General features: G+C 42.6%; 1 protein-coding gene across 7 annotated transcripts; it reads right to left on the minus strand.

The window, feature by feature from the left end:
• Positions 1-116917: 116917 nt before the first annotated feature.
• osbpl5 (oxysterol binding protein-like 5) lies at positions 116918-242793 on the minus strand. Of its 7 annotated transcripts, XM_029668808.2 has the most exons (24): positions 242691-242793; positions 242474-242581; positions 222649-222710; positions 177735-177899; positions 177122-177195; positions 161897-161977; positions 161179-161280; positions 160837-161040; positions 159679-159763; positions 159331-159493; positions 134180-134375; positions 133654-133838; positions 133327-133408; positions 130492-130590; positions 129645-129741; positions 129360-129458; positions 125530-125627; positions 123029-123118; positions 122528-122661; positions 122250-122429; positions 121902-122037; positions 121203-121659; positions 120915-121017; positions 116918-119061 (listed from the first exon to the last, which is right to left on the minus strand). In XM_029668808.2, the coding sequence occupies exons 4-24, from the start codon at positions 177874-177876 to the stop codon at positions 118926-118928; spliced, it is 2943 nt and encodes a 980-aa protein (XP_029524668.2). In that variant the 5' UTR covers positions 177877-177899; positions 222649-222710; positions 242474-242581; positions 242691-242793; the 3' UTR covers positions 116918-118925. The 7 variants fall into 7 exon arrangements, with proteins under 7 accessions (XP_029524668.2, XP_064878818.1, XP_029524673.1 ...); XM_065022746.1 differs by lacking the exon at positions 242691-242793 and having other exon boundaries at positions 121374-121659; positions 242474-242635; XM_029668813.2 differs by lacking the exon at positions 242691-242793 and having other exon boundaries at positions 121545-121659; positions 242474-242633.
• Between the last annotated feature and the right edge of the window lie 6016 nt (positions 242794-248809).

Consider the following 248809-nt stretch of genomic DNA (forward strand, 5'->3'; position numbering starts at 1 on the left):
TATTGATTGACTACAGCCTGGTAGGGAAACTGCTCGGCATCCGACTGTAAGGCGCTGCAGAGGGTAGTGCGTATGGCCCAGTACATCACTGAGGACAAACTTCCTGCCATCCAGGACCTATAAACTAGGCGGTGTCAGAGGAAGGCCCAAAAATTGTCAAAGACTCCAGTCACCCAAGTCATAGACTGTTCTCTCTGGTACCGCACGGTAAGCGGTACCAGAGCGCCAAGTCTAGGACCCAAAGGCTCCTTATCAGCTTCTACCCCAAGCCATAAGACTGCTGAACAATTAATCAAATGGCCACCCAGACTATTTGCATTAACACCCCTGCTACTCGCTGTTTATTATCTATGTATTGTCACTTTACCCCTACCTACATGTACAAATTACCTCGACTGTACCCCTCCCCCCCCCCACACATTGACTCGGTACTGGTAACCCTGTATATAGCCTAGTTATTGTTATTTTATTGTGTTACAGATTTTTTTTAAATATTTTTTTTACTTTAGTTTATTTAGTAAATATTTTCTTACCTCTATTTCTTGAACTGCATTGTTGGTTAAGGGCTTGTAACTAAGCATTTCACGGTAAGGTCTACAACACCTGTTGTATGTGCATGTGACAAATACAATTTGATGTGATTTGATTTGCATGCTGTAGAATTAAGATTTCCCTTCACTGGAACTAAGGGGCCTAGCCCGAACCATTAAAAACAGCACCAGGCCATTATACCTCTTCCACCAAACTTTACAGTTGATGGACTATACAGTTGGCCAGGTAGTGTTCTCCTGGCATCCGCCAAACTCTGATTCGTCTGTCAGACTGCCAGATGTTGAAGCTTGATTCGTTATTCAAGAGAACTCATTTCCACTGCTCCAGAGTCCAATGGCGGTGAGCTTTACACCACTCCAGTCGACACTCTGCATTTTGCATGGTGATCTTAAGCTTGTGTGCGGCTGCTCAGCCATGGAAACCCATTTCATGAAGCTCCTGATGAACAGTTATTGTGCTGACATTGCTTCCAGAGGCAGTTTTGAACTTGGTAGTGAGTGTTGCAACCGAGGACAGACGATTTTTACACGCTACACGTTTCAGCACTCGGCGATCCCATTATGGGAGCTTGTGTGGCCTACCACTTTGCGACTGAGCCGTTGTTGCTCCTAGACATTTCACTTCACAATAACAGCACTTAAAATTGACTGGGGAAGATCTAGCAGGGCAGAAATTTGACGAACTGACTTGTTAGAAAGGTGGCATCCTACAACGGCCACATTGAAAGTCACTGAGCGCTTCAGCAAGTTCATTCTACTGCCAATGTTTGTATATGGAGATTGCATGGCAGTGTGCTCGATTTTATACACCGGTCAGCAGCAGGTGTGGCAGAAATAGCCGAATACACTAATATGAAGGGGTGTCCACATACTTTTGTATATATATTGTATATATATTCAATCCATGTATCATGATGGTCATCGTAGATGTGTTTTTCTTATCGCTCTCCGGAGCATCTGGGCTGTTGTACTTCTCCTCCTTCCATGGACGGACACTTACAATGAGATATAGCAGAAGACCAGACAGACCACATAGACTATGTCCTCTCTTTACTGTACTGCGTCTGTTTAAACATCCTCTGACGTGTACCCTTGGCGCAGGCTCAGCCCATACATTATCCCCAGTGTCGTCAATAGACAACAGCCTGTCATTATGTGGACTGCTGAACATGGCAGGCTGTGGAATAGTGATTGTATTGTTGGGGAGTGTTTTCACTTGGGCTCAATGCAACCAAGAGAGAAGATAGATAGGAGAGAGCTGTGACCATTTGGTATAGTTGGAGTCCATATCAAGCAAGTACACTGATGATCTCACAATACTCTCTTTCTGAGATCCAGGCCATTGCTTAGTCGTACTATTCCCAGATGAACTATGTATTTGGATCCAACAGTGAACCTCAATGTAACTACAGTATATGCAGTGCTACAGTATGCAAGCTCACTGAGTCTCGTGATTTCTGTGGGCGTGGTGATTAGAGTTGCAAAACTTTCAATCAATTCCCTGGTTTTCCCGAAATCCCAATTGGAGGATTCCTTGAATCAGGAGGAAATAAGCAGGAAGTCTGGAATCCTCCTGGAAAAACAAGGAATTTATTGGAAGTTCCAGGAATTTTGCAGCCCTAGTGGTGACTGGCGAGGCTTGAGCAGTGTGTGCGTTTATGTGTGTGTGGTGAGAGGATGGGCGGACGTCGGAAATATCTCTCTATTAGTTATCAGAGACATAAGCCTCTCCCACACTACTCCTCTCATGTCTTTACAGCAGTAGCGGTGCATGGGTTAAATCACCCACCTCCCCCCCAAAAAAGCCATATTACAACCTATGTGATGTGATAAATGTGTTGCTTGATCTATAACCTGTTAATCCATATGCCTTGCGACCGTGATATATAGGCCTAAGGCTGAGACAACAAGAAGACACAGTGGCAGAATTAATGTGTGCGTGCAAGTATAAAACATGTAGACTTACCCTACTTATAGAGAAATGCCAATGCCATCCTCCTCTCTTTCATGTTGACAAAATGGTATATCACTCTGTCATACAGTACATGCTTTTATTTTTTGGTGTCTTAGACTACCTGCTAAAATGAATTCTAACGAGCTTAACTTCCATTCATGGGCAACGTTAGCTTGTTAACATTAGCCTTCTACATGTAGCTACATATTGAACGTCCATCCTCTCAGTCCAGGGGCACAACAATGTAGGAATTAATGGTTGGATCAGAATCACTGTTATAATCGTTGACCAGTTCGGATAATTAAGTAAAACCAAAATCCCTATCTCCATCCATGGCTAAGTTAGGAAACTTTAGCTAGCTGGCTAGATATAGCCACCGGAGGACAACACAATGAGATGCAACAACTCAATTCAATTTTTCTGTCAATGACGTATGCTCTCAATGGGGTTTGATAGGAGTGACGTTAAATCCAAGCTGGCTTCCCTTGACACTTTGTTTTTGGTGCTCCAGGACCATTCACAATTGAGCTCGCTCAATATACAACTCTGATTGGCAATTTTTAAAAACTTTTCGTCAAAGGAGTCCAGATGGCCGCTGGCTTCTTTTGCATTCAATGCTACGGGTAGCAACAATGTCATATGCTTAATTTTATTTTATTTATTTACTACTATTTCTATTTTTGACAACTTTTACTTTTACTTCACTACATTCCTAAAGAAAATAATGTACTTTTTTCTGACACCCAAAAGTACTCGTTTGAATGCTTACCAGGACAGAAAATTGTCAAATTCACACACTTATCAAGAGAACATCCCTGGTCATCACTACTGCTTCTGATCTGGCGGACTCACTCAACACACATGCATTGTTTGCAAATTATGTCTGAGTGTTGGAGTGGGCCCCTGGCTATCCATAAATTAAAAAACAATAAAATAGTGCTGTCTGGTTTGCTTAATATAAGGAATTTGAAATGATTCATACTTTTACTTTTACTTTTGATACTTAAGTATATTTTAGCAACAACATTTACTTTTGAAACTTAAGTATATTTAAAACCAAATACTTTTAGACTTTTACTCAAGTAGTATTTTACTGGATGACTTTCACTTTTACTTGAGTCATTTTCTATTAAGGTATTGTCACGGTCGTCCTCCTCTTCATCTGAAGAGGAGAGGCGAGAAGGATCGGAGGACCAAAATGCAGCGTGATATGTGTTCATGTTGAATGTTTAATTAAAGAAAGAACTGAACACTGAAACACTATACAAAAAACAGTAAACAAAATAACAACCGTGAAGCTAATGTGAGCTGCGCTGAAACAAGCCATCAACATAGACAATCACCCACAAACAAACAGTGCAACCCAGGCTACCTAAGTATGATTCTCAATCAGAGACAACTAATGACACCTGCCTCTGATTGAGAACCATACTAGGCCGAAACATAGAAATACCCAAATCATAGAAAAACAAACATAGACTGCCCACCCAACTCACGCCCTGACCATACTAAATAAACACAAAACAAAGGAAATAAAGGTCAGAACGTGACAGGTATCTTTACTTTTACTCAAATATGACAATTGGGTACTATTTCCACCACTGCTTTCACTTCCGACTACCTCTTGTATTTAAAAAACACTCTTAGAACTCACCATCACCTGGAATTCAACTCAAAAGACACTTTTTGACAATATTATTCTGTTGTAATATAAGTAAGATGTCTAACTCTGAAGTAAGATAAAAGTAGTCCCCAGATTACATCCACACAACGGCAAAGTGAGTCATAGAGCCATCATGACTGTGGTATGGAGAGGCCTTTTGCCGCCAGTCCCTGAAGTAGAGAGAGATCCATCCATCTCTCACCAAAGCCTGCTCTTTCCCCACACCCACATTTCCCATCAGAGCTCAGACATTCCATTACACTAGCATGAAGCAGCCACACGGCTCACAACATTCCCCAACACACACCCCTCTACACAGACAGACTCTTGGATCAAACTGTCCCACCACACACGTCACAGACAACCTACTCGACCCTTCACCTTCACATACATTTCCCGTCATCACACAGACGCCAGCACTTCTAAAGCAACGTGGGCCTTCACGTAAATACTACTGTACCTCTGTAAACACATGGGGGCTGGGAGGTTGAGCAACTATACGTCTGTGTGATTACCAATATTCCCACATCTCACGTCACAGGCGGTTAGTCCCACCTCTCAGGTTGTGTGTGTGTGTGTTGTGTGTGACAGTGTGTCTCTGTTTGTGTACGTGTATGTGCATGTGGTGTGTGTACTTGTTTTCCTACATTATCAGGACCCCAATGTCCTAACAATTCACCCAAATTTCCTGAAAAGGTAGGAAAACAAAAGGGTTAGGTTTAGGGGTTTGGGGTTTGGGTTAGGTTTAGGGTTTTGGGGGTTAAGGTTAGGGTTAGGTTAAGTGGTGGGGGCAGGGTTTAGGGAAAATATGATTTTTAATGGTCAAACATTTTTATACTCCAAAAAGTCCTGAAATTTCATGTATACAACGCTGTGTGTGCGTGGGAATTTGGTAAAGGATGTAGGACTCTCCCCATGTGGTTAGGTGAGTGCATACCTGAGCTCATACCTGAGCTCATACCTGAGCGCATACCTGTGTGGTTAGCAAATGGATCTGGGAAACCTGCTACCTCAGGGCTGAGAAAGTGGGAGAAAAAAGTCCTGAGAGAGAGCGACAGAGAGACAGAGAGAGAGACAGAGACAAAGAGACAGAGAGAGAGAGAGAGTGTTATGCTGTACAAAAATGGGCTCTGGTATGGGCCAGCCTACTGTGCTGTATCCATGTTACACTTTATTTCCTTAATACAGTATGTATCATTTAAAAATCGAATTAAAGGTCAGTGTTGTCCCAGATCCCATCATTGTGGGATTAATCTAGAAATTCCCCTTCCCTTAACAAAAGCCTTATTCTCATAATTGCCTGTCTCTATGACAACACTGTTTGTTGCTGTCTGAATGTCCATTACTGTCTGATGACTCATGTTGAAGGAACTCTCCGTATTCCTGTCTTCAGCTTGTATGTAAACCACGCTGCGTGAAGGAGTTGCCCATAACCACTGATCTAGGATCAACTAACCCTCCCCTAATCATAACCTTAACTATAGGGTGTGGGGGAAGCAAAACTGAACAAAGATCAGTGGGGAAACTTCTGTGAGCCGCTGGCCCATTCAGACATGGAGGAAGTATACTTACTACAAACTGAATGAAGAGATCTCACTGCTAATAGTAACTGCCATAAATAAGGTCAATCACCGTACCTTTCCCAGCGATGGCAGCCATTCTGCCTCAGATTTCTCCAACAGGAAGCATTAACTCAGGTGGAGGATTCTCAAACCACCATGGGACAAACCCGAGCTGCTTCCTTGTTTATGGGGTGTTATGTTGTTTAGTCTGAGAAAGATTACTCCACACAAACATTTCATAACAGCAGCTGGAGGAAGTTTGTGTCTTTGTACAAAATGTTTCCTCATATATAAAACGTAACTCTGGTAAATGGACACGGTTGTAAATTAATACAAATGAGACTTTAGGACAACAAGCAAATTCAGCATTCGCTGGTGAACCAAAGGGTCGCTACTTCAAATCCAAGAGCAGACAAGGTGAAAAATCTGTCGATGTGCCCTTCAGCAATGCCGTTAACCCTAATTGCTCCGGGGTCGCCATTGATAATGGCTAACCCTGGCCGTGATCCCACTCTCTGAGTGTGTCTCAGGGGCCGTGCCTAGATTTGACAGTTGATGTAGTTTGGAGTTCTGATCATGGAATTCCGAACACATCATCATTTTAAATGTGTCCACCATGTCCTCATTGTGTCCGGATTCCCCTTTCCCACGCTATATTCAAATGCCAGAATGCATTCTGGAAAGGGTGGAATTGGTCAAATATGATTGTAACACAAGAACAACTTGATGGCAGTAGCTAACACTGTAGATAACTAGCCAGCAAGCTAGCAAGCAAAGCTAAGGAGATTGCATATGGGTTAGCGTAACTCTAGCCAAACAACAACAACATTATTGTAAATATTAGTGAGCTAGCTAGCATTTATAAGGATAAGGCAAGAAAATATATTATTTATTGTGGGCGGAGTGCTGATGACATCGCCCAATGTATGCACTTTCGGTTGACTCCAGACTGAGGAAAAATCCACACACAATGCATCCCTGACCAACTCCTGAGGTGGTCAGCCAGATCTGAACACAATCAGACCACACTGCGACTTTGTGCATCTAGACCTGTCTTTTCAATGTGATCTTAGTAATCTGATAGCAGAAGTGGCATGTACAGTGCCTTCAGAAAGTATTCATACTCCTTGACTTATTCCACATTTTGTTTTGTTACAGTCTGAATTCAAAATGGATTCACTAGACTACACACAACATCCCATAATGACAAAGTGAAAACATGTTTTTAGAAATATTGGCAATTTTTTTGAAAATGAAATACAGAAATATGCAATTTAGATAAGTATTCAAGTACCCCTGAGTCAATGTTATAATCACATTTGGCAGTGATTACAGCTTTGAGTCTTTCTGGGTAAGTGTGTGAGAGCTTTGCATACCTGGATTGTAAAATATTTGCCAATTTTTCTTTAAAAATTCTTCAAGCTTTTTCAAATTGGTTGTTGATCATTGCTAGACAACCACTTTCAAGTCTTATCATAGATTTTCAAGCACATTTAAGTCAAAACTGTAACTCGGCCACTCAGGAACATTCACTGCCTTCTTGGCAAGCTACTCCAGTGTGAGATTTGGCCTTGTGTTTTAGGTTATTGTCCTGCTGAAAGGTGAATTAATCTCCCAGTGTCTAGTGGAAAGCAGACTGAACCGGGATTTCCTCTAGGATTTTGCCACTGCTTAGCTCCATTCCGTTTTTATTTTTATCATGAACAACTCCCCAGTCCTTAACAATTACAAGCATACCCATAACATGATGCAGCCACCACTATGCTTGAAAATATGATATGGAGAGTGGTACTCTGTAATTGTTGTATTCGATTTGCCCCAAACATAAAACTTTGCATTTAGGACAAATAGTGAATTGCTTCAAGATTTTATTTTACAATATTACTTTATTGCCTTGTTGCAAACAGGATGCGTGTTTTGGAATATTTTCTATTATGTACAGACTTCCTTCTGTTGTTGATCCATCCTCAGTGTTTTCTCATCACAGCCACTAACGTTTTTATGGTGACGCCTGTATCTTTATAGTGACTGGGTGTATTGATACATCATCCAAAGTTTAATTAGTAACTTCACCAATGCTCAAAGGGATATTCAATTTCTGCCAATAGGTGCCCTTCTTTGCAAGGCATTGTAAAACCTCCCTGGTCTTTGTGATTGAATCTGTGTTTGAAATTCACAACATGTGGTCTGTCACATGTTGTGAACCAGTATTGGTCGGTCACATGAATGAAACAAAATGGAGCGAGGGCATAACGTTACCATGGAAGCCCCGCTGACAGCTGTCTGTAGGCATTTAGAAGAAATGTCTATGTGGTCTGCAGCCACAAAAAAATAACACAAGGCACTTTTGAATACGGGGTGTTATTTATATGTATAGCAAGTAGTGGCAAGAGAACCATTCACGATACACATGGTGCATAGCAAGTAGCGACAAGGGAGAATTGTTGATGATGCACATGGGGTAATGAGGAGATTACCGAGTATGTTTGGGAATAGTACTAAGAGAATGTGGATGGGAAAGTTGTGTAATTGTGAGATATGGGATGAGAGCTGTCAGGGGACTAGCACCAGTGTGAAAGAGGTGAATGAATGCCCCAACCAGTTCTGTGAGCTGAGTTTTTCAATCTGTAATGTTATCTAGGGGTCTGTCCAACACCACCTTTGGATCTACAGGTAGAGGATAACATGTCTCAGAAATCTCATGCGTAACGTGTCTCAGAGGATAACATGTCTCGTTAGTAATGAGGATAACATGCCTCGTTAATAACTAGGATTACATGTCTCATTAGTAACGAGGATAACATGCCTCTGAGGTTAACATGACTTTAGATTACATGAGGATACCATGTCTCATCAGTGGAGTTTGATTTATAACATTATTATGTATGGAGATATGAAAGAAGAGAGAACTATTTCCGAATATGCTGTTAAATAGAGCTAGTTTAAATATCTAAACCCCTGTATGAATAGAACACTAGTCTAAAGGAGGAATTTGTGATGTTACACAAATGTATAATGGGTTACTAGAGTTAAAGTAACATAATATTGAGTATAATGGGTTATTATGATGATCTGATGAAGTAACACTAGAAAAATAAGAAGTAATATATAACTTGCAGACGTACGTAAATTCTGAGAAATGTTCAGAGTGGTCCCTTTATGGATCATTTGAGAAAGATAAGTTTAAAGCATTGTACGGGACTTGACTTCCCCTAACCAATAAAAACTATAAACGATTAGAAGGGTTCCTCCACCCTGGTAATGCATTTTGAAATGAGCCAATACCCTGATAAATAGAACCAATGATTTTCTGTATTCACCTACTCAACTGTTTAGTGTTAGGTTGAGACTTTGTTTTATTTAATTTTTTTATTTGTATTTTTACCCCCTTTTCTCCCCAATTTCGTGGTATCCAATTGTTAGTAATTACTATCTTGTCTCATCGCTACAACTCCCGTACGGGCTCGGGAGAGACGAAGGTCGAAAGCCATGCGTGCTCTGAAACACAACCCAACCAAGCCACACTGCTTCTTAACACAGCGCGCATCCAACCTGGAAGCCAGCTGCATCAATGTGTCGGAGGAAACACTGTGCACCTGGCGACCTTGGTTAGCGTGCACTGCGCCCGGCCCGCCACAGGAGTCGCTGGTGCGCGATGAGACAAGGATATCCCTACAGGCCAAACCCTCCCTAACCCAGACGACGCTAGGCTAATTGTGCGTTGCCCCACGGAGGTTGAGACGTATTATGGAAAGAGCGACATCTACTGAGACAGTGCCAGCCAAGTTAAGAAATATTGATCCCTCCAAAGCATTATGGGGGTTCTTCCTTTAAAAGTTACGCCCTTATTCTGCAACCGTTAGTGGTAGATGGTGGAATTCTGTTATTGTACCACACTATTACAAGGGAGAGTTAGAACGCTGATCTATTGGTAGTCTAAACTGTGGCGATTAATGAAAGCATTTTCAGTCTGAGAGTCTCTTCTCTGGCATTAGAGTCCTGCATCAGGCAACAACAACAAAAACTGGAGTTAAGAGAGAACTTGGGTAAATACAATGGGGAAATTTCACTTGACATGTGGACTGATATTTTTCGAAAATAGGCACAGTGGGCTTTTGGTTTCTCTCCTTCTAAAAACAGAAATAAATTATTCTAAATGACAAACTGGCTTTATTTACAAATTAGTAAGAATGTTCAAGAATGGCCTTTTTCCCTTTATTCAGATTATAATCTCACCCTTTCGGTTATTTGAAACAAAACCATCTCCAAAATATCATTCGTTTTTAAAATAAGCCATAGAAAGTTGGTTGCAATTTCAATTAAAAAAAATACAAATAAGGAACTTGTCTGTCGGCCCTGCATTAAAGACCAACATTTTGTTAAAGAAAATAGTGATAAATAAAAATGCATACTAGTTTCATTAAAGGACCAAAAAATTGACAGCTGTGCCATACAGATTTGAAAATAGTTGGGAAGAGATTTTCGATGTACCAATTCCATGGCACATGCTTTATGAATTGACACGCAATTTTCCATTTATTATAACCTACTGCAGGCCTAAAACCTATGGGTTTAACCTATGTTTCTCTCCGTCACCCACACACACCTTAAACACTTGGATAATAAAGTATTGAAAGCATATTGAAGAAAAAAGCTGCCTCTTAAAGTAAACACTTAAAACTCAGGAAGCTGTAAAAGCATACCCCAATCAGGATATGTGCCAACCGGAAGTGCCTTAAAATGGTGTCATAGGAGCTGTTTCGAAGGGTTAAAAAGGTCAGATCTTTTCAAAACTTCATATGTGTGATTAGGCAACCCTCATGAAATTCAGCATTCGCTGGTGAGTCAGTCATTTCTCCCAACAGATGTCAAAGAAAAGCTCTCACACACACACACACACACTCACACTCAGAGCTTGCAATGGCATTATCATAATCTCTAGGCTGTGCCGAGTTCAACGAGATGCCCCGCTAGACTGTAGCTTGCTCGGTCTGAGCTCAGCGACCATGAAAAAAGTAGGCCCATAATGAAGCCTGGCCCTAAATTGAAGGTGCTTTTGGGTGACAGCGGGAGAACAGTTAGGGGTATAAGCACAATTTGACCTCAGGAACATTCCTGAGGTCCTCTCGATCTGTGCAAGCCTAACCTTGACCATGTGGCATTAACCCTTAACAGTTAAAAGAAGGTGTTTACATCAAACACTTTTCAATGACTTCTCTCCCCATAGAAATACATTGCCTGCACCGCTAAATTCAACCTGACGCCGATGTGGGTTATGAATGCCTTATGAACCTGTCTTCCATGACAATCCATCAGGCCACTATGAGGTCTACCTGTGTCGATTCTAAGCTTCCTGGAGCACCGGAAGTGGATAAAATGGCCCTAAAAGTGTTTTGGAATACCCAACTGTGATAAATAGCGCATTTAACCCTATGTAAATCGGTCAGTTCTTAACGTAAAAATCAGGATTCTGTAAAAGCATACCCCAATCAGGATATGTGTTTACTTATAGCTTCCTGTGCCAACCGGAAGTGCCTAAAAATGGTGTCATAGGAGCTGTTTCGAAGGGTTAAAAAGGTCACACACAGCTAGGACAGAGGGACACAGTGTGGTGCGTAGAGACAGACAGAGCCTGCAATAGTTACCTTTGTTCGAACTAAAAAATAACCGTCAGACCTAGAGTTCTGAAACTTTAGAAACCTGTTCTAGACCTCAGGTCAATAGTGCGTGGTGAGTTACGTGGCTCTAGAACGTTCTCGGACCATGAAACAGCCTACATTTGCAATAACTTCAATTCATTTTGACCATTACGAAAATGACGACATTTAGAAAAGTCCAAGAGTCACAAGACTAGGTGCATTGAAACCGGCTCGGGCCATAGAGACGGACCCCAACGTTTCGGTCCGATAGCTCATTCAAGGACCCCGTAGCAAGGACTGGAAAAAAGTGGATGTTCAGCACCAATTAAGGTCGTTGCTCGGGCACCGAATGACCCATCGAGCCGAAACTCGGGATTTGGGGTCGGCTCACATAGGTCTACACATAATGTCAGAACTAGACCCGCAGCTAGAATGTAACTACGTGTTTTACGTTTTTATTATGTTTTCAACTGAAGGCACTAAATTATGGGCCAGCTGTGAAATATGTGATAGTTGGCTTCTAAACGAGTTGGAAAAAGTGGGTATGGTGTCAGTTTGTATCAGTTTGGTGTCAGAATGATATCTAATTGACTGATGAACAGTGACTTGCTGGCTGACTTTTGTCCATTTGCAATATGTTTAAACAGTGAGGTACCATCACCAAAGTGACATTCTGAAATCAACCCCAACGAGCGATGGAGAGGAACCACTATCCCTGCCCAGCCATCCCGAGTTCATCAGGCCAGTCAATTTGGCATTTCTGCAGAATTTTTGAGCATGTCAAATTCGTGATGGTAAATGCACATTGAAACATATTGCAAATGCACAGCCGTGCACCTGGTGTTTGGAACGGGTTACCAGGAGGACATTTTTTAAATTGTTTTAAATGCCATTACGGGGTTTCAAGGGGTCCACGGTTGGGTAGGGAGCACCCCCCACCCGTGCCCATCCAATAGGGGGTGCCCTTGTCATTTTGGACGTTTAAAAAAAAATCTGGTGTACTGGTGGGAAAATGGACAAAGACATAATGGACTGTAAAGGACAGTGACAGCTCAGGTGAGAGACAAGGGCCATCCACATTGAACATGTGCCATTAAAAAGGATAAACTGAAACACTATCTGAAGAAGAACATGAAGAAACACCAGGAAGGATGAGTGCCGGGGGTGGAGGAGGGTGGTCAACCGTGCCCATAATTGATTTAGTCTTATCCCAAAATTGTTTATTGTGGGTATCAGGTTGTTTGTGGAGGTCTGCACACTGTGAAATGTATATTAATTTAGACTAAGAACGCATTGAGATACCAATCTATCATTAACTTCTTTAGGACTGGGGGGCAGTATTGAGTGGCTTGGATAAAAAGGTAAACTGCCTGCTACTCGAATATACAGTGTATATGGGGTCATATTGCACTTCCTAAGGAGGTATTTGGACATAAATGATGTGGAACTGGGATTCCTGGGAGTGCATTCTGATGAAGATCATCAAAGGTAAGTGAATATTTATAATGCTATTTCTGACTTCTGTTGACTCCACAACATCGCGGATATCTACATGGCTTGTTTTTGTGTCTGAGCACTGTACTCAGATTATTGCATGGTGTGCTTTTTCCGTAAAGTTTTTTTTCAATAATGTTTCAATCCTTTGACTGGAGAATTCCTCTGACAGAGCACATGTCCTTCTGGCAGCTCTCATTCTCTCCCACTTCACAGTAGAAGCCTGAAACAAGGTTCTAAAGACTGTTGCCATCTAGTGGAAGCCTTAGGAAGTGCAATATGAGCCCACAGACACTGTATATTGGATAGGCTAAGACTTGAAAACCTACAAACCTCAGATGTCCCACTTCCTGGTTGGATTTGTTCTCAGGTTTTTGCCTGCCATATGAGTTCTGTTATACTCAGACATCATTCAAACATTTTTAGAAACTTCAGAGTGTTTTCTATGCATATCCTAGCATCTGGGCCTGAGTAGCAGGCAGTTTACTCTGGGCACACTTTTCATCTGGACATGAAAATACTGCCCCCTACCCCAAAGAAGTTAAGGAGAAGTGGATCTAAAATTCCATGCATAACACTTGTGTCTTTTAGCAATGTTTATTATGAGTATTTTTGTAAATTGATGTGGCTCTCTGCAAAATCACTGGATGTTTTGGAACTACTGAACATAACGCGCCAATGTAAACTTAGATTTTTGGATATAAATATGAACTTTATCGAACAAAACATACATGTATTGTATAACATGAAGTCCCATGAGTGCCATCTGATGAAGATCATCAAAGGTTAGTGATTCATTTTATCACTATTTCTGCTTTTTGTGACTCCTCTCTTTGGCTGGAAAAATGGCTGTGTTTTTCTGTGACTAGGTGCTGACCTAACACAATTGTTTGGTGTGCTTTCATCGTAAATCCTTTTTGAAATCGAACACTGTGGCTGGATTTAGAACAAGTTTATCTTTAAAATGGTGTAAAATACTTGTATGTTTGAGGAATTTTAATTATGGGATTTCTGTTGTTTTGTATTTGGCGCCCTGCAATTTCACTGGCTGTTGGCGAGGTGGGACGCTACCGTCCCACATATCCCAGAGAAAAACAAGTGATGAGAAAAGTTAGGGTCTGAAATTAAGGTGATAGAATCAACATGAAGCACTAATGACTGTCATTCTAAATTTGGGTCAGATAATGTATCAACAGTTATAATTATGATTTGGAAAGGCAATGCTTCTAGAGACAGTGCTGTGCCCTAAAATGTGAGGAGAGCCACTTGATTGTAGCTTGGGATAACCATGCCCCAATCTCATTCTTATCAAGGTTGGTGTGAACCTGTTATAACATGTGTTCTCTCTCTCTTCCCTGTGAAATGTTATTAACATGCTGTAAGATGAACTGTTCCTCTCTGGCTGATAAGATCTCAGCAGCTATCATGTTTTCTGCTCATCCAGAGGATGGTGAAACTAATGAGCTACCAACTCTGGATAAGCCCCCATTTCCCCCTGTAGATCCGGACGAAGAGTAATGATTGAAGGTTGTTTTCTTTTAACAAGTTGAGGGTAAGGTCATCTAAACCCTTAACCTGTTTACATTATGTGAAACACTGAGCTGATGAGCATGCACCAAACTTCTGAAGGTCTTAGGAGAGTTGTTAACATCTCTGGGATATTCAGGACGGTAGCGTCCCACCTCAACAACTGCCAGTGAAAGTGCAGAGCGACAAATTCAAAACAACAGAAATCCCTAAATTAAAAAACTATGTACGTATATAATCAATCTTTAGGATGTTTTTAACATAAATCTTCAATAATGTTCCAACCTGAGAATTCCAACCTGCGATGGAACGCAGCTTACCTCTCACGTGAGCGCGTGTGATCAGCTCATGCCACTCTGGCAGACCTTTGACTCATTCAGCTCCCATTCCCCCTTCCTTCACAGTAGAAGCATCAAACAAGGTTCTAAAGACTGTTAACATCTAGTGGAAGCCTTAGGAAGTGCAATATGACCCCACATACACTGTATTTCCGATAGGCAATGACTTTACAAACCTCAGCTTTCCAATTTCCTGGTTGAATTTTTTCTCAGGTTTTTGCCTGCCATATGAGTTCTGTTATGCTCACAGACATCATTCAAACAGTTGAAGTAACTTCAGAGTGTGTTCTATCAAAATCTACTAATAATATGCATATATTAGCAACTGGACCTGAGTAGCAGGCAGTTTACTCTGGGCACCTTATTCATCCAAGCTACTCAATACTGTCCCCCAGTCCCAAAGAAGTTAAACAACAGGGTTTTATATTTTGACTAAATTGATGTGCCAGGGACAGTTAGTGAAAAACATTGGTTAATGCAACCTGATTGTGGTAAGAGATATGGAAACAATGGTTAACATTGAGATATTTATTCACCTCTGAATAAACCACCTTGTGTATTTATGTGTATTTTTGTTACTCACTACCATTAATAGAAGAATAACCTTTATTATGATTATAGTATTGCCATACTAATTGTATTGTACAACCCGGAATGAAGGGTTTGAATTGATGAAGTGTCTGTTTTTTTCCTGTGTTGATTTCCCAAACTTAAATAGGAGTATTGAAAATGTTGATATATAAGCTAAAATCTAAATGCTTACATTAAAATAAAATGATTATTATCACACAAGTGATAAGAGGATGCAATGTAATTCATCTGTTGTTCTATAAACCAATTTCTGTGTTCATGCAAGTGGCTGACTGAACGAATGATCACTTATCAGTAGCTACAATTTGGCAGTACGCCCAGACCTTGTTTTGAGACTGAAAGTTATCTCAGTTACAAGGTCTCAGCTAAGAGAGAAGAAGCCTTGTGAGGTATTGGTCTGTCACATGTTATGAACCAGTATTGGTCGGTCACATGAATGAAACAAAACCGTAATGATTAATGAATTATGCTAAATCATGCAAATAGAACTTGTCTGTGTATAGCCGTATATAAGACAACTGCTGGGACTGCCCAAGCAGAGCTCCTGATTGACATGTGTACTATGGTGCATTGAGTTGGTTGTAACCTCTCCAGCGCGCTGACTATAAACAATGATCCATATTAAGATTGACTTCAGGTGTACCTGTGTAAGAATTTCCACAACAAAGATGTAGCTACAAACAAAACAGAGTTGAATGGTTCAAGTCTGCCGTGAATCATTCATCCATGTATACGGGTAAGAGTCTAGCTACATTTTCAGATATAAGTTTATAATTTTGTCAGACGTTGGCTTGCTGGCTCGCTAGCTAATGTTACGTGTATGATCTGTGTAGTAATATTATTTGAATCAGGAACCATTTGCATTGCTAGTTATAGTTTGTTAGCTTTAGCTAGCTGCATATTCATACTACAGCTAAGACAATGTTTGTATTAGTAGTAAAATGAGTTGGGATTATGCCGGTTCATTGTTTAGCTAGCTACCTACTGTCATGGTTCCTCCTGGCACCAAAGGGCGGCAGAGACTGCTCTAGAGACTTTTATTGGACTGTGTCTTATTATTTCATGATTGTGTCCCTGTTAAAAGATGTGTGTTTTCTGTGGGTCATTGTAGACGCATGAATTGTTTACCGTATGCGTTCGTTTCCTGAGTGAGTTTTCAAGTGTTTGTTGTTTTTCAAGTCTACTGTGATCCTGCGACTACCGTTTCTCAGTAAAGTATTATGTTTATCCTTAGCCACTGATTCCCCGTCTGGTCTCTTCTCTGCACCTGGGTCCAACCTCACCGCGTCACAGCTACCTAGCTAGCGACATGTCTAAGCAGAAGACTCCACTTTGGCCGGAGTATTACATGACCCATCCAATTAGCTAGGTGTGTCTGGGGCTGATTATGGCTATCGATTGTATTTCATGAACATGTGTACATTGTGGTTATAGAATTTCCTTCACATGATCTATCAATGATCTATCAAAGTGTGTCGGGTAAGTGTCATCTAATAATGATACAAATATTTTATCTGGAATCTTTTTGCTTTTGATATTGCAACTATGCAAATAACCACTTCGCTGTACCGTTTACACCTGGATCCTGTGCATGTGACAAATAAACTTTATTTTCTTTGATATAGCTTGTGTTTACCACATGGCCTCATCCTCTCTTGGGTAGGAGGCAGTATTTTCACATCTGGATGAAAAGTGTGCCCAAAGTAAACTGCCTGTTACTCAGGCCCAGAAACTAGGATATGCATATAATTGTAGATTTGGATAGAAAACACTCCATAGTTTCTAAAACTGTTAAAATAATGCCTGTGAGCATAACAGAACTGATATGGCAGGCAAAACCCAGAGGACAAACCATCCCGAAAAAAGATTATTCAGCCTACCACTATTTTCAATGGCTGTTACTTTTATTACAAGGCGCAGTCCTCCCAGATTGAAGTTCCCAGGGATTCCACTAGATGTCAACAGTCTTTAGAAAGAGTTTCAGGCTGGTTTTTGGAAAAATTAGCCAGAAATTGTAGTTTTTCTAGGTGGCTCCCATTTTGGCTGTAGTGTTTCCGAGCACGTCAATGAGACCGCGTTCTTTGGTATTTTTCTCCGGTAAAGACAATAACGAGTTTCCGTCTTAAATTGTATTGTTTATTTACGTATTAGGGTACCTAAGGTTAGGTTATTAATGTTGTTTGACTTGTTTGGAAAAGTTTATTCGTAAAAGTTTATTCGTTTGGGATTAATTTTGTATGCATTTTGATGGAGGGAAACTGGGTGGATTATTGACTGAAGTGTGCCAGCTAAACTGAGTTTTTATGGATATAAAGATGGACATTATTGAACAAAAGGCCAATTTGTGATGTAACTGGTACCTTTTGGAGTGCCAACAGAAGAAGATCATCAAAGGTAAGTTTTTTGTATATCGCTATTTCTGACTTTCGTGTCACACCTGCCTGGTTGAAATATGTTTTTCATGGCGCTGTCCTCAGATAATCGCATGGTGTGCTTTCACCATAAAACCTTTTTAAAATATGAAACAGCGACTGGATTAACAAGAAGTTACGCTTTATTTTGATATATTACACTTGTGATTTTATGAAAGTTAAATATTTATAATTCTGTGGTTTGAATTTCGCTCTCCGCAATTTCACCGGATGTTGGCCAGGTGGGACGCTACCGTTAAAAGTTAAAGAGATGGGTGGGGCTAAGGCTTAAGAGTGTGAACGATGCTGAATGGGAGGTTTACCAGAACATTCAAGCACCATTTTCAAAAAGTGGGGTTACAAGTTGATCAACTTTTAAAGCAGAATTTATTTCCCATTGTTCCTCAACTGTAGGTATTATATACCATTTTATACCATGGAAAACGTGTTTGATGTATTTTAGACTATTCATTAATTCCGCTCCAGCCATTACCAGGAGCTCGTCCTCCCTAATTAAGGTGCCACCAACCTCCTGTGACACACACACACAAACACACACACACACACAATCCTAAACCTTAGCCCTAACCTTAACCCCAAACCTCACCCTAATTCTAACTCTAATTGTAACCCTAACCCTTAATCTAACCCCCTAAGCTTTTTTCCTTGTAGCAACCAGTGAAATGTCCCCACATGTCCAAACTTTCCTTGTTTTATTTATTCTTCTGGTCCCCACAAGGATAGTAAAAACAAATCACACACACAGACACAAACACAAACACACACACGATCACCAGAGCTCATGTTGCTAAGGCCCAGCTGTCTGGAGAGCATTCAGAAAGAGAGATGAGACATTGTCAGAAATGTCTACAAGAGAGAGAGATAGAGAGGGAGGAAAAAAGAAGGAGAGCGAAAGAGGGAGAGCACAGACTACTGAACATTTGGAATGTGTCAGAATGTGAAAGACTTACATGTGATTCCAGTATAAGAAAGAGTTGAGTTCTTTGAAACTGGAAAGAGACTGTAGTTTCAAGTTGTATTAGCTGTATGTACAGTATCCCATACTGTGCAGAAATGTACAGGGATATGCATGGTACAAATCGTCCAACGAAGGTCTTACTTCGCAACAATAAAAAATAAAAGAATGTAAAAGATAAGAATACGAACATAAAGTTAATGCCTCAGTAGAATATAATAAACATTTTAGTACAAGTATAATACAGGAAGGCACAATTGGCACAATTCATAGTACAATATTTAAGGGGGGGATGGGGGGCAGTGTATAAATTGAGCAGTATAATAAAAGTGTGGTAGCAGCAGTTGTGATGTGTGTGTAGCTTGAATGTATGTATGTGTGTATGTCTGTGAGGGTGTGTGCATGAGTGATTGCATATGTGCCAAGGTGGTTAGAATCAAAGCAGTCCAGTTCTAGTGTTCATCAGTCTAATGGCGTGTAGATATAACCTGTTGGTATCAGACCTAGTGGTTAGAGCGTTGGGCCAGTAACCGGAAGGTTGCTGGATCGAATCCCAGAGCTGACAAGGTAAAAATCTGTCGTTCTGCTCCTGAGCAAGGCAATTCACTGTTCCCCGGGCGCTGAAGACGTGGATGTCAATTAAGGTAGCTCCCTGAACCTCTCTGATTCAGAGGGGTTGGGTTAAATGCGGAAGACACATTTCAGTCGAATAAATTCAGTTGGACAACTGACTAGGTATCCCCCTTTCCCTTTCCCTCACGCTCCGATACCGTCGGCCCAATGGTGAGGGAGAGAACAGCTCATGTCTGGGGTGTGTGGGGTCTTTGATGATGCTGCGTGACTTCCTCTGGCACTGTTTCGAGTAGATGTCCTGGATGGGTTGGAGCACAGTCCCAGTGATGTACTGGCCGTCTTCACCACCTGCTGAATGGTCTTGCGGTGGTGGACAGAGCAATTCCCTTACCAGTGATGCAACTGTTTAGGACGTTGTTGATGGTGCAGCGGTAGTATTTGGAGAGGACCCAGGGCGGCATGCCAAGTTTCTTCAGCCTCTTTAGGAAGTAGAGACGCTGTTGCACCCTCTTGACAAGAGTGGTGTTATTGGTCCATGACAAGTCCTTGGTGATGTGGACGCTGAGGAACTTAAAACTCGTGACTCTCTCTACTGCAGTCCCGTCGGGGCATGTTCCCTCTGCTTCCTGAAGTCAACAATCAACTCCTTTGTTTTGCTGATGTTGAGGGAGAGGTTATTATCCTGACACCCCAATGCCAGTTCACTTACCTCCTCCCTATAGGCTGACGTCATTGTTGGTCGTTGTTATCAGGCCTACAACCGTGGTGTTGTCAGCAAACTTGATGATGGAGTTGGAGTCGTTCAAAGCCACGCAGTCGTGGGTGAATAGAGAGTATAGCAGAGGACTGAGGACACACCCCTGGGGGGACCCTGTGTTAAGAGTCAGTGTGGAGAATGTTGTTGCCAATCCTCACAGTCTATGGTCTGTCCGTCAGGAAGTCCAGGATCCAGTTGCAGAGGGTGATGTCCAGACCCAGGGGCTCTGAGCTTGGTGTCGAGCTTGGAGGGAACAATAGTGTTAAATGCTGAAATCTAGTCAATGACCAACATTCTGACATAGGTTGTCCTCTCGTCCAGATGTGTTACTGTCATGTGAATAGTGATGGACATGGCATCTTCTGTGGATCTGCAAATTGGAGTGGGTCATGTGTGCCTGACATGCTGGCCTTGATGTGGGCCATGACCAGCCTCTTGAAGTACTTCATGATGACCTAGGTGAGCGCGACAAGCCGATAGTCATTTGGGCATGTCAACTTGTTTGACTTGGGCACTGGGATGATGGTACTCCATAAAGCAGGTAGGGATTAGAAAAAGCCAGCCAGCTGGTCAGCACACACTCTGAGGACGCGGCCAGGGATGCCATCTGGGCCGGTAGCTTTGTGAGTATTCACTTTTTTGAGAGTTTTCCTCACATCAGCCTCAGAGAGCGAAAGCACCTGGTCATCCGGAGCACTGAGAGTCTTTCTGGATAGCTCGGTATTTTCTGCCTCAGCATAGAATGTCTTAAGCTTGTCTGGGAGGGATGCTTCGGTGGGCACGATACAGCTGGATTTAACACATGCGACGCGAGTCTGAGTGGTCAAACATCAATTCAAGTTTGAGTTTGTATTGTCTTTTTGCATCCCTAATGGATTCGCGGATCTCGTACCTGTGGCCATGGGCTGTTTAGTGACACATACAAGGCTGAAACATTAATTTGGTTGTTAAGAAAACAAAGGAGCACCTGAAATTAATAGCTGTAATAGTGACTTTGGGGCATTGTGCCAAAGTCATGGGGAAGTTATTCAACTCTGCTTTGAATCGCCATGTACATATGGACACATATGAGGGGGTATGGAGAAATGGGGGGAGACAGAGAGTCGGCCGTCCAGCAAGTTCATAATTTGCCTCCGGTGTGTCAGAGTGCGCTCTGGGTTGTTCGTAAATTCAGAGCGTTGTCAGATTGTCCATTTGTAAATACAGAACATTTCGCTCTTGGCACGTTCAGAGAGCACAATGGATGCTCTAACCGAGATGTAGGGTGGGTCTTGGTGTTCTGACCTCACCATGGCAGTCAAGTACCCAAGCTAGCTGGGTTAAGTTCTCAAACCAGAATGCTCTAAAAGTGCCAGAGCTACTTTACAAACGCACCTCCGGCCTAATACAGAGAACACAAGAGGAAGAAAGAGGGTGTGTGGGAGAAAGAGAGATAGAGGAGGGTAAGGAATTTCCCTAGCCTCGCCACACCAAAATCTACAGTGGATACTACATGGAAGATGAAGATATGGCTCAGGCACCTGGACAGTAAATTACAAGATGGCTACTCCACCCTGAACAAGTAGACTATTGTGTGCTCCTTTAGCTATACCTTCAGTTGAAGTAATCTGCTCGTTATAATACACATGCCAGACACACACCAAAAAAATACATACACACACAAATGCTCACACAAACATAGTTATTCATCGCAAAGAGGACCCCTGGAGACGCAAGTAGACCAGGTGTGATATTTATATACAATTCAAACTATTATTATCTGCTCCCCTCCTGTCTCAGCCTCCAGTATTTATGCTGCAGTAGTTTATGTGTCAGGGGGCTAGGGTCAGTTTGTTATATCTGGAGTACTTCTCCTGTCTTATCCGGTGTCCTGTGTGAATTGAAGTATGCTCTCTCTAATTCTCTCTTTCTTTCTCTCTCTCGGAGGACCTGAGCCGTAGGACCATGCCTCAGGACTGCCTGGCATGATGACTCCTTGCTGTCCCCAGTCCACCTGGCCGTGCTGCTGCTCCAGTTTCAACTGTTCTGCCTGCGGCTGTGGAATCCTGACCTGTTCACCGGACGTGCTACCTGTCTCAGACCTATTATTTGACCATGCTGGTCATTTATGAACATTTGAACATCTTGGCCATGTTCTGTTATAATCTCCACCCGGCACAGCCAGAAGAGGACTGGCCACCCCTCATAGCCTGGTTCCTCTCTAGGTTTCTTCCTAGGGTTAGGCCATTCTAGGGAGTTTTTCCTAGCCACTGTGCTTCTACACCTGCATTGCTTGCTGTTTGGGGTTTTAGGCTGGGTTTCTGTACAGCACTTTGAGATATCAGCTGATGTACGAAGGGTTATATAAATATAAATTTGATTTGCTCTGGTGAAATTGGATCAATATGGACTTCTTTGCACTAGACTTAGGAGGTTGTTAATGTTTTAATATGGCTTGATGCAATTAAATATCAAGTAATTATGTAATTAATATGCAGTTATGAATTCCTTTCTTCATTGAGCTAAAATTGTCCATGTCGTAGTATATCTGCCCCAGGCTGGGGAAATGGGGGAGTGGATAAGAGATGAGGGGATTTCCTGTTTGTCATGGCTCAAGGGTCTTTCTCGACAACACCTTACAAAGGACCTCTCTGTATGAAAATTCTTCTGGCCAAGATTTTCACTGCAGGATACAGTTGCATGAGAGGTCACTGTTAATCAAGGACACATCCGAAACAACACATCTGTGAGTACACTTTACACAAGGAGAGTAGGTATACAATTACACAAGAATACTTGAAAGTACATTTTGCTCTAATGTGGTTTGATTTGTTCACCTGCTTATAGCGGTTTGTGGCATTCTGTAAACTGGATTGAATACGATGAACACACTAGTCCTTTCCTGAATCCAGAGACCCGTAATCGGAGCAGGTCAGAGGAAATGCCATTCCCCTCCTACACACTCCCACGAGCATGATCGCTGGCATACAGAGGCTAGTGCCTTGTCTCTAGACGTGTCATTCCACCTATGGGTAGTGTAATTTAGTCTTTTTAAAAATGTATTTCACCTCATTTATATTCTGTCATGAAGACCACATGTTCAACTTCATAACAAGCATGGTATCCCATCTCAAGAGGTTAAATTAAGAAAAATGACTGTAAGTGACGAGGTTGGCAATTTGATCTTTATTCAGCCATAACTCCCCTTGTGACAGGGGCAACAGAAGCTTGTCGTTTGAAACAAGGAGGGGCCATTGAATGCAAGCTTAACAAAAATGTTTTAACTTGTTAAAACATTTCTAGCTATGGGTAACATGTTAGACGCGCTCAGTTTTCCACCACAAAACTCCAGAAAATGTCTAAAAAGAGTAGGAACAGTGCACCTGCTTTTACACTATGATTGGACTATTAGATGTTCAATGTTTCTTTTGAACAAATAATAAAAGATAATAAACAGTTATTGTGCTGCCAGGGTTTCACTCTGCGATGTGTTGTATTGGATTCGACCCAAACCTGAAGTTTTTAATTTAAGTTAATTACTTTGCCATGTTGTTTTGCTGTATTACTAAAGGGCCTTGTTACCAACAGAATGGATGATTTGGAATGGATAACACAGGCTCCCTTCTGTTCCCTTTGCCATACAGGCCAGTATTGTGGAGTGAATGCAATGTTGTGGAACCTTCTGTATTTCCGTGTACTGTCGTGGCAACATTATGTTTCGGGTATGCTTGTCACCGGCAGAGACAGGGGAGTTCAAAATGAATATGAAAGAAGCAAAGCCCATGTAAAAAGATAGCGGTAAAACCTGCCTCAGTTTTCTGAGTAACTAATCCTAGACTATAGTTATATTTTTCAGTGGGGCAATTACACACATTTGTATGCGAATGACAACAAAATGGCTTTCCAAGAGGTGTTGGGTGTTCCTGATGAGTCCAGTCTGTCTTGTCTCAAATCATAGACATGGTTTGAATATTGCTGTCCATCAATTATTCCCAACCAATTTTACTAAGCTCAAGTATTTTTGAAAAAAATATTTTTTGACGGAAAGTATTCAGACCCATTGACTTTTTGTTACATTACAGCTTTATTCTAAATTGAAAAAAATAAAAAATATACATCCTAAGCAATTTACACACAATACCCCATAATGACAAAGAGAAAACAGTTTTTTATACATTTTTGCAGATGCATTAAAAAAATGAACAGAAATACCTTATTTACATAAGTTTTCAGACCCTTTGCTATGAGATTCAAAATTGAGCTCAGGTGCATCCTGCTTCCATTGATCATCCTTGAGATGTTTCTACAACTAGACTGGAGTCCACCTGTGGTAAATTCAATTGATTGGACATGATTTGGAAAGGCACACACCTGTCTATATAAAGGTCCTACAGTTGATAGTACATGTCAGAGCAAAAACCAAGACATGAGGTTGAAGGAACAGTCCGTAGAGCTCAGAGACAGGATTGTATCAAGGCACAGATCTGGGTAAGGGTACAAATAAATTTCTGCAACATTGAAGGTCCCCAAGCACCTAATGGACTCTCAGACCATGAAAACAAGATTCTCTGGTCTGATGAAACCAAGATTGGACTTTTTGGCCCGAATGCCAACCGCCACGTCTGGAGGAAACCTGGCACCATCCCTACGGTGAAGCATGGTGGTGGCAACATCATGCTGTGGGGATGTTTTTCAGTGGCAGGGACTAGAAGTCAGGATCGAGGCAAAGATGAACGGAGCAAAGTACAGAGAGATCCCTGATGGAAAAACCTGCTACAGAGCACTCAGGACCTCAGACGGGGGCGAAGGTTCACCTTCCAACAGGACAACGACCCTAAGCACACAGCCAAGACAACGCAGGAGTGCCTTCGGGACACGTCTCTAAATGTCCTTGAGTGTCCCAGCAAGGGCCCGGACTTGAACCCGATTGACATCTCCGGAGAGACCTGAAAATGGCTGTGCAGCAACGCTCCCCATTCAACCTGACAGAGCTTGAGAGACCTGCAGAGAAGAATGGGAGAAACTCCTCAAATACAGGTGTGCCAAGCATGTAGTGTCATGCCCAAGAAGATTCAATGCTGTAATCGCCGCGAAACGTGCTTCAACAAAGTACTGAGTAAAGGGTCTGAATACTTATGTAAATGTAATATTCCCTGTTTTCTTTGTAATACATTTGCAATAATGTCTGAAAACCTATTTTTTTGCTATTTCATCAGTTTTAGAACAAGGCTGTAACGTAACAAATTTTGGAAAAGTCAAGGGGTCTGAATACTTCCCGAAGGCACTGTATGTTGCCCTAAGAGTTGTGCGAAATAGAGTCTTAGTCTTAGAGTCTTATTCTTAGTCTTAGAGTCTTATTCAAATTGATTTACAGCTGCAATTGCTGCCAAAGGTGCTCCCACCAACTTTTATCTCTGGGGTGTAAAGACATTCGCAATCAAGACATATTTGTTTTTATTTATTTTAAATATTTTAAAACATTTATCATTTTTCTTTCACTTTCAAAGTGTGGAGCAGGATGTACATCAGTAGCGAAAAAACATCTATTTAATTTGCTTTTCACATTTCATTTGTAGGCAGCAAAATGTGAAAACTGTATAAGGGGTGTTTAGACTTTGCTACATTCACACTATGCACACAAATCTGTTTTCCATCTGGTTTGCATTACAACCACAGGAGGTTCATTGGGGAGAACGGGCTCATGGTAATGACTGGATTGGAATGAGTGGAATGGCATTTGTTGCCATTCCATTTGCTCTGTTCCCGGCCATTATTATGAGCCATTCTCCCTTCAGCAGCCGCCGCTCATTACAACATACAGAAATGCGTGACATCAAACAGAAATTGAGTCAACATACAGCAACAAAGTAGCTATGCTAGTTATTTAGTTATTTAAAACAAAAACATTAGGCTACATTTGATTTTGATGTGCAACATTTGCATGGATTGAAACTAAATCCATACATTTGAGTTTGATGTGCATGCATCAAATGGTCATCAGCTCCAACACAAATACATTTATGTTAAAAACATACACTGAGTGTACAAATCATTAGGAACACCTTCCTAATATTGAGTTGCACCCCCTTTTCCCCAGAACAGACTCAATTCGTCGGGGCGTGGACTCTACAAGGTGTTGAAAGTGTTCCACAGGGATGATGGTCCATGCTGACTCCAGTGCATCCCACCGTTGTGTCAAGTTGGCTGGATGTCTTTTGGGTGGTGGAACATTCTTGATATACACGGGAAACTGTTGAGAGTGAAAAACCCAGCAGCGTTGCAGTTCTTGACACACTCAAACCAGCGCGCCTGGCACCTACTACCATACCTTGTTCAAAGGCACTTACATATTTTGTCTGGCCCATTCACCCTCTGAATGACACACATACACAATCCATGTCTCAATTGTCTCAAGGCTTACAAATCTTTATTTAACCTGTCTCCTCCCCTTCATCTACACTGATATAAGTGGATTTAACAAGTGACTTTAATAAGGGATCGTAGCTGTCATGGAAAGAGCAGGTGTTCCTTATGTTTTATACACTCCGTCCCAGTCAATCTGCTCTGTTTCTGCATGTGAAACAATTATTGGATGTTTCACACACCATAAAGAATATAAGGGGATTGTTGAGCTGTGAAAACTATCAGGAGTTTGAGACAATGGGATCTGCTCTCCACTGACAAATACTGGAGGATGCTGTGTAGGTTTACATGGTTTACATGACCTGAAGGCTACATGAGGAAATTATTTAAAATGTTTTTAACAGAGCAGATGGAGGAGAGAGATGGAAATAACACACACCCCATAGGAAGTCTCCATATGAATATGAATGTTGATGACTGTATAAACTGTCCATGAGAAGGTGCTGGATTTACATTTTGAAACTGGAAATGAAAACTGATGAAACTGTCTCCCAAATGAGAGATTATTTTATGAACAAAACACAAACTCTCAAATTCAAACTACATCGGCGAAACTAGCAAGACACAGCAAAGGTCTAAGTTGGAAAACATACACTAGGCCGGGATTCAATCCACATAACCCTGTCGATAGTGCAGCTTTTAAAGGCTATGCTATTGCATTCGTGGAGAAAAAGCTATAATACCGCATTCAATCAGAAATTACCATAAAATTGTTGACAAAGCGCAAACGGATTTATTGCCAGCCATACACATAGTTGGCATGTCATGTATACAAAGACGACATGATACATAAATACAGCCCTAGACTCTAAATCAAATCAAATCAAATCAAATTTTATTTGTCACATACACATGGTTAGCAGATGTTAATGCGAGTGTAGCGAAATGCTTGTGCTTCTAGTTCCGACAATGCAGTAATAACCAACAAGTAATCTAACTAACAATTCCAAAACTACTGTCTTATACACAGTGTAAGGGGATAAAGAATATGTACATAAGCCTTGTTCACAGTGGCAGTGCCTAAAATCGTATTTTGTTGCCTATCCGATTCAAATCTATTATTTTTCCTGCAGTCTAAACAGCCAAAAAGCAAATGGAATCGGATATTTCAACTCACATTTCAAACCACCTCTTTAGATGGTTTAACAATCTGATACAAATCTGATTCCTAGCCATGTGACTTCTGTCTGAATGCTCAGATCTGGTTTATTTGCTAGTTGTGTTTAGACTGTTTAGACTGTTATCTGGCATATCTGTTGACAGTTTGACAACAATATGTGGTAGCTAACTTAGCTTGTTAATTCTTTACAAACACCTTTGTGAATGTGCTAGCTAGTTCGCTGTTGTGGCTAGTCAAAAAGGACTTGTTTTAAAAGTTGCATCATCTTATCCTTTGAGGCTTTAAAAGTGTTCTTACACTATGATTTTTTAACATTCAAAGCAGGTGGGAAACATCCATGGTAGGCATTGTTGTCACCTTAGCTTTTTACAGAACTTATGAGTGACAGGACACATGAGCACCACCACCAATCAGCCTATGACATTGTGCACACACCCGCCATTACCATGACAACTAGTGTAGCCATGTTAACAAATGACTGCTGTCTGAAGATACACTAATCTGATTTGGTCACTTGTATCTTGCAGTTTGGACAGTCAGTGTTCAAACCGTGCCTTCAGAAAGTATTCACAACCCTTGGCTGATTCCACATTTTGTTGTGTTACAGCCTGAATAAAATTATTAAATAGATTATTTTTCTCACCCATCTACACACTAACCCATAATGTCAGAGTGAAAATAGGTTTTTAGAATTTTTTGAAATGTATTTGAAAAGGAAATACAGAAATATCTGAGACAATACATGTTAGAATCCCCTTGGCATCGATTACAGCAGAGTCTGAGTTCTGTCTCGAAGAGCTTTGCACACCTGGATTCTACAATATTTACACATTATTCTTTTTAAAATTCTTGAAGTCAAAACTCTAACAAAGCCATTCAGGAACATGTCGTCTTGGTAAGAAACTCCAGTGTATATTTGGCGTGCTTTTGGTTATTGTGCTGCTGAAAGGTGATTGTCTCCAAGTGTCTTTTGGCAAGCAGACTGAAACAGGTTTTCCTCTAGGATTTGTCTATGCTGGATCTAGGATAGCAGATTACCTACCAATCTTGCGAAAGCACCTGAAAACCTACCTCTTCAAAGAGTAACTTAAATAATCCCGCTCTTCACGACCCTCCCCCCCCAACAAAAAAAGATGAATGAACTAACTGGATAAGAGCGTCTGCCCCAAACAAAAAAAGATGAATGAACTAACTGGATAAGAACGTCTGCCCCAAACAAAAAGATGAATGAACTAACTGGATAAGAGCGTCTGCCCCAAACAAAAAAAGATGAATGAACTAACTGGATAAGAGCGTCTGCCCCAAACAAAAAAAGATGAATGAACTAACTGGATAAGAGCGTCTGCTACATGACTAAAATGTCAAATGTAACTGCATTTATTTTTATCCTAAAAAAAATCCCTAGTCCGTGATGATGACAAGCACACCAATAACATAATGCAACCACCACCATGCTTGAAAATATGAAGAGTGGGGCATCCTGAGTGGCGCAGCAGTCTAAGGCACTGCATCACAGTGCCAGAGGCTTCACTACAGATCCAGGTACTTGGCTCATAGCTCTAGCTCTTAGGAAACTCTGCATTATTTTGTTTGTTTATGTACTATTTTTACGTTATTAGCTCAATAATGTTTTTTGTCATTACATACAGCCGGGAAGAACTATTGGATATTGGAGCGGCGGTAGGTAACGCACAATAACTTCCAGCATTACGACCAGGATTACAACCTCCCTGGAGCGGATCCATCGTTTGCTCTCCCCAGAGCAATTGAACTTATTCCACCCAAATTCATTCCACCCAAAACAACGCCGGCGGAGGAGAGGTACTCGAGGCGGTGTTCTAGTCCGACTTAGGAAGTGTGCACCTCTCCTGAGTATTTTACTCTCTAATGTCCAATCTCTGGATAATAAAGTTGATGAGCTCAAGGCCAGAGTTGCTTTCAGAGAGACAGCAGGGATTGTAAATAACTCTGGTTCACAGAAACATGGTTCTCTCAAGATATACTCAGACGCTGAGTTGGGTTCTCAGTAGATCGCGCCAAGAGGAACAAACATCTCTCTGGGAAGCTGAAGAGTGGAGGTATATGTTTTATGATCAAACGACTTATTGTGTAACTGTGATAACATACAGGAACTAAAGTCCTTCTGTTCAACCAACTTAGAATATCTCACAACCAAATGCTGTCCGTACTATCTCCCGAGATAATTTTCGTCAATAATAGCCTCAGCGGTCTATATCCCCCCTAAAGCCGATGCCACGACGGCCCTCAAAGAAATTCACTGGACTTTATGCAAACTGGTAACCACATATCCTGAAGCTGCATTTATTGTAGCTGGGGATTTTAACAAAGCAAATTTGAGGAAAAGGCTCCCGAAATTCAACATATTGATTGTTGTACTCGCACTGCTAAAACTCTCGACCTTTGTTATACTACCTCCAGAAGTCATATAAGGCCCTCCCTTGCCCTCCATTGTGAAAATCGGGCCATGATTCCATCTTGCTCCTCCCCTCCTATAGGCAGAAACTCAAACAGGAAGCACACGTGGTGAGGACTGTTCAACACTGGTCTGACCAATTGGAATCCACGCTTCAAGATTGTTTTGATCACGCAGACTGGGAAATGTTCAGAGTAGCTTCACAAAATAATATTGACACACATACTGATACGGTGAATGAGTTAATCAGGAAGTGCATAGAAGATGTTGTACTCACTGTGACTATTAAAACCTACCCCAACCAGAAACCGTGAATAGATGGGAGCATTCACGCAAAACTGAAATCAAGGACTGTTGACTCTCCTTCTCCCGTGGCTGACGTGAGTACCACATTTAAACGTGTGAAACCTCGCAAGGCTGCCGGCCAAGATGGTCCCATGTCATGTCTTTAGAGCATGCACAGACCAGCTGGCTGGTATGTTTACAGATATATTCATTCTTTCCTTATCCCAGTCTGTTGTCCCCACATGCTTCAAGATGGCCACCATTGTCCCTGTACCTAAGAAAGCAAAGGTAATTGAACTAAATGACTAACCCCATACAGCACTCACTTCTCACTTCGAACTGCTTTGCTTTATCTTGGCCAGGTCGCAATTGTAAATGAGAACTTGTTCTCAACTTGCCTACCTGGTTAAATAAAGGTGAAATGAATAAAATAAACTTCTGTCATCATGAAATGCTTTGAGAGACTAGTCAAGAATCATATCACCTCCACCGTAAATGCCATCCTAGACCCACTTCAATTTGCTTACCGCCCCAATAGATCCACAGACAATGCAAACGCCACCACACTGCACACTGCCCCATCTGGACAAGAGGCATGCCTACAGATGAAGTCAGAAGTTTAGGTTGAAGTCATTAAAACTCATTGTTCAACCACTCCACACATTTCTTGTTAACAAACTATAGTTTTGGCAAGTCGGTTAGGACATCTACTTTGTGCATGACACAAGACAATTTTCCAACAAATGTTTACAGACAGATTATTTCACTTCTAATTCACTGGGGGTCAGAAGTTGACATACACTAAGTTGACTGTGCCTTTAAACAGCTTGGAAAATTCCAGAAAATTATGTCATGGCTTTAGAAGCTTCTGATAGGCTAAATGACATAATTTGAGTAAATTGGAGGTGTACCTGTGGATGTATTTCAAGGCCTACCTTCAAACTCAGTGCCTCTTTGCTTGACATCATGGGAAAATCCAAAGAAATCAGCCAAGACCTCAGATAAAAATCGTAGACCTCCACAAGTCTGGTTCACCATTGGGAGCAATTTCCAAATCACTGAATTTACCAGGTTCCTCTGTACAAACAATAGTACGCAAGTATAAACACCTTGGGACCATGCTGCCGTCATACCGCTCAGGAAGGAGACGCGTTCTGTCTATTTGAGATTAACTTACTTTCGTGCGAAAAGTGCACATCAATCCCAGAACAGCAGCAAAGGAAGATGTGAAGATGCTGGAGGAAAATAATGTATCTATATCCACAGTAAAATGAGTCATATATCGACATAACCTGAAAGGCAGCTCAGCAAGGAAGAAGCCACTGCTCCAAAACCACCATAAAAAAGCCAGACTACGGTTTGCAACTGCACATGGGGACAAAGATCGTACTTCTTGGAGAAATGTCTTCTGGTCTGATGAAACAAAAATAGAACTGATTGGCAATAATGACCATTGTTATGTTTGGAGGAAAAAGGGGGTGGCTTGCAAGCCGAAGAACACCATCCCAAATGTGAAGCAGTTTGATGTGATTTGGGTGTGGTTTGCTGCAAGAGGGACTGGTGCACTTCACAAAATAGACTGCATCGTGAGGAGTGAAAATTATGTGGATATGTCTCAAAATCTCAAGACATCAGTCAGGAAGTTAAAGCTTGCTTGAAAATGGGTCTTCCAAATGGACAATGACCACAAGCATACTTCCAAAGTTGTGGCAAAATGGCTTAAAGACAACAAAGTCAAGGTATTGGAGAGGCCATCACAAAACCCTGACTTCAATCAATCCTGTGGGCAGAACTCTAAAAGTGTGTGCGAAAAAGTGTGTTCATTGGAACACTTCTGTATTGAGTGCTTCACAGGTACTTTCTGTTCCAGTTTTTGCTTGTAAGCAGAAATCAGGAGGATAGAATTTTGGTCAGATTTGCCAAATGGAGGGAGAGCTTTGTATGTATCTCTGTGTATGAAGTAAAGGTCATCTAGAGTCTTTTCGCTCTAGTTGCACAGGTGACATGCTGGTAAAAATGAGGTAAGACGGATTTCAGTTTTCCTGCATTAAAATCACCAGCCACTAGTTAGCACCGCCTCTGGATGAACATTTTCTTGTTTTCTTATGGCCCTTTGAAAGGGAAAAGGGTAAGGTGGACCTAGTCAGTTGCGCAACTGAATGCATTCAACTGAAATGTGTCTTCCGCATTTAACCCAACCCCTCTGAATCAGAGAGGTGCGGTGGGGCTGCCTTAAATCGACATCCACGTCTTCGGTGCCCGGGGAACAGTAGGTTAACTGCCTTGCTCAGGGGCAGAATGACCGATTTTTACCTTGTCAGCTCGGGAATTCGATCCAACAACCTTTCGGTTGAAGCTCGTTGAGTGTGGTCTTAGTGCCAGTATTGGTTTGTGGTGGTAAATAAACAGCTATGAAAAATATGGATCTAAACCCCATACCCAACTGCTGTTCTGATCCAGCACCAGAACGGGGTCAATATGGACCAATGGTCCTGGCAACAACTTATTTTTTAAATAAAATTTAAATAGACAGATACGAAAAATATGGATGAAAACACTCTAAGTAAATAATATGATCTACAAATTATCATGAGGTTTTCTAAATCAGCCGAGCAGAACCTCGAGGCCTTAATATTAGAGATTGCGCACCAGCGGTTGTTAACAAAGAGACACAAAACAGCCCCTTGAACTCTGCTGTTCTGTCCTGCCGATGCATAGAAAAACCAGCTACGATATTATTCATGTCCTTCTTCAGCCAATTTTCAGAGAAACATAGGATATTACAGTTGTTCAGGTCCCGTTGACAGGATACCCTCGAACGGAGCTCATCCAGTGTTTGTTCTCCAGTGATTGTATATTCGCCATTGGAACTGAGGGTCGAGGCGGATTATTTACTCGCTGCAGTAATTTCATCAGGGTCATCAGGGTCACATCAGCCTCTTCCAAGTGCTGAACCAGGGTGAGCAGTATGTTCTGTGCCGACGACTCATTGAAGTAGAAATCTTCATCCAAATTGAGGTTAGTGACTGCTGTTCTGATGTCTAGAAGCTATTTTCGTTCATAGGAAACGATGGCAGAAACATTATGCATAAAAAAAAACACAAAATTGCAAAAAGTCACTATACATTCCAGCGCAATTCTCTCGAGTACTAAATGTACTGAATAAGACTCCTTTTTTTAGCAGAGATGCAGAGAAGCATATTTTGTTTCTTTAAGAAAAATAACTACCAGTCCTGAGGATACAGACAGCTCAAGAGGTATGCTTAGATATGCAGAATCATTATATATATTTTTTTGCTGTGTAGAATTAAGCATAATGATTAAGGCTCTAGATTGCAGGAAAAAGTGTTTATGGTGTTTGAAAAATGTAAAGTTCTCCAATTTACAGACGGGAGGTCTAGCATCACTCCGGAGCACCCCCCCCAGACATCCTCACGTACTTTGTGCCCCTCAGATTTTTGTGGTGCATGACGCCCCTGCACGCACACACACACACGCACACGCACACAGGTCTCATTCACAGAAAAGAGGTCCTCCCAATCCCTGTTCTGTGGGTGTGGAAAGATAATCTATTTTATTCTGTGAGCGAACAGGGACTGTGTGTCAGCTATCTGAGCCAGGGGGCCTATTACTGGAGTGAGGTGGGGGCAGTGGGGTAGGGGGGATAGTATGAGTCACTGAAGCTCCCTTCAAAGCCTGGCCTCTACCCCCTACCCCACTGGGAGTAGGTGTAGCATGTACACACACACACACAAACACACACACACACACACACACACACACACACACACACACACACACACACACACACACACACACACACACACACACACACACACACACACACACACACACACACACACACACAGAGTGCCAGGACCTCCTATAAAGACATGGAGGTTGAGGCGGAGGTTGCGGTTGAGGCGGAATGCATTGAGAAGTGTGTGGTTTTCTCATGGCTATCTTTTGCAAAATAACTAGGAATTACCAGACTTATTTTCGGTATATGATTGTACAAATCACAGTTTTGAAGTCAAACTGAAAATGTTTTGCTTCACAGCGGAATCGGGGGCTCTGACCTATGAGGAGAAGAGGATCAGCATCTACCCAGATCTGAGTGCCGAACTGCTGAAACAGAGGGCGCGATAACAATTATATTATTAATAATGGCAATGCTAGCTATTCTCTCTTGGAATTTGAAAGGTCTTAAACTGTCCTATTAAACGTTCCAGCTGTCTTGATATCCTAGCAAGAAATCATGTTGATATAGCGATGCTCCAAAACACACCTGCTCCAAAAGGACTCACATAGAATAGAGAACCATTTGTATTGCTTTTTCATCAGCTCCAAACAAAACTAAAGGTTTAATCATAATGATACATAAGAAACAAAAAAAATACCATCTTGGGTAAAGGTGAAGACCAAGAAGGCAGAACCACTTTCCTTAAATGTATCCATAAATTTTCTTTACTCCAAATGCATATGATCCTACATATTTTCTTCTCTGAACAGCATATTGTTAGAATTAACTGAATTCCATCTGGTTATTAGGACAGACAGGAAGGCAATGTTGGACAAGTGGGACAAATTGAATGAGACCAATTACAATCGACACACAAACAAGCCTCTCCGGCATATACTATCTGATTACAACGTCATTGATGCCTGGCGAGCACATAATCCTAAAGGAAAAGAGCACACTTTCTATTCAAACAGGCATACAGTGTCTTCGGAAAGTATTCAGACCTCTAAACTTTTTCAAAATTGAGTTACATTACAGCCTTATTCTAAAATTGATTAAATTGTTTCCCCCCCCCCCCCCATCAATCTACACACAATACCCCATAATGAAAAAGCAAAAACATATTTTTTGGGGGTGCAAATTTATTAAAAAACAAAGAACTAAAAATGCACATTTACATAAGTATTCAGACCCTTTACTCAGTACTTTGTTGAAGCACGTTTGGCAGCAATTACAGCATTGAGTCTTCTTGGGTATGACGCTACAAACTTGGCACACCTGTATTTCTGGAGTTTCTCCCGTTCTTCTCGGGAGATCCTCTCAAGGTCTGTCAAGTTGGATGGGGAGCGTTGCTGCACAGCTTTTCTCAGGTCTCTCCAGAGATGTTAGATCGGGTTCAAGTCCGGGCTCTTGCTGGGCCATTCAAGGACATTCAGAGACTCGTCCCGAAGCCACTCATGCATTGTTTTGGCTGTGAGCTTAGGGTCGTTGTTCTGTTAGAAGGTGGACCTTTGCCCCAGCCTGAGTGCTCTGGAGCAGGTTTTCATTAGGGATCTCTCTGTACTGATCTCTCTCCTTTCATCTTACCCTGATCCTGACTAGTCTCCCGGTCCCTGCCAGTGAAAAACATCCCCACAGTATGATTCTGCCACCACCATGCTTCACCGTAGAAATGGTGCCAGGTGTCCTCCAGACGCTTGGCATTCAGGCCACAGAGTTCAATCTTGGTTTCATCAGACCACAGAATCTTGTTTCTCATGGTCTGAGAGTCCTTTAGGTTGCATTTTGCAAACTCCAAGCGGGCTGTAATATCGACCTCGACTTCATTGCTTGGTTTTGCTCTGACAGGCCCTGTCAACCTTATATAGACAGGTGTGTGCCTTTCCAAATCTTGTCCAATCATTTTAATTTACCACAGGTGGACTCCAATCAAGTTGTAGAAACATCTCAAGGATGATCCATGGAAAAAGTGTGCACCTGAGCTCAATTTTGAGCCTCATAGCAAAGGGTCTGAATACTTATGTAAATAAGGCATTTATGTTTTTTTATTTCTAAAACCTGTTTTTGCTTTGTCATTATGGGATATTTTGTGTAAATTGATGAGAAAAAAAAATATTTTATCCATTTTAGAATAAGAAAAAAAAATGTGGAAAAGGGAAGGGGTCTGAATACTTTCCAAATACACCGTAAATCATTCTCAAGTTCATACTATTATCTACACCTCTTTTTTCTTTAATTAAGAAAATATAAATTTTTGGTATGAGCTTGTCTGACCACCACGCTTTCTACTGCCAGTTTCACATTTCTGAATCTCCTAAAAGAGCCACATGCTGGCGTTTCAATGTTTCATTACTACAAAATCCTACATTCTGTGACCAATTTAAAATTGAACAAAACTAATTCATAATGATCAATAAAAATTCAGTCGATAACCCACGGATTCTACGGGAGGCCACCAAAGGTTTTATAAAAAATTATGCAACTGCATTTGCATCTGGGTTGAATAAATTACCATTAAAGAAGATAACTGTTAACTGTGTTAGAGGGTTCTCAACAAACACTATTTTCAGACCAGATAGCTATTACTCTTTCCAAAGTCAAGACAGGACTTAATTTATTGATAGGACAGAAAGCAGAATCTGCTATCCATCGCTTAAGACTCAACCATTGCTTCCATGGTAATTGTCCCAGTATTTTACTGGCCAACAAGCTATGCAGTAATTTTCAATAAACCGATATAGAAAATGCTGAATGTGAAATTTTACATTTTTTAAAACAAACGTATACATATGAACAACAACTTACAGATACACAAACAATGACTACATCTAATTCTGCCCAGACCCCATGCTCACACCCCGATCCCTAATGCCTGCATTATTGTTTGCCTCTTTGGCCTTAAATTGTACCAATTCGTTTTTCTAGCTATTTCAATAATAAATCATTTGATTTTTCTATTGTGTCAATGGTGGCAGATTGGTTGACTTCCAAGTTTTTAGTATACGTTTTTTTCAAGATGACAATGCAAATATTCCGGGTAGCCATTTGATTAGCTGTTCAGGAGTCTTATGGCTTGGGGTTAGAAGCTGTTGAGAAGCCTTTTGGACCTAGACTTGGTATTCAAGTACCTCTTGCCATACAGTAGCAGAGAGAACGGTCTATGACTAGGGTGGCTGGAGTCTTTGGCAGTTTTTTGGGCCTTCCTCTGACACCGCCTGGTACAGAGATCCTGGATAGCAGGAAGTTTGGCCCCAATGATGTATTGGGCCGTGCGCACTACCCTCTGTAGTGCTTTGCGGTCGGATGCCGAGCAGTTGCCATACCAGGTGGTGATGGAACCAGGCAGAACCAGTCATCCTCTAGGTGCAGCTATAGAACTTTTTGAGGATCTGAGGACCCTTGCTAAATATGTTCAGTCTCCTGAGGGGGAATAGGCATTGTTGTGTCCTCTTTACGACTGTCTTGTGTTTGGACCATGATAGTTTGTTGGTGAAGTGGACACCAAAGAACTTGAAGTTCTCAACCTTTTCCACTACAGCCCCTTCAATGAGAATGGTGATGTGATCGGCCCTCATTTTTCTGTAGTCCACAATTATCTTCCATGTGTGCAACTTCTGAAAGCACCTCTACACTACTGCTCTATGCCACTACGCAAAAGCGCTGATAATGCATGCAATGCTTATGGAGATTTGCTTTTCATGCATTCCGGTACCTCAGAGCCCCCCAGATCACCCCCTATCTCGCACACTGACAATTGCCATTCTATTACTTATAAGCTTTGTTATTATTTTATTGTCAGAGTTTATTTAACTTATCGGTCTATAATCAGCATGGGATTCCTCCAGAATTTCCTGGTTTTAATATAACTGAAATAACTGTTTGATACATGGAACTAGGAAGTACTGAATTAAGTGACATTTGTGTTGTCATTTGTGTAAATAGGGGGGCTACTTTGTCCCAAAATGTTGAATAGGATTATATGGGAAAGCCATCCATTCCAGGTGCTTGACTCCAGGCAAATGTTTTAACAGTATCGAATATTTATTCTTGGGTAAATCTCTGTTTTTAATGATTATTTGTTGTCTGCTGATAGTTGCTTAAGTTGTTGAGTCTAAGTTGAGTCTAGGCTATAGGAACCATCCCACTGTTGTTTAATTCGAATTTATATACATTTTCATAGAAACTTTTCAAGTTGACATTAAACACATTGTTGTTTCTAATTAACACATTTGTATCTTAATCTTTTAAAAGTATAACTGGTTTAGCATGTATTCGTTTTGTGAGAGCTGCGAGATATTTACCAGGTTTATTTTCTATTAAGTAGCATGCTTTATTTTAGTTTAACCTGTAGTTCTTGGCTCTCTTCAGAAGTAAAATATTGTATTTCTGCTTAAGTTCAGAAATGGTATTTTCTACTTTACCTTGTAGATATTTTTAGGGGCTTTATCTAAGATAGTGATTTATTTGTATTTTTATTAATTTTATTTCGAGTATGAGATTGCCATTCCCCAAATTATATCGGGGGTGTCTACATTTGTAATGGTAAAGGTTAACATTTTTTAGTTTATGTATTTAATACAAAAGATCTGCTCTGTTCATTCTCCAAATTCCGTTGCTAAATGTATTTTCTGTTAGTGTAATTAAGCATAATACCGGCGAATGATCCGATATCATTATATCATAATTTTTTTTACCCAGTAATTTTTATTTCCAAAAATGCAGTCAATTCTTGAATAGCTTTTCTTATTTTGAGAATTTTTTAAATATTTTTTTATAGTTGTCCTGCAAATTATTTGTAGAGATTACATTTTTCAGACTCTTTGGAGGCTCCCTAAATGTTTTTTTTTATTACTACGTCTGTCAATCTAGTAAAATGTATGTTTTACGTCACCTGCTAAAATAATACTTCCTGTATGGATTTGATCTAACATAGCTTATACAATGGATTACTATCAGAACCCAAATTAACCATTCAAAGATTCTCCCGCTTCTACAAAGAACTGTACACCTCTGATTGTAAATCCACAACATGCCAGACTTAGAAGAATTAAGAACTTCTCTTCTCTCAACGTAGAAGAATTAAGAACTCCTCTTCTCTCAACAGAGGAAGCCACGTCGCTTGCAGCCTAAATATCTTTCAAAAGGGCATTGGATAGCATGAATAAAGGCAATTATGCCCAGTATTGCTCGAAATGATAAATATAACTGTTCACAAAAGTTCATTTGGGAGAGATGTGAATACAGCACTAATTTCACTTTTATTACAAAAAGGTGAAGATGCCACCCAGTGTTCTCACTATCTTTGATAAACGCAGATGTTAAAATGTTGTCGTCCCGTCTCAAGACTTACCCAAATATGTCCCCACAAACCAAAGCGGGTTCATTAAAAAGCGTTTATCTTCGGATAACCTCTGTTGACTATTACATATCTTAGATGCTTCTTTAGAAACAACAGCTCATTGGGCTGTATTATCTGTTGATACAGAAAAATATTTTGATATAACAGAATGGTTATATCTTTGGTCTCTCTTGGAACATATGGGAATTGGCTCCAATTTCATTAATATGATTAAAATACTATATGCCAATCCCTCAGCTATAGTTATAACAGAGAATATCTGCTCTACTCCATTAAGAATCACGAGAAGCAGCAGACTAGGTGATCCAATTTCGCCATTGCTTATTATCTATTGAACCCTTGGCCCAGGCAATTCATAAATCTAAGGAAATAACACAAATCTCCCTCAAATCTACTGATCATTTCTCATTATACGCCAATATCTCAATCACTCCCAAACGCATTGAAGATCAAAGATAAATTCAGATTAATCTCAAATTATAAGAAAGTAGAAATAGATCTAATTGAATCTGAACAACCCTTTAACTGGAACAGAATATGGAAAAATATGATCTGTCATCCTGTAATCAGAACCATCAATTTATACATTTTAAGTTTGTTCACAGACAGTATTTAATACCAAGGATACGTTTTACGATTAAATTGGCCCCAACTCCCAAATGTTCCATATGTCCCTTGAATCAGGTAGGCACATTCCTTCATATGATGTGGGAGTGCCCTACAGTTAAATGCTTCTGGGGCAAAGTTACAAAATACATTTCGAATCGCACGAATTTAAATATTCAATGCTTTGCATCTATTATGCTACTTAGTGATGAAAGCTCCTTGAATCTCTCAGTCAATCAGAGACGATTACTAATGGCAGGCAACACTGCGGCAAAAAATTTTGTGTTCTAAGATCACAACCACCTCACTCTCTCCCATTCAACCAGTGGATACAGTTACTGTTAGTAAGTTATAACAGAATTATCGACAGCGATAATGAATGGTGCTAGTCAAGGAACAATTGAGACCTGGACAAATATACTTGAAGCTAGGCGGGGTGTGATGTTTCTGGTTGGGGAGGAAAGATGCGGGCAAGCGGATGGGGAGTGAGGGATGGAATGGCTTGGGTTATCTTTGCATGCAATTATTTGACATTTTTTTAACCTGTAACCATCCCTCAAAAAAAGACTAAATTAAATAAAAAGTTGGTCACGAAAAAACACCTCTACAGTGCAACCAGTAGGGCTGTGTCTCCAGATGGGATCATATAGTAGTTCATGTGTTCTTGGTTGAAATATTACTCAATTCCTGTGTATAGTGATCATGTTCCTGTACAGTGGATATATATAATGTTCCTGTAAAGTGTATCTAGAGGATCTACAGTTGAAGTCGGAAGTTTATATACACAGGTTGGAGTCATTAACTTCATATGGTATTTCGACGTCTGGATGAGAAGCCCAAAGTAAACTGGCTGTTAGTCAGGCCCAGAAACTATGATATGAATATAATTGGTAGATTTAAAACACTCTAAAGTTTCCAAAACCGTTAAAATAATGTCTGTGAGTATAACAGAACTGATATGGCAGGCGAAAACCTGTGGAAAATCCATCCAGGAAGTGGGCGCCCTTCGTTATTTTTCCTTTCTATTGACTACACTATTGTCCGGTTGAAATATTATCGATTATTGAGACAATTGACAACCTGAGGATGAATTATAAACATTGTTTGACATGTTTCGACGAACTTAGTGGTACAATTAGTGTAAGGAACCTCATCCTCCTCTTCTGAGGAGGAGAAGCGAGAAGGATCGGAGGACCAAAACACAGCATGGTAAGTGTCCATAATGTTTATTTTAAAATATAAACTGAACACTAAGAAATACAAAACAATAAACGTGAAATGAACGAAACAGTCCCGTGTGGTGACAAACACTGACACGGAAGACAAACACCCACAACCCAAAACTGAAACCAGAACTATGGTCAGAACGTGACAATTAGGATATATTCGTCTGCATGTTTTGACCGCCTTTGAGCCAGTGGATTACTGAACAAAACACACCAACAAAGGTTTTTGGGATAAAAAGAAGGACTTTATAGAACAAAACAAATATTTGGGATAAACATTTGGGATAAAAAAAGGGACTTTATAGATCAAAACAACATTTATTGTGTAGCTGGGACTCTTGTAACTGCAAACAGATGAAGATCTTCAAAGGTAAGGGATTCATTTATTGCTATTTCTGACTTTCATGACTCCTCTATTTGGTTGGAAAATGTTTGTATGCTTATGTAAGCGGGGTGCTGTCCTCAGATAATCGCATGGTATGCTTTCGCAGTAAAGACTTTTTGAAATCTGACAAAGCGGCTGGATTAACATAAAGTTAATCTTTAAACTGATGTATAACACTATAACACTATGAATGTTTATTATGACTATTTCTGCATTTTGAAATTGGCGCTCTGCAATTTCACCGGATGTTGTCGAGGTGGGTCGCTAGCGGAACGCCTGCGCCAGAAAGGTTAAAACTTGTTTTTTCAACCACTCCACAAAATTCTTGTTAACAAACTGTAGATATGGCAAGTCGGTTAGAACATCTATTTTGCGCATGACAAAAGTAATTTTTTCAACAATTGTTTACAGACAGTTGATTTAATTTATAATTCCCTGTATCACAATTTCAGTGAGTCAGAAGTTTACATACACTAAGTTGACTGTGCCTTTAAACATCTTGGAAAATTCCAGAAAATTATGTAATAGCTTTTGAAGATACTGATTGACATCATTTGAGTCAATTGGAGGTGTACCTGTGGATGTATTTCAAGTCCTACCTTCAAACTTAGGACTTCTTTGATTGAAATCATGGGAAAATCTAAAGAAATCATCCAAGACCTCCACAAGTTGTAGACCTCCACAAGTCTGGTTCATCCTAGGAAGCAATTTCCAAACACCTGAAGGTACCACGTTCATCTGTACAAACAATAGTACGTAAGTATAAGCACCATGGGACCACACAGCCGTCAAACTGCTCAGGAAAGAGACACATATTGTCTCCTAGAGTTGAACGTACATTGGTGCGTTTCTAAAGTTCAAATCAATCCCAGAAAAAAAGCAAAGGACCTTGTGAAAATATCGAAGGAAACCGGTACAAAAGTATATATATCCACAGTAAAATGAGTCTTATATAAACATAACCCGTACGGCCCGCCTCATTAAGGAAGAAGCCATAGCTCCAAAACCGCCATAAAAAAGCCAGACTACAGTTTACAACTGCACATGGGGACAAAGATCGTACTTTTTGGAGAAATGTCCTCTGGTCTGATTTAACAAAAATAGCACTGTTTGGCCATAATGACCATCATTATGTTTGGAGGAAAAAGGGGGTGGCTTGCAAGCCGAAGACCACCATCCCACCGTGAAGCATGGGGGTGGTAGCATCATGTTGTGGGGTGCTTTGCTGCAGGAGGGACTGGTGCACTTCACAAAATAAATATCATCATGAGGGAGGAAAATTCTATGGATATATTGAAGCAACACCAGTCCGGAAGTTAAAGCTTGGTCGCAAATGGGTCTTCCAAATGAACAGTGACCCCAAGCATACTTCCAAAGTTGTGGCAAAATGGCTGAAGGACAAAAAAGTCAAGGTATTGGAGTGGCCATCACAAAGCCCTGACCTCAATCCTATAGAAAATGTTTGGGCAGAACTGAAAAAGCGTCTGCGACCAAGGAGGCCTACAAACCTAACTCAGTTACACCAGCTCTGTCAGGAGGAATGGGCCAAAATTCACCCAATTTATTGTGTGAAGCTTGTGGAAGGCTACCCAAAACGTTTGACCCAAGTTAAACAATTTAAAGGCAATGCTACCAAATACTATTTGAGTGTATGTAAACTTCTGACCCACTGGGAATGTGATAAAAGAAAGAAAAGTCTTAGTCGTTCCATGTAAAACATTTAAGAAATCTGACACGCTGGGTAGATGAACAAGGTGTTTATCTTTCATTTGAGGTATTGGACTTGTTAATGTGTGGAGGTTAAATATTTCTAAAGAATATTTTTGCATTCCCTGCGCCACCTTTTCAGCTGAACGGGGGGGTGGAGTTCCCGTAGGGGAACCCCTTGCCTCAACAGGTTTTTAACTAACCTCCAGACGAGCTTCAATGCCATACAACTCTCCTTCTGTGGCCTCCAAATGCTCTTAAATGCTAGTAAAACTAAATGCATGCTCTTCAACCGATTGCTGCCCGCACCTGCCCGCCCGCCCAACATCACTACTCTGGACGGTTCTGACTTAGAATATGTGGACAACTGCAAATACCTAGGTGTCTGGCTAGACTGTAAACTCTCCTTCCAGACTCACATTTAGCATCTCCAATCCTAAATGAAATCTAGAATCTGCTTCCTATTTCGCAACAAAGCTTCCTTCACTCATGCTGCCAAACATACCCCCGTATAACAGATTATCCTACCGATCCTTGACTTCGGCGATGTCATTTACAAAATAGCCTCCAACACTCTACTCAGCCAATTGGATGTAGTCTATCACAGTGCCATCCATTTTGTCAACAAAGCCCTGTATACTACCCACCACTGCAACCTGTATGCTCTCGTTAGCTGGCCCTCGCTACATATTCGTAGGCCCTCGCTACATATCCTACGAATATAGTGGGTGGGGTTATATCCTTCCTGTTTGGCCCTGTCCGGGGGTATCATCGGATGGGGCCACAGTGTCTCCTGACCCCTCCTGTCTCAGCCTCCAGTGTTTATGCTGCAGTAGTTTATGTGTCAGGGGGCTAGGGTCAGTTTGTTATATCTGGAGTACTTCTCCTGTCTTATCCGGTGTCCTGTGTGAATTTAAGTATGCTCTCTCTAATTCTCTCTTTCTCTCTTTCTTTCTCTCTCTCAGAGGACCTGAGCCCTAGGACCATGCCTCAGGACTACCTGGCACGATGACTCCTTGCTGTCCCCAGTTTACCTGGCCATGCTGCTGCTCCAGTTTAAACTGTTATTCCTGCGGCTATGGAATCCTGACCTGTTCACCAGACGTGCTACCTGTCCCAGACCTGCTGTTTTCAACTCTATAGAGACAGCAGGAGTGGTGGAGATACTCTTAATGATCAGCTATGAAAAGCCAACTGACATTTACTCCTGAGGTGCTGACTTGCTGCACCCTCGACAACTACTGTGATTATTATTATTTGACCATGCTGGTCATTTATGAACATTTGAACATCTTTGCCATGTTCTGTTATAATCTCCACCCGGCACAGCCAGAAGAGGACTGGCCACCCCTCATAGCCTGGTTCCTCTCTAGGTTTCTTCCTAGGATTTGGCCTTTCTAGGTTGTTTTCCCTAGCCACCATGCTTCTACACCCGCATTGCTTGCTGTTTGGGGTTTTAGGCTGGGTTTCTGTACAGCACTTTGAGATATCAGCTGATGTACGAAGGGCTATATAAATACATTTGATTTGATGATTCGTCGCCAAACTCACTGGCTCCAGGTCATCTATAAGTCTTTGCTAGTTAAAGCCCTGCCTTATCTCAGCTCACTGGTCATCATAGCAGCACCCACCCATAGTACGAGCTCCAGCAGGTACAGTATATTTCACTGGTCACCCCTAAAGCCAATTCTTTTTTGGCCACCTTTCCTTCCAGTTCTCTGGAATTTAAGCATCAGCTGTCAGAGCAGCTCACATATCATTGCACCTGTACATAGTCATAGTTGAAGTGTACCTATGATGAAAATTACAGGCCTCTCATCTTTTTAAGTGGGAGAACTTGCACAATTGGTGGCCGACTAAATACTTTTTTGCCCCACTGTTTGTGTTGTTTCATAGTTTTGATGTCTTCACTATTATTCTACAATGTAGAGAATAGTAAAAAATAAATAAAAACCCTTGAATGAGTAGGTGTGTCTAAACTTTTGACAGGTACTGTAGTGTTACAGCACTTTGGTTTCACAAATACATATGTTGAAATGGAACCAAATGATCTGTTTCTGTCTTCAGTCCTTTTTAAATGGGAATAGATGGGCTATAAGGGCTATGGTATAGGTCGAATGTAATAGTCTGCCTATAACCCGCTTGAATAGGCCTATACCTCCATTCCTATTCCAGGCTGGTTAATGTGATTCATGACTGTTGAATTTGGAAAAATCCACCCACACTCGGCCCTGCCCCACCTACTCAGCAAGTCTCGAGCCACTACTGTGTTGCGGCATACTGCATACTTTTTACTAAATGGTATGTGCTAAATAGTTTGCGACGATGAGTACATAGCATGCATTTTACTTCAGCTGTGATAATATTTTTGACACATTCATGAAAATAGTAATGGTCTCTAATCCTTCCAGCTGCCTCCTGGACCCCATTCCAACTAAACTACTGAAAGAGTTACTACCTGTACTTGACCCTCCTATATTGAACATAGTAAATGGCTCCCTATCCTCTGGATGTGTACCAAACTCACTAAAAGTGGCAGTAATAAAGCTTTTCTTGAAAAAGCCAAACTTTGACTCAGAAAATGTAAACAACTTTTGGCCGATATCGAATGTCCCACTCCTCTCAATTTTTGGGGAAAAAACTGTTGTGCAGCAGCTCACTGCCTTCCTGAAGACAAATAATTGCATAAGAAATTATTGTCTGGTTTTAGACCCCATCTGCACTCATGAAGTTGGTAAATTACCTCTTAATGGCATCAGACCAAGGCTCTGCATCTGTCCTCATTTTCCTAGACCTTAGTGTTGCTTTTGACACCATTGATCGCCACATAATTTTGGAGAGAATGGAAACCCTAATTGGTCAGTTTGTCTCTGTGGATGGTTTGTCCTCTGACAAATCAATTGAAATTTTCAATGTTCCTTAAGATTCTATTTTAGGACCACTATTGTCGTCACTTTATATTCTACCTCTTGGTTATGTCATTCGGAAACACATTGTCAACTTTCAATGCTATGTGGACAACAAACAGCTATACATTTTGATGGAACATGGTGAATCACCAAAATTGCCTAACCTGGAAGCCTGTTTCAGACATAAGGAAGTGGATGGCGGCAAATGTTTTACTTTTAAACTCAGACAAAACAATTCTAGGTCCCAGGAAACAAAAGGGATATGCTGATGGATATGACAATTAATATTGATGGTTGTACAGTCGTCTCAAATAAAACTGTGAAGGACCTCGGCATTGCTCTGGATCCCGATGCTCTACCCTCCGGCTACCTGGAAAAAACACCAAATAAACTTCAATTAGTGCTAAACACAGCTGCTAGAATCTTGACTGGAACCAAATAATTTGATCATATTATTCCAGTGCTTGCCTCTCTACACTGGCTTCCTGTTAAGGCTAGGACTGATTTCAATATTTTTCTGATAGCCTACAAAGCATTACATGGACTTGCTCCTATCTACCTCTATGATTTGGTCCTGCCGTACATACCTACACATACGCTACGATCACAAGACACAGGCCTCCTTATTGGACCTAGAATTTCTATGCAAACAGCTGGAGGCAGGACGTTCTCCTATTGAGCTCTATTTTTATTGAATGGTCTGCCTCAGTATCGACCTTTAAGTCTTTATTGAAGACTCATATCTTCAGTAGGTGCTATGATTGAGTGTAGTCTGGCCCAAGGCACTGGAGCAACAAACCACCCTTGCTGTCTCTGCCTGGCTGGCTTCCCTGTCTCCAATGGGATTATCTGCCTCTGACTCTATTACGGGGGCTGAGTCACTGGTTTACTAGTGCTCATCCATGCCGTGCCTAGAAGGGGTGCATCACTTGAGTGGGTTGAGTCACTGACGTGATCTTCCTGTCTGGTTTTGCACCCCCTCTGGCTCATGCAGTGGAGGAGATCTTCATGGGATATACTCAGCCTTGTCTCAGGGTAGTAATTTGGTGGTCTGTTGATATCCCTCTAGTGGTGTGGGGGCTGTCCTTTGGTAAATCGGGTTGGGGTTATATCCTGCCTGGTTGGCCCTGTCTGGTGGTATCATCAAACGGGAACACAGTGTCCCCGAGCTCCCTGTCTCAGCATCCAGTATCTATGCAGCAATACTCTATGTGCCGGCGGCTAGGGTCAGTCTGTTATATGTGGTGTAATTCTCCTGTCTTATCTGGTGTCCTGTGTGAATTTATGTATGCTCCTTCTGATTCTCTCTCTCTCTCACCTCCCGGAGGACCTGAGCCCTGGGACCATGCCTCAGGACTACCTGGCTGGACGACTCCTGGCTGTCCTCAGTCCACCTGGTCGTGCTGCTGCTCCAATTTCAACTGTTCTGCCTGCGGCTATGGACCCCTGACCTGTTCACCGGACATGCTAACTGGTCACGGACCCGCTGTTTCGACCTTCTCTCTCTCTCTACCACACCTGTTGTCTCGACCTCTGAATGCTCAGTTATGAAAAGCCAACTGACTTTACCCCTGAGGTACTGACATCTTGCACCCTCTACAACCACTGTGGTTATTATTTGACCCTGCCGGTAATTTATGAACATTGGAACATCTTGAAGAACATTCTGGCCACCGCTCAGAGCCTGGTTCCTCTCTAGATTTCTTCCTAAGTTCCTGCCTTTCTAGGGAGTTTTTCCAAGCCACTGTGCTTCTACATCTGCATTACTTGCTGTTTTCTGTTTTAGGCTGTGTTTCAGTATAGCACTTGGTGACATCTGCTGATGTAAAAAGGGCTTTATGAATACATTTGATTTGAAACGCTAGTATAGGTACTCGGACATGGCCACTGACATTGAAAATAAAAGTACAAGCACTCGAAAAAGCTACATAATTACAGTAACAAGTATTTGTAATTTGTTACTTCCACCCCTGGACAGCAGTGATCTAATTAGAGTCTTAGTGAAACTATTACATCTTTCACAAATTGAACTGACCAATCACAGCTATGAGGCAGCTGATGATTGACAGCGGGTGAAGTCTAGACAGACAGGTTGCCTCCCACAATGTACCAATGTTTCAGCATACATGTCTGTACTTAGGTCAGTTTGGCAAAGAGGAAAGGGCTGAGTTGGGACACGCTCCGGAAATCCATCCAGAGTTCTATCCATTCATGTCCTGCCATAAAAATGTCCGGTAGTTAGCTGGATGGAACTTGAGGAGGATATTTTTAATGAGTAGTTTGCCTGCACCATGACGTCATCTGTCATGTTTCTGACGGGATTGTTTATAAGCCCTGCCTACCCATACTTGTAATTTGTTGGGACAGTTGTCTGAAGAGCACCCTTCCCAAAAATGTTTTCTCCCCTTTCGAAGTGGTCAAGAAAATCCGACATGATTCTCTGACCGAGTGCTGTTGCCCTAGGTCTAGGATTTCTGAGACTAGTAAAGTGCTGTAAGGGTGAAGTCATAGGTGCTCTATAGATCATAGACACTCTATAGGTAAAGTCAGACAGAGGAACAAAAATACATGTATGGACTTGTTTGGAGTTGCAGGTCAGACAGGGAGCGTGAAAGGCACAATTATGAACATCCCTATCTAGGGATCGGGCTTGACGCACACACCCACACGCGCGCACACACACACATCCTTGAACCGCCCTAGAAATCTAGAAGGGTCAGAGGAAGTGTTGGTGTCTTTGTTGCTGTTGGAAGGTGTTATTAGAATAACTAATGGTGATTCTGCCCAAAGGGGAGTCTTGTTTTTTGACATGACAGTATAGGGGTAGGGCTGTTGCGATGACTGTATTACCGTCACACCGGCAGTCACAACCTCTGTAAAAATCCATGTGACCGTTGAGTAACGGTAATCTCATTTTATGCACTCTGGACATACTTTGGTAGTACCCAACTTGCTACTGTAACTACCATCAGGTCCTAATGGCCTGGTACTCCGGGCTCTATTGTCCCTTTAACCACTTTGACATCAATGCAAATTCATTTGAAAATCACATCAGGCACATATCATAAAACAGTATGGTGCTTTTAAAACTCCTCACTGTGATGATCAGTTTGAAGAAAGATGTTCAACAGCAGGTTGAAACTGAGTGTATAAACATTGTTGTTGTGGACTGGTTACCTTATGCTACGCTCAAAAATGTCTGTCTACGAGTCTGGGAGAAAAGTATAGCCCTAGGCGATGCTGTTGGTTCATTAATTGTACAGGGCGGCTTACAGTTAGTCTGCAATTATAGTGAATTTGTATTTGATTTTGAATAGCCTAGTATTAAGGATTCTAAAAATATATAATAATAATTGGATGACACACTATCTTTAGCTATACAGAATATCTCACCACCATCTCCTCCTCTCTCTTTTATCCCTTTCTTGAGCGCGCAGAGGGGTTGTCTATAGTTTAGTGAAATATGTTAAGTTGCAAAAACATGTTACTATCAATGTTCCCAAACAGATTTCACTTGGTTTTCACCGAAGTAGCCTACCCCACATCATTGAAAAACAGCCCAGCGGGAAAGCGCATGGCCTCCATTCACTATTCTAATGCATACAGATGGAGGCTATAACAGCAGCAAAGGGGGGGTGAAATGAGATGTTCGGTGAGCAGGTGTACACATACTTTTGGTCATGTAGTGTATGTCACTACTATAACAGCCTCCACTCTTCTGGGAAGGCTTTCCACTAGATGTTGGAACATTGCTGCCGGGGACTTGCTTCCATTCAGCCACAAGAGCATTAGCGAGGTCGGGCATTGATGTTGGGCGATTAGGCCTGGATTGCAGTCGCAGTTCCAATTCATCCCAAAGATGTTCGATGGGGTTGAGGTCAGTGGTCTCACCACACCGATCTTAACAACCCATTTCTATATAGACCTCGATTTGTGCACGGGGCATTGTCATGCTGAAACAAGAAATGGTCTTCCCCGCACAACGTTGGAAGCACAGAATCGCCTAGAATGTCATTGTATGCTGTAGCTTTAAGATTTCCCTTCACTGGAACTAAGAGGCCTAGCCCAAACCATGAAAAACAGCCCCAGATCATTATTCCTCCTCCACCAAACTTTACAGTTGGCATCATGGATTTGGGCAGATAGCATTCGCCTGGCATCCGCCAAACCCGGATTTGTCAGTCGGACTGCCAGATGGTGAAGCGTGATCCATCATTGTAGAGAATGCATTTCCAGTGCTCCAGAGTCCAATGGCGGCGAGCTGTACACCATTCCAGCCAACGTTTGGCATTGCGCATGGTGATCTTAGGCTTGTGTGCGGCTGCTCGGCGATGAAAACCTATTTCCTGACAAACAGTTATTGTGCTGATTTTGCTTCCAGAGGCAATTTGGAACTCGTAGTGAGTGTTGCAACTGAGGACAAACTATTTTTACACGCTATGCGCTTCAGCACTGGGAGGTCCCGTTTTGTGAGCTTGTGCGGTAACCACTTCGAAGTTGAGCTGTTGTTGCTCCTAGACGTTTTCACTTCACAATATCAGCACTTACAGCTCTAGCAGGGCAGATATTTGACGAGCTGACTTGTTGGAAAGGTGTCATCCTATGACAGCGCCGCGTCACTGAGCTCTTCGGTACGGGCTATTTTAATGCCAATATTTGTCTAAGGAGATTGCATGGCTGTGTGCTCGATTTTATATACCTGTCAGCAATGGGTGTGGCTAAAATAGCTGAATCCACTACTAATTTGAAGGCGTGTCCACATACCTTTGTGTATATATACAGGGTCAGTGCCAGTACCAAATTTACAATGTTTTGGGATACTGGAGTATTGACGTAGATATGTTGGCAAGGAGAAAGTGACTAGTAGCAGGATGAATATTATTAATAATAGTAAACAGTATGGCAGCAGTATAAGTGGTGGGTGGGTGGGTGCGTGGTGGTGAGTTTGTGTATGGAAGCTGATTGGTTTAATAGTCAGTTAGAATTTAGAACCTGAGGTTGACCCCTCTCTGAGGTTAGGGGTCACCCTAAAACACCATTTAATGCCCTTATTGACATTCCTGGGACTAAGGCCACTGGCTGAAATTCAGCTATAGGCCCTTTAAAGTGGTAGAGATGTCTAATCCAGGGTTCACTCTGGCCTTGCAAGTTGGCTTATGTTTTGACCAAGGCCCATGCACTCGGAGGCAGCTGGAGAGCAAACAGAGATAAGGATGAGTAAAAATGGTCTTGTCTTTAGAATGGGGAAAATTGCTACAAACCTCTCAGAGGAACGTGTGTGTCTCCCCATATGCATATGTCTGTTTATTGTTAGTATATTAAACCTTTACATTTAGCAGTCATTTGCATTATCTTTGGGTTCAGCATTTTCCACACCTTGAGCATAATCTATTAATCCTGACAAAGTGTACGTGTGTGTGTTTGTGCATTGTGTCAGTGTAGGCGTGATATGCAGATATACATGTAAAGAGGGCGGAAATATGGTAATATACTAGTCAAACCAAGTTGTATTGGTCACGTACACATATTTAGCAGATGTTATTGTGGGTGTAGCGAAATGCTTGTGTTCCAAGCTACAACAGTGCAGTAATATAAAACAATTCACAACAATACACACAAATCTAGAAGGAAATAATGTAATGAAGAAATATACAAAAATTAGGACGAGCAATGTCGGAGTCTGGAGAGTAAATACATATACACGTGATGGGACATTATGGACAGTATGTGAATAGAATATTTAGTATTTCTGTAGAATACGTAGTATAGAATAGTACATACAGTATGCAGCAATAGTTGAATAGGATGGCATTGACTAGAATACAGTGTATACTTATGAAATTGGTTAAAGTTACCAGTGTTCCATTATTAAAGCGACCAGTGATTCCATGTCTATGTGCATAGGGCAGCAGCCTCTAAAGTGCAGGGTTGAGTAACCAGGTGGTTGCCGACTAGTGACAGGGACTAAGTTCAGTGCAGGGTACTGGATGGAGGCTGGCTAGTTATGGCTATTTAACAGTCTGATGGCCTTGAGATAGAAGCTGTTTTTCAGTCTCGCTGTCCCAGATTTGATGCGCCTGTACTGACCTCGCCTTCTGGATGATAGCGGGGTGAACAGGCCATGGCTTGGGTGGTTGATGTCCTTGATGATCTTTTTGGCCTTCCTGAGACATTGGTTGCTGTAGGTGTCCTGGAGGGCAGGCAGTGTGCCCCCGGTGATGCATTGGACAGACCACACCACCCTCTGGAGAGCCTTGTGGTACCAGGAGGTGATACAGCCTGATAGGATACTCTCAATGGTGCATCTCTAAAAGCTTGTGAAGGTCTTTCTAGGGGGGAGAGTGGAGTGCAATTGAGATTGCATCTTCTGTGGATCTGTTGGGGTGGTAAGCAAATTTGGAGTGGGTCTGGGATGATGAGGTTGATGTGTACCATGACCAGCCTATCAAAGCACCTCATTACTATACTGAACAAAAATATAAACTCAACATGCAACAATTTCAACGATTTTATTGAGTTACAGTTCATATAAGGAAATCAGTCAATTGAAATGAATGAATTAGGCCCTAATCTATTGATTTCACATGACTGGGCAGGGGCGCGGGGGATCCAGGCCCACCCAAAGGGGGAACAAGACCCAGCCAATCAGATTGAGTTTTTCCCCACAAAAGAGCTTTACTACAGATAGTAAAACTCCTCAGTTGCATCAGCTATCAGGGTTGCTGATCACAGACGATCCCGCAGGTGAAGAAGCCGGATGTGGAGGTCCTGGGCTGGGGTGGTTACACATGGTCTGCAGTTGTGAGACCGGTTGAACGTGCTGCCAAATTCTCTAAAATGATGTTGGAGGCGGCTTATGGTAGAGAAATGAACATTCATATCTGGTAACGGCTCTGGTGGACATTCCTGCAGTCAGCATGCCAATTCCATGCTCCCTCAAATCTTGAGACATCTGTGGCATTGTGTTGTGTGACAAAACCGCACATTCTAGAGTTGCCTTTATTGTCCGCAGCACAAAGTGCACCTGTGTAATGATCATGCTGTTTAATCAGCTTCTTGATATGCCACACCTGTCACTTTGATTGATTTTCTTGGCAAAGGAGGAATGCTCACAAACAGGGATGTAAACAACATTTGAGAGAAATACACTTTTTGTGTGTATGGAACACTTCTGAGATCTTTCATTTCAGCTCATGAAACATGGGACCAACACTTTACATGTTCCGTTTACATTTGTGTATAAAACATTACCCAGGGGTTGGGTGCTGTTATTATGTGAGTGGGTGTAAAAGTGTGTTGAAAGTGGTACCTGCTGCCTTTTGTCTTTGTTTATGAATTTGTGTCCGTAGAGCTGAAAGTATGTGTTCTGCAACAAGACCAGAGAAGCGCACCGCCACTCCAGTCAGAATAAACTTTCCACACAAACCTGCAAACACGAAGATGTCATGACAACACATCAAAGCAGAGCTATAGAGGGCAACATGAATCATGGAAAAAGGTCATATTTTACTTGATGGTTTGGTTATAAGTAGTTTAAAAAACACTATTACATGGATTGTTAACACAAACACACACAAGCATATGCACAGACACACTTAAATGCATACTTGCACACACACATGCTCACACACACCCATGTCATTTCAATTTGTGTGTCTCCATAGGCTTAGCGCCTCTATCCCCCCCATCCCCTATCATCACTTTGACTGGGATGACATGAGGTATGTTGCGGGGGGTTGTAGTCCTTTCTGACTGTGCTCAGGTGCTTTCTGTCTAGACAGAACTATAGAGCATCCATATATGGCTCTAAACGAGACCACCTTTCCTTCTCGCCCTCTCAATGACAAACAGAAGTTTTCACAGCAACAGAAAGACAGTCAGGCACTCAGAGAGGCTGTTTTATCGACTGGGACACCGGTGTTACACTGGTGTATAAACCCTGAAGTTGAGGGAAATTGTGTTTTATTTTTACAATTTTATTTCACCTTTAATTAACTAGGTAGGCTAGTTGAGCAAAGTTCTCATTTACAACTGCGACCTGGCCAAGATAAAGCAAAGCAGTGTGACACAGACAACAACACAGAGTTACACATGGAATAAACAATAAACAAGCCAATAACACAATAAACAATAAAGTCAATGACACAGAAAGTCGATATACAGTGTGTGCAAAAGGCATGAGGAGGTAGGCAATAAATAGGCCATAGTAGCGAAGAATTACAATTTAGCAGATTAACACTGGAGTGATAAATGAGCAGATGATGATGTGCAAGTAGAGATACTGGTGTGCAAAAGAGCAGAAAAGTAAATAAAAACAGTATGGGGATGAGGTAGGTAGATTGGGTGGGCTATTTACAGACGGGCTATGTACAGCTGCAGTGATCAGTTAGCTGCTCAGATAGCTGATGTTTAAAGTTGGTGAGGGAAATAAAAGTCTCCTGCTTCAGCGATTTTTGCAATTCATTCCAGTCACTGGCAGCAGAGAACTGGAAGGAAAGGCGGCCAAATGAGGTGTTGGCTTTGGAGATTATCAGTGAGATATACCTGCTGGAATGTGTGCTACGGGTGGGTGTTGTTATCGTGACCAGTGAACTAAGATAAGGCGAAGCTTTACCTAGCATAGACTTATAGATGACCTGGAGCAAGTGGGTCTGGCGACGAATATGTACCGAGGGCCAGCCGACTAGAGCATACAGGTCGCAGTGGTGGGTGGTATAAGGTGATTTGGTAACAAAACGGATGGCACTGTGATAGACTGCATCCAGTTTGCTGAGTAGCGTATTGGAAGCTATTTTGTAGATGACATCGCCGAAGTCGAGGATCGGCAGGATAGTCCGTTTTACTAGGGTAAGTTTGGCGGCGTGAGTGAAGGAGGCTTTGTTGCGAAACAGGAAGTCGATTCTAGATTGGATTTTGAATTGGAGATGTTTAATATGAGTCTGGAAGGAGAGTTTACAGTCTAGCCAGACACCTAGGTATTTATAGAACCGTCCAAGGTGGTGATGCTAGTCGGGCGGGCGAGTGCGGGCAGCGAACAGTTGAAAAGCATGCATTTGGTTTTGCTAGTGTTTAAGAGCAGTTGGAGGCTACGGAAGGAGTATTGTATGAAGCTCGTTTGGAGGTTAGTTAGCACAGTGTCCAAGGAAAGGCCAGAGGTATACAGAATGGTATCGTTTGCGTAGAGGTGGATCAGGGAATCGCCTGCAGCAAGAGCGACATCATTGATATACAGAGAAAAGAGTCGGGCCAAGAATTGAACCCTGTGGTACCCCCATAGAGCCTGCCAGAGGTCCGGACAACATGCCCTCCGATTTGACACACTAAACTCTGTCTGCAAAGTAGTTGGTGAACCAGGCGAGGCAGTCATTAGAGAAACCAAGGCTATTGAGTCCGCCGATAAGAATACAGTGATTGACAGAGTCGAAAGCCTTGGCCAAGTCGATGAGCTGTTGGCCAGAGTTGGAGTAGCCAGGAGGAGGAAGGCATGGCCAGCCGTAGAGAGATGCTTATTGATATTTTTGATTAACATGGAATTATCGGTAGTGACCATGTTACCTAGTGCAGTGGGCAGCTGGGAGGAGGTGCTCTTGTTCTCCATGGACTTTACAGATGTTTTTGTGCTGGTCAAGAGCAGTCAGGTCTGGAGTGAACCAAGGGCTATATCTGTTCTTAGTTCTGCATTTTTTGAAAGGGGCATGCTTATCTAAGATGGTGAGGAAATGACTTTTAAAGAACGACCAGGCATCCTCGACTGACAATATCTTTCCAAGATACCCGGGCCAGGTCGATTAGAAAGGCCTGCTCGCAGAAGTGTTTTAGGGAGCGTTTGACAGTGATGAGGGGTGGTCATTTGACTGCAGACCCATAGCAGATACAGGCAATGAGGCAGTGATTGCTGAGATACTGATTGAAAACAGCAGAGGTGTATTTGGAGGGCAAGTTGGTCAGGATAATATACATGAGGGTGCCCATGTTTTCAGATTTCGGGTTGTACCTGGTGGGGTCCTTGATGATTTGTGTGAGATTGAGGGCATCTAGCTTAGATTGTAGAACTGCCGGGGTGTTAAGCATATCCCAGTTTAGGGATATTCACCTAACAGAACGAACTCTGAAGCTTGATGGGGAGCGATCAATTCACATAAGGTGTCCAGGGCACAGCTAGGAGCAGAGGGGGGTGGGTAACAGGCGACAACAGTGAGAGACTTATTTCTGGAGATAAATTGTTTGGGTATAGACCTGGAAAGTATGACTTTGCAGGCTATCTCTGCAGTAGATTGCAACTCTTCCCCCTTTGTCAGTTCTATGTTCCCTTTCAGTTCAGTCACTCAACTTTGGTACAACATACTTTAATGACCTGACTAGATCATAAATGAACAGCCGTACCCGTTCCCGCTTCCTAGCCTAGCACATAACACACAGCTGTCTGTGCGGGTCGCTACACAGCCCCCCCACCACAAAGTCCCTCGTCCCCGAGGGAACAAACAAAGTCTCTGAAGCGACCCGGAGGTCTCCTTTGCCTGCGTGGCCGTGATGGTCGCAGAGTGCCCCTCTGGGAACCAGGGGATGAAGGCAGGGATATGGGGGACAAGGAAGCGGGAACGGGTAATACAGTCCGTGGCTCTGGGGAACCACGCGGTGACACAGGGGGGGGAGACAGGGGGAGTGGGCTGTCTGGAGCCTTGTCTGCGGCACCTGAGGGTGGGTGCCTGGAGAATGTCATTGCCAGAGAGGGGAATTGTGGGGGTTCCTGGGGTTTGGGGAGAAGAGGCCCCTCTGTATGGGGCTAACCTGTCCCGGTGCAGTGCCACCTTTCTCCCCCTGGGAGGAAGCTGCACCCGGTACACAACCTCCCCTACCCTCTCCAGGACACTGCAGGGTCCCACCCAGTGACTGTCAAACTTGGGGCATCTGCCTTTTTTCCTTAGGGGGCTGTAGACCCAGACCAGCTCCCCAGCCACAAAGTGCCTTCCCCGGGTGTGCACGTCATAGTTCCTTTTCTGCCTCACACCTGCATTCACTAGCTGCTCTCTGGCGAAGGTGTGGGCTGTCTCCAGGCGGTCCTGGAGTCTCCGGGCATACTCCGGCCCCGGAGGAACATGAGGGCTATCCAGGGGCCGACCAAACGCCATCTCCGCAGGGGTGCGGATCTCTCTCCCCAGCATGAGGAGGGCAGGCGTGCAGGAGGTGGAGTCTTGGACAGCGGAGCGGCATGCCATGACCATAGGCAGGTGCTTGTCCCAGTCACGCTGGTGTTTGGAAGAGACGATGGCCAGCTGCTGTCCAAGCGTTTTGTTGAAGCGCTCCACAAGGCCATCACTTTGAGGATGGAGAGGAGTAGTGCGGGTCTTGTGCATACCCAGCCTCTCACACATGGTGGCGAACACACGGGACTCAAAGTTTCTGCCTTGGTCGCTGTGGATGGACTCTGCAGCTCCAAACCTGCTGAACATCCCCGCTGTCAGGGCGTCGACGATGGTCTCTGCCTCCTGGTCAGGCAGAGCATAGGCCTTGGGCCATTTTGTGAAATAGTCCATGGCCGTGAGCACCCAGCGGTTTCCACTGTCTGTGGTGGGGAACGGCCCAACTACATCCACTCCCACCCTCTCCATGGGAGCCCCCACTGGGAACTGTTGGAGCTGAGCATGAGAGCGGCCTGGGGGCCCTTTCTCGCTGTGCAGTTGTCACAGCGGCGACAAAAGTCCTCCACATCCCTCTTGTGCTGCCCCCAGTAGAAGCCCTGACGGAGACGGCGCAGTGTTTTTGTGACCCCAAAGTGTCCAGTCCCCACCCCCCCATGAGTACTCTGGAGCACAGCCTCCCGCAATGCTTTTGGGACCACCACCTGCCACCTCTCCTCTCCCGTAGCTGACTCCTTCCATGCCCGCTGTAGCACGCCATCAGCCAGCCGCAGTCTCTCAAACTTCGACCACAACCCTTTGGTCGCGAGTGAGAGCGCTGTCACCTCTTCCCATGGTGGCCTCACCTGCGCCTCCACCCACTGTAGCACTGGGTGTAGGTCTGTGTCCCGTCCCTGCTGCTGCCGCCATTCAGCCACGTCGACAGTCTGCAGCTCACAGCAGACAGGCCCGCTCGCCCGACACACTGTGGCACAGACACCCCCCTCTGCCCGCAGCTCTCTCTCCCGTCCCTCTCTCCGTTCACAGTGGCGGCAGCCGTCTGCAGTACAGGGCCGACGGGACATGGCGTCGGCGTTGGAGTGGCGTGCCCCTGCCCTGTGCACCACCGTGAAGTCATACGGCTGAAGCTCCTCCAACCAGCGTGCCACCTGCCCCTCTGGCTCTCTGAAAGACATGAGCCACTGGAGAGCAGAGTGGTCAGTCCTTACAGTAAAGGGCAGACCACCCAGGTAGTACTTGAAGTGTTTGACAGAAGCCACAACAGCCAAGAGCTCCCGCCCGGGTGACACAGTAGCGGCGCTCATGTTTGTCAAATGTTTTGCTGAAGTACGCCACCACTCTCTCCCCCTCTGGCCCCACCTGGGCCAGCACCCCACCCATGCCCACATTGCTCGCGTCTGTGTCCAGGATAAAGGGCAAGGTGAGGTCAGGGGGCGAGCACGGGGCCTCGATCAGTGCACGTTTGAGGGTGTTGAACGCCTCCTCACACTCCACTGTCCAAGTGAAAGCCTTGTCCTTCGGCAGCAGGCGGTTCAGTGGAGCAGCAACGCTTGAGAAGCCCCGTACAAACCTCCTGTAGTACGAGGCCAGGCCCAGGAAGCTCTTCAGCTGACGCTGGTCGGTGGGGGTGGGCCAGTCTCTGACAGCCCCTACCTTGTCCTCCATGGTGCTGATCCCCTCCTTCCCCACTCGGTGGCCCAAGAAGGACACCTCTCTCCTCATGAAGTGGCACTTCTCGGGGTGGAGCTTCAGACCTGCGGCAGCCACCCTCTCCAGCACACGCCGTAGCGCCCCCAGGGCTGACTGGAAGGAGCTGCCATGGGCCAGGATGTCATCGAGGTATACCAGACACTGCTGTCGGGGGATGCCATCCAGCACCCTGTCCATCAAACGCTCAAAAGTAGCTGGAGCGTTGCACAGGCCAAAGCACAGGACCTTGAACTGCCAGTGTCCTCTGTTAGTGGAGAACGCAGTTTTGGCTCTGGCCTCTGGGGAGAGGGGCACCTGCCAGTAGCCGCGGGGTAGCTGGGCTGGGGGGGTGCGGCCCGGGCTCACAGAGGGCTGTGTCATGGAGGTAGCTGGGGGAATGTAACACACCGCCGTAGGTGACAGGGGACTGGGGAAAAGTCACACAGCTGTGGGGAGGGGGCGCAGCCATGAGTCTCTGCTGCTTTAACTGTTGGAGTAAAGGTTTTGTTGGGTTGAGTGAATGTGACATTAGGGGGGGCCATGGTGACTTCCGTCCCTCCCTGGAAGCTCAGTGTGCCCCTATTTAGGTCTAACTGGCAGCCTGTGCTCCTAAGAAAGTCCAACCCCAGGATACAAGGGTCCTGCACAGCCGCCACCCACACAGGATGACGCACAGTCCTGCCCCCTACTGTCAGAGTCATTATTCCCTTCCCTTTCATGGGTGCCAGCTCACCTGTGACTGTGCGGAGCTGCACAGTTGTAGGCTCACACTGAGTCCAACCTGGCACAATATCTGGCCTCACCAGGGTTACTGTGGACCCAGTGTCCACCAGGGCGGAGCAGGGCACCCCCTCCACAGTGACAGGGACATGACAAAAGTCCCCAACACAGGTCCGGCCCACCACAACAACAGGCTCCATCCGCTTGCCCTCGTCTGCTTCTGGGGAAGTGGAGCCTTGCTTCCCCGTCTGTGCCGGTGGGCTCCTCCTGAAGATGATGGTGGTTGGGATAGAAAGCCAGGGGTCCGCACTACCCGGTCTATGCGGACCCCGAGCCGTTTCCCTGAGCTCTGGGGGACATGGGGCAATCTCGGCGCAGATGGCCTGGCTGGCCACAACCCCAGCAGACCCTGGGACCAGGGCTTGTGTTTCGTGCCGCCTGTAGCGACACAGCCCGAATGAGTTTTGTCATTTCGGCCACCCAAGCAGGCTTTTCCGGCTCCGGGCTGCTCTGCCCCCCAGCTCGCACAGAGGGTGTGTCTCCCTGCACCCCCACCAAAGCCCCAGCTGAAGCCCCAGCCCACACCAGCTCCCTCTCCAAAGCCATCTCCAAGGCTGTCTGCAATGAGCCAGCTGGGTCTGTATGCGCAGCTCCGTAGGGGAGAGCGCCTGTATGAACTGGTCCCGTGCTAGCTCGCTCTGCACGGAGGGGGGCATGTGAGCATATGCCCGCCGAGAGAGGCTCTCAATGTCATTAGCTAGCACCCGTAGAGGCTCTCCAGGCTGCCTGCGTCTATTACTCAGTTCGGAGCGCAGTAGCCCGGGCTGTACAACCTGTCCATAGCGCCTCCTCAGTGCTCCCACTAAAGCACCATAATCATGCCTGTCCTCGGGGCTAATCAATATCAAACAGGCCAGAGCTTCATCCGTGAGGCATAAAGCCAACTGCAGTGCCCTTTCTTCATCCGACCACCCCCTAAAATGAGCTAACAGTTCAAACTGAGCATGAAAAGCTTCCCAATCCGCCTTACCGGAATACTTCGGGGTCTTAACAGATACAGACGCAGCCGGGAACTGGGCGCCGCCATGTTTGTTTACATCCTGAGCCCCAGATTCCTCGTCACGCCGCGTCGACACTTCGGTCCGCCCACCAGAATCCGCGCGAAATACACTCGACGAAGCACTCATGCCCGCTTCAGCCGCCATCGCTCTAACGTCCTCCCTCAAGCGGCCTCTGCGCTCCGACGCCCTGGCGATCTCCTCAGACAGAACCCCCGACGTCCATTCACACGCACCTCCTTGGCCATAATCGTCCCCTACCTCCACCTTCACTTTCGGATTCCCTCGAAGCATTTTCAATCCCCGTTCTCACCTACGGTAGCTAGCCACATAAGTCAGCTAGCTAGCTGGCTAACTTGTATCAACGTTTTTACTTCTGACACCAATGTAATGACCTGACTAGATCATAAATGAACAATTGTCCAGACAGAGGCTTGAGTTTGCGAATTGACGGTTTATTAAACCAACTTTACACAGGCTACTGTTTGGGCCGTAGCACACGCCAAATAGATGACAGATAACCCACAAGCCAATCGTGACCTTCTCTTGTGAAGCCCAGACGTAAGAGAGAGAGAACAAAGGCTGAACCTGGTCTTAACTTCCAATGCTCCACCCCCCTGCCCAACCCCCCTCCACGCCACTCCGCCAACCACCAGGATGCCCGGCATCAGAACATTCCAGGCATTCCCGTGATTGGCAGATAGCAGGTTGATTGACATGTCGGACCCCGCGAACACCGGGTACTGGTCAGTACAACACAACCACCTCCTAGCCTAGCACCTAACACACAGCTGTCTGTGCGGGTCGCTACAATCTCTGCAGTAGATTGCAACTCTTCCCCCTTTGGCAGTTCTATGTTCCCTTTCAGTTCAGTCACTCAACTTTGGTACAACATACTATGGGAAATCGCACGCTCGCAACTTCAGTTGAAGGATCTTAAATCATGCCTTGCTGGAAGCCCAGTCTTCCACAGGTGATACGTTTAAGGCTCGTATTCATTCCTTAAATTATTGCGCTCTTCACCTAGGTGTTTTACAAGAACGGTTCACGCTACTAACACAAACAATTGGAACACGAGACTAAACTGTCCCTTTGTGGTACAGCATGCTCACCCCCTGGATGTTGTGTACTGGAGTTTGTATGGCTTTCAATATTTCCTAATCACAAATGTCACCGGTTATGGGAGGCTACTTGAAGAGAGAGGACGGCCAGGCTTGATGGGTATCCCCCCACTGCATGTGTCTGTCTCGGTCAAGCACCGCCTGTCTTTCTTCCAAGACTTATCAATGAAGTGTCCCGTCCCACTTTGGTGATCCGGACCTACGTATACTTTTGAGACCAGTCTAGCTAACAAGTTCTGCATAGCACGCTAGACAGGTTAGCTAACTCACCGAGGTGAGCTAGCTACTACTAGCTATTCCTGCCTCCACACGGGTAGTTTCTTGGGTAACTCTCTTGTTCAGTACACATAGCGTTCAGTCGCTTGGTTATTCTAAACAGAACATACTGCAGTCAAAGAGGCTAGTTAGCTTATTACAGGGATTCATTGTTGATTCCTGCCTGTAGCACACTGGTCCCTACGAGGTGTCTAGTGATACACGTTATGGGTCCTGTAGGCGATTGGTGATTGGTATCGGAGTCGAGGGAACAAGCAGGGTCGATCATGCTATTATCCCACACAGTTGCTGTGGTTTTATGAACCCCAACATTTCTCTAGCGCAATGCTTTTCGTTTCTGGGAATTAGATTAGATTACCCTTTCTGGCAATTGGTGCGTTTTTCAGTGTAGTCTGTCCCATTCCCAGCTATGTTACAAGGTGCTTTGTCGCCAGTACCTATGACTGTTCGGTAGAGTAACCGCCATGATAATGTTTTAAAAGATAACGTTTTTTAAAAATTTTTTATGCATATGGGTGCCAGCCAGTTACCTCCTAAACTGAGCGTGGCTCATTGTGACAAGGGTACCCCCAGGTGACACTATCAATCGGGGTACGTCACTGATTACCGGAGTCATTGTACCCAGAGTGGGCCGCGATTTAAGCAAACCTTGGCACATAAACACAGGTTTTACAACCCCAAGATCCACAGTGTTCACGGGTGTCAAAAGTGTTGTGACTCCCACATGTGAGTTAGATGAAATGTGTCCCTTCTCCACATTCAGACACACGGTTGTCAATGGAAAAATAACCAATCTCTCCCAGTCCACCAGGTGGCATCCCACCCTTTGAGATTACACTTCAACAGAGGCTCGCTGTCTACTCCAACCATTGGTGCACATGTACAGTGTCACACTTGATCATGCGAACATTGGGGTACTGGCCACAATTTGTTGACCACCCCCCACAGCTCCATCATGTCGACTGTCTCGATGCCTCAGCGCCCACTTTGAGGGAGGAAATATCCTCCCCTCTCCAGAAGCAGGCAATCTGAGTGGCATCTGTCAAAAATCCATGAAAGCTGGTACAGACGGTTTTTCCGGGTTCCCATTCTAGACCTACGTGCCCTCAACAAGCACCTCAAGATTGGCTAGTGGCAGCAGAGTCCAATGGGCAAGCAACGTTACACACATCCATGCTATTGTCTCGCATTCAGTCTCAGGCTTCATAAGAAACTAGAAAACAGCTGTCTGTCCATATTCCTTTTTTGGGCCCCAAGCTAGACTCACTAGCGTATTGCACATTTCTATCCCCATGGAGGGTGTCTAGGTTATGGCTCTGCATAGCCAAATTTCAGATGGATCACCCAGTACATTTTCACCAGTGCCTACGCCTACTGGGGATAATGGCTTCTGTGATGGAAGTCGTTCCCCTGGGGCTATTGTTGATGCAGCCCTTCCAGCTCTTCCAGAGCCTAAACCAGACGCCTCGGGTGTCCTTGTCAGACTCTGTGTCTCTTCATCCTAACCTTGGCTCACTCCCTATTGCTTGTGAGCAGTGCACCCATGCTCTCGCTTTTTGTGTCTTCCCGTGGCCCAAGAAACCTTGGTTCGCAGAGATCGTCCACCTATTAGGCGGAGACTCGTGGCAACTTATCCCAAATGCACGGACAGGTTTGGCATCCCTTGAGAGGTCCAATCTTGCGGCTAGAGGTTTACCTCAGGAAGGGATTGCTACTATTCGTCTGCAAGGTCCCCCTCCCCAGGAGGGCTGTATGCATATAAGTGGCAGGCGTTGGAGCTTTGGTGCCAAAATAAAGACATTTTTCCTTTTCAGAGTTTTTCGGACAGGATCAGGATCATTTATTCTCTATTTTGAAAATGTACATGGTGGCTATTACAGCGTGTCATGGGTGAAAATGTGAGGTCACCCCAGGTCTTGTACCCTGGTGCAGTTCCTAAAGGGTGTGCACTGTCTCAGACCGGTTTCTAAACCTATTGTTCCCGCTTGGGATTTTGTTTGGATGTTGTGTGAAGTTCCCTTCTGAGCCACTGGAGTTTGGATCCTTAACTTTACACACTTTGAACGGACCCGGGATATCCGCTTATGAGACCATCTTTTTGACTGTTTTGCTAATCCAGCTAGCTAGCTTTCATAATACTCTAACTAGGCATTCCAAAGCATATCAATGTAATTGGCCAGCTGCTATCTGGCGATGTGATTTGTAACTCAGCAAGCTAACGTTAGCTTCGTTAGGTTACGCTAACTAGCTAACTAACTACCGCAGAGGCTAACGTTATGTGTTCTATTTAGAGTCCGTTCCCATCCACATCTGCAGCACCAGGAACTAGTGTAAGTAAGCTTATAAAATCTACCAAATCTTTCCATGACTCCATGATGAGCAAATAAATATGCTGGAGCTAGGCATAAACACGGTCCATGTCTTGTTGTCATAGTTGGTGTGTTTACAGGTAGACTACAACTTCTACTCAAGTTTTCTCTTATGAAGGCTTACAGTAGTTGGGTCCCGCTTTAAATGACGTCCAGCTTCTAAAGGCATCATTAATTAAGCCTTCATAAGCACTAGATAAATATGTTACAAAGCATCTATAACCGTATGTCATGCTTTATAAAGGGTTCATAAATGTGGAATAACTGTGACATAATCACCTATGTCAAATGTGACATAACCCACTAGGTCAAATATGATATAAAGTGATGTCATTTTAGTCACATCACACCTAATTCCGTTCCGAGACACTTCCGCCCAAATGTGCTGAAGGTCTGGTGGACCAACACTTCAAACTTATCGTTCATTAATTAGGGTTAGGATTAAAATCACATTTTAAGAAGATCAACTGTGGAAATGGGCAGGGTTTAGCAACATGTATTACTTTCGACTGTGTTAGTTGTTTTTCTATTTTAAAAAGCATCAAAACTGGGGGAAAGCAGAAACAAATGGGTGAAATCCAAAACCTGGAAAAACAGAAATAAGTACACAAAAAATAAAAACATATTTTTTTAAAGGCCTTACCAACGTGTTTTGCTGTGTGTGTGTGTCATATTGCAGGACAGCATTTTGAGGGAAGTTGAAGTCAGGTCCAATATTGACTATGCACCCAAGAGCGAAAGAAGGTTGGCCATCCTAGAAATGATTTAGTGAAATATAATGTATACAATCCAAAGTGGCTTACAGTCATGTGCGAATACATTTTTACGTATGTGTGGTCCCAGGAATCAACCCGATATCCTGGCCTTGTAATGCTCTAACAAAATGCATGACAGGGTAATACATACTTTGCAAAGCCTCAAAAGAATATGATTTATCAGGCCTTTATTAAGCGGTGCTTATGCCACCCCTTATAAAGCACAGCTTTATGTCACATAGTGGTTATGCCATATTTGACATTGGTGGTTGTGTCACACAGCTATTCCACATTTAGGAACTCTTTATAAAGGATGACATATCGTTATAGATTTGTAACACATTTATGTGGTGTTTACGAAGGCTTTATGAAGCCTTTACAAGCTGCACGTCTTTTAAAGCGGGACCCTTAGGTGATTGTTCAAGGCTTGAAGTCTAAATCAGAGAACATGAGGTATTAGTAAGGAGGGGGTGGTGTGGTTGACTGACTGGTGTCTGTTGTGTGTGAAGATTAGTATGCATGACCTGTTGACATGAGTGGGGTGAGTGGATATAGTACCTTGTCGGAGTGCGTAATGATGGGAACAAAGTAGTCAGTAGTAAGATGTTGGCTTATCACTGACTACTATGTGTCCTGCAGACTAATCCTGCTTCTGATGATGATGACCTTGACACTAGCTTCAGTAGTACAGAGCCTGTAGACCCATTGGATGAAAGCTTTCAGCCTGGAATAAGCTCAACATCATCTGACTTTGAAACAAGCCAGGACAGCCAAAGGTATTTATGGAAGCACAATACCCTCTTGAGAAATCAAAATAACCAATACATTAAACTGTCTACAAGACAAGTTACTGGTGACGCAACGCACTTCTGCGTAGTCTCTGTACTGCTGCACTGTTTATTGCTACTTGGCTACCTGACAAACTTTTTAACAAGTTTACCAAGGTCTTAGTTTCGTACTCACAACTTTTTCACCCCAGAAGCTTTCTGGGCATAGATCTGCAAGACCTCCTCCAACCGAATAAAGAAGCTTAATAACATTATGCCTTCTCATTGCAGTCTCCGCACTCTTAATATGATGGATAACTGTCACCTTATGGTGAGAATAGCCAAGTCGCAAGCCCTGCTTCAGACGCAATTGTTAGGCAAGGGCAATTTTAAGTGTAGGAAAAGATAATACAGCGTCTGTGCCACCAGGTTTTATTTGATTTGATTGAACCTTTATTTAACTAGGCGAGTCAGTTAAGAACAAATTCTTATTTACAATGATGGCCTACCAGAAGGCAAAAGGCCTCCTGTGGGGGACGAGAGAAAACAATACATCACGCGAAGCAGCCACAACTTTCAGTAAGAGTTTCCATGATTGAGTCTTTGAATGAAGAGACGGAGATAAAATTGTCCAGTTTGAGTCTTTTTTGCAGCTTGTTCCAGTCGCTAGCTGCAGCGAACTGAAAAGAGGAGCGAGCCAGGGATGTGTGTGCTTTGGGGACCTTTAACAGAATGTGACTTGCATTCCTCTGACACCGCCTGTTATAGAGGTCATGGATGGCAGGAAGCTTGGCCCCAGTGATGTACAGTACTGAGCCGTACGCACTACCCTTTGTAGTGCCTTGCGGTCAGAGGCCGAGCAGTTGCCATATCAGGCAGTGATGCAACCAGTCAGGATGCTCTCGATGGTGCAGCTGTAGAACCTTTTGAGGATCTGAGGACCCATGCCAAATCTTTTCAGTCTCCAGAGGTGGAATAAGTTTTGTTGTGCCCTGTTCACGACTCTCTTGGTGTGCATGGACCATGTTAGTTTGTTTGTGATATGGACACCAAGGAACTTGAAACTCTCAACCTGCTCCACTGCAGCCCCATCGATGAGAATGGGGGTGTGCTCGGTCCTCCTTTTCCTGTAGTCCACAATCATCTCCTTTGTCTTGATCACGTTGAGGGAGAGGTTGTTATCCTGGCACCACACGGCCAGGTCTCTGACCTCTTCCCTATAGGCTGTCTCGTCGTTGTCGTTTATCAGTCCTACCACTGTTGTGTCATCGGCAAACTTAATGATGGTGTTGGAGCCGTGCCTGCCCATGTAGTCATTAGTGAACAGGGACTACAGGAGGGGACTGAGCACGCACCCCTGAGGGGCCCCCGTGTTGAGGATCAGTATGGCGGATTTGTTGTTACCTACCCTTACCACCTGTGGGCGGCCCGTCAGGAAGTCCAGGATCAAGTTGCAGATGGAGATGTTTAGTCTCAGCGTCCTTAGCTTAGTGATTGAGCTTTCAGGGCACGATGGTGTCCAATAGTCTACAGTATGTGCCGGGGATGCTAGGGTCAGTCTGTCTTACCTGGTGTCCTGTGTGAACTTAATCGATCTCTCTCTCAACCTGAGCCCATGCCTCAGGACTGCCTGGCCTGATGACACCTGGCTGTCCCCAGTCCAACTGGTCGTTCTGTTTTGCCTTCGGCTATGGAACCCTGACCTGTTCACCGGACGAATGCTTAGCTATGAAAAGGCAACTGACATTTACACCTGAGGTGCCCTGTTGCTTCCTCTACAACCATTGTGATTATTATTTGACCCTGCTGGTCATCTATGAACGTTTGAACATCTTGAAGAACAATTTGGCTTTATTGGCCAGGTAGTCTTATAATCTCCACCCGGCACAGCCAGAAGAGGACTGGCCACCCCTCAGAGCCTGGTTCCTCTCTAGATTTCTTCCTAGGTTCCTGCCTTTCTAGGGAGTTTTTCCTAGCCACTGTTCTTCTACATCTGTATTGCTTGCTGTTTTGGAGTCTCAGGCTGGGTTTCTGTATAAGCACTTTGTGACATCTGCTGATGTATAAATACAATTGATTTGAAGTGTTCCTCAAATGTTTCACACCCTTATAATCAGTTCTTTGGTATGGAGGAGAGGGGCTGTTAGTATACTCTTCTAGCCTAATCACTCTGTTGGCAGTCCTTGTCTACTCAACAGCACAACTGTAGGTGCTCATACACAACAATAAAAGACTGTCTACAAGTCAAGCCCCCTTCACACTTTTCACATCTTTGCTAACAGCCAATCTCAATTCCCCATTATTGCCTCTGCATGTAACAAAACACGTACCCGCCTATTGTACCCTTTGTTGTTTGCAGACGAACATGGTTTAGTGTATGGTTACACATCATCATGATCAGTCTTCATGTCTTTCCAGGAGACTTGCAGTACATACAAATATTCTGGAAGAGGTTGAAGCAATTGGTGAAGAAACCTGCTAAACCAGCTGCCATTACTCAACACAAAAAGAGGTTCACCACCTGAAGAACATTCTGGATCCTGCCTGAAACGTTCAACCAACAACATCCATATTCAGTTAGACTGATGTTGTAGTATAATATGGAATGCCTAGTATGCTCACAACTGCATTTTGGTATAGAAATTGCTAGCTGTTGTAGATATGTACAGTGGGGCAAAAAAGTATTTAGTCAGCCACCAATTGTGCAAGTTCTCCCTCTTAAAAAGATGAGAGAGGCCTGTTCATCATAGGTACACTTCAACTATGACAGACAAAATGAGAAAAGCAAATCCAGAAAATCACATTGTAGGATTTTTTATGAATTTATTAACACATTATGGTGGAAAATAAGTATTTGGTCGCCTACAAACAAGCAAGATTTCTGGCTCTCACAGACCTGTAACTTCTTCTTTAAGAGGCTATACTGTCCTCCACTCGTTACCTGTATTAATGGCACCTGTTTGAACTTGTTATCAGTATAAAAGACACCTGTCCACAACCTCAAACAGTCACACTCCAAACTCCACTATGGCCAAGACCAAAGAGCTGTCAAAGGACACCAGAAACAAAATTGTAGACCTGCACCAGGCTGGGAAGACTGAATCTGCAATAGGTAAGCAGCTTGATTTGAAGAAATCGACTGTGGGAGCAATTATTAGGAAATGGAAGACATACAAGACCACTGATAATCTCCCTCGATCTGGGGCTCCACGCAAGATCTCACCCGTGGGGTCAAAATGATCACAAGAACGGTGAGCAAAAATCCCAGAACCACACGGGGGGACCTAGTGAATGACCTGCAGAGAGCTGGGACCAAAGTAACAAAGCCTACCCTACCATCAGTAACACACTACGCCGCCAGGGACTCAAATCCTGCAGTGCCAGATGTGTCCCCCTGCTTAAGCCAGTACATGTCCAGGCCCGTCTGAAGTTTGCTAGAGAGCATTTGGATGATCCAGAAGAAGATTGGGAGAATGTCACTTTTTTAGTAAAAACTCAACTCGTCGTGTTTGAAGGACAAAGAATGCTGAGTTGCATCCAAAGAACACCATACCTACTGTGAAGCATGGGAGTGGAAACATCATGCTTTGGGGCTGTTTTTCTGGAGAGGGACCAGGATGACTGATCCGTGTAAAGGAAAGAATGAATGGGGCCATGTATCGTGAGATTTTGAGTGAAAACCTCCTTCCATCAGCAAGGGCATTGAAGATGAAACGTGGCTGGGTCTTTCAGCATGACAATGATCACAAACACACCGCCCGGGCAACGAAGGAGTGGCTTCGTAAGAAGCATTTCAAGGTCCTGGAGTGGCCTAGCCAGTCTCCAGATCTCAACCCCATAGAAAATCTTTGGAGGGAGTTGAAAGTCTGTGTTGCCCAGCAACAGCCCCAAAAACATCACTGCTCTAGAGGAGATCTGCATGTAGGAATGGGCCAAAATACCAGCAACAGTGTGTGAAAACCTTGTGAAGGCTTACAGAAAATGTCTCTGTCACTCTGTCATTGCCAACAAAGGGTTTGTATTGAGATAAACTTTTGTTATTGACCAAATACTTATTTTCCACCATAATTTGCAAATAAATTCATAGAAAATCCTACAATGTGATTTTCTGGATTTTTTTTCTTCTAATTTTGTCTGTCATAGTTGAAGTGTACCTACGATGAAAATTACAGGCCTCTCTCATCTTTTTAAGTGGGAGAACTTGTACAATTAGTGGCTGACCAAATACTTTTTTGCCCTACTGTATGAGATGAGTAATGTAGGGTATATAAAAAAAGTGGCATAGTTTAAAGTGGCTAGTGATACATGTATTACATAAAGATGGCAAGATGCAGTAGATGCAGCAAGATGCAGCAGTTTAAATGAGTACAGTATATACATATACATATGAGATGAGTAATGTAGGGTATGTAAACATTATATTAAGTAGCATTGTTTAAAGTGGCTAGTGAAACATTTTTCCATCAATTTCCATCAATTCCCTTCATAAAGTGGCTGGAGTTGAGTCAGTATGTTGGCGGCAGCCACTCAATGTTAGTGGTGGCTGTTTGTGGAGTTTGGAGTGTGACTGTTTGAGGTTCTGGACAGGTGTCTTTTATACTGATAACAAGTTCAAACAGGTGCCATTAATACAGGTAACGAGTGGAGGACAGTAGAGCCTCTTAAAGAAGAAGTTACAGGTCTGTGAGAGCCAGAAATCTTGCTTGTTTGTAGGTGACCAAATACTTATTTTCCACCATAATTTGCAAATAAATAAATTAAAAATCCTACAATGTGATTTTCTGGATTTTTTTTCTCATTTTGTCTGTCATAGTTGAAGAGTAACTATGATGAAAATTACAGGCCTGTCTCATCTTTTTAAGTGGGAGAACTTGCACAATTGGTGGCTGACTAAATACTTTTTTGCCCCACGGTATGTATATACTGTACTCTATACCATCTACTGCATCTTGCCTAAGCCGTTCTGTACCATCACTCATTCATATATCTTTATGTACATATTCTTTATCCCTTTACACTTGTGTGTATAAGGTAGTAGTTGTGGAATTGTTAGGTTAGATTACTCATTGGTTATTACTGCATTGTCGGAACTAGAAGCACAAGCATTTCGCTACACTCGCATTAACATCTGCTAACCATGTGTATGTGACAAATAAAATGTGATTTGATTTGAATGAGCCTCACGCTTATCATCTGTGCAAGACGTGGCTTCCAGCGAGGTGTGGATTTTATTTGCCGTGTCAGGTGTGATTTTAGATCATTCAACCGAATTTGCGAGAGTATATTATGATGTACCTCATTTCTCTCTTTCAGGGAACAGTAGTTATAGTCCTAAAATGATGTTTCCATAGCTAGAGCTGACACTGAGGACTTCTGAAGAACATAATCAACAACCTCTGCATAATTAAAACAGTTGCTTTGTGAGAAGGTGTTAATTGTGAAAAGTTAGCCATTGTTATGTATGTCTTCTGAAAAGTCCCAGTCCCCCTCAGTCTGGCCTGAAGTCAGTGCAGGTCCACCGAGACTATAGCCCAGTGGACGTGGAAATAGAAAAGTCTGAGACTTTTCGGTCAAAAGCCGAGGTAAATCTCCAGTAGAAATGTGCCACTACAGTAGATACAAGACTAAACAACATATTCCATGAACTGGTGACCCATGTTTATAGAAAAATGTACTTTATACAGTGAATCACCAGATGTCCACTTTCATAATAAACATATTTTTCATGAGTCACTCCATATCAGATGCTGTCATATAATCATTACAGCTTTTCATTCGTAAAGTTCCCTTCGGTTCTCTTTTCAAAGACTTCTCACATTGCAATGTGTAATCAAGTGAATCAGAAAGGAAAACCAAAGTACAGGGAATTATGTGCACTTCAACTGCATGTGCTTCTTTTAAAAATGTACTTGTGATTCACCTTCCAAAGATCCCAAATGAATCAACCACATAAGAAACAGAAAGTGAAATCTGTAAGTCAAATGTACCATATCACCATACTCTTAACTAAAGTGGTGATATGCTTTGATGAAAGGTTAGAGGTACTAACAGTTCACAGGTGTTCATTTTCATTCAACTAGGGTAACCATCGACATTCACATAGAACTGAAATACTTATCAGATCTTGCAATAAAACCCTTGAAAGTATCACCCTGTCTAGATCTGTTATAAGGCAGAACAATGAGTTCATGTTGGCGATGTTGCACCTTTTTTATTGTATTTAAAAATATATATTTTGATCACATCGGAGCAAGTTATATAGTCACACCCACACAGTAATTGAAAAGAAAAGTATTCCCTTTCATCTGTACTTAGCCACAATTGACTAAGGGAAGCTACAGAAACAATTATAGAACAAGTAAGAAATAATGACATGTTTCCTGAGGGTGGTAGACCCAGATCATACCAGATCGCCCCAGGAGTCTGTCTCTCCTAGCCTCCACCCACTCCCACTCTTGCTCAGGCATGCCTGGACTTGTCCCTCTCTACTCTACTCTTGTCTTTCAACACCCTTCTCACTTCTCCTCCACTCTGCTCCTCCTCCACTTCTACTACCCCGCTACTCGCCTTATCTCCTTTCATCCATCCTCTCCCTTTCTACTCTCGCTATTGGATGCACAGACTTGTCCTTCTTTCAACATGCTGCTCTTCTACTCCTATTCCTCTCCTCCTTACTCCCCTTTTGTTCTCCTCTTCCAAACCTCTTCTATTCTCCTCTCCTCCATTTGCCCTTGCTCAGGCATGCCCAGACTTGTCTGTCTCTCCTCTTCTCCCAGCACACCACTCTCTGCTCTCCTCCTCTTCCTCTCCTTCGCTCCTGCTCGCTCAGGCATGCCCAGACTTGTCCCCCTCTCTGCTCTCCACCCTCACGTGCCTTTCATCACTCCACATTGTTGAGATTGTTTTAGAGCGGCCTCAGCTGCACCAGGGGCCATAACCACTGAACTGAGCAAACATCTGATCTGTCTTCGCCCTTTAGCCAAGACACAGTACAACAGATTATAGACACACCTAAAGACTGGGTACTTAGTCCACTCTCACACCCACTCACTCACCTGGGGAGAGAGCGGGGAGGAGAGCTAGAGAAAGACAGAACAGGAGAGAAAGAACATAATAGTTGAAGAGCAAGAGAGAACAGGAGATAGAGTGTAAAAGGAGGCAAATATGGTACTGTAGGAAAAAATAAACAGAATTATGTTTTCAAAAAAAGGTTATTTCCACATGTACTGAATACAACAGGTGTGACATCTGCTGATGTAAAAAGGGCTTTATAAACAAGAACTTCCCAACAATGCAGTTAAAAATAAGAAAAATACAGTTTATTTCAATCACTTTGGTGCAATTATCCAAAGTATGTGGTACATTTTCACAACGCTTAGTACACAATCATCAAAAGGGCAGTTGTTTCAAAACTCTAAGCACATTTTCAATTTACTAAGTACAACACACAAAATCATACACTGTTTCACCAAACTTAGTCAATGTTTCATCTAGAAATACATGTTTCACATTGAAATACATTTTCATATAAAGTCAATGCTTTTCACAACGCAATGCTCACATTACTTTTGATTTGATTGTCTTCTCATCTGTTAAAATACATTACACTTAATCCAACAGCTCTTAATTGATAATCACTAACAGTTTGGTAAACCTATAGATTTGAAACTTTGTCTACTACAGATTGTGAACTACATAATGAAAAATGTATGTAAATATAAGTATGATAATGTACTATGTATTATGATATGCTATTCTTGTACAATAAGTTTTATCAAATCTAATACTGACAAGATCATATATGTAACATTAGCATCCCCTAAACCAGGGAACCTTTTGTAGCATGAGGGGATGCTAATGTTACATATATGATCTTGTCAGTATTAGATTTGATAAAACTTATTGTACAAGAATAGCATAATCATAATACATAGTACATTATCATACTTATATTTACATACAAAAGCTTTCAAATAGGCACTTTTCTCTTTGAGCACCCGAGTGGCACAGCATCTCACTGCTAGAGGCGTCACTAGATATTAATATTAAATATTGTATATTTATTTAACTAGGCAAGTCCGTTAAGAACAAATTCTTATTTTCAATAACGGCCTAGGAACAGTGGGTTAACTACCCTATTCAGTGGCAGAACAACAGATTTGTACCTTGTCAGCTCGGGGATTTGAACTTGCAACCTATCGGTTACTAGTCCAACGCTCTAACCACTAGGCTATGCTGCCGCCCCGTATATAAGAATTTGTTCTTATGACTTCCCTAGTTAAATGTGTTTACAAGATGTGTTTTCTGTCAATATATTTAGCAAAATAATAGTTAATAAACAACCCTGAAGGGCCCCATAAAATAATATTTTTGTATTTTCCGGATTTCTGTTTTCTCCTGTTTCTTTTCATGCTTTTAGATTTTTTTCTGTCTTTTTTACTCAATAATACAATTACTCATGCCTAAATTACATTAGAAGACACATTTTCAGGTCGGGATTTTTTGCATTAGTACCCATTTAACACATACCAACAAATAGGTAGGCTCATTCTACAGTGGTCCCTGCAGCATAAACTCAAACCGGTGCGATTAGAACGCTTATGTAGAACGTCCAGTTTCGATTGATGCAACAGTCAGCATCTGAGTTAGCCACACTGTTTTTTCACAGAAACATTTTGCACAAACACAGTCCTTGCAAAGTTATGTCCTGAATGTGACCAGATTATTTTTGGATGCAATGTTCAGACATTCACATAAGTAGCAACAGCATAACACGATCATCCAAACTGGAAAATGTAGGCTACAGTAGTCCTAGCATTAACTGAGGAAAGATTGACACAATATGAATTAGCTAATAGCAATTACTATTAATAATTTATCACATCATCATCATGATGTAAGGCGTCTAGGTATAGCAGGTATGGCGGAGTCAGGTACAGGACACAGAGATGAGTAATACACGTAACTTTTACTCAAAACAACAAATATTCTAAGGAGGAAAATGATCAAGCTCACAAATACAGACCCACTTACAAAGAACAAACACGCACAAAACCATGGGGGAACCAGAGGGTTAAATAAGGAACATAATTATGGGAATGGAAACCAGGTGTGTACAATGAAGACAAAACAAATGGAAAATGAAAAGTGGATCGGTGGCGGCTAGAAAACCGGTGACATCGACCGCCGAACGCCGCCCGAACAAGGAGAGGGACCAACTTCGTGACAGTACCCCCCCCCCCTTGACAGCAGCGCGCCGAGCAGGGCGATCCGGGTGGAGATGATGAAACTCCCGCAGCATCGAAGGGTCCAGAATGTCCTCCACCGGCACCCAGCATCTCTCCTCCGGACCGTTACCCCTTCCACTCCACGAGGTACTGAAGGCCTCTCGCCAAACGCCTTGAGTACATGATGGCTCGAACAGCATACGCGATGTCCAGAGGGGGCGGAGGAACCTCCCGCACCTCAGATTCCTGGAGTGGACCAGCCACCACCGGCCTGAGGAGAGACACATGGAACTAGAGGAGCTAGGTAATCGGGGGGAGCTGTAACCTATAACAAACCTCGTTCAGTCTCCTCAGGACTATAAATGGCCCCACAAACTGCAGACCCAGCTCCTGGCAGGGCAGGCGGAGGGGCACGTTTCAGGTCGAGAGCCAGACCCGGTCCCCCGGAGCATACACCGGGGCCTCACTGCGGTGGCAGTCGGCCGGTTGGGCCATCTCTGCCCAGGGGATGAAAGCCGCCCACTCCCCAGGCCGATCCTGGCAATAGGACCGCAGAAACCTACCCACATCCTGGTTAACTCTTTCCATCTGCCCGTTACTCTCAGGGTGAAAACACGAGGTGAGACTGACCGAGACCCCAAGAAGTTCCATGAACGCCCTCCAGACCCTGGACGTGAACTGGGGACCCCTATCAGAAACTATGTCCTCAGGCACCCCATAGAGCCGGAAGACGTGGGTGAACAGGTCCTCCGCAGTCTGTAGAGCCGTAGGGAGACCGGGCAAAGGAAGGAGATGGCAGGACTTAGAAAACCGATCCACAACGACCAGGATTGTGGTGTTTCCCTGTGACGGAGGAAGATCCGTCAAGAAATCCACCGATAGGTGTGACCACGGTCTTTCTGGAATGGGTAGAGGTTGTAGTTTCCCTCTGGGCAGGTGTCCACCTCCACTATGAATGCCAAGGAGGGATCCAGATGAGCCAGGATGGGAGCCAAGGTAAACAGAGCCCTTAGGTGACCAAAAGTCCTGTCCGCCTCAGCTGACTATTGCAGTCGCACCGGTCCCCCCTTCAGCAGTGAGGTAATGGGAGCAGCTACCTGACCAAAGCCCCGGATAAACCTCCGGTAGTAGTTGGCAAACCCTAAGAACCGCTGCACCTCCTTTACCGTGGTTGGAGTCATGCAATTGCAGTTTTTCTCAATCGCATTAAAAAATATTTGGAACAATGTTGCCAAGTCCACAAGACACAGCCTTTTGCAAAATAGTAAATGCGTTTTCAATATGTAGTTGCCTTCTTACAAACATAAATACATTAGTCAAAACTGTATTATACCATCAAAAATGTATAACGTCACAATGTTGGAGATGATGACTCGGAGTAACCCAAAGTTAGGCAAGTTTACTCTTTTTTTGTGTTTTTGTATTTTTTTCACCCCTTTTTCTCTCCAATTTCGTGGTATTCAATTGGTAATTACAGTCTTATCCCATCGCTGTAACTCCTGTATGGACTTGTGAGAGACGAAGATCGAGAGCCGCGTGTCCTCGGAAACACAACCCAGCCAAGCCGCACTGCTTCTTGACACACTGCTCACTTAACCCGGAAGCCAGACGCACCAATGTGTCGAAGGAAACACCATACACGTGGTGACCGTGTCAGCGCTCAGCGTGCGCTGTGCCCGGCCCACCACAGGAGTCGCTAGTGTGCGATGGGACAAGAACATCCCTGCCGGCCAAACCCTCCCCTAACCCAGACAAAATTGGGACAATTGTGCGCTGCCCCGTGGGTCTCTGGGTGTAACAGAGCCTGGACTCGAACCAGGATCTATAGTGGCACAGCCTTAGACCACTGCGCTACTCAGGAGGCCCAGGCAAGTTAACTCGGTGGTGCTGAAATAACATCATCGCTGTCTAGCCAGCTGTAATTATTACTGTGTAAAGGCCAGGAAACAGTGTGTGGGCACAGTTTGTTACACACAAACTGATTACATTTTACAAATTTGAATAGGCAAAAAACGGTTATCATCATATTCATTCAACAGTAGTCTAACCTGCAAATTGCAAACAAAAATGCATTTAGGCCTACCTTAACTCAGATAATTCTGTATTATGTTTGATATATCAGAAAAGAAGGCTGAAGTCTCCATATGTCTGTCTATGGAATTTAGCCGCTGTTAACTCAGCTGACACCGTAGGGCTATCTCTTTTCTAAACAATATTACAATTTCTCCGATGTGCTGACAAGAGATGTAGTAAATTGTAAAAATGTTTAGCTGTTAGGTCGTTAAAACCTTTTAGGGATAGGGGGCAGCATTTTCACTTTGGATGAATTGTGTGTCCATAGTGAACTGCCTCCTACTCTGTCCCAGATGCTAATATATGCATATTATTATTACTATTGGATAGAAAACACTCTGAAGTTTCTAAAACTTTTTGAATTATGTATGTGGGCATAACAGAACCCATAGGGCAGGCAAACTTCCAAACAGGAAGTGGAAATTCTGGGGCTGGTTGATTTTCAACTCATCGCCTTTTCACATCCCAGTCAGATATGTATCTCTTCGCACTTCCTACGCCTTCCACTAGATGTCAACAGTCAGTAGAACGTGGAATGAAGCCTCTAGTGTGATGTGGGACCGGATGGGAGGGGAATGAGTCAGAGGTCTGGCAGAATGCCAGTTGCTGGTTGCGCACATTACTCTTGATATTGTCTTGCGTTCCATTACTCTGTAGACAAAAATGAATGCTCCGGTTGGAACGTTATTGGATATATATGATAATAACATCCTGAAGATTGATTCTCTACTTAGTTTGACCAGTTTATTCAACCTGGAATATAACATTTTGAAGTTTTCGTCCGAGTTCGCCTGGACCAGCGCCAGCTTTTGGACATGTGAACTAAACGTGCTAGCAAAAGTAGCTAATTGGACACTAGTAATGGACATTATCGAACAAAACAACGATTTATTGCGGAACTAGGATTCCTTGCACTGCATACTGATGAATGATTATCAAAGGTAAGGGAATATTTATGATGTAATTTCGTATTTCTGTTGACTCCAACATGGCGGAGAAATTCAGTGCGGCAAAAAAGTATTTAGTCAGCCACCAATTGTGCAAGTTCTCCCACTTAAAAAGATGAGAGACGCCTGTAATTGTCATCATTGGTACAATTAAACTATGACAGACAAAATTAGAAGAAAAGAAATCCAGAAAATCACATTGTAGGATTTTTAATGAATTTATTTGCAAATTATGGTGGAAAATAAGTATTTGGTCAATAACAAAAGTTTATCTCAATACTTTGTTATATACCCTTTGTTGGCAATGACAGAGGTCAAACGTTTTCTGTAAGTCTTCACAAGGTTTTCACACACTGTTGCTGGTATTTTGGCCCATTCCTCCATGCAGATCTCCTCTAGAGCAGTGGTGTTTTGGGGCTGTTGCTGGGCAACACGGACTTTCAACTCCCTCCAAAGATTTTCTATGGGGTTGAGATCTGGAGACTGGCTAGGTCACTCCAGGACCTTGAAATGCTTCTTACGAAGCCACTCCTTTGTTGCCCAGGTGGTGTGTTTGGGATCATTGTCATGCTGAAAGACCTAGCCACGTTTCATCTTCAATGCCCTTGCTGATGGAAGGAGGTTTTCACTCAAAATCTCACGATACATGGCCCCATTCATTCTTTCCTTTACACGGATCAGTCGTCCTGGTCCCTTTGCAGAAAAACAGCCCCAAAGCATGATGTTTCCACCCCCATGCTTCACAGTAGGTATGGTGTTCTTTGGATGCAACTCAGCATTCTTTGTCCTCCAAACACGACGAGTTGAGTTTTTACCAAAAAGTTATATTTTGGTTTCATCTGACCATATGACATTCTCCCAATCTTCTTCTGGATCATCCAAATGCTCTCTAGCAAACTTCAGACGGGCCTGGACATGTACGCTGGCACTGCAGGATTTGAGTCCCTGGCGGCGTGGTGTGTTACTGATGGTAGGCTTTGTTACTTTGGTCCCAGCTCTCTGCAGGTCATTCACTAGGTCCCCCCGTGTGGTTCTGGGATTTTTGCTCACCGTTCTTGTGATAATTTTGACCCCACCGGGTGAGATTTTGTGTGGAGCCCCAGATCGAGGGAGATTATCAGTGGTCTTGTATGTCTTCCATTTCCTAAGAATTGTTCCCACAGTTGATTTCTTCAAACAAAGCTGCTTACCTATTGCAGATTCAGTCTTCCCAGCCTGGTGCAGGTCTACAATTTTGTTTCTGGTGTCCTTTGACAGCTCTTTGGTCTTGGCCATAGTGGAGTTTGGAGTGTGACTGTTTGAGGTTGTGGACAGGTGTCTTTTATACTGATAACAAGTTCAAACAGGTGCCATTAATACAGGTAACGAGTGGAGGACAGAGAAGCCTCTTAAAGAAGAAGTTACAGGCCTGTGAGAGCCAGAAATCTTGCTTGTTTGTAGGTGACCGAATACTTATTTTCCACCATAATTTGCTAATAAATTCATAAAAAATCCTACAATATGATTTCTGGATTCTTTTCTTTCATTTTGTCTGTCATAGTTGAAGTGTACCTATGATGAAAATTACAGGCCTCTCTCGTCGTTTTAAGTGGGAGAACATGCACAATTGGTGGCTGACTAAATACTTTTTTGCCCCACTGTATATTTACGTCTGAGCGCCGTCTCAGATTATTGCATGGTATGCTTTTTTTTCGTAAAGTTTTTGAAAAATCGGACACAGCGGTTGCATTAACCTTTTATAACTAGGGGGCAGTATTTTCATTTTTGGATAAAAAAACGTTCCCGTTTTAAACGGGATATTTTGTCACGACAAGATGCTCAACTATGCATATAATTCACAGCTTTGGATAGAAAACACTCTGACGTTTCCAAAACTGCAAAGATATTGTCTGCGAGTGCAACAGAACTGATGTTACAGACGAAACCCAGATAAAAATCCATCCAGGAAGTGCCCCATATTTTGAAAGCCCTGCATGCCAATGACTCCTTATATGGCTGTGAATGGGCTATGAATAAGCGTACGCTTTCTACGTATTCCCCAAGGTGTCTACAGCATTGTGACGTCTTTTTACGCATTTATGTTGAAGAATAGCCGTAAGGGACCACATTGAGCAAGTGGTCACATTATGGCTCCCGCAGAAAATCTTGCGTACAGTACTGAGGTAGCCATTATTCCAATCGCTTCTAATGAGAAACCAATTGTCCCGACGGATATATTATCGAATAGATATGTGAAAAACACCTTGAGGATTGATTCTAACCAACGTTTGCCATGTTTCTGTCGATATTATGGAGCTAATTTGGAAATCCGGTCGATTTCTCAGCCAAACGTGAAGAACAAACGGGAGCTATTTCGCCTACAAAAATAATATTTTTTCGAAAAAAGGAACATTTGCTATCTAACTGGGAGTCTCCTGAGTGAAAACATCCAAAGTTCTTCAACGGTAAATGATTTAATTTGGTTGATAGCAGAGCCTAGCATTGCATTATGCTATGATAAACTTACACAAATGTTTGTCTAGCGTTGGCTGTAAAGCATATTTTGAAAATCTGAGATGACAGTGTTGTTAACAAAAGGCTAAGCTGTGTCTCAATATATTTCATTTGTGATTTTCATGAATAGGAACATTTTCTAGGGGTATTTATGTCCGCTGCGTTATGCTAATTAGTTTGAGGCGATGATTACGCTCCCGCATGCGGGATGGGTAGTATCAAGAAGTAAGAACCAGTGTATCTTTAATTATATGTAAAACATGTATCTTTCGTCAAAGTTTATGATGAGTATTTCTGTTATATGACGTGGCTCTCTGTAATTACTCTGGATATTTTGGAGGCATTTCTGAACATGGCGCCAATGTAAACCGAGATTTGTGGATATAAATATGCATATTATCGAACAAAACATGAATGTATTGTGTAACAGGATGTCATATCAGTGTCATCTGATGAAGATTATCAAAGGTTAGTGATTCATTTTTATCTCCAATTCTGCTTTTGTCACTATCTTCGGCTGGGAAAAATGGCTGTGTGTTTTTTTGGATTTGGTGGTGATCTAACATAAATATATGTTGTGTTTTCGCTGTAAAACATTTTAAAAAATCGGACACGATGGGTAGATTAACAAGATGTTTATCTTTCATTTGCTGTATTGGACTTGTTAACCTCTTGCTTCTACTTGGGACGCTTGCGTCCCAACTAGAGCTCTGGAAATGCAAATGCGCTACGCTAAATGCTAATAGTATTAGTTAAAACTAAAAAGTTCATTAAAATACACATGCAGGGTATCAAATTAAAGCTACACTCGTTGTGAATCCAGGCAACAAGTCAGATTTTTAAAATGCTTTTCGGCGACAGCATGAGAAGCTATTATCTGATAGCATGCACCAATACACTACAACACAAAAGCACAGCAGGGGACGTAAACAAAATAATTAGCATTTCGGCGTTACACAAACCGCACAATAAAATAGAAAACAGTCATTACCTTTCACCATCTTCTTTGTTGGCACTCCTAGATGTCCCATAAACACTATTGGGTCTTTATTTCGATTAAATCGGGCCATATAAAGCCAAGATATCGTTATATGTAGACTGTGTGATAAACGAAAAAAACAGCGATTTCACAACGTAACGTCATTTTTAAATTCAAAAAGTAGACGATAAACTTTCACAAAACACTTCGAAATACGTTTGTAATGCTACTTTAGGTATTAGTAAACGTTAATAAGCGATAAAAATCATCCGTAGGCGATGTAAAAATCATTAGCTGTCGTCTTGGAAAAAATTTCACGAGAGAGCTCTTCCCGGAATGATCTGGGCGGAGACCGGAGGTAAGTGGTGCCCCTGTTTCGGTTCAACCAAGAATCAAAGATGATTCAATTCACAAGACTCTAGACAACATGGGGATGCTGTGGGAGTTGAATGCTCGGTCTTATCTAATTCGGCTCACTGTTAACAATTGCTGGAAGTGGCGCAAGGATATTTATTTCCATTTTCTGTGATCAGGTTTTCCTGCGCTTTCCGATGTAACGCACGTTATGTTATAGCCACAGTCGTGATTTAACCAGTTTTAAAAACGTCCGAGGGTTTCCTATCCACACATTCTAACCATATGAACTTACTATATTCCTGGCATGAGTAGCAGGGCGCTGAAATGTTGCGCGATTTTTAACAAAATGTTCAAAAAAGTAGAGGGTAGGAGCAACTAGTTAATGTGTGAAAGTTAAATATTTCTAAAGCATATTTTTGAATTTCCCGCGCTGCCTTTTCAGCGGGTTGTTGGGGGGGGGGGGGGGTTCTGCTAGCGGAACCTGTGTCCTAGACAGATTACCTATTGTTTGTTTTCTGTCAGCGCAACCTGTAATTTAGACTGGTTTATATTTAGTTTCATAAAACTGCCAAAATGTTGGTTTTGATTTATGTGAAATATTCCTTTGATGCATTGGATTTATTGAGATGAAATATAATAATATTATATTGTGGTGACTCTTTTCTTTGATGGTTTGAATTACATTCATCAGACATTTCAATAGTTTAAATATGGAAATGTCGTTATTTATCATCATGTGTATACATTTGTCCTCCACATTTTTGTGGAACAGTTACATTTCAATATCGGCATTTTGATTGGTGGTACAGTTTTAAAAAAGGAGCACAGATGGATAAGTTGACATCATCCATGGTCACACTACCTAGGACATAAGAAATGGCAAAACAAAAAAACATTACCCACACCAGTATCTACAGCAGGAGTTGTGTAAATTAATTAATAACATTTCTCTGTCTGTTCTGTATGTTTGCAAAGCATCAGTTCAGCCATTTATGCCATCACCAGCCACCAGCCAATCACATCACATCACACCAGAGCTACTTCTCGCCATTCAAACTTCCCACCAGTTAATTTCCAACGCTGCAGCCTACCTTATACTCTGCTTTTCTCCTCTATTAGTTTAAAAATATTGCTCAAAATAAGTGTCCAAACTATACTGCTATTCCTGTGACTTGCATTGAGCTATAGGCTACTCGTTCAGCTATTAAGGATAGAGGGAGCAGAGGAGAAGAAAGAGAGGCCAGGGGTTGATGCCAGCAGAGATATGTGAATTGTACAAGAAGGGAACAGAGAGATTAGAAATAATTAGAAATTAGGATCATTCAAATGTTAATCTATCATTCGGCCTTTGCTGCCATGAACATGTGCTATGGAAAATAGAGCCAAAAAACTATTAGCAAGCTGTTAGATAGGCCTATTATAGACAGATTTACAGTAGATTTATCATACACACACATTCAAATGTGTTGTCAGCAATCAGCATAACCACACTAAAATGTCTAATGGTTGTACATTTCACTGTCATCATATACCTACTATTGCATAGTTGCCACCCTATCCCCCTTCAAACTTTCATTGTCAATTAATTTGATAGGATACATTATTTTAGCATTATCCTATACAGGGGTGCAACTTAGGTTTTAAAAGTGGGGAACTGACAGATCAATAACGTTACATTGCTCTACTGCTATACTGATTCTAATAAAAACTCATTGCGCTTTCAAAAACCTTAAAAATATTGGTCTTCAATCGTTTGGCCGCTGGTTTCATCATTTGATTCAGGTCTAGTGTGATAGAAGCAAAACTAATAGCTAAAGTTAGTGAGCTAGCTGGCTAACATTAGCCAACTTTGGACTAGCTCTAATAATACATTAACTGGCAAAAACTAGCCAAGTTAATTTAAAGAAAAGTTTACAAAACATTCCCATACACACAAAAGTTGTTAGATACTGCTACATGACAGATAGTTATATGCAAGAGCTGAACTGGCTATGGTAGCTACTAGCTAGCTAGTTCATTCACATCAGACAGAACTTCAGTCGAGAGGGGATGAAACGTAATGCATTTGCTAACGTTACATGTCAGTTACCCCACTAACTCAGCACTGGGAATAAATACTTTTTTTCTTTTAAGTCAAACAGCAGTTACATTCCTAGCTACATCAGTCAAATAAAGAGTAGACAGTTTCTTCTCTGCTTGCTTTTACACAACATACACAGATATCAAAAGGAGAAATGTAATTTGCTGTTGTGTGGTTTGAGATGCGCAGGTGGCTTTGATTGATGGGTACTGTTACAGAATCTCCCTGTCGACGGAGCTGTGGGACTCATTTAAAGCATGTGTGTTTCTGTTTATGTCTGGCTGGCGCCGCGTAGTCTAGCTCTCCACTCACGTAAACGATATTGATCACCTCCAGCTCGTGGCTTCAGCCAATCAGACAGTCCCAAAAGCACCCCACAATCTGCCCATGCACTGATCATGCATCCTGTGATTGGTCAGATGCTCCTAGCTAGTCCAGCACTGGCCTGTCGGGTCTATTGCATGCTTTCTCAAGCATATAAGTATTAGCCGGGCCTGAACTGTGTTTCTCCAGTCTGAGAAGGTGGGTGGACATTTGTGCATGGGATGCGTAAACAAAGTAAGTTGTTGTCATTGCAGTATGTGCTCGAGTAGCAGTATTCTATGTAGTTCTCCTTCCTTTTATTATTTTGTTACTACTGATATTGTCTGTATTATTATTCACTATTTTTACTACTTCTTATTTTCTACATTACTTCCTATATATATTTAAATACAGTCCTTGCTCTTACATTTATTTTGTGACCGCAGTTGGCTAAAGTTCTTGCCCTGGGCCCAATAATTGTTTAATCCGGCCCAAATAAATAGCTCTGATGTATATCGGAACAATGTTAATGCTTAGCTTATTGGTTATATGGTGCATTGGCATGCACACAAACCTGTTGGTGAAAGATTCTTTGCAGAGAAGGGACCAAGTCACAATTTTGCAAGTCCTCAGTAAGTCTCAAGTCTTAACCTTTGGGTCTCGAGTCGAGTCCCAATGTCACGACCGTCGTATGAATAATTGGACCAAGGCGAAGCGTGAGTAGAGTTCCACATTTTAATGATAGTGAAACTTCCAAAACAACAAAGATATAACGATCGTGAACTACGTAGCGCTCATAGGCACTCATACAAAACAATATCCCACATAGCAGGTGGGAAAAAGGACACATTAAGTATGATCCCCAATTAACGATATTCAGCTGCCTCTAATTTGGAACCATACACACACACCAACATAGAAATATAATACCTAGAAATCCCCCTAGTCACGCCCTGACCTAAAACACCATAGAGAACCCCGAGGGCTCTCTATGTTCAGGGCGTGGCACCCAGGTAATAATGGGCAAGTCTCAAGTAATGTCCCAAGTTCAACAGCACAGGTCGAGTCAAGTCTCAAGTCTCTGTTTTGGGGTTTCGAGTCCACTAGTCAATGGTTAAGTGTTCAATGCCAATTTTATTGCAATGCATCAGTGATTTTGGACCCAAATTGTTTTCCCTGTGGCCTGGAGCTTTTCCTAAGCTGGTAACATAATCAGGTATAAATCAGGACCCTATAGGGTCTGAAAGTGATACATTCGTTGTAAATAGGTTTTGATGGGAGTGGGACCAGATTTACATCTTAGTCATGTGTGACTCACCACCTGGATTCGGTCTTACGTAGCAAAATCTGAAATTGTTTTTTTACATTGGATAAAAAGTAGAGACTTAGAGCTAAAAATGGTACACTGCATTTTTTTTGCAACAATGGGAAAGTAATTCTGCTTTGAAAGTTAATACACTTGTAAACTCACTTTTCAGAAAAGGGCCTTTTAATGTTTTGGTACCTACTAGAGAGCTTTCCTTTGTCTACACCCATTCAGCATTGTTCACACCCTCTTAAGCCTTAGCCCCACCCATCTCGTTAACCATTCACATGTGAGGTCATGTGCTAAACAGAGTATGTAGTAAAGATTAAGAATAAAAGTTCTAGTAGCCTACAATAAAAATTTGAGGTAAACAGAAAGTGTCCAGATGTAAAGATACCTTTATAATGAGTGAGCTGAGAGTCAGGAAGCAAGTTCAGGGAGTGAGTATTTTAATAAATAAAAGAAACAATGACCAAGAAACACAAACAACGCACTGACATGAAAACAGTGTCAATAACACCTGAGGAAAGAACCAAGGGGAGTACAGAAATAGGGAAGATAATCAAGGAGGTGGAGTCCAGGTGAGTGTCATGAGGCGCATGTGTGCGAAACGATGGTGACAGGTGTGCGGGATAATCAGCAGCCTGATTACTTAGAGGCCGGAGAGGGAGTATACGTGACAATACCCCCTGCCCGATGTGCGGCTCAAGCCACAGGTCGCAGTCAAAGGGGACGAACCCGGGGACCAGGAGCGGACCGGTCACCCCTACTGATGCGCGAGAACCTGTCACGCCAGCTGAGGCACGGGTACCTTGAACCTGACAGATCGGTTGAGGCAGGGGTGCCTGGCCATCTGGCTGAGGCATGAGAACCTGACTAGCCGGTGGAAGCAGGGGAGCCTGGCGATCCGGCTGAGGCATGAAAGCCCGACGAGCCGGCTGAGGCAGGGGAGCCTGGCGATCCGGCTAAGGCATGAAAGCCAGATGAGCCGGCTGAGGCAGGGGAGCCTGGCGATCTGGTTGAGGCATGAGAGCCTGTAGCAGTTCCCGGACCCGACGTCATTATTCTGACACACAAAAAAAAAACACTCCCTGATGCTTCCCTTAGGAGAGGTGTTATTTTGTAACGAGTGCGCTGAGAGTCTGGAAGCAAGTTCAGGGAATGAGTGTTTTAAAACTTCTTAGGGATAGAGGGCAGTATTTTCATGTCTGGATGAAAAGCGTACCCAAAGTAAACTGCCTGTTACTCAGGCCCAGAAGCTAGGATATGCACGATACCAAGGGGAGTGACAGAAATAGGGAAGATAATCAAGGAGGTGATGGAGTCCAGGTGAGTGTCATGAGGCGCAGGTGCGCGACACGGTGGTGACAGGTGTGTGGGATAATCAGCAGCCTGACCTAGAGGCCGGAGAGGGAGTATACGTGACAACCTTAATAGAAAATGACTGAAGTAAAAGTAAAAGTCATGATGGCAGCCCATTCTTGCATAGTCAATGCTTGGAGTTTGTCAGAATTTGTGGGTTTTTGTTTGTCCACCGCCTCTTGAGGATTGACCACAAGTTCTCAATGGGATTAAGGTCTGGGGAGTTTCCCCAAAATATTCCCCAAAATATTGATGTTTTGTTCCCCGAGCCACTTAGTTATCACTTTTGCCTTATGGCAAGGTGCTCCATCATGCTGGAAACGGCATTGTTTGTCATCAAACTGTTCCTGGATGGTTGGGAGAAGTTGCTCTCGGAGGATGTGTTGGTACCATTCTGTATTCATGGCTGTGTTCTTAGGCAATTTGAGAAAGCCCACTCCTTTGGCTGAGAAGCAACCCCACACATGAATGGTCTCAGGATGCTTTACTGTTGGCATGACGCAGGACTGATGAGGGTGCTCACCTTGTCTTCTCCGGACAAGCTTTTTTCCGGATGCCCCAAACAATCGAAAAGGGGATTCATCAGAGAAAATGACTTTACCCCAGTCCTCAGCAGTCCAATCCCTGTACCTTTTGCAGAATATCAGACTGTCCTTGATGTTTTTCCTAGAGAGAAGTGGCTTCTTTGCTGCCCTTCGTGACACCAGGCCATCCTCCAAAAGTCTTTGCCTCACTGTGCATGCAGATGCACTCACACCTGCCTGCTGCCATTCCTGAGCAAGCTCTGTACTGGTGGTGCCCCGATCCCGCAGCTGAATCAACTTTAGGAGACAGCCCTGGCACTTGCTGGACTTTCTTGTACGCCCTGAAGCCTTCTTCACAACAATTTAACCACTCTCCGTGAAGTTCTTGATGATCCGATAAATGGTTGATTTAGGTGCAATCTTACTGGCAGCAATATCCTTGCCTGTGAAGCCCTTTTTGTGCAAAGCAATGATGACGACACGCGTTTCCTGGCAGGTAACCATGGTTGACAGAGGAAGAACAATGATTCCAAGCACCACCCTCCTTTTGAAGCTTCTAGTCTGTTATTCAAACTCAATCAGCATGACTGAGTGATCTCCAGCCTTGTCCTCGTCAACACTCACACCTGTGTTAACGAGAGAATCACTGATGTCAGCTGGTTCTTTTGTGGCAGTGGATTTTTGGGGGGGAGGTTCAGTTCATTTGCATGGCAAAGAGGGACTTTGAAATTAATTGCAATTCATCTGATCACTCTTGATAACATTCTGGAGTACATGCAAATTGCCATCACACAAACTGTGGCAGCAGACTTTGTGAAAAAAAATATTTGTGTCATTCTCAAAACTTTTGGCCACGACTATATTGAACTTATTTTTCTATCATGAACTTTTCTCATTATGGCCCCCATTTGTGATAATCACAGATTGGTATCTGAAAGCATTCTTAGTCTAAATTACTATGAATATCGCTGTGTGCGGACCTCCACAATCAACCTGATACCCAAAATAATTTTATGGAGATAGGCCTAAATTAATTATTGGCACGGTTGACTCCCCCCCTCCGTCCCGGCACTCATCCTTCCTGGCATTTCTTCATGTTCTTCTTCAGATAGTGTTTCAGTTCATCCTTTTTAACGGCACATGTTCAATGTGGATTGCCCTTGTCTCTCACCTGAGCCTCCACTGTCCTTTACAGTCCATTATGTCTTTGTCCATTTTCCCACCAGCAGCATGACATAAGTTTGGACTGGATCTCTCTCCATGCTCACTCCACATGGACCAATGTTGCACTCCTGAGAGAAAAAGCATGAGAGAAAAGGCAGTTGATAGCTTTGAATGGATGCTGTGTACAGGTTGCTGGCTCGGACTCAGGTCTCATGGTAGAAGTTGTGAAGGACCATACTGAACGCCATTACTTCAGCCGGTTAGAGGAGGTGTTGAGGTTCACACTGTTTTCAGGTCAAATTATCTTCCATACACTAGATACCATCTGTGGTCACCTTCGTCATAACCTCGGACCAGACAGACCAGTACAATTGTAGTTTAGGGCATTTCTGTTTCAGGAAATATAGTTGAGTCTCCCTCTGTTATCTTACACACACACACCTCAGGTATACCATGTCTCTGTCATTGAGATATGGTTAGAGCGTTGGACTAGTAACCGAAAGGTTGCAAGATCAAATCCCTGAGCTGACAAGGTAAAACTCTGTCGTTCTGCCCCTGAACAAGGCAGTTAGCCCACTGTTCCAAGGCCTTCATTTATAATAAGAATTTGTTCTTAACTGACTTGCCTAGTTAAATAAAGGCAAAAGCCTACAACAATTGTTTCATGTTTCACGCTGCTCTGAGGCAAGCATGGGGACTGGTCTTAATAAATCAATGAGATTTTTATTTTCACTTAATCTCCATTTGGGTATTGGTTAGACAATAATTAGAAAATTAGGGTGCAGAAATGTTATGCTCTTAGTGTAACCTTTACAAGGACAGCCTACTCTTTCCTCGTGCCCTGCAGGGATTCTTTAGCTAAATAGCCCAGTACTGTACTGCCGACCGTCACGTTGTACAGCACCATATTCTCTGTTCCAGCAAGTACCAGTTAAAAGTTTGGACACACGTACTCACGCAAGGTGTGCCGCAGTATGACACAACTTTTAAAGAAGGAACCACTGTATACAAAGAAATGTCAACAGAAAAAAAGGTCAAATTAGTGCAGCTAGTTTGCAGTCTTTTCAGCTTCAGTTTGAAGTGATTGTGTTAGCTGGGTTGATTGCTAGCTCCTCTGAACAACAGTGTCCTGGAGAGTGAGCATGTTTTCTATGCCAGGCGAAATCGCAACTCAGTAGCTCATTGTTATGAATGTGTCAAAATAAATGCAACATTTAGAATGAACGACTGGGTTGCATCCATAGATAAAGAACAAAAAGACTGAACGACTGGGTCGCGTCTCTGACAACCAAACCGATAGAACGAATGACCAGCCCGCTTGGGTAGCATCCCTAGATTTGTGTCGGGACTATATCTTGTGGAAGGATTAAATAGTATGAATAAATTAATCAAATATGTCAATCATTATTTTAATATGTTGCTAACTCGTTGTATAAAAGTGATAATGCCTTCAAAGCTGGTTGTTGTCGTCTAGGGCCTAACAACACCTGTGCCAATATATCCTCCAAACACCAGCTTCTAGAGAATTATCACTGAAAAACGTATCTGGGATAGGTGGGACGGTAGCGTCCCACCTGGCCAACATCCAGTGAAAATGCAGAGCGCCAAATTCAAATAAATTACTGTAAAAATTTAACTTTCATGAAATCAAACATGCAATACCCCAAATTAAAGCTACACTTGTTGTTAATCCAGCCAATGTGTCAGATTTCAAAAAGGCTTTATGGCGAAAGCAAACAATGCTATTATCTGAGGACAGCACCCCAGCAAACAAACACAGACAGTCATATTTCAATCCGCCAGGCGCGACACAACACGCAGGAATAAAGATAGAATTCCTTCCTTACCTTTGACGAGCTTCTTCGTTTGGCACTCCAATATGTCCAAGAAACATCACAAATGGTTCTTTTGTTCGATTAATTCCATCGATATATATCCAAAATGTCAATTTATTTGGCGCATTTGATCCAGAAAAACACCGGTTCCAACTTGCGCAACATGACTACAAAATATCTCATGAATTACCTGTAATCTTTGTCCAAACATTTCAAACAACTTTCCTAATACAACTTTAGGTATTTTTTAACATAAATAATCTATAAAATTTAAAGACGGGCTAAACTGCCTTCAATACTGGAGGAAAACAAAGTGTAGCGAGCTTTCAGGTCACACGCCTCTCTAACAAAGAGTACACTTCTCTCTACCCTCGTTCTGAACAGTGCTACTTCTACTTCTTAATTTCTCAAAGGAAAAGCCTCAACAATTTCTAAAGACTTTTGACATCCAGTGGAAGTGATAGGAACTGCAAGCAAGTCCCTTAGAAATCTGGATTCCCAATGAAAACCCATTAAAAAGAGAGTGACCTCAAAACAAAAATTGTAATGGTTTGTCCTCGGGTTTTCGCCTGCTAAATAAGTTCTGTTATACTCACAGACATCATTCAAACAGTTTTAGAAACGTCAGTGTTTTCTATCCAAATCTACTAATAATATGCATATCTTAGCTTCTGGGCCTGAGTAGCAGGCAGTTTGCTTTGGACACGCTTTTCATCCGGACTGGAAAATACTGTCCCCTATCCCAAAGAAGTTTTAAATATGTGATAACAGGTGAAAATACTGTATATGTGTCACAACAGTGTTATGACCATATTATGACATGGTTATGACCGTGTCATAATGTGTTATGATGCTGGGTGTCAAGTGTTACCTTTAATTTCACACTAAAGTAAAACAATAAGTCATATAATTGAAAGCAATAACGATGAAAGAGCATTCATATAATTTCATTTAAATTTATTTAACCAGGTATTTCACCTTTATTTAAACAGTTTAGTTTCAATAAGATTACAATTTTATCAAAACACATTTAATTGTTTTTTTTTCTTGACAAAACATCTCAAATCTCAAATAAACAACACGGATGGGTAAGAACACAACAGCCCTTGTTTAATGAAGCAATATGCTTTCTTTAAATGTTATACCAAAAGCATTTAGTGAAAACTGAACAAAACATCTCATGCAACATTTAACCTAGCTAAAACACAAGGGCACTTTAAATGAAACATTATGCCATAGGCCTTAAATCCATCACTTTAAATGCCCATGGAGAAAGAGGATGTCGCTAGCAGAGGGCTTGAGCATGGAGCGTTTCTCCTCCAATATTCGCCCACACACACTGAATGCACACTCAGAGGGAGCACTGGAAGCCGGGATGCTGAGGACGTGGCCGGGAAGTTTGCTGAGCACAGGGAACTGAAATCTCGGTGCCTGCCACAACAACAACGGCGCCAGGTCTGCTTGTTAGACTGGGGTGGAGTTTGACTGACACATAGTCTTTCATTTTGTTTTCCAGTGGTCTTGACTCAGGCTTAATGATATCTGCACCCACCCTCCATGTCGGAAAACTCACCGTTGGTCTCTTTGGCTGTGAGGGTCCTGGCTATTCATCAGTTGGGTGACCTATGGCTCCGGCTCCGTTTCTCAAGGCCCAACGTTATAATGAGCTCTTTGGTTGCCTGCATAACCTCCTCACGTGCAGTTTCCTCCAGCATCTTTAACAGACGCAACTTGGTGGTCAAAAACGTTGTAGAGGCTGTAGTCTACGGGTGTTTGTAGCCTGCGTAAAATGTTAGGCTAGGCTATATGTTGTTTGAGATCAATTGTTTTGTACTGTTCTAATGAGCAAAGTTTTACAATATCATGGAAAGAATGAGATTAATTTGCACGATATTAACTGTTTTGTGACATCTATTTTAATGAGAAAAAAACTACTGAATAAATTGCTATTCAATTTTCCTCTCATGTACACCGATCTGGTTGAATAAAGGTGAAAAACTGGTGCTGGTTAAATAAAACATTATTAAACTGGTTAAATAGAGATTAAATTGGTATTTGCATGCATTAAACATATAGGTATTATTTCATTATCAAGAAATACAATTTTTGTAGAGCAGTGTGAAATGAACTTGGACTCCATCAAATCCAAATTCTAACAAGACAAGTTTAAATTCCTTTGTTATATACATAGTTAAATACTTATTACTATTAATCAGCTTGCACTCACATGCAGGCAGCCTCCATTCAGCACACACACACACACACACACACACACACACACACACACACACACACACACACACACACACACACACACCAAACTGGGGAGAGGAGAGGAATGAATGAACAATGAAGTTGAGAAAGCAAGACTTATGTGTGAATATAACTGAGAATATTTCCATCCTGAAGTTATCTGTCTGACTGCCTGCAGCATGGAAAATGCCCTCTACTATGATCTTCTGATAACTGGGCCATGAAAAACACAAGTCAGAGGCAATTCTAGCTATGTTTTCATAAATATGTTTTCATTTATTCACACGCAAGTACACATCTGCGTTCACACGTTGACACTGTTACAGGTTTTGGTTTTTCCATTTATGTTTTGAGGTTGGACTTTAGCACGTATTGCTTGTTAGCACATAGGGCACACCAAAACGTCTAGTGGGTAGGTGTTTCACCCGTGCTGGCCCAAGTGCTATTTAAGAGTGGCTGACCCAGTGCTCTAGTTGTCTTGATAGATGCGGAAGGTTAACACCTGTAGTTGGTGTACCCTAGTTTGATTTCTAGACAAACAATCCTTTGTCCAATTTCTCTGATTTTGTTTAATTTCACCTTTTTGGTTTGCGTCCTGTCTTTAAGTTCAGTGTGGGTTTTTGTTTTACTTGCCTCTTAGTGAGAAAATGTAGTGTGCGCTTAGCGTAGATGTCTTTTAGGTCTCAGTTGTGGACACCCCCTTTCAGTGGACACCCCCTGTTTCATTTTGGTTCTTGTCAGTGATTCTTTGTTTGTTCCCGCTTCTGTTTGAGCGACATTTTGGTTTTCATGCTGGGGAATGTAACACGTTCAACAAGTCGTGTGAATGCCTAAGAAAAAAAACCTCTCTATTGACCGTCCATGTTAATTCAAGATGATTTCTTAGATGCTCAGTTACATATTAGGTGACTTGGTGAGATGTCTCAGAAGCTTTGTTAGCCTTGATTTAGTCCCCATATCACCCTTCATACGTGTGTGTTACTGAGAATTCAGAGACTGGAGGCTAACCCATAACCCCTGAACCCTGAGCTCCAAACATGATGGACCCTGGGTTGCTAATTCTCTTTCTTTCTCTCTCTCTCTCTCTCTTCTCTCGGAGGACCTGAGCCCAAGGACCATGCCTCAGGACTACCTGGCTTGATGAATCCTTGCTGTCCCCAGTCCACCTGGTCATGCTGCTGCTCCAGGTTCAAATGTTCTGCCTGCGGCTATGGAACCCTGACCTGTTCACTGGACCTGCTACCTTGTCCCGGACATGCTGTTTTGGACTCTCTCTCTACCGCAAATGCTGTCTTCTAACTCTGAATGTACGGCTATGAAAAGCCAACTGACATTTACTCCTGAGGTGCTGTCCTGTTGCACCCTCGACAACCACTGTGATTATTATTATCTGACCCTGCTGGTCATCTATGAACATTTGAACATCTTGGCCATGTTCTGTTTAAATCTCCTCCCGGCACAGCCAGAAGAGGACTGGCCACCCCACATAGCCTGGTTCCTCTCTAGGTTTCTTCCTAGGTTCTGCCCTTTCCAGGGAGTTTTTGCTAGCCACTGTGCTTCTACATCTGCATTGCTTGCTGTTTGGGGTTTTAGGATAGGTTTATGTACAGCACTTTGTGACATCGGCTGATGTAAAAAGGGCTTTATACATACATTTGATAGCTTGATTGTCCGTGTATGTAAATGCATGCATGACACCTGATAACAACCACTTAAGGCACTTTAAAATATCCCCGTATGATCTGGAGCGTTTAGTACACCGATCCACGCTATAAAGCATGTGTCAAAATCCAGGACCAGAGTACCAGGTATTGTGACATGGCAGCGCGAGTCGCGTGGCACTTTTTGCCCATTGTAAACAAGCTAGCTTGCTAACGTCTCACAAATCGACTCCTGAAACGGTTATTTTCAGGCCTTGAGAAAGATACACGTATTTTGTACAATTCTCACAAACGCTCCAGGGAACCGAATTACATATGTTAAAATGCCCTTAGGTTCCACTGCTAAACTGAAGCTAGAGAGGCTGGGGCTGCCCACAGGGTTCATCAGATTTTTTGTTTGTTTTGTAAATAAACAGAAAACAAGTCATACTGTGTGAGATAAGAGCCAGATTAAAGAGAGACAACACACTGTCTCACTCACACAGCCTAATTTGGTCTGCTGATGTGGAACTTCCGTCACTCCCCATGTGTCACATAGCACAAAGGTCCAGTGTGTCTGTGACTGCTCACTCCGATGCACTCTGGGAGATCTGGCCAGCTCTGGACCATATTAACAGGAGAAAAGAGGCTGCCTTTCCCACCCCTCTACACTCTCACCCCTCTATGTCATGACTTCCGCCAAAGTTGGTCCCTCTCCTTGTTCGGGCGGTGTTCGGCGGTCGACGTCACCGGTCTTCTAGCCATCGCCGCTCCACCTTTTTTTCATTGCTTGTTTTCCTGCATACCTGGTTTACGTCTCCTCGTAATTACTATGTGTATTTAGCCCTCTGTTCCCTCCATGTCTGTGTGGGTTATTGTTTATTGTCGAGGTTAGCATGCTTCCTACTGGTTAGCGCCAGGTTTTATGTATACCCGTGTTTTGTGGCAGCCGGTACTTTGTACTTTGTTTGTGGTACTGTGTGCTGCCTTACTTGTTTTGGGCATTTAGTATTGTTTGAGCATTTGGAATAATTCATTGATATGGGTTAAATGCACCACCCGAAGGTTGATTTTGGTTATTTGGAGGCCCAAGAAAATTGTAGCTATTTTGAAGCTAATTCCCTGCAATTCTATGTAGTTTAACATAATATCTTTTGGCTTTTTCATGATGATCAATTTCACATTATTTCCCTAACAAGTAAAGTAAATGAAATTGTTACATATCATCTTATTCAGAACACTTTGTGGCTATCCCTATAAAAAGTCAGAGTGACGAACCAATATTTTCAGAGTAGCCCATCCACCATCCCCCTCTCTGTGTGACAAAAAATGTTTTTACAGCTTTTCATTTGTTGCAGGTATTTCTACAGACGTTTTACATACATGGCACTTTATTAAAAAAATATTAATAATCTACAACAGCAAGAATAAAGTAATTTCAAATGAATTTAACATAATTTTTTCAGTAATACATTACAGAACTAAACAGTGGCTATTACAGTAACTATTACAGTAACTATTACAGAACATGAGCTTTTAGATCCACCCCTCAGCTACTCTCAGTCCAACACACCTATCTCTGGAAACTGCACTCTTATGATTTCCATGTGCCATCTCTATTTCAACTGTGGTGTGATTTTTCACATGAATTCTGAACCTGTCTAAATGCAGTAACTACAGATTGCGAGTTAAAGATAAGTATTTTCACTAAAAGTATTATTATTTTGTTGATTAATTGACTAGTATAGGTATTTCTACATACATTTTACGTACATGGTACTTTATTTTGCAACGTTTGTGGCACAACAAATCAACATTTTTAGTCCTCAGTAAAACTGATATTTTTTTAAATATTCATGACACATTCTTTTTGCCAAATTTGGTCTGTATTAAAGGGCAGACAAACAACTTCCTTACCTTCTCCCCCTTCCACTTCTGCGGAAATGCTGCAATCGGTTGGATGTCATTTTGGATAGAGCAAACATTTTCATATATTTTTGATAACTGACATAACTCCACCTTGTCTATTCAAAATATAATTAACAAAAAAATAATTTTGTAAAATAAATTCCCATAAATAATGATTTTGTTTGAATTTAACCGTAATATTTCTTGTAATATTTGTTCTGTCTTTTCTGGAGAATGAAACTGGAAATGCAACCAGCTTTGTATGGCTTGTTTTCAATTCATATTTAAATATTGTAACATTTTCAATTAACTGAAAGTGAGAGGTTGTAATCTAAAAATAAAATCTGATATAACTTTTGTATGACTGATGCTTTTAGTGAGAGGTTTAATGCTTGAATATTACATTTACATTTACATTTAAGTCATTTAGCAGACGCTCTTATCCAGAGCGACTTACAAATTGGTGCATTCACCTTATGACCTCCAGTGGAACAGTAGTGCATCTAAATCTTTTCAGGGGGAGGGGGGGTGAGAGGGATTACTTTATCCTATCCTAGGTATTCCTTAAAGAGGTGGGGTTTCAGGTGTCTCCGGAAGGTGGTGATTGACTCCGCTGTCCTGGTGTCGTGAGGGAGTTTGTTCCACCATTGGGGGGCCAGAGCAGCGAACAGTTTTGACTGGGCTGAGCGGGAACTGTACTTCCTCAGTGGTAGGGAGGCGAGCAGGCCAGAGGTGGATGAACGCAATGCCCTTGTTTGGGTGTAGGGCATGATCAGAGCCTGGAGGTACTGAGGTGCCGTTCCCCTCACAGCTCCGTAGGCAAGCACCATGGTCTTGTAGCGGATGCGAGCTTCAACTGGAAGCCAGTGGAGGGAGCGGAGGAGCGGGGTGACGTAGAGAACTTGGGAAGGTTGAACACCAGACGGGCTGCGGCGTTCTGGATGAGTTGTAGGGGGTTTAATGGCACAGGCAGGGAGCCCAGCCAACAGCGAGTTGCAGTAATCCAGACGGGAGATGACAAGTGCCTGGATTAGGACCTGCGCCGCTTCCTGTGTGAGGCAGGGTCGTACTCTGCGGATGTTGTAGAGCATGAACCTACAGGAACGGGCCACCGCCTTGATGTTATTTGAGAACGACAGGGTGTTTTCCAGGATCACGCCAAGGTTCTTAGCGCTCTGGGACGAGGACACAATGGAGTTCATGGAACGGGCAGTCCTTCCCCGGGAGGAAGAGCAGCTCCGTCTTGCCGAGGTTCAGCTTGAGGTGATGATCCGTCATCCACACTGATATGTCTGCCAGACATGCAGAGATGCGATTCGCCACCTGGTCGTCAGAAGGGGGAAAGGAGAAGATTAATTGTGTGTCGTCTGCATAGCAATGATAGGAGAGACCATGTGAGGTTATGACAGAGCCAAGTGACTTGGTGTATAGCGAGAATAGGAGAGGGCCTAGAACAGAGCCCTGGGGGACACCAGTGGTGAGAGCACGTGGTGAGGAGACGGATTCTCGCCACGCCACCTGGTAGGAGCGACCTGTCAGGTAGGACGCAATCCAAGCGTGGGCCGCGCCGGAGATGCCCAACTCGGAGAGGGTGGAGAGGAGGATCTGATGGTTCACAGTATCGAAGGCAGCCGATAGGTCTAGAAGGATGAGAGCAGAGGAGAGAGAGTTAGCTTTAGCAGTGCGGAGCGCCTCCGTGATACAGAGAAGAGCAGTCTCAGTTGAATGACTAGTCTTGAAACCTGACTGATTTGGATCAAGAAGGTCATTCTGAGAGAGATAGCGGGAGAGCTGGCCAAGGACGGATATTAATCATTTTAGCACCCCAAACTCATATTCATAATATAAATAAGCATGTTTAATTTTGTCTGGCTTGCTGTTCCATATAAAGTGATTTTTTTTTTGCTCAAATAGGCGTCCCGCTAGCGGGATATCTTCCGGTGAAACTGGAGGACGCGCAATTCAAATAAATAAGCATAAAAATTATGGATATTATACATTTAGGTACATATGTCTTATATTTAGGTACATACAGTGGGGAGAACAAGTATTTGATACACTGCCGATTTTGCAGGTTTTCCTACTTACAAAGCATGTAGAGGTCTGTAATTTATATCATAGGTACACTTCAACTGTGAGAGACAGTTGTGAGAGATCTAAAAAAAAATCCAGAAAATCACATTGTATGATTTTTAAGTAATTCATTTGCATTTTATTGCATGACATAGGTATTTGATACATCAGAAAAGCAGAACTTAATATTTGGTACGGAAACCTTTGTTTGCAATTACAGAGATCATACGTTTCCTGTAGTTCTTGACCAGGTTTGCACACACTGCAGCAGGGATTTTGGCCCACTCCTCCGTACAGACCTTCTCCAGATCATTCAGGTTTTGGGGCTGTCGCTGGGCAATACGGACTTTCAGCTCCCTCCAAAGATTTTCTTTTGGGTTCAGGTCTGGAGACTGGCTAGGCCACTCCAGGACCTTGAGATGCTTCTTATGGAGCCACTCCTTAGTTGCCCTGGCTGTGTTTTTTGGGTCGTTGTCATGCTGGAAGACCCAGCCACGACCCATCTTCAATGCTCTTACTGAGGGAAGGAGGTTGTTGGCCAAGATCTCGCGATACATGGCCCCATCCATCCTCCCCTCAATATGGTGCAGTCGTCCTGTCCCCTTTGCAGAAAAGCATCCCCAAAGAATGATGTTTCCACCTCCATGCTTCACGGTTGGGATGGTGTTCTTGGGGTTGTACACATCCTTCTTCTTCCTCCAACCGAGTGGAGTTTAGACCAAATTGCTCTATTTTTGTCTCATCAGACCACATGACCTTCTCCCATTCCAACTCTGGATCATCCAGATGGTCATTGGCAAACTTCAGATGGGCCTGGACATGCGCTGGTTTGAGCAGGGGGACCTTGCGTGCACTGCAGGATTTTAATCCATGACGGCGTAGTGTGTTACTAATGGTTTTCTTTGAGACTGTGGTCCTAGCTCTCTTCAGGTCATTGACCAGGTCCTGCCGTGTAGTTCTGGGCTGATCCCTCACCTTCCTCATGATCATTGATGCCCCACGAGGTGAGATCTTGCATGGAGCCCCAGACCGAGGGTGATTGACCGTCATCTTGAACTTCTTCCATTTTCTAATAATTGCGCCAACAGTTGTTGCCTTCTCACCAAGCTGCTTGCCCATTGTCCTGTAGCCCATCCCAGCCTTGTGCAGGTCTACATTTTTATTCCTGATGTCCTTACACAGCTCTCTGGTCTTGGCCATTGTGGAGAGGTTGGAGTCTTGTTTGATTGAGTGTGTGGACAGGTGTCTTTTATACCGGAAACAAGTTCAAACAGGTGCAGTTACTACAGGTAATGAGTGGAGAACAGGAGGGCTTGTTAAAGAAAAACTAACAGGTCTGTGAGAGCCCGGAATTCTTACTGATTGGTAGGTAATCAAATACCTATGTCATGCAATAAAATACAAATGAATTACTTAAAAATCATACAATGTGAATTTCTGGATTTTTGTTTCTCACAGTTGAAGTGTACCTATGATAAAAAATGACAGACCTCTACATGCTTTGTAAGTAGGAAAACCTGCAAAATCGTCAGTGTATCAAATACTTGTTCTCCCCACTGTATGTCTTTGAACTGTCTTATATCGGTTGAAAGCTTAAATTCTTGTTAATCTAACGGCACTGTCCAATTTACAGTAGCTATTACAGCGAAAACATGCCATGCGATCGTTTGAGGACGGCGCCCCACATCAAATTATTTTTCCACTGGCACAGGTTTCATAAATTCACAAATAGCTATTAAATATTCAATTACTTTTTGAAAATCTTCCTCTGATTTGTCACCCAAAGGGTCCCAGATATAACATGTAGTGTTGTTTTGTTAGATTAAATCCTTCTTTATATCCCCAAAAATCTGATTAGTTGGCGCCATCGATTTGAGTAATCCACTTTTTCAACATGCAGCTAAAGGAATCCGAAAATCTACCCCTAAACTTTGTTTCAACAAGTCAAAATATGTTTCTATTTACTCCTCAGATACCCTAAAATGTAATCAAATTATAATATTTCTTACAGAAAGAAGTATGTTCAATAGGAAACCGATTTTAACAGGTGCGTCCTGTCTTCATGGCGCGCGCAAACAAGAATTTTAAAGACTTTGTCCTTGTACTAAAACTGATATTTCTTATTCGTTTTTGAAGTTACAAGCCTGAAACATTTAACATAGACTGCTGGCACCCTGTGGAAGCCATGGAAATTGCATCCAGGGAGCTAATTTTCAACATGACCTTATACTTGCCATTCTAAGAGGAAGGTCTCTCAATTTGTTTTTATTCTGGTTGGTTTTTCTTTGGATTTTCTCCTACCATATATCTTGTGTTATATTCTCCTACATTATTGTAACATTTCTACAAACTTCAAAGTGGTTTCTTTCTAATGGTACCAATTATATGCATATCCTGGCTTCAGGGCCTGAGCAACAGGCAGTTTACTTTGGGCACGTTAGTCAGGCGGAAATGGAGAAAAAAGGGGCCTAGCCCTAAGAAGTTTTAAGATATATCGTTCAGCGTAGACAGGGCCATAAGTAAATAGGTAAACTGGGATATAACTAATGGGTGATTTTTCCAGAAATGGACTAGTATTTACCTTTCCATGGTTGCAAGATCTTATCTATTTTTGCTATCTTGCTATTAAAATGTGTTGTAGTAAGTTCCTTTATGGATATGAATACTGAGTATGTCCACTTCACCAGCAAACCATTGTATTGGTAAACTACAGTTAAATGTTTTTGTGATCTAACATGTACTATGGTACACTTATCATAGTTGGGTTGTAATCTAGAGGTTAGAAAAATGATCTAGATCCTCTGAGGCCGTGCCAGGATTAGATTGACGACTCAAGTTTCCTTTTAAATCTGCAGAGTAGCATGACATTTTTAAGAGTTCCATCTTTCTTGTGCAGCCTATTTTTCAGTTCATTTCTAGCCTAAAGCTCTGCAGATATATAAGCATCGTTATCAGTGTTAAGCGTAGCGTGCTACAAAAGTAATGAGTTATGTAATCAGATTACTTTGACCATCAAATGAACCATTCAAAGAAAAGAACACAAAAAAAAGAACACAATCAAACATGGGGGAGGTTCGATAATGCTTTGGGGTTGTTTACACACGCATCATTAAATCAGCTGAGAATGACATAAGAGTCGTCTTCATTACATTCTTATGTCATTCTTTCTTGCACCAAAAGTTTAAAAAGTGTTGATAGGGGACAGAATGCGGTCGGACCATCACATAACTGGCATATATATTACTCTTACAGAATTTCCACCTGGGCGAGGATAGCCTACTGGGTGATAACTTGTTTTTTTAAAAGCCTTTGAAAAGGTAAAAAAAAAAAAAAAGTACGACTGAAGTAATGTATAAATGCCTGGAATATTTCAATTTTTGGAGAATCTCTCATAAAATGGGTTAAAGTTATGTATAGTAACCCTAGGTGTAAAATAGTAAATAATGGCTACATATCAGAAAGTTTTAGTAAAATAAGGTTGTCCACTTTCAGTATACCTATTTATTATTCCCATCGAAACGTTAACTGTTCAAATTAGATCCAAAAATAATATTAAGGGATTAGAAATCCGTGGCTTTAAAACAAAGGTGTCATTGTACGCTGATGATTACATTTTTCTTTTAAATCCACAATTAGAATCCCTCCACAGCCTCATAGAGGATCTGCCACGCCCTGACCTTAGAGAGCTGTTTTATTTCTCTATTTGGTTAGGTCAGGGTGTGTTGTGGGGTGGGCATTCTGTTTTGTTTTCTATGTTTCTTTATTTCCATGTTTTGGCCGGGTATGGTTTCCAATCGTTGTCTCTGATTGGGAATCATACTTAGGTAGCCCTTTTTCACTCCTTCAGTGTGGGTAGTTAACTTTGTTAGAGGCATTCATAGCCCTGTTAAGCGTCACGGTCGGTCGGTCGGTCGGTTTGTTTTGGTTAGCGACATTCTAATAAAGAGGAATATGTACGCTCAACATGCTGCACCTTGGTACGCTTCTTACGACACCCGTGACAGGACCTAGATACTTTTTCTAATCTCTCTGGATTATAACCAAAATATGATGTGTGTGTGATGTGGAATTTAATATGTATTGGATCACAAAAAACGTAACTTTTACATTACCATGTAGTTTACCAATAAAATGGTCTGACGGAGATGTGGACATACTCTGCATTCATATCCCGAAATAAAGAAATGATCTCTCCAATAAATTTTAATAGAACGTTAGTAAAACTAGATAAGATCTTGCAACCATTGTAAGGAAAATACCTGTCTATTTGTGGAACTCTTTAGTCATATCCCAGTTTACCTATTTGTTTATGGTTTTGCCTACACCTAGTGAACTGCTTTTTAAATTATATGAGCAAAAAATATTCAATTTGATTTAGAATGGCAAGCCTGAAAAAATTAAAACGGCCTATTTATATAATGAATATGAATTTGTAGGGCAGAAATGATTAAATACTAAAGCATCACTAAAGGCATCAGGCAGGTAGCCTAGTGCTTAGAGTGTTGGGCAAGTAATCGAAAGGTTGCTGGATTGAATCCCTGAGCTGACAAGGTAAAAATGTGTTGTTCTGCCCCTGAACAAGGCAGTTAACCCACTGTTCTTTGGAAGGCTGTTATTGTAACAATTTGCCTTTAACTGACTTGCCTGGTAAAAAAATAAAGAATAATCAGTCATACAAACATTATGCTTAAATCTGAAATGGTTCTCTAGTAGATTTGTAAACATGTCTCACCCCATGTTCAAGAATGGCCTTTATTCAGATTACAACTGCTCACTTTCAGTTATTTGAAAATAAATCATCTCAAATATATTTTTTTATTAAACAAGCCATAGAAAGTTGGTTGCAATTTCAGTTTAATCCACCTGAAAAGACAAACAAATATTGTGGTTAAACTCAGATTAATTGATTAAAAAAAAAGGTATAATCTTTGTAAATGATATAATAAATAGGACTGGTGGACTTATGTCACACATGCAACTAACACAGACACATGGACATGTCTGCTCTGCCCAAAATTACAACCAACTAATTGTAGTATTACCACAAAATGGAAGATGCAAGTAGAAGGGGAAAAAAGTAAGGAACTTGTCTGTCGGCCCTGCATTAAAGACCAAAATTGGTTAAAGAAAATTGTGATAAAAAATATACCAGTTTAATTTAAGGACCAGAAAATTGACAGCTGTGCCATATAAATGGCAAAATAGTTAGGAAGAGATTTCCGATGTGGCGATTCCATGGCACATGGTTTAGGACGTAACATGCAAAACAACGCCGGATTCAATAAATTAAATTATACATAATTCTTGCAACCAATAAAATATTATATATCTGGGGGATACAATCTTCCCAGCTCTGCAGATTTTGCTGTGAGGAGGCAGAGTCATTAGATCATTTATTTTAGCACTGTTGTCACGTTCTGACCTTAGTTCTGTAAAGTTGGGCAGGTTCGGTGCTCAAGAGCTCCAGTGCGCCTTCACGGTCCGGTCTATGGCAAAATAGTTAGGAAGAGATTGGCCAGAGCCACCACCGCGGACAGACCCACCCAGACCCTCCCCTATAGGTTTTGCGGCCAGAGTCCGCACCTTTGGGGGGGGGGGGGGGGGGGGCTGTCACGTTCTGACCTTAGTTCTGTTATTATATCTTTGTTTTAGTATGGTCAGGGCGTGAGTTGGGTGGGCAGTCTATGTTTGTTTTCTATGTTGGTTTTTGAGTTCGGCCTAGTATGGTTCTCAATCAGAGGCAGCTGTCAATTGTTGTCCCTGATTGAGAATCATACTTAGGCAGCCTGGGTTTCACTTTTGGGTTGTGGGTGTTTGTTTTCCGTGTGAGTGTTTGGTCCACACAGTACTGTTTTTCGGTTTTGTATATTCACGTCATTGTTTGTTGTTTTGTTTGAGTGTTCTATTGTCTTTATTAAAAAACATTATGGACACTTACCACGCTGCACATTGGTCCTCCGATCCTTCTCGCTACTCCTCCTCAGAAGAGGAGGACGATAACCCTTGCAACTGTCCATGTAGCTTGTTTTTGGTCACAGGTCCAGGTTTGAGTTAAGAATTGCAACATTTACCAAGAGCTAATGCTGCAGACAGCAATAATGGGTGATTTGATATATATTTTATGTGGGTAGGTGTATGTATGTATCTGTATATATATTTACCCCCCAAAATATTTTGGGGATTGGAAATGATGCAGAAAATTACATTGATGGAAGTAACAGTCTATCTGCAATATTAAAGCTGATCCACCTCCTAATTAAAAATAAATAAATAAAACATCATCTGAGTCCAATGTTCAATGCATATGTGGGAAACCTGTTTGAGATGTCAAATGGTGAAGTATGCGCTGGGAAAAGTGGACTGTGTCAGAGTGACCTGGAGTGGTCTTATTTGGATTAATTGTATTTCTGAAGAACAGAGGAAAGTTGCAGTGCGCCTCAAAATAATCTGAACAACAGAAGTTTTGTGTTTCTAACTTCTGAGTAGAGCACCCCTCAAAGGAGTCATCTCAGGGGTGACGACAGATGTTTAGGTTGAATACGTGAAGAGAATTCTTGGTGTAGTGGTGCCTGGCGTCTGACCCTCTGGGTGAATGGAGAAAAAGAAGAAAGTCTGTCAGTCCTGTTGTTTTTTGATAAAGAGCAAATACCAACGCACGTGAAGCTTGGTTATGTAGGATACGCTGTAAGAGCTTTCGTCCCAAAACCATTGCAGTGTAAGAATTGTAAAGAATTTGTCCATGTTTGAAGTGTGTGCAGACGCACAGAGTATATTGAAGAACTGTGGGTAGAAGGACGACAGTGTTGCAATTGTGGTGGGGATCATGATCCCGAGTTCCTGGAGTGCCCTGTCAGGGTGAAGGAGATTGAAGTGACAAAAGTTAGAGAGGTAAATCGAATCTCCTATGCGGAGGCGAACTTCTCAAGAATTGAGAAAACAAACGATGCTAGTGAAGATATGGTAGTGGGGGCACCACAGCCTTTAATAAATGTTTGCTGCCAGTCAAAAGATAACCTGTGTGTTAAAAATATGGATTTTGTGGCGTTCATTTCCACAGTTATAAACAAGTCTCAAAGAAGTCTAAGAAACTGGACATTATTATGGCTGCGTCAGAAAGGTTTAGGACTTGCAAGGTGTACAGGCGCTGGAAGACCCTCCCTCTCAGGTTCCCCTTTGAGCCTGTATAGGGAGCAAATCTGTTTGAACAGAAAAGTTGTTTGATTTAGTTTAGTTGATTTTATTTATTTTTTGGTCGTTTTTGTTGTTTGTATTTGTTCAATTTTTGGGGAATCCTGTTTCCATCCCGCACAGTAGGCGGTGGGATGCACATTAAATTGTGCAACCGGCAATATACCATAGAAGAAGAGGAGCAGGGTTGCCATATTCACGTTTTACTCACCAAATTGGCTTATTTTGAAAACAAAGTTGCAGGTGACGGGTGACACACACACACACACACACACACACACACACACACACAGCACCAGCTAAATGTTTGGAGACCAAGGGTTTCTCTTTATTTGTACTATTTTCTACATTGTAGAATGATTATGAAGATATGAAACTATGAAATAACACACCTGGAATCATGTAGTAAGCAAAAAAGTTTGAGACAAAATTTAGATTCTCTAAAGTAGCCACCCTTTGCCTTGTTGACAGCTTTGCACATTCTTGGCATTCTCTCAACCAGCTTCATGAGGAATGCTTTTCAAACAGTCTTCAAGGAGTTCCCACATATGCTGAGCACTTGTTAGGTGCTTTTCCTTATCTCTGCAGTCCAACTCATCCCTAACCATCTCGATTGGGTTGAGATCAGGTGATTGTGGAGGCTAGGACATCTGATGAAGCACTCCATCACTCTCCTTGGTCAAATAGCCCTTACACAGCCTGGAGGTGTGTTTTGGGTCATTGTCCTTTTAAAAAACAAACAATATTTCCACTAAGCCAAACCAAATGGAATGGTGTATCGCTGCAGAATCCCGTGGTTAAGTGTGCCTTGAATTCTAAATGAATTACAGTGTCACCAGCAAAGCACCATCACAGCTCCTCCATGCTTCACGGTGGGAACGACACATGCAAAGATCATCCATTCACCTTCTCTGCGTCTCACAAAGACATGGCAGTTGGAACCAGAAATCTCAAATTTGGACTTATCAGACCAAAGGACAGATTTCCAACAGTCTAATGTCCCATTGCTCGTGTTTCTTGGCCCAAGCAAGTCTCTTCTTATTATTGGTGTCCTTTAGTAGTGATTTCTTTTCAGCAATTCGACCATGAAGGTCTGATTCACGCAGTCTCTTCTGAACAGTTGATGTTGAGATGTGTCTGTTTGAAGTGGTACGTTTTGACCCAGGTGCAGAAGAGAGACCAGACAAGGAATCAGTGGTTAAGGATAAATATAATACTTTACTGAGAAATGGTAGCCGCAGGATCACAGTACACTTGAAAAAACAACTAACACTAAGTCTCAAAATAACACACATGGTAAACAATGCAAGATTGTGCAAAGGACAACAGAAAACACACCTATTTTAACATGGAAATTATAATGAGTAAATAGGACTCACCTGAGTGTCGTTAATGTCTCTAGGACAGTCTTGACGTCATCTGGTGACAGGTGGAACCATTAACCAATGATATTAGGCCACTCTTGGCCATGATTACAGACACCTGTGTCTTTTGACACTACATAAACGAGTCATCCCACAATGTTTGTGATTATACCCTGATGAAGACAGCTTGGCTGTCGAAACGTTGGCAATTACATTTTTTGCATCTGAGCTCCTAGAGTGTGCGGCTCTCTTTTATTTTCAAATTTTCTACTCCACTAGCTAGCACCTCGCCTAAATAGATGTGCGTTTCTTTTTCTTCTAGACAGGTGGAACCATGACAGTCTGTTACTTGAACTCTGTGAATCATTTATTTGGGCTGCAATTTGAAGTGCAGTTAACCCTAATGAATTTATCCTCTGCAGCAGAGGGAACTCTGAGCCTTCCTTTGCTGTGGCTGTCCTCATGAGAGCCAGTTTCATCATAGCGCTTAATGGTTTTTACGACTCCACTTGAAGAAACTTTAAAAGTTCTTGACATTTTTTTGACTGACCTTCAAGTAATGATGGACTGTCATTTCTATTTTCTTAATTTAGCTGTTTTTGCCATAATATGGTCTTGATCTTTTACCAAATCTTCTGTATACCACCCCTACCTTGTCGCAACATCTGATTGGCTCAAACGCATTAAGAACGAATTAACAACGTTTCCTATTCATGAAAATCGCAAATGAAATGAAATAAATATATTGAAACACAAGCTTAGCCTTTTGTTAACAACACTGTCATCTCAGATTTTCAAAATATGCGTTACAGCCAACGTTAGACAAGCATTTGTGTAAGTTTAGCATGGCATAATGCTATGCTAGGCTGTGCTGGCAGCAGGCAACATTTTCACAAAAATAAGAAAAGCAACCAAATTAAATAATTTACCTTTGAAGAACTTCAGATGCTTTCACTCAGGAGACTCCCAGTTAGATAGCAAATGTTCCTTTTTTCCCAAAATAATATTTTTGTAGGCGAAAAACGTCACGTTTCTTCATCCTGCTTGGCTGAGAAATCGACCGAAAATTCTTCAACTATAACGCCAAACTTTTTTCAAAATTTGCTCCATTATATCGACAGAAACACGGCAAACGTTGTTTAGGATCCATCCTCAAAGTGTTTTTAACATATGTATTCAATAATATATCCGTGGAGGGAGTTGGTTTCTTATAAGAAACTATTGGAAAAATGGCTACCTCAGTATTTTACGCAACGTTTTCTCCGGGAGACACCATGCGTCCATTCGCCCTATATGGTCTCTTACAGCCATTCTCCAATGGAAATGCCTAAAAAGACGTCACAATGCTGCAGACACCTTGGGGAAAACGTGGAAAACGTAAGCTGACTCCTAGCTCCTTCACAGCCATATAAGGAGTCATTGGCATGAGGCTGTTTCAAAAAATGCGGCACTTCCTGATTGGATTTTTATCTGGGTTTCGCCTGTAACATCAGTTCTGTGGCACTCACAGACAATATCTTTTCAGTTTTGGAAACGTCAGAGTGTTTTCTTTCCAAAGCTGTCAATTATATGCATTCTTTTCGTGACAAAATATCTTGTTTAAAACGGGAACGTTTTTCATCCAAAATTTAAAATAGCGCCCCCTATATCCAAGAAGTTAAACAACACAATGTAACTCCAAGTCAATCACACTTCTGTGAAATCAAACTGTCCACTTAGGAAGCAACACTTATTGACAATACATTTCACATGCTGTGGTGCAAATGGAATAGACAACAGGTGGAAATTATAGGCAATTAGCAAGACACCCCCAATAAAGGAGTGGTTCTGCAGGTGGTGACCACAGACCACTTCTCAGTTCCTATGCTTCCTGGCTGATGTTTTGGTCACTTTTAAAATGCTGGAGGTGCTTTGACTCTAGTGGTAGCATGAGACGGAGTCTACAACCCACACAAGTGGCTCAGGTAGTGCAGCTCATCCAGGATGGCACATCAATGCAAGCTGTGGCAAGAAGGTTTGCTGTGTCTGTCAGCGTAGTGTCCAGAGCATGAAGGCGCTACCAGGAGACAGGCCAGTACATCAGGAGACGTGGAGGAGGCCATAGGAGGGCAACAACCCAGCAGCAGGACCGCTACCTCCGCCTTTGTGCAAGGAGGAGCAGGAGGAGCACTGCCAGAGCCCTGCAAAATGACCTCCAGCAGGCCACAAATGTGCATGTGTCTGCTCAGACGGTCAGAAACAGACTCTGTGAGGGTGGTATGAGGGCACGACGTCCACATGTGGGGGTTGTGCTTACAGCCCAACACCGTGCAGGACGTTTGGCATTTGCCAGAGAACACCAAGATTGGCAAATTCGCCACTGGCGCCCTGTGCTCTTCACAGATGAAAGCAGGTTCACACTGAGCACATGTGACAGACGTGACAGAGTCTGGAGACGTCGTGGGGAACGTTCTGCTGCCTGCAACATCCTCCAGCATGACCGGTTTGGCGGTGGGTCAGTCATGGTGTGGGGTGGCATTTCTTTGGGGGGGCTGCACAACCCTCCATGTGCTCGCCAGAGGTAGCCTGACTGCCATTAGGTACCGAGATGAGATCCTCAGACCCCTTGTTAGACCATATGCTGGTGCATTTTGACTTGTTTTAAGGACATTACATCAAAGTTGGATCAGCCTGTAGTGTGGTTTTCCACTTTAATTTTGAGTGTGACTCCAAATCCAGACCTCCATGGTTTGATAAATTTGATTTCCATTGATAATTTTTGTGTGATTTTGTTGTCAGCACATTCAACTATGTGAAGAAAAAAGTATTTAATAAGAATATTTCATTCATTCAGATCTAGGATGTGTTATTTTAGTGTTCCTTTTATTTTTTTGAGGAGTGTATTTTGACCGTGAGCTGGACAATTATTGTTTTAGGAAAGTAAAAAACTATACAAATAAAATAGGCTATAAAACGTTGTTTATGCTACACATCAAAACACAATAAATTGTGTACTTGTAATTTGTTATAGGGTGTTTTTAAGGACAAGTAAATGTCACTCATTTGGCCAATGTCCCTTGTTTATTGATGGCTCTGGCTGCGTGCCAGGTCAGATCTGAATACATATGGATGTCTGGTCTATTTCTCAAATCTACATTTCTAAAATCTTCCCCGTGGCGTTGTCCAGCGCCAAATTGTTCTAATGGAAACCCTGGCACACACACTGGCAAAGATTCTGTCAGGCTGGCAGACACTGGAATACGTTTCTGAGTGACATGGGTGCTTTTTGCATTTTTTTGTGGGACTGCATAAAAATGTCTGGAACGTAAAATAACGGTATTAACCGGGTTCCCATGCTTTTTAAAATAACGGTTCTGTTCAGGAACAGTTTAGATTACTTTCGCATGTGGTTCTGATTCTGTGTCTCTGAAAAAATATATTTTTCAGTTCTGTTCCCTGAACCGGTTCCAACCCCTGGAGCCAACTACTGACTTTCTGAGGTCGTTGGTTGGAGTGTTATATATATTCAGGGCAGATAGCCATAGTTTCAATCGGTCCGGTTCATTCAATGGAAGTTTGAAAGATTATAACCGACCACTTCCTTGGTTTGTTATTTGCATATTTTTACAGTACACCCACAAACCATATGCATACCATGGCAAATTACAAGAGAAAAGCAATAAGGTTTCTATTAACACATTATTTCCCCTTGCTTCTAGCCTAGAATTTGGTTTGCAACAGCGGGGGGTTGTATAAACCTTGCTGTCTGCCTCTCTGACCTCGGCAACAATGTTGCAATGTAGAAATGTGATCTCCCCTGGCTGGAGCCTACCATAAAGAGTGAAAGATGTCCTGATGAGACAGCAGCTTTTCTGACCAGACCCAGGCAAAATAATGCATCAGTGTTATTATTATAGAAATATCCAAAGAAAAGTCCACATACAACAGCTAAAACTGACAGAAATGAAGCTAGTTTGCTGTCATTTTATCTGCAAAAGCTATCTAACAAGTCAATGGCTAGCTAGCAAGTGACATAACGTAAGTCCACAGATGAAAGGTTAGCCAGTCTGGATAAGCAACCATTTTTGTTCTGAATATTTCTTTTGGTGGAAGGCTGAAATAGCATAAATGTATTTATCAAAATACATTCTCTTCTGAAAATACGTCACTCATTGTTTTATATGTTGATAACCAGTTTATAAAAGCAATAAGGCACCTCAGGGGTTTGTGGTAAATGGCTAATATACAATTCCGCTTCACATTGTGCATAAACAAAAACCTGTGGGATATTGGCCAAATAACACACAAGAATGCAAGTCACAATGGAATAATCTTGATAGGAATGACCCCTATAAAACCCCTGATGAAGCAGCCACACTTTAAACATAGTCAAAATGCTTTGACTTTTTAGTGTGGTTGCAACACACTAACAGTGTAATTAATACATTTCAGATATGCTTTCGCAAAACAAAATCCATAGGTTGTGTTTATGAAAGTCTTAGGTGACATTAGAATACCCAAAAATATATATTTCAAATAATACACTAGCATTTCCATTATTTTTAAGTTACTGTGTCAAAAAAAAACTAAAACACAAAATTTCCATTTTTATTTGTGAAGTGCCTTTGTTTCAACTATGAAATAGAAATCATATGTGTTGGAATGCAGTGACAGCTTCTTTTGTAAAGTCAACAAAATAAATAAAAATAAACACCAAGACACATGGTCAGTCAGAGGGGGGGGGTCAAATGATGAAAGCACCAGTAGTCTAAACATCATAATAAGCGCCACAAGTGGGCTTGATAAATTGTGAAAATCAGTACAAAAGCAATAATGGCATTATAATGAATAGAAGTGTTGATATGACAAATAAAAAACGGTCAATTATTGTCAGTTCGTGCTTACATGGTGTGCGTCTTCCCGCAATAGCATCAGTTGGAGCTTGTCCATGTCACATAATGAAAGCTGGTGAGCTAATCTTGTTTGCTTAAGATGTAGGGCCTGCTCTCTGTGACATTTGTGCTGATAATCGGCCTGTAGCATTGTTACCAGATTGTTCATTCCAAACAGTGCTGTCCCTTCTTCTCTCCTGTCTCACCGTCTCATTTGGGGGTGGCGTGGGCATCTACTCAGTGTTCTGGCTTTTTTGTTGTGCTTAGGCCTTGGAGGTGTAGGGTTCAGGTTGAGGCTCAGAATCAGATCAATTAATCATTAGAGATGTCATGATACATTTCTTACCCACCATCTGAGTCCTTTTCGTTCAGATTTTGTAGTCTTCTTGCACTGTCAAATACGCACTGTGTAGTCCACGTAGGCCTGAGTAGACTGATAAGACTGCTTGGATTCGGTGGACTGATATAATGTAGGGTACATACCGTTTTGAGATTGTAATTGGAATAGATCAATACAGTAGAATGGCCTGCCCTGTTCTGGTAATTACATAATTGTGCATTGTTCGCATCCACTCGCTCATTAACTCACCCTTTCTCCCCCATCATACTGTCAGGCACCTTCAACTGTCAAGAGAGAGTGGAGCTGGCCCCATTGTCTGGAGGAGCGGCAACGGGGAAAACCATTCCAAAAAAATGACCTCCTAAAACGGGGTTATAATTCCAGTTCTGTTTGTGATATTAAGATTTGAACAAAGACAGTTTGTTACAAAGACTTATTTAGGAAAAAGTCAAGGTGGAAAAGACTCTAAAAATGTTAGAGTAATTACGTTTTCTATTATTCATGAGCGGATGACTTATTTAGCAGTTGTTATTTAGCCTAACTGCAGCCTAAGATTTACCAACCGGTACATACGGTAGCTACTTTTAACAGGCCTATTTAAGACAACGTGAGGGAAAAGTCTGCAGTATAGCAGCATTTCATTGTAGTAAAGGATTACACCAACAAAAAGTGGAATGCAAACTCTGGAAACAGCGGTTTTGCTTACCTTAGCTTGACAATGAATATGACATACCACTTGAAAACAGTAAGTTAGCCTACTTTGTTTTTCTAGTTGCATGCTAAAACATTGACAGGCTTTATACTGCACATAGTTGAAGAAGCGTTTCAAATGAAAGCAGTCATATTACACTGGGTTTACATGATATTTTGCATAGATCTGATCAAATACATAATAAAAGAAAGCCAAAGGCTTTAAACCAAATGCTTATTTCTTGAGTGATGATGTTGGTAATGAGGACATGGTTTTCATAGAAACCCGTGAGTCATATTGACATGACCCAATATATATATTTGTTTTATTTATTTAAACTAGGCAAGTCAGTTAAGAACAAATTCTTATTTACAATGATGGCCTAGGAACAGTGTTCAGAGGCAGAACGACAGATTTCTACCTTGTCAGCTAGGGGATTTGATCTAGAAACCTTTTGGTTACTGGCCCAGCGCTCTAACCACTAGCCTACCTGCCGCCCCATATCCATGAGTTATTTTCATATCCCAATGACAGAGATACTGTGTCCCTGAGCGTGTGCGTGTAAGATAACAGAGGGAGACTTGTCACATCAGTGTGTGTGTGTGTGTAAAATATACCACTGATTTTAGGGAGCATCCTCAGGGTGTGTGGTCAGCAGGAGTTGCAGGCAAAGCTTATCTCCTTTGAATAACAGGCATGTGTTGAAGCCAGTGTGTTTAGCTGAAGAATCTTTCTCGTAATCCCTCAGCCATTCCTTTCCTCCACACACACACACAGCTGTACTGACACGCCCCTCTTAGCAGGCCTCAGATCAGCCCTGGGACATCGTGGGAAGGCTCCCTAGGCTAAAGTACTTGCCCTATGCATCCATGATCCATAAGTTACCTAATGGCTACAGAACTTGTCCTAGTAAATACATTGTTTATGTATTACCTAACTTGCCCTATAGATTGATTTATATTTTTTTCTACCATATAGCAACAGCTAAATGTTGATGGATTTGGATGACTCTGCCCTAGACCACGCTCTATGCTCTTGTCACTGTGCTTTTAGTCATTGGGCTTCCTTGAGTCACTTCTGGAAACTTAAGCCAACAACGCTCTCTAGTGGAGATCAGAGGACTAACACAGGGGGGCAGTTCTGCAGTTGTCTGTATGGGCTTCACTACTTACCAGAGCCACAAAGTCAGAAGGCCCGCGTACTCGACCAATCAGAAGAGGAAGTGTGATGACTTGTATTCTGGTCTGCAGGAAACACCAAACTTTCAAAATGGCATATGTCAAGTTCAAGTTTGAAGTTCAAATAACTAAATACAGTGGGGCAAAAAAGTATTTAGTCAGCCACCAATTGTGCAAGTTCTCCCACTTAAAAAGATGAGAGAGGCCTGTAATTTTCATCATAGGTACACTTCAACTATGACAGACAAAATGAGAAGAAAAAAAATCCAGAAAATCACATTGTAGGATTTTTTATGAATTTATTTGCAAATTATGGTGGAAAATAAGTATTTGGTCACCTACAAACAAGCAAGATTTCTGGCTCTCACAGACCTGTAACTTCTTCTTTAAGAGGCTCCTCTGTCCTTCACTCGTTAACTGTATTAATGGCACCTGTTTGAACTTGTTATCAGTATAAAAGACACCTGTCCACAACCTCAAACAGTCACACTCCAAACTCCACTATGGCCAAGACCAAAGAGCTGTCAAAGGACACCAGAAACAAAATTGTAGACCTGCACCAGGCTGGGAAGACTGAATCTGCAATAGGTAAGCAGCTTGATTTGAAGAAATCAACTGTGGGAGCAATTATTAGGAAATGGAAGACGTACAAGACCACTGATAATCTCCCTCGATCTGGGGCTCCACGAAAGATCTCACCCCGTGGGGTCAAAATGATCACAAGAACGGTGAGCAAAAATCACAGAACCACACGGGGGGACCTAGTGAATGACCTGCAGAGAGCTGGGACCAAAGTAACAAAGCCTACCATCAGTAACACACTACGCCGCCAGGGACTCAAACCTGATCTAGAAGAAGATTGGGAGAATGTCAGATGAAACCAAAATATAACTTTTTGGTAAAAACTCAACCTGTCGTATTTGGAGGACAAAGAATGCTGAGTTGCATCCAAAGAAGACCATACCTACTGTGAAGCATGGGGGTGGAAACAACATGCTTTGGGGCTGTTTTTCTGCAAAGGGACCAGGACGACTGATCCGTGTAAAGGAAAGAATGAATGTGGCCATGTATCGTGAGATTTTGAGTGAAAACCTCCTTCCATCAGCAAGGGCATTGAAGATGAAACGTGGCTGGGTCTTTCAGCATGACAATGATCCCAAACACACCGCCCGGGCAACGAAGGAGTGGCTTCGTAAGAAGAATTTCAAGGTCCTGGGTGGCCTAGCCAGTCTCCAGATCTCAACCCCATAGAAAATATTTGGAGGGAGTTGAAAGTCTGTGTTGCCCTATGATGAAAATTACAGTGGGAGGACTTGCACAATTGGTGGCTGACTAAATACTTTTTTGCCCCACTGTACATTCAGGAAAAATAATGGGTAAATGTCAATCAAATTCAGAACATTGAGAAAGGACAAAAGTTTAGGGCAAAAGGGTAAGTTGTGTTTTCTTTTTTAGATAACTAGTAGCTGACTTTTGCTACTCTTATCTAAAATGAGCTAGCAAACATAAGGCATTCCATTCTAAGCACAGAAGAGTTATTCTATTGGATACAGCAATGTCGTTAGTTTCCCTACAAGCCTTTCCTCTAATAGTAACATATACTATTCTTGACCTTCAACAGAAGCACAGCCTTCGGCATGAAAAAAAAATCAGTTGGGAGAGTAAAAGTCTCCCATTTAAATTGTGTTCCATTTTTAAGACAAAGACGTATGAACGCCACCAGAGGAAAGACGGACAAACAAAAGCCAAAGAGACAAATGCTGCTGAAAGGAACAAGGCAGTAAGTTCAAAGACAGGTCACTGTCACTTACACCATACACTTTGACAACATTATTTTCATGTTAATAATGTTGAAGTGCTAACTTTACAATGGAATGTTCCTCAACAAAAATGAAGAAGAAGGGGACTTTAAATGTCTGTCCCAACTCTGTGGTCAATAAAGACCCCATGGGGCGGGGTGCTTATTGTCCTGTTTTAACTGCATATGTTTATCAAACTGTAAAAAAGTCCAACGAAGTGACTTTGGCGTAGGATAGACCAATTCAAAAAAATACAAATAAAGAGTATGTAAGTGTGGATAGGGTGGTGAGTTTCCCCTTACACTTTAAAGAGCTTTGGGTGTCTAGAGATGTAAGCTCAATCAATTATTACCATTACATGTTTTGCCATCGTCCAGACCATGCCTTTGTAGAGACGGAAACTTGTACAAAATACCAAAAAGGTGTCAAATGAAAAAATGAAGTGGTTAAAGTGTTTCCGAAATAATTTGATGGTGAAACTTACATCCAAGAGAAGCAAGGCGACACAACGTCCGCATTCTTGAAAGTCAGGACAATCCTTGTTCTGCAGACACATTCTTTTTGCAGTTAACATTGTTTATTTAGCAAGCAGTAGGCATTTATCATTCAATTAAGTGGAGTTTTATAGTTATGTGATGACATCAAGGGACCGGCGTACCTTAAATTATTCGCCAATCATTTATTTAAAAAAAAAAGTGTTTCCATCATCATTTGTCGGATAAACCAGGGTCTATGGAAATCTGCCTAGTGTCTACTAGCTATGCAGTAGGACTTTCCTTGCGACACTTTATAACCAGACGTGACTTTCAGCACTGACCATTTTGTGGAGAAACTCAATCAAAAGAGCAAGAATGGGTGTCCAGTCAAAATGTCAATGTTTACTGTAGTGCTACAGTATGCAACAGGTATGATTTTTTTTTTTTTAGCAAAATCATGTTCTTTCATTCTCATATGACAAAAAGATCTGTGTACATGACAGTAGAGTGCAAAACAAAAGAACAAACCGTGAATCAAAGCATTCAAAGTCAAATTCCTACTTCCTTCATCTCCTTTTCCCCATTGGGTGCCTGGACAAGGGCAAGTTTACACCAACCAAAGAGGTTGGTTTTTCAATTTTGACCCTAATGTTTGACTCCAACTTGCCTGACTGTCCGCACGTACGAGTAACATCCCAAGGCTAGATCACAGACCTGGTTCCCCTGGTACACCTGGGTCATGTTCAATAGGGTACAACCCCGTTTTAAAACAGAACAGAAATTAGTGTCAAGTCCAGTGTCCCTCCCTGTTTCAGTCCATTTTCCTGTTTGGTGCCTAATGAACAAGGGAGAACAAACTTACTCGCGATTGTCACCACTTGCATCCATCTTCCAAGCGGAGTATGATCCGTAAATCAAGGTGAATCACACAATAAATACATTCTGAATCTCATTGGTAACACAGTGCTTGTGTGTGTGTGTGCTCCAGACAAATATATACATACGGGTATATTGACCCCCAGTAATCACATCGAGAACAGTTCTTCCAAACAGTGCCGTCTGAAGTACATTACACACCCTACCCATCAACAACCTCATTATCCTATAACTTTAACAGTCTTTCGTTGTTTCCTTTCTTCTCTTCCCCTGTTCATTCTCTCTACACCGCCAATCATCTGTCCTCTTTGGCTGATTGTCTACACCAGAGCAGTGCTATAAATCCATTCCCTGATGGCGCTACAGGCATAAACAGACAGACCCACATCCCTTTTACCTTTCTAACCTGCCTCTCTCTGCCTACCCTTCGTTTATATATGTCAATATAAACACACACACACACACAAACCTGTAAACAAGTACTCTTTACCTTTCAGGTTATAAATACTGTTTTGGTAAAATCATCATCATTATTAAAGATGCACTACGCAGAAATCATTTCCTGGTTGCAAAAATTCTAATTCGCCAAATTTCAGTTTGTGACAAAACAAGCAAGTATAGTGTAGAGTATAATTGTACCATCTAAACCGCTGGCAAATATATTTCGTATTTTCAGCTGTTTGAAGCTAGTGTACAAAACCGAAAGCAAAAACAAAACTTAATGGGAAGCATAGAAATAAAGCACATAGAACATATCTACGGCTTGCTTTCAATCAGTGACAGATCTATAGCACATATTTCTATGCAAATTTGGTCAGATCGCCCAAAAAGTGACATATTATAGATCTACACAAAAAGACAATTGCATTATTGGAAGTTTCTTTTTCTTATCTCGAGTTCACTTTGTTTTGTCGATGTCACATTGTTTTCTCTTCTTTTTGGCTTCAGCGTTAAGGCCCAAAGTCTGTAGTGAAGGTGGACTATTAAGGACTCCAAGCCGTAGTCCATCAATGCCCATAGGGCCTACTGTACGTACACACAACACACACACACACAATAGTATTGCAGGGGGAGTATAAAAAGTACACATCCATTAATAAAAGACAGGTGGAACATTCTCTTCTGTAAAACAATAATTCCTTCTCATTCCTATTAAAAAAGCTAATTCAGTCCCTATTCTCTCATTCATCTTTTTAAAAAACACCCCCAGTCAGTCCACTCTTTCTTTTTTGATCTTTTTTGATCTCTTTCTGTCGTGGTCTTCTCAGTCCAAAGTGCTTGGGTGCCGTGCTGTCTGGCTACACTGGAGGGCGCTCTGTTCCGCTCTGGTTGGCAGGTGAGTGGTGGCTGTGGGTGGCTGTGTTTATTGCTATGGCACCTGTGGCCCTCCCGTATCAGGAGAACAGGATGAAGCTGCCCCTCCATCTAATAGTTAAGGTCAGGGTTAATAGGGAGTGTTGAGCTGATCCTAGATCCGTGCCTGGGGGGGGGGGGGACTTCTGTTGCAGGGTAGTTCAGGTGAAAATGTAGTTGAGGAAGAGTTGGGAGAGCAGGAGGACACACAGGATGAAACAGTGGCGTCCAGTTGGTGTCACATTGTCTTCAGTCTCCTGACGACGGCCCAGTTGACGACCCAACGCTATCAGGTTCCTACGGAAGGACAGACGGGAGAGTTTCAGTCATCTATCAAACTTCTAAAATCTGTCCTTTCCCAGCATTGGTGATGAACTACAACAACTTGAAATCCTGCTAAAACTGAAGGTGCCCGAGTTGACCAGGAGGGGGGCAGAGTTGCTCTGTCATCTCAATCTTGCAGCGTCCTGTTTATTTTGTGCACAGTGCCTTCAGAAATAATTCAGACCCCATGACTTTTTCCACATTTTGTTAAGTTACAGCCTTATTCTAATTGATTAAATCGCTTTTTCCCCTCATCAATCTATACACACAATACCCCCATAACGACAAAGCCAAAACAGGTTTTTAGAAAATTTGAAATATCACATTTACATTAGTATTCAGACCCTTTACTCGGATACTTTGTTGAAGCACCTTTGGCAGCGATTACAGCCTTCTTGGGTATGACGCTACAAGCTTGGCACACCTTAATTTGGGGAGTTTCTCCCATTCTTCTCTGCATATCCTCTCAAGCTCTGTCAGCTTGGATGGGGAGTGTTGCTGCACAGCTATTTTCAGGTCTCTCCAGAGATGTTTGATCGGGTTCAAGTCCAGGCTCTGGCTGGGCCACTCAAGGACATTCAGAGACTTGTCCCAAAGCCACTCCTGTGTTGCTTTGTGTGTGTGCTCAGGGTCATTGTCCTGTTGGAAGGTGAACCTTCGCCCCTTGTCTGAGGTCATGGGCGCTCTGGAGCAGGTTTTCATCAAGGATCTCTCTGTACTTTGCTCCGTTCATCTTTGCCTCGAGCCTGACTAGTCTCCCAGCCCCTACCACTGAAAAACATCTCCATAGCATTATGGTGTCACCACAATGCTTCACCGTAGGGATGGTGCCAGGTTTCCTCCAGACGTGACGCTTGGCATTCAGGCCAAAGAGTTCAATCTTGGTTTCATCAGACCAGAGAATCTTGTTTCTCATGGTGTGAGAGTCTTTAGGTGCCTTTTGGCAAACTCCAAGCTGTCATGTGCCTTTTCCTGAGGAGTAGCTTCCGTCTGGCCACTACCACCAATGCCTGATTGGTGGAGTGCTGCAGAGATGGTTGTCCTTCTGGAAGGTTCTCCCATCTCGACAGAGGAACTCTGGAGCTCTGTCAGAGTGACGATCGTGTTCTTGGTTACCTCCCTGACCAAGGCCCTTCTCCTCCAATTGCTCAGTTTGGCCGGGCGGCAAGCTCTAGGAAGAAACTTGGTGGTTCCAAACTTCTTCCATTTAAGAATGATGGAGGCCACTGTGTTCTTAGGGACCTTCAATGCTGTAGGAATGTTTTGGTACCCTTCCCCAGATCTGTGCCTCGACACAATCCTGTCTCGGAGCTCTACGGACAGTTCCTTTGACCTCATGGCTTGGATTTGCTCTGACATGCACTGTCAACCTTATATAGACAGGTGTGTGCCTTTCCAAATCATGTCCAATCAATTGAATTTACCACAGGTGGACTCCAATCAAGTTGTAGAAACATCAAGGATGATCAATGGAAACAGGATGTGCCTGAGATCAATTTCGAGTCTCATAGTAAAGGGTCTGAATACTTACGTAGATAAGTTATTACTGTTTTTATTTGCAAACATTTTCTAAAAATCTGTTTTCGTTTGGTCATTATGGGGTATTGTGTAGATTGCTGAATATGATTTTTTTATTTAACCCATTTCAGATTAAGGCTGTAACGTAACAAAATGTCAAAAGTCAAGGGGTCTGAATTCTTTCCGAAGGTGTGTGTCGTTGTGCCCTTGAGCAAGGCACTTTACCCTAATTGCTCCTGTAAGTCCCTCTGGATAAGAGTGTCTGCTAAATTATCTTTTATGTTTAAAAAATGTGTGTGCTCTCTTACCTCTGGATGTCTTGCTGTGTCTTCTGTATGGATGCGATGGAGGCCTCTATGAGGGCAATGTCCTTCACTTCCTTGTTGCACCGTGTACACTGGCTCAGGTACCCTAGTAATGTGACAAGGGAGAGAAAATCTATGTTTGGTTTACTGATAGTCTGAGGATATGTATGGGCATCATGAGTTGTGTGTGTATGTACATGCATGCATGTGAGCAAGTGTGTGTTTTTGACTTACCTTCATTGTCAGAGGACTCGTGTGTAGGTTCTGACGTGGTGAACGTGTGCGTCTTACCTTCATTATCAGAGGACTCGTGTGCAGGTTCTGACGTGGTGAATGTGTGCGTCTTACCTTCATTGTCAGAGGACTCGTGTGTAGGTTCTGACGTGGTGAACGTGTGCGTCTTACCTTCATTATCAGAGGACTCGTGTGCAGGTTCTGACGTGGTGAATGTGTGCGTCTTACCTTCATTATCAGAGGACTCGTGTGTAGGTTCTGACGTGGTGAATGTGTGCGTCTTACCTTCATTATCAGAGGACTCGTGTGTAGGTTCTGACGTGGTGAATGTGTGCGTCTTACCTTCATTATCAGAGGACTCGTGTGTAGGTTCTGACGTGGTGAATGTGTGCGTCTTACCTTCATTATCAGAGGACTCGTGTGTAGGTTCTGGTGTAGTGCTGCTGCTCTCAGTGTTCTGGCTGCAGCTAGACGGCTGGCTGCTGCCTTTCCTGTGTTTCCCATTCACCTGGGCCTGAGACACGGACACACACGACCACGCCAAACACACACACACCAGTAATGTCCAATTTTCACAAAACTATACATTGAAGCCAGACTATTGTAAATGGTATACCCAATATGGTAACTGGTCCACAAACACCAGAAGACTGCGTTGAGTGTCCAGTCTAATTGAAATTCTATGGTTAGAACTAGTCAGTTTGGCAAAGAAACCAAGATGGAAAGAGGGAACATCTGTGTGTCTCTCTCGCTTACCTTCTGCTGGCTAGCCCAGGCTGAGGCGCGGCTGTATGCCAGTCCTTTATGTCGTCTCTGTGATTTCTCCTTGGTCTGGATCACCCCGTGCTTCTCAAACTGCACCAGACAGCGTTCAGGGTCCCACGGCCGTGTGCTGGAGAGGAGGGAGGGAGGGAGGGTGGGAGGAAGGAAAGTTCACATACATACCAGATCTTCAGGTGGGGAAATGTATTCTGGGGTTTGTGTGCTAGTGTGGATGCAATGTCTGTATTAGTCCTGTTATATTTGTAATGCCATTTGGTGTGTGTGTACGCACTCTATCTATCTGTGTGTGTATGACCACTTGGTGGTGTGCTGTGTCCATACTCTATGTGTATGTATGTCCATTCGTTGGTGACAGAGTCCAGGTTGAAGAGTCTGGGACGCCAAGGTTGGTCTCCACGGTCTTTGGCCTGATTCCTCTGAGCCTCCTCCAGTACGAACTTCTCCTGGGTTGCCTGGTTCTGGTCACGGTCCACTATAGCACTGGTCACATGCTGCCACAGCCTGCAAGGCACACATACACAGACAAAGGTCTTAGGAAAGCTTCCATCCAATGTATGTAAAAGCCTGCAGACAGAACACTGTGGTGTGTGTGTCCTTACCTCTCCGACTCAAACTGCCCTTGCTGGTCCAGCTGTACTACCTGCCTCTTCAGTCTGGTGCTGCGGACCTCTGGAGTAGGGTTCCACAGGTGCTCCTGCTGCCCTGACTTCTCCTGTAGGAACACCTCACCATCCTGATCTCACACACACACACACACACACACACACACACAAGTTTTGTGCTATTTACACATATGCCTTATTTTTGTACATTGCCAATGCTATTGTATGTTGTCCGTCCATCCATCCATATATCAATACGTCATATCAGAACACCTCTTGCTGACCTCCCCTCCTGGAGAAACACCTTTCATTCCTGACAACAACACACAGACACTTTCAATAACAAACAGGGGAGAGATGGGGATATAGCGTGTGTGTGTGTGTGTGAGAGAGAGAGAGAAAGAAAGAGAGGGATATTGTGATAGCACATGCACATAAGAGAGAGTGAGAGAGGGTGAGGGAGGGGAGAGAGAGGGAGATGCAAGCATGTACTCTTACCCAGTGTCCGTCCACAGTGGCCAGCAGCTCGTCTCCCTGCTGGATCTTTCCCGAGATCACGTTCACACTGCTGGAGCCTCCCAGGAAGGGCTACAATACAGAGAGAGAAGACCGTCCCCTACAGGTGACTAGAGCAAGAACAGAACAACCCTGATCCTAGACCTTATGAGCCAACTTGATCTGAATCTACCGCATGTAATGATATAGTGCCATGTGTCACAGTTAGACCGGGATTTCATCTGATTGCCTTTACAAGCACATTGTCTCCATGCATGGATCGAATCCTACCGGTTCATTTGATATATTACACATCCTTTAAAGGAACATTTAAAAATAATAAAACATTTGAAAAAGTACCTTTTGGATGAAACCCAACAAACTCAGTTATAATAACCGACCGTCACCCCAGTTTTTATCTTGCCCCTTTACTGTTTTGTCTTTCCATTTGCTTTCATGCAATGGCTAGTTAATTTAATTCATAAAACAATTACTTTTGGGTTTTCTTGGGTCTGATACCGTTTTTTTGGGGACAAAACGTTATCTGTTGATATACTGTTTTACAGCGGGGAAATTGAAAAGTAAAATTTTCCACATAAATTGCTATGCAAAAGAGCAATTGTCCAAGAAATATGTTTCAAATGGTGTTTTCTTACATTGTGACAATAATGACATCATGGCCACAAGTGTTCAGATAACCTTTTATTTTTTAAAATATTGGTTATCGGTGGAATTTTCAGATGATATCGATATATCGTTAAAAGGACAATATCAGCCTATAAAGTCGGTGAAACGATACAGTTGAAGTCAGAAGTTTACATACACCATAGCAAAATACATTTCAAGTCAGTTTTTCACAATTCCTGACATTTAATCCATGTTAAAATTCCCTGTTTTAGGGTCAGTTAGGATCACCACTTTACATAAGAATGTGAAATGTCAGAATAATAGTAGAGAGGATTTATTTCAGCTTTATTTTCTTTCATCACATTCCCACTGGGTCAGAAGTTTACATACACTCAATTAGTATTTGGTAGCATTGCCTTTAAATTGCCCATTCTTCCTGACAGAGCTGGTGTAACTGAGTCAGGTTTGTAGGCCTCCTTGCTCGCACATGCTTTTTTAGTTCTGCTTACAAATGTTCTATAGGATTGAGGTCAGGGCTTTGTGATGGCCACTCCAATACCTTGACTTTGTTGTGCCATTTTGCCACAACTTTGGAAGTATGCATGGGGTCATTGTGCATTTGGAAGACCCATTGGCGACCAAGCTTTAACTTCCTGACTGATGTCTTGAGATGTTGCTTCAATATATCCACACATTTTCTACCTCATTTCCTACCTCATGATGCCTCATGGGATGGTGTTCTTCGGCTTGCAAGCATCCCCCTCTTTCCTCCAAACATAACGATGTTCATTATGGCCAAATAGTTCTATTTTTGTTTCATCAGACCAGAGGACATTTCTCCAAGTATGATCTTTGTCCCCATGTGCAGTTGCAAACCGTAGTCTGGCTTTTTTATGGCGGTTTTGGAGAATTGGCTTCTTCCTTGTGAGCGGCCTTTCAGGTTATGTCGATATAGGACTCATTTTACTGTGGATATAGATACTTTTGTACCGGTTTCCTCCAGCATCTCCACAAGGTCCTTTGCTGTTGTTCTGGGATTGATTTGCACTTTCCGCACCAAAGTATGTTAATCTCTAGCAGACAGAACACATTACATTTACATTTAAGTCATTTAGCAGACGCTCTTATCCAGAGCGACTTACAAATTGGTGCATTCACCTTAACACGTCTCCTTCCTGAGTGGTATGACAGCTGCGTGGTCTCATATACTTGCGTACTATTGTTTGTACAGATGAATGTGGTACCTTCAGGCTTTTGGAAATTGCTCCCAAGGATGAACCAGACTTGTGGAGGTCTACATAATTTTTTTCTGGGGTCTTGGCGGATTTCTTTTGATTTCCCCATGATGTCAAGCAAAGAGGCACTGAGTTTGAAGGTAGCCCTTGAAATACATCCACAGGTACACCTCTAATTGACTCAAATTATGTCAATTAGCCTATCAGAAGCTTCCAAAGCCATGACATCATTTTCTGGAATTTTGCAAGCTGTTTAAAGGCACAGTCAACTTTGTATGTAAACTTCTGACCCACTGGAATTGTGATACAGTGAATTATAAGTGAAATAATCTGTCTGTAAACAATTGTTGGAAAAATTACTTGTGTCATGCACAAAGTAGATGTCCTAGCCGACTTGTCAAAACTATAGTTTGTTAACAAGAAATTTGTGAAGTGGTTGAAAAACGAGTTTTAATGACTCCAACCTAAGTGTATGTAAACTTCCAACTTCAACTGTATATGGGCCTGCCTCTAGTTTTCTTTTCCCTCTCATTGCGCTTCATTGTTTCACCAATGTATGTTTTTATGTATGTTGTATTTATGTTTCTGTACAACATGGAAAAGATGCGAACTTAGGAAGTACACACACAAACACACACATACCTTCAACTTGAACTCCAGTTCTGCCACATATTTGGTTTTCTCACACTCAATAGTGATCTTCCCTCCCAGCTCCAGTGTCATGGTGCCATACAGAATACCTAATATAGAAACAAGAAGCAACATTTACACACACACACACACACGTAGAAACACTCCTATCATGAATGATATAAAAGGTCTTTGAATGAAACAGAGCCAGAACAACAGTGTAAATACAGGAGCTACAGGCAAGCCACTTCAGACAGAAGTAAGCAGTCAGTAAATGGGCCATGCTCGGTTACCATGCTCGATTACCCATCTAAATAGTAGGCATTTTGGTTATGCAAAATAAAAACGCTTGATAATTGAGGCTTTTCATCTATTTTGAATTCGCTGCACATTGAGGAAGAGAATCTTTTCAGACCCAGCTGATAATCAGATAAGGGGACTGGGTGTTTAAGCAATAAGGTTATTGTGCTATAACTCCTGACTAAGGGCTGTTCTTTGACCCAAGGCAAAGCCGAGGCCCGGGAACAGCCCTTCGGAGGGAGTCATCACACGATAATCCCCGGGTACTCAAGCAATATTGCTTTTAGTAAATGGTTGCCAACATAGTTATATAAATATGAATAAAAAAGTTCTCATTAACATTTTAACAAGTAAAATTGTTTTTGCATTCTGAATGTGCAAGTCAAGCGGGTTGGTCATTTGTTAATTCTATTAATTTGACATTGCTATGCTAAACAAATCACTGGAATCTAGCTGGCAGAGATTTAATGATGATGAGACAAGAACTTCCATAAATATCTAATAGGCCTACATAGGCAACAACTAGTATGGTTGGCGAGTCCAAGCTAACAAAGCTAGTTGGTGATGTTAATATAGTGACGTTTCCGTTGATGGCACACGACGGGAAGAACTGTCCATGGTCTGGTGCTGGGAATTTGGGAAGTGGTTGAAAAACTAGTTTTAATTACTCCAACCTAAGTATGTAAACTTCCGACTTCAACTGTATTATGAAAGTACGACAAAGACCATTACGCAGGCACTGGAATAAGCAGATCAGAAAAGACAAGCCTTTAACACTAGAACCACTAAAGCGCCATTATTTTTTAAGTGAATGCCCCACTCCGTCATTGACTTTTCCTAAATAAGTTTATAACACACTGTCATTGTTAGAATCTTAATATCACAAACGGAACTGGAGTTATAACCAGTTTTAGGAGGGCATGTCATTATTTGAATGGTTTTCCCCAGTTGTCCCTCTTTCTCCTCGTCTCCTTCTCCTGACACTGGAACATGCAGTGCCCAGCTGATAATCACCCAGATAATTCCCTCGAAACCGAACCTAAACTAATTTCACACGCATAACAGATGAAATAAACGAAGTTAAGTATGATGGGGAGAAAAGGTAAGTTGATGAGTGAAGGGACGTGAGCAATGTATAATTATGGAATCACCAATTGTGACTGAATTACATGGCGGGTCTTTCTACTGCATTGATCGATTGTAATTATAATCTTTGAAAGAGTATGAATCAAAGCAGTCTTATCATTCTACTCTGGCCTACTCGGATTAGGCTACACAGTGGGAGCGTGAGTAATTGTACTTGCTGAACAATTCAATATCTTGTAAAATGTCGATATTGGGCAACAGGTGAGAGAGTGTTGGAGAATGTGGTGATGGGACTTATGGAACCTTATGTTGGCAAGGGGAGAAATGTCACCATGGACTTTTTCTGAACTTCCCTCTCATCGGCTAACAATTTGCTTGCAAAGAAAACAAGTCTGGCCAGCACCATGAACAAAGTGAGACGGGAGCTCCCTCCATCTGTGCAAAATAAGACACCTGCACAGCCTTTTGTATTCCACAACGGTGCTGAAGAATGACAAGACAACAGGAACACGATAAAGAGAAAACTGGGGACTATTTCACACTTACAACCAAACAAAGCAAGTGAAAGTTTACAAAAAATGGTGCCAACTGTTAGGACAATGGATAACAGCTAAATGAGATCCGACTGACGTCATTGTGTGACAACGCAACACCATGTAAGCATAAAGCAGACAATTATTAACTATTTTGGCTGCTGTCAAATAAACACTTTTATTATAATGCCATTATTTATTTTGTGCTGTGTTTCACTATTTAGCAAGGCCACTTGGCGCTTATAATGATGTTTAGGCTATTTGATATTTTCATCATTTGACCGTACGTCTTGGTGGTTGGGGTATTTACATTTTTTTCATTCTAAAAAGCAGCTGTTACCTTATTCCAACACATATGCTTCCTGTTTCATAGTTGTAACAAAGGCCATTCACTAATATTTTGTTTTTAAAATAAATGTTGGCGTATGTGTTTTTCAGTTTTTATATATAGCCTACAGTAACAAACTAATAAATGCTACTGTTATTGAAATAAATAAAACAATCTTATTCTAATGTCACCCAAGGCCTTCATAAACACAAATTATTTTTACAATAGCATATATGAACTATATTAATTACACTGTTAGAATGCTGCAGTCAGCAGCTCTAGTGTTAAAACTACAATCCTTGTTGAAACAATAGCAAAGCGGTCAACCCGCCTGTTCTGGTAAAAATTTGAGGGATGGGCCTGGAATTCAGAGACAGAGCTATGGATGCAAGGACTGATCATCCATGCTAACAAGATGATAGTTTTAACCATGTTTTGAGGCCAATCTGTGTAGGCACAAATCTGGCCTGCGGGTGGTTTGAGCAACAAAACAACTCAATATACAGTGCCTTCAGAGAGTATTCAGACTAGAGGTCGACCGATTAATCGGAATGGCCGATTAATTAGGGGCGATTTCAAGATTTCATAACAATCGGAAATCTGTATTTTTGGACACCGATTTGATCAAAACAATTTTTTTACACCTTTATTTCATCTTTATTTAACTAGGCAAGTCAGTTAAGAACACATTCTTATTTTCAATGATGGCCTAGGAACGGTGGGTTAACTGTGGCAGAACGACAGATTTTTACCTTGTCAGCTCGGGGATTCAATCTTGCAACCTTACAGTTACCTAGTCCAACGCTCTAACCACCTGATTACATTGCACTCCGCGAGGAGCCTGCCTGTTACGTGAATGCAGTAAGCCAAGGATAGTTGCTAGCTAGCATTAAACTTATCTTATAAAAAAACAATCAATCAATCATAATCACTAGTTAACTACACATGGTTGATGATATTACTAGTTTATCTGGCGTGTCCTGCGCTGCATATAATTTTTTATATATTTTTTTCATTATGGGTTATTGTGTAGATTGATTAAATACAATATGTGTTTTCATCAATTTTAGAATAGGGCTGTAACGTAACAAAATGTGGAAAAGGTTAAAGGGTCTGAATACTTTCCGAATGCACTGTATTTTTCAAATGACTGAAACCAAATCGACACTGTGTAGAAATGATAACGGACCTACAGTCTTATAGTTTCTTGAATGTGTCCAGCTCGCTAATAAATCACAGAAATGTAAAGCTAGAACAGTCAGGGAGTATTGGCAATTCCAAAAACGATGAATAGAGGACTATCCTTTACAAATATTTACACACATGTTGTAGACTGAATTAGCCCCCCGGGGCAAAATTGGTTTGACACCCCTGCTATACAGTATTTGTTTAGATTTACTTGTATTGGGTTCTGATGGGGTACGAATGTTGAACTAAGCTCATGTTCATTTTTTATTTATTTTTTATTAATGATATGAATATACATAAGCCCAAAAATGTATGCAGCAATTAAGGATTCAATGTTAGAGTTGCTCAAAAAACCAGAGATATTTAGATTCCAGAAAGGCCGTTTATGGATTTTGAAAAAGTAGTACCTTTACAGTGGGCGTAAGGCATGGTGATGACGTACTCCTCATCCCTGCCCAGCAGCATCAATCTGGCTCTGCCATCCAGTATGGCAGACAGAGAGTTACCTGGAACAGGACATTAGAATTTACACCGATCAACCTGGTCCCAGATCTGTTCATGCTGTAAAGATCTGTTTCATATACACCTTTAGGCATAGAGTAGATAGAAACACCATGAAGCTCAATTTAATTCCCGACATAAGATTGACTACACAAGAACAAAGATTGTGGTGTGCAGATAAGCCAGCGTACCGTAAAACTTGGACTTGGCCAAGATGCTGCCGCTGATATAGAAGCCGTCCTTCTTGTTGCAGACGTAGAAGGCAGAGATTGGTGGGTGGTGGGAGATCTGAGATAGAAAGATAGGGAGTGTGTTATTTAGGGCAGTGATTCTCAACTGGGGAAGTCGCGACCCCCATGGGGGCCGCTGGAGGATTTTAAGGGGTCGCACAACTTGTATAAAATAATATCTAAAACATGTGCACCGCTTATTGTTGTTCACTTTACACGTGCAGCGAGTCCGCAGTAGTAAAATGGCTAGTTATGTTCGAACTCTGAGGGTTCTTGCGCTGTACACACTCAATGACCAATACAATAACATTCTCGCCCCCCCACACACACACACTGATCCAATGAACTGACATTTCTCGACATACACACTGATCCAATAAAAATGTAATTCTGCAACATTTTGTTTTAAATGTGACGCATCCAATCAGATAATAAAGATATTTTTCTGACAGCTACAGTTGCAAGAAAAAGTTTGTGAACCCTTTGAAATTACCTGGATTTATGCATTGATTGCTCATAAAATGTGGTCTGATCTTCATCTAAGTCACAATAATAGACAAACACAATCTGACTAAACTAATAACAAAGAGTTTTCACAACTGTAGTTGCAATGAGTTTGGTTAGGAGGCAGCTGAAGTCTGGGGACGAAGTATGTAGATTTGCCACTAACATGGCCTCAGGTCTGAGGCAGCCATTTGCACAATAGCTAGGGTTTAGCTAGCTTCTAGACAAAAGACCTGCAGAGGTATGACAGAGACAGCGGTACACACTTGCTGTGTGTGTGTAAGAAGTATATGGGTCGTCTCACCTGCTCTGCGATGTAAAAGGTGCAGCTGTCTGTCTGAGGGTGGAGCCAGCAACAGCGAAACGTCTCTCCTAGGATGGGGTTATAGGGCTTCTTCAGTCCCTGTAACACGCACACCCATCCACTACTGTTACAATCTATCACATACATGCACACAGCCATACTTCATTTAAATCATCAAATCAAAGGATTCAAACACAAATAATCATAGCTGCATGGACACAATGATGAATACAGACACACCCAAGCACAGACACACATACATACTGTTAATATCTATCACATGAATGCACTCATTCCAAACTGTGTATCATACAAAATAGTAGGGCTGTCCCTGACGAAACAAAAAATATTTGACGACAGAAAGTTGCCTGTTCTTTCGACCAATCGATTGGTCAACATTTTTTAAAGGTGTATTTTTCCATATATAGACATACTGTGTTTTAATAAAATGAACTACATGCACTGAGCTTGTCTGATGCTTTAAGCTTATGACAAATGCCTCAAGAGGGCTCCAGAAAAGAAGAAAAAAATTACCTGACCCAACTATTCTCCTCCCACTCCTGTTGGCTTTAGCAGATTCTGCCATTACTCTCCTGAAGTTGCCGGTAATAGATTACACGAGGAGTCTCATGTTGAATACCAATTTATCCTACCATTTCTCCTGATCTGCGTGCCAGTTGTGGTTTTCATATGCACATTTTCATGAAACAGTTTCATTTAATTTGTAATAACGTCTTCATATCTCAAAATCATTGTCATGTGGTTAATCAAAATTCTATCCAAATCTAAATGAAAATGATACGAACCTAAAAAGTAACTTCTATTGCCAACTATGTAAAAATAGCCAACAAATAAACTACCTGCAGGTATAAAATATCCTGATAAAAATAAATATTCTATAAATCACATTGGCCTGTTTGTAACAAACTTTAAACATTGTATGAACTATTAACTTGGGCCTGGCCCGAAGCTAGCGAACTTACTGATCCTCCTATAGAATATTATCTCTTATCTATTATTGTGGCGCTCCTGCACCTACATATAAACACTACCAGCACCCAAAATGAGTACCAGAACCTATTTCAGTCCAAGTCCAGCACTGATAAGAAGTAATCAGGTAGGCCTATTTTATGACGTTTCAACTGGATCAGAGCATGACATGTTTCCCTTTCATGCTGTGTGGTTGTCGAAAGGCAGAGTCCTGAAAATATAGTTTTTAAATACATTGAGGAACTATTGTAATTCTCAATGGATGTAAAAACAGACTTTGTTTGCTTACTGTTTGAGGTGAAGAAAACATTACCTTGAAAAGCTCCACAGGTTATTAGTGGTGGTGCGTTCAGCCAATCAAAAATACTATCAGATCCCCCAAATGGGCACATTTACTATGTGTGTGTGTGTGTGTATATATTTTTGTGTGTAGAAGGCCAGCATCCCGGAGTCGCCTCTTCACTGTTGACATTGGTGTTTTGCAGGAACTATTTAATAAAGCTGCCAGTTGAGGACTTGTGAGGCATCTGTTTCTCAAACTAGACACTCTAATGTACTTGTCCTCTTGCTCAGTTGTGCACCGGGGCGTCACACTCATCTTTCTATTCTGGTTAGAGACAGTTTGTGCTGTTCTGTGAAGGGAGTATTACACAGTGTTGTACGAGATCTTCAGTTTCTTGGCAATTTCTGGCATGGAATAGCCTTCATTTCTCAGAACAAGAATAGACTGAAAAAAGTTATTTGTTTCTGGCCATTGAGCCTGTAATCGAACCCACAAATGCTGGTGCTCCTGATACTCAACTAGTCTGAAGAAGGCCAGTTTTGTTGCTTATTTAATCAGAAACAACTGTTTTCAGCTGTTCTAACATAATTGCAAAAGGATTTTCTAATGATCAATTAGCCCTTTAAAATTATAAACTTGGTTAGCTAACACAACGTGCCATTGGAACACAGGAGTGATGGTTGCTGATAATGGGCCTCTTTACGCCTATGTAGATATTCCATTAAAAATCAGCCGTTTCCAGCTACAATAGTCATTTACAACATTAACAATGTCTACACTGTATTTCTGATTAATTTGACGTTATTTCTGATTCATTTAATGTGCTTTTCTTTCAAAAACAAGGACATTTCTATGTGACCCCAAACTTTTGAACGTTAGTGTATGTATGTATGTATATATGCGTTACTGCTCAACTAAAACAAATCTCGGTCGACCAACAGCCTAACGACCAAACAATCGACCAGTCAACTAATTGGGGTCAGCACTACAAAATAGATGAACAGGCAAATACAAAATGAAAGAATAAAAGAGTGACACATTACAATTAAGCGTAGCTCTACCTCTGTTTGCCACACCCTATCACGTGTCTGTGTTGCTGTGTGTATCAGGTATACCTGGCTTGGAAACCAGCTGAACCTGTAATTCTGGGAGTCCCTGTGGCAGTTACACCAGAGACACTCTTACCTCTTCCCCAGGCTAGCGTATATAAGATAGAATATATCAGCCTGAAAGAACAGTGACTCAAATCTAGCCTATATGGGAGTGAAGTAGATTTTTTTTATTTGACCCATCTATGGTATAAATTCTTTACCAAGACCCTACAGAAATGAAATAACTAACCTAACTCCGCAATCTCCCATTCCACAACCCACAGAGTTTACACTACGGAATTTTTGTTTTTCAAATTTTGGCTTGAATATTGGTTGTATGTTCATACAGTGGTACAATCGTAGAATGGAAGTCAGACCAGTCACTCAGAACTACAATGACTCCTCCAGCCAACCCCAGAAACAGGGGAGTGTCACTTTGTATTATTACCCTTAAAGAACAGGCGAGTTTACCTTGGGCTTCTTGTAGAAGCCAGACAGGTACCAGCGCACGACCTGCTTTATTCTGCCATATGGACTCTCCTCCCTCGCAGCCCTGGGACCAGAGAGAGAGCAAGAGCGAGAGAGGACATAGAAGAAAAAAACAGAGTGCGAGAGAGAGAGCGAGAGAGAGAGAGAAGGAGGGAAAGGGAGAGATGGACACAGAGCTTTGTTCAGTTAGAGTGTATCTACTATCTCATACAGTAGATAGATTGGTATAGTGGTAGTGACATAGTAGAGATAAAGTAATGGCGGTAATAGTTGAGCAACAAGTGTACTACTAGTCTAGTATTGTCATACTCCGACAGCAGATTAGCGTGGTAGTAGTAGTCCGATAGTTTGTCCAGGAAAGAGCGTGGCTCCAGGATGAAGGTGGGCAAGACCACTTTAGACAGGTCCATGCCAGGCCGCAGCTGCTTTAGCAGGGTCCAGATCAGACCCTTGTTCTCCTCAGACACCGTCTCCACCTGGGACGCCTCACCAGCCTGGGAGAAAGGGACACACAGAAGCAAGGTTGGAAAATGTAAGTTTTGATTCATTCGAATAGACTCCTTTCAGTAGAGAAAAACGTATTTCCCATTCCTACGATAAATAGTCATCATGTCTCTTTTTGTCTTTACCCTACAGTCCTGATAATCACGTAGCTGCCCGGCGGTCAAAGCCGGCCCCACGTCACATTTCATGTGGCCCCTGATGTTCACCAATAAATTTGATAGATTTAGAATAAATCATCACTGGCTAGCTACAGGCTTTGTAACGTGCTGAACCCCTAATAACCTGTCAGTGTATGTTAGCCGTCTGTGAGTGATGTCCTGTCGTGTTTCACCTCGGCCATCTCCTCCTGGCTCTGCTCGACGTAGGATGTGGCCTGCAGCCCCGGAGACAACTCGTCCGATTGGTCCAAGTCGCTCTCCTCCGTCAGCCGACCTCCGTTCTCATTGGCCCCGTTGTCCCAATCCTCCTGGGCATCGTGCTCTGATTTCTCAGAGTAGCCGTCATTCTCCATCTGTTGGTTGGCCAACCTTAAAGAGGAGAAACACACAGATATGGTTTACTTAGCAGGAGCACACATTAATAAAGTTTGTGTCTGTTACAGATATGTGATGGTACAACGCTGTTATTTATTAACTTCATGTAAGCTATTGGGTTTGCATATTTCATTAATAAAACTGTAGCAGAATTTGCTTTAAACTGAATAACTTCCAGTTACCAGTTTCAGGGGCGTACCTCTGCCCCAGAACAAAGTCAAGAAAGATGAATAAAACTGAATTTTGCACCGGTGTTGAAAACAACAGCCTCAGCTCCCGACACTTCAGTTTTAATACCTGTGCAATTAATGGTCACTTGCAGCACACGCAAGCTTAGCTTGAAAGCAGGCCAAGTGACATGATTCTCTGGGAGAATTGGATAAAAAGGCATCGAGCAGGTCATCCTGCTCTGAACTCTAATTCACATATAAGAAACGGTACTAAGTCATCCCTTGTCACCACCATATGAAATGAATCATAATGATGAGATCCTAATAGCTACCGCATCTCAAGAACAGCATCTTAACATAATGATGTCACAGCTATGACACAACTCACTGACAAACAACCTCAAAATGATTGAAAAATCATCCCATATTGAAAAGCCTGAAAAATGTCATTTCTCACTCCTAAACTGTTTTTCCTTCTCCATATTGTGAGAGAGCTGGATATGATTACACAGAGACCAGCAAACAGAGACTAGATCACAGTCCTCCACCTTAACTGTGGAGGACGGGCTCATACTAACGGCTGGAATGGAATGGCATTGACACATCAAACATGGTTTCCTTGCGTTTGATTACCAGTCACTTCATTCCAGTCATCATTATGAGCCACCCTCTCCTCACCTGGGTACGAGATAGAGGGATAGGGCCTAATGTCAAAGGACAGGACGCATGTCCAACATCTGTCAGCATTTCATTGTAAGGTCTACTCCTGTGACAAATAACATTTGATTTCATTTGTACAACATGGCTGCCTAAGCAACCACATCCCCCACCGCACCCCTCACTTTCAGTGGCATGAATGTCACTGTCAATAATGATGTCACGCACATGCACAGTTGCACAGACACAGGACACAGAGCCCAAGAACGATAGAGCCCTGGATATAAGAAATACATATCCCACAATATTCACAGCGTGCCACAGCTATGTGTGGTACTGAATGAGAACCATATTCACTTACATCCTGCCATTCAAAAGAACACATTTTGTGAACAACTACCAGACTTAACCTTAAGACAACCAGTGAGTAGAAAAGCATCAAGTCCATAAAAGAGAGAAAAATACAGAGAGAAAAAGGCAGCCGGCTAAAGAGGACCTTAATGGCTGTTAGATTGGAGCCATTAACAGCAGACCTTTGTGTGTGGCTCTCCAGTGGACAGATGGACGGAAACATACACAGCCTCCTTCTCACAGGCACACGTCGGTTTTCCACACAGTACACACTGAAACTGTAAGGCCAAAGGCCACGCATGTCAAAAGTCATATGTTCTACCTCACCAGCCAATTGAAAATATTACACAAATACATTACACCGTAGGCCATAAACTTGGGACGCATGGCCTTTCTTACCTTGTAACAAACGGCAATTATCCTCCAGATTCCACCTAAGCACAACAACAAGCGATTTATATAAAATACATCCACAGGCACAAAAAGCCCTTCCCCTCTCTAAGTAAAAAGGCACATGTCTGTTATTTTCACAAATCAGCGACTAAAGCGCAGGGATTTGTTTTCCTGTCTTCTCTGCCACGCCTGCTTCCTGGATATGTGTGAGAATGTATGTGTGTGTGTGTGTGTACAGAAAGGAAGAGGCGAAGCAAGAGGATTCACTCTCACCAAAATCTGTCCAAATTAAGCACAATGCATTTATATGGGCTTATTTTGGACCTAAGCTTGTCGCCTGCCTGCCTTTCCCCTTTGGAACAATGACTCCCATTGTTAGGGCGGAAACATGAGTATCTGGTCATTATATACAGGATCTCTGGTGTGTAACAGTGTGTGTGGGGGGGGGTCTACTTCACTGGTTGGTAAAATATTTATTCCTGAGTATCTGCCTCCTGTCACATGACCCACGGGGTCTGTTGTGATTGGCTGAAAGGAGAGAGGGGCACAAACAGGGAGGGGCTAGAGAGTGCAGTCTAAATGGAGGATTCTAGAAAACGCACACAGACATACACCATGACTCTCAATTACTTAGCGAAATCAATGAACATTTTGCCCTGACATTATTTGGCATGACAACTCCATTGAAACCCAATGAAATTGTGACCACTATTTAGGCACACCTTATTGAATATGTCACTGCTCAGGTGCCCTATTTAATGACCCTACTTATCTTTGAATCAGCAGGTGTGCCCTCTCTTTGTTATAACCCCTGACAAAGAAATTCAAGTAGATTTTTTATACTCTGAGTTTTATGCTAAATGGTATTGTGTATTTTACTGCGAGCTGACTAAGGGATAGTATTCCCCCAATCTTAAATTCTCTTTGAGGTCAGCAAACGATTGTCAACTTCCCAAAATAGCCTATACATACTTGAATCCACAGAGATCCTATTAAATGACGAGTTATAACATGTGTTTATATACTTCAATCTAATTTAGACAATGATGCGACAAAATCACAGTAGATCTGTTTCAACTTTGATTTTAAGACTTTGGAAGAAAGCTTTTTTTAGCTCCCAATTATAATGATTTTGCTTGGGGAGGGTTGAGTCTTTTTTCCTTCAGGTTTACATTCATTCTTTTGCAGCTTTTACTATATCATTTATTCCACCCTGCTAGCATGCGCCTCCCCTATGTCAAGGTGGTATTTCCTTTATGCACCATCTTTTATTATTAACCTGGTGGTTCGAGCCCTGAATGCTGATTGGCTGAAAGCCATGGTATATCAGACCGTATACCAAGGTATTTATTGTTATAATTAGATTGGTAACAAGTTTATAATGGCAATAAGGCACATCGGGGGTTTGCGGTATATGGCCAATATACCACAACTAAGGGCTGTATCAAGGCACTCTGCATTGCGCCTCAGAACAGCCCTTAGCTGTGCTATATTGGCCATATACCACAACCCCTCGTGCCTTATTGCTTAATGATACCACAGGTCAATATAACTCATCGTTGCGTCGTGCCTAAGAACAGCCCTTAGCCATATTATATTGGCCATATACCACACCCCCCCGTGCCTTATTGCTTAATCATACCACACACAAACGCATTCAAAGCTGCATACATTTTCTATATGAATCCACAAGAACAAATAGAAATAGCTGATAGGCAGCGGAGAGGCCAGGTGCCAAACTGCACATGAAGGAACAGTGAAGACACGCAGCTCAAAAAGATCCCCTGTTGATATTGTTTAGGGACAATACAAGTATCCTTCCTAGACTAGCCTTGTAGTGGCATATTGTCTCTATTCCATCCAATAAATAGGACCACTGCCCTAGCGAGAGACGGGCTATTTCAGACACAGACTCACCGCAGGCTTTACTGCACATAGAGTTGATGGCAGTGTGGCACTTCGGATTGCAAGTTACAAACAAAAGGATGCTTCTTTGTTCAGGCATATAAAACCCAGACTTTCTAATATAAAGATGGGAAAATTAAAATGATCCTTATAATTCCTCTAATTCAAATAACTTATAAAATGCAATAAATGAAGACTATTGTCTGCAGTAAATTCAAAGATCTCATGCGAGTAAGTGCGAGCATCACCACCATGCAATGAATAATTGCATTATTGTTTTCAAATGCTACTCCTGGCTGCAGTGAAAATGTAATATGAATAATGGCACGAAAGCCCTGTGATTTCAATGTTTCATTCCAATTGGATCAGTTGTGGGTCTGTCAACTCTTTACAGTTTATAAGGTCTAGAAAGGCACAGTAGCAGGCCAGTCTGGCTGTATTTTTACTTCTGATAGTGAGATACGCCGTCTGTTGCGGATCATGATTCTCCCAAGTCATCCTGTACGTAACAAAAATATAAAACGCAACATGCAACCATTTCAGCGATTTTACTGAGGAAGGCCCTAATCTATGGATTTCATGTGAATGGGCACAGCCATGGGTGAGCCTGGGAGGGTATAGGCCCACCTACTTGGGAGCCAGGACCACCCACTGGGGAGCCAATCAGAGTTAGTTTTTCCCCACAAAAGGGCTTTAATACAGACGGAAATACTCCTCAGTTTCATCAGCTGTCTGTGTGGCTGGTCTCAGATGATCCTGCAGGTGAAGAAGCCTGATGTGGAGGTCCTGGGCTGGCGTGGTTACACGTGGTCTGTGGTTGTGAAGCCTGATGTGGAGGTCCTGGGCTGGCGTGGTTACACGTGGTCTGTGGTTGTGAAGCCTGATGTGGAGGTCCTGGGCTGGCGTGGTTACACGTGGTCTGTGGTTGTGAAGCCTGATGTGGAGGTCCTGGGCTGGCGTGGTTACACGTGGTCTGTGGTTGTGAAGCCTGATGTGGAGGTCCTGGGCTGGCGTGGTTGCACGTGGTCTGTGGTTGTGAAGCCTGATGTGGAGGTCCTGGGCTGGCGTGGTTACACGTGGTCTGCGGTTGTGAAGCCTGATGTGGAGGTCCTGGGCTGGCGTGGTTACACGTGGTCTGCGGTTGTGAAGCCTGATGTGGAGGTCCTGGGTTGGCGTGGTTACACGTGGTCTGCGGTCACGAGGCTGGTTGAACGTACAGCCAAATTCTCTAAAACGACATTGGCGGAGCTTATGGTAAAGAAATGAACATTCAATTCTCTGGCAACATCTGTGGCATTGTGCTGTGTGACAAGGTGCACATGTGTAATGATAATGCTGTTTAATCAGTTTCTTGATAATCCATCCACCTGACAGATGTGGTCTATCTTGGCAAAGGAGAAATGCTCACTAACAGGGATGTAAACAAATCTGAGCACAACATTTGAGAGAAATAAGCTTTCTATTCATATGAAACATTTCTGGGATCTTTTATTTCAGCTCATGAATCATGGGACCAACACTTTACATGTTGCGTTTATATTTTTGTTCAGTATATAATAATGTGGCCACATATGCTTCTGGTAGGCCTAGCTATTCAGGAAAACTTAACAGGCCCTCTGCCTCTTCTCCAATCCGACCAGCTATTCCTCACACACCTAGAACCTAATGCTTCAATATAGCTTAAATACTGTAATTGTCATCTAACCTTTAAAAAGTATTTATCACATTTTCTATGTGGCATAAACTCAACCACTCAATGTTTTAATCTGATTAGGCTACTTCAAAAGTCGCCTGTAGGCATGTACACGGTCGTCCAAAATATAATTCCAGCATCTTCAAAATGGCTTGACATCAATCAGATTTCCATCCAACCTTTTAATGCATGTAAAGTACATGTTGGATAAAAAATATCATGACATCATGGGAAAGCATGCAGTTTATTAGGCTACAGAGAAAATAATGATTAACTTCACCAGGTGGTGAATGTGCATGGTGACGAGCTTGATGCTCCTTTCAATAAATATTGAGGGTCTTATTCTGGTGACATGGATCGATGCTTGGCTGCTGTTTGCGAAAAATAATCTCACACTTTTGTTGATAATTTCATCATGTGGGCTATACCTGCACTGTATACCAGAGTGGACACATTCGCTATACCTACACTTTGTTTTTGTACCAAAACCATCAGTAGGCCCAGAGTTTAAATGCGATGGAAACCCGTTTAACTTGTATTTTTTTATTTGGTCCATGAATTTAAGTCATTTTTATGTGCACCACATATTTACGCACATACTTTTACAAGAAACAAGCCAATTTTAAACAACTGATGGGAAAATGTGCATATTGGTTTTGTGGATTTTCAATTTTTTTCATGAAAATCTGTCGCTAATTGCATGGAAACCTAGCTATACACACTAAAGCAGGGATAATCAACTAGATTCAAGCGCGGGCCCATTTTTTTCTTGAGCAGATGGTCGGAACATAATTACAAATAATTTGTAGACTGCAAATTGATCGCAAAAGCTTCTTTAATGTAAAAAATGTGAAGTGTGGTGTACCGCAGGGCAGCTATCTAGGCCCTCTACTCTTTTCTATTTTTACCAATGACCTGCCACTGGCATTAAACAAAGCATATGTGTTCATGTATGCTGATGATTCAACCATCTACGCATCAGCATCCACAGCTAATGAAATCACTGAAACCCTTAACAAAGAGTTGCAGTCAGTTATGGAATGGGTGGCCAGTAATAAACTGGTTCTGAACATCTCTAAAACTAAGAGCATTGTATTTGGTACAAATCATTCCTTAAGTGCTAGACCTCAGATTAATCTGGTAATGAATGGTGTTTCTGTTGAACAAGTTGAGGAGACTAAATTACTTGGCGTTTCCTTAGATTGTAAACTATCATGGTCAAAATATATAGATTCAATGGTTGTCAAGATGGGGAGAGGTCTAGCCGTAATAAAGAGATGCTCTGCTTTTTTGACACCACACTCCAAAAAGAAAGTTCTGCAAGCTCTAGTTTTATCTAATCTTGATTATTGTCCAGTCATGTGGTCCAGTGATGCAAGGAAAGACCTAGTTAAGCCCAGGACAGAGTGACATGTTTTGCTCTTAATTGTAATCAGAGGGCTAATATTAATGCTATGCATGCCAGTCTCTCTTGGCTAAGAGACGAAGAGAGACTGACTGCATCACTTATTTTTATAAGAAACAGTAATGTGTTGAAAATCCCAAATTGTTTGCATAGTCAACTTACACAGAGCTCTGGCACACACGTATCCCACCAAACATGCCACCAGGGGTCTTTTCACAGTACCCAAATCCAGAACCAATTCAAGAAAGCTTACAGTATTATATAGAGCCCTTATCGCGTTGAACTTCCTTTCATCTTATATTGCTCAAATAAACGGCAAACCTGGTTTCAAAAAACAGAAAAAGCAACACCTTGCGGCACAACGCCTCTCCCCTATTTGAACTAGATAGTTTGTGTGTATGCATTGATATGTAGGCTACATGTACCTTTAAAAAATGTATTGTCTATTGATGTTTTGCATTATGTCTGTATTATGTTTCATGTTTTGTGTGCACCCCAGGAAGAGTAGCTGCTGCTTTTGCAACAGCTAATGGGGATCCTAATAAAATACCAAAATACAGTGCATTCGGAAAGTATTCAGATCACCTTGACTTTTGACACATTTTCTTACATTACAGTCTTATTTTAAAATGGATAAATACATGTTTTACTCATCAATCGACACACAATACCACATAATGACAAAGCGAAAACATATTTCTTTATGCTTAATTTTTGCAAATGTATTAAAATAAAAAAAATATTTTACATAAGTATTCAGACCCAACTTGATTGGAATCCACCTGTGGTAAATTCAATTTAATGGACATGACTTGGAAAAGCACACACCTGTCTATATAAGGTCCCACAGTTGACAGTGCATGTCAGAGCAAAAACCAAGCCATGAGGTCGAAGGAACTGTCTGTAGAGCTCCAAGGCAGGATTGTGTCGAGGCACATATCTGGGGAAGGGTACCAAAACATTTCTGCAGCATTGAAGGTCCCCAAGAATACAGTGAACTCCATTAATCTAAAATGGAAGAAGATTGGAACCACCAAGACTCTTCCTAGAGCTGGCCTCCCAGCCAAACTGAGCAATCGGGGGAGAAGGGCCTTGGTCATGGAGGTGACCAAGAACTTGATGGTCCCTCTGACAGAGCTCCAGAGTTCCTCTGTGGAGATGGAAGAACCTTCCAGAAGTAACAACCATCTCTGCAGCACTCCACCAATCAGGCCTTTATGGTAGAGCTGCCAGACGAAAGCCACTCCTCAGTAAAAGGCACAGGACAGACCGCTTGGACTTTGCCGCAAGGCACCAAAAGAAGATTCTCTGGTCTGATGAAACCAAGATTGAACTCTTTGGCCTGAATGCCAAGCGTAACGTCTGGAGGAAACCTGGCACCCTCCCTACGGTGTAGCATGGTGGCAGCATCATGTTGTTTGATGTTTTTCAGTGGCAGGGACTGGGAGACTAGTCAGGATTGAGGGAAAGATGAATGGAGCAAAGTACAGAGAGATCCTTGATGAAAACCTGCTCCAGGACAAAACCTTCTAACAGGACAATGGCCCTAAGCGCACAGCCAAAGACAACGCAGGAGTGGCTTCGGGACAAGACCTAAAAAAAAGCTGTGCAGCGATGCTCCCCATCCAACCTGACAGAGCTTGAGAAGATCTGCAGAGATTTTTGGAGAAACTCCAAATACGGGTGTGCCAAGCTTTTAGCAAGATGACTCGAGGATGTAAAATCACTGCCAAAGGTGCTGCCAAAGGTCTGAAAACATATGTAAATGTGATTTTTTTTTTGTGCAAAAAATCCTAAAATTGTTTTTGCTTTATCATTATGGGGTATTGTGTGTCAATTGACGAGGGAAAAACTACTATTTAATACATTTTAGAATAAGGCTATAAAGTAACTAAATGTGGAAAAAGTAAAGGGGTCTAAATACTTTACGAATACACTGTATAATACTTGACTAAAGCATAATTTTGCAAACATTGATTACATTTGTATGCGGTCAAACGTCTCTCGATTATAAGTGGGAATACTTGGGAACAGATACAAATAAATTGGAGCGTATTTCTTGGTGTTTTTAGTTTTATGTTCAACAAGCAAAATAAATGTTTTCCTTTTTGTAAAAAATATTTACATTTGCTCAGAAAACATAGTGGGCCAAATAAAAGCACCTGCGTGCCAAATTCTGCCAGTTGGGGAACCCTGTCCTGAAGACCCTGGCAAATGTGATAGTCCAGCGTCACTTTGATTTTGCCTGCACATCATGGTTCACCAAACATCTAAAGAATAAGCTACAGACCAGCCAAAACAAGCTTGTAAGAACTGTACTTAAACTTCCCCCTCATACTCATCTGGAGGTTGAGCATTTTAAGCAGCTAGGCTGGCTATCTGTGGAAAAATGTATTCAACTTGGTCTGGTCCACAGAATTATCACTGACTCAGCCCCAAGGTACCAATCAAGCATAATACCAGAGCCAGAGACTCTAATATTCACTTTTAAATATAAGAGTCTATCTGGTAAGAACACATTGTTATATACCAGCGCTGTTGAGTGAAACAAACTACCACAGCAATTCAAAGCCATACCAACCATAACCACTTTTTAAAATAGTGTCAAAAGCTGGCTAATGTGTGAATAGTATAACCTCTTTTTGCCTCTATGTAAATATTGACAGAGTGTACAAAACATTAGGAACACCTAAAATGGCGCACCGTTTTGAGCGTGTCAAGAACTGCAACGCTGCTGGGGTTTTCACGCTCAACAGTTCCCTGTGTGTATCAAGAATGGTCCATCAACCAAAGGACATACAGCCAATGGTAAGCCAGTGGTCAAAAACAGGTAATTGATGAAAGAAAACAAAGGATGATGACTAATTGTGCAGAGCAACAGACAGGCTACAGTTAGTCAACGGACAGTCCTGTACAACATTGATACCTAAAAACAAATGAAAGAATGCACAACTCATCGTACCTTGACACGAATGGGGTATGGCAGCCAATGACCTTACAGAGTTCCACTTTAAGCAAAAAACAAACTACGGTTGCAGTGGGCTAATGAACAAAAACACTGGACACCGGAGAATTGGAAAAACATTGCCTGGTCTGATGAATCCCGGTTCCTGCGGTTTGGCACACATGGCACATATTGGGCCCCTTGATAAAAGTGGAGCAACGTTTGAATGCCACAAGGTATCTTAAGATCATTGCCAATGAGGTGTATCCCTTCATAGCAGCAGTATATCCATCTGCAAATAGACCATGCAAGAAGGCTAGGATTGTCCAGGAATGGTTCCACGAAAATGACAGTGAATTCAGCTTACTGCAGTGGCCTGCCCAGTCACCAGATCGTAATCCAATTGAGCACTGTGGGATGAGACGGAACGAGCTATTCAGAGTAGAGATCCACTACAAGCCAACTTGACACACCTGTGGGAAGCATTGGCGTCAGAATGGGCCAGCATCCCTGTGGAATGCTTTCATGGCATGGAATGAGTCCATGGCCGACAAATTGAGGCTACTCTGAGAACAAAAGTAGGTGCAACTCAATATTAGGAAGGTGTTCCTAATGTTTTGTACACTCAGTGTATGTTTTTCTGTAAAAAATAGGGACCACAATGGAAATAAGTCCCCGACTTTATTGTGCAATCCCTGTCACTGTAAAAAATATTTGTACTTTGTGTATATGTATATATTTTTGGACACATTTGTGGACCCTCAACCCTCTGGCCTGTAGCCCTGCGTGGCATCAGACTGTGCCTAAAAAAGCATGCTGATGTGGAAAAGTCGATATCCATGTTTATAAACACAGGGCAGCTAAAGGTGTTATTTGTGGTCGCAAACAATATTTAGAGTACATTTTTTGAGGTGGGAGGGTGTGCATTTTTTTTTTTGCAGTACAGTACATTTTTACAGTACATTGAGTTGGACCAGCATTGGCTAAAGCTAGATATGCAGATTGTTGACATGATAGTGTTTTGTTTGTAGATGACAATGCTAGCGAGCTAGGTGATCGACAGCATTTTCAGCCCAGTTCCACACAAAAAAAAATGCATTTAGCTATACACAATAGTAATATCACATAAACATGTATTTCTCAGGGAGATACTGGTGGAGATTTCGAGGTTACCTGAGGCTGTACAAGATGTGGTTGTGCAAACCCCAACAGTGAAATATAGGTAAGAAATGCTGTATGCATTTTATGCTATGCTTTGGGATTCATATTTTTTTATGGTGATGCCTGTTCAACACACTGCCTGTATACAGCATTGATTCCTACCCATCAGAACGACTGAATGAATACCCAGCATAATCAGTCAAGAACACAACCCATGACATATTGGTAGATTATGGTCATAGGATGATTTCATTAGCATGGCACATTTTACACTGGTTATAACACCATATCCTACAATGCCTTCAGAATGTATTCACATGCCTGGACTTTTTCCACATGTTGATGTGTTAAGTCTGAACTAAAAATACCTTAAATTGACATTTTTGGTCACAGACCTACACACAATACTCCATACCGTCAAAGTGGAATAATGTTTTTAAATTATTTTTAACGAATTAATCAAATGAATCAAATGAAAAGATTAAATGTTGAGTCAAATAGTATTCAACCCCTTTGTTATGGCAAGCCTAAATAAGACCAAGAGTAAAAAAATATGCTTAACAAGTAAAATAATCAGTTCCATGGACTCACTGTGCGCAATAAGTGTTTCACGTGAATTTTGAATGAGTGCCTCATCTCTGTACCCCACACATACAATTATCTGTGGGATGAGACGGAACGAGCTATTCAGAGTAGAGTTAGAACTTCCGCACTCAACAACCCGGTCGCATTCCGCTTCGCTCCACAGGTAGTATCACATTTTCATTTCATCTCATTACAGTACAACGGTTTGATTTGTTTGATCGTAGCTAGCTACATAGCTAGCTACATAGCCGTCTTTGTATCAAAGATAATTGTGTAGTCTAGAGCGATTTTCTAGGTTAGCTAGCCAGCTATTGTCGTTCTTTTAACGCAACGTAACGTAATCAACACTGCTAGCTAGCCAGCTAGCCCCCGAATAGCAGCACTGTAGCCACTGCCAGCTAGCCTACAAAGTCAACAACGCAGCCACTGCCAGCTAGCCTACTTCAGCAGTACTGTATCATTTTAATCATTTTAGTCAATAAGATTCTTGCTACGTAAGCTTAACTTTCTGAACATTCGAGACGTGTAGTCCACTTGTCATTCAATCTCCTTTGCATTAGCGTAGCCTCTTCTGTAGCCTGTCAACTATGTGTCTGTCTATCCCTGTTCTCTCCTCTCTGCACAGACCATACAAACGCTCCACACCGCGTGGCCGCGGCCACCCTAATCTGGTGGTCCCAGCGCGCACGACCCACGTGGAGTTCCAGGTCTCCGGTAGCCTCTGGAACTGCCGATCTGCGGCCAACAAGGCAGAGTTCATCTCAGCCTATGCCTCCCTCCAGTCCCTCGACTTCTTGGCACTGACGGAAACATGGATCACCACAGATAACACTGCTACTCCTACTGCTCTCTCTTCGTCCGCCCACGTGTTCTCGCACACCCCGAGAGCTTCTGGTCAGCGGGGTGGTGGCACCGGGATCCTCATCTCTCCCAAGTGGTCATTCTCTCTTTCTCCCCTTACCCATCTGTCTATCGCCTCCTTTGAATTCCATGCTGTCACAGTTACCAGCCCTTTCAAGCTTAACATCCTTATCATTTATCGCCCTCCAGGTTCCCTCGGAGAGTTCATCAATGAGCTTGATGCCTTGATAAGCTCCTTTCCTGAGGACGGCTCACCTCTCACAGTTCTGGGCGACTTTAACCTCCCCACGTCTACCTTTGACTCATTCCTCTCTGCCTCCTTCTTTCCACTCCTCTCCTCTTTTGACCTCACCCTCTCACCTCCCCCCTACTCACAAGGCAGGCAATACGCTCGACCTCATCTTTACTAGATGCTGTTCTTCCACTAACCTCATTGCAACTCCCCTCCAAGTCTCCGACCACTACCTTGTATCCTTTTCCCTCTCGCTCTCATCCAACACTTCCCACACTGCCCCTACTCGGATGGTATCGCGCCGTCCCAACCTTCGCTCTCTCTCCCCGCTACTCTCTCCTCTTCCATCCTATCATCTCTTCCCTCTGCTCAAACCTTCTCCAACCTATCTCCTGATTCTGCCTCCTCAACCCTCCTCTCCTCCCTTTCTGCATCCTTTGACTCTCCATGTCCCCTATCCTCCAGGCCGGCTCGGTCCTCCCCTCCCGCTCCGTGGCTCAACGACTCATTGCGAGCTCACAGAACAGGGCTCCGGGCAGCCGAGCGGAAATGGAGGAAAACTCGCCTCCCTGCGGACCTGGCATCCTTTCACTCCCTCCTCTCTACATTTTCCTCTTCTGTCTCTGCTGCTAAAGCCACTTTCTACCACTCTAAATTCCAAGCATCTGCCTCTAACCCTAGGAAGCTCTTTGCCACCTTCTCCTCCCTCCTGAATCCTCCTCCCCCTCCTCCCTCTCTGCAGATGACTTCGTCAACCATTTTGAAAAGAAGGTCGACGACATCCGATCCTCGTTTGCTAAGTCAAACGACACCGCTGGTCCTGCTCACACTGCCCTACCCTGTGCTCTGACCTCTTTCTCCCCTCTCTCTCCAGATGAAATCTCGCGTCTTGTGACGGCCGGCCGCCCAACAACCTGCCCGCTTGACCCTATCCCCTCCTCTCTTCTCCAGACCATTTCCGGAGACCTTCTCCCTTACCTCACCTCGCTCATCAACTCATCCCTGACCGCTGGCTACGTCCCTTCCGTCTTCAAGAGAGCGAGAATTGCACCCCTTCTGAAAAAACCTACACTCGATCCCTCCGATGTCAACAACTACAGACCAGTATCCTTTCTTTATTTTCTCTCCAAAACTCTTGAACGTGCCGTCCTTGGCCAGCTCTCCCGCTATCTCTCTCAGAATGACCTTCTTGATCCAAATCAGTCAGGTTTCAAGACTAGTCATTCAACTGAGACTGCTCTTCTCTGTATCACGGAGGCGCTCCGCACTGCTAAAGCTAACTCTCTCTCCTCTGCTCTCATCCTTCTAGACCTATCGGCTGCCTTCGATACTGTGAACCATCAGATCCTCCTCTCCACCCTCTCCGAGTTGGGCATCTCCGGCGCGGCCCACGCTTGAATGGCGTCCTACCTGACAGGTCGCTCCTACCATGTGGCGTGGCGAGAATCTGTCTCCTCACTGGTGTCCCCAGGGCTCTGTTCTAGGCCCTCTCCTATTCTCGCTATACACCAAGTCACTTGGCTCTGTCATAACCTCACATGGTCTCTCCTATCATTGCTATGCAGACGACACACAATTAATCTTCTCCTTTCCCCCTTCTGATGACCAGGTGGCGAATCGCATCTCTGCATGTCTGGCAGACATATCAGTGTGGATGACGGATCACCACCTCAAGCTGAACCTCGGCAAGACGGAGCTGCTCTTCCTCCCGGGGAAGGACTGCCCGTTCCATGATCTCGCCATCACGGTTGACAACTCCATTGTGTCCTCCTCCCAGAGCGCTAAGAACCTTGGCGTGATCCTGGACAACACCCTGTCGTTCTCAAATAACATCAAGGCGGTGGCCCGTTCCTGTAGGTTCATGCTCTACAACATCCGCAGAGTACGACCCTGCCTCACACAGGAAGCGGCGCAGGTCCTAATCCAGGCACTTGTCATCTCCCGTCTGGATTACTGCAACTCGCTGTTGGCTGGGCTCCCTGCCTGTGCCATTAAACCCCTACAACTCATCCAGAACGCCGCAGCCCGTCTGGTGTTCAACCTTCCCAAGTTCTCTCACGTCACCCCGCTCCTCCGCTCTCTCCACTGGCTTCCAGTTGAAGCTCGCATCCGCTACAAGACCATGGTGCTTGCCTACGGAGCTGTGAGGGGAACGGCACCTCAGTACCTCCAGGCTCTGATCAGGCCCTACACCCAAACAAGGGCACTGCGTTCATCCACCTCTGGCCTGCTCGCCTCCCTACCACTGAGGAAGTACAGTTCCCGCTCAGCCCAGTCAAAACTGTTCGCTGCTCTGGCCCCCCAATGGTGGAACAAACTCCCTCACGACGCCAGGACAGCGGAGTCAATCACCACCTTCCGGAGACACCTGAAACCCCACCTCTTTAAGGAATACCTAGGATAGGATAAAGTAATCCTTCTCACCCCCCCCCTTAAAAGATTTAGATGCACTATTGTAAAGTGGCTGTTCCACTGGATGTCATAAGGTGAATGCACCAATTTGTAAGTCGCTCTGGATAAGAGCGTCTGCTAAATGACTTAAATGTAAATGTAAATCTGTAAGGTCCCTCGGTCAAGCAGTGAATTTCAAACACAAAGACCAGGGAGGTTTTCCAATGCCCCACAAAGGGCTCCTACTGATTGAAGAGTAAAAAAATAAAGACATTGAATAGCTCTTTGAGCATGTTGAAGTTATTAATTACACTTTTGATCAGTACACCCAGTCACTACAAAGACACAGGCGTCCTTCCTAACTCAGTTGCCAGAGAGGGAGGATACCATTCAGATATTTCACAATGATGCCAATGGTGACTTTAAAACAGTTGCAGAGTTTAATGGCTGTGACAGGAGAACACCGAGGATGGATTAACATTGTAGTTACACCTTTCAAATAACCTAAAGCACAAGGCCAAATCCACACTGGAATTGCTTACCAAGAAGACAGTGAATGTTCTTGTGTGGCCAAGTTACAGTTTCGACTTATATCTGCTTGAAACTCTATGCAAGACTTGAAAACGTGTGCCTAGCAATGACCAACAACCAATATGATAGAGCTTGAAAATATTTGAAAATAATAAAAATGGGCAAATATTGTACAATCAAGGAGTGCAAAGCTCTTAGAAACTTACCCAGAAAGACCCAAATATGTCAATAGCTGCCAATGGTGGTTCTTACATGTATTGACTCAGGGGAGTGAATACTTAGGAAAATTAGATATTTCAAAATGTACTTTTCAATACATTCGCAACAATGTCTAAAACATGTTTTCAGTTGTCATTATGGGGTATTGTATATAGATGTACTAGCATTCCATCAATGTGATGTTATCAAATCAAAATAAGCAGCGTCCATGTGACGTTCTACCTGCAACATCAGAAACCAACTAAATGAACTCTATTTCTCATGATTTCAATTCACCAGACAGAATGAACGCGCGCATCAGACAGAGAGAACTGAACCTCTGTAGCAGGGTCGTAAGGCTGCCTTGCCGTCATACCGGCTCTGAGGACCTCTAGCGGGGGGGTGGAAGGTGTAAACCAGGAGCAGCACAACAGTTTGTGGCCTGGAGGTGTGGGACCTGGCAACAGTCGTCATTTCAAGCTGCTGTGTTCGGTGAGTACTGGCCTCCCATAATCCACTGCGACATCATGTAGGCTTTTATTCTGGTATCTAGCTGTAAACAGTACCAGCCAAAAGTTTGGACACACCTACTCATTCGTTTTTTCCCTTTATTTGTACTATTTTCTACATTGTGCAGCGATACGCCATCCCATCTGGTTTGAGCTTAGTGGGACTATCATTTTATTTTCATCAGGTCAATGACCCAACACACCTACATGCTGTGTAAGGGCTATTTGACCAAGAAGGAGCGTGATGGAGTGCAAGTTCAAGACTTGTTTGTATCACAGAAGTGCATTGAAATTACTTAGGGACTGTTCAAGAGGCGACACACCTCTTATGTTGCGCCACATTTTCCAGGAATAATCTTATCGTGTCACTGAATGCATTTTCAGATTGTGTAATCAACAAATGCAGCAAAGCGTACAGTAAATGTAAAATGCACATAAAATCAACAGTGTAATGTTTGGATTAAACAACTTGTGTCCTCACCTATGGTCTAATACGTTCCCCATGATCTCCAAACTGTTGCCTTTCAATTGAATTGAACCCTATCCATATAGGCCCAAAGGAAAATGGAAGGAGGTGTATACAACAAGGTGCAGCAGGGTAGCCTAGTGGTTAGAGCGTTGGAGGTACAAATCTGTCGATCTGCCCCTGAACAGGCAGTTAAACCCACTGTTCGTTCCTAGGCCGTCATTGAAAATAAGAATTTGTTCTTAACTGACTTGCCTAGTTAAATAAAGGTAAAAAAAAAAAAAATGTTTTAAAGTTCACAATAATCACTAGATGAAAGTGGACAGCCAGTATCCAAAGATGGTGTCACTGACTGTGAATGCAAATGTGACAAGACGGTCATTGAAAATATTCACAACAATAGAGATTTAAGCATATAAATCTATTAGGCATATAATGACTTTCCAGTTAAAACTGAGAACAGAGTCAAAATTCCTGGAGACAACGGCAGAGACTTACAATCAGTGGTCAAACTATAAAAGCAATAAACTATCATAAGACCATCTCAGGTCTAATTAGGAGTTGGAGTGATCCAAGCAAGGGCTAGGGCACAGAGCCAGTTCCTTTCATTGATGGCAATTTCCTTATAGAGCTGTTGCCTGACAATATATACAGTATGCAGTGCCACTATCAGAAGCTTGAAACTAACCTAAAGATCTTTATGTTCACGAAAGCTATGAATGATCATTTAAGCAGCAATGGAACAAATTATTTTAAAAAGAAATGCTCAAAGACGCTTTGGCATGTAATCAAAGGGAATCATAATGAAGTGTCAGATTATGTTAAAGGGGAGTGCAATTAAAATAAAATCCACACTAGGAGGTCAAAATCACTCTGAAAATGCGGGAGTGGGACTGTAACCCGGGAAGGTTACAAGAAATCACGCTATGCCCTGCAATAAACCATCAAACAGGCAAAGCGTCAATACAGGACTAAGATTGAATCCTACAACACCGGCTCTGACGCTCGTCCGATGTGGCGGACAAAACTATTACAGACTACAAAGGGAAGCACAGCCGCGAGCTGCCCAGTGACACGAGCCTACCAGAAGAGCTTAATTACTGAGGCAAGTAACACTGAAACATGCATGAGAACACCAGCTGTTCCGGAAGACTTATCACACTCTCCGCAGCCGATGTGTGGAAGACCTTTAAACAGGTCAATATTCACAAGGCCGCAGGGCCAGATGGATTACCAGGACGTGTACTGGGGGCAGTAAGCATCGTCTGGTAGCCATGACTGTGGTAGAGGAAACTGCATTAACCCCTAGCGGTTATAGGCAAGGACCATCTCAATTCGTCATGGCATGGACTCTACAAGGTGTTAAAAGCGTTCCACAGGGATGCAGGCCCATGTTGACTCCAATGCTTCCTACAGTTGTGTCAAGTTGGCTGGATGTCCTTTGGGTGGTGGACTATTCTTCACACGGGAAACTGTTGAGTGTGAAAAAGCCAGCAGCGTTGCAGTTCTTGACACCAACCGGTGTGCCTGGCACCTACAACCATACCCTGTTCAAAGAACCTTAAATCTTTGGTGTTGCCCATTCACCCTCCGAATGAACGGCACACAAACACACACAATCCATGTCTCAATTGTCTCAAGGTATAAAGATCCTTCTTTAACCCGTCTCCTCCCCTTCATCTACACTGAAGTGAAGTGGATTTAACAAGTGACCTCAGTAAGGGATCGTAGCTTTCATCTGGATTCACCTGGTCAGTCTATGTCACGGGAAGAGCATGCGCTGACCAACTGGCAAGTGTCTTCACTGACATTTTCAACCTGTCCCTGACGGAGTCTGTAACACCAACATGTTGTTTTAAGCAGACCACTATGGTCCCTGTGCCAAAGAACACTAAGGTAACCTGCCTAAATGACTACCGACCCGTAGCACTCACGTCTGTAGCCATGAAGTGCTTTGAAATGCTGGACATGGCTCACATCAACAACATTATCCCAGAAACCCTAGACCAAGTCCAATTTGCATACCGCCCCAACAGATCCACAGATGATGAAATCTCTACTGCACTCAACACTACCCTTTCCGACTTGGACAAAAGGAACACCTATTTGACAATGCTATTTATTGACTACAGCTCAGTTTTCAACACCATAGTGCCCTCAAAGCTCATCAATAAGCTAAGGATCCTAAACACCTTCTTCAACTGGATCCTGGACTTCCTGACAGGCCGCCTCCAGGTGGTAAGGGTAGGCAACAACACATCTGCCCCGCTGATCCTCAACACGGGGGCCCCACAGGGGTGCGTGCTCAGTCCCCTCCTGTACTCCCTAGTCACTCATGACTGCATGGCTAGGCACGACTTCAACACCATCAAGTTTGCCGATGACACAACAGTGGTAGGCCTGATCACCAACAACGAGACAGCCTATAGGGAGGAGGTCAGAGACCTGGCCGTGTGGTGCCAGGACAACAACCTCTCCCTCAATGTGATCCAGACAAAGGCGATGACTGTGGACTACAGGAAAAGGAGGACCAAGCACGCCCCCATTCTCATTGACGGGGCTGTAGTGGAGCAGGTTGAGAGCTTCAAGTTACTTAGTGTCCACATCACCAACAAACTATCATGATCCAAACACACCAACACAGTCGTGAAGAGGGCACGACAAAACGTATTCCCCCTAAGGGGACTGAAAAGATTTGGCATGGGTCCTCAGATCATCAAAAAGGTTCTATAGCTGCACCATTGAGGGCATCCTGACTGGTTGCATCACTGCCTGGTATGGTAACTGCTCAGCCTCCGACTACAAGGTGCTAGAGATGGTAGTGAAAACGGCCCAGGTCATGGGGCCAAGCTTCCTGCCATCCAGGACCTCTATACCAGGCGGTGTCAGAGGAAGGCCCTAAAAATTGTCAAAGACTCCAGCCACCCTAGTCATAGACTGTTTTCTCTGCTACCACATGGCAAGCGGTACCGGGGCACCAAGTCTAGGTCCAAAAGGATTCTTAAAACCAATTAAGTGTTAGGGGGCGCTATTTTAATTTTTGGATGAAAAACGTTCCCGTTTTAAACAAGATATTTTGTCACGAAAAGATGCTCGACTATGCATATAATTGACAGCTTTGGATAGAAAACTCTGACGTTTCCAAAACTGCAAAGATATTGTCTGTGAGTGCAACAGAACTGATGTTACAGGCGAAACCCAGATAAAAATCCAACCAGGAAGTGCCGCATTTTTTGAAACCGCCTCATGCCAATGACTCCTTATATGGCTGTGAATGAGCTATGAATGAGCTTACGTTTTCCACGTATTCCCCAAGGTGTCTACAGCATTGTGACGTCTTTTTACGCATTTCCGTTGAAGAATAGCCGTAAGGGACCATATTTAGCAAGTGGTCACATGGTGTCTCCCGCAGAAAATATTGCGTAAAATACTGAGGAGCCATTTTTCCAATCACTTCTTATGAGAAACCAATTGCCTCGACGGATATATTATCGAATATATATGTTAAAAACACCTTGAGGATTGATCCTAAACAACGTTTGCCGTGTTTCTGTCGATATTATGGAGCTAATTCTGAAAAAAGTTTGGCGTTGTAGTGGTAGCATTTTCCGGTCGATTTCTCAGCCAAGCATGATGAAGAAACGGGAGCTATTTCGCCTACAAAAATAATATTTTGGGAAAAAAGGAACATTCGCTATCTAACTGGGAGCCTCCTGAGTCCCTCCTGAGTCCCTTTGAAGTTCTTCAAAGGTAAATTATTTAATTTGGTTGCTTTTCTTATTTTCGTGAAAATGTTGCCTGCTGCCAGCAGAGCTAGCATAGCATTATGCCATGATAAAGTTACACAAATGCTTGTCTAGCGTTGGCTGTAACGCATATTTTGAAAATCTGAGATGACAGTGTTGTTAACAAAAGGCTAAGCTTGTGAATATATTTATTTTATTTAATTTGCGATTTTCATGAATTGGAAAAGTTGCGTTATGGTAATGCGCTTGAGGCTATGATTACGCTCCCGGATACGGGATTGCTCGTCGCTAGAGGTTAAGGGCTTGTAAGTAAGCGTTTCACTGTAAGGTGGACGTTCCCGAAACACATTTGGCACATGTGAAAAATAAAATTTTATGTTGATTTGAAGTTGTGAAAACAATTTTTGTGTAAGAGTGGTTTGAAAAAAATGCCTGGACTTTCAGCCTGTTCAGTTGGGATGGGACCTTTGGCCCACATCATGACCTGATTAAAATAGACCAAATGACTGTTGTTCTGGGTAAGGGGGTGGACTATAGACCATCCTATCAGCCAATCAGGGCTGTGTGTGTAAATATCTTCAAATGTGTTTCGTAACATCCACACAATCAGACTAAGCATTTTAATGGGCAAACAGAGGCTCATAGAAATAAATGATACAAAATATATTTTGGATTGGTTTTCAATAAATAAGCAGTGATTTATTACACATAGTGATTATCCTTAATAAATTACCAAGATAGCAGGGGGCACTTAGAATCCTTACGATGCTATTGCAACAACAGCAGGTCATTTCCTCAAAGGTGATCAGAAACCCAGAGATGTTATTTTTCAACATCCTTATGATTCCGACTTTCAACACCTGGGACGACCAGACTGATGATCACCCAAATGATCAGAGGGGACTCCTGAAAAGGACAACCCCAGAAACGTTGGTCATTGAGCAAGGACCATGCACCAGATCCTGCAGTCACAATTAGTTCTTTCTCTTAGGATTCCCCGCATAAGCAGAAAGGCACTGACATGCAGTAGTGTTGTGGCATGCGTGTCAAGTGTACATTTCAGTAAATACGGTGTAAAACCTTGCGGCTAACATGTTAAAAGCAATTTATAAGCAACTCCATAGGCCGATACACTTTATGTGGATCCTATATCATATAATTATGTTTGTGCCGAAATCACATAAGACATGTGTTGAAATAAATGCAGCAGCCGTTGTTGACTGCGCCACCTGTTGTGTTATCACAATGCCAGAATTTGGACTTGGATACCAGGTTTAGTATCACAATACTCAATGCCAAAACTAGACCACAAAAAAAAGCATACAGAGTCACAGAATGGCACTTGATCCAGACAGAAACTCAGCTACTGCTCTCAGCGCTCTGTTCAATCATTGGGCATCTTTTGAGCTCAATGTCATTTGATTTGAACACTTGTATGTACATTTTTTAAAGACAGCAATAATGCAGTAACGAATCAATTTGAATTTGTTTTTACCGATCTAACTACAAAACAATAGTAATTACTTATTTGAATGATACATCTCTATTGATAAACTGTAAATCAAGATGTAGCCTAAGTCTATTCACAATACAGGTGAATGCATGCATTAAGTTATTGAGTTTGTTTTAGCTTATTTCATGGGGATACAGATGAGAAACAATCTCTTCCATTTAGGACTTATTTTAAATGGCAACTGCTCAGAGAACATATTACACTGAACAAAAATATCAACGCAACATGCAAAGTGTTGGTCCCATGTTTCATGAGCTGAAATAAAATATCCCAGAAATGTTCCATACACACAAAAAGCTTCTCTCTCAAATGCTGTGCATCAATTTGTTTACATCCCTGTTAGTGAGCATTTCTCCTTTACCAAGATATCAAGAAGTTAATCAAACAGCATGATCATTACACAGGTGCACCTTGTGCTGGGGAAAATAAAAGGCCACTTGTGAAGTTTAGTCACACAACACAATGCCAGAGATGTCTCAAGTTGAGGGAGTGTGCAAATTACATTCTGACTGCAGGAATGTCCACCAGAGCTGTTGCCAGTGGATTGAACGTTAATTTCTCCACCATAAGCCGCTTCAAACATAATTTTAGAGAATTTGGCAGTACGTCCAACCAGCCTCACAAGTCCAGGACCTCCACACTTCACCTACGGGATCTCCTGAGACCAGCCACCCAGACAACTGATCAAACTGTGGGTTTGCACAACTGAAGAATTTCTGCACAAACGGTTAGAAATCGTCTCAGGGAAGCTCATCTGCATGCTCGTCCTCCTCACCAGGGTCTGACTGCAATTGGAGTTGAAACCAACTTCGATGGCGACTGGCACGCTGGAGAAATATGCTTATCACAGATGAATCCCGGTTTCAACTGTACCAGGCAGGTGGCAGGCAGAGTGTATGGCTTTGTGTGGGTGAGCGGTTTGCTTATGTCAACATTGTAAACAAAGTCCCCCATGGCGGTGGAGTTATGGTATGGGCAGGCATAAGCTACGGACAATGAACACAATTGCATTTTATCGATGGCGATTTAAATGCACCATAATGAGATCCTGAGACCTATTGTCGTGCCAATCATCTGTCACAACATTTCACAGGTCACAATCAACTCTATGCGAAGGAGATGTATCGCGCTGCATGAGGCAAAATGGTGGTCACACCAGATACTGACTGGTTTTCTGATCCTCACCCCTATCTTTTGTTTAAGGTAGCTGTGACCAACAGATGCATATCTGTTTACGCGGTCATGTGAACTCCATAGATTAGGGTCTGATGAAATTATTTACATTGACTGATTTCTTTACATGAACTGTAACTCAGTAAAATCTTCAACATTGTAGAATGTTGAGTTTGTTGTTTATTGTACTGATCAACAACATTTGCATCGAAGAAGCCATCTCTTATTTTATAAAAGAGTGTGCCGTCTCTTTAAGAAAGTAATACTGCCATTAGCAAGGAAGAATATGGCTGTGGAATCTAGTGGAAACCAGACGGGAGGAAAAAAAATTGATGGCGAGGGAGAATAAGTGAATTAACATTTTTGGTGACAATCAGCATATTTTGCCATATGCTTTGCAAATTATAACAAACAAAGTACTACGGTAGTGAACTCAGCTGTAAGCCCGCAAAGAACGTTAGCCTACAATTAAAGCTGGAAGCTACCGGTATTGTCTTGCATTGTAAGTGTTCTAGCCTGTATAGACATTGTTTTGCGAACAGTAATGAAAAGTTTTGACATTTCTACATGCCGTGTTGCATTATTCAAGTGTGTTGACTCTTCTGTGCAGCATGACTAGGGAGCTAACAATGCAGACCAGACAGCACTAGCAACGGATGAGTAAGTGGAGCAGGCACTGCTCTTTGTGCTATAAAGGGGCTGTGCTGATAGACTTGATCCTCTCAATCACGTGAAACACTTGTAGTACCGAACCATTTGTTTTTAAGTGTCGAAAAAAGTACAGAAGTGTCGGTATAAAGTGCAACACTAGCCACCAGTGCCTACGTCTGTGCATGCGTGTGTGCTTCTCATTGTAGTAGCTCAATGTCACTATGCAGGTTTTCATTGACAGATATAGGATACATTTTCTCAAGATCAACAACATTGTTATCCATTCGACAGGGGTAGATTTTTCTTTTGGTGAACTTTCTTTAGTGCGACAAATTATGATGTAAACTGTTCTTCAAATAAATGATGCTCGCCGAATACTTTTGAAGGTCCTGATATTATGTATGATATTATGTAATTACAAGCTCCACTCCACATTTAATTCCAAGTGCCTACTGCTTGCATAATACTTTTCAACTAGAATTTTTTTCAATTCTTTGCAGGATAAGAATTGTCCTGACTTTCAAGGATGCCTGTATTGCGTCCCCTTGCTATTCTGGTAGGCTGGCAAGTTTCTCTATCCAATTATTACAGATCTACAGGAGTGCAAGTTTCACCATGTGACAGTTAAGGCTGCTTCGCGTGATGTATTGTTGTCTCTACCTTCTTGCCTTATGTGCTGTTGTCTGTGCCCAATAATGCTTGTACCATGTTTTGTGCTGCTACCATGTTGTTGTCATGTTGTATTGCTAACATGCTGTTGTTGTCATGTCTTGCTGCCATGCTATGTTGTCATCTTGGGTCTCTCTTTATGTAGTGTTGTGGGGTCTCTCTTGTCGTGATGAGTTTTGTCCTATATTTTTATTTTATTTTTAATCCCCGTCACCGCAGGAGTCCTTTTGCCTTCCGGTAGGCCGTCATTGTAAATAAGAATTTGTTCTTAACTGACTTGCCTAGTCAAATAAAAGGTTAAATAAAATGTTAAAAAATGTAAAAACATGGCACGGACCTTGGCGATACGTTGGCACATGAGAACTATTAGAATATGGGAAATATTAGTCAATTATTGCATTCTGTCCATTCTGGCTTTCACGGGCTACCTGACACATGAAACAGATAAGTAGGAGGGAATACAGGCTGTCGCCAATGTGTTCATGTGCAATTGGCCTAAATGGGTAATGGAAACACTACATTTTTATTACACACTAGGTTTTTTGTTTATGTGACGTCATTACGTCCAGCTATTTTCATAGACAAAAGATAGATAAATGGATACGCACCCTAGCAGGCAAATGTCGCATCTATTTTCTATGCAAACATAAAATGTCAACAACAACAACAACAACAAAAAAATCACTGGACAAGTTAATGGAAACATAGCTACTAAGAGCAGATGACTATAGTATGTGCTACTTACTGTAGTAGCTCAGCATCAGTGAGGGCAGTAGACTGCAGTAGCTGTAGTATATGGGAGGACTCCGAGGAGGTGCTGAGGTCTCCATCTCTCCCTGCTTTAGCTGTCAGCTTGTAGAGGCTGGAGCAGCTCAGAGCCAGCTCCAGAGCATCCATCCAACACCGACCTGGGGTGGAGAGAGGGGGTCAGGGGTCAAAGGTTGTCAGACACCAAGAGGTGCTTGCACGTATACACAGATTGTACAGCCACTCAGACAGACACACAGCTCTAATACCACTAGGGTCGTTGTGTCTCATTATAGCGTGAAGGCGAGCACGCACACACACGCAAGCAAGCAAAAATACTTCTCACCGTCAGACTCTGACGCAGCTCTGAAGATCAGGTAGTTGCTGGGTAGAGGCTGAGTGATGGAGCCAACATTTTCCCCTTTAGGACCCTTAGAACACCAAAGACAGAGGGGTTAACAATGACCCTTCCTCATGCTTAATAGTATCACTAGATTGACAATCTTTATACTGCTGTGAATAACGTACAGTGAACAAAAATATGAACGCAATATGTAAAGTGCTGGTACCATGTTTCATGAGCTGAAATAAAACATCCCAGAAATGTTCCATATGCACAAAAAGCTTTGTAAAATGATGTGCCCAAATTTGTTAACATCCCTTTTAGTGAGCATTTCTCCTTTGCCAAGATCATCCATCCCCCTGACAGGTGTGGCACATCAAGAAGCTAATTAAACAGCATGGTCATTACATATGTACACCTTGTGCTGGGGACAATAAAAGGCCACTCTAAACAGTGCAGTTTTGTCACACAACACAGTGCCATAGATGTCTCAAGTTTTGAGGGAGTGTGCAATTGGCCTGCTGACTGCAGGAATGTCCACCAGAGCTGTTGCAAGAGTATTTTATGTACATTCCTCTACCATAAGTTGCATCCAACGTCATTTTTAGAGAATTGGCAGTACGTCCAATCGGCCTCACCACCGCAGGCCAGGTGTAACCATGCCAGCCCAGGGTGTATTTCTGTCTGCAATAAATCCCTTCTGTAGGGAAAAACTCATTCTGACTGGCTTGGCCCAGGCCCACCCATGGCTGAAACCCTGCCAAGTCATGTGAAATCCATAGATGAGGGCCTAATTAATTGATTTATTTAAATGTCCTTATACGAACTGTACCTTTTTAAAATTGTTGCATGTTCCTTTCATATTTTTTTTCAGTATAATTATTCAACAATTGTAACAAGATGAGACAACACAACCCAAGAGTTCTGAAGCCAGCATTACAAACGCTACATAAGCCATCTGTAAAGTACAGCAGAGCACACAAAACACAAAAGCAGAAATCATGTACATCCAACCAGGCCCTCTCCATGCACTCATGTCATGAGACAGAAACTAACAGACAAAAGAACATGTGGAATATTATGAAGCTGACAATAATAACAAAGTAATCCAGATCTAGAGCAACAGTGAACTCTGTCATTGACGAGCGCTCCGTGTCTGACCTTAACAGCCCAGATGGACTTGTCCAGCGGGTGATAGAGCTTGAAGCAGAAGCCGTCCTTCTTGGAGGGCCTCTCAATCAGCTTGCACGCGTTGAGCAGGAGGGTGCCCACCCAGTGGTCCGATTTAGGGGTCTTATAGATCAGCAGGACCCCCGGCTTCAGGGCACACCACAACTTGGTCCAGCTCTTTAGCGAACCACGGATCTACCAGGAGTGAGAGTGGAGGAGGCCTCAATACTATTACATTATGAGTGTGTATGACACGTTTTAATGTGTCATGGTAATATAGGGAAAAAACATCCTTGGAAAGCAACAGTGGGTGAGTAGATATTCCCAAATTACCTTTAGCCAGTTAGCCGTGATGACAACACTGGGGTCCTTCAGAGCGCTTGACAGTTCTTTGGCTGCCCGCTTCTTCTCCTGTCTGTAATTCTTCTTCTGGACCTGCAGCGCACACAGACGGAGTCTTTTAGGATGAGTCATTGTTTTGTGACTTGCAAATGAACAAGACAAAACAAGTAGTCAGATACGCACTAGGGGGAGGTACAGTCAAACACAAGTCATACATACACACAGGCAGACGTGTATTTATTATGTTCCTCTAGTTAGGGCAGCAGTGTACGTTAACTAATGATAATAGAAAAAGGGGACGATATCCCATTCTGTGAATTACACAAAGAACCAGAGCTCGTGCTTCTAAACCTTTTCTTGACGCAACCTCGATTCCTTTTCATTAGTAGTTGTATGTTAGGCAGATACATGTCTCCCAATCCATTCCTTGTGGACACTTAGGACAGCACATTCACATTCCAGCCCTGTACAAACTAGGCTTATACAACTAACCACACCGCTCTCCTTTGTTGAATCAGGTGCGCTAATGCATGGCTGAAACCAAAATGTGCTGACCTAGGGGTCCCTGAGGAACAAATTGGGAGACGCTGATCTAAATATTGGCAAATCTAAATATTTTCCCCCCAACCATGTTAAATGCCCATCAATATTTTTCCTGCAAGACATCCCCTCTCTGCGAACCCTTCCTGGCCAGGGAGTGATGAGTTACCTTGAGAGACTCCTTCCGGGCCAGCTTCTCTGTGGGCGAGGAGCAGTCCTCCAGACCGTTATTGAACATCCTGGACTCAGACTGAAGGAGGGAGAGATGGACAGATGAGAGTCAATGAGACACACTCCTCTTCTTGTGAGCTCACCTATAAACAGCCTCATATCACTCTGGTCTATCCCATTCATAGATAACATTTAAATAACACAGACATTTCTTCAGTGTCTGACCTGAACAGAGTACAGCCATGATACAGTGCCCACTAATATTGGCACCCTTGGTGAAAATGAGCAAAACAAGCTGTAAAAAAAAGTATAAATATTCACAAAAATCTAACTTTTAATTCAAGTAAAATAATTGAAAGAAAAAAATACATTAAACAAGAAACAAATATTTCTCAAATATGCGTGTGCACCAATCATTAGCACCACCTCATTCAACACTTGTGCAACCTCCCTTAGCCGAGATAACAGCTCTTGAGTCTTCTCCTAAAATGCATAATGAGGTTGGAGAACAAACGGCAAGGTATCGGAGACCACTCCTCCATACAGAATCTCTCCAGATTCCAAGGTCCACGCTTGTGGACTCTCCTCTTCAGCTCATGCCACAGGTTTTCTATGGGGTTTATGCCATGGGACGTCAATGGCAAAACCTTGATTCTGTGGTCAGTGAATCATTTTTGTGTTGATTTTGAGGTGTGCTTTGGATCATTGTCCTGCTGGAAGATCCAACCACGGCTCAGTTTAAGCTTCCTAGCAGAGGCAGTCAGGTTTTGATTTAATATCTGCTGGTACTTGACGGAGTCCATGATACTATATACAGTTGAAGTTGGAAGTTTACATACACCTTAGTCAAATACATTTAAACTCAGTTTTTCACAATTCCTGCCATTTAATCCTAGTAACAATTCCCTGTTTTAGGTCAGTTAGGATCACCACTTTATTTTAAGAATGTGAAATGTCAGAATAATAGTTGAGAGAATGATTTATTTCAGTTTTTATTTCTTTCCATCACATTTCCAGTGGGTCAGAAGTTTACATACACTCAATTAGTATTTGGTAGCATTGCCTTTACATTGTTTAACTTGGGTCAAAAGTTTCAGGTAGCCTTCCACAAGCTTCCCACAATAAGTTGTGTGAATTTTGGCCCATTCCTCCTGACAGAGCTGGTGTAACTGAGTCAGGTTTGTAGGCCTCCTTGCTCGCAGACACTTTTTCTGTTCTGCACACAAATCTTCTATAGGATTGAGGTCAGGGCTTTGTGATGGCCACTCCAATACCTTGATTTTGTTGTCCTTAGGCCATTTTGCCAAAACGTTGGAAATATGCTTGGGGTCACTGTCCATTTGGAAGACCCATTTGCGACCTAAGCTTTAACTCACTGACGTCTTGAGATGTTGCTTCAATATATCCACATAATTATCTTTCCTGATGATGCCATCAATTTTGTGAAGTGTACCAGTCCCTCCTGCAGCAAAGCACCCCCACAACATGATGCTGCCACCCCTGTGCTTCACATTTGGGATGGTGTTCTTCAGCTTGCAAGCCTCCCCCCTTTTCCTCTAAAAATAACGATGGTCATTATGGCCAACCAGTTCTATTTTTGTTTCATCAGACCAGAGGACATTTCACCAAAAAGTTTAGTCTTTGTCCCCAGTTGCAAACCGTAGTCTGGCTTTTTTTATGGCGTTTTTGGGGCATTGGCTTCTTCCTGGCTGAGCGGCCTTTCAGGTTATGTCGATGTAGGACTCATATTACTGTGGATACAGATAATTTTGTACCCGTTTCCTCCAGCATCTTCACAAGGTCATTTGCGGTTGTTCTGGGAATGATTTTCACTTTCCTCACCAAAGTACGTTCATCTCTAGGAGACAGAACACATCTCCTTCCTGAGCGGTATGACGGCTGCATGGTCCCATGGTGTTTATACAGTGCCTTGCGAAAGTATTCGGCCCCCTTGAACTTTGCGAACCTTTTGCCACATTTCAGGCTTCAAACATAAAGATATAAAACTGTATTTTTTTGTGAAGAATCAACAACAAGTGGGACACAATCATGAAGTGGAACGACATTTATTGGATATTTCAAACTTTTTGAACAAATCAAAAACGGAAAAATTGGGCATGCAAAATTATTGTCGTTCCACTTCATGATTGTGTCCCACTTGTTGATTCTTCACAAAAAAATACAGTTTTATATCTTTATGTTTGAAGCCTGAAATGTGGCAAAAGGTCGCCAAGTTCAAGGGGGCCGAATAATTTCGCAAGGCACTGTACTTGCGTACTATTGTTTGTACAGATGACATTGAGGCGTTTGGAAATTGCTCCCAATGATGAACCAGACTTGTGGAGGTCTACATTACTTTTTCTGAGGTCTTGGCTGATTTCTTTTGATTTTCCCATGATCTCAAGCAAAGAGGCACTGAGTTTGAAGGTAGGCCTTGAAATACATCCACAGGTACACCTCCAATTGACTCAAATTATGTCAATTAACCCATCAGAAGCTTCTAAAGCCATGACATCATTTTCTGGAATTCTCCAAGCTGTTTAAAAGGCACAGTCAACTTCGTGTATGTAAACTTCTGACCCACTGGAATTGTGATACAGTGAATTATAAGTGAAATAATATGTAAACAATTGCTGGAAAAATTACTTGTGTCATGCACAAAGTAGCCGACTTGCCAAAACTATAGTTTGTTAACAAGAAATTTGTGGAGTGGTTGAAAAACGAGTTTCAATGACTCCAACCTAAGTGTATGTAAACTTCTGACTTCAACTGTATCCTAACAAGTTGTCCAGGGCCTTTGGAAGAAAAACAGGCAGACATCAAAAATCCACCACCATACTTCACAGTGGGGATGAGGTACATTTCTGCAAGGATATCTGTCTGTCTACGCGTTTACAAAAAGCTTCATTTTGGTCTCATCTGACCATAGAACCCGGGTCCTATTGAAAGTTCCAGTAACGTTTGTTGTTTGATGACAGCAAAGGCTTTTTTAAGGCAATCCTCCCAAACAACTTGTGGTTACGTAGGTGGCATCTGATCGTAGTTTGAGACTTTCTGACCCCAAGACCCAACTAACGTCTGCAATTCTCCAGCTGTGATCCTTGGAGATGTTTTGACATTTACATTTACATTTAAGTCATTTAGCAGACGCTCTTATCCAGAGCGACTTACAAATTGGTGCTTTCACCTTATGACATCCAGTGGAACAGCCACTTTACAATAGTGCATCTAGGTCTTTTAAGGGGGGAGGGGAGAAGGATTACTTTATCCTATCCTAGGTATTCCTTAAAGAGGTGGGGTTTCAGGTGTCTCCGGAAGGTGGTGATTGACTCCGCTGTCCTGGCGTCGTGAGGGAGTTTGTTCCACCATTGGGGGGCCAGAGCAGCGAACAGTTTTGACTGGGCTGAGCGGGAACTGTACTTCCTCAGTGGTAGGGAGGCGAGCAGGCCAGAGGTGGATGAACGCAGTGCCCTTGTTTGGGTGTAGGGCCTGATCAGAGCCTGGAGGTAGTGAGGTGCCGTTCCCCTCACAGCTCCGTAGGCAAGCACCATGGTCTTGTAGCGGATGCGAGCTTCAACTGGAAGCCAGTGGAGAGAGCGGAGGAGCGGGGTGACGTGAGAGAACTTGGGAAGGTTGAACACCAGACGGGCTGCGGCGTTCTGGATGAGTTGTAGGGGTTTAATGGCACAGGCAGGGAGCCCAGCCAACAGCGAGTTGCAGTAATCCAGACGGGAGATGACAAGTGCCTGGATTAGGACCTGCGCCGCTTCCTGTGTGAGGCAGGGTCGTACTCTGCGGATGTTGTAGAGCATGAACCTACAGGAACGGGCCACCGCCTTGATGTTATTTGAGAACGACAGGGTGTTGTCCAGGATCACGCCAAGGTTCTTAGCGCTCTGGGACGAGGACACAATGGAGTTGTCAACCGTGATGGCGAGATCATGGAACGGGCAGTCCTTCCCCGGGAGGAAGAGCAGCTCCGTCTTGCCGAGGTTCAGCTTGAGGTGATGATCCGTCATCCACACTGATATGTCTGCCAGACATGCAGAGATGCGATTCGCCACCTGGTCGTCAGAAGGGGGAAAGGAGAAGATTAATTGTGTGTCGTCTGCATAGCAATGATAGGAGAGACCATGTGAGGTTATGACAGAGCCAAGTGACTTGGTGTATAGCGAGAATAGGAGAGGGCCTAGAACAGAGCCCTGGGGACACCAGTGGTGAGAGCACGTGGTGAGGAGACGGATTCTCGCCACGACACCTGGTAGGAGCGACCTGTCAGGTAGGACGCAATCCAAGCGTGGGCCGCGCCGGAGATGCCCAACTCGGAGAGGGTGGAGAGGAGGATCTGATGGTTCACAGTATCGAAGGCAGCCGATAGGTCTAGAAGGATGAGAGCAGAGGAGAGAGTTAGCTTTAGCAGTGCGGAGCGCCTCCGTGATACAGAGAAGAGCAGTCTCAGTTGAATGACTAGTCTTGAAACCTGACTGATTTGGATCAAGAAGGTCATTCTGAGAGAGATAGCGGGAGAGCTGGCCAAGGACGGCACGTTCAAGGGTTTTGGAGAGAAAAGAAAGAAGGGATACTGGTCTGTAGTTGTTGACATCGGAGGGATCGAGTGTAGGTTTTTTCAGAAGGGGTGCAACTCTCGCTCTCTTGAAGACGGGAGGGACGTAGCCAGCGGTCAGGGATGAGTTGATGAGCGAGGTGAGGTAAGGGAGAAGGTCACCGGAGATGGTCTGGAGAAGAGAGGAGGGGATAGGGTCAAGCGGGCAGGTTGTTGGGCGGCCGGCCGTCACAAGACGCGAGATGTCATCTGGAGAGAGAGGGGAGAAAGAGGTCAGAGCACAGGGTAGGGCAGTGTGAGCAGAACCAGCGGTGTCGTTTGACTTAGCAAACGAGGATCGGATGTCGTCGACCTTCTTTTCAAAATGGTTGACGAAGTCATCTGCAGAGAGGGAGGAGGGGGGGAGGGGGAGGAGGATTCAAGAGGGAGGAGAAGGTGGCAAAGAGCTTCCTAGGGTTAGAGGCAGATGCTTGGAATTTAGAGTGGTAGAAAGTGGCTTTAGCAGCAGAGACAGAGGAGGAAAATGTAGAGAGGAGGGAGTGAAAGGATGCCAGGTCTGCAGGGAGGCGAGTTTTCCTCCATTTCCGCTCGGCTGCCCGGAGCCCTGTTCTGTGAGCTCGCAATGAGTCGTCGAGCCACGGAGCGGGAGGGGAGGACCGAGCCGGCCTGGAGGATAGGGGACATAGAGAGTCAAAGGATGCAGAAAGGGAGGAGAGGAGGGTTGAGGAGGCAGAATCAGGAGATAGGTTGGAGAAGGTTTGAGCAGAGGGAAGAGATGATAGGATGGAAGAGGAGAGAGTAGCGGGGAGAGAGAGCGAAGGTTGGGACGGCGCGATACCATCCGAGTAGGGGCAGTGTGGGAAGTGTTGGATGAGAGCGAGAGGGAAAAGGATACAAGGTAGTGGTCGGAGACTTGGAGGGGAGTTGCAATGAGGTTAGTGGAGGAACAGCATCTAGTAAAGATGAGGTCGAGCGTATTGCCTGCCTTGTGAGTAGGGGGGAAGGTGAGAGGGTGAGGTCAAAAGAGGAGAGGAGTGGAAAGAAGGAGGCAGAGAGGAATGAGTCAAAGGTAGACGTGGGGAGGTTAAAGTCGCCCAGAACTGTGAGAGGTGAGCCGTCCTCAGGAAAGGAGCTTATCAAGGCATCAAGCTCATTGATGAACTCTCCGAGGGAACCTGGAGGGCGATAAATGATAAGGATGTTAAGCTTGAAAGGGCTGGTAACTGTGACAGCATGGAATTCAAAGGAGGCGATAGACAGATGGGTAAGGGGAGAAAGAGAGAATGACCACTTGGGAGAGATGAGGATCCCGGTGCCACCACCCCGCTGACCAGAAGCTCTCGGGTGTGCGAGAGCACGTGGGCGGACGAAGAGAGAGCAGTAGGAGTAGCGGTGTTGTCTGTGGTGATCCATGTTTCCGTCAGAGCCAAGAAGTCGAGGGACTGGAGGGAGACATAGGCTGAGATGAACTCTGCCTTGTTGGCCGCAGATCGGCAGTTCCAGAGGCTACCGGAGACCTGGAACTCCACGTGGGTCGTGCGCGCTGGGACCACCAGATTAGGTGGCTGCGGCCATGCGGTGTGGAGCGTTTGTATGGTCTGTGCAGAGAGGAGAGAACAGGGATAGACAGACACATAGTTGACAGGCTAGAGAAGAGGCTACGCTAATGCAGAGGAGATTGGAATGACAAGTGGACTACACGTCTCGAATGTTCAGAAAGTTAAGCTTACGTAGCAAGAATCTAATTGACTAAAATGATTAAAATGATAGAGTACTGCTGGGGTAGGCTAGCTGCGTTGTTGACACTACCCTAATCAAGTCGTACCGTTGAGTGTGAAGTTTCTACGATGCTGCTTATCGGGAGCTAGCTGGCTAGCTAGCAGTGTTGGTTACGTTACGTTGCGTAGGAGAACGACAATAGCTGGCTAGCTAACCTAGAAAATCGCTCTAGACTACACAATTATCTTTGAAACAAAGACGGCTATGTAGCTAGCTATGTAGCTAGCTACGATCAAACAAATCACACCGTTGGGACTGTAATGAAAAGAAGTGAAAAAGTGATACTACCTGTGGAGCGACGCGGAATGCGATCGGAATGCGAAAGTTCTATTCAGTAGACGTTGGCTGGCTATTGGCTAGCTAGGAGTGTCTCCTACGTTAAGGACGACAAAATAGCTGGCTAGCTAACCTCGGTGACCGAACCATCCTCCTCACTGTGCGTGGGGTCAATATAGACACACGTCCTCTTCCAGGCCAGTTGTTAACATCTCCAGTTGCTTTAAACTTTTTAATTATTGTCCTGGTAGTGAAAATAGGCATTTTCAACCATTGAGCTATTTTCTCATAGCCATTTCGCACATCATTAGCTGTATTCTCAGGTCTTTCCCATAGTGATGGTTGACCAACTTGGCCTGTATGTCATCTCATATTTATACCCCAGTGAAACAGGAAGTCATGGCTTACCACTGAAGTATTCCTAAACACTCAGGTGAATTAAAAAATGTAAGATGAATGGGAAAATACTGCAGTTAGATTCTTCTCATAAGAATTTATAGGGGTGCCAATAATTGTGGCACACGTGTTGGAGAAAAATATGTATTGAATTTATTTCACATATTTTCAATCATATTTACTTAAATTAAAGATGAGATTTTTTGAATGAAAGACCAAGAGGATAAACAGCAAATACATGTATTTTATAGCCCATTTTGCTCATATTTACCAAGGGTGAAAGGCACTGGATCTTTGGTTCTGTCTGAAACAGGAGTACAGTGAAGTAGCGTAACGTGAGTACACAGACCCATCCACACCGGACACTGATCAATAGGAAAATGCTCTACTGTACTGGCCTGCACGTTGAGTCATACCACACAGCAATATAACCATAGGGCTCTGGTCAACAGCAAAGCACCATGTTGGTAATAGGGTGCCATTTGGGATGTCATACAGTGCCTTTCCAAAGTATTAACGCCCCTTGACGTTTTTCAACATTACGTTGTGTTACAACGTGGGATGAAAATGGATTTAATTGTCATTACAGCTGTGAGTCTTTCTGGGTAAGCCTAAAAGCTTTACACACCTGGATTGAGCAAGATTTTTCCATTATTCTTTTAAAATTCTTCAAGCTCTGTCAAATTTGTTGGTGATCATTGCTAAAACAACCATTTTCATTTTTTAAGTCAAAACTTTAACTTGGCCATTCAGGAACATTCACGGTAAGCAACTCGACAGATTTGGCCTTGCATTTTTGTTTATTGTCCTGCTGAAAGGTGAATTCGTATCGCAGTGTCTGATGGAAAGTCGACAACCAAGTTTTCTTCTAGGACTTTGCCTGTGATTAGCTCCATTCCCAGTCCTTCATAATTACAAGCATACCCATAACATGATGCAGCCACCACCATGCTTGAAAATATGGAGAGTGGTACTCAGTAATGTTGTATTGGATTTGCCCCAAACTTAACACTTTGTATTTAGGACATAAAGTGAATTGCTTTGCCACATTTTTTGAAGTATTACTTTAGTAAGTTGTTGCAAACAGGAGGCTTTTAAAAAAATTGTTTTTTATTCTGTACAGGCCTTCTTTTAACTCTATCAATTTGATTAGTATTGTGGAGTAACTACAATGTTGTTGATCCATCCTCAGTTTATCCTATCACAGTCATTAACTCTACCTGTTTTAAAGTCACCATTGGCCTTATGGTGAAATCCCTGAGTGGCTTCCTACGTCTCTGGCAACCGAGTTTGTAGTGACTGGGTGTACTGATACACCATCAATGTGCAATAAATAACTTCACCATGCCCAAAGGGATATTTTTTTATCCATCTACCAATAGGTGCTCTTATTTGTGAGGTATTGGAAAACCTCCCTGGTCTTTGTGGTTGAATGGGTGTTTGAAATTCACTGCTCGACTGAGGGACCTTACAGATAATTAAATGTGTGAGGTACAGTGATGAGATATTAATTCAAAAATGTTAAACACTATTATTGCACACAGTGATTCCATGCAACTTATTGTGTGAACTGTTAAGCAAATGTTTGCTCCTGAACTTATTTAGGCTTGCCACAACAAAGGTGTTGAATACTTATTGACTCAAGACATTTCAGCTTTATATTTTTAATTAATTTGTAAATATTTCAAAAAAACATAACCCCACTTGACAGTATGGGGTAGTGTGAAGGCCAGTTACATAAAAAAAACTCAATTTAATCAATTTAAAAGGCTGTAACAACAAAATGTGGGAAAAGTCAAGCTGGTGTGAATACTTTCTGAAGGCACTGTATATGCCAGCTACTTTTGGAATAAGTTCAGCAGAAATTCAGTGCACAGGTTTCCGTTCCCCTAAGCAGGGTTTCACACATATAGAGTGAGGTCAAAAATTATTGGCAACCTTGATAAAAATGAGCAAAAAAATACTTTAAAACAAATACTGAGCTACATTGTACGCGCCAAAAATGTGGAAATTACAATTCTAATACAATTCCTCAAATAAAGAGATTTTCAAATAATTATTGGCACCCCTGTTTTAATACATAACTTCTCCAGAATAACGGCGTTGAGCCTTTTTCAAAAATGTTTTATGAGATTGGAAAACACATGATCTTAGACCATTCCGCCATACATTTCCCAGATCCTTGATATCCTTTGTCTGTGCTTATGGACTGGGATTCAAGTCTGGAGAATGAGATGACCATTGCAAAATGTTGATTTTGTGATCAATTAACCATTTCTTTGTGGATTTTGATGTGTCCATGGAGTTATTGTCTTGCTGGAAGATCCAGGGTTTTTGGCTTGAAGTAACTGTCCTGTGTTGAAATACAGTGCATTGAAAAGTATTTAGACCCCTTGACTTTTTCCACATTTTGTTACGTTACAGACTTCCTCGAAAATGTATATATTTTTTAAATGTTCCACATTAACCTACACACAATACCCCATGACAAGGCGAAAACAGGTTATTGGAAATGTTTGCAACAGAAATACCTGATTTACATAGGTATTCAGACCCTTTCCTATGAGACTCGAAATTGAGCTCAGGTGCATCCTGTTTCCATTGATCAACCATGATATGTTTCTACAACTTGATTGGAGTTCACCTGTGGTAAATTACATTGATTGGACATGATTTGGAAAGGCACACACCTGTTTATACAAGGTCCCACAGTTGAGTGTAAATGTCAGAGCAAAAACCAAGCCATGAGGTAGAAGGAATTGTTCACAGAGCTCAAAGACAGGATTGTGTCGGTGCAGTTCTGGGGGATGGGTACCAAAAACATGTCTGCAGCATTGAAGGTCCACTAGAACACAGTGGCCTCCATCATTCTAAAATTGAAGATTGGAAGCACCAAGACTTTTTCTAGAAATGGCTGCCTGGCCAAACTGAGCAATCGGGGGAGAAACGCCTTGGTCAGGGAGGTGATGGTCACTCTTACAGAGCTCCACAAGGACAACCATCCCTACAGCAATCCGCCAAATCATACCATTATGGTAGAGTGGCCAGACAGAAGCCACTCCTTAGTAAAAGGCACATGGCAGCCCGCTTGGAGTTTTCCAAAAGGCACCGAAAGGACTCTCAGACCATGATAAACAAGATTCTCTGGTCTGTTGAAACCAAGATTGAACTGTTTGGCCTGAATGCCAAGAGTCACGTCTGGAGGAAACATGGCATTGGTAGAATTGTAGAAGGCTAGTGAAGACTTCAAAACTATGAAATAACACATATGGGATCATGTAGTAACCAAAAAAAGTGTTCAACAAATCAAAATATATTGTATTTTTGAGATTCTTCAACGTAGCTACCCTTTGCCTTGACAGCTTTGCACACTCTTGGCATTCTCTCAACCAGCTTCACTTGGAATGCTTTTGTAACAGTCTTGAAGAAGTTCCCATATATGCTGAGTACTTGTTAGCTGCTTTTCCTTCACTATGCGGTCCAACTCACTACCGCTCAAAAGTTTAGGGTCACTTAGATATGTCCTTGCTTTTTGCTCAGTTGTGCACCAGGGCCTCCCACTTCTCTTTCTATTCTGGTTAGTGCCAGTTTGCGCTGTTCTGTGAAAGGAGTAGTACACAGCGTTGTATGAGATCTTCAGTTTCTTGAACATTTCTCACATGGAACAGCCTTCATTTCTCAGAACAAGAATAGATTGACAAGTTTCAGAAGAAAGTCCTTTGTTTCTGACCATTTTGAGCCTGTAATCGAACCCACAAATGCTGATGCTCCAGATACTCAACTGGTCTAAAGAAGGCCAGTTTTATTGCTTCTTGAATCAGGACAACAGTTTTCAGCTGTGCTAACATAATTGCAAAAGGGTTTTCTAATGATCATTTAGCCTTTTAAAATGCTAAACTTGGATTAGATAACACAACGTACCATTGGAACACAGGAGTGATGGTTGCTGATAATATACGCCTATGTAGATCAGCCGTTTCCGGCTACAATAGTCATTTATAACATAAACAATGTCTACACTGTATTTCTGATCAATTTGATGTTATTTTAATGGACGAAAAAATGTGAATTTCTTTCAAAAACAAGGACATTTCTATGTGACCCCAAACTTTTGAACGTTAGTGTATGAGGGAACTCCTTTAAGACTGTTGGAAAAGCATTCCTCGTGAAGCTGGTTGAGAGAATGCCAAGACTGTGTAAAGCTGTCGTCAAGGAAAAGGGTGGCTACTTATAAGAATCTCACTTTTTTGGTTGCTACATGATTCCATATGTGTTATTTCATAGTTTTGATGTCTTCACTATTATTCTACAAACATAGAAAATAGTCAAACAAAGAAAAACCCTTGATTGAGTAGGTGTGTCCAAACGTTTGACTGGTACTGTATATACATTTGCAAGAACTTCTGAAAAACAGTTTATTCGTCATTATGGGATATTGTGCGTAGATTGAGGGGGGAAAAGAATGTAATAATTTTTAGAGTAAGGCTGTAACGTAACAAAATGTGGAAAAAGTAAAGGGGTCTGAATAGTTTAATGCACTGTATACCGGTCATTAAAAATAGAGTAGACCGCTGATTGGCCAGCTCGCCAGTGAGCCAACATGACGTCCTGTTCTATGAGGAAATGGAAAAGCTACTTAAAACATACTTAATTACCGTTACCATTTTTTGGAAGTGAAACTATTTCACTCATTTTAATTCATCATAGGTCATATTTCATAAAATCTGGAAACACTGGACAGTTACCTCAAGACAAAAACCAAAAACCTGGTTGCCTCTGCCACGCAAGTGCATCTTCCAGCACCACAATAACCCCAAGCACACATCAAAATCCACAAAGAAATGGTTAATTGACCACAAAATCAACATTTTGCAATGCCTATATCAATCTCCGGACTTGAACCCCATTGAAAACCTGTGGTTTGAATGGAAGAGGGCAGTCCATATGACCAGACGATGGATATCAAGGATCTGGAAAGATTCTGTATGGAAAAACGGCCTAAGATCCCACCCAATGTGTTCTCCAATCTCATGAAACATTCTAGAAAAAAGACCAGTGTTATCGCAAGGTTTTGAAAAAAGTAGCGCCAATCATTTTAACCCCTATTGGACCTGACTATGCCTGGTTTTTATGCATGAATCACATCCACGCTGCATTTCTGAAGTGAGCCTTCAACACACTGGCACTCAGGAGTGTTTTAGAGTGTTAGGTAGAGAGCTGTGTGTGACTGTGTTGTGTTGAGTCCACTATTGTCTCTGGAGTTACAAGGGGTGTTGGGTGGGAGATCGGTCAAAGCTGCATAGATATTCAATGTACTTCAGAATCGCTCCATACACACATCTGTGTGTGTATGTATGTGTGTCGGGGGCAATGGGGAGGACATGACCTTAACCTGGCCACCGTGCTGCTGGAAACGCTTAATGATCGACGGGAACTGCTATCATTGATGAGTCATGACAGAAAATAAATGCTCGGAATAAGTGCTGTGTTTTGCGCTGATGCAAGGTATGACGGATATAGCCTAGAATCAGCGAATGCCACCTACATTAGTTAGACTAAACGATGAATAGCCCTTAATAAAATGAGTCACTTCCTGAAATAAGCATGGCGTGTGAATTATAAAATCGGGAATTCTAATAACATAATATTTATTTTAAAACATTGTATGTAGGTTTCTACATTTTCTAAACAAACTTGTGTGTTGAGGTTCAGGAAAAGCTTTGCAGCTACTGTACACTGAACAAAAATTTAAACGCAACATATAAAGTGTTGGTCCCATGTTTGAAAAGCTGAAATAAAAGATCCCAGAAATGTTCCATAAGCACAAGCAGCTTGATTCTCTAAAATGTTGCGCACAAATTTGTTTACATTCCTGTAAATGAGCATTTCTCCTTTGCCAAGATAATCCATACACCTGACAGTTGTGGCATAACAAGAAGTTGATTAAACAGAATGATCATTACACACATTACACACCTTGTGCTGGGGGACAATAGAATGCTGCTCTAAAATGTGCAGTTTTGTGACAACACAATGCCACAGAGGGAGAATGCAATTAGCATGCTGACTGCAGGAATGTCCACCAGAGCTTTTGCCAGATAATTTAATGTTAATTTCTCTACCATAAGCCGCCCCCAACATCATTTTACAGAATTTGGCAGTACCACATGATTGGCGTTGTGTGGGCGAGGGATTTGTTGATGTCAATGTTGTGAGCCGAGTGCCCATGGTGGCAGTTATGGGTTATGGTATGAGCAGGCATAAGCTATGGACAACAAACAATTGCATTTTATTGATGGCAATCTGAATCCACAGAGATACCGTGCAGTTCCATTCATCTGGCGCCATCACCTCATGATAATGCAAGGATCTGTCTTCAGAAATGTCACCCATTGCACTAATTTGGGATGCTCTGGATCAATGTGTACGACCCCGCCAATATCCAGCAACTTCAAACAACCATTGAAGAGCAGTGGGACAACATTCCACAGGTCACAATAAACAGCCTGATCAACTCTATACAAAAGGAGTTGTGTCGCCCTGCATGAGGTGAATGGTCACACGAGATACTGACCGGTTTTCCGATAAACAACCCTACCTTTTTCTAAGGCATCTGTGAACAACAAATGCATATTTGTATTCCCAGAGAAATGAGAAAGTTAAGATATCAGACAGGGGGAGGTGATAACAATAATACTCTGAGTAAAAGAGAATGTGTTTGGATTTTCACCCTCCAGACATTATTTCCTAAAGGACTTAATGATGAAATGCCTATGTATGTTATATTGTGAATTTGAACATGAATTATTTGCCTATTTAAGATGACTCTGTTTTTCATACGATGTACCCAATGACTAATGAAAACTTGCTATGTCCTCATTGTGATTTTACAGACGTGTTTCATACGTCTTATTTATACACTTTTGTAATATTTATGAAATGCATATTGTTATATTTGGCAGCACTTATTTGTTTTCCCTTTGCCTTCAACCCCATTCGATGTGTGGAACGGATGTGGGTGGGGCTAGGTCTACATAAGGGAACGGATGTGGGTGGGGCTAGGTCTACATAAGGGAACGGATGTGGGTGGGGCTAGGTCTACATAAGGGAACGGATGTGGGTGGGGCTAGGTCTACATAAGGGAACGGATGTGGGTGGGGCTAGGTCTACATAAGGGTGCAAATGTAAAATAATTCACAAAAGCTCTGACGAAGGCCGTGAGGCCGATATGTAAGCTTATTAAATATCAGTGATACTATCAAGAGCAGTGTGCGGTTTCCTTTTTCCATCACCTTGTTCAATTGTTGCCATGCACCTGCAAATTAGATTGCTCAGATGTGCGAGTGGCTTTTGAATTTTGTTTTACCAGTCATGTGAAATCCATAGATTAGGGCTTAATGAATTCATATAAATTGACTGGTTTCCTTATATGAACTGTAACTTAGTAAAATCTTGGAAATTGTTGCATGTTGCGTTTATATTTTTGTTCAGTACACATTAAAAAGCGAGCGCCTCAATATTGGCATATGACGAAGCAGTTTTTCCAGAACTGCTCCAGTGTCTCCATTCTATAGTCATATTAAGATTGGAATTTGGAGGTCTCCTGAAGGGCGCAGCTATCTAAGGCACTGCATCGCTGTGCTTGAGGCGTCACCACAGACCCGGGTTTGATCCCAGGCTGTGTCACAGCCGGCCGTGACCGGGAGACCCATTAGGCGGTGCACAATTGGCAGAGCGTCGTCCGTGTTAGGGGAGGATTTGGTCGGGGGCTTTACATGTCCCATCATCCTCTATCGACTCCTTGTGGTGGGCCCGGGCGCCTGCAAGCTGAGTCTGTCGACAGCTGGACGGTGTTTCCTCCGTCACATTGTTGCGGCTGGCTTCCGGGTTAAACAGTGTGTCAAGAAGCTTGGACGCATGGCTCTCGACCTTCGCCTCTCCCGAGTCCGTAGGGGAGTTGCAGCATTGGGACAAGACTGCAACTACCAATATCACAAAGCAGGGGAGAAAAAATAAATACAAATAAAAAATAAAAAGATTGACATTTGGGTAGAGGAGGCTGATCCCAGAACAGCAAGCATGTGATGTGATTAACAAGGTGGTTTGGGAAAACTGGCAAAACTGATCACTCATCCTAAAGATCCATCAATATCGGGAAACCCACCTGATATTGTTACACAGAGGTCCAATCAGAAGCGGTCTTCTTACCTTGCTGCTAGGCGACTGGGCGGGGCTGAGCTCGTCACTCATCATGGACAGACCATTCCCTTCTGCCTCCATACCTGCAAACAGGACACATACACAAATCAGACAGAGCAGATTAGAGAGAGCAGACAGACAGATCATGTGTGGTAAACAGGCAGGCATTCGGACAAACAGACAACTGCAATTTGTGCATGCTCTGAATGTCATTCCCCTAAAAACTGGGGAAGTAACTAAAATGTTTCTGAAAGGAAAAAATGCTCTCGACTTGCCAGACAGGCAAAAGCCTGGAAGAGCTTAATGTCAATCCCTGGATAGACTGGTTTACAGTCATTTCTAGTGGTAATCTGCTGGGACTGAAAGGTGACCCTTAGGGTTTATACTTCATCAACCATTCTTCTTAACAATACGTCCCTGGCGCTAGTGTAAAGGTAGAACCTAGTGCATGCATTAAAATCTCTGTGCGGTGCGTGCTGAAGTCACAAGGTGGTTACGGAAATGTCTGGTGGAGTATATATCAAGGGGTGTATTCATTAGTGTACAAACGTAGCAAACAAGGTTAGGTAGTTCCTCCCCGTTTTGGTGAGTTTGATTACTAGTGAAAATACACCAGCCTTACCTGGGCTGAGCGGGAAGAGCTCGCTTTCTCCTCCATAAGACATGTTGCGGGTCAGAGAGCGGTGGTCGATCTTAGGAGGGGAGGGAGATGTGGCATTGGGAGACAGAGACATCCTCCGATGAAACAAGTTCTCCTCCTTCATCCTGTCTGCTGCCTACTCTTCCTCTGGGGGGAGTGGAGAGAGGAGAGAGACTTGTTACTCACTCTGCCCAATTGTAAATACTAAAAGTAGTAAATACTAAAATGGTGAAAAATAGTAAAGCACCGCATGAAGAGTAATCCAGACCATTAGATTTCGATCAAATACTCGACTAAAGGTTTGTCATTTTCTAAACCACTACACGAGTACAACAAACAAACTGATACCCAAAACATCACCTTCAGCCCTGTTTCATATTTAAAAAGACAGCTTTTACGTGTAGTGCCCTTCCCGTCTTTTAGTCTCTTTTATATCTATTTCTACAGTTTCTCTCTCTCCCTCATGATGCTTCCTCCCACCTCACTGTTCTGGACTTTCAGAGAACCGTGCTCGACTCAGCTATGCTACATCAGCCTGTCCACACAATGTGGCCGTATCACAATGCCAGTCTATGCGACCGACCATTTATACAATTGCCGGTCTGTGACAGACAGGCTCTCCGTCACCGATTTGCTGACATCATCGCCACTCCACACAGAGCATGACAGTCACCAGACTCACCATGTTTAGAGAGGAAAGGCAGACCTCAGCCTGCACAAGACACAGAGTTAACTGGGCCAGGGTCTGACCCTTAACGCCCAAATAGGGTTGGTCCATAAATATGACCCACTCCTTTGTTTGGCTTTAACTGTGGCGTAGGGGCGGCAGGTAGCCTAGCGGTTAAGAGAAAAAGGTCGCTGGTTCGAATCACCGAGCCGACTAGGTGAAAAAAAATCTGGTCGATGGCACTTAACCCTAATTGCTTCTGAAATTCGCTCTGGATAAGAGCATCTGCTAAATGACTCAAATGTAAAAATGTGATGTTATGTAGGAGCAGCAGTTGCATCCCTAGGGATAGCGAGGTCTGCATGTGTATCGATAATGAATGAAACAACGTACTACTCCCTCTATCGCTCCACTCCCTACCGCTCCACTCCCTACCGCTTCCCCTTGGCCCTAAACATTCAATGTTTTCAGATCTGAAAGGTTCGGATCGGCCGGCTAGGCTTGGGCAGTGTGGTGGTATTGCTTCCACCTTAGCCTAGATTTGCTGTGAACATAGAAAGGGAAGTATAGAGAGCACAATGGGACAGACACGAGCTCACTCTCTCCAGCCCCTCCCTGCTGCTCTTCTTTCTTCCTTCGTTCCACGACAGGTCGAAGAGCATTGATCTATGGGGATTCAGTGAGATCATTATATATAGACCGAGGCTCGCTGGAGACGTACAACTCAAGCCGGTCATGGCTCGCTGTTTCTCCTCTTCCTCAAAGAAAAGGTGCCCTCTACTACCACTTAATCTCTCAATTCACTCACACGCCCATCCCCTATCTGCACTTCCTCTCTGCCCCTTCACATCCCACTCTCTCGGTCTCTCTCGCTCCTGTCGCTCTCTGAATGAGGGCACAGTTGTTGAGAAAAGACGCTTCGAAAGGCCACAGCTACAACGCATTCAGAGTAGAAATGTGATCTATAATGTAGATATATATGGCGCAACTGCCTGACGACACAGCTTTTGAGCTAGACCATCACACAACTGTTTTTTTTGCTGTTCAAACCTTAGCATATAAATGAATGCGTTTTAGTGTGTGTGAGGCAGAGGGGAGAGAGAGAAAGACGTGAGGAAGAGGGACATCGAGAGAGGGAGAGCAAATGAAAGGGTGGGAGAATTTAGCCTTCCCCCAAATTTCCCCTAGCTGGGTTGGTCTATAAATAGTCTCCCGCTGCTGCTGCAGTGTGTGTATGTGACAGAGGAGAGAGCGAGAGAGAGTAAGAGAGAGAGTGTGTAGGGTGGGTTGCAGAGCAGCAGCAGAGCGCCTATTATTTCCATTGTTACACAACAGCCCACAGACACGGCGGCAGGCCAGCGTCAGACAGAGAGGACAGACCCACTTCCCATACCAGCCCAGACGCCGAGACCTTTTGGCAGACCCAATCTCGACAGGCGAAAACAGTTGGAGGGCAGGGTTATTATTGTTTGTGTGTGTTTCGTGGCTGTGTCCGTCTGCTTTTCCTCGCTAAGGGGGATTATACAAGCTCATGGTACAGTGGGGGGAAAAAAATGCTATACCGACCAATCCCAGCTCTCTCTAACACATACACACACACCCCTCCGGGGGCAGAAAACAGTAAATGAGCACACATCTTCCAATCCCAGACCCACAATTACAGTGTATCAACGGTTCAGTTAAGGCCTGGGTCCTGCAAAACCTTTTACACACACACACACACACACACACACACACACACACACACACACACGACTGGAGATGTTTGAATAACATCACAGGAGTTTCTTCACCACAGTAAGACGACCCTCTGCCCTCAAGAGTAGCGTTAGATGAACAGGAAAGAGAGGAGGCAGTGAGTACTGACGATGACATGCACTCTTACACACTTGCCTAGTCACGTAGCCTGTGATGCGTTATACGTGCGCTGAGTTATAGGTTCTGCATTAGCTTCTATATATGTATTGAGTGTGAGGGGACAGCGTCTGGTATTTCGCTGCAGTAACTCTAGTCTGCCTGGGTGTGTAATGGAGACGACTGCAGCGAAGGAAAGACACAGCTGGACCTCCGCCACAGGAAGGAACAGACAATTAAACATCCAAGTACTTTGGGACAGGCACAGTTAGGTACCGTGTTCCAACCGTACCATTAATACTCGCACTGCTCACAATCGGAGGGACAGAGAAAGGAGGACACGTGGGAGACGGGATTGTCAACTATCAATAGTGCGAAAGAGACTTCCTATCAATAGTGTCAAATAGGAGGGGAGAGGAGACTGAACTATTCTTAGAATGCATAGCTACAGTTTGACGTTTCGAGTCATATGATCCATTGTTTCTACACGGTAACAATCAGCCAATCACATCAAATCAAAGTTTACTGGTCACGTACACAGTTCAGCAGATGTTATAGTGGATGCAGCGAAATGCTTATGTTACTTGCTCCAAACAACGCAGTAAAATGTCCAACACGTACATTAATAATAAAAATACAAAATAAATGGAATAACGAATCCAATCATACCAACCCAGATGTCATTGTAACAGTAATCCAAATGCAGTCTATACATACAGAGCCTTCAGAAAGTATTCACACCTCAGGACTTTTCCCACATGTTGTTGTGTTACAGCCTGACTTTAAATACCCCATAATGTCAAAGCGGAATTGTTTTGAGACATTTTTCAAAATTAATTAGAAATGAAAAGCTAAAATGTCTTGAGCCAATAAGTGTTCAACCTCTTTGTTGTGGCAAGCCTAAATCAGTTCAGGAGTACAATTTAGGCTAAACAAGTCACATAATAAGTTGCGTGGACTCACTCTGTGTGCAATAACAGTGTTTAACATGATTTTATGAAATGGCAAAATCATCTCTGTACCACACAGAAACAATTATCTCAAAGGTCCCGCAGTCAAGCAGTGAATTTCAGAAACAGATTCACCCACAAAGATTAAATTAACCAATATAAATAGAATATACACCCCTTGTAGATGGCAATAATAAAACATTTTTCCCCCTGGGCTGCTAATGAGTAAAAAAAAGATGAAGCACGTGTGCTAGCAAGCCACGCCCCCTCAAGTACATGACGCAGCCTACGATTCTGCCTGGGACACTCGTTCAGGTGAAGACTGAGGAGCTGACTGGGGATGACATCTGGTGAAGACACCGGTTCTACAAAGAAGTAGCTATTACTCTTAGGCTTGTAGTCCTAGAATAAAAGTATAATTATCTGCTTGAAGGTAATAGTCTCTTTTATAAGTGTACATGACTTTTGTTGGTAAAAAAAAATAAAAAAAATAATAAGTCCAGAACTTGGAATTGCTAGCTGGCTTCTGACTTATTCATGATACAGCTTGACAGTTGCTATTAATGGCAGCTTTACATGTGAGGAGAAATCAAAAAGCTATATTTGCTAAGCTCTCCATCCGATTGATAGTTGATGGAAAAAATGACATTAGCTAGCTAGCTTGAAACTGCGGGAGGTAAGTTAGCCAACTATCACCATCAGCCTGAGGTCACTACCTTAGCTAAGTGGGCTGTAGGTAGGCTTCTAGAAAATAACAATTACAATGTATTTGGAAAGTATTCAGACAACTGGACTTTTTCCACATTTTGTTCTGTTACAGCCTTAATCTAAAATTGAATGTTCAATAACACTCAATAATGACTAAGTGAAAATAGTTTTGTAGACATTTTTGCAAATTTATTACAAAAAAAGACAGAAATGTCTTATTTACATAAGTATTCAGGCCCTTTGCTATGAGACTCAAGATTGAGCTCAGGTTCATCCTGTTTCCATTGATCAACCATGAGATGGACTCCAAGTTGTCGAAACACCTGAGGTAAATTCAATTGATTGGACATGATTTGGAAAGGCACACACCTGTCTATACAGTGGGGCAAAAAAGTATTTAGTCAGCCACCAATTGTGCAAGTTCTCCCACTTAAAAAGATGAGGCCTGTAATTTTCATCATAGGTACACTTCAACTAAGACAGACAAAATGAGAAAAAAAATCCAGAAAATCACATTGTAGGAGTTTTAATGAATTTATTTGCAAATTATGGTGGAAAATAAGTATTTGGTCACCTACAAACAAGCAAGATTTCTGGCTCTCACAGACCTGTAACTTCTTCTTTAACCAGTTGGATTTAGGGGGGCGCTAATTTTACATTTTTGGATGAAAAACGTTCCCGTTTTAAACAAGATATTTTGTCACGAAAAGATGCTCGACTATGCATGTAATTGACAGCTTTGGAAAGAAGACACTGACGTTTCCAAAACTGCAAAGATATTGTCTGTGAGTGCCACAGAACTGATGTTACAGGCGAAACCCAGATAAAAATCCAACCAGGAAGTGACGCATTTTTTAAACCGCCTCATGCCAATGACTCCTATGGCTGTGAAAAATAATATTTTTGGAAAAAAGGAACATTTGCTACCTAACTGGGAGTCTCCTGAGTGAAAGCATCCGAAGTTCTTCAAAGATAAATTATTTAATTTGGTTGCTTTTCTTATTTTCGTGAAAATGTTGCCTGCTGCCAGCAGAGCCTAGCATAGCATTATGCCATGATAAACTTACACAAATGCTTGTCTAGCGTTGGCTGTAACGCATATTTTGAAAATCTGAGATGACAGTGTTGTTAACAAAAGGCTAAGCTTGTGTTTGAATATATTTATTTCATTTCATTTGCGATTTTCATGAATAGGAAAAGTTTCTAGGGGTATTTATGTCCGTTGCGTTATGCTAATGCATTTGAGGCTATGATTATGCTCCCGGATACGGGTTTGCTCGTCGCAACTGGTTAAGAGGCTCCTCTGTCCTCCACTCGTTACCTGTATTAATGGCACCTGTTTGAACTTGTTATCAGTATAAAAGACACCTGTCCACAACCTCAAACAGTCACACTCCAAACTCCACTATGGCCAAGACCAAAGAGCTGTCAAAGGACACCAGAAACAAAATTGTAGACCTGCACCAGGCTGGGAAGACTGAATCTGCAATAGGTAAGCAGCTTGATTTGAAGAAATCAACTGTGGGAGCAATTATTAGGAAATGGAAGACGTACAAGACCACTGATAATCTCCCTCGATCTGGGGCTCCACGAAAGATCTCACCCCGTGGGGTCAAAATGATCACAAGAACGAACGGTGAGCAAAAATCACAGAACCACACGGGGGGACCTAGTGAATGACCTGCAGAGAGCTGAGACCAAAGTAACAAAGCCTACCATCAGTAACACACTACGCCGCCAGGGACTCAAATCCTGCAGTGCCAGATGTGCCCCCCTGCTTAAGCCAGTACATGTCCAGGCCCGTCTGAAGTTTGCTAGAGAGCATTTGGATGATCCAGAAGAAGATTGGGAGAATGTCATATGGTCAGATGAAACCAAAATAGACATTTTTGGTAAAACCTCAACTCGTCGTGTTTGGAGGACAAAGAATGCTGAATTGCATCCAAAGAAAACACCATACCTACTGTGAAGCATGGGGGTGGAAACATCATGCTTTGGGGCTGTTTTTCTGCAAAGGGACCAGGACGACTGATCCGTGTAGAGGAAAGAATGAATGGGGCCATGTATCGTGAGATTTTGAGTGAAAACATCCTTCCATCAGCAAGGGCATTGAAGATGAAACGTGGCTGGGTCTTTCAGCATGACAATGATCCCAAACACACCGCCCGGGCAACGAAGGAGTGGCTTCGTAAGAAGCATTTCAAGGTCCTGGGTGCCCTAACCAGTCTCCAGATCTCAACCCCATAGAAAATCTTTGGAGGGAGTTGAAAGTCTGTGTTGCCCAGCAACAGCCCCAAAACATCACTACTCTAGAGGAGATCTGCATAGAGGAATGGGCTAAAATACCAGCAACAGTGTGTGAAAACCTTGTTAAGACTTACAGAAAACGTTTGACCTCTGTCATTGCCAACAAAGGGTATATAACAAAGTATTGAGAAACTTTTGTTATTGACCAAATACCATAATTTGCAAATAAATGCATTCAAAATCCTACAATGTGATTTTCTGGATTTTATTTCTCTCAATTTGTCTGTCATAGTTGAAGTGTACCTATGATGAAAATTACAGGCCTCTCTCATCTTTTTAAGTTGGAGAACTTGCACAATTGGTGGCTGACTAAATACTCCCCCCCCCCCCCCCCCACTGTATAAAGGGCCCACAGTTGACAGTGCATGTCAGAGCAAAAACCAAGCCATGAGGTTGAAGGAATTGTCTGTAGAGCTCCGAGACAGGATTGGGTCGAGGCAGATCTGGGAAAGGATACCAGAAAATGTCTGCACCATTGAAGGTCCCCAAGAACCCAGTGGCCTCCAATTTACATTGTTTACAAACACTGAAGTAAAACAAGCGTATATTTGGGGCTCTGATGGGTTACGACAGTTGAGCTAAACTCATGAGGCATTTATAAGTGATATTCCTCAATAATTAATGGGTACATATTGTTAATGTATCAGTCCAAAATGTATGTAGCAACTGCAGATTGCCCCTTTACTTTTCTACAAAATCACTCATCACACATAGTAGGTCAAGGTGAAAAATCTTTCGATGTTTCCTTGAGCAAGGCACTTAACTCTAATTTGCTCCATGGGCACTGTACTACTATGGCTGACCCTGTAAAACAACACATTTCATTGCACCTATCCGGTGTGTGACAATGAAACATATGATTAATTATGATAGGCTAAGCAAGCAACCACTACTGGTGTGGGCTATCAGCTGATCATAGTGAATGTAGCCTAGATGAATCAGCTAGTTAGCTGTCCAAACAATCTAACTAGTCTTTACTTGACTTGAATCTGTTCTGCTGCTGACAAACAGTAATTCTCCCTTCCCTGTCCACAATATATAGGCCTACTTTGTCATGATAACATAGCCTAAATGGCTGAATTAGGCTGACATTGCAGCCGGGGCTCCAGGCATTTAGTTTAAAAATGTGCATCCATGTCAGATCCAATCTTCGATCCCCACACCCCCCCAAAAAAGAATACATTAGTAGTCTAGGTACAGGCTATTCAATGGCTAACAAACGGCACACACCACTAGCAGGACTATGATGGCAATGGATTTGTCCCTAATGGCACCCTACTTCCTACTACTACTTTTGACCCATCGGGGACTATATAGGGAATTTTGCAACAAATGTGAATTGTGAACGACTGGAAATAGGCTCCATTGTCCACACAATTTTGAGTGGTCTGGTAGGATAAACGCCAAAATACAAAAACAGTTGAGAGTGGTGAGTCGGTAGAGCATGACTCTTATTCTCAGGGTCGTGGGTTCGTGCCCCATGTTGGGCACTTCCTTTAACTCCCGAGTGGCGCAGCATCTCAGTGCTAGAGGTTCGATCCCAGGCTGTATCACAACCGGCCGTGATCGGGAGTCCCACAGGGCGGCGCACAATTGGTCCAGGGCCGTCCGGGTGGTGGGAGGTAGGCCATCATTGTAAAATAAGAATTTGTTCTTTACTGACCTGCCTAGTTAAATAAAAGGTTAAATAAACATTTAAAAAGCAGCTGATCCCCTGACCTATTGTCCCCGCTGTCTGTCAGTCCTATGACCATCACAACACCACACCGCTGTTAGGAAAAGTACAGTCTGGCACACCCTGACAACAGATGACTAGCAGCTCTGCAATATGTGTGTGTGTTCGAGTTTTGAGAGGGAGATGATAAGATTGACTGGTGAGCCAGCTGTTTCTACATGATGGCACAGATTAAGCTCCTCTTGATCTCCTCTCTCCCTCTCCATCCATCCTCCCCCTCTCTCACTATCCATCCCTCTCTCTCACCTCCCCCTCATTCCTCCGACATCAGGATTTCTGGCTGGCCAGATGACCTACATACTGCATTGGCTGGGCTGCAGTCACATCCTCACACATACAAACCAGACTGGGTTCAAATACTATTTGAAATGATTTCAAATACTTTAGCTGGGCTTGATTGAGCTTGCCTGGTGCAAAATCTGCCCATCTACTATCCAGGCAGGCTAAAGCCCAGGTTTGACAGATACTTTATTTTAGTGGCTTTCTGCATCAGCCTGGCTACCCAAACTCATTGCTCCGCCACGCCCACAGACGTTAGTCTGGATCTGAGTATCTACCCGGCGATTTCTAGGACCCAAACACATTCTAACTGTTCTGAGAGTCCCATTTTGAGGTCATCACAAACGACTTCCAACGAAGGCAGTCTCAGACTGAAGTAACGGTATTCAGTGAACATAGAACAGCAGAAGAATTCAGCCTCCGTCGTCATGCAAGTTGCCTTACCCAACCATCTTCAGATGAATGAACGTTCTGTAAATGGCTCTTGAGAAGTGTCTGCTAAAGAAACTACAATGTAATTGAGATGCATGCATGAGCATCCCCACACAAAAAAATATCCCATCTCAAAAGACACACACATCACGATATGGAGACCTAAGAGAAACAAATGCATATTACATTTGCAGAATGTGGACCTATTCGGGAGACGGGTGAGGAGATGCTGGCTCTTCCTATTACCAGAAGGTAGTAGAAGCAGAGGAGAGATGGGCCGACATCAGGGGTGTCAAACAAATTTTGGCCCCGGGGCCACATTCTGTCTTCAACGGAGGTCCGGAAGGCCGCACTGAAAATGTTTCATATTTCCCTCGCCGTCAAAATTCGCAAAAAAGTGGTCCTCTATCCATCGTTTTGGGAATATTCGATGCTCCCTGACTACCTAGCTTTCATTTAAATGATTATTAGCGTGCTGGACAGTCAAGAAACGATATGAATGTAGGTTCATTATCATTTCTACTAAGACTGGGAAATGCCAGGGACCTCACGATAGTTAGGTGCCGATACGATATGTATTGCGATTCTCAACATTCTATATGTAATGCGATTCGATACTGCGATTTAATTTCAATTTGACGTTGCAAAGATCTTGCTCACAATATGTCTGCTGCAGAGAGACAAGAGAGCATGATTCATTAATTTACTAAACTAGTTGTAAGTGCTGAAAACATGTTGGCTCACTATTAAAAAAGAAGATGGAGAACAAGCTATAGGACAAAAAATACCAGAGTTTTAGAGCAGGTACAGCCGACTAGCGCTAGCCAAAGGTATCTAGGAAAAGAATGTGGTACTTGGAATAAAAGTATTCATAAAACATTGTCCATAATTATATTGCGATATGTAACTGTTCGATTTCTCCCCATCACTAATTTCACATTTTTTTGTCAAAACCGCAGGCCATATATATTTGACACCCCTGTCCAACATAAACCTCTCCCAAAGATGTATACAGCAGTATAGCATTTCAGAGGGCTATAAAAGGAGATGGGATCAATTACTGACTACGTCCCAAATTGCACCGTATTCCCTACGTATTCCCTCTGTTTTTACCAGGGCCTATGAACTATGGTCAAAAGCAGTGTACTTTATAGGGGATAGGGTGGATTAGCTAACTCGTCACAATAGTGTGGATTAGCTAACTCGTCACAATAGTGTGGATTAGCTAACTCGTCACAATAGGGTGGTTTAGCTAACTCGTCACAATAGGGTGGATTAGCTAACGCGTCACAATAGGGTGGTTTAGCCAGGTCTATTTTAAGAAAGAGAGAACATCATATGTGTACGTGTGATTCCGGCTGCAGAATGACAGCTCTATGTTATACTGAGAGTGCTCAGCAGGAGCTAGAGCACGAACTGCATATTTCTATTTGAAACGCTGGCTGGTTGGGAAAGAGGTGGTGGGGTGCATGGGCTATTCTAGATGCTGGTTGGGGAAGGTGTGGTGGGGTGCATGGGCTATTCTAGATGCCGGTTGGGAAAGGGGTGGTGGGGTGCATGGGCTATTCTAGATGCCGGTTGGGAAAGGGGTGGTGGGGTGCATGGGCTATTCTAGATACTGGTTGGGAAAGGGGTGGTGGGGTGCATGGGCTATTCTAGATGCTGGTTGGGAAAGGGGTGGTGGGGTGCATGGGCTATTCTAGATACTGGTTGGGAAAGGGGTGGTGGGGTGCATGTGCTATTCTAGATGCTGGTTGGGAAAGGGGTGGTGGGGTGCATGGGCTATTCTAGATACTGGTTGGGAAAGGGGTGGTGGGGTGCATGGGCTATGTGTGTGTGTGTGTGTGTGTGTGTGCGTGCGACTGATCAGGGGTATTTTGGGGAGCTCTCATGGGGAACAGTAAGAGGCCACTGGAGCAGAGCCCTCTGTCAGTGCCTGAGTGGGTAGGCTAGCTGAGGATAACAATCACAATCACTAGAGAGGCTGCTATATTTTAAGCTCCACTCAGTCCTGATGAAGACAAGGCCGTACAGGGACACAGCTCCACTCAGTCCTGATGAAGACAAGGCCATACAGGGACACAGCTCCCAGGATTGGACTAGACTAATTGGGCAGAATGGGAATGTCTGTCCCAATCTATCTTTCTTGAATTTGTTTTTCTTACAAAAAATGGCTTGTCACATATTGGTGCGTGTCCATTATATTAGTTATGCATCTCATTTACAGCATATAGGTACAGAGCCTTTGAGCGGAAAACCTGCCAGACAGCACGAGAGCTGATGCTACAGCATCTCAAACAGCAAATGCATATGCCAGGTTCACGTGCTTGTCAGAACTACGAAACGCTGAAATGTTCAACTTGCCAACTGATTGAATGTGGCACATGTATAACTAAAACCAGTTAGCAAATCGAAAGAATTTGGAGATTCCTAGTTCTGACTAGGAAATGAACACAGCAATAGGCAACGGAAGACAGGCTCCATCAGTGCTTCACAAACCACTTTGCAATGAGCTAGAGAAAGCATACATTTTGAAAACATACTTACAGTACAATCGGAAAGTATTCAGACCCCTTGACATTTTCCACAGTTATATTACAGCCTTATTCTAAAATGAATTTTTAAACATTAAAAAGCTCAATCCACACACAATACCCATTTACATTACATTTAAGTCATTTAGCAGACGCTCTTATCCAGAGCGACTTACAAATTGGTGCGTTCACCTTAAGACATCCAGTGGAACAGCCACTTTACAATAGTGCATCTAAATCTTTTAAGGGGGGGGGTGAGAAGGATTACTTTATCCTATCCTAGGTATTCCTGAAAGAGGTGGGGTTTCAGGTGTCTCCGGAAGGTGGTGATTGACTCCGCTGTCCTGGCGTCGTGAGGGAGTTTGTTCCACCATTGGGGGGCCAGAGCAGCGAACAGTTTTGACTGGGCTGCGCGGGAACTGTACTTCCTCAGTGGTAGGGAGGCGAGCAGGCCAGAGGTGGATGAACGCAGTGCCCTTGTTTGGGTGTAGGGCCTGATCAGAGCCTGGAGGTACTGAGGTGCCGTTCCCCTCACAGCTCCGTAGGCAAGCACCATGGTCTTGTAGCGGATGCGAGCTTCAACTGGAAGCCAGTGGAGAGAGCGGAGGAGCGGGGTGACGTGAGAGAACTTGGGAAGGTTTCATACCCCACAATGAAAAAGTGAAAAGGTTTTTAGAAATGTTAGCAAATGCATAAAATTAAAAAACCAGATACCTTATTTACATAAGTATTCAGAACCTGCGCTATGAGACTTGAAATTGAGCTCAGGTGAATCCTGTTTCCATTGATCATCCTGTGGTAAATTCAATTGACTGGATATGATTTGGAAAGACACACACCTGTCTATATAAAGGTCTCACAGATGAAAGTGCATGTCAGAGCAAAAACCAAGCCATGAGGTCTAAGGAATTATCCGTAGAGCTCCGAGACAGGGTTGTGTCGAGGCACAGATCTGGGGAAGGGTACCAAAACATGTCTGCAGCATTGAAGGTCCCCAAGAACAGTGGCCTCCACCTTTCTTAAATGTAAAAAGTTTGGAACCACCAATACACCTCCTACAGCTGCCCAACCCAGCCAAACTGAGCATTCGGGGGAGAAGGGGCTTGGTCAGGGAGGTGACCAAGAACCCGATGATCACTCTGACAGAGCCTTCCAGAAGGACAACCATCTCAGCAGCACTCCACCAATCAGGCCTTTATGGTAGAGTGTAGAGGTCGACCGATTATGATTTTTCAACGCCGATTCCGATTATTGGAAGACCCCAAAAAAAGCCAGTACCGATTAAATCGGACGATATTTTTATATTTATTTGTAATAATGACATTTACAACAATACTGAATGAACAATTATTTTAACTTAATATAAGACATCAATAAAATAAATAAATTAAGCCTCAAATAAATAATGAAACATGCTCAATTTGGTTTAAATAATGCAAAAACACAGTGTTTGAGAAGAAAGTAAAAGTACAATATTGCTGTTACATTGCACAACCTTCAATGTTATGTCATAATTACATACATTTCTGGCAAATTAGTTCGCAATGAGAAAGGCGGCCCAAACTGTTGCATATACCCTGACTCTGCGTGCAATGAACGCAAGGGAAGTGACACAATTTCACCTGGTTAATATTGCCTGCTAACCTTTCTTTTAGCTAAATATGCAGGTTTAAAAACATATACCTCTGTGTATTAAATTTAAGAAAGACATTGATGTTTATGGTTAGGTACACGGAACAACGACAGACCTTTTTCGCGAATGCGCACCGCATCGATTATATGCCATGCAGGGCACGCTAGATAAACTAGTAATATCATCAACCATGTGAAGTTATAACTAGTGATTATGATTTATTGTTTTTTATACGATACGTTTAATGCTAGCTAGCTTCTTACCTTGGCTTCTTACTGCATTTGCGTAACTCCTATTGGAGTGCAATGAGAGGCAGGTGGTTAGAGCGTTGGACTAGTTAAACGTAAGGTTGCAAAATTGAATCCCTGAGCTGACAAGGTAAAAATAAGTCGTTCTGCCCCTGAATAAGGCAGTTAACCCACCGTCGCTAGGCCATCATTGAAAATAAGAATGTGTTCTTAACTGACTTGCCTAGTTAAATAAAAGTTTTTTTTATAAAAAAAAAAAAATTATTGGCAAAATTGGCGTCCAAAAATACCGGCCATTCCGATTAATCGGTCGACCTCTAGTAGAGTGGCCAGACGAAAGCCACTCAGTCAAAATGCACATAACAGCCCGCTTGGAGTTTGCCAAAAAAGGCACCAAAAGGACTCTCAGACCATGAGAAACAAGATTCTCTGGTCTGATGAAACCAAGATGGAACTCTTTGGCCTGAGTGCCAAGCGTCACACCTGGAGGAAAACTGGCAACAACCCTACGGTGAAGCATTGTGGCAGCAACATGTAGTGGGGATGCTTTTCAGAGGCAGAGAGACACTAGTCAGGATCGAGGGAAAGATGAATGGAGCAAAGTACAGAGAGATTCTTGATGAGATCTTGCTCCAGAGCACTCAGGACCTAAGACTGGGGCAAAGGTTCACCTTCCAACAGGACAACGACCCTAAGCACACAGCCAAAACAATGCATGAGTGGCTTTGGGACGAGTCTCTGAATGTCCTTGAGTGGCCCAGCCTCTCTGGAGAGGTCTGAAAATAGCTGTGCAGTGACGCTCCCCATCCAACCTGACAGAGCTTGAGAGGATATGCAGAGAAGAACAAGAAACTCCCCAAATACAAGTGTGCCAAGCTTGTAGCATCATACACAAGCCTCGATGCTGTAATCGCTGCCAAAGGTGCTTCAACAAAGTACAGAGTAAAGGGTCTGAATACTTATGTAAATGTGATATCATTTATTTTGATAAATTAGGAACAATTTCTAAACACCTGTTTTTGCTTTGTCATTATGGGGTTTTGTCTATAGATTGATAAGGGGGAAAAAATAATGATCAATTTTAGAATAAGGCTTTAAACATAACAAAATGTGGAAAAATTGAAGGGGTCTGAATATTTCCCGAATGCACTGTATATACTTTTTTTCTGTCTACCTGTGGTTAAACTGACATATTACTGACTGCCTTTGGTAAACATGGCATGAAATATGAAACCTGAAAGGACCTACAGACAAAAAAAAATGCCATGTAGACTTTTCATTTTGACCCGCGTGACTGAAATGCTCCAACTTCGACTGAGTAAAATCCTATCATCAATACTGTCATTTAGTGGTGCAATCGTGCTGAGGCCAAAGTCAGGACATACCGTCCACTCCCGTACATAGCTTGAGATGGTCGTGAATGTGAACAAAATCTGTGTATAGCTCAAGAAAGAGGAATGCAGTTGATTTGGCTACTACACTTATCCTTAGTGTACTTACCAATAGTCAACTGAACAGTAGGACATGACCAGCATAACTGCAATAGCCTACTCCGACTTCAGCAGTGAAATGCCATCAAATGCACACATCGTTATGTAGAGCTGCAGACTGCAGCAATGCATGATAGAGCTGCAGTAATGCATAGCAGATCTAGGGTGTCTAGATCTACCTGCAGGTATGCTCTAGGCCAGGGACAGGCTCAGAAATGAGTCACTGAGGCTGAGCCTGTGGCGCTGGGCCCTGCCAAACATGTTCCATGCTGAACCACAGCCAGGGACTTTACAGAGAGAGTCAATCAGTTGGCCAGCTAACTTTGATAAACACTTGGATATCATTTTTGAAGTCTGGTTTATAATAACCAGAAAATGTAGAATATGAGCTACTGATAGAGAGAGTGTTTTACAATGCCAAGGAGGGAACCAGGACTGGTGAAAGGCTGTGGGACATTGGACGTTCAAAGGAAAACGGAGGCCTTTTTTCATAGGCCGCTCCTGCAAAGCTGTGAGTGAAAAAAACAGCACAGTGGGTCTTTTAGAATGACTTGAGTCCAGGAGTCTATTACAGTCGCTGTCAGAACAGCTGTGCCCGTTCGCTAAATGTGAGTCACGCCATTATTCCACGTTGAGCCTGTAGCCATGACTTTGAAGTGTATGGTGTCACTTCTGCTGCTCATTTAACTGGCAAGCTTTACTTCTCTTACACTTTCTTTCCATCGGTCTTTAGCTCCCGGCCATCCCCCTCTGAGAATCAAGGACAGTCACAAACTACAGTACTTTAGTTTCGTTCAGAATTACACTAATGTGGTTGACACGTCAAACCTGACGCCTTGGTGAACCTACAGCACACACATGCAAACAGGCTCCTCCTCAGGAGACGTCATTCAGAGTGTCTGCCAAACACAGGAACATCAGTGACCCTGGGTTAGAAAGGCCTAACCTATAATGCAGTCTGTTCCTTCATTTTGCACTGCTAAGTGAGCCGTGTCTGCTGGACGCCCTTCACAGGAGGCCAGTCACCGTGCAGGGTAGACACACACGTAGTTAGTTTCTTGACTGACCTTATTAAAAAGGCACAGGCAGCAAAGGCATAAGCAAACAAGATCGCATGATATGTTTTTTCCACTTTGCTTAACTTCCTTTGATGACTGAGAGGCGAAGTACCCACTCCCTTTCCTTACCTAGCACTAGCAGTGTTTTTTCCTGCCCTTACCAACAAAACTGGGGCACAACTAGGCCTGTGCACTATTCCTTGTGAAAGATGTCTGCTGCTTGTGCGCTCTAAATGCAAGCCGGTAAGAAACAACCCTGTAGGCTAGTCAGTGGCTGCTGGGTGTCTCCCGAAGACTGACAAATAAATAAACACAGAGATAATAAGCACAGGGATGACTAATGCTGGGAAGAAAGGGACTGATGTATGGGTGGGGGATGGGAGGAAGGAGTGTACAGGGAGACTAGATGAAGGGCACATGGCCACAGACAGAGAGCCGGCTCAAGTGTAGCAAGGGGCATGATGGACAAAGAGATTCACCAAAATACTGTTTGGGACTGTTGTGTCAAAGATAGTTTCTAGGTGACTTAGGCTTCATTTAAATTATTGAAGGAGAAAGGAAGCACACAGTAGAGGTCATAAGAACCTCCTTCACAGACAATAATGATGGAGGGAAAATGACCCAGCCCTGCAAATGAGTGACAGTTCCTATAGCTGCCTCCATTGTCTCAGTGTTAATGAGAGGGCGAACACGTCCTTCTAGAGCCAGCGATTATAATCGTCATCATCCCAATAAACGGAGTGGCTACATATCCAGGCCTGGACTAACGTTTTGTGCATTCAAACAGACGCCATGCTTTGGATATCATCTTCAAAGTGGCTGGGGATACGTGCCCAACCGTATGGCATTCTCCCACAACGACAGAAATGGGGAGCTCAATGAGGAAAAAAGCAGATGAATTTAAAACTAGTACTCACATGGTAGAAGAATGAACCCCAGTCAGTCCACACATAACAGATAGCCTGTAGCATTGTCCATTTACCCTACTCTGAATGTAGCCTAGCTGTAAATGCCATTCCCCTCCATTAGGCTATACCCCTTGCACTCCTGGGAGAAAAGTTACAACTATAAAAAAAATGTTTTAAATGAAACGAGTCAGCTAATTTTAGCTGTTTCATGGCAGTTTGAATTATGCATTACGGCTGAGTAAATGAGAATCTCTCCCACCCTCTCACTCTGCAGCAATTCCAATACAGCTACGGTTATATCATGACAACCAATTTTTTTCTGACCTAAAAACCTCCAAGCTAAAAATAAGGGAATAATGAGTGGTGGGGGAGCAGCCACTGGCAAGCTGCAGGAGGAGGTTTGAGCTTGTGGCTGATTAGACTTGTGTGTGAGGGGAGAACATGGCAGGTTATAGCCTAGCTCTTCAGAGAGCTGACCTCTCTGTCTGACACACATGCCTTCTCTGACAGAGCCATATAGACCTACCTACACAGAAAGAGAGTTTGAGCAGGGAGGGAAAAGACAACCATTGATTTGATTTCTACGGCTGGTCATGTCCTACTGTTCTACGGCGTCCACATAATGTAGCTGCAATGGAATTGCATGACGGACTCTTAACAGCATCGTAATAATGCTACTGTCATAGAAAAACAGCAAGGGTAGTAGCTTAACGATTTGAAATGGCAACTTTAGTGCTGCGTTCCGTTTCAAGGAGCAAAACCAGTGTGTCATTTCACAAAGCCCAGGACTATTGGCTTTCAATAGTCCTGTCCTGTATTTATAGGCAACTGCAAAGAAAAAAGAGACCGGAAGAGGAAGTATTTTGAGACTATGGAAAGCACACACACACACACACACACACACACACACACACACACACACACACACACACACACACACACACACACACACACACACACACACACACACACACACACACACACACACACACACACACTAGTAGAAAATCGTCTGCAGTTTGAGCTGAGGGAGGACAGCAAGCCTACATAGAGAAAAACACACTGACCTGTGACCACGAGAACCTCCATGAAACACTAGCTCCCACACTAAACCTCACTTAGGAAGGCAGATAGTGAGGATCTACTTACAGGTCCAGATAAATACGTCTGTTCAACAAAAACAAGATACACTCATGAATGTTTTAAACTGCTGCTAGGGGAAAGTGAGTGAGTAGCCTAATTGGGTCAGGGTAATGAAGAATGCATGTTCAGCCCTTTGTGTGGGTGGTCATCTGATAGCTACAAGCTGTAGAGGATGTCGGTCACAACCTGAACCCAGCCACCTCAGTGACTGTCATGGGACACACCGGGATGGGACAGTTTGGTCTAAGAAAAAGGAAGTTGGGTTGTTTATGAGCTACAATGTGTCTAAAGCCAAATTTATCCCCTATGCAAGTACGCAACAAAAAATGCCGTTTTGCTGCAGCCCCACAATTTGTAACTTGACACAACTACGCAAGATGGCCCTTTTGCATAGCCAAATGCATTCTTCAGGGTATTCCTAAGGCATTATCCATGATTCAATGGCTTCAGACCCATCATGTCTGCTTGTAAAAGCTGGTTTCAGATTATTCAGAACTCTCCACTTCCACATTTAACCCGAACTGGTCTGCACAGTGCATAATGACAACGCTGGCCTGGGATCAGTTGTCTGGGGTTGCCCACCACTACACACACGTCATCATGACAAAGGCCAACAGTAAGCCCATAAAGGTTTGATTTTAAAGGCAATATAGAATTTAGCTCTGCAGTTTCCTGGATTCTACAATTATCTTGGCAGTATATCAACATAAGGGATATTCTAGCCAATTATGCGCTTACTCAAGCAGGACTCCACACTTCAAAAGGGGCCGGTGAGGGCTAAGCACAGTAGTAGGCCTACATTAGTACTAGACTAAAATGTACAGCTGAAAGATAGAATAAATGTCTGGATACTACTTTATAAACTAATAGATCTAGATACTATTTTAGATCAACACACATTTCTAGCACGAGAGCTACTTAAAAAACGTTACGTATAACAATCCCAAAAAATATCACAGCTTTCAAATGGGTACGTTCTTATTTTCTCCCCTGAATGATGGTAAATAAACAACTCTGAAGGGAGCCATAGAAAAGTGTTTTTTAAAATCCCAAATTAGGTTTTATATAGTGTTCAAATGGTGTTTTCAGTTGTATTACAATTGCTAAAAAGAAAAAATGTATGTTCTGAGTCCATGTCAATGCTTAAATCATATCACCAATGTCTTGCCTGGAAGAAAACTAACAAATTGATAATTTTGTGTAATTTCCCTTTTATTTACAGATCTAGCAAGTGAGGAATGTGCAGTCTAATGTGCCCGGGGTGTAGCGATGGTTCTGTAGTGCTGCTGCTAATTTCAAACAACATATAGATACTAATTATATACAGTACCAGTCAAAAGTTTGGACACACCTACTCATTCAAGCATTTTTCTTTATTTTTACTATTTTCTACATTGTCAAAGAATAGTGAAGATATCAAAACTATGAAATAATGCACATGGAATCATGTATTAAACAAAACATTTTTTTTAACAAAATCAAAATATGGTTTAGATTTGAGATTATTTGATTCTTCAAAGTAGCCACCCTTTGCCTTGACAGCTTTGCACACTCTTGGCATTCTCTCAACCAACTTCATGAGGTAGTCATGTTAAAAAGGTAATTTGTGGAATTTCTTTCCTTTTTATTGCGTTTGAGCCAATCAGGTATGATTGGCCTCCACAATCACCCAACCTCAACCCAGTTGAGATGGTTTGGAATGAGTTGGACCGCAGAGAAGAAAAAGCAGCCAACAAGTGCTCAGCATATGTGGGAACTCCTTCAAGACTGTTGGAAAAGCATACCAGGTGAAGCTGGTTGAGAATGCCAAGAGTGTGCAAAGACGTCATCAAGGCAAAGGATGGCTACTTTGAAGAATCTAAAATATATTTTGATTTGTTGAACACTTTTTTAGTTACTACATAATTCCATATGTGTTATTTCATAGTTCTGATGTCATCATTATGATTATACAATGCAGAAAATAGTACAAATAAAGAAAAACCCTTGAATGAGTAGGTGTGTCCAAACCTTTTAATGGTAGTGGACACGCCTTCAAAATAGTGGATTTGGCTATTTCAACCACACCTGTTGCTGACCAGTGTATAAAATAGAGTACACAGCCATGCAATCTCCATAGGCCACACAAGCTCAAAGAACGGGAAGCACATAAAAAAAACATTTTTGCCTCTTCTAGGTTGCAAAATTCACTACTGAGTTCCAAACTGCCTCTGGAAGTAATGTCAGCACAGCACAGAACTGTACATACAGAAATGGTTTGTCGAGATTGGTGTGGAAGAACTTGACTGGCCTGCCTGACCTCAACCCCATTGAACACCTTTGCGATGAATTGGAACGCAAACTGCGAGCCAGGCCTGATCGCGCAACATCAGTGCCCGACCTCCCTAATACTCTTGTGGCTGAATGGAAATCTCTGTAGCAATGTTCCAACATCTAGTGGAAAGCCTTCCCAGAAGAGTGGAGGCTGTTATAGCAGCAAAGGGGGAACAACTCCATATAAATGCCCATGATTTTAGAATGAGATGTTCGATGAGCAGGTGTCCACATACTTTTGATAATGTAGTTAACCCCAGCCTAACCTTCCACAACATCAAGGAATCATCAACGCATATGTCGATTAAGGTAGACCCCAGCACCTCGCTGATTCAGAGGGGCTGGATTAAATGCGCAAGACACGTTTCAGTTGAAGGCATTCTGTTGTACAACTGACTAGGTATCCCCCTTTCCTTTCCTTGTATGGCACAAAGACCTGACCAAATGCTGATGCTAGGCTGGTAAGAACATTTCTTATTTTGTGTAGTGCGTCATTTAGGTTGGCAGTAGCATTGTTGATGAAATTCTCTTATATTCTCTTCTTTACTATTCCCATGAGTAGGACTGTCACCGGGAAGGTCTCTATTTTACTAATTGTGGTTGTCACCCATTTAGAGACCACTGAGGGAATTGGAACGACTGGTTTTCATGTAGCTGTTCGAGAGATATCAGATCAAACACAAACACAAGCATGGACAAATACACAAAAAGCCCCTCTCTCAAACCAAACTATAAATGCGCCCTTGACTGAATTAACATTTTAGCATTCCACTCATTAAAAGAGTGCTTTCAAAAGAGAGCTTTCAGTTTTTGCTCTGTAAATGGGCCTCTTCAACTCCCCACACGTTAAGACATTTAACATTAAGTAGAACCAAGCATTGACCGACTGGATTGCAAAGCCTAAAACTGACTCGACGTCAAGGTTATAGGTCAAATGCAGTACCTAAGATGTGAATTGGCCTCGCAGGAATGACTGAATAACCCCATGGAAGTGAGAGCGAGAGAAAGAGAAACAGTGCTTACACAGTCTTTCTTCGCTAACCTTCCATGATTTTCTATGGCGTCCTGTCTCTATTGTCAGGCTACGGTCACTGAATCATTTTATTTAACGTTTATTTATTTCAGGGGACTTCAACCAGGGTCTAATTCTCAATAGTGCTCGGAGAACAAACAATCAACATAATTCAATAAAACAGCTAAACAGAAAATACAAGACAAAGATACACTACATTTCAACCCAAATAAAACCTCAGTGAATTCATTCCCCATCAGTGTCCTAAACTGCCCTTTTGGCTCCAGGGATTCAAGATGTAATGACGATTGCAAATGATTCTGAACATGGGGGGGGCATTAAAACTAATGGATGATCTACCTAGGTTGGTAGAGACACTAGGGACATCAAGAGATAAGAAACCCTGTGAGCGGGTTTCGTGCCTCATATTTTTACAATTCAACAGAGAAGTGAGGTACTTTGGAAGCTTGTGCAGCACAGCTGTGTAAACAACAAGTAATATACGGGAATGTAGAGATGTCCGACCTTCTGATAAAAGATACAGCGATGAGTATTAAACCGGTCACCTGTGATAAAGCGAAGCGCGCTATGCTACACTGTATCCAAGGGTTTTAGGGTAGTGGCTGCTGCATTCTGATAAATGGTGTCACCATAATCAAGAGCTGGCAGGAAGGTTGCCAGTACAACCTACTTCCTGCCGTTTAGGGAGGCATGATCTAGTTCTAGAAAAGAAGCCTACTTTAAAATCTTAACTAGCTCATCTATGTTTTCAAATGTCAAATTATTTAGGCCTCCCGAGTGGCGCAGCAGTCTAAGGCACTGCATCACAGTGCTTCGGGCGTCACTACAGACCCAGGTTCGATCCCGGGCTGTGTCGCAGCCAGCCGCAATCGGGAGACCCATGAGCCGGTGCACAATTGTGCCAGCGTCGACCGGTTAGGGGAAGGTTTGGCAGGGTAGTGTTTTGGAGGACGCATGGCTCTCGACTTTTGCCTCTCCCGAGTCCATACAGGAGTTGCAACGATGGGACAAGACTAACTACCAATCACGAAATTGGGGAGATTATTTTTAAATAAAAATTGTAAAAATAATAATATAGCCGGGAACCTGCTCGATGTGTAAACCCCGGCCGCAACAGGGGACTCAATTGGCCCAGCTTCGTCCGGGTTAGGGGCGGGTTTGGACGCCTGGGATGTCCATGTCCCATCACGCTATAGTAACTCCTTGTGGCGGCCGGGTGCATGCACACCGGCTTCGGTCGTGCGGCGTTTCCTCCGACACATTGGTGCGGCTGGCTTACGGGTTAAGCAAGCAGTGTGTCAAGGAGCAGTGTGGCGGGTTCGTGTTTTGGAGGACGCATGGCCCTCGATCTTTGCCTCTCCCGATTCCGTATGGGAGTTGCAGCGATGGGACAAGACTAACTACCATTTGGATATCACAAAATTGGGGAGAAAAAGGGGTAAAAAGAACAACAAAATATATATATAATAATGTGTAAACTGAAATAATTCTACGAGAATTTGAAAAAAACATACGCTACATGACCAAAAGTATGTGAACACCTACTAGTCGAAAATCATTAAATATGGAATTGGTCCCTTTGCTGCTATAACAGCCTCCAATCTTCTGGAAGGGCTTTTCTCTAGATGTTGGAACATTGCTGTGAGGACTTGCTGCCATTCAGCCACAAGAGCATTAATGAGGTCGGCAACTGATGTTGGGCGATTAGGCCTGGCTCTCAGTAGGTGTTCCAATTCATCCCAAAGGTGTTTGATGGAGTTGAGGTCAGGGCTCTGTACACGCCAGTCAAGTTCTTCCACACCGATCTTGACAAACAATTTCTGTATGGACCTAACTTTGTGCACGGGGGTATTGTCTAGAGGTCGACCGATTAATCGGAATGGCCTATTAATTTGGGCAGATTTCAAAATATATATATTATTTTATACCTTTATTTAACTAGGCAAGTCAGTCAAAAACACATTCTTATTTTTAATGACGGCCTAGGAACTGTGTGTTAACTGCCTCGTTCAGGGGCAGAACGACAGATTTTCACCTTGTCAGCTCGGGGGATCCAATCTTGCAACCTTAGAGTTAACTAGTCCAACGCTCGAACCACCTGATTACATTGCACTCCACAAGGAGACTGCCTGTTAAGCGAATGCAGTAGAAGCTAAGGTAAGTTGCTAGCTAGCATTAAACTAATCTTATAAAAAACAAACAATAAATCATAATCAATGGTTATAACTAACTACACGTGGTTGATGATATTACCAGTTTATCTAGCGTGTCCTGCGTTGCATATAATCAACGCAGCGCTGGGGGATGATTTAACAAAAGCGCATGTGAAAAAAGCACAATCGTTGGACGACTGTACCTAACCATAAACATCAATGACTTTTTTTTAAACAATACACACAAGTATATATATATATATATATATATATATATATATATAAATAATACATCAATAAAAATCCATTTAGCCTCAAATAAATAATGAAACCTCTTCAATTTGGTTTAAATAATGCAATATATATATATATATATATATATATATATATATATATATATTTATTTTTTCATTGCATTATTTAAACCAAATTGAAGAGGTTTCATTATTTATTTGAGGCTAAATGGATTTTTATTGATGTATTATATTAAGTTAAAATAAGTGTTCATTCAGTATTGTTGTAATTGTCACTATTACAAATAAATAAAAGTTAATTAAAATTTAAATTGGCCGATTAATATCGGCTTTTTTTGGTCCTCCAATAATCGGTATCTGCGTTGAAAAATCATAATCGGTCGACCTCCAGTATTGTCATGCTGAAACAGGAATGGGCCTTCCCCAAACTGTTGCCACAAAGTTAGAAGCAGAGAAAAAGAGCTTTACACCACTCTAGCCGATGCTTGGCATTGCACATGGTGATCTTAAGCTTGTGTGTGGCTGCTCGGCCATGGAAACCCATTTCATGAAGCTCCCAACAAACAGTTATTGTGCGGACGTTGCTTCCAGAGGCAGTTTGGAACTCAGTAGTGAGTGTTGCAACCAAGGATAGACCATTTTTTTTTACGCACTACGTGCTTCAGCACACGGCAGTGCTGTTCTGTGTGCTTGTGGCCTACCACTTCGCGGCTGAGCCATTGTTGCTCCTAGATGTTTCCACTTCACAATAACTTCACTTACAGTTGACTGGGGCAGCTCTAGTAGGGAATAAATTGGACAAACTGACTTGTTGGAAAGGTGGCATCCTATGATGGTGCCACGTTGAAAGTCATTGAGCTCTTCAGTAAGGTCATTTTTCTAAACGCCAATGTTTGTCTATGGATATTGCATGGCTGTGTGCTCAACTTTATACACCTTTCAGCAACGCGTGTAGCTGAAATAGTCGAAAGAACTACATTTGAATGGGGTGTCCACATACTTTTGTATATACAGTATACATAATGTTTTTCCCCCGCATGACGTACCAATTAAACAAGGGCTTTCTGCAAGGAAACAAAATCAGATTGCAGCTATGTTAACATAGCCTGGTCAGCAGTAGGGCCAATAGCGTACATAATGCTGTCATCTGCATACAGATTAACGTTACAGGATTTTGCAAATAGACCAAAAAATAGTGAAGAGGAAAGGTCCCGAAAGCGACCCGAGGGACACCTTTAGTAATATATAACAGTGCCCCGTCTGACAGATAGTTCCCAAACCACTTGCAAGACACCTGGTCTAGACCCATTTCAGACAAACTTTGAATGAGTAGGGGATGGTTGACAGAATCAAAGGCCTTGGATAGGTCTATAAATATGGCAGCACAGTGATTCCTATGATCGAAGCAGTTTAACACATCATTAAAGACAAGCGCAGCTGCTGAAACGGTGCTGTGTCCAAGTCTAAAACAGACTGGTGCACATTCACAATATACTGTCATTTGAAGTTTTAAAAAGTTCTTAGCTGAGAGTCTGCCAGTGATTCCAATATGTTCACAGTTTTGAAATTTGGTGATACTTATCTAGGTCAAAAAGAAAGTGCACGTGATCTTGATGCGCCTTTCCAATAAAATAAAAAACTATGGTCTTATTCTGATGACATGAGGATCGATGCTTGAAAAACAAACACTCTCGCACTTAACCATAATAATCTCATCATGAACAGTACCAGTCAAAGGGTCGACACACCTACTCATTCAAGGGGTTTGATTGATCTACATAGTAGAATAGTGAAGACATCAAAGCTGTTAAAACATTAGAAATCATGTAGAAACCACAAAAAAAAAAGTTAAACAAATCAAAATATATTTTATATTTTGAGAATCTTAAAATAGTCACCCTTTGCCTTGATGACAGCTTTGCACACTCTTGGCATTCTCTAAACCAGCTTCATCTGGAATGCTTTTCCAACCATCTTGAAAGGGGTTCCCGCATATGCTGAGCACTTGTTGGCTGCTTTTCCTTCACTCTGCGGTCCGACTCATCCCAAACCATCTCAATTGGGTTGAGGTCGGGTGACTGTTGAGGCCAGGTCATCTGATGCAGCACTCGATCACTCTCCTTCTTGGTCAAATAACCCTTACACAGTCTGGAGGTGTGTTCTGGGTCATTGTCCTGTTGAAAAACAAATGATAGTGGGACTAAGCTCAAACCAGATGGGATGGCGTATCGCTGCAGAATGCTGTGGTAACCATGCTGGTTAAGTGTGCCTTGAATTCTAAATAAATCACAGTGTCTCCAGTCTTTGTGAGACACGGAGGTTGGAAACAAAAATCTCAACATTTGGACTACAGAACAAAAAGGGCAGATTTCCACCGGTCTAATGTTCATTGATCGTGTTTCTTGGCCCAAGCAAGTCTCTTCTTATTATTGGTGTCCTTTAATAGTGGTTTCTTTGCAGCAATTCGACCATGAAGGCCTGATTCACGCGGTCTCCTCTGAACAGTTGATGTTGAGATGTGTCTGTTACTTGAACTCTGTGAAGCATTTATTTGGGCTGCAATTTCTGAGGCTGGTAAATCTAATTAACTTAACCTCTGCAGCAGCAGTAACTCTGGGTCTTCCTTTCCTGTGGCGGTCCTCATGAGAGCCAGTTTCATCATAGACCTTGATGGTTTTTGCAACTGTACTTGAAGAAACTTTATAAGTTCTTGACATTTTCCGGATTTACTGACCTTCATGTCTTAAAAGTCATGATGGACTGTCGTTTCTCTTGCTTATTTGTGCTGCTCTTTCCATATTATGGACTTTTTGTATACCACCCCTACCTTGTCACAACAACTGATTGGAATTTCTTTCTTTAATCTGTTTGAGCCACAAATGAACTTAACAAAGCACACCTGTTAATTGAAATGCATTCCAAGTGACTACCTCATGAAGCTGTTTGAGAGAATGCCAAGCGTGTTCAAAGCTGTCATCAAGGCAAAGGGTGGCTACTTTGAAGAATCTCAACTATAAATGGTTACTACATGATTCCATGTGTGTTATTTCATAGTTTATGTCTTCACTATTATTCTACAATGTAGAAAATAGTAAAAAAATAAAGAAAAGTCCTTGAATGAGTAGGTGTGTTCAAACTTTTGACTGGTACTGTATCTGGGAGCTGTTGGCTAGAGAGCATGTTCCAAGACCAGAGTAGGCACATTTGCTATTTAACGTAACAGTTTGTGACAAAACTATCTGAAAAGCTGAATGCGTTGGAAACACATTCAACTTTAGATTTTTTTTATTCAGTACATGAAAACTTAAGCAAAAAAAGTATATTTTGTGCACTGTGTCATCCCGCACTGATTTTTATCCGCAACAAGTCAGTTTTGTGGAAACACACCACTGGTGGGAAAATTTTTTTTTTTTTTAATGATGCATATTTTTGAATATTAGCATGAAAATCTGTCACCAACTGGATGGAAACCTAGATACTGACAATAAATGTAAATGTAATTTATGTAATAAATGTAATAAATGAATAAAATAAATAAAAAAAGTGTGCCTGAAAGTGAATCATTCTCTGCAGTTTAGATGTGGAAAAAAAAGACTCCCTCTAAACCAATCTGAGAGTTAGGAATAGTAGAATAAACAAATTGCAATTTCTAAATTTGGTTGTGCATCAGCAGTTTATTTCTTATTATGTCAGTCATTAACAGACACTCAATTAGCCGTATCAGCTAACATTTTTTAGATTTGTAAATTAGTCTAGCAGCCAGCTATCTAAAAATGTGTAGTAATCTTGGTTGAATTACCCACCAAGGGGGCCACCTTCAATTTTTTTCCCCTTTCACTCAGAGATCATGTTAAAAACGGCAAATATTTCTCAAAAACCTTACTTCTCTCAGATTTTGCGCACAAATTTGTTAACATCCCTGTTAGTGAGCATTTTTCCTTTGTCAAGATAATCCCAAACACCTGACAGGTGTGGCATATCAAGAAGCTGATTAAACAGCACGAACGTTACTTTACAAAGGCGCACCTTGTGCTGGGGGAAAAAGGCCACTAAAATGTGCAGTTATGTCACAACACAATGCCGCAGATATCTCAAGTTGAGGGAGCATGCAATTGGTATGCTGTCTGCAGGAATGTCCACTAAAGCGTTTGTCAGAGAATTTAATCTTCATTTCTTTACCATAAACTGCCTCCAACATAGTTTTAGAGAACTTGACAGTACATCCAACCGGCCTCACACCTGCAGACCACACCAGCCCAGGACCTCCACATCCGGCTTCTTCCCCTGCGGGATCGTCTGAGACCTGCCACTCGGACAGCTGATGAAACTGAGGAGTATTTCTGACTGTAATAAAGCCCTTTTGTGGGGAAAAACTAATTCTGATTGGCTTCCATGCCAGGCCCACCCATGTGAAATCCATACATTAGAGCATTATGAATTCATTTCAATTGACTGATTTCCTTATATGAACTGTAACTCAGTATAATTGTTGAAGTGCTAATTCTCCCAAATTCTGCCATACAGGCTAGGATTGGTGCTTTCTGTGCACACCCCATAAATTCCAGGTGTAAAATTTCAGTGGGGCTTTTATCGCATTATTGTAAAAGGGACAAAAAGGGACTACTTCCGGCGCCGACTGAGATGGCCGCCTCGCTTCGCGTTCCTAGGAAACTATGCAGTTTTTTGTTTTTTTACATGTTATTTCTTACATTAGTACCCCAGGTCATCTTAGGTTTCATTACATACAGTCGAGAAGAACTACTGAATATAAGATCAGCGCCAACTCACCATCAGTACGACCAAGAATATGTTTTCCGCGACGTGGATCCGGTGTTCTGCCTTACAAACAGGACAACGGAATGGATCGCATGCAGCGACCCAAGGAAACGACTCCGAAAAAGAGGGAAACGAGGCGGTGTTCTGGTCAGACTCCGAAAAAGGGCACATCGCGCACCACTCCCCAGCATTCTTCTTGCCAATGTCCAGTCTCTTGACAACAAGGTTGACGAAATCCGAGCAAGGGTAGCATTCCAGAGGGACATCAGAGACTGCAACGTTCTCTGCTTCACAGAAACATGGCTTACTGGGAAGACGCTATCCGAGGCGGTGCAGCCAACGGGTTTCTCCACGCATCGCGCCGACAGAAACAAACATCTTTCTGGTAAGAAGAGTGGCGGGGCGTATGCCTCATGACTAACGAGACATGGTGTGATGAAGGAAACATACAGGAACTCAAATCCTTCTGTTCACCTGATTTAGAATTCCTCACAATCAAATGTAGACCGCATTATCTTCCAAGAGAATTCTCCTCGATTATAATCACAGCCGTATATATCCCCCAAGCAGACACATCGATGGCTCTGAACGAACTTTATTTAACTCTTTGCAAACTGGAAACCATTTATCTGGAGGCTGCATTCATTGTAGCTGGGGATTTTAACAAAGCTAATCTGAAAACAAGACTCCCTAAATTTTACCAGCATATCGATTGCGCAACCAGGGGTGGTAAAACCTTGGATCATTGTTACTCTAACTTCCGCGACGCATATAAGGCCCTGCCCCGCCCCCTTTCGGAAAAGCTGACCACGACTCCATTTTGCTGATCCCTGCCTACAGGCAGAAACTAAAACAAGAGGCTCCCACGCTGAGGTCTGTCCAACGCTGGTCAGACCAAGCTGACTCCACACTCCAAGACTGCTTCCATCACGTGGACTGGGACATGTTTCGTATTGCGTCAGATGGAAATATTGACGAATACGCTGATTCGGTGTGCGAGTTCATTAGAACGTGCGTCGAAGATGTCGTTCCCATAGCAACGATAAAAACATTCCCAAACCAGAAACCGTGGATTGATGGCAGCATTCGCGTGAAACTGAAAGCGCGAACCACTGCTTTTAATCAGGGCAAGGTGTCTGGTAATATGTCCGAATATAAACAATGCAGCTATTCCCTCCGCAAGGCTATTAAACAAGCTAAGCGTCAGTACAGAGACAAAGTGGAATCTCAATTCAATGGCTCAGACACAAGAGGCATGTGGCAGGGTCTACAGTCAATCACGGACTACAAGAAGAAACCCAGCCCAGTCACGGACCAGGATGTCTTGCTCCCAGGCAGACTAAATCACTTTTTTTGCCCGCTTTGAGGACAATACAGTGCCACTGACACGGCCTGCAACGAAAACATGCGGTCTCTCCTTCACTGCAGCCGAGGTGAGTAAGACATTTAAACGTGTTAACCTTCGCAAGGCTGCAGGCCCAGACGGCATCCCCAGCCGCGCCCTCAGAGCATGCGCAGACCAGCTGGCCGGTGTGTTTACAGACATATTCAATCAATCCCTATACCAGTCTGCTGTTCCCACATGCTTCAAGAGGGCCACCATTGTTCCTGTTCCCAAGAAAGCTAAGGTAACTGAGCTAAACGACTACCGCCCCGTAGCACTCACTTCCGTCATCATGAAGTGCTTTGAGAGACTAGTCAAGGACCATATCACCTCCACCCTACCTGACACCCTAGACCCACTCCAATTTGCTTACCGCCCAAATAGGTCAACAGACGATGCAATCTCAACCACACTGCACACTGCCCTAACCCACCTCGACAAGAGGAATACCTATGTGAGAATGCTGTTCATCGACTACAGCTCGGCATTCAATACCATAGTACCCTCCAAGCTCGTCATCAAGCTCGAGACCCTGGGTCTCGACCCCGCCCTGTGCAACTGGGTACTGGACTTCCTGACGGGCCGCCCACAGGTGGTGAGGGTAGGCAACAACATCTCCTCCCCGCTGATCCTCAACACGGGGGCCCCACAAGGGTGCGTTCTGAGCCCTCTCCTGTACTCCCTGTTCACCCACGACTGCGTGGCCATGCACGCCTCCAACTCAATCATCAAGTTTGCGGAAGACACAACAGTGGTAGGCTTGATTACCAACAACGACGAGACGGCCTACAGGGAGGAGGTGAGGGCCCTCGGAGTGTGGTGTCAGGAAAATAACCTCACACTCAACGTCAACAAAACTAAGGAGATGATTGTGGACTTCAGGAAACAGCAGAGGGAACACCCCCCTATCCACATCGATGGATCAGTAGTGGAGAGGGTAGCAAGTTTTAAGTTCCTCGGCATACACATCACAGACAAACTGAATTGGTCCACTCACACTGACAGCGTCGTGAAGAAGGCGCAGCAGCGCCTCTTCAACCTCAGGAGGCTGAAGAAATTCGGCTTGTCACCAAAAGCACTCACAAACTTCTACAGATGCACAATCGAGAGCATCCTGGCGGGCTGTATCACCGCCTGGTACGGCAACTGCTCCGCCCTCAACCGTAAGGCTCTCCAGAGGGTAGTGAGGTCTGCACAACGCATCACCGGGGCAAACTACCTGCCCTCCAGGACACCTACACCACCCGATGTTACAGGAAGGCCATAAAGATCATCAAGGACATCAACCACCCGAACCACTGCCTGTTCACCCCGCTATCATCCAGAAGGCGAGGTCAGTACAGGTGCATCAAAGCTGGGACCGAGAGACTGAAAAACAGCTTCTATCTCAAGGCCATCAGACTGTTAAACAGCAATCACTAACATTGAGTGGCTGCTGCCAACACACTGTCATTGACACTGACCCAACTCCAGCCACTTTAATAATGGGAATTGATGGGAAATGATGTAAATATATCACTAGCCACTTTAAACAATGCTACCTTATATAATGTTACTTACCCTACATTATTCATCTCATATGCATATGTATATACTGTACTCTAGATCATCGACTGCATTCTTATGTCACTAGCCACTTTAACTATGCCACTTTGTTTACTTTGTCTACATACTCATCTCATATGTATATACTGTACTCAATACCATCTACTGTATGCTGCTCTGTACCATCACTCATTCATATATCCTTATGTACATATTCCTTATCCCCTTACACTGTGTATAAGACAGTAGTTTTGGAATTGTTAGTTAGATTACTTGTTGGTTATCACTGCATTGTCGGAACTAGAAGCACAAGCATTTCGCTACACTCGCATTAACATCTGCATGTGACAAATAAAAAATTGATTGATTTGATTTGATTTGACACTAACTTTGCTGCCATATAGAAGGATTGGAGGTATGACAAATGATCAAATAATTTAAGCCAAATTCTCAATTGGTGCTTTAAATTTATACGGGGTCTATCTACTTATTTTATTTATTTATTTATTTTACCTTTATTTAACTAGGCAAGTCAGTTAACAACAAATTCTTATTTTCAATGATGGCCTAGGAACAGTGGGTTAACTGCCTGTTCAGGGCAGAACGACAGATTTGTACCTTGTCAGCTCGGGGATTTGAACTTGCAACCTTTCAGTTACTAGTCCAACACTCTAACCACTAGGCTACCTGCCGCATTATAGAAATGTATACACGCTCATGAGTAGCGCAGCGGTCTAAGACACTGCATCTCAGTGATAGCGGTGTCACTACAGACTTAATAATTGTGTTATTTTGTCATTAACATTTAGACATGTGTTTAACTTATAGATCACATTAATAATATCATAGACTTGCCTCCTACATCACTTTGAAGGGAACATAATTCATAGCCAGAGAGAGGCCCTGAGAGAGGTAGCAAGACTGTGTGTGTGTGTGTGTGTGTGTGTGTGTGTGTGTGTGTGTGTGTATATCTATATACAGTGGGGCAAAAAAGTATTTAGTCAGCCAACAATTGTGCAAGTTCTCCCACTTAAAAATATGAGAGGCCTGTAATTTTCATCATAGGTACACTTCTACTATGACAGACAAAATGAGAAAAAAAATCCAGAAAATCACATTGTAGGATTTTTAATGAATTTATTTGCAAATTATGGTGGAAAATAAGTATTTGATCAATAACAAAAATGTATCTCAATACTTTGTTATATAGCCTTTGTTGGCAATGACAGAGGTCAAATGTTTTCTGTACGTCTTCACAAGGTTTTCACACACGGTTGCTGGTATTTTGGCCCATTCCTCCATGTAGATCTCCTCTAGAGCAGTGATGTTTTGGGGCTGTGGCTGGGCAACACGGACTTTCAACTCCCTCCAAATATTTTCTATGGGCTTGAGACCTGGAGACTGGCTAGGCCACTCCAGGACCTTGAAATGCTTCTTACGAAGCCACTCCTTCGTTGCCCGGGCGGTGTGTTTGGGATCATTGTCATGCTGAAAGACCCAGCCACGTTTCATCTTCAATGCCCTTGCTGATGGAAGGTTTTCACTCAAAAAATCTCACGATACATGGCCCCATTCAATCTTTAATTTACACGGATCAGTCGTCCTGGTCCCTTTGCAGAAAAACAGCCCCAAAGCATGATGTTTCCACCCCCATGCTTCACAGTAGGTATGGTGTTCTTTGGATGCAACTCAGCATTCTTTGTCCTCCAAACACGACGAGTTGAGTTTTTACCAAAAAGTTATATTTTGGTTTCATCAGACCATATGACATTCTCCCAATCTTCTTCTGGATCATCCAAATGCTCTCTAGCAAACTTCAGACGGGCCTGGCTTAAGCAGGGGGACACGTCTGGCACTGCAGGATTTGAGTCTCTGGCGGCGTGGTGTGTTACTGATGGTAGGCTTTGTTACTTTGGTCCCAGCTCTCTGCAGGTCATTCACTTGGTCCCCCCGTGTGGTTCTGGGATTTTTGCTCACTTGTGATCATTTTGACCCCACGGGGTGAGATCTTGCGTGGAACCCCAGATCGAGGGAGATTATCAGTGGTCTTGTATGTCTTCCATTTCCTAATAATTGCTCCCACAGTTGATTTCTTCAAACCAAGCTGCTTACCTAATGCAGATTCAGTCTTCCCAGCCTGGTGCAAGTCTACAATTTTGTTTCTGGTGTCCTTTGACAGCTTTTTTGCCCCACTGTATATATATATATATATATATATCTCAGAGCAGCAGGGACACCCCGCCAGAGAGCATTTCAGCAGGAAGCCAGAGTCACTAAGGAGGTCACCCACAGAAAATGAAAGTTAACATAACATTCTAGAGTGCCCTGCATGACGAAAGTCGTGTTTTCAATAAGCTCCAGCAGTCGGCTAAATAGCAGAAAACAAACTCATTGTCAGGAGACTACTTCTTTCATTTAAAATATTAACTAGGCTTCTTTTCATTTAAACATTTTTAATTCGGAAGTCAGAAAGGTCTGTATAGCCTTCCCCACTGTAAGTAACAATATGCATCTTGTGATTTATTGACAGGACAGTCACAAAGCGAACATTGACTAACAATGGCGCCGGAGAAGAAGGCTGACATTCTACGTGTCCCCAACCGATTGTGTTTTTTTTGTTCATTTATTTGAGTTGTTGTAAATTATATAATGTTGCCGCTACCGCCTCTTATGACCGAAAATAACTTCTGGACATCAGGACTGCGATTCCTCACCACGGACTGGCAGAATCCTTTTTCTCCTTTAACGAGTCTGACGAGCCCGGCGCGAATGATATACTGATGTGTTTCTGAATGGACATAAATGTTTATAGGCTCAGATACCCGTGATTTGCGTGAAGAGGAGGCAGAGAAAAAGGGGCCAGAGGAAGGGCTGCCTTCAGAGAATTCGTAAGGTGATCGAAAAAACCTCCACTTCCTTCCATTCGGCTAGCAAACATGCAATCTTTGGAGAATAAAATAGATAACCTATGAGGAAGATTAAACTACCAACGGGACATTCAAAACTGTAATATCTTATGATGCATGAGGTCGTGGCTGAACGACGACACTATCAACATACAGCTGGCTGGATATACACTATGCCGACAGGATAGAACAGCGGCATCTGGTAAGACAAGGGGTGGAGGACTATGTATTTTTGTAAATAGCAGCTGGGAAGTCTCGAGCCATTACTCACCTGAGGTAGAGTATCTCATGATACGCTGTAGACCACACCATCTACCTAGAGAGTTTATCTGTATTTCTCATAGCTGTTTACATACCAGTCAGAGGCTGGCACTAAGACAGCATTGAATGAGCTGTATTCCGCCATAAGCAAACTCACCCAAAGGCAGCACTCCTAGTAGCGAGGGATTTTAACGCAGGGAAACTTAAATCCATTATACCAAATTTCCATCAACATGTTAAATGTGCAGCCAGAGTGAATAAAATAAAATAATCTCCAGACCACATTTACTCCACACAAACACAGCTCTCCCTCGCCCTCCATTTGGCAAATATGACAATTCTATCCACCTGATTCCTGCTTACAAGCTCAAATTAAACAGGAAGCACCAGTGACTAGATCCATTTTAAAAAGTGGTTAGACGAAGCAGATCCTAAGCTACAGGACAGTTTTGCTAGCACAGACTGGAATATGTTCTGGGATTCCTTCGATTGAGGAGAACACCACATCAGTCATTGGATTCATCAATAAGTGCATCGATGACATCGTCCCCAAATTGACAGTACGTACATACCCCAAACAGAAGCCATGGATTACATGCAACATCTGCACTGAGCTAAAGGCTTGAGCTGCCGCTTACAAGGAGCGGGACTCTAAACAAGAAGCTTATAAGAAAGTGTCAATACAGGACTAAGATCGAATCGTACTACACCGGCTCTGACGCTCCTCGGATGTGGCAGGGCTTGCAAACTATTAGACTACAAAAGGGAAGCACACCTGAGAGCTGCCCAGTGACACAAGCCTACCAGACAAGCTAAACTACATATGCTCGCATCGAGGCAAATAACACTGAAAAATGCATGAGAGCACCAGCTGTTCCGGAAGACTGTGATCACGTTCTCCGCAGCCGATGTGAGAAGACCTTCAAACAGGTCAACATTCACAAGGCCGCGGGGCCAGACGGATTACCAGGACGTGTACCGAGAGCATGCACTGACCAACTGGCAAGTGTCTTCACTGACATTTTCAACATCTCTCTGTCCAAATCTGTAATACCAACATGTTTTAAGCAGACCACCATAGTGCCTGTGCCAAAGAACACTACCAACCTGTAGCACTCACATCTGTAGCCATGAAGTGCTTTGAAAGGCTGGTCATGGCTCACATCAACACCATTATCCCAGAAACCCTAGACCAACACCAATTTGCATACCCCCCTAACAGATACACAGATTATGCAATCTCTACTGCAATCCACACTGCCCTTTCCCACCTGGACAAAAGGAACACCTATGTGTGAATACTATTTATTGACTACAGCTCAGCATTCAACACCATAGTGCTCATCACTAAGCTAAGGACCCTGGGACTAAACAAATCCCACTGCAACTGGATTCAGGACTCCTTGACGGGCCGCCCCCAGGGTGCAAGTGTAGGTAATAACACATCCGCAACGCTGATCCTCAACACAGGGGCCCCTCAGGGGTGCGTGCTCATTCCCCTCCTGTACTCCCTGTTCACTCATGACTGCACGGCCATGAGTGACAAAGACAAAGGAGATGATTGTGGACCACAAGACGGGGCTGCAGTGGAGCAGGTTGAAAGCTTCAAGTTCCTTGGTGTACACATCACCAATAAACTATCATGTTTCAAGCACACCAAGACAGTCGTGAAGAGGGCACGACAAAACCTATTCCCCCTCAGGAGACTGAAAAGATTCGGTATGAGTCCTCTGATCCTCAAAAATTATACAGCTGCACCATCGAGAGCATCCTGACTGGTTGCATCAATGCCTGGTATAACAACTGACCGGGATTCAACCACAAGATACTACAGAGGGTGGTGCAAACGGCCAGTACATCACTCGGGCCAAGCTAACTGCCACCCAGGACCACTATACCAGGCGGTGTCAGAGGAAGGCCCTAAAAATTGTCAAAGACTCCAGCCACGATAGTCAAAGACTGTTATCTCTGCTACCGCATGGAAAGCGGTACCAGAGCGCCAAGTCCAAGAGGCTTCTAAACAGCTTCTACCCCCAAGCCACAAGACTCCTGAACATATAATCAAAGGGTTGCCTAGACTATTTGCAACCCCCCTCTTTTACACTGCTGCTAGTCTCTGTTGTTACCATCTATGCACAGTCACTTTAATATTTATTTCGGATATTCTTTCATCACATTCCCAGTGGGTCAGAAGTTTACACACACACTCAATTAGTATTTGGTAGCATTGCCTTTAAATTATTTAGCTTGGGTCAAACGTTTTGGGTAGCCTTCCACAAGCTTCCACAATAAGTTGTGTGTATTTTGACCCATTCCTCCAGACAGAGCTGGTGTAACCGCGTCAGGTTTGTAGGCTTCCTTGCTCGCACATGCTTTCTCAGTTCTGCCCACAAATTTTCCATGTGATTGAGGTCAGGGCTTTGTGATGGCCACTCCAATACCTTGACTTTTTTGTCCTTAAGCCATTTTACCACAACTATGGAAGTATGCTTGGAGTCATGGTCCATTTGGAAGACCCATTTGCGACCAAGCTTTAACATCCTGAATGATGTCTTGAGATGTTGCTTCAATATATCCACATAATTCCCCTTCCTCATGAAGCAATCTATTTTGTGAAGTGCACCAGTCCCTCCTCCAGCAAAGCACCCCCACAACATGATGCTGCCAGCCCCATGCTTCACGGTTGGGATGGTGTTCTTAGGCTTGCAAGCCTCCCCCTTTTTCCTCCAAACATAACGATGGACATTATGACTAAACAGGTCGATTTTAGTTTCATCAGACGAGGATATTTCTCAAAAAAGTACAATCTTTGTCCCCATGTGCAGTTGCAAACCATAGTCTGGCTTTTTTTATAGCGGTTTTGGAGCAGTGGCTTCTTCCTTGTTGAGCGGCCTTTCAGGTTATGTCGATATAGGACTTGTTTTACTGTGGATATAGATACTTTTGTACCCGTTTCCTCCAGTATCTTTCCAAGGTCCTTTTCTGGGATTGATTTTCACAACGCGCCTCCTTCCTGAGCGGTATGATGGCTGCGTGGTCCCAAGGATGAACCAGACTTGTGGGACCAATTTTTTTCTGAGGTCTTGGCTGATTTCTTTTGATTTTCCCATGATGTCAAGCAAAGAGCTGCGTTTGAAGGAGGCCTTGAAATACATCCACAGGTACACCTCCAATTGACTCAAATTATGTCAATTATTCCATCAGAAGCTTCTAAAGCCATGACATAATTTTCTGGAATTTTCCAAGCTGTTTAAAAGGCACAGTCAACTTCGTGTATGTAAACTTCTGACCCACTGGAATTGTGAATAAGTGAAATAATCTGTCTGTAAACAACTGTTGGAAAAATTACTTGTGTCATGCACAAAGTACATGTCCTAATCGACTTGCCAAAACTTTAGTTTGTTAAGAAGAAATTTGTAGTGGTTGAAAAATGAGATTTAATGACTCCAACCTAAGTGTATGTAAAGTTAAAACTTCAACTGTACATATTACCTCGACTAACTGGTGCCCCTGCACATTGACTCTATACCGGTACCCTGTACCCGGTACCCTCTCACTATTGTTATTTTACTGCTGCTCTTTAATTACTTGGTCTTTTATTTCTTATTCTTATCTGCATTTTTTTAAACTGCATTGTTGGTTAGGGACTTGTAAGTAAGCATTTCACTGTAAGGTCTACACCAGTTGTATTAAGCATTTCACTGTAAGGTCTACACCTGTTGTATTCGGCGCATGTGACTAATACAATTTGATTTGACTGGGACACAGTGCTTGTTTGTCAGCCTGCCGTCTGTTCCGCCACTTGGTACCTGTGATATTTTGTGAGCTCCGGCTGGCTGCAGTCAGATTTATTTTCATGGAAGTAGAGCATGATGCTTCTTCATCGTCTCCTGTGAGTGAATTTACATGTCCCATGTAAAGTTGAAATACACTTAATCTTTTGGTGGCACAATCATTCCACATCGTTATAGAAAATGTGGCAGTACGTTCAAATGGCCTCACAACCGCAGACCACATATATGGCAAGTGGTTTGCTGATGTCAACGTTGTGAACAGCGTGCCCCATGGTGGCGGTGGGGTTATCGTATGGGCAGGCATACAGTGCATTCAGACTAGAGGTCGACCGATTATGATTTTAACACCGATACCGATTATTGGAGGACCCCCCCAAAAAAAAGCCAATGCCGATTAATCGGACAATTGTTTTTTACATTTATTTGTAATAATGACAAATACTGAATGAAAACTTATTTTAACTTAATATAATACATCAATAAAATCAATTTAGCCTCAAATAAATAATGAAACATGTTCAATTTGTTTTAAATAATGTCGGAGAAGAAAGTAAAAGTGCAATATGTGCCATGTAGGAAAGCTAACGTTTAAGTTCCTTGCTCAGAACATGAAAACATATGAAAGCTGGTGGTTCCATTTAACACGAGTCTTCAATAATTCCAGGTAAGAAGTTTTAGGTTGTAGTTATTATAGGAATATTTCTCTCTATACCATTTGTATTTCATTAACCTTTGACTATTGGATGTTCTTATAGGTACTATAGTATTGCCAGTGTAACAGTATAGCTTCCGTCCCTCTCCTCGCTCCTCCCTGGGCTCGAGCGAGTAACGTTTGAAACGCTATTAGCGCGCACCCTGCTAACTAGCTAGCCGTTTCACATTGGTTACACCAGCCTAATCTAGGGAGTTGACTTGAAGTCATAAACAGTGCAATGCTTGACGCACAACGAAGAGCTGCTGGCAAAACGCACAAAAGTGCTGTTTGAATGAATGCTTACGAGCCTGCTGCTGCCTACCACCGCTCAGTCAGACTGCTCTATCAAATCATACTTAGTTATAACATGATAACAGACAGAAATATGAGCCTTCGGTCATTAATATGCCCGAATCCGGAAACTATCATCTCGAAAACAAGACGTTTATTCTTTCAGTGAATTACGGAACCGTTCTGTATTTTATCTAAGGGGTGGCATCCATTAGTCTAAATATTCCTGTTACATTGCACAACCTTCAATGTCATAATTACGTAAAATTCTGGCAAATTAGGCGGCCCAAACTGTTGCATATACACTGACTCTGCGTGCAATGAACGCAAGAGAAGTGACACAATTTCACCTGGTTAATATTGCCTGCTAACCTGGATTTATTTTAGCTAAATATGCAGGTTTTAAAAAGATACACTTCTGTGTATTGATTTTAAGAAAGGCTTTGATGTTCATGGTTAGGTACACATTGGAGCAACGATACGCACCGCATCGATTATATGCAACACAGGACACACTAGATAAACTAATAATATCATCAACCATGTGTAGTTAACTAGTGATTATGATTGATTGTTTTTTATAAGATTAGTTTAATGCTAGCTAGCAACTTACTTTGGCTTACTGCATTTGCGTAACAGCCAGTCTCCTCGTGGAGTGCAATGAGAGGCAGGTGGTTAGAGCGTTGGACTAAACTGTACGGTTGAAAGATTGAATCCCCCGAGCTGACAAGGTGAAAATCTGTTGTTCTGCCCCTGAACGAGGCAGTTAACCCACCGTTCCTAGGCCATTGAAAATAAGAATATGTTCTTAACTGACTTGCCTAGTTAAAACCATTTCTGTGGGACCTTACAGGTGTCTGCCTTTCCAAATCATGTCCAATCCATTGAATTTACCACAGGTGGACTCCAATCAAGTTGTAGAAACATCTCAAGGATGATCAACGGAAACGGGATGCACCTGAGCTCAAATCTTGAGTCTCATAGCAAAGGGTCTGAATACAGTTTTTTTTTTTTTATATATATATAAATTTGCAGAAAGTTCTAAAAATCTATTCTCGCTTTGTCATGATTTCCAATCCATTTTAGAATAAGGCTGTGATGTAACAACATGTATGAATTGTATCAAAATGTCTGCATGCATTGTATATGGATGATTTACAAAGCCAGGCACATTTAACATTTAGGCTGTTGATTATTATTAGGTTGTGGTTTCCTCTCTCCTCACTTTTCTTAGACATTAAAGGCAAGGGCTGTTTTCTCGTCTCCTAACGCCACTACTGCCTCCGTCGCATTGTTCTCAACACCAATATGCTGGGTAACTGCTATTATGCAAATAGCAATATGGTCTAGGAAAAGGCGACAATTCAACAGCGCACTGATGTTTCAGAACCACGGACAGCGATGGCTATCCAATGCGGGAGAAAGAGCAGGGGTGTTGCAACTTGCACCATTGTTCTGATTTAATATAACAATATACAATTTCAGTAGCACGTCTTAGAATAATGTACTGTGCCATCCCCACATCCTCCACAATAATCTTTGGCACAATGATATATTTAGCTAGCTATAAGAAGATCACATTTAATGGCTAGTTAGCTTCGCAAGCTAGCAAATGATAGCTGCCAGCTAGCTAACGTCAACATGACAGAAATTCCATGCAATTTGGTTTAGCCAGCTTTTTTGGATTAGCACTCTAGCTAGCTAGCTAACCTTTGAACCCAGGTACTGTCTATCTAGAAAGCTGGTAAATGAGCTAACATCCGTTGTCAGCACAATAATTGTTCCAATTTTAAAACTAGCTAGTTAGCATATTAGTAAACATGTTGATAGCTAGTTATGTCTTAGCAAGTAATGTTAAACACTAGCTACCTATTATTATGAGATAGCAGTAGATAACTAGCTAAGCCTAAATGGTATAAATCATGACAATGATAGTTGAGGTATGTAGTGTATATGCAAACATTTCATATATCCTCCCCCAGATTCCTCTAAAGGTCTCAGACTCCAGGATGGGAAAATGCATAACAAGAAATAAACAGATTAAGACAGAAGGGGACCATGAGACCCTGTTGTATTTCAAATAGTTATTCTGTTGTCAATTTCTAGTCTGACTTATAATGTTAAAAAGGGAAGAAAAAGACCCCGTTTATCTGAATTAGCAAGGCTACTCACTAAACCAATGATAGGCTACAGATTATACTTTTTTGTATGTCTACACTTCTTCAAATTAGTGGATTTGGCTATTTCAGCCACACCCGTTAATGACAAGTGTATCAAATCTAGCACACCGCCATGCAATCTCCATAGACAAACATTGGCTGTAGAAGAATGACCTTACTGAAGAGCTCATTGGCTTTCAAAGTGACACCATCATAGGATGCCACCTTTCCAACAAGTCAGTTCGTCAAATGTGTGCCCTGCTAGAGCTGCCCCGGTCAACTGTAAGTGCTGTTAATGTGAAGTGGAAACGTGTAGGAGCAACAACGGCTCAGCCGCGAAGTGGTAGGCCACACAAGCTCCCAGAATGGGACAGAGTGCTGAAGCGCGTCGCTCCCAAAAAATTGTCTGTCCTTGATTGCAACACTCACTACGAGTTCCAAACTGCCTTTTGGAAGCAACGTCAGCACAATAACTGCTTCATTAAATGGGTTTCCATGGCCGAGCACCCGAACACAAGCTGAAGATCACCATGCACAATGCCAAGCGTTGGCTGGAGTGGTGTAAAACTCGCTGACATTGAACTCTGGAGAGTGGAAACGCGTTCTCTGGAGTGATGAATCACGCTTCACCATCTGGCAGTCCGACGGACAAAGCTGTGTTTGGCAGGTCCCAGGAGAATGCTACCTGCCCAAATGCATTGTGTCAACTGTAAAGTTTGTTGGAGGATGAATAATGGTCTGGGGCTTTTTTTTCAAGCTTTCGGGCTAGGACCCTTAGTTCCAGTGAAGGGAAATCTTAACTCTTCAGCATACAATGACATTGTAGAAAATTCTGTGCATTCAACTTTGTAGCAACAGTTTGGGGAAGGCCGTTTGGTGTTTCAGCATGACAATGCCCCAGTGCACAAAGCGAGGGCCATATAGAAATGGTTTGTCGAGATCGGTGTGGAAGAACTTGACTGGCCGGAACAGAGCCCTGACCTCAACCCCATCAAACACCTTTGGGAGGAATTGGAGTGCCGACTGAGAGCCAGGCCTAATCACCCAACCTCAGTGCTCGACCTCACTGATGCGCTTTGTGGCTGAATGGAAGCAAGTCCCCGTAGCAATGTTCCAACATCTAGTGGAAAGCCTTCCCAGAAGAGTGGAGGCTGTTATAGCAGCAAAGGGGGACCAACTCCATATTAATGCCCATGGTTTTGGAATGAGATGTTCAACGAGGTGTCCACATACTTTTGGTCATGTAGTGTATATTTTCAGGAGTTATAAATGTTGTTAACGCATTTATGAATGATTAATTGACACTTTAAAATAAGGTATCTTTTAGCAGTTATACATTTGGGTAAATCATTAAGAGATGTGAGAGTTCACTCAGACCTTAAACATACTTATAGGGAGTATTGGGTACTCATCACTACATACAGAAGAGACAAATCAACACGGTTAAACAATGCAACAAGAAATAATAAAATAATACAAATATAAAGTAAATGGCTCGGTAGAATCAACCTTTTTGCAAAAGTATAGTACAGGAATACAGGCACAATTTATAGTCCAATATTTACACATGTTTTGGGAAAGGGGGACAGGGGTGCAAGTGTTAAGATTTGCAGAATTTAGCAATCATAATAAGAGTCTGATAGCAGCAGTTGTGACGTGTGTGTAGCATGAGTGTGTGCGCGCATGGCAGAGAATCGGGGCTAGTGATCAGTCCAGTTCAAGTGTTCAGCAGTCTGATTGCTTGTTGATTTAAACAAATGGTCTGGGAGCCTGTTGGTATCAGAACTCATGCGTCGATACAAACTGCCCAACGGTAAGGAAGTGAACAGCTAGTGGCTGGGGTGTGTGGGGTCCTTGATGATACTGCAGGTCATCCTCAGACACAGCTTTGACTATATGTCCTGGATGAATAAATAAATAATAAATAAATGAATGGTAGCACGGTCCCACTGATGCACTGGGCCGTCTTCACCACCCGCTGGAAGGCCTTATGGTGGTGGTTGGCGATATTCCTGTACCAGGCCGTGATGCAACGGGTCAGGACGCTCTTGATGGTGCGGCGGTAGTTTTTGGACAGAACCCAGCTGTCTCAGAATAATCTCAGCTGTGCATAAGTGTTCTAAGCGTAAACTAGGCCTAGTTGACGTGTAATTTACAGTTAAATCTCATAACCGTTGGCAGGACTTTCACTCGCCAAGACAAACATGGGAGAGGCAGAATGTAAACATGCTTCCTGCCTGATAAGAGAGAGCAAATCGCTTGCTACATGACCACTTACCTACCATTTCAGCCTGTCCGACATTCTCTCTTTGTGTGTTAGGACATAGAGCTTGCCATTACTGCTTAATTAGTCTCTTGTATATCTATTTATGGAATAGGTTGTGTTATTTCTATGCATTATTTATAAGTGCCGCACATTGTCTTGTGAATATAATTCGGAGCTGGAGATTTTAATCTGTAAACATCAAGTATTTCAGAGAGTGTTTGCTGTAGTTTGCGACTTGCTAAATAAAATGTTGAACTTAAAAAACAGAACAAATACGCATCTCAATCCCAATAACGGCTGAATATTTCCACAGCGGTTTGTTCACATGCTCAACGTGGATCACGATGATACAACTAGGAAACGACCAGGAAAGCCCACAACCTAAACATCCACTGTGCTAATGAGAGAATACCAATACGTCTAAATCACCTTTTCATTATAGGGTTTTTCTTATGTATAAAAATGTAAACGTTTCCTGCAGGCAAACTGTGTTGCTGTGCTTTCTATAGCAGCCCGGGGTATCATTATAACCATCTGTCCCAGAACAACCTCCCAAACATCTACTCCCTTCAACCAACCCAAAAAGTCTCACACCCTCGCCTGAGGCTCCTAGCTCATTCAGTCTTCAGCGGTTCCCTGCTTTATTTCAGACGACACAACTGACCTGTAGTCAGTTCACTCATGTGGCAATGTCCACCTCAGGAGAGAATAACTAAGCCAAATCAATAGGTTAGGTGAAGGTTTACTGATTTAGGTTTAATGATTTACATTTTGGTACAAAATGACAATAGCTAAAACACTTTAGGCCTATGTGAAATGCGGCAAAAGACCATTAAAAACTTGCGGCATATAAAGATAATAAAATGCACTATGCACCTTTTGGGACATGCCCCATTTCCAATTTCTGCCTGCGCTCAAACATGACTCACCCTCATAAAACATACGTGCCATACTGAAACAAGAGTTTTGCTGCCATCAGCTTGGCCCAGAAACTAGCTCTGTGAAGCAAACACCACACTCCCACTAGTTTATACCAGGTAAACAGGTGTGTGGCACAAAAACTACATTCTCACTACTGCTAGCTAACACACAGACTGATTGTAGCAGTGAGCTCAGCTTACCTTTCACCTGAGCAGCACAGGATACCACATCCAGAAGCCTACGTAAGAACAGTCTGCTTTACCTTGGGAGAGAGAGAAGTTTAATTCTGAATCACATGCTCCTTATGAATCACAGTCAGAGGCTGCACATCCCTCCCACAGTCACACACCCTCCATATCACAAAACCAACTCCTGAGCCCCACCCAGTTGTCCTGAAGGAGCAGAGACAGGAAGCATTTATGTCTCCCTGGGTAGATCAAGCTGCCCGTTTACCCTGTTAGTGATGAAAACCACAGTACAGATTCAACACGTCTGATTTGACTGGTCCAAATGCCTCAGCAGCCTTTTATTCTGAATGAAGAAACCTTGAAATAGTCCACTGAAATAGGCTAGTCCATGTTTTGGCAGGAATACTTCGGGGTTACCCAGTCAATAATTGTAAAGTGTTGGTCCTATGTTTCATGAGCTGAAATAAAACAATTCCAGAAATGTTGCATACTGATCAATATTTCTGTCTATAATAAAGCATTGGGTATTGAGTAGAATGATACCCCATTTCATTGATTCCCAATCCTTAGGTAAATCTGTAGAATGCAATGTGAATGTAGGTTGACTGGGGAGGTGTATTCACACAGTCACAGTCCTGCGATAAGAGCTACAACGCTAATATTTGGGTAAACTGTTCACAGTTGTGTTCTGTGGGTGTCACCGAGTAGACTGGTAACCCATTTCATTGCTTCACATTCCAGCCTTGTTTAACATTATCTAATCTAAATATGGCATGATTCCACCAATTTTAACCTTCTGCATCACGAGGTACTTTTATTTTGAAGGAAAACTGCAAATTCCACTATTGTGCATAATCCTTATTGTGGCTAGCTTCACAAAACATAACCCCGTCCGGTCGAGTCTCACTAGCCAGATGAAGCTAGCTGGCTGCTTATAACATTAGCTTTGGGCAACAGGGTTAAGTAGCTGGCTAGCTATTTATTTTCATAAGCTGAAGTTCCATTTCAATAGGCGAACAACAAGTGGCTACTTAGCTAATACTTACTCACAAGGATTCCTAAACCATTGCTAAGAATATTGAAAATGACTGCAGTTTCTACTGGTCATTGTTTTCAGGCTGGTTATATTGGTGCTAGCTAGGTACCAAGCTAAAGCTAGCTACCCCAGAAGTTGCGGTTGAACAAATAATGCTTTATTACCAATGCAGTATTGTAAACACATTGTTCGTGGTCGGTGTTTGCAGACTTTCTTCTACAGCTTTGACAGTGCTACTGATAGTAATGGTGGCGCTTGGCTTGCACGTGCAAATTCAGAACACACAACATTCTATAATAGAACTGTGTTATTTGACGTGTCAAATTAAAACCATATTTAATGCGTCAAATAGCGTTTTTTGACGCACATCTTTTTTAACACGCAAAGACCCAAACGGCGTTCCAAAGTATGTCATGAAGCTAATAGCAGTGACGCTATTACTGTGTAACTCCGATAGGGCAACATGTGCACTGTTGACGAAAGCCAACGTCAAGGGCAATGAATTTCGTTATCTTGGCGTTAATGGATTTCACCTTTGAGTTGTCTCGCCAAAATGGTCTTCCTCTTTCAAATGACTGCTCGATTTGTTGACTGCTCGATCCACACAGCAGACATCGTGGGCTAGGTTAGGAATGCTGTGTTGCACATGTAGCGCAAAATTATACGTAGCGTCATTACGTCATGCACCTACGTTATATAGGTATATACGTAAGCTTTGACATCAGTGTTAAACTAGACATCGGCTGAAACCAATGTTGGCATTTTTAGCTAATTTCGGCAGATTCCGATATGTTCACCGATATATTGTGCATCACTAAAAATCATACTAAAATATCCTTGACTAAAAAAAATAACTTGTGTTTTTACATGGATATATTTCCATTATTATTTCTTCATGCATTTCATGCTTTAAAATTGTTTATGCAATATTTATCAAGCGTTGGTGGTTAAAGTGCATTCGGAAAGTATTCAGACCCCTTAAATTTTTCCACATTTTTACATTAATCTTTTTTTGAATAAGGCTGTAATCTGTCTTTCATCATCAACCTAAACACAATACTCCATAATGACGAAGCAAAAACTTTTTGGGGGGGAAATTTAAGCTAATTTAAAAAATATCACATTTACATAAGTATTCAGACCCGTTACTCAGTACTTTGTTGAAGCACCATTGGTAGCGATTACAGCCTAGAGTATTCTTCGGTTTGACGTTACAGGTTTGGCACACCTGTATTTGGGGAGTTTCTCCCATTCTTCTCTGCAGATTCTCTCAAGCTCCATCAGGATGGATGGGAACCGTAACTGTGGCTGGGCCACTCAAGTATATTCAGAGACTTGACCCGAAGTCATTACTGCGTTGTCTTGGCTGTGTGCTTAGGGTCATTGTCCTGTTGGAAAGTGAATGGACCACAGTCTGAGGTCCTGAGTGTTCTGGAGCAGGTTTTCATCAAGGATCTCTATACATTTTTGACTTGATCCTGACAAGTCTTCCAGTCCCTGCCCTGAAAAATATCCACACAGCATGATGCTGCCACCACCATGCTTCACCTTAGCGATAGTGCCATATTTCCTCCAGATGTGACACTTGGAATTCAGGGCAAAGAGTTCAATCTTGGTTTAATCAGACCAGAGATGGTCTGAGAGTCCTTTAGATGCCTTTTGGCAAACCCAAAAGGGATGTAATGTGCCTTTTACTGAGGAGTGGCTTCCGTCTGGCCAATCCACCATAAAGGCCTAATTGGTGGAGTGCTGCAGAGACAGTTGTCCTTATGGAAGGTTCTCCCATCGCCACAGAGGTACTCTGGCGCTCTGTCAGAGTGACCATCGGGTTTTTGGTCAACTCCCTTACCAAGGCCCTTCTCCACCGATTGCTCAGTTCAGCCCAGCGGCCAGCTCTAGGGGGTTCCAAACTTAATCCATTTAAGAATGATGGAGGCCACTGTTCTTGTGGACCTTAAATATTGCAGACATGTTTTTGGTACCCTTCCCCAGATCTGCACCTCAACACAGAGCTCTGTGTCTCGGAGCTCTACGGATAATTCCTTTGACCTCATGGCTCGTTTTTTGCTCTGACATACACTGTCAACTGTGGGACCTTATATAGACAGGTGCGTGCCTTTCCAAATCATGTCCAATCAATTGAATTTACCACAGGTGGACTCCAAGTTGTAGAAACATCTCCAGGATGATCAATGGAAACAGGATTCACCTGAGCTCAATTTCGAGTCGCATAGCAGAGTCCCTGAATATTTATGTAAATAAGGTATTCATTTCATTTTTAATACATTTTTTAAAAATCTAAACCTATTTTTTCTTTGTCATTATGGGGCATTGTCTGTAGTTTGAAGAGTGTTCATTTTATTTTTGTATTCTCTTATTAAAACAAGTCCGACGCTGCGTAATGGGCAGGTCTATCTCACTGTCTGGAGGGTCTGGCTGCTGTGATTGGATAGAGCACAATCAGCCCAGCTGCTTCTCAAGTGTTAGCACTGGGCAAGTGGGCATGACTGTAATTAATACCCAACCTACCAGTAAGTCATGACAAACTCTTGTACAAAACTCAGTTTTGTACAATATTGACTTTATGAACAAAGTTATCAGATTCACACTGTAGTCAGAGTGACACTAGATTATATTTTTCGGTCTCTTATTGATGCCACAAAGGTCATTTTTAAAAACCAGTGAAGTTGGTTCTAAAAAGGGAGTTGACCTTTAATCAGTAGTTTTGAAAAGGCCTATAATTTTGAAAAGGATTATAAACAAACACTGACCTTGTGGTATTTCACTGATGAAGGACAAGTTATTTTAATTGAACTAATTTTGAGAGGGCCTGAAGCACTTCACCAATCAGGCCTTATGGTAGAGTGGCCAGAGGGAAGCCACTCCTCAGTAAGAGGCACATGACAGTCAGCTTGGAGTTTGCCAAAAGGCACCTAAAGACTCTGGTCTGATGAAACCAAGATTGAACTCTTTGGCCTGAACGCCAAGCGTCACGTCTGGAGGAAACATGGCACCATCCCTACGGTGAAGCATGGTGGTGGCAGCATCATGCTGTGGGGATGTTTTTGCGGCAGGGTCTGGGAGACTAGTCAGGATCGAGGGAAAGATGAGCAGCACAAAGTACAGAGATCCTTAATAGGATCAGAGAGAAAAGTAGAGAGAAAAACATGGATTACAGGTATCATCCACACTGAGCTGAAGGCTAGAGCTACCCCTTTCAAGGTGTGGGACCCTAACCCAGACGCTTGTAAGGAATCACACTGTGGACTCCCTAGTGGCGCAGTGGTCCAAGGCACTGCATAGCAGTGCTAGCTGTGCCACTAAAGATTATGGGTTTGAGTCCGGGCTCGGTCGCAGCCGGCCGTGCCCGGGAGACCCATGGGGCGGCGTACAATTGACCCAGCGTCATCTGGGTTAGGGGAGGGTTTGGCCAGCAGGGATGTTCTTGCCCCATCGCGAACTAGCGACTCCTGTGGCGGGCCGGGCGCAGTGCACGCTGACACTGTCGCCAGGTGTACGGTGTTTCCTCCGACACGTTGGTGCGGCTGGCTTCCGGGTTAGGCAGGCATCGTGTTAAGAAGCAGTGTGGCTTGGTTGGGTTTCGGAGGTTTAAAAAAAAAATATGTTACCTTTATTTAACTAGGCAAGTCAGTTGAGAACAAATTCTTAATTTCAATGATGGCATAGGAACAGTGGGTTAACTGCCTGTTCAGGGGCATTCACTTGTCAGCTCGGGGATTCGAACTTGCAACCTTTCGTTTACTAGTCCAACGCTCTAACCACTAGGCTACCCTGCCGCCCCTATGCACGCCCCTCGACCTTCGCCACTCCTGAGTCCGTACGGGAGTTGCAGCGATGAGACAAGACTAACTACCAATTGGATACCATGAAATTGGGGAGAGAAAGGGCTCAAAAAATATATATATATATACACACACAAATAGAAATCCCACTGTGACCTCCGACGAGCCATCAAACAGGCAAAGTGTCAATACAGGACGAGGTTTGAATCCCACTACGCCTGCTTGGATGCTCATCAAATGTGGCAGGGCTTGTAAATTATTTAAGTGCAGAGATGTATTTTTTCCCCCCAGCCCGTTTCTAGACAGGTGCATGATAAATGGTCCATTCTAAATCAAAACTAATTTCACACACATTATTTAGTATATGTAAAGACAAGATTAACTCAAGAATCGTCTGATGGGTGAAAATATTAGCCCCATCACTTGTAAATGATACATTATCACTTGTGAATGATGCCCAGCATAAGGCAAGAAACAATGCCTTTTTCAAATCAGTCGCATACCTCACTAAAGTGGCCAAATAACTTCTTAAAATGAAGCACATTAATCTGCTTTACAAGGGGTGTAAAGCCTAACTGGCATGCATACGCAGCGCGTGAGTTTCAAGTTTGGGGAAGATCCTTTACCATAAAAATGCACCTTTATAATAAAAGCATGACATGTATAATCACATTTGCGATCACGTTTGATAAGTGTTTTCCCGCTAATGGAAAGTTTGCACTTATAGTCTACTGCCATGTGCGCATTGTTGCGTTTATAATGTGAAGATGGCCTAATACTTCGTACACATTTGAAGCTAAACGTTCTGATCTGTTGCGTCAGCCTCACCGCGTAAAAAAGTTGTAAATTGTTGTATTAAAAGTCCTACACTATGCTCGGAATATTTATTTCTTGCAGAGTAGGTCAACTTTTGTACTATGGGGGATAGTAGATTGACATAGGCTAGTGCTTTTGCTGTTCGTTAGGCCTACTCATCTTGTTGGCTGACAAAGTAAATGTGGACAGTTCTTCCAATATCTTCAATACGCACCTCGGGAATTTGATCATTTTTCTCACATGTTGCCAAAACTCAACAGCGCAGGCCACTAGGCAAAATATGTGCTTTGATTTCAACTAAAACAATCTGCTCAAATTCACTTTCTGTACATAATTCAAAATGCTGTATAATTTAAGAACATCTAAATGCATATTCCCATGAAACTGATTGAGATCAAATGGCTGGCATGCAGATGCTGCATGGACGTTTCACAATTGACAGCAAGTCATTTGAAGGGAGGGTGACCAAACATTTGTACGTTAGAGATAAACACATGCACAGAAGGTGATTTGGATATTCAGCTCTGAGGAAAAGGGATGGGGGGGTTACCTTGGGATCCGCAGCCTCTGCCCTTTATTTAAGTAAGGAAAGGGAACATATGTGAGCGAGCAAACACACTGTTTGACTGAGTTCCTAATATACCTCCTCTCACCTCACATGCAGAAGTTCTGAAGAGATCGCTGCTAGGTAACCACAGACTGCTCCAGTGAGCGCTTAAGGCAAGTCCTGAACATGCGCTCATTGGCTTTGTGGCCACCAGTCTATGACTATCTTAGCTCTCTATATGGGAGATGAATGAAGAGAGTACGTGACAGGCACAAATACCCAGACCCCTCTTCTAACCCATATATTAGCGGTTGCGGCTCACTCATCTCCTATACGTCAGCCCTCAACTTTATTGAGAGTTCCAATGCGGTTCCTGAGTCGTTTTGGCAAGGCCTCCTTCGCATTTGTCTTTGACCCCCCCTTAACATAAACCCAATCACAAAATCACAGTTTGCTGCATAATGTCACAGCCAGGTTTGCAAAATCCTTTGAAAACATAGAGGGAGGCTTCCCAATCAGGCCGGCTTACTTGTGCTATAGGCATACAAGAGATACAGATTTCCCTAAGGTCATAAAATCAAGGATTCCTGATTCATCGGGAAAAAGCACAGCTTAAGTGTGGAGAAAACAGTAGAGAAAAAGATCTCTAATTCAACTAAAAGCGTACAAGTTTTAATGCAATTCCAAACACTGCTTTAACTGAAGCCCAAGTACGCAGCTGTGATGCAGTGCAGCTCTATTCTGCCCAGGGAAAAAGTAGGCCACAGCATCTACCAGCGCTGAGCTGGAGTTGAGCCACAAATACACATCAAGAATAGGAAATGGGCTTCAAATTCAATGATACTTCTCCTTTGCGTAGGCTACAACAAGGTGTCTGAAAAAGGCATTTGAAATGTTTACTAAACTACTGAGCAATTAAAACTTTCCCCACAATAGCCACAGACTGGGTTAAAAGTGAATCACACTAATAACTGATTAGCCAAGTGCAACGAACAAGCTGAACATAGTTTGATAAGAAATTACCCCACTTTATTAAGACCAGCTGTAATAAATGTATTAGGCCTAGATAAATTGGAATACAGTAGGCCTACACATGTTTTACATTCACAAAATGTAGGTAAATTGACAGAGTAGAATTAGCGTGGTAAACTAGTAAATAGCCTATTTTATTTTAGTTGTATGGAATGCATTGTTTCCAATAGGAATTTTTCGGTAGAACTACTGAGGTTACTTTTGGTGAATCCATTTTTTTTAAAGGACATCCTACTCCAAAATACACCATTAGTAAAAAGATTTAGAATAAATACTCATTCAAGGGTTTTTCTTTATTTTTTACTATTTTCTACATTGTAGAATAATAGTGAAGACACCAAAACTATGAAATAACACATATGGAATCATGTAGTAACCAAAACGATGTTACACAAATCAAAATAGATTTTAGATTGTTCAAAGTAGCCACCCTTTGCCTTGATGACAGCATTGCACACTAGGCACTCTCTCAACCACCTTCACCTGGAATACTTTTCCAACAGTCTTGAAGGAGTTCACACATATGCTGAGCACTTGTTGGGGGCTTTTCCTCCACTCTGTGGTCCAACTCATCCCAAACCATCTCAAATGGGTTGAAGTCGGGTGATTGTGGAGGCCAGGTCATCTGATGCAGCACTCAATCACTCTCGACCTTGGTCAAATAGCCCTTAAACAGCTTGGAGGTTGAAAAACAAATGATAGTCCCACTAAACGCAAACCAGATGGGATGGTGTATCGCTGCAGAATTCTGTGGTAGCCTTGCTGGTTAAGTGTGCCTTGAATTCTAAATGAAACACAGACAGTATCACCAGCAAAGCACCCCCACACCATCAAACCTCCTCCTCCATGCTTCACAGTGGGAAATACACATGCGGAGATCATCCGTTCACCCACACCGAGTCTCACAAAGACATCTCCAATTTGGACTCCAGACCAAAGGACAGATTTCCACAGATCTAACATCCATTGCTCGTGTTTCTTGGCCCAAGCAAGTCTCTAAATCTTATTGGTGTCCTTTAGTAGTGGTTTCTTTGCAGCAATTTGACAATGAAGGCCTGATTCACGCAGTCTCCTCTGAACAGTTGATGTTGTGTCTGTTACTTGAACTCTGTGAAACATTTATTTGGGCTGCAATTTCTGAGGCTGGTAACTCTAATGAACTTACCCTCTGCAACAGAGGTAACTCTGGGTCTTCCTTTCCTGTGACTGTCCTCATGAGAGCAAGTTTCATCCTAGTGCTTGATGGTTTTTGTGGCTGCACTTGAAGAAACTTTCAAACTTCTTGAAATGTTCCGGACCTTCAAGTAGTGATAGACTGTCATTTCTCTTTACTTATTTGAGGTGTTCTTGTTTATACTATGGACTTGGTATTTTACCAAATAGGGCTATTTTCTGTACACTGCCCCTACCCTTGTCACAACACAACTGATTGGCTCAAATGAATTAAGAAGGAAAGAAATTCCACAAATTAACAAGGCACACCTGTTAATTGAAATGCAATCTTAAATGTACAATATATTTTGATTTAACACTATTTAAGATTCTTCAAAGTAGCTACCTTTTGCCTTGACAGCTTTGCACACTCTTGCCATTCTCTCAACCAGCTTCACCTGCTTTTCCAACAGTCTTGAAGGACTTCCCGCATATGCTGAGCACTTGCTGGCTGCTTAACTAACTTTTGACTGGTACTGTCATTTAGCAGATGCTCTTATCCAGAGTGACTTACAGGAGCAATACGGGTTAAGTGCCTTGCTCAAGGGTACAGACAGATTTTTCACCTAGTCTGCTCGGGGATTCGAACCAGCAACCTCTTGGTTACCGGCCCAATGCGCTTAACCACTAGGCTACCTGTATCGCTTCAAATGAAAAAATGATTACATTCACAGGTTCTGTATTTCAGGGATTCATTTTGGAAGTACCCCAAATTCACTGTTTAATGATTGAACCATTTAATTTTGCCATATGCTGCCATGCATTTGAAATGAGAGCTTGTCTTGGCGGCAGACTCAAGCTTGGTTAGCAACAGTTGCCATCCTCCAGAAAACTGTAGTTAGTTAGTCAGCAAGTCAATCAATTGCCCACAATTCTAGGGAGGGACATGACAATTGACATCAACTGTGCGTGTGATCCTTTGCCCATACTGATGATTTGAGCCTGCATTTATGGTTTAAGAGATCACCTTGTGGTATTACAGTGGACATGGGTTCAATTGGTCCATCATGGTGAACTGTGTCTGCAGTTAAGATCAATAATATAGAAGATCGATGACATAACATGTTAATATGTTCACATCCTCCACCTGTATATAATGGCTGTAGTCAGGTGATTGAGGCCTTCCCAGTGGACCAGTCACATGCTGAAACCAGAGGTCTCCCAAATACGTGCCAAAGTGCAAGCAGGTGTCACAAGTTCCCCTTTAGGTAATCTGACCCACCACTGACTGGCACTTTCCGCTGTTCCTGTTCTGTGTGACACCTCTGATATCCACACACCCTCTCTACATAAGGTTGCACGTTAGACCGAAACGTCAGTACTTTTTCGATACTACAACATGAAACATGTTTCACTACTAGAATTGTTACTTTTAGTTTGTCTATCAAATGTGTCTCACGTCTGGAAATGAACTAAATGCATTGAACTTAAACTTGGACAAATTAATAGTCCATCATATGACATGAACAGAATGCATCAGTGATTCCCTGCAACTTCCTGAAGGCATGGGAATAACCCTGTCTGTGTGTAGTGTGTGTACGTCCACCCTTAGCACTGCTAATTATAACCGTATTCGGATGAACGGAAAGGCTTTCCCAAAAACTCTCAATTAAAAAGTTAACTACAAAGTAGCCTATGCCTACTGCACCTGCAGAATCATGAGCGTTTGCATCAATCCAGTGGCCATTGGCTTAAAAAAAAAAAAAAAAAAAAGTCCATCACATCTACAGTTGAAGTCAGAAGTTTACATACACCTTAGTCAAATATATTTAAACTCAGTTTCACAGTTCCCTTCCCACAATAAATTGAGTGAATTTTGGCCCATTCCTCCTGACAGAGCTGGTGTAACCGAGTCAGGTTTTGTAGGCCACCTTGCTCGCACATGCTTTTTCAGTTCTGAACCCCAAATGTTCTATGGGATTGAGGTCAGGGCTTTGTGACGGCCACTCCAATACCTTGACTTTGTTGTGCTTAAGCCATTTTGCCACAACTTTGGAAGTATGCATGGGGTCAATGTGCATTTGGAAGACCCATTTGCGACCAAGCTTTAACTTCCTGACTGATGTCTTGAGATGCTGCTTCCATATATCCACATCATTTTCTTGCCTCATGATGCCATCTATTTTGTGAAGTGCACCAGTCCCTCCTGCGGAAAAGCACCCCCACAACATTATGCTGCCAGCACCATGCTTCACGGTTGGGATGGTGTTCTTCGGCTTGCAAGCATCCCCCTTTTTCCTCCAAACATAACGATGGTCATTATGGCCAAACAGTTCTATTTTTGTTTCATCAGACCAGTGGATATTTCTCCAAAAAGTATGATCTTTGTCCCCAATTGCAAACCGTAGTCTGGCTTTTCTATGGCGGTTTTGGAGCAGTGGCTTCTTCCTTGCTGAGCGGCCTTTCAGGTTATGTCGATATAGGACTCATTTTACTGTGGATATATTTACTTTTGTACCCGTTTCCTCCAGCATCTTCACAAGGTCCTTTGCTGTTTATCTGGGATTGATTTGCACTTTTCGCACCAGAGTATGTTAATCTATAGCAGACAGAACACTTCTCCTTCCTGAGTGGTATGACGGCTGCATGGTCCCATATACTTGAGTGGTATTGTTTGTATAGATGAACATGGTACCTTCAGGCGTTTGGAAATTGCTCCCAAGGATGAACCAGACTTGTGGAGGTCTACAATGTTTTTTCTGGGGTCTTGGCTGATTTCTTTTGATTTTCCCATGATGTCAAGCAAAGAGGCACTGGGTTTGAAGGAAGCCCTTGAAATACATCCACCGGTACATCTCCAATTGACTCAAATTGTGTCAATTAGCCTACCAGAAGCTTCTAAAGCCATGACATAATTTTCTGGAATTTTCCAAGCTGTTTAAAGGCAGTCAACTTTGTATGTAAACTTCTGACCCACTGGAATTGTGATACAGTGAAATAAGTGAAATAATCTGTCTGTAAACAATTGTTGACTTGTAGATGTCCTAACAGACTTGCCAAGACTATAGTTTGCTAACACGAAATTTGTAGTGGTTGAAAAATGAGTTTTAGTAACTCCAACCTGAGTGTATGTAAACCTCCGACTTCAACTGTACGCTACAGAAACACTGCTAACCAAAACAGTGCATGTGCGTGCACTTGAATTAAACAGCCACACTCAAATCTAAATGTCTTTGATTTTCTCTCACACCTCCCAAAGTGGTACCCTGATGTTATTTAACCTCTTGAACCTCTGGGGGCAGTATTTCATTTTTGGATGAAAAACGTTCCCGTTTTAAACAAGATATTTTGTCACGAAAAGATGCGACTATGCATATAGTCAGCTTTGGAAAGAAAACACTGACGTTTCCAAAACTGCAAAGATATTGTCTGTGAGTGCCACAGAACTAATGCTACAGGCGAAACCAAGATGACATTTCATACAGGAAGTGAGCCAGATTTTTGAGGAGCTGTGTTCCAATGTCTCCTTATATGGCTGTGAATGCGCAAGGAGAGAGCCTACACTTTCTGTCGTTTCCCCAAGGTGTTTGCAGCATTGTGACGTATTTGTAGGCATATCATTGGAAAATTGACCATAAGAGACTACATTTACCAGATCTCCGCTCGGTGTCCTCCGTCGAAACTATTGCGTAATCTCCAGGTGTGTGCATGCTTCCATTTTGAAGAGAGGAGAAACCAAACTGCCACGAGTGACTTATCATCGAATATATTTGTTAAAAACACCTTGAGGATTGATTCTAAACAACGTTTGCCATGTTTCTGTCGATATTATGGAGTTAATTTGGAAAAAAGTTTGCGTTTTAATGACTGAATTTTCGGGGGGTTTTCTCAGCCAAACGTGATGAACAAAACGGAGCGATTTCTCCTACACAAATAATATTTTTGGAAAAACTGAACATTTGCTATCTAACTGAGAGTCTCCTCATTGAAAACATCCGAAGTTCTTCAAAGGTAAATGATTTTATTTGAATGCTTTTCTTGTTTTTGTGAAAATGTTGCCTGCTGAATGCTAGGCTTAATGCTATGCTAGCTATCAATACTCTTACACAAATGCTTGTGTAGCTATGGTTGAAAAGCATTTTTTGAAAATCTGAGATGACAGTGTTGTTAACAAAAGGCTAAGCTTATGAGCCAATATATTTATTTCATTTCATTTGCGATTTTCATGAATAGTTAACGTTGCGTTATGGTAATGAGCTTGAGGCTATAATTACGCTCCCGGATACGGGATTGCTCGTCGCAACAGGTTAAGCATTGCTGTGGATATAGAATATTTTTCTATTTTGTAAAAATTGCGATAATTGATTAGAAACAACATCCCTGTCTGTCTCGTCGCTTTCTTTTTCTGCCCTGTTATTGTTTTGTTATCAAGTGTCGCTACACTAAACCTGGTATCGATGTCCAAATGCTGGTATTGTGAGACAACACTACTCCCTACTACTCAGAAAATTATACAAATAGGCTACCTTCAGATTGCTCAATGTGGAAAAACAGTGGACAAACCATAACAGAATTGGCCCAAAACCTCGACTCGTTCATAATCACTTTCATAATATTCCGACACTTCTCACCCATGCTCAAAATCTGTAAATGGTGAAAGTGTGTCAAATGATGACAACGACCCATTTCTCTCCACATATATCCGCTCAAACACAAACTGGCTAAACAGCGAAAACAAGAGATTAGTACAGCATACAACACGGTGCCAAGAGAGAGAACAGGGAACGGCATGGTCTGGAGAAATGACATGGTCACTAAAGGGACAAGTCTACATGCACTGGATGAGGTGCTCGAATAGAGACAAATATTGCAGTGAACCAGGTACTGGCATTTCAGCTAAACATTCTCACATGATTTAAATTAATGAATATTTATTTAACCTATTGTAAAAAATAAAACCTGTCTATCTTTGTAAAGTTGAAAGCCATTGAGGGTTAAATCCAGCTGAAATGCCAAGCTTGAGGGTTGAGTGAAAAGGTCGGGAGATATCGATTTCAGAAACACCACCGTGAGAAAGCTATTCTCCTCCACCCCTTTCCTCTCCACGTATAAAAGCACCACAATTACAAGTCATAATACCCATAAAACCTTGCAGTCAAACAGGGAAATGGTTCCAATCATTTTACACCATTCATTTTTCACGTTAGGGGATTTTAGAAACACCTGTTTCGTGTACACTCACCCTTGCGTGCCATTTTGATAACCGTGTAACTCTGTCTAGGACAAGGTCAATTATCAATATATTTGCCTGTATTTACCCATAAAATACTGATGAATCGAGGCAAAGGTAAGCATCTCTGGATTAACTAATGTTAGCAAAATGTAGTAATTAACAAATTGGCTACATTTATTTAAATGGGCAATTCTGTGAACCGTCTTGGGCAAGTTTTAAGTTTGACACTATACCTGTTAGCAATGGTGCCAGCTAGAGATGACGTGCAGGTGCTTGCAGGGATTTGTAGTTTTGCATGTCGTCTACTTTGATGCCAAGTAGCATTTTCAAATCAGAGTAAATAGAGCCAAATATATTGCTAAACGTCACCTTGTCCAAGGGAGTTTCAGTGCATCCGGAAAGTATTCAGACCCATTCACATTTCCCACATTGTTACGTTACAGCCTTATTCTAAATTTGACTAAAAACATTTTTTTCCTCCATTGATAACCCTTTAGTTGTTTCTACAACTTGATTGGAGTCCACATGCGGTAAATTCAATTGATTAGACATGATTTGGAAAGGCACACACCTGTCTATATAAGGCCCCACAGTTGAGAGTGCATGTCAGAGCAAAAACCAAGCCATTAGGTCAAAGGAATTATCCATAGAGCCCCGAGACAGGATTGTGTCGAGGTATAGATTTGGGGAAGGGTACCAAAAAAAAATGTCTGCAGCATTGAAGGTCTTCAAGAACACAGTGGCCTCAATCATTCTTCAATGGAAGAAGTTTGGAACCACCAAGACTCTTCTTAGAGCTGGCCACCCGACCAAACTGAGCAATCGGGGAACAAGGGTCAGGGAGGTAACCAAGAACACGACGGTCACTCTGACAGAGCTCCAGAGTTCCTCTATGGAGATGGGAGAACCTTCCAGAAGGACAACCATTTCTGCAGCACTCCACCAATCAGGCCTTTATGGTAGAGTGGCCAGACGGAAGCCACTCTTCAGTAAAAAGGCACATGAAAGCCCACTTGGAGTTTGCCAAAAGGTACCTAAAGCATCTCAGAACGTGAGAAACAAGATTCCCTGATCTGATGATACCGAGATTGAACTCATCGGCCTGAATGCAAAGCTTCACATCTGGAATAAACCTGGCACCATCCCTAAGGTGAAGCATGGTGGTGGCAGCATCATGCTGTGGGGATGTTTTTCAGCAGCAGGGACTACTGCCAAATCTTTTCAGTCTCCTGAGGGGGAATAGGTTTTTGTTGTGCCCTATTCACGACTGTCTCGGTGTGTTTGGACCATGAAAGTTTGTTGGTGATGTGGACACCAAAGAAGTTGAAGCTCTCAACCTGCTCCACTGTAGGCCAATCAAGGAGAATGGGGACGTGCTCTGTCCTTTTCCTGTAGTCCACAATCAACTCCGTTGTCTTCATCACATTGAGGGAGAGGTTGTTGTCCTGGCACCACACGACATCTCTGACCTCCTCCGTATAGGCCGTCTCATCATTGTCGGTGTTCAGGTCTACTACTGTGGTGTCATCGGCAAACTAGATGGTGTTGGAGTCGTGCCTGGCCATGCAGTCAAGATGAACATGGAGTACAGGAGGGGACTGAGCACACACCCCTGAGGGGCCCCCGTGTTAAGGATCAGCGTGGATAATGTGTTGTTACCTACCCTTACCAACTGGGGGCACTATGGTGTTGAACGCTGAGGTGTAGTTAATGAATAGCATTCCCACATAGGTGTTCCTTTTGTCCAGGTGGGAAAGGGCAGTGTGGCGTGCAATAGAGGTTGCATCATCCGTGGATCTGTTGGGGCAGTACGCAAATTGGAATGGGTCTAGGGTTTCTGGGATAATGGTGTTGATGTGAGCCATGACCAGCCAGGTTGAAGATACTTGCCAGAACATGCTCCAAGTATGTGTCTTGGTTATCAGTCTTGTGAATATTGACCTATTTAAAAAAAGGTCTTACATATACAGGCTACGGAGAGAGGGATCATAGTAGTCTGGAACAGCAGGTGTCCGCACACATGGTTCAGTGTTGCTTGCCTTGAGGCAAGCAAAGAAAGCATTGACCTCGTCTGGTAGGCATGCGCCTCTGGCCAGATCTCAGATGGGTTTACCTTTGTAATCCTGAAAGTTTGCAAACCCTGCTACATCCGATGAGCATCAGAGCCGTTGTAGTAGGACTCGATCTTAGTTCTGTATTGACGCTTTGCCCGTTTGATGGTTCATCGGAGGTCATAAGCTTCCGGGTTAGAGTCCCACTCCTTGAATGTGGCAGCTCTAGCCTTTAGCTCAGTGAGGATGTTGCCTGTAATTCATGGCTTCTGGTTGGGATATGTACGTACGATCACTGCGTCATCGATGTACTTATTAATGAAGCCGGTGACTGATGTGGTAAATTCCTCAATGTCATAGGATGAATCCCAGAACATATTCCATTCTGTGATAGCAAAACAGTCATGCAGCTTAGCATCTGCTTCATAGGACCATTTCTGTTTTGAGCATGTCACTGGTACTTCCTGTTTGAGATTTTACTTGTAAGCAAATCAGGAGGATATAGTTATGGTAAGATTTGCGAGAGAGAGCTTTGTATGCGTTCCACAGGAGAACCAACGAGAGCATACTGTCGGGCTGCATCACAGCCTGGTACGGCAACTACACCCACACGGACCGCAAGGCTCTTCAAAGGGAGATGCATGCAGCCAAACACCCAATTGGGTGAACACTGCCTGCCTTACAGGACATCTACAGCACCAAGTGTTACAGGAAGGACAAGAAGATCATCAGGGACCCCATGCCACCCAAGCCCTGTTCTCCCTGCTTCAATCACTCACACTCAGGCAGTACATGAGCATCATGGCAAAAACTAAAACCTGCCAGCAGCTTCTACCCACAGACCATCAGGCTGCTGAATAGCCAACACTAATCAACTCAAAGTGTATTTGTCACAATACAACAGGTATTCACCTTACAGTGAAACGCTAACCCTTAACACATTTTTCTGAACTACATTGTTGGTTAACCTCTTCCCTCTACTCGGGACGCTTGCGTCCCAACTAGAGCTCTGGAAATGCAAATGTGCTACGCTAAATGCTAATAGTATTAGTTAAAACTCAAACGTTCATTAAAATACACATGCAGGGTATCGAATTAAAGCTACACTCGTTGTGAATCCAGGCAACAAGTCAGATTTTTAAAATGCTTTTCGGCGAAAGCATGAGAAGCTATTATCTGATAGCATGTAACACCCCAAAAGACCCACAGGGGACGTAAACAAAATAATTAGCATTTCGGCGTTACACAAACCGCACAATAAAATAGAAAACATTCATTACCTTTCACCATCTTCTTTGTTGGCACTCCTAGATGTCCCATAAACACTATTTGGGTCTTTATTTCGATTAAATCGGTCCATATAAAGCCTAGATATCGTTATATGTAGACTGTGTGATAAACGAAAAAAACATCGTTTCAAAACGTAACGTCATTTTTTAAAATTCAAAAAGTCGACGATAAACTTTCACAAAACACTTCGAAATACGTTTGTAATGCAACTTTAGGTATTAGTAAACGTTAATAAGCGATAAAATTCATCAGGAGGCGATGTAAAGATCATTAGCTGTCCGTCTGGAAAAATGTCCGGCTAGAAACTCAACGAAAATATCCGGTCCTAGACCGGAGGAGATACGGTGCCCTGCATGTGTTTGACCAAGAAAAAACTCGAAGGGAAATGACAAGACTCTAGACACCGTGTGGAAGCTGTAGGTACTGCAACCTCAGTCAATTAATTGTGGTTCACCTTTATCAATGGGTTCAAGTAGCGCATGGATATATTTTCCCATTTTCAGTGATCAGTTTTTCCTGTGCTTTTCGATGTAAATGCCGTTCTGGTAAACCCACAGCAGTGATTTAACCAGTTTTATAAACGTCTGAGTGTTTTCTATCCACACAGACTAAGTAAATGCATATACTATATTCCTGGCATGAGTAGCAGGGCGCTGAAATGTTGCGCGATTTTTAACAGAATGTTCAAAAAAGTAGAGGGTCGACTTAAGAGGTTAAGAAAGAATTTACTAAAATGAACTGCAGTAAAAATAACTAATAATAAAGAGCAACAATAAAATAACAGTAGCGAGGCTATATACATGGGGTACCGGTATAGAGTCAATATGCCGAGGCACCGGTTAGTCAAGAGAGGTAAAGTGGAGGTAAAGTGACTATGCATAGATAATAAACAGAGGCAGGAAGCTTGGCCCCAGTGATGTACTGGGAAGTATACCCCAATCTAAGGTCCTGATCACTCTGGAGCAGGTTTTCATCAAGGATCTCTCTACTTTGCTCTACTCATCTTTCCTTCGATCTTGACTAGTCTCCCAGTCCCCAACTCTGAAAAACATCCCCACAGCATGGTGCCAGGTTTCCTCCAGATGTGATGCTTGGCATTCAGGCCAAAGTGTTCAAACCCAGTTTCGTCAGAACAGAGAATCTTGTTTCTCATAGTCGGACAGGCTTTAGGTGCCTTTTGGCAAACTCCAAGCGGGCTGTCATGTGCCTTTTACTGAGGAGTGACTTTTACTTCCATCGGGCCACTCTACCATAAAGGTCTAATTGGCAGAGTGCTGCAGAGATGGTTGTCCTTCTGGAAGGTTCTCTCATCTCCACAAAGGAACTCTATAGCTCTGTCAGAGTAACCATCGGGTTCTTGGTCACCTCCCTAACTAAGGCCCAGGGGACAGCTCTAGGAAGAGACTTGGTGGTTCCCAACTTCTTTAATTTAAGAACAATGGAGGCCACTGTGTTCTTGGGAGACCTTCAATGCTGGAGGACTGTTTTGGTACACTTCCCAAGTGTAAATCCTGTCGCAGAGCTCTATGGACAATTCCTTTGACCTCATGGCTTGTTTTTTTTAGCTCTGACATGCACTGTCAACTGTGGGACCTTATATAGACAGGCCTTTCCACATTATGTCTAATCAATTTAATTTACCACAGGTGGACTCCAATCAAGTTGTAGCGACATCTCAAGGATGATCAATGGAGACAGGATGCACCTGAGCTCAATTTCAAGTCCCATAGCAAAGGGTCTGAATACTTATATAAATAAGGTATGTTTTTAATTTGTAATAAATGTGCAAAAATGTCCACTAATCTGTTTTCACTTTGTCATTATTGGGTATTGTGTGTAAATTGATCAGGAATATATTTTTTATATCCATTTTAGAATAAGGGTAACAAAATGTGATAAAAAGTCAAGGGGTCTGAATAGTTCCATAGGGTTGAATTCTACAGTACTTAAATAAGGTTTCAAGGACAAAATTACATGTATTTGTTGTAGTGGGGACAGTAACATTAGTTCTCTCAAAATAAATTACACAACCCTTGTAGCCAGCTAGCATTTATTTTGACTTGAATCCCCATGTAGCTAATTTAGTTATCTAGCCAATATCTTCAATATACATTTAGCTGCAAACATAACGGAAACGCCTGAGGAAATAAGGGGGACAAAGTATATTGAAAGCAGGTGCTTCCCCACAGGTGTGGATCCTACGTTTATTAAGCAATTAACCATTCCATCATGCTTGGGGTCATGTATAAAAATGTTGGGCATGCCATATTTTGGCTACCATAGTTCTGCCCCCGTCCACAGGTCACTGACTGGTTCGATGAGAATGAACGACGTAAACCATGTGCCATGGTCGTCTCGGTCACCTGATCTCAACCCAACTGAACACGTGTGAAGATTCTGGAACAAGAGCTGAGACAGCGTTTTTTAACACTATCACAACAACAACAAATCACCAATTAGGGAATGTATCGGATCCCTCCAATGGAGATTGACACTTGTACAATCTAGTCCAAGGTGCCTTGAAGCTGTGGTGGCCCAATACCCTATTAAGACACTTTATGTTGGTGTTTCCTTTATTTTGGCAGCTACCTGTAAATCTGGCGTTACCCATGTTAGCTAGCTACGTTAGCGTAGCTAAAATGTTAGCTAGTTTAACGTTAACTAGCTAACGTTACATGTTGAAACTATTTCAGCACCCTTTGAAGCGCCTTGGACCTTAAAGATATATAGCTACTCCCTTATAAATGTGGCGTAACCTTAGCTTGATAAGCTACTAAATGTAACCGCTAGCTACTGGGAGAAGAACGACATGTGCTGCAAATGTTGATTTTTTTCAGAAATGAACAGCTACAAACATCGTAAACAAACGAGCCATACCTGTTACGCCACCGATCACGCAATTCGATTTCTCACACTTGGCATTCAAAGTCGGATACCGGTACACCAGCACGACTTCTCATCGCATTTTCCCGTATGTTGATATGACTGCAATGGCAGAGAGAAGTGGTTCATGGGTTAGTTCAGTTCACTTCAACGTTTGCTTCGTTACGTGACGGTTTGTATTAAACGACAAGTTTCCCAAAAAGGTGCGCACCGTTCTTCAACAATCTTTGAGGTAACGTTACTTAGCTCCGTTTTGGTGGCTGTTGCCCGATCATCATTATGGGTGTGACCGGTTCAGTTCGATTTCATTTTTGCTACGTTGTGGAACGATGTACCGAACTACACGTTTCGCCAAAACGTTCTTATTGTATGTTCTTGAACATACTGTTATTTGTATTATTTACTTAACGAAGCCAGTCAGTTAAGAACAGTACCGTTTCCGTTGAGTTAAAAGTTGCACTGTTTTGTCGTCCTGAACGCAACCCTGTTCAGTTCAACGTTTGCTACGTTGCGTGACGGCTTGTAATTGAATGATACGCCCCCTTTATGGAGGACTAAACCTGACATTATTTTAAATAAATACACACAAATTGATGAATTAATAAATACATCCCATGCATAATTAAATAAATGAGCATGGAAATACAAAAATACTGACTAAAATTGATAAATGTTCTCTACATATCTGTATGTATTTCGTTATCTACAGTACCAGTCAAAAGTTTGGACACCTACTCATTCAAGGGTTTTTCTTTATTTTTACTATTTTCTACATTGTAGAATAATAGTGAATGCATCAAAATGATGAAATAACACATGGAATCATGTAGTAACCAAAAATGTGTGACACAAATCAAAATATATTTTTGATTCTTCAAAGTAGCCACCCTTCGACTTGATTATATCTTTGCACACGCTTGGCATTCTCTCAGCCAGCTTCATGAGGTAGTCACCTGGAATGCATTTCAATTAACGGGTGTGCCGCCTTAAAAGTTTATTTATGGAATTTCTTTCCTTCTTCATTAAGGATCCGCCCCTTTTTTCCATTTTCACCGAAAATGACATACCCAAATCTAACTGCCTGTAGCTCAGGACCTGAAGCAAAGAATTACATATTCTTCATACCATTTGAAAGGAACAACTTTGAAGTTTGTGGAAATGTGAAATTAATGTCGAAGAATACAACACATTAGATATGGTAAAAGATAACGTACCATCATCTTTGAAATGCAAGAGAAAAGGCCACAATGTATTATTCCAGCCCAGGTGCAATTTAGATTTGCCACTAGATGGCAGCAGTGTATGTGCAAAGTTTTAGACTGATCCAATGAACTATTGCAATTCTGTTAAATTTTGTATCAAGACTGCCCAAATTGGTTGCCTAATTGGTTTATTAATACATTTTCAAGTTCTTAACTGTGCACGCACCTCAAACAATAGCATGGTCTTCTTACACTGTAATAGCTACTGGAAATTGGACAGTGCAGTTAAGTTAACAATAATTTAAGATTTGCAGAGGTTAAGTTCATTAGAGTTACCAGCCTCAGAAATTGCAGCCAAAAATAAATGCTTCACGGAGTTCAAGGAACAGACACATCAACGTCAACTGTTCAGAGGAGACTGCAGGAATCAGGCTTTCATTGTCGAATTGCTGCAAAGAAACCACTACAGAAGGACACCAATAAGATAAGCCTTGCTTGGGCCAAGAAACACGGGCAATGGACATTAGACCGGTGGAAATATGTCCTTTGGTCTGTATTTAAAGATTTTTGGTTCCAGCTGCTGTGTCTTTGTGAGACGCAGAGTAAGTGAACAGATGATTTCCGCATGTGTGGTTCCCACCGTGTAGCATGGAGGAGGAGGTGTGATGGTGTGTGGGTGCTTTGCTGGTGTCACTGATTTATTTAGAATTCAAGGCACACTTAACCAGCATAACTACGACAGCAGTCTGCAGCGATACGCCATCCCATCTGTATTGCGCTTAGTGAACCTATCATTTGTTTTTCAACAGGACAATGATCCAACACACCTCCAGGTTGTGTAAGGGCTATTTGACGAAGAAGGAGAGTGATGGGGTGCTGCATCAGACAAGAAGGCCTCCACAATCACCCGACCTCAACCCAATTGAGATGGTTTGGGATGAGTTGGACCACAGAGTGAAGGAAAAGCAGCCAACAAGTGCTCAGTATATGTAGGAACTCCATCAAGACTGTTGGAAAAGCATTCCAGGTGAAGCTGGTTGAGAGTATGCCAAGTGTGTGCAAAGCTTTCATCAAGGCAAAGGGTGGCTACTTTGAAGAATCTAGTATCTAAAATATATTTTGATTTGTTCAACACTTTTTTGGTTACTACATGATTCCATGTGTTATTTCATTGTTTTAATGTCTTCAGTACTGTTCTACAATTTAGAAAATAGTACAAATAAAGAAAAACCCTTGAATGAGTAGGTGTGTCCAAACGTTTGACTGGTATTGTATGTATTATCTAATTATTCCAACTTTAATTAATTTATATATTTCTTAATTTCTTTCTTTCTGTATTTCTTTCTCCAATACTGTAATGAGTGAATGTCAATCTAATGTCTGTGGGTGGTATCTAACACATTGTTGGCTGACCAATGTTACATTGCATTGTTAGATAGAGTACCACGGTATGAGTCATAATACCCATGAAATCATCAAATCTAGCGGTTAAACACGGAAATGGTTCACCTTGTCCTAGAGAGATGTACAGTTGAAGTCAGAAGTTTACATACACTTAGGTTGGAGTCATTAAAACTTGTTGTTCAAACACTACAAATGTCTTAATAACAAACTATAGTTTTGGAAATTCTGTTATGACATCTACTTTGTGGGTGACAAGTCATTTTTCCAACCATTGTTTACAGACAGATTATTTCACTGTATCACAATTCCAGTGGGTCAGTAGTTTACATACACTAAGTTCACTGTGCTTTCAACAGCTTGGAAAATTCCAGAAAATTATGTTATGGCTTTAGAAGCTTCTGATAGGCTAATTGACATCTTTTGAGTCAATTGGAGGTGTACCGGTGGATGTATTTCATGGCCTACCTTAAAACTCAGTGCCTCTTTGCTTGACATCATGGGAAAATCTAAAGAATCAGCCAAGACCTCAGAAAAAAAATTGTAGACCTCCATAAGTCTGGTTCATCATTGGGAGCAATTTCCAAACACCTGTAGGTACCACGTTCATCTGTACAAACAATAGTACGCGAGTATAAACACCATGGGAACACACAGCATTCATACCGCTCAGGAAAGAGACTCGGTCTGTCTCCTAGAGATGAACGTACTTTGGTGTGAAAAGTGCAAATCAATACCAGAACGACAGCAAAGGACCTTGTGAAGACGCTGGAGGAAACAGGCGCAAAAGTATCTATGTCCACAGTAAAACGAGTCCTATATCGACATGACCTGAAATGCCCCTCAGCAAGGAAAAAGCCACAGTTGAAAGAAAATAGCCAGACTACGGTTTGCAAATGCACATGGGGACAAAGATGGTACTTTTTGGAGAAATGTCCATTGGTCTGATGAAACAAAAATAGAACTGTTTGGCCATAATGACCATCGTTATGTTTGGAGGAAAAAGGGGGAGGCTTGCCAGCCGAAGAACACCATCCCAACCGTGAAGCATGGGGCTGGCAGCATAATGTTGTGGGGGTGCTTTGCTGCAGGAGGGACTGGTGCACTTCACAAAATAGATGGCATCATGAGGAAAGAAAATTATGTGGATATATTGAAGCAACATCTCAAGACATCAGTCAGGAAGTTAAATCTTGGTCGCAAATGGGTCTTCCAAATGGACAATGTCCCCAAGCATACTTCCAAAGTTGTGGCCAACAAAGTTAAGGTATTGGAGTGGCCATCACAAAGCCATGTCCTCAATCCGATAGAACATCTGTGAGCAGAACTGAAAAGGCGTGTGCAAGCAAGGAGAGCCTACAAACCTGACTCAGTTACACCAGCTCTGTCAGGAGGAATGGGCCAAAATTCATCCAACTTATTGTGGGAAGCTTGTGGAAGGCTACCCGAAATGTTTGACCCAAGTTAAACAATTTAAAGGCAATGCTACCAAATTGAATGTATGTCAACTTTTGACCCACTGGGAATGTGATGAAAGAAATACAATCTGAAATAAATCCTTCTCTCTACTTTTATTCTGACATTTCACATTCTTAAAATAAAGTGTTGATCCTATCTGACCTAAAACAGGGAATTTTTACTAGGATTAAATGTCAGGAATTGTGAAGAACTGAGTTGAAATGTATTTGGCTAAGGTGTATGTAAACTTCCGACTTCAACTGTATGTAAATAACGTATCTATTTTTTGTAAAAATTTTAAAAACAGTTTTTGCTTTGTCATTTTATTGGGTATTGTGTGTAGATTGCTGTGGATTTTTCTTTGTTTAATCCATTGTAGAATAAGGCTGTAAATAACAAAACAGAAAAAGTCAAGGGGTCTGAATACTGTCCAAAGGCACTGTATGTACATAAATATGTATTTAAAAAAAAAGATTTCAACCCTACACATGAATTTATATCTCTGTTAAAGTTTTAGTAACAGAAAAGTATATGTACTATACAGTGTTAGTTTCTTATATTTCAGAGTAAATAACTCACTCAGTCAAAAGGTCTTCTGCGGCGACGGGGGCCTGGGATTAAAATAAATGCAATATAAATAGGACAAAACACACATCACAACAAGAGAGACAACACAACACTACATAAAGAGAGACCCAATACAACAACATAGCAAGGCAGCAACACATAACAACAACATGGTAGCAGCACAAGTCATGGTACAAACATTATTAGGCACAGACAACAGCACAAAGGTCAAGAAGGTAAAGACAACAATACATCACGCAAAGCCTCCACAACTGTCAGTAAGAGTGTCCATGATGGAGTTTTGAATAAAGAGATAAAACTGTCCAGTCTGAGTGATTGTTGCAGCTCATTCCAGTCGCTGGCTGCAATGAACTGAAAAGAGGAGCGACCCAGGGATGTGTGTGCTTTGGGGACCTTTAACAGAATGTGACTGGCAGAACAGGTGTTGTATGTGGAGGATGAGGGCTGCAGTAGATATCTCAGATAGGGGGGAGTGAGGCCTAAGAGGGCTTTATAAACAAGCATAAACCAGGGGGTCTTGCGACGGGTATACAGAGATGACCAGTTTACAGAGAAGTATAGAATGCTGTCCTATAAGGAGCATTGGTGGCAAATCTGATGGCCGAATGGTAAAGAACATCTAGTCTCTCGAGTGCACCCTTACCTGCCGATCTATAAATTATGTCTCTGTAATCTTGCATAGGTTAGATGGTAATCTGAATCAGATTTAGTTTTGCAGCTGGGGAGAACGAGGAGTGATTTCGACAGACGAAACCAAGTCTAGATTTAACTTTAGCCTGCAGCTTTGATATGTGCTGAGAGAAGGACAGTGCACCGTCTAGCCAATCTCCCAAGTACTTGTATGAGGTGACTACCTCAAGCGCTAAACCCTCAGAGGTAGTAATAACACCTGTGGGAAGAGGGGCATTCTTCTTACCAAACCACATGACCTTTGTTTTGTAGGTGTTCAGAACAATGTTAAGGTTAGAGAAAGCTTGTTGGACACTTGTGGGATTGGTGATAATCTCAGAAAGATTTCGGGAGTCCCATTGCTTTAGGACTTGGTCAGGTGGTTTAAGCATGTCCCAGTTTAGGTCACCTAGCAGGACAAATTCAGACTTAGTGTAAGGGGCCAGTAGAGAGGTTAGGGCAGGTAGGGTACAGGCCTGTGCTGATGGAGGACGATAACACCCAGCAACAGTTAACAAAGAGCTATTTGAATGTTTAATGCTTAAAACCAGCTAATCAAATAGTTTGGGGACAGACATGGTGGAGACAATCGAGCACTGAAGGTGATCCTTGGTAAAGATTGCCACTCCCTCACCTTTGGAAGATCTGTCGAAAAAGGTTATAACCAGAAAGGTTAACATCAGTATTCAAAACACTCTTTCTTTACCACATCTCAGTAATGACCAACACATCTGGATTGGAGCTGTGAACCCACACTTTGAATTTTTCAATTTTAGTTAATAAGCTTCTAGTGTTAACATGCAGAAAACCCAGGCTTTTACGAGAGCATAAATCAGTGAAGCAGATATCAGGGCACAAGTCAGAATTGGGGCTAGCAACAGTAGATGGGCCAGGATGTACATGCACATTTCCAGATATCATCAACAGTAAAACAATCAAGGCACAGCAGAGGACAGGGAGAGCTCTGCAGTGCTGATTTATGACATCTGAATGTCCATCAGATGGTAACATC

Source organism: Oncorhynchus nerka, linkage group LG9a (assembly GCF_034236695.1).
Source record: "Oncorhynchus nerka isolate Pitt River linkage group LG9a, Oner_Uvic_2.0, whole genome shotgun sequence".
Lineage (NCBI taxonomy): Eukaryota > Metazoa > Chordata > Actinopteri > Salmoniformes > Salmonidae > Oncorhynchus > Oncorhynchus nerka.

What these genes read in the sequence shown, in the direction of transcription:
- osbpl5 (XM_029668808.2), bottom strand. Translation starts at nt 177,876, where the DNA reads ATGAAGGAGGAGAACTTGTTTCATCGGAGGATGTCTCTGTCTCCCAAT. An exon ending in AGCTGCGTCAGAGTCTGACG is followed by an intron (nt 159,494 to 159,678) that starts GTGAGAAGTATT and finishes TCTCCACCCCAG; the next exon opens with GTCGGTGTTGGATGGATGCT. An exon ending in GGGCAGTTTGAGTCGGAGAG is followed by an intron (nt 122,430 to 122,527) that starts GTAAGGACACAC and finishes TGTGCCTTGCAG; the next exon opens with GCTGTGGCAGCATGTGACCA.